General features: G+C 47.1%; 4 protein-coding genes, 1 non-coding gene and 1 pseudogene across 9 annotated transcripts; 3 read left to right on the top strand and 3 right to left on the bottom strand.

Annotated features, from left to right (window-relative positions):
- Positions 1–13,816: 13,816 nt before the first annotated feature.
- Positions 13,817–13,889, bottom strand: TRNAR-UCG. The gene has a single exon. It is a non-coding gene; the product is annotated as a tRNA-Arg (tRNA).
- A 594-nt stretch (positions 13,890–14,483) lies between these two features.
- Positions 14,484–32,077, top strand: LOC111152617 (DNA polymerase gamma, catalytic subunit). Its single transcript, XM_022511150.1, is given in 23 exon segments — positions 14,484–15,849; positions 18,553–18,748; positions 19,589–19,753; positions 19,861–19,929; positions 19,931–20,008; positions 20,156–20,235; positions 21,451–21,633; positions 21,716–21,870; positions 22,038–22,164; positions 23,075–23,311; positions 24,167–24,287; positions 24,416–24,514; positions 24,827–24,934; positions 26,471–26,631; positions 27,306–27,359; positions 27,461–27,578; positions 28,026–28,161; positions 28,264–28,510; positions 29,658–29,780; positions 29,903–30,071; positions 30,199–30,407; positions 30,998–31,158; positions 31,508–32,077. Coding segments are annotated over 23 exon segments (3,675 nt in total). The 5' UTR covers positions 14,484–15,229; the 3' UTR covers positions 31,567–32,077.
- Positions 31,855–115,072, bottom strand: LOC111152618 (Fanconi anemia complementation group I). Of its 3 annotated transcripts, XM_022511151.1 has the most exons (37): positions 111,514–111,612; positions 101,861–101,933; positions 97,786–97,916; positions 97,205–97,361; positions 97,068–97,125; positions 94,916–94,957; positions 94,468–94,591; positions 93,872–93,957; positions 92,031–92,157; positions 88,711–88,803; positions 87,512–87,648; positions 83,346–83,526; positions 81,812–81,899; positions 64,728–64,858; positions 64,178–64,248; positions 62,628–62,742; positions 61,027–61,149; positions 59,243–59,311; positions 53,469–53,570; positions 52,323–52,493; positions 52,012–52,133; positions 51,352–51,513; positions 50,602–50,781; positions 45,671–45,837; positions 45,242–45,318; positions 44,246–44,362; positions 41,560–41,611; positions 40,419–40,546; positions 40,255–40,323; positions 39,995–40,088; positions 39,468–39,655; positions 38,289–38,342; positions 38,147–38,206; positions 34,433–34,504; positions 33,112–33,207; positions 32,734–32,841; positions 31,855–31,937 (listed from the first exon to the last, which is right to left on the bottom strand). In XM_022511151.1, exons 1-37 carry the CDS (start codon positions 111,595–111,597, stop codon positions 31,857–31,859), a joined length of 3,990 nt encoding a protein of 1,329 aa, XP_022366859.1. In that variant the 5' UTR covers positions 111,598–111,612; the 3' UTR covers positions 31,855–31,856. The 3 variants fall into 3 exon arrangements, with proteins under 3 accessions (XP_022366859.1, XP_022366861.1, XP_022366860.1); XM_022511152.1 differs by lacking the exons at positions 31,855–31,937; positions 32,734–32,841 and adding an exon at positions 115,020–115,072 and having other exon boundaries at positions 32,860–33,207; positions 111,514–111,616; XM_022511153.1 differs by lacking the exons at positions 97,068–97,125; positions 97,205–97,361; positions 97,786–97,916; positions 101,861–101,933; positions 111,514–111,612 and adding an exon at positions 96,388–96,495.
- Positions 115,073–125,527: 10,455 nt separating this feature from the next.
- LOC111152686 (retinaldehyde binding protein 1) lies at positions 125,528–134,107 on the top strand. The gene is made up of 7 exons (XM_022511254.1): positions 125,528–125,618; positions 125,889–126,017; positions 127,236–127,440; positions 129,004–129,182; positions 132,142–132,300; positions 133,173–133,283; positions 133,547–134,107. The coding sequence occupies exons 1-7, from the start codon at positions 125,607–125,609 to the stop codon at positions 133,703–133,705; spliced, it is 954 nt and encodes a 317-aa protein (XP_022366962.1). The 5' UTR covers positions 125,528–125,606; the 3' UTR covers positions 133,706–134,107.
- Positions 134,108–145,015: 10,908 nt separating this feature from the next.
- Positions 145,016–239,453, bottom strand: LOC111152655 (abhydrolase domain containing 2). Of its 3 annotated transcripts, none has more exons than XM_022511199.1 (11): positions 239,339–239,453; positions 214,500–214,598; positions 211,675–211,874; positions 179,261–179,436; positions 176,811–176,978; positions 162,688–162,871; positions 154,355–154,447; positions 151,541–151,651; positions 148,866–148,935; positions 147,282–147,366; positions 145,016–145,545 (listed from the first exon to the last, which is right to left on the bottom strand). In XM_022511199.1, the coding sequence occupies exons 3-11, from the start codon at positions 211,866–211,868 to the stop codon at positions 145,349–145,351; spliced, it is 1,278 nt and encodes a 425-aa protein (XP_022366907.1). In that variant the 5' UTR covers positions 211,869–211,874; positions 214,500–214,598; positions 239,339–239,453; the 3' UTR covers positions 145,016–145,348. The 3 variants fall into 3 exon arrangements, with proteins under 3 accessions (XP_022366907.1, XP_022366909.1, XP_022366908.1); XM_022511201.1 differs by having other exon boundaries at positions 147,278–147,366; positions 239,339–239,415; XM_022511200.1 differs by lacking the exon at positions 239,339–239,453 and adding an exon at positions 225,772–225,825.
- LOC111152553 lies at positions 239,238–254,798 on the top strand (annotated as a pseudogene).
- The last annotated feature ends 32,175 nt before the right edge of the window (positions 254,799–286,973 follow it).

Genomic DNA, 286,973 nt, shown 5'->3' with positions numbered 1-286,973 from the left:
TTGCTGGGTTCACCTTTATGGTTCTGAAGTGATCTCAGGAACTGAGGACCAGAGACCAAATATTGTGAAAAAAGACACTCCCATTGCTTTTGTTCCAAATTCCAAGGATTTTGGACTCTGGGAGCTGAACCCTGGACCAAATATATTCAGTATTTCTTATAAATCTCGATATCATCGGAACCTTCTGAAAGTTTATAAATCCTGGTACAACAGTAAGAGCTAACCCTTATAGGGTCCTTACAAGGGGTCAGGTACTTACCAAGCAGTTTGCTTTGACTTTGATGCATAGATACTATTGATTTTCCCACCTTACAGATGAGGAAACTGAGTCCAAGAGAGCTTAAGTGTCCCATCAAAGGTCACACACTATTAAGAACCTAGCTTTGATGAATTGATTAATTGATTAATTTTTAAAAAAGTCTTTTTTGGGGCACCTGGGTGGCTCAGTGGGTTAAAGCCTCTGCCTTTGGCTCAGGTCATGATCCCAGGGTCCTGGGATCAAGCCCCGCATCAGGCTCTCTGCTTGGCGGGGAGCCTGCTTCCCCCCGCCCCTCTCTGCCTGCCTCTCTGCCTGCTTGTGATCTCTATCTGTCAAGTAAATTAAAAAAAAAAACTTAATAAAAAAATAAAAAAGTCTTTCTTTATGAAGTTATCTTTGTGCTCAACACGGAGCTTGAACTCACGGCCGCGAGATCAGGAGTCCCATGTTCCACCGACTGAGCCCACCAGGTGCCCAAGAGCCCAGCTTTGAACCCCTCACCGTGTCCATCCTTCAAAGTTCCCTGGGATATTAAGAATCACAGCCTTCCATCTCTCCAGGAGAGAAGCCGGACACTCGGGGTGCCTGCTGGAGGCCTGCCGGCCTTCAGACAGGCCTCGGTGGCCGACAGACCATGCCACTTGTCCTGGAACCCAGGTGAGATGTCCCCAGGGGAATCCTGAGGGCGGGGGCTGGGGTCAGGGGCATGAGTAAGGATCACTAACGTCACAGTCATTCCATCTGTACCCACCGGTGGTGCCACCCAGAAAGAAAGCCTCCAGCAGGCAGTAGTTCCTACTCTTTTTTCTGGTGGAGGAAACTTCTAAAAACGACAAAAGCTATACATGCCTCTCATAGCAATACATAGCTATGGAGAGAGAAAAGACCTCGTCATCCTCCCTCTCCTTGCTCGCCCGGGCTCTGCCCAGGGAAGCCAGGTTGCTCCCACCACTCTGCTCCATGTTCCAACAAACCCAGAAAACACAAATGGAGGGATATACTTTCAATGACGTGGATGGAACTAGAGGGTGTTACGCTGAGCAAAATAAGTCAATCAAAGAGACAACGATCTTATGATCTCACTTATGTGTGGAATTTTAGAAGCAAAACAGAAGATCATAGGGGAAGGGAGGGACAAAATAAAACAAGATGAAATTGGAGAGGGAGACAAACGAAAAGAGACTTAAAAAAAAAGATTTTATGTATGTATGTATGTATGTATGTATGTATGTATTTATTTATGAGAGAGTGAGAGAGCACAAACAAGGGGACCAGGAGAGGGAAAGGGAGAAGCAGACTTCCCACTGAGCAGGGAGCCCAACGCAGCCAGACCCCAGGACCCTAGGATCATGACCTGAGCTGAAGGCAGATGCTTAACTGACTGAGCCACCAGGTGCCTCCTAAGATTCTTTAATCATAGGAAACAAACAGGGTTGCTGGAGGGGAGGGCGGTAGGGGTGAGGTAACTGGGTGATGGGCATTAAGGAGGACTCATGATAGAATGAGCAATAGGGTATTATATAAGACTGATGAGTCACTGACCTCTTCCTCTGAAACTAATAATATACTATATGTTAGTTAATTGAATTTAAATTTAAAAAGATAAATGCTCAAAATAATACACACACACACACACACATATGTAACTCTGCTCATTTTTTTTTTTTGTCTGGTTGGTTTACTTATTTGACAGAGAGAGATCGAGTGAGAGAGGGAACCCAGACCCCCGGCTCACTCCAGACCCCCAAAGCAGGGGGAATGGGAGAGGGAGAAGTAGGTTTCCCATTGGGCAGGGAGCCGGATGCGGGGCTCGATCCTAGGATCCTGAGATCATGGCCTGAGCCAAAGGCAGACATTTAGTGACTGAGCCACCCAGGTGCCCCCTGGGTTTTGTTTTTTAACAAAGGTGGAATCGTCCTATAACCAGGGCTCTGCAACCTTCAGTTTTCATGGAGCTGAGTATCGCGGTGATCCCTCCAGATGAATGGACAGCCATTCTCCTTTTCGCGGCAGTCACGTCACGCTGGATAAAGTCGAGGAGAGCACCGAATCAGCAAATGGGGAACCTTTGGTTCTAGGGCAATGAAGGGCTGGGTTCCTGTGAGCCTCTGGTCGCAGCAACTTTATCAATTGATCCATACGTAACTACAGAAGCTCATTTTATGTGTGTTTCTACCTAAAGACATCTTATTTAATGGATGTTGCTGGTTCATTAACATCGCACTCTGGGGCAGCAGGACGATGACTCACCTCTGAATGAAGCTTCTCTATTCTGTATTTGCTCTATAAGGCGCATCACAGCGGAGGGCTTAGCCACAGCAGAGAACACTTCAGCACCATGCCTGGGGGTCATTTTAAGCAGCAAAATCACCCACAAAAAGCACCAAGATAGGAAAATTGTGGCCCCAAGTAAACTGCCGAAAGAACGCTGGGTTGCGGTCTGAGAGCTGAGCGAGAAGGCAGAGCGTCCCTTTGTTACCTGGTGGCCAAGCCATTGGGAGAGAGCGGATTTTCTTCTTCCTTCCAGGAGGGTCTGGCCTTGACACCCTGGGGGTGGGAGGGTCCCCAAAGAGCGGCAGAGCCTGCAGGACAGCCAAGTGGGGGGCTCGGAAGGAAATGAGCTTGAATCCTGGCTCCAAAGCTAGGTGACCTCAAGCAGATCATACTGGATCGCCCTGGGCCTCAGTGTCCTCATCTCTAGAATGGGAAAGTAATGGCCTTCTAGGGAGTTTGTGACGTTTAGCCACCGTGATGTGCGCTGATTCCCTGCTCAGAGGAGGCTTTGGTTGTGTGCCCACGTCCCCTGAGCTGGCTGGCCCAGCCGCAGGGCGGGTAACATCAGAATAGGGCTGGAGAAGGTGGCCAGTTGCCTCACCTTCCTTTGGCCCAACATCCTGAGTGCAATGTTCCGAGACTGAGTGAGTCTGCCTGACCTTGAGAGGAACTGTCTGTATGTAGGTCGCTCCGCCTCTGCGTTGGGGGAATCACAGTTAGGCCAGACCCCCGGCTCACTCCAGGGCACTGGGACCGGGGTATGTGTGTGTGTGTGTGGCGCAAGGTCTTTGGCACCCCACAGACCCAACCCATCAGCCCCTTTCTTTCACAGAGGGTAAGTCCAATCCCTTAGAATTCTTTTGGCTACGAGCACCAGAAACCTGACTCAAACCAGTTTTGGCAGACAAAAGGGGAATTTATTGGCTCGTATTGTCAAACTGCGGCAAGAAAAGGGACATCAGGAACCTGATGTCATTGGGGTCTTGTCTGGCCCTTCTCTTTCCTTTCTGCAGATCAGACTGGCTTTCTCCACACCACAGGTGCATGGCTGTGGCAGTTTTAATTGTACATTCACCCAGACTTGAGACCTGACCCCCTCCTCTAGCTACCGCTTTGAAATAATCCCTTGGGCCCCTGGGTGGCTCAGTCGATGAAGTGTCTGCCTTCAGCTCAGGTCATGATCTCAGGGTCCTGGGATCGAGTCCCATGTTGGGCTCTCAGCTCGGGGAGGCTGCTTCTCCCTCCGCCCGCCCCCTGCCCCCTGCTCCCCACCCTTGCCCTGTTCATGTGTCTGTGCACAGACACATGGTCTCTTTCTCTTAAAAATAAATAAGTAAATAAATAATCTAAAAAAAGGATCCCAAGCAAACGGAGTGATGGGTCCTCATTTGGACCACCTGCCACCCTTAGATCAGTCCTTGCAAGTGGCAGATGTGGCTCCTTTTGGGTCACCTGCAGAAGGCTGGAGAGTTCATTGGGGAGGGTGGGGAGCAGTAACACAGGCCTGCCAGAGGAATCATGGTGACCTGATTACCCCCCGCCCCTGAAAGTGTGTCAACTATATTTGGAGAGGGAAAATCACTGTTCGGTTTTTTTTTCCTTTTATTTTTTTTTCAAGATTTTTTAGTTTATTTATTTGACAGAGAGAGAGAGACAGTGAGAGAGGGAACATAAGCAGGGGGAGCGGAAGAGGGAGAGGAAGAAGCAGGCTTCCCATCGAGCAGGAAGCCCGATGTGGGGCTCCATCCCAGGACCCTGGGACTATGACCTGAGCCGAAGGCGGATGCTTAACAGCTGAGCCACCCAGGCGACCCTCTTTTTTTCCTTTTTTAAATGCAGTTTTAGCTTAATACATTATTTTTGAACAGGTTAAGAAGCTCACAACTCACAATTCAAAAGCTACAACAGAATTGAACCAAGGAATCTGTGTCTTCAGCCCCTGGAGGCATCATGGCGTCCAAGGGATAGAGCCTTGGCCACACCCCTTAGGACTTCTGGGGTGGAGATGAGGCCAGGGTTTGGCTGAGAGCCAGCGTTAGCTACACTCATCTGGCCTTGGGGGTGCTTGCTCCCCGGTGGACCCAGCCTCCCCTCCCCAACTGTGTGCTCCCAGTTACGCCCTGGGGAAGGCCCTGGGGACCCTCCACCATTCCTGAGCAGAGCTGGAGTAGGTCAGCAGCTACCACAAGGCCCTCCCTCTCCTTTCTGCCCACCCGCTGGGTCTTTGATTCTCTGTGCCCCGGTCTCTTCACAGCCCATCAGACCCAGGACTGGTAGAAGTTTAGAGAACCTTGACTGGATGGGCCAGGTCTGCCCTCTGCCAGGTATGGGTTCCTGAGGGGACCCAACACACGCTGACCCACTCATGAGGCACTGAATGAGGATGAACCAGAACAGCCAAAGGCCACCGACTTGTAGTTGATGGGCAAGGAGCCCCAGGTTGGCAGGTCAGGGAAGCCATGATGTTCTCTCTGACATAGTGACATAGTCCGCCTCGGGTCCCAGCCTCTTGGATACTAGTCACATTTCGGTGGCCTTTGCTTCCATCTGGGGGTCGTGGATCCTCTCTGCAGACCCAAAGAGGGAGAGCGGACTCCTGTCCTCTCTTCCTGTGGACTCCTGCAGTAACATGCTAGGCCCAGGCCCCCCACCCTGGGCATACCCGTCTAGAGCCACCAGGCTTCACCAGCAGGGTACCCAGCTTCCTCCCTCTGCCCTGTCCAGGCCGGACCTCCTGCCAGCCCATACCCTCTGCTTTCCAAGATGCTGCTGGCCACTGAGCTGAGGGGCTTCCAGTCCCAGGTCCTGGTGCTCAGCAGCGCCCCCCCCCCCCCCCTTGGCCTCTTCATTTCTGGAAGCAGGGGTAAGGGGGTGGTGGCGGCTTGCTGGCAGTTTTTAAGGGGAGCGAGGCAGCCCCTCTCCCGGATCCTAATCCCTGGGAACCCACAGAAATGGGTGGAGAACTTGGCTCGAAACATCGATGGAGCACTTGTTCTCAGATGCTGTGCCTGGCCCAGGAGGTCCAAGATGTTGAAGACCAAACCCTTCCCTCGAGGCTGTGAGCCATGTGCCTCCTCCCAGGTCCTGGGCCAGGCAGAAGACGACACATGTCATAGTAGAGGTGCAAATACAACGGGCCAGGTGTGTCTGCTAGATCTTGTCTGCCAGAACTTGGCTTCCGTTCCCATCCTCTTCTCTGTTCCCCTAAGGATTACAGAGGGTAGGAGGCTAAGAACTACATTTCCCAGATGCCCTTGCAGCTAGGGTTCTGGTTGGGATTGATATTGGGCCTGTGAGATACATAGGAGAGATCTGAGAGGCCAAAGAGAGTCAGGGACCATCTTTCTGTGGTCTTGGCCCAGACTAGCAAGCTCTGGCTGACAAGACTGTTGTCACAGCCCAACTCGGTGTGTCATCCTCCAGTCACTGGCTTTCATTGTGGTGGCAGCCACAGCGGTAGCCGTGGCAACGGCGGCCTCCTTTCCTCTAGAATCTGGCTCCAGATCACAGCTGTGGTGGTGGGGTGACCTTGAAGCAAGTCACCTCTGGCAGCCACCCCTCAGCCACCCCCCAAAACGTCCTCGCCCACGTGGGTAAAGCCCTGTATCGCATCTCTTTTTGCTTTTTGAAATAACCAGACTGTTTCCCCATTCCTGCTTTGAAATCTGAAGGACATGATGGATGCGGAGGGAAAACTGTATTGCCACTGGGCAGAGTCATTGGCTCACGCAGTACCTGTGGACAGGGCACTTCCTTTGTGCGGGCACTGGGCTAGGTGCTGGGGTGTAAGAGACACCAGCCGCGTCTGGCACCTGCCCGCAGGGAGCTCACGGCGGGCGGGGAGGAGACGTGGAATCCATACCACAAGGCGATGGAGCCCAGGGGAGGGTTCTGGTATCAAGCAATGTTTGGTTTCAGAAAACAGAGATCTTTCCGGATATTGTAATATGAAAGAGACTTGAAATGGGAAATTAGGTACCTAAAAATCTTTGGAAGGGCTGGAGGGTGAGCTCTCTCTCGGCTGGGCCTCCAGAACTGGCCCTCCAGCAAAGTGACCACCCCACCATGGTCAAGGCCATGCCCGGAACTGCAGACTTGGTGTTCTGAGTGATGGGGGAGACCTGGCGTGGACGCAGCTGTGGCTCTGGTGGCCCCAGGCATCTTGTCTTCACAGATAAGGACGGCCACGGTCCCTTCTCAACGCTTCTTGAAAGAGGTCGCAGTCAGAATGCTATGGGTACCTTGGCTCAGGTACTTTCCCCAGGTCCAGACAGTTGAGGCTAGGGGAGCACGGCCAGGTTCCTGGGGGAGCACAGCGTGGCAGGCCCTGGTGAGCCCCTGGGCAGGACGCCATGGCTGCTGACCCCACCAGATGCCAACCCGAGTTCCTGCCTTGCTTTATGCTCAGAAAATAATGGTTATGTGATCACCACTAACCTCCACCACCTGGAAGTCTTTCTGGAACAAAGCAGGGAATAAATTAATAACCAGACTAATCCAAACTGAATGGTACTTTCCAATTACCAAACCTGCTCGTCATTTTCCCTGAGGGTAAAAGACAGAATCTTCTCTTGCAACACTGACAATTAAAGGCCAAAATAAGGCAGCTCCTTTCTCCCAGTTACAGGATGGCGGGGATGTTCTCCTCCCTTCCTGGAAACACCTGTTCTCAGAGACCTACTGTTATTTTCCCCCAGATGAAGGGAAGACTTAATCCTTTTTTGTTCCTGGGGTGGGGTGTGGTCTGTCCCCTTTTAACAGGAGAGCAAGACTATTTCTACAAAAGTTCTTGGGAGATAGCCATTGTTTTTCATTCTACAGCCTACATTTCGAGCTTAAAACTTTTGGGACAGGGGCACCTGGGTGGCTCAGTGGGTTAAACCTCTGCCTTCGGCTCAGGTCATGATCTCAGGGTCCTGGGATCAAGCCCCGCATCGGGTTCTCTGCTCGGCGGGGAGCCTGCTTCCCCCTCTCTCTCTGCCTGCCTCTGCCTGCTTGTGATCTGTCTGTCAAATAAATAAATAAAATCTCAAAAAAAAAACAACTTTTGGGACAAACAATTTGCAACGAACCTATTTACTGAAAAAAAAAAAAAAGAATAAAGAAAGAAACCTATTTTCTGTCTCCAATGGACCCCCCTTGCTCATCCCATGGAAGGCATCATTTGCCAGGCCTGGCTGGGATCTGATAGGTAAGGACATGGCATTTGAAATTTTGCAGCTAGAAAACAGGCCACACAGCCCCAGCCAGGGCGTGGAGCTCCTGGATGTCTCATCCCTCAAGAACTGAGGGTTCTGCCTTTCTGTCTGGAAGGACGGACTACACTGATGACATGGTCCCCAGGGTGGGTCTTCGTGGGCACAGGTCCACCCTTATGGGGGACTTTGTTTTCAGTAGTTCGTAGACATGTTCATTTCTGAAATTCACACTTGCTGAGTACGTGACATATGTGCAAACGTGCAAAGGTGGGTTAGAGAAGGCAGGTCAGTATCTTTTGTCTTTCTGGTGACATATACAGGTGGATTGAGATTCTCAAGGCTGATTAATATCAAACTTTTATTTATTTAATTTTTAAAAAAAGATTTTATTTATTTATTTGACAGACAGAGATCACCAGTAGGCAGGGAGGCAGGCAGAGAGAGGGAGAAGTAGGCTGCCCACTGAGCAGAGAGCCCGATGCGGGGCTCGATCGCAGGACCCTGGGATCATGACCTGAGTCGAAGGCAGATGCTTAACAACTGAGCCACCCAGGTGCCCCTAAAAATGAAATTGTCTTATTGACCCAGAACTTTCTCTGAAACTAACTCATTAACTGAGTATCTCCATTCTGTGTCCTGTTCTGTTCAGTTTCATTCTTCTGATGGAGGAACTTATTTTCAGGTTTTCAGGCATGGATTTTTATGAACTGGTTGAATCTCTTACTGATATTTGTGATTTTGAAATTTTATATGTGAAGTTAAAATGTGTGATATATTCAATGTGTATTTGATATGTCAATTATGTATGATGCAGTCATATGTAAGTGTATGTTAAAATTATATGTATGATGTGATAGTTTTCAATGTATCGTAGAAATACATCAAGTTGTTTTTTCTTTTTTTCTTTCTTTTTAAAGATTTTATTTATTTATTTGAGAGAGGGGCAGAGAGCACAACGGGGGTGGGGGTGGGCAGGGAGGGGCAGAGGAAGAGGGAGAAACAGCCCGCTGAGCGGGGAGCCCAACACAGGGCTCAACCCCAGGACCCCAGAATCATAACCTGAGCCAAAGGCAGACGCTTAACTGACTGAACCACCCAGGTACCCCTCAAGCTTTCTTTAAAAATACTTACCTGTGTCAGAGACACCTCTGGTATCATAAATAGTGGTGGAGCTAAGGCAGAATCACAAAGGTTTGCAAATTAAGAATCTTCTATGTAGGAGCACCTGCATGGCTCAGTGGTTAAAACCTCTGCCTTTGGCTCAGGTCATGATCCCAGGGTCTGGGGATCAAGCCCCGCATCGGGTTCTCTGCTCAGTGGGGAGCCTGCTTCCTCCTCTCTCTCTGCCTGCCTCTCTGCCTACTTGTGATCTCTGTCTGTCAAATAAATAAAATCTTTAAAAAAAAAAAAGAGTTCAGCCCATCTAATTAAAAAAAAAAAAAAAGAATCTTCTATGTAGCCTAGTCTCCTCTCGGAGAAATTTACTTCAGCAAAATGTAGCTAAAGACATGCGGGGGGGGGGGAAGCTCAATCGTTTGTTCAGCAAATATTTAAGGAACACTTAATCAGCGAGAGCTCTTTCCATGATAAGTTACAGAAAATCCAACCCAAACTAGCTAAAGCAAAAAGAGGCTCCAGCTATTGGAAATTTCAACATTCACGGCTATTTGATGATAGGAAGGAAATACTGTTCATTTTGGGGTGGAATGCCTGATTGCCTCTGCTTGGTTAGTAAGCCCCCTCTCTGGCTACAGGGACCAAGAGCTCCTCAGCCCTTGGCCAGGAGCCAAGGAGGGACATTGGCGGTAGGGACAACAAGCATCTGCCTCTCTGTGACCGGTTCCATGCTAGGGATGCAAAAACGCAGGGGGCACAGTCCCTTCCTGTAAGGGAGCTTCTCATCCACAGAAACAATGGTTTACGTTTCCAGCCATTTCTTTTTTTTCCGGCCCTAAACTACCCAGGTCTGACGGAACCAGTATCCCCCTGAACTAAGAAGTGTATTGTGGGAGCACCTGCGTGGCTCAGTGGGTTAAGCCTCTGCCTTCGGCTCAGGTCATGATCTCAGGGTCCTGGGATCGAGCCCCGCATCGGGTTCTCTGCTCAGCTGGGAGTCTGCTTCCCCCTCTCACTCTCTGCCTGCCTCTCTGCCTACTTGTGATCTCTGTCTGCCAAATAAATAAATAAAATCTTAAAAAAAAAAAAAAAGGAAGCGTATTGTGAAAACAGCCCTAGTAATTATCATTCTGAATTTCATAGACATGCCAGTTTGATCCCACGGGTGGAAGATGGAGACCCAGTGGGACATGAGTGGACCCCGAAGGAGCCCTCCTTTACCTGTATGTTTCTGCTAGAAACAGCTCCAAAGGGATTGGTGGTGCCTTCTGCCTTCTGAAGCCCAGTCGGACAGGTCTGGTTATTTCAGGGACAAGGGCCCCAGGGTGCTCAGCCCTGGCACAACTTTTATGAAGGTACTGACACGATAATCGTACCTTGGTTTGTGAGCAATTACTCTGGGCCAGGCATTGATCTCAGTCCCTTCCATATAGAACTCTTAATATCTGAGGGGCCTGAGGTCTTACCCCAATCACTCTGGTGTGGGGCGGCAAACCAATGATCAGGGTTGGCTTTCTGTTTTCCCAAATTTGCTTTCTTGCCTATGGGTGTTTAGTGGGCTTGCGGAAGTGCCCGGTGGCTTTGGAATCATAGAGTGCTTGTGTTGTTGTTGTTTTTGTTTGGTTTTTAAGATTTTATTTATTTATTTGACAGAGAGAGGAGAGAGAGATCACAAGTAGGCAGAGCAGCAGGCAGAGAGAGGGGAAGCAGGCTACTCGCTCAGCAGAGAGCCCCATATGGGACTCGATCCCAGGACCCTGAGATCATGACCCTGAGCCAAAGGCAGAGGCTTCATCCACTGAGCCACCCAAGCACCCCCCTTTTTCTTTTAAGATTTTATTTATTTATTTTTTGACAGAGAGAGACACTGTGAGAGAGGGAATAGAAGCAGGGGCAGTTGGAGAGGGAGAAGCAGACTTCCCATTGAGCGGGAAGCCCAGGGCGGGGCTCGATTCCAGGACCCTGAGATCATGACCTAAGCCAAAGGCAGACGCTTAACAACTGAACCACCCAGGCGCCCTAAGTGATTGGGTTCTGATCCAGGCCCCCTCCTCGCTGTGTGATTTTTAGGTGAGGGAGTCAATTTCACACTTGTTACCAGAGCCTTCCTCTTCTCTGGGAAGATAGTACCAAGTTACCGATAGTACCAGAAGGTGATCAGGAGAATTAAACGAAATGGTACCCTAGGTGTTTAGCCTGGCTCGTTTCGAAGTGATTCTGCTCTTCAGAAAAAGGAAGAGGAGAGAGATTTTTTTCTCTCGGAGATGGAACCTGCCGAAGCTGGGCTTAGCAAACAGGACAGAAAAGGGTCACCAGGAAGTAAGCTCACTAGAGGAACCTGGAGGAGTCCCTCACTCAGAGGGAGTCCCTCTGTTAGCAGTAGTGATGTAAAGTCCACACCAACCGGCATCCCTGGCCCCAGCCCGGTGCCTGGTACCAACCTTGGAGCAGGGGTTCCCGGCTTTCAAAGTCAGTGGGTATTCACTGTATTATGCAGTTATCAAGTTCCTTGAGATAAAGCAGGTCTTCCTGGTTTCGAATCCCAGCGGAAGGGTTTTAGGCACTTCACCTCTGTGCCTCACTTTCCCCACCGGTAAAAGGGGATGATAACGGCACCTCGACCCTAGGGTCAGTGTGAGGATTAATTTAGTTGACTGTGTCAGCCTTTAGAACAGGATGTGGCATCCAGTAAGTGCTGGTTATTACTAAGCCCCAGCCTGGCCCTGGAACAGGACATACAATGAGACACCAGGTCGGTCTTCATGGAAATTTACAGCAGTCTTGGAAGGGGAGAGTTTTCAAAATTCAGCATTTGTTACAACTGAGGTACATGCTTTGGAAGAAAGTATACAGTGTTTTCCTTTAGGAAGGGGCTTCTGATGAACTTTGTCTTTTGCTGTGTGGAAAGAGAAGTCCAGGAAATTGTGGGAAAATGTATTTGGTTTCTCAGATATTACCAGCAGGACAGACTTTTCTAGAAGGATGTGAGAGAGTTCCCAGCAAGGGAGAGAGGGAAGGTCGGGGAACTGGGTCCTGGAAACAGGGCAGCTCGGCAGGAAGGGCTCATGCCTCTGGGTCCCCTCCCTCATAGGAATCTGCGAAGACCATTTCTGTCCTTGCTAAAGATTTTAATTCCAGGGTGAGGGCACCAGACTGGCCTGAATTAGCCTTGTGAGAGGGGCAGGCATCTTCATGACTATTTCATGCCATTGAACGTAAGGGGAGCGTTGTTCTCCCAGTGGAGACCAGGCAGACCCAACAAACACTATCCCCTGGAAATGACATTTGGTTGGGCCAGGGGTCCGTTCTTAGCTTTGTGTGTGTGCCATAGATGCCTTCTTAGAATAAGGTTTTTAAATGCACAAAACACATAGGATTACAAAAGAAACCAAAGATAATGAAATATTAGAAAAAATAGGTAATACGTTTTTTTTTATTTTTTAAATTTAATTTTTTAAAAGATTTTATTTATTTGACAGACGGAGATCTCAAGTAGGCAGAGAGGCAGGCAGAGAGAGAGGGGGAAGCAGACTCCCCACTGAGCAGAGAGCCAGATTCGGGGCTCCATCCCAGGACCCTGGGATCATGACCTGAGCTGAAGGCAGAGGCTTAGCCCACTGAGCCACCCAGGCGCCCCATATATTTTTTAATTAACTCATTAAACAACAAGGTCCGGCAGTGACCCAGTGACACTGTTAATTTGAAGGGCAGATATTTGGAAAAATCTACAGCAATTGGAATGTGTTATGAAAAGATCTGTGATTGTTATTGGGAAAAAAGTCTCAGGTGCTGCTTCTAGGATTGTGCCTGGTCACCTAACGTGACAATTGAAGGAGAAGCTTGATTGCACTAGGAGATTAGGAGTAATAAGGCAAGCATTTTCCCCATTCAGGGACTCCCTGATTTAAGCTGAGATCCCCTCCCAGCATTTTGCAAAAATGTGAACAGTTATAAGATTAAGTGAAAACTAACAACAACCAAACAAACCCAACAACAAACAGATTATGATACAGTGGATTTTCAGTTGACTGAATGTATTTTTTTTTTTTGCCTAAAGAAAAACAAAATAAACCAAACATTTGTGTGTATATTAAACATACCTAGAACAGTATATGAAAAATATCTCATACTTAAAAATAAAGGGGAAATGTATGGAAAAATCAAGGCTCAGTCCTGCCTTCCCAAGCCTTGGTCTGGGGCTTCTCGCTGTCTCTCTGGGGGCAACAGGAGGAGGCTGGGAGCGGCCTGTCAGTTTGTCAAATACGTTCAGGGTGTCCCCACGCATGCACAGGCTGGAAGGTGGGGACTGACTTCCAGCGAGGCCAGAATGTGGTCCTTAATCAGCTCTTTGAGCTCAGGTCGACCTCAAATCTCCCATGACCTTAAATCGGCGCAGCTGCTCTCAGAGCTCCAAGCCTCAGGCTCTAGTTATTCACGAGGGCCTCATTCCTCCAGGTACTTTACGGTCTATGGACCAAGGACCAACGGGCACCGAAAGCAGAGCGGCTGCAGCCCGTGGAGCAAGAAGAGGTGGATGAGGAGGCGGGAGACAGAAAAGACTGGAAGGCTCCCCAGGCGCTCGGGCGGGGGGCTGACGACCGGACCGCAGATTCGGGTTCCCCAAAAGGCAGTATGTTTGGAGCACGCGGCTGGGGGAGGACGCGTCTCCCTTCCAACTGCGAACCCTCTCATTCCCACAAACCAATCGAGTGTGAATTAGGATTTCCCTAAACGATGCCCTTCGCTCTACATCCTCCTCCACCGCGGGTACGCGCGGCTGGTGGTGCAATTTAGAGACGTGCCCCGGGGTCTGTGACACGTAGGTGAGTAACTTCATAGGGACGTGATCCGAGGGAGCCGCTACTTCTGAGAATCCCGGCGTTCCCAGGTCTAGATGTGGGGTGAAACGCGGGTCGCGACGCTGCCTTCCTAAGGAGGAATAGGCTAAAAATTGTAAGCGGACCCTCTGCGACCGCGGCAGGACTCGAACCTGCAATCTTCTGATCCGAAGTCAGACGCCTTATCCATTAGGCCACGCGGCCGCCCGACGCCTAGCGTTCTTAGGACAATCTGAAAAGTAGTATTACCGCCCACCGGCTTGCCTGGGACCAATCCATTTGTTCCTGGGCAGGGGAGGTTGTATTTTGGCTACCAGGGTACTGCAGGGAGAGCCCACCCGGAAGTCTCCCTCTCCCCCCTGCGGACGGACCGGTCCACTTGCGGCGCTCTTATTGGTCGCGCCGGGAGTCTCCCGCCTGCCTCTCGGGTAGCCGCGGGGACTGAGCCGAGAGCAGACGGGAAGTTGCGGCTGCCAGCGAGGCGGACTGGTCGGGTGGAGGCCACACGCCACCCCGAGGCTGCGTAGGCCGTGCGGAGGGAGACGCCGCTCCGTGGGCCTGGGGTCGGGAGCCGCAGCCCGGGAAGCACCGGACGGACCGAGGTTTCCGGCGGGTTCGGCCCGGGGCGGGGAGCGGGGGAGGCCGGGTCGCCGAGCGGCGGTGCGGCCCCTCCTTCTCCAGTCAGGGAGCGAGGCCCGGAGCTGGGCGGAGGCTCGTCCCAGGGCGCACCGCGCGCCGCCGGGCACGGGCACGGGCGGGCGGCCGGGCGGCTGGGCGCGCGGGGGCCGCGGCCCCCTGCAGGGCGCCCTGGGCCGGCGGGGCCACGGCCCGGGCACGGGTGGGAGCCCCGGGAGCCGGCGTCCCGCCCTGAGGGTTCGAATCCGGGGGCTGGCACCTGGCGGCGCTAGGCCCTGGGGCCGCGCAGGTCGCGGAGCTGGCGGCCACCATTTGGCAAGCGTTTGCCGGGGGTCGGGTCTCGCGACTTGTTCGCCCTGAGTCACCCGAACAGCGGTTACGTGTGACAGATAGAATCCGTAATCCCATTTTACGGAGCAGGAGCTTGGGGCCTTAGGGAGCTCGCCCAAGGTCACGCATCTCCTGACAGCCAGCGCCGGGATTCAAACCCGCCGCGTCCTCCTCCGGGACCGTCGCTCTTAACCACTGCCTCCTCCCCCAAGTTCACTGATGCACCTGCTTGAACCTCAGTGTCCTCAGGAGGGGTGTTGGTGATTCTCGTGGCTGTGGGGGCTTCACTGAGAAAATGTCCCTAAAAGCTCCTGGCTCGCTGCCTGGGACGCAGTGAGTGCTCGAGGAGTGACGGCTCGTCACGGACCACGTACCGCACATGTGAGAAATAACACTTGATGTCGTCTGTCTCCTTCAGGATTTGTGGGTGGAAGGCAGGCATGGTCAGACCCATTTCACTGACTGGAAAACAGAGACAGGACGTGTCTCCCTCCACGTCTTTCGGCCAGTAAAAGCAGCCAAGCTGGAGCCCAAAGCCAGGTGTCCTGACTCCCAGCGGGGGGCTCCCTGCACCAACCATGAGCCGCCTGCTCTGGAAGAGGGTGGCCGGCGCCACCACCGTCGGGCCAGGGCCAGTTCCAGCTCCGGGGCGCTGGGTCTCCAGCTCCGGCCCCGCCCCCGTCCCCAGCGACGGGCAGCCGCCGTCGCCGCCGCAGCAAGTGCCATCCTCGGAGGGCGGGCAGCTGCGGCACAACCCATTGCACATCCAGATGCTCTCGAGAGGGCTTCACGAGCAAATCTTCGGGCGCGGCGGGGAGACGCCCGGCGAGGCCGCGGTGCGCCGCAGCGTCGAGCACCTGCAGCGGCACGGGCTCTGGGGGCAGCCGGCCACGCCCTTGCCGGACGTGGAGCTGCGCCTGCCGCCGCTCTACGGGGGCGGCCTGGACCAGCACTTCCGCCTCCTGGCCCAGAAGCAGAGCCTGCCCTACCTGGAGGCGGCCAACTCGTTATTGCAGGCCCAGCTGCCCCCCAAGCCCCCGAGCTGGGCCTGGGCGGAGGGCTGGACCCGGTACGGCCCCGCGGGGGAGGCCGTACCCGTGGCCATCCCCGAGGAGCGGGCCCTGGTGTTCGACGTGGAGGTCTGCTTGGCAGAGGGAACTTGCCCCACGTTGGCGGTGGCCATATCCCCCTCGGCCTGGTAAGTAGGGGCTGGGCTCCGGGGGACTTTAGCACAGGTCGGGGGGGGGGGGCCCAGCTGAGTGGTTCGTCTCAGTGAACGTTTCCGGAGGTCCCACCGTGTGCCACCAGGGTGCTCTTGTAGGGATTGCGGATTCGTGGTGAACTAAAGTAGGCTTGACCCCAGCTTTCACAGAGCTTACTTTCTGGTGGGAAGACACAGGCAGTTAACAAACACCCCAGCAAATGGCAGGTGGTAATAGGGGCTATGTGGAGAATGACGGTAGCTTTTACTTGGGATCCTAGGGGAGACCACTAGAGGCCACCTTGATTGGGTGCCTTTCCCCCTCCCCTAATTGCTTCCTGAGAAGTTAGTCCAAGACATTTGAACAGTGTTTCTGTTTGGGGATGCTGGTGGTTATCATGGGCTGTCCCAGACAGTACAAAGCATTTAGCGTGGCCAGCTGCTCCCTTAAATGCCAGATCAGCTATCCCTACAATGTCGCCAAACACACTCCCACCCAGACGTAGCCTCCCCCCCCAACCCCTCATTGCCCCCAGCCTCCCAAACAGGCATTTTGGTCCCCAGAAGGTGTATCCAAATTTCTCTCTCTTCTTTTTAAATAATTTTCTAAGTGCTACCCACGTTTCTTTTTCAAACAATGATGGCAGTCCTGTTTCTCCCCTTTTTTATTCTTCATTCCAGGATTAAAATACTCTTTACAGCCCCAATGCTTTCAGGCATGGCCAGCACAAAAGTTAGCAGTTTCTTTATCCCTATTGGAAGCTACATCTTTGTACAGAAAGCTGCGAAATGTTAAATATGCAGTTGAAAATGGTGAAAACATGGCTAAATAGATAAGGTAGGCATTAATGGCTGAAAAGAGCAAAACCAGATTCCGCATTGATTTAGTCCCAGTTGAGACGAGAATCTCAGTGCTTCCTATGTGACTTGACGGTCCACATAGAGGGAGTACCACCCACCGTTTGAGAAGGTAAAGCAGGCTGTGGTGGCTGAAGGCAAATTAGGAAACCAGTGACAAGAAAGACTTGGTTTTTGATATCTCGGTCATTTTTGGCCATTTTACCTCAAGTCCCCTTTTCTCTCCCTCCTCCTTCCTCTCCCCATCCTCCCCATCCTCTCATCCTCATTCCATTCTTGCCAGTGGTCCTGGGGGCACTGCTCGGTTTGCGGGGTGGCAGGAGTCCCTGCTGAGGCCTGGGCTCCCGTGGGGGCCTTCCTCCTGGGAGCCTGACTGGAGGGGCGGGGAGTGCCAGATGGGGCCCCTCCGAGCAGTCTGCTGTGAACTTGGGCATGTCCCTCTCGTGTGGCTGTGTAACCGCAAGTTCCAGGTCAGCCTGAGATTTTGGGGTGGTTTTGGGGGCCTGGGTGGGGGGGCAGCTTAGACATTCCCCAGAGCAGCTTCCCAAAGGCTGTGGCTGAGTACTATGGTCGTCACGCTAGGGGGACGTCCCACAGGTGCCAACATTGATCTGAGGTTCACAGGACAAGTGTAGAGAGTTAACGGCATTGATTTGAAACCTCTTGAATGTGCCACACGTGTTTGCCTGTTGGCTGCTTTTTTATCACAGACGTGTAGTAAGACGGCTCTGTGCGCAGCTGCGGCCCTGGATCTTGACACCAGTCTGGCCTTTTTGTTGTGCCTAGAGTTCCTGCCATCACCATAGCCTCAGACATGTGACATTTTCCAGCCTCTTCTTCCAGCCAGGGCTCAGAAGGGGGAGGCGAGGCGGTTGCGGCCTGCGTCCCTGAGCGTATCGCCACATTTGGTTGTGAGTTAGACTTTAGCAGGTTTAAAACGAGGAGCCACTTTCTGCCGGTTTCCCCCTCCTCTGTGGAAGGCACTGTTGTGTTTGTTGAAGCTGTGGGGGCGGATGGCCCCCGCTGCTGCTCTGGGGCGCCTGTGTGGCTGCAGAGGTCACACGAGGCCTCGTCACTCCCTTTGATGCTGAGTGGCTTTGACTCTCTGGCGTCATCTGTGGTTCACAGTGGGCTTTTCCTCAGTGGCCTTGCCATGCCTGGCCTCGTGGATCTTGGGCACCCTCCAGCCTTGCCCTGAGTCGGGGTCAGGCGCCGCAGATGGTGCTCTTCTCTGCTCGGGTGGCCTGGCCCCTCCAGGCCCACACTTGCCCTCGGCTCTCCTCGGGTGGCTCGGAGAGGCCCGCACCTGCTCCAAGGTGCGTGATGTGCTCTTGGTCCTTCAGAGTCTTTCCAGCTGTTACTTAGATGGTTCATCCTGTACATGTGCAGCATTTGTCTTTTTCTTTTTTTCTCTTTTTTTGCCACTTTCAACCAAAAAAAAAAAATTCCCACTTTGGATTCTGTTGGAATTGTCTGTCTCCCTTACTAACGTTTTGAACACCTGCTGTTGGGTGCTTCCAGACCCGAGGGGTGGACAGTGCTCATAAACAGCACAGACTTTGTGAACCCTGGACCCCACCACCTTGTTGGGGTCCAGGCCGGGTGCCCGCGTGGGACCCCCAGCATGTGTGGAAGGGCGAAGTCAAGGAGCTTTAATGACCTCCCTCCCACACGCCCCCACCCGCTCTCCGGCTCCGTGAGGGTGGGGAGCACTCCCTGGGCTCGCTCGCGTCCCAGCTGCTAGCGCGGGAGCCGGCTAGCAGCGGTAGGTGTGCGGTGGGTGTCGCGGAGCGGAAGTCGGCCACCCCTGTGCCCAGCCTGTCTGCCTCTCGCCTCCCTTAGGTATTCTTGGTGCAGCCGGCGGCTGGTGGAAGAGCGTTACTCTTGGACCAGCCGGCTGTCGCCGGCTGACCTCATTCCTCTGGAGGTCCCTGCCAGTGCTGGCGGCCCCACCCGGCGCGGCTGGCAGGAGCAGTTAGTGGTGGGGCACAACGTGTGCTTTGATCGAGCCCATATCAGGGAGCAGTACCTGATCCAGGTAAGGTTCCTGGGGCCAGCGTAGCTTCTGGCAGGGGGTGGCCTGAGAGCTCTGGCCCTGGGGGCTAGGGAAGGCATTGCTTTTCCTGGTCAGCGTCTCTGTCTTGGTAGCAGCTGCGGGGCCTGCCCGTTGACCAGCGCGGCCCCTGGTCCCTGGGCCCAGCTGTTCATTCCCCAAGACTGGCCTGGTATGGCGCAGGCATTGTCAGGGAGTACTGCTACCCCTTCTCTCTGTGTGGTGGTTTAAAGCGTAGCGTGGGTCTTTGGAGGCTCTGGGCCACACAGCCTGGGCTCACATCCTGCCCCCGACAGGGACAAGCAGCGTGAGCGCCTTACCTTCCCTGAGCCTCCCGTTTCCTTATTTGCAAAAAGGGGGCGCTCGCAGAAGCCACCTGGCAGGGTTGCGGGGCGGGTTGGGGGGTGCGGGAGTTGAACGATGCACCCTTACAGCCAGCCCAGCAGAAAGGTGGGCCTGGTGAGGGTAGCCTTGTTGACCTGAACAGGGCTACAGAGCTTGTGAGCGGCAGGGCTGGGGTACGGGGCCGAGCTGGGAGCTCAGAAGACCTCGATCTGGCCCCTCTGTTCCCAAGGCAGCCCTCAAAGCTGTGGCTGGACCTGCTGGGAAGGACCTGCGTGTTGCGGTTGAGCCGGGCCTGCCCCTTGGAGGGTGGGATGTGGGAGGGCGAGCCTGTCCCCGCCAGAGGGCTGAGCGTGAGCAAGCTCGAGGAGAGTCTTAAGTGTTGGAAGGTCGTGTGATAGGAGGCTGGGGTGGGGCTGGTGGGCTGACACCCCTGAAGCAGTGCCGAGTGGCCTCAGCTCCAGCCCCCCGCCCCCCCCACAGGGCTCCCGCATGCGCTTCCTGGACACCATGAGCATGCACATGGCCATCTCGGGGCTCAGCGGGTTCCAGCGCAGTCTGTGGATGGCAGCCAAGCAGGGCAAGCGCAAGGCCCAGCACCCCACGCAGCGAGGCCAGAAGGCCCCCCGCAAAGCCAGTGGCCCAGCGGTGAGCGCTCAACTGCGGGAGGCCAGAGCGGGCCGCTTGGGACTGTCTCACCAGCCTGCCTGCCTGTCCTGGGGCTGATCTGTATCCCTCGCTCTGGCCCCCCCCAGATCTCGTCCTGGGACTGGCTGGACATCAGCAGTGTCAATAATCTGGCAGACGTGCATGGCCTCTATGTGGGGGGGCCCCCCCTTACAGAAGGAGCCTCGAGAGCTGTTTGTTAAGGGTAGCATGAAGGACATCCGTGAGAACTTCCAGGTACGGTGCTGGCGAGGGGCTCTGGGGGGCTGGGCCGTGACAGCCCCTAGCTGACCCCAGGGACTATGGCAGCCCAACCTGACCCTGAGACCCGGCGATGGCAGTGGGATGGCTGCCCACCCAGCGCCTTCCTGTCGCCTGTGCCAGGACCTGATGCAGTACTGTGCCCAGGACGTGTGGGCCACCTATGAGGTTTTCCAGCAGCAGCTACCGCTCTTCTTGGAGAGGTGAGGGGGGGGCCCCGGTGGAACCCCTGGGGGTCAGTAGAGTGCCGGTACCTGGGTCCTCTGTCAAAAGGTCTCTCTCAGCCTGTGGACCTTAGCCTTTCCGAATCGAAAGAATGGAGCCATTCAGCAGAGTGGTGGCCACTGGGTCCTGGACTCTGGGTTTCTGTGGAGGGCCTGGAGGGGAGGGCTGAGGGCTGTGGCGGAGCTTCCTGTGTGTGGTCCTGGCTGATTGAGCACCCTCCCCGTGCCCAGACCCTGAGCCCAGGGCTTCACATCTGTCTTGGTCATGTTTGGTAGTGAGTCACTCATATGGTGTGGCCAGTCACAAGTGTCACCTAGACTTCATTTTTTTTTTTTTAAAGATTTTATTTATTTATTTGACAGACAGAAATCACAAGTAGGCAGAGAGGCAGGCAGAGAGAGAGAGGAGGAAGCAGGCTCCCTGCCGAGCAGAGAGCCCAATGCGGGGCTCGATCCCAGGACTCTGGGATCATGACCTGAGCCGAAGGCAGAGGCTTTAACCCACTGAGCCACCCAGGCGCCCCCCTAGACTTCATTTAAATCGACTGGCCTGCCTCATTCATTTGCCTTTGGGCAGGTTACTTGGTTTTTCAGAGTCTGTGTGTATCTCTAAAGCACACACAAATAATGCCCATCCCCGTTGTGAGGCTTGTGTGTGATCTAGCACAATGCCGGGTGCTGAGGCTTGACATAGGAGAAGGCACCTGTTTCCACTTTTGCCTGTAACTGTAACAAGGATTATCCCTTGAGGTCAGGATGATACTGTATCCACTTGATAGAGAGAGGAACTATCTATGTCAGGGGAAGTGACTTACCTAGCATCTCAGGGTTCCAGAGTCTTCGAGCTGGGCTTGAGACCTGGTCTGGCATCAGCGCTACACCACCTGGGTGGTCAGGTTGAGGCTCCCAGACTGGCTCAGGGACTGGGCCCACGCCTTGCTTTCTGGGGCCATTTTTTTTTTTTTTTTTTTTTTTTAAAACATTTTTTTTTTTTATTTGAGAGAGAGAGAGCATGAGCGAGGAGAAGGTCAGAGGGAGAAGCAGACTCCCCGTGGAGCTGGGAGCCTGATGCGGTACTCGATCCCGGGACTCCAGGATCATGACCTGAGCTGAAGGCAGTCGCTTAACCAGCTGAGCCACCCAGGTGCCCTCTGGGGCCATTTTTGACTGCCGTGGTGTTTCCCCCACGCCCAGGTGCCCCCACCCAGTGACTCTGGCTGGCATGCTGGAGATGGGGGTCTCCTACCTGCCCGTGAACCACAACTGGGAGCGGTACCTGGCAGAGGCCCAGAGCACGTACGAGGAGCTCCAGCGGGAGATGAAGAAGTCACTGATGGACCTGGCCAACGACGCCTGCCGGCTGCTCTCAGGACAGAGGTGGGCAGGCCTTGGGAGGGCAGGATCTAGGTGAGTACGGGTGGGCTGGGCCTTACGCCACCCTGGTGTACTCGCTCTGCAGGTACAAGGAAGACCCCTGGCTCTGGGACCTGGAGTGGGACCTGCAAGAGTTTAAGCAGAAGAAGGCAAAGAAGGTGAAGAGGAAGGAGCCAACTACAGCCAGCAAGTTGCCCATCGAGGGGGCTGGGGCCCCTGGGGAGCCCAAGGATCAGGAAGGTGGGGAGCATGGGCGGGAGGTGGGGCAGGGATGGTCCCTGGGAAGGTCCTGGGACCCACTGGGACCCCTGAAAGGGGTCATCCGGCCTTCCAGAGATGAGTAGGCTGGGCAGATCTTCCGGAGAGACCCTTCTGCGGGTCCTGATGGTCCTGCCCACCCTCTGCAGACCCCGGCCCCCCCAGTGAGGAGGAGGAGGTTCAGCGAGATGGCATGGCTCGTGCCTGCTTGGAGCGCTTGAAGGGGACTGCAGAGGTCTTGCCCAAGCGGCCCCAGCACCTTCCTGGACACCCTGGGTGAGCTTTAGCCCCTCATGTGTCCAGAGTCCGCACTTCTCCTCCTATGAGACTCCCTTTTCCTGGGCCCCAGCACCAGGGTGGTGTTTGCGGGGAACCCTTGGGGACCTGCTGCCATTCCTTCTGTCTTCCAGTCACTTGCTTATTCTGACCCCTGGCTCGCTGGTCTCATTCGGTGCAAGTGCACTGAGCCCCTGCTGAATGCTGGGCCCACCACAGCCACTTGGGGTGCAGAACAGTTCCTTTCTAGGAGCTGCTTCTCCTTAGGAGGAGTTAGGCACGAAAACTAACCCGGGCAGCTGGTCTTTATATTCCTGGTGAGAAGGAAGAGTGAGCAGTGTTGAGGTAGTACCTAACTTTACCTGGAGAAATCAGGGAAGGCTTCCTTGAGGAGGGGATTTTTATGAGCCTCATAGGCAGAGATGAGAAAATAGGGGCAACCAGGGTGAATAGCAGGGTCTGTTCAGAACTTAAGGGAGGTCTAAGTTGTGTACAACCTTTGGGTTGGCCGTGGTGAACAGCGTGTGAGAGATGGGGCTCTGAAAGCCCTGGTGTGTCCCTGGAACAGCAATGGGGCAGATCTGCTGTCTTCTCGGGCCAGTTACCCTGTATGGAATGGAGGTTGGGAAGGAGCCCAGTGCTGGGCCACACTTACAGGCCTTGGTTTCTGACTAGTCTGGTAGGCCTGACCTAGGATCTTCCTTTTCAGATACGTGAATTACTCTAGGGGACTTCTTGGGGGTCATGGGTGTACCCCCAGAGGGAGGGGACTGTGACTCTAGGCTGAGGTCACCAGAAAGCCTCAGGGCTTTGAAGGGTGGGTGTGGTCATGGGAGAGGGAGCCTGGCTTGTGGTTCTGTGCTGTCCTCCCCTCACTGCGGTGACACTGCTCTCCTCGGGTGGGGCACAGGTGGTACCGGAAGCTTTGTCCCCGGCTAGATGACCCCACGTGGACCCCGGGCCCCAGCCTCCTCAGCCTGCAGATGCGGGTCACTCCAAAACTCATGGCGATGACCTGGGATGGCTTCCCTCTGCACTGCTCGGAGCGGCATGGCTGGGGGTACCTGGTGCCTGGGCGGCGGGACAACCTGGCCCAGGCGCCCGTGGAAACCGCCCCGGCCTCAGCTGGGGTGGCCTGCCCCTACAGGTGAGGCTCAGGAAAGGAAAAGGTGGAGTCTGGGGACCCCTTCCCTTTGCTGGAGGACCCAAGCCTGGCCCAGGCCAGTGGGAAGAGCTGGGGTGCGAGGGTCTGGGTGTGAGTCCTCGTTTCCATGGCTGCCCTTTCCTTGTGCGGTCGGAGCCCCACAGGGGCATGGAGGCCTGAGGCCCTGCCCTCGGGTCCAGTGGCACAGCTGCCTTCCCAGGAGCGTGCTGTGGGGGGCTGTCGGGAGCAGCAGGGGAGGTGGGCTGTTTTTCTTTTCTGTGTAGAGTTTATCAAGCATGAGTTCCACTCTGATCATAAAGCTTTCGTGGTGCCCCTCGTTGGTTCGCAGGCAGCCGCGTGAGATCGAGTGGTTAGCCACATGGTAGAGTTGGCAGAACAGAGCTCTAGGGAAGTCCCTGGACTTGTCTGAGATCCCGAGTCCTGAGCTTTGGACAGGCAGGTGTTGGGGACAAGCCGTGGCACTCGACGTGGCCCAAGTTGGGAGGCCCGGCTCTGCAGGACAGCCTGAGTCACCTGCAGGGCACTGGGGACAAAAGGGGCCTGGGGTCCCATGGGCGAGGCTGCTCAGCTCCCAGAGCTTTCCCAGGGGAGGTGGCCGCTGCGAGCTGGGAGCTCAGATTGGGGTCCGACCAGGCCTTGCACCCTCGCCTGCCCCCGGCGTGTTGTGTTTTACTTGGATTTGTCACTCCCTGTCTGAAAACCAGGGAGAGCGCTATCCTGCTTTGCCTCAGAGCTGGTTCTGAGGCCTGAGCAAAGGGAGTTGCGGAAGGCCCTAGCGAGCCGCCCGGCCTGGCCCGGGCCCCCCATAATCAGAGGCCGCTGCTCTTCTCTGCCCAGAGCCATCGAGTCCCTGTACAGGAAGCACTGTCTTGAACAGGGGAAGCAGCAGCCGGAGCCCCAGCAGGCAGGCCTGGCGGAGGAGTTCCTGCTCGCTGACGGCAGCGCCATGTGGCAGACGGTGAGGGCAGCTCTGCAGTCTTTGCTCCCTCCCGGCGACATGCAGCCTTCTGGGTGGGGGCGGTGCCCTGGGGGGCTGGCCCCAGGCCAGCCCCCTGCTTCACTTCCTTGGCACCTGGGCCCATCCAGGTGGAAGAACTGGGCTGCCTGGAAGCAGAGGCAGAAGCGGAGGTGGAGGCCAGGACAGAGCGCTGCGGAGCGGCTGTCCCCAGTCAGCCCCCGGCTCTGGTGAGCAGGCTTCGGGGCTGGGGTTGTCTGGGTGGGCGCTTGGCGGGCTCTGGGTGGCGGGGCCTTGCTCTTGTGCCCAAGTAGCTCTCCCCTTTGCCAGGGTGCTCCCAAGGTCCCAAGGGGGTGGGGACACACTGCTCTGCCCGTGGGTGGCCCCACGTTTCTTGGAGGCCGAGGAGGGAGCCTGAGGCTCGTGGCCATCCTGCCATTTCTCAGCGCACCGTTGGCTGCCTCAGGCCCTTTTCCCACGCCCTGGCCCTCGCCGAATGCAGGTGCTGAGCAGGGCCTCATCTAGGTGTGTGGCCCCCACAGACTGCCGCTGGTGGCCCCAAAGCCAGCCAGCCAGCCTATCACCATGGCAACGGACCTTACAACGACGTGGATGTCCCCGGCTGCTGGTTCTTCAAGCTGCCTCACAAGGTGTGTGTTCTGACTGACGCCTGTCCCGTGCTGCCCTACCGTGCCTTGGGCGCCCAGGTCCCTGGAGTGACTCAGCCAGAAGCACCCTAGCGCAGGAGCGACACGCGTGGTGGGGCAGGGCATGGTCCCAGACAGTTCCCCATATCTTGGAGTCTCTGCCTCCTGAAAATTGGGTGGTGAGGGGCATGGTGGTATGATTAAATGACGGGGGCTGTCAGGTGTCTGGCATGTGTGCTGTTGTCCCATGGTGGTTGGTTACCTGGGTCAGCCTCGATCCTGAAGCAGCTGATCTGCCTTTTTTTTTTTTTTTTTTTTTAAAGCTTTTATTTATTTGACAAAGATAGCACAAGCATGAGGAGTGGCAGACAGTGAGAGAGGGAGAGGGGGAAGCAGGCTCCCTGCAGAGGAGGGGGAGCCCGATGTGGGGTTCAGTCCTGGGACCCTGGGATCATGACCAGAGCCGAAGGCAGACGCTCAACTGACTGAGCCACCCTGGGTCCGCTGATGGTCTTCCTGCTGAGGCAGCCTCAGGAGGCCACGAGGAGACGGAGGCTTCGGCCTGTGCCTGTGTCACTCACCTCACTTCATCTCACGGAGGCGGGAGGCATTTTATCCCTCACGTCAGTGCACTAAGGGCAGATACAGTACATGAGATATTTTGAGGGAACACAGATACGCATAACTTTTATTACAGTTCATTGTTACATTTTTTTAATGATTTTTAAAATTTTTATTTTGAAGATTTTATTTATTTGACAGATCACAGGCAGAGAGGCAGGCAGAGAGAGGAGGAAGCAGGCTCCCCGCTGAGCAGAGAGCCTGACTTGGGGCTCGATCCCAGGACCCTGAGATATGACCTGAGCCGAAGGCGGAGGTTCAACCCACCGAGCCACCCCGGCGCCTTATTGTTACAATTCTATTTTATTAGATATTTCTATGACAGTTTCACCATGTGCTGTTTATCGTATTTTTTTTTTTAAGATCTTACTTATTTGACAGAGTGTGTGCGTACGCACTCAAAAAAGCAGGGGGAGCAGCAGAGGGAGAGCAGAGCAGGCTCTCTGCTGAGCAGGGAGCCTGATGAGGGGCTCAGTCCCAGGACCCTGGTGATCATGACCTGAGCCAAAGGCAGGCACTCAACGGCTGAGCCACCCAGGCATCCCTGTCATAGTTTTATCATAAATACACACGTGTAGGATAAAAGCACGTATGGGTCCGTGCTCTGCAGTGTGGGGCATCTGCTGGGGACCTCGGATCATATGTACCCTCCCCCACCCCAGACAAGGGGGCAGCTGCCTGGTGGAGGGAGATGGCATTTGTGTCTCCGTGCTTGTGCGTGTGTGTTTGTGTGTGTGCGTGTGTGTGTGCACGCACGTGCGTGTGCACACATGCACCTGTGTTTCATTTGGGGAGTTCCCCAGACTGGTTTGCTTGAGGTTCTGGGCTCGGTGGTCAGAGCTGAGGTGCACAGGGGGTTCCTTAGTCAGGGGTCTGCCACCAGCTTCCAAGAACCCCTGCTTCCTTTGCCCTTTTCAGGATGGTAGCAGCTGCAACGTGGGCAGCCCCTTTGCCAAGGACTTCTTGCCCAAAATGGAGGATGGCACCCTGCAGGCCGGCCCAGGAGGTGCCAGCGGGCCCCGTGCCTTGGAAATCAACAAAATGATTTCTTTCTGGAGGAATGCCCATAAACGAATCAGGTAGGCCACCGTGGGAGGGTGGAAACATGTCATCTGTGCTCCTGGCCAGGTTACGGCAGCCCTGGGATCCCCTTTTCCCACCTCCCACCCAGGCTTCCCCCATCCCCCTGTGCTGCACCGGAGGGACAGCCCAGCGACAGTCTTGAGGCTTGGCTTCTTGTGGTTTGGGTGCCATGTGACTGTGGGCAGGCCCCTTTCCTTCCTAGCCTCAGCCTCTGTGTTTATGTAGAAAGTGCTGTGGTTGGGCCTGGATGGCGGAGCTGCTGGAGCCCTGGATGTGGCTGAGGGGCATGGAGGGCAGCTGGCCTGCGCGCTGGGACCCGAGGCTGACAATGGCATGGGTCTCTGCCGCAGGGCTGGCTGCCAGAAGGCTGCTGCTGTGGCTGCTGAGGTCTGCCCCGAGTGTGGCCGAGGTGCTCATGGCAGGGCCGAGGTCAGACTCCTCACAGACACTCTGGGGCAGGGCAGAAGCCATCTGGGAGGCCTGGCTGGTTGTCAGATGGCATATGCTCCTGCATGAGAGATCTTAGGGCCCCAGGCCTTGGTTGTGCCCCAGCCCCCCCGAATGAAGTCGGTGGGGAGAGGGTGAGGCCTGGCCAGGAGGGGGCGCGGTGGCCCCCAGAGCTGGATTCTGTTCCTCTTGGCTTTCCTGAGCCTCAGTCCTGTCCCCGCAGTTCCCAGATGGTGGTGTGGCTGCCCAGGTCAGCTCTGCCCCGTGCTGTGACCAGGTATGGCCTGCCAAGTGGTTGAGGGGACGGGAGAACTGAGTGGGGGAGGACCTAGGACTACAGTAAGCTGCTAAGACTCATGTTCTCCCCCACCCTACCAGGCATCCCGACTATGATGAGGAAGGTCGCTATGGGGCCATCTTGCCTCAGGTGGTGACCGCTGGCACCATCACGCGCCGGGCTGTGGAGCCCACGTGGCTCACTGCCAGCAACGCCCGGGTATGTGTGCGCTGCCCTCGGGTCCCTGTGCTGCCTCTCCTGGGTCCCTTAGAAACTGGGTACAGAGGGTTGTTCGGGGAGGAGCATGAAAAGGAACCTAAGTTCTGGGGCAGTCGGGACCCCAGTTCAAATCTAGCTCTGCCGCTCTGTGGCTCCTTCAGCAAACTTGACCTGAGGCCCTCCCAGCAGTCAGACATGGACGAGGCGTGATGCGCACAGCTGCGGTGGGGTGGAGGCGGGTCCGGGTGTCTATTGTCCCCTCGAGCTGCTGCTCCGCGGCTGTCCTGGGAGAGCCCCTGGGGGTGGAGCGTGGGGCTGTGCTTGGCATTACCGAAAGCGCCCCGTCGGGAAAGGCCCAGCACTCTGTTGAGCCCGGCTCTAGGAAGGGGGTGGGGTTAGGAGTCTCACAGGGGTGTCTGGGGAGGGCCTGACCTCCCTCTTCTGCAGCCTGACCGAGTAGGCAGTGAGTTGAAGGCCATGGTGCAGGCCCCACCTGGTTACGTGCTTGTGGGCGCCGACGTGGACTCGCAGGAGCTGTGGATCGCCGCCGTGCTCGGGGATGCCCACTTCGCGGGCATGCACGGTGAGAGGGGCCGGGCCGGAGCCGAGGCAGCCACGGGGCTGGCAGAACGCCTCTGGGCCGCCTTTCTCACGCCTGGCTCCCCGCCCCCGCTCCCCTCCCCAGGCTGCACGGCCTTCGGCTGGATGACGCTGCAGGGCAGGAAGAGCAGGGGCACTGACCTGCACAGTAAGACCGCGGCGACCGTGGGCATCAGCCGGGAGCACGCCAAGATCTTCAACTACGGCCGCATCTACGGGGCGGGGCAGCCCTTCGCCGAGCGCCTGCTGATGCAGTTCAACCACCGGCTCACCCGGCAGGAGGCAGCCGAGAAGGCCCAGCAGATGTACGCGGTCACCAAGGGCCTTCGCCGGTGAGGCCCCTCCCCCGGCTCCTCTCCCTCCAGCCCTCTGACCTGGCTCCAGGATGGTTGGCCCGGGGCTTGTGACATTTGCTTACTGAATAACTTGAAGCAGTTTTCATCAGAGTTAGGTTGGACTTCTGTGTGGCCACCAAGCGGCGGCGCAGCGGCGGTGTGGGGTCCGGGGAGCGAGTGAGGGCGGGGCGGGGCGGTGGGCGCTGGCAGGGGCAGCGGTGGAGCCGTGGAGACTTCGGATGGGCTTTGCTCCAGGAGGCTGCGGTTTGTTCCTCTGGCAGTGCCGCCTCGTGTGCTCGGGGCCTTAGTGGGTCCCCGGGGGGGGCCTTGAAGACAAGGTGAGGTGAGGGAGGAGAGGGACAGGTCTGCCTTCCACAGGTACCATGTCCAGGGGCCACATTTAACGAGCGGGGCTCCTCCCGGGAGGCTGCAGGGCGAGCAGGTGATGGTGTAGAGGTGAGCACGTGAACACTGGGGAGGGGTACAGCTCACACTGTGGGGACTGTGCGGTGAGGACAGATGAGGTCGGGCCCTAGTCATGGAGATCTTTAAAGGGGACACAGTGGGAGTCTGGCCCGAGGGCGCAGGCAGTGGGGAAGCCCCGGTGCAGCGTGGAGCAGGTTGTGGAGCTGGTGAGTGACGGGCGTCCGGAGCTGAGGCCGCGCGTCCGGAGCTGAGGCCGCATCGGAGCTGGGAGTGTGGGGCAGTGGGAACTGAGGGGGTCAGTCTGACTTGGCTGTGCGCGGTCTTCTCTACATGTCCTTCTCCCTTCAGGGAGTATCCCATTCCCTACTATCCCTCCCTTCTGGGGTCACAGCCCTGGTGTCTCCTGCACTAAAGCACGATGCTCAGTAGTCGCTGGGCGGTCCGGTGTCTGCAGCATAGGACAGTGGTAACCGTGCCGCCTCCTGGGTTGGCATCTGTTCTTTACTGGGCTTCCATGGCGTAGCCCACAGAGGCCTGGGTTCCCGTCTGGGCTTCACCTCTTCTTGGCAAGTTACTTACCCCCTCTCAGCCTGTTCCCCTTCTGATGTAGAGCCCAGGGGCACAGGCATGGGCCTGGGTGTCCCGTGAGTACTGCAGCCCGGGGCCGGGCACCCAGGAGGCACTCCCATGGGAATGATGGTGGGGACACTGCCCCCAGGTACCGGCTGTCGGACGAGGGCGAGTGGCTCGTGAGGGAGTTGGACCTCCCTGTGGACAGGACTGAAGACGGCTGGGTTTCCCTGCAGGATCTGCGCAAGATCCAGAGAGAAGCTTCGAAGAAGTAAGAACCTTTCGTGTCCTAAGGAGGGAGGGCGGGTCTGGGCTCGCCTGGGGGAGCTGGGATACTTAGTTTTAGCTCAGAGATGCTGAAGGGCAAAGCTTGCCTTTTGTGTGTGTCCCCAGGTCACGCTGGAAGAAGTGGGAGGTGGTTGCCGAACGAGCGTGGACGGGGGGCACGGAGTCCGAAATGTTCAATAAGCTGGAGAGCATTGCCATGTCTGACACCCCGTGTACCCCAGTGCTGGGCTGCCGCATCAGCCGGGCCCTGGAGCCCTCGGCTGTCCAGGGGGAGGTAGTACGTGGTCCTCAGAGCCTGGGGAGAGGGGTCACAGGGAGGGGCAGGGCTCCTGTACCACCTCCTCCCCACAGCGAGCCGGCGTGTGGCTGAACCCCTCTGACCTGTGCCCCCTCCCCCCCAGTTTATGACCAGCCGCGTAAACTGGGTGGTGCAGAGCTCTGCCGTGGACTATCTCCACCTCATGCTCGTGGCCATGAGGTGGCTGTTTGAGGAGTTTGCCATCGATGGGCGCTTCTGCATCAGCATCCATGATGAGGTCCGCTACCTGGTGCGAGAGGAGGACCGCTACCGCGCGGCCCTGGCCCTGCAGATCACCAACCTCCTGACCAGGTACGCAGGGCAGGGGCTGCTCGCATCTCCCTAGGAACGAAGGTCCTAAAAAGACCAGCCTCAGCTTGTGAGATTTCTTGGGTTCGAAAAGACCATAAACCCAGACTAGATGACGGAGGTAGTGAGGAGGTCAGGGAGGTGTTCCACGAGTAGCTGGCATCATGGCCTACTCTAGACACAGACCTTTGTTTTAAAAATCAAATGAAAGCTTTTCTCAGTTCATGCAAAATTGAGAGGTTTTTCTTTTATCCATGTTTCCTTAAGTGCCAGAAGTTTATGATTCCTCGTTCACAATATTTTCTGGTGGTAGTCTGAAACTCTGATGTGGCTTAAAACACATTTTCTGTATTGAGCTGTATTTCCTTGTAGTAAGATTCCTAGTTTACGTGGTTGACTTCAGTAATCACAGTTCCCTAATGGTCTGCCATTCCGAACTAGTTTGGGAAGCAGATCTCCTAATGGGTGGATAATGGAGACGGTACTTAACACTCCACGGCCCTCTCCATCCGCCCTTGGGGCGGTTGTGCCCAACAGCTCACAGTGAACTTCGGGGGGAGAGCCGGGTCTGAGAGGGGACCGGTCTCTTGCAGGTGCATGTTTGCCTACAAGCTGGGTCTCAATGACCTGCCCCAGTCCGTCGCCTTTTTCAGCACAGTCGATATTGACCGGTGCCTCAGGAAGGAAGTGACCATGGATTGTAAAACCCCTTCCAATCCAACTGGGATGGAAAGGAGATACGGGATTCCCCAGGGTGAGCTGCACCCCGCTCTGGTCGGCATGCGCAGAGTGCGGGCGGGTCCGGGGAGGGCGTCCCCGGGACCTCCAGGGAACATGATGTTCACGGCACATGAAGGAAGAAACCAGAACTCAAAATATTTCTTCTTTAACCACAATAGAAATATATTTTAAGAAGATGCCTTGTATAAGGTCAAAGTGCATTTTCAGGTGAAAACTGTGCTTTGAATACCAAACAAGCAGAAAGATACGTTTAAGAAAATAAGCTTATTTTATACAGAAAGAAAACGGGCACTCCCCAACGGCACCTCCCCCCCCCCCTTGTGGGCTCCTGGGCACCGCCAGCCACGGGCACTGTCTTTCAGGTGAAGCGCTGGATATTTACCAGATAATTGAACTCACCAAAGGCTCCTTGGAACCGTGAAGCCAGCCAGGGCCGCAGCTCTGCCTGCAGACCCCGAATTTGCTCCCGTGGAGTTCCGTCGGGGCGGCGCAGGCTCCCACGCTCAGGCTCGCGCTGTGCTGCTTGCAAAAGGGCTCGCGGGAGGCCAGCCCTCGCCAGCAGCGGGAGCCGCCAAGACGGCCTGCCTCCGAGGGAAGGTGCGGCAGAGTCCAGTGGGGTCAGAGCCAAGATGCTACCAGTGGTGCAGGCTGTAGGACACGGGGCACTGTTGCTTGTTGGGTAAAAAGAAAGCAGAAGCCCCAAAGTTCACATTAACTCAGGCATTTCATTTCTTTTCTCCTTTTCTTCTTGGCTGGTTCTTTGTTCTGTCCCTCGTGCTCTGATGCAGTGCCCTAGCGGGAGAGAAGTAATGCTCAAATGTGATAAGCCTGCTCAGAGGCCGTGGAAATAAAAACAAAAATCCTTTATCTTCTCATCAAAGCCTGCGGTAGTCCTGCTTTCTCCCCTTCCCGCTCCGAGAGGTGGTTCTGCCTGTGGAGGAACAGCGAGGCCTTCCACGGGGCTGAGCAGCCAGCGCTGAGGCCCTTCCGCAGGGCAGAGGCAGGGGGCGAGAGGACAGGCGCCTCCGTGCTCTCCCCGAGCCCCCTGCCCGCTTGGGGATGGCCGTGGGGCAGGCGCGTGACCGCCTGCGGGATGGTCACGTGAAGAATGCAGCTTCGCGCTCTGAGAAGCCGGCAGTGTGAACTTCCACCTTACACACACCTGAGCTGCGGCAGCACGGGGAGCTGCCTGGGGGCGGGTCTACGACCGCACAACTAAAGGGCACAGGGGGGCGGGGGACCTGGAAGAAGCTGCACCCGAGCCAGGCAGAGAGGTTTTACCAACTGGTTGCTAAGCCGCAACCCTGGGGCTAGTCACCTTCCAGGGCTTCAGAAGGTCACGAGGAAGACCCACGGTAAGAACTTATGTCCTCACCCCTGTTCCGGAAAGGTCTGCCCCACCTGTGTGCCAATGTGGGGGACTCTGTGGTCTGAAATCCGCAGCCCTTAGTGTCGGCCGTGCCCGCCTTAGCTTTTCCTTTGGGGGGGCCTCCCCGCCCTCCTGGGCTGCTCCCATCGAGGCTACCCACAACCCAACCAGTTAGGAGGCTGCTGGCCTCCCGTGCTCTGGTTGGAAGCAGGCACTGACCTCTTCGGGTTCGTCCGCCTCCTCATCCCGGAGAACCACGTCCAGGATGTTCCCTTTGATCTTGAAGTCTCGTGAGGTGCTGAGCTTCATGTGCTGCATCAGGTTCACCTAGGACAGGACTGGGCTGTGGCACGTTCTCCTCTGGCCGGAACAGGCCCCGCCGGGGACGGCCTCAGCAAGCCTTCAGTTCCTCCTTAAGGCATGCACACCCATGGCCTTTTCCCAGAGTTCCCAAGTGATGGCTGAACTCAGGCCATCAGAGCACGAGGAGCAAAGAGAGAGAAGGGTTCTAGTTTCTTCCCCACCGCTCTGTGCTGCTTTAGTCTGCACGGCCCCTCCCAGGTCCGTGGGGACAGTGGAACGGCTGTGTGTGCTTACCTTGGACTTCTTCGAAAGGTGGATGAGGAATTTTTCATACTGTTCGATGGCGAAGATGAGATTAGGGATTGGCTTGGTTTCTCGGAGAGCTCTGGCCTGCAGGGCAAAGAAGGGAAGACCTGAGTTTCAGGTTCAGAGGTTTCTGAAGTCTGTCCTCTGAAGCAGTCCGCGGCAGGAGAAAGCTAGTCTGTCTGCCAATCAAATGTTCCTTATGTTCTGGTAACCTACGATTTCTGGCAGTTAATCTCGTCAGAGGACGGGCAAGAGCACTGAATCCTCCCGTTGGACTCCCTCGGTATTTACGGTTTTGTAGACCGGCTGAAAGGGCCACTTGGAGAAATCTGCTTGCGTCCCTGACCTGACTGATACCCCAACACCAGGAGCTCATTCGGGTGCACACGGATGTGTTTTTTTAATTTAATAAAGGCCACGAATGACGATTTGGGGGAAAAAAAAACCACATAACTTTGGAGATAATTCTGTATCTGAACATTAAACTTTTTTCTCAGGCCCGTGTCCTACAGTATGATGCACTATCCAACCCATTTAGCCAGTCCACTTGGTAGGCATCTCGGTTTTTCCAGGACTTGCTTTTACAAACAACACCGCTAGCATCCTCCTGTACACGGGCTTCTAGCCTCCACTCCTGGCAAGCACACCCGTGGGAAAGGGCATGAGCGGGGGCGGAGCTCCTGAAATCCGGCAGTTGCCCCCGATGCTGCGGACGGGACCTTTGCCAGCAGCGTCCTAGAGCAACCTCGTCCCTGCTCCTGCCCTGCCCCTTACATGTCCTTCAGGGAGCATCTTCTGGGCTCATTAACTTTTCCTAAAACTCCTTCCCAATGAGAATCCTAAACCATTGTCATTTTTAAAGAAAAAGCTTAAGATGTTCGAGTGCTTCCGAAATAAAATGTGTGGCTTTTGGTTCAGAGGGAAAAGATGCTCCCTCTGAACACAGTCTGAGCCGAGCAGCAGCTCCACACACGTTTCGGTAAGAGCGTTAACGAGCCACGAAGCACACAGCCTGCAGCTGACGCATCTACACTGGCCAGTCTAGGGCTCGGGACCTCGAGTTGTTTAACCACCGCCATGACCAAGCGCAGGGCATTTTCATCCCCCGCAGGAATCGCTACCCGTTTCTGCAGGCTCCCCCCGCTCTGGACAACCACTAATGTACGTCCCATCTTTCTAGATCTGCCTGTCCTGGACCTGCCCTGTAAATGGAATCCTGCCGCACGTGGGCTCCCAGGGACAGGCTTCTGTCCCTGCATGCTGTCACGGTCCCCCAGCATCTCTGTGTGTGCGAGCGGCGGCTGCTTACCATGGCTGTGGCGACGACGGCCGCTTTCCCCTTCTTCTCTCCTGTACATTTCAGGCTCTGACTCTTCTTGTTCTAAAGACACAGAAACAAATTCTCTCATTGTCGGAGATGCTGGTGGCAACTTCCTAAGAAGGTGAACATGGGGGGCAGAACATGGGGGGGGCCTTGTAAGGGGACCAAGTCTGGGCGAAGAGAGAACCAGCGGCAGATGCTGGCAAATGGGGAACATTCTGTGACACTCTATGACCCTCAGATATTTTGGGGGTCTTGTTGGGAAGTTTACAATCTTGCTCTTAGAACTAGCACATGGAAGCAAAGGCAGGACTGACTGTTCTCACGCCAGGCCAGCCAAGAGGATGGTGACAATGGGGACTGTCAGGGTGGCAGCAGGAATTCGGATTTCCCCACGGGGCAGTTGGCTCCAAGGGTTTCCACGAAGGAGAGGAAACCAGAGAGGTGGCTCCCAGGGCCTTCTGTGTTTCCACTTAGGGGCAGATGGCAGACATGTCTCATGGGCCATGTGGTTACGAGCTTGAGAAGGGCTTAAAGGTTATAGGAACACTTGCTTGTGTTGTCGGTATCGCAGAATAAAGAGCTCCTGGGCACAGAATAAAGGGAACCGAGGATAAGGCGGCAGAGAGTACAGACCAGCACCGCGTGTGAGCTACGCAAAACACGGGCACTTCTCCCTGAAGGGGCGTTCCGTGCCTGCTAGGGGTGAACACGCCTAACCCACGCAACAAGTCAGAGAATGAGAAACAGAGACCTGAAAATGGCGAGAACTGTACCACTGGAACCACGGGAGAAGCAGGAGCCCATGTGGCATGTTCTGGAAACTGAGAAATGGCAGGGACTCCAGAGGGGCTGGTGTGAAGAAGTCTGCTTTTAGCCTTGGAACACAGGGTAGAGGGCGAGGCCCTTCGAAGAGAGGGGCAGGGAGGTGGCCATGGACAGAACTCTGCTGAAACTCCTTCAATCAGTCCCTGTCCACTGCCCATTCCTGGTGATTCAGGAGGACTAAAATCCCAGCCGGAGGAGGCATCTTTTATTTATTTTTTTATTTTTTAAAGATTTCACTTGTCAGAGAGAGCACAAGCAGGGGGAGTGGCAGGCAGAGGGAGAGACAGACACCCCGCTGGGCAGGGAGCCTGACGTGGGGCTCAGTCTCGGGACTCTGGGATCATGAGCTGAGCTGAAGGCGGACGCTTAACCGACTGAGCCCCCCCAGGCGCCCCAAGAGGCGTGAAGAGGCAAGCTCGGAGCAGGACGCTAAGGGGTTTGCAGTATTGGTTTCCGTTGCTTGCGTCCCACTGACAGAGACCCAAGGCTGTGGGGGAAAAGAGAAGCGGCTTTAAGAGAACAAACAGCTCTCTGAAGCACGTGGGCAGTGCAATCCTGGTTTCTGGCTGGAATGAACGGAACCAGAGGCTTTTGGCCCAAGGTTGCTCACGAAGCGCGCCTCACCGTCCGAGGAGAACGTCCGGCTGTGGATCAGCCGACTCGGCAGCTTCCAGTCCACCGCGGGTGCGGCTGGGGAGGGCCGCCTGAGAACTGGTTTCTGTGTAATGGGGGGAAACGGTCTAGGAGAAGCCTGGAGACTCACAGCAGACAGTGCTTGAGAATGGGCTGAGAAACACCAACTCAAGGCCCTCTAAGGGCTCACATGCCCACCAGTGTCAGCGGGTCCTGGAGCAGGCGCTGGCCAAATCCAGCCCCTGCTTGTCTCGTCCGAGCCGCTGCCCAGGCGGCCTCTACCTGCCCCTCCGTGGCGACGGCAGAGGCGGGCAGCGTAACCGACCACAGCCCGCAACGTTTACTCTCTGGCCTTTTAGAGAAAACGTGTGCTGACCCCTGCTGTGGGGTCAGACTACCTGGGCTCAGTGTCTGCCTCTGCACTGGCTCTGTTCTTTGCATTCGCCTCTCCTCCTTTCCAGTCGCCTACACAGGGCAACCCCTGATTCACGAGGTAGTGAGGAGGAATAAGGCGCTGAGGGAGAGAAGCCTGACCTAACGCCAGGCCGGGGACCTAGAGAGCCCGGGGAGGGTTCTCCGCGTGTTGGCCGCTCTGGTGAAACAAATACGGTCTTACGGCACTGGTTTCCAAGCTGTACTCTTTGGACTGCTATTCTGCCAAACAGCACTTGTTATTTAAAAAAGGAAAAAAAGAAAATAAGTTCTTGAACTTGAAAAGTACACTGAACGTATTTAATCAGCGTGGGACCTCTCAGCAACTTCACTGTGCTCACGGGTACCATGAATCTCTAAGGTGAGAGACATGTACATGTACTTGCGCAGATTCCTCCTTTCCGAGGACCGTCTCAGTCTGTACAGTGAACTCTGTGAAACGGGGCCTTCCTGGAGATGGGGAACTCCAAACCTGACCGAGGAGAGGAGGGATACATCCCCTATTCAGACAGGAGACGGGTCTGACAGGACGGCACCCACGTGAACATTTCTGAGCAAGCATGCAGGCGAGATTAAAGGAGAGGCCAAAAGCAACAGCTTGGTGAGAGCAGGCCATACGCTGTGGCCAAACGGGAGGCCTGACCCAGATCGCAAGCGTGGTAAAAAGGCAAGATGACAGAACCTTAGCTATCAGCACACAACTCGGAGCTCCTCTGGCCGAACCCAGGTGACCGGCCCCTCGAGTCCCGGATGCACCAGGGGAGGGGAGGAAGCCCCCTTCAGGCACAGAATGAAACAGTTACCGACAGGAAGATGTGTCTGTGCACAACCCAGAGGCAGAAAACACGTGGGCACCACTACAAAGCGGTCCCAACCCACTGCTGTAACAACTGGTTCTGGACTTTTGGTCAAGGCTGACTCCGTGCACATCTGCTCGGTTCGGTGAAGATTAGTAGTGGCCTGTGATACTCTTCACTTGACCTGTGACCAAGTGGCCTTGGGGGACCGTGGGTCGTCATGTATTGAAGCCACAAGGTCTCCACTTGGGGTGATTTTGCCCTTTTGGGACATTTGGGAATTTCTAGGGGCATTTCTGGTTATCACAACTGGGGGCCGCTACTGGCATCTGGTGGACAGAGGCCAGGACGCTGCTAAATAACCAGAATGCACGTTAGAGGCTGCACATCAAGGAATTATCTGGCTCAAGAGATGTCCATAACGCAGAGACCTAAATCCCCGTTTAATAAGCCAAAGTAACAATCGTCAGGTATGACAAGAACCTGGTGGTATCTGTGACTGGTGGACACTGAAAATTTCTCCTAGTCCTGCAGGAGCCCATTACTTTATTCATTTAGGAGGAGGAGAAAGGGGTCTCGGCACCTGACGAGACCAGCCCACCTGCCCTCCGCTCCATGGAAGGGCTGGGCCCCCACATACGTGCACCGTCGGACCTCAGCCTTCGTGTGCCCACTGCTACTTCACTCACTCGCCGCAGGACGGCCCACGGCTCGATTTAGAATCAACACGAACCAAGTCGCAGCACCAGCATGCATGTTCCTTCCCTGCTCCAAATGCAAGCGGACCACTTTCTCCAAATTAAGAGAAACTTTTTTCTTTGCATGACTAAAGGTTTCTTTGCTGTAAATACCTCAAGCCTTGGCTTCCACTTCCAAGTGGGCACCTTTGGCTTATGGCAAGTCGGGAAGAAACTGCATGGACACTGGGCTCCTGGGACCAAGCAGTCCCCTGGAGACACAAGAAGTCCCTTCCTCCCGGCAGATCTATTCTGGTGCTGACTGAGTCACTCACCTGTATGTAAGAAATGAAAGAATAGCATAGGGGGGTCAGATGAGAACCGGACAGCTTCACCTGCAGCAAAAGAGAAGGAAACCAATGTAACTGCAGGAAGGGATGGCTTCCCCCATTACCAGGAAAGGCATCTTCAACTCACCAGCTTTTCCATATTTTTCGGAATTCCTCTGGCGCTCTGACACACCTGGAGATACTAACCAAAGATTCCCAGATTAGCTGACATCCTCGGTCAACGCCCCCAGACACCTGCAGCAGAGTCACGAGCTAAGGGAGTGGGACTCGCTGCTGGCGGCCGAGGGAAAGGAAACAAGCTTGCTCGTTCATGGAGAATCCTAGCACTAGGCTTCCTCTGTTCCCTCCTCAAAGCTCCTGAGCCTCCCAGGCACAGACAATGAACGAAGGGCTTCCGTTTCTTACTCCTTATCTTACTGCCTTAAAAGCTCTTTAGACCAATGGCTTCCTGCATCTAGAAAACCAGTGACTTTCCCATTTTTCCTTTAAAAATGCCAGTAAAGAGAAGAGGCTTTCAGTATTTCCAGCAGGGAAGTTTAAGAGACACACCGTGTGGCCAGAGCCGCACCTTCTGAGATGGCCGCGCTGCTGCCTGGGGACACCACATGGCGGTCTACCATCCTTTCTGGGTTGTCTAGGCCCTTCTAGATACTTATCATGGATCACTGCTAGAATCAGAACCACATCACCCGTGCCTACCTCCTGCTGAGTGTCTGCTGAGTGAGGACCAAAACTATTCCAAATGCAGGAGAAGGATTCCCTGCTAACAGACACTAGAGAGCATCAACTCAAACCCAGGGCAGAATATGCCTCGCATTTAAAATTAATAACCTTTCTCTCACCCATGCACCTGACCTGTAAGGCATTTAACACCTACTTGTTAAAGGAACAAAATAAGGAATAAACACCTCTTTAGTGCCCAGACTGGTTTGAAATAGTACCATTTTGTGTGCAATGAAGTGTCTGCTGAATTCTACAGCCGTAGATTAGATTAAGTCCTAGAAGGCGTTCGAAGAGGTGCTCACTCTCAAGCAGATGCCACATACTTATATGCCCCCCACCCCCCAAAAAGGGTGGGGGATGCCTCTAAAAGATTTAGAATTATGCCGTCAACTGCTATTTCTTCCTGGCCTTTGGAGACACCTGCCACCTACTGACCAAACCAGAATCAAACCACAGCCTGCGCAGGGGTAGGCAAGAGCTCTGCACGGGGGCCGTCCCCCACGGAGAGCGGGGCCCCGGCTGGGTCTCCAGCTGGCTGGGGCGGCACGGCAGGAGGGACGCGGGTCATCTCCCGGATACTCACATATCTGACAAGTGCTGTGAGAATGGTGTACATTTTGCAAAGGTCCTTTAACAAGATGTCCACACAGCTGCCCGATGGCAGGGCCGTCTGTACGAGCTCGTGGAAGAAGGTAAGCAGAGTTCCCAGCTGCATGATGATGGCTTTCTCGATGGGATGATGTGGGTGGGTTGCCTGAGAGGAGGGCTCTTCTGGAGGGAAATGAAATTGGCACACTCAAAACCATTGACCTTATTTTCTAGTTAAAATGAAGAGATTTAGAAATCTACTAACCGCGATGAAACGGGAAGTTTGTGGGGACAACGAGCATGTAATTCATCGTGCAGAGTCAATCAATAGCCCTTCTATCATAAGCCACACCACCGTCTACTTTTTCCATCGCACTGGAAATCTGGCTCAAGCCAACTAACGAACCGCACTTTTCCCCCCCTCACTGGCTTACGAGCTGCACTTTTATGCACCGACCAATCTGGATTATCGGGACTCGCTCTCATCACAATCCTTGTGACTCCACCCTGAGCGCACCTTACCTGAGACAATTTCCTGGCTCACTTGTCCCTTAAGCTTGGTGATCAGCCAGTCCACTTCTTCTAGGACTTTCTCAGCCTGACTCAGAACAAGCAACTGTAAAAGAAAAGAAGGCCTGGCATGGCTCCCTGTGCGCAGCTGTTGGAGCAACAGAACCACCGGGTCCATCCGGAAACACGAGCCACTACAGTGTGCTCTTCGCAGGGAGTAACACAGGAGGAATGACAAGGCCGTTTCCTGTGGCCTGGTGGTCCACACTTACACAAACGGTAGGGGCAGCTGTTCTCAAATTCACCATTGCGAAGTGGTCCGTTTTCTCCACCTCTACATCCTGAGGAGGCAGAGAGAGGAGATGGGATTGCAGGAAGGCTGGGCCCCGAGCCCCAGCCCCAGTCACCGTGTCACAGCGAAGGCTCACTGCCGTACCTGGTCTATGTCTCCGAGATGCCCATGGATGTCCTGGGACAGGTCACGTAGCAGGGTGACGGGACTCTTGTACAGAACGTGGAGGCTGAAGAGCAGATTCATCAAGCCCTTGCAAAACGAGGGATCCTCTAAGAGTGGGAAGGAAAGAAAATGAAAAGGTAAGCTCTGACCCAGTCAGTCTTCGGGGGACAGGGGGCCTAACCAGAAATGCAGCCTGTCGCGTCCCACGTATGCTATCCCAGCGCTGTCCTTCCAAGGCAGTTCTCCCACAAGCTGCACTCCTGTCCACAGGGCCAAACAAGGCAGAGGTTTCCTATCATTCTCCGGTCACTATTGCTGAGAAACTAGCGCCCAGATCAAGAAACAGACGGCTACCAACGCCCCCAGCAACCCCCTCCTACCTCACTCGCCCCAGCAAGGCACCTGCTCTCCTGACTTCTACCATCACATCTGGGGTGTCCGATTTTGAACCTGATCTAAATGGACTCATGTGGGAAGCATTCCCTCTCAACGGCGGGTCTGTGCAATCCCTGCGTGTTGGGTGCCGGTGGCCTGCCGTTCTCACAGCTACTCAGGGTTCGGCTGCGTGTGCGCATCGCCGCGCCTTCACCCCTCCACTGCCGACCGACACGTGGGTTTGTTTCTGCCTACGGACACAGTGCTGCCGGGAGACCCCGGCGGCCTGTGGGGGCCCGGAGTGGGGCTGCTGGATCGTGAGCACACACCGCCCAACAGTCCTCCCGTTGGCTACACGAACGCAGCCCTCCGCCGGCGCTGAGCAGGAGGGCCGACCACTCCACATGCTTACCGGCCATGGGCGTGGCTCTTTTTCATTTTGGTCACTCTAGTGACTGTGTAATGAGTACCTTTCCTTTTTTTTTTTTTTTAAATATTTTATTTATTTATTTGACAGAGAGAAAGAGATCACAAGTAGGCAGAGAGAAGGGGGAAGCAGGCTCCCCGCAGAGCAGAGAGCCAGATGCAGGGCTGGATCCCAGGACCCTGAAATCAAGACCTGAGCTGAAGGCAGAGGCTGAACCCACTGAGCCACCAGGTGCCCCAGTACCTTTCCTTTTCTAAATACTATTTGGAAATGATGATTTTACATAAAGCCTAAAAGGAAACAAGGAAGGAAACTTACCGTGGTTGTTTTCCTTGCAAATCTTTGATGTCCAGGATAACATCTGCACAAACTAGAGAACATTCAGATATTAAAGAAACATGCCACGAGACAGACAAATCTAGCTGTTGTCAGACTACAAGACACCTTTCCGATTCTCATCACCTGCCAAAACATGTGCCTGCATCTAAGGTGGAAATCTTAGCATACCAACAGCATAAAAATAAGCCAAGAATTGGGGCACCTGGGTGGCTCAGCGGGTTAAGCCTCTGCCTTCGGCTCGGGTCATGATCTCAGGGTCCTGGGATCGAGCCCCACATCAGGCTCTCTGCTCAGCAGGGAGCCTCCTTCTCCCCACCCCTCTCTCTGCCTGCCTCTCTGCCTTCTTGTGATCTCTGTCTGTCAGATAGATAAATAAAAAAAATCTAAAAAAAAAAAAAAAGCCAAGAATTATAAGAATTACAGATCCTTCTCTTGTAACACAGTAACATATGACTCAATTCTCAAAGTCTGTGCTCTCATGAAGGGCTGAAGGTCCTGGCATCTAGGCTCTTGCCCTCTAAGCTTCTTCCCCCCACTCCTAGCATGGTCCAGGGCTAACATGCCTTTCCCCTTCCATGCCTCACACACTTCACATCGGAGACATCTTTAAGGAGGTCAGTCTGCCAGAGAGATGCAGGAGAGGAGAGTAAGATCGGGCTGTAAAGACAGCAGGGTCAGCCTCTAGGAGCCAAAAGGCCGGAGGAGGTTAGAAAGGAGCAAGGAAAAAAAGGAAGCAGCAGCACCCCAGACGGAGTTTTCTCAAGCAAGGAGAGGAGGCTCTAGGTCTTGGGGCAGCAGGGCCCTGCGCCACCGGACGCACGTTCAAGCTCACTTCAGCGTTTCTTTGGAACAGGTTTCAGCCATAAAGGCGAGGAAATGCAGTGCGCTTAAGTGCAGTAATAACTCAACGTTTGACCTCTTGGGGTAAAAAATAAATCCAGAGGCTAATTCTGAGAGGTCCCTGTGAGCGGATGTGAGAAGGCCTCGGAGCACGGGGTTGAAGTAATGAGTGAGGGGCAAACAGGCTTCTGTGCGAAGACGGACGGGGCTGGGGATAAGGATCCGTGTTCATATTTGCTTCCGCAGGAATAAAGAAACTTGAAGGACACATCAGAAACGAAAAAGGTTATTTACTTATTTGGGCGGAAAGAACTGAGCAGGTGTCGGAGGACAGGGACGGCAGGAAGACCGTTCGCTGCAAATCTTACCATTTCCGGTTCTCAAATCACAGGACTTTATTATCCACTCAAAATGAAATTTAAAAGAATTTGGGAGAGTACCTGAAGTTACAGGGATAGGTGGGTCATGCATTTTGAATGAAAAAAATTATCCTGTATCTATGAGCCTTTCCAAATCCATTTACTTTCCCTCAAACCTCCCCCGGCCCCACTGCCCCGTGGCTGTTTCCTTCCTCGTGTTCTGTTTGCCGCAGCAGCAGGAAACAAGGAGGCGGAAGGCAGAGCGGGAGGAGCGGCTCGGTGCTAGGATGACAGGAGTGGCTGGCAAGAGAGACTTTCTCTGGGCCACCGGGAATGGGAGCAGGACGCTCAGGCTGTCTTTGCAACACTCCGGCGCCGCCGTCCTCCCAGGCTACAGTCGGCTAAAGATTAGCCCTTCCGGAGGCAAGGGCTCACATGGGGAGCCGGTCTTCCTCACGGATCGGGAAGCAGATGTGGTCGGAGCACACAGCCCAAGGCATCAAGGGTGCTCTACGGCATCCTATAGGGAAATTGCTCCAGAATGGATCAGACCCACAAAATGGGGCCCCTCTCTTCCCTGTGTGTGAGCGCTCAGGTGGTCCACGTTTCTATGGACGTGTGCTTACCTACGTGCACATACACACGACCCATCTCACAGAGTTCCTTCTGCTTTGGGACTACAGTCACGCTTTCTGACTTAACCCCCTTTTGCTGAATTTCTCCCAAGCTTCGCACCAGCTGACCTTGCTGAGGTCAAGTGCTCCAGGTCAGCTACCTTCATGATAATTCATACACTTTCCTCTTAGAAAAGAGCAAACACCAAGAGTGAGTAAAAACACAAGCTAAGAAGGTTGAAGTGACCAAAGATAAACAAGATCTTTTTTCCCGAGTGCTTACTGCTGACAAGGGTCAGGACAGCGACCAGACCAAGAGCCGTATTCTCGTGCCCTCCATGGCTGCACGTAATTACATCATGGTAGAAGCACCATGTGAGAAAAGGTGCATTTTCCAGATCTTCTACTACTTAGAGATATAAAGAGGACAGTTAGATATATACAGTTGATCCTTGAAAACTACAAGGGTTAGGGGCACTGATCCCCTTAGCAGTCGAAACTCCATGGAGAACTTCTAACTCCTCAAAAACGTCACTACTAATAGCCTGCCGCAGACCAGATGCCTTACCGATCGTATCAGCTGTCAAGTAGCACTTATTCTCTGTGTTGTTTGTATTATATACTGTATTCTTACAATAGGTAGGCTAGAGAAAAGAAAAGGTTATTGAGAAACTCATCAGGAGAAAAGATATTTACAGTACTGTGCTGTATTTATCAGAAAAAAATCCCTGTATAAGGGGACCCACAGAGTTCCAGCCTGTGTTACTCAAGGGTCAACTGTACGTCTTAAGATGCAGGACTCCTGGCCTTCCGAGGAGGGCCGCCGGGGGGCTGAAGCAGCGGTGCTTCTACCTGAGGGGAGGACGGCTCCAGCAGCTTGGACAAGTTGGAGAGAACAGTGACTAGCAGGAGGGCTTCTTTGCTGTTGAAATCTTCCTCTTGGCTGCTAAGTAAGTTCAACAGAGACCTCTGGGAAAGGAAGGTACACGCGGAAACGTTAGCAGGCATGTTCCTGTCACGGAGAAGAGACATCTAGCCAGAGACTCGGAAGGCCGGGACAGAAAGGATTCAAAGCGATCAAAATCCCAAGAGGACAAAGTCTGAAAATAAACCTGGATTGAACAAGTCGTTTCCTACCCCGTTCTCGACCCAAATCTGAGTGTTCCCTTGAAAACTACGGACTCCTCCTCCTCTAACCCCCTGCCAAATGGGCGTTAGGAATGAACAATGCAGTGCGCCTGACTTGGCGAGGCTTGTAACCCTGAGGCCCTCCACGGACGTCGGGCATGGGCGGTGCCCCGGCCCCAGCACTGCTGCGCCTTCCCTTGCCCTGTCTCTCTCTCGCCACCTGAAATACTCTTATCTGTCAGCCGCTTTCCCCACTCAGTGCAAGCTCTCCAAGGGGAGGGATTTTGTTTTTCTCATTACACCCCCAACACCTAGAACAGTCCCTGGCACACAGCAGGAACTCTGTAATTGTTTGTTAAAGAAATCCTCTGTGACAGAAGATCCTGACATTGTGACAACCACTGGCTAGAGACTGGCAAGCTTCACTGTCCAGTCTGTGCAATCCGACGAAGCCAGACCATACCACGCACACGAAGCAAAGACGTGCTCCATACACTAATGGGCTCCCGGCTACCTCTTCTTATCAACTCAGTGACTCTCGGAGGCAATGGTGCCACAGGCCATTACCTTCACGCACAGAGCTATGTCCTGCTGTTTGGATGATGATCCAGAAATCCCATCCTTCTCGCTCGCTGTATGCACACCCCCACCAGCTGGCCCAGCTGACAGTCCCCCTGCAGGGCCCTCAGGCAAGCAGAGCAGCGTGCCTGGGCCTCCTACCTGGAACTGCCGGATCTGGAACGCTGCTCTGTGACTGATGCTGTCTTCCGCCTCTTCTCCTTCATTATCTGTGACATCTAGGAAAGGAAAACAACGGGATCTTCTTTGAAATGAACTGACTTCCTAGGCTTCTTTGGCCTTTTAACATTAAGCTAAAATTTTAGAAAGCCAAAAAAAAAAAAAAAAAAAAAGTCTGGGGGCAGATTTAAATGTATTCCTAATGTTCTGCAATTTTGTAGCACTATCTTTCAATTTGCAGTCACGTGTAAAAGCCAGTAAATGCCAATTCTGAATCCACTAGATGTCACTCCTTAGCAACATTAGGACTGCTCTCAGGTGTCCTCTGGTACAGGAGCAAATAGAATCCAGAGGTTTGGTTAAGAAAGAGAAACCCACAGGAAGCCAATTTAGCAAAGCTGAAATGCTCACCCAGAGCCCTGAGAAATTGGTGGATCTTGGGCTGATAGAACAGCGACACAGCGCTGAGGACCTTCTGTAAGCCCTCCAAGCACAGCAGGGAGATGCTCTTTCCTTTCTCTTTCTTTCCCAGATCTTCCACTGAAGTAGGGATGGAGGTGTATCTCCAAAGTAAGACCCTGTAAAAGAGAAAAGTAGTTAATGAGAGATTTTATTTTTAAGTCAGCTCTACACCCAACATGGGGCTGGAACTCACGACCCCGAGATCCAGAGTCGCACACTCTACTGACGGAGCCAGCCAGGCGCCCCAGAAAAGTGATTTTATTAATGTCAGGTTCAGGGAGGTACAGTTTTATATGCCATAAAATTGACATCCTGTACATGTACCGTTCAATGCATTTTAACAAACTTATACGGTTGTGTAATCATCCCCACACCCAAGGTATTTCTGTCATCCCAAAAGCTCCCTTACACCGCTCTGTACCCACCCCCACCGATTTTCCAATCACTCATCTGATTCCTCTCCCTATGGTTTTGTTATTTACAAAACAGCAGGTAAAAATGGTAGCTCTTCGGAGTCTAGTCTGCTACTAGCACATGCTTCTGAGATTCAGCTGTGCGGTGGCATGTGTGGGTGGTTTATCCCCTTTAACCGCTAAGTAGCATTCCCCTGTACACATGTACCAGTTTCTCCACTCAACTGGATACAGATGTGTGAGTTGTTTCCAAGTTCTATTATGGACAGAGCTGCAAATCACAAACCTTTATATGGACAGATGCTTTCACTTCTTTTGGGTAAATACCTAACAGTGAAATGTGTAGCTCATATGGAAGGTGTGTGCTTAACTTTTGAAGAAAATGCCAAACTGTTTTCTCAAGTGGTCGTACCTTTTTACATTTCCATCAACGGTGTATAAGAGTTCAAATGCCTCCGCATCCATGATATTTTGGTATTGTCAGTCTTTTTATTATTTTTTAGTTTATGAACTAATTATTGTTGACCATCCTTGTGTGTCCTTATTTGCCATCTATTGGTCTTCTCTTAAAGTAGCTGTTCAAATATTTTGCCCATTTTGAAATTTGGTTGTTTGCTATCTTAAACTTATTTAAGCTTGAGAGTTCTTTATATACTCTGGTTACCAGTCTTTCATCAGGCATGTGCTTTGCAAATATTTCCTCATCTGTGACTTGTCTTTTAATCTCCTTAAGAGTGTTTTTCAAAGAGCACAGTTAAATTTCTTTTTTTTTTTTAAAATATAGCTTGTGCTTCTGGTGCTCTAAGAAATCTTTATCTAAAATAAGATCACAAAGATTTTTCTGTTTTCCTCTAGATGTTTTACAATTTTTGGTTTTACATTTATGTCTTTGACCCATTTTAAGTTAAAGTTAATTTTTTATGATGTGTGGAATGAATAAAGGTTCATTGTTTTGAAAAGTGGATGTCCAACTGTTCTGAGGCGCTTGAGTGGCTCAGTTGTTAAGTGTCTGCTTTCGGCTCAGGCCCTGATCCCAGAGTCCTGGGACTGAGCCTGGCACAGGGCTCCCTGCTCAGTGGGGAGCTTCTTCTCCCTCTCCCCTTCCCCCTGCTTATGTTCCCTCTCTCGCTGTCTCTGTCAAATAAATAAATAAAATCTTTACAAAAACAAAAAAAGAAAAAAAAAAAAAAGGATGTCCAACTGTTTCAAAACCATTTGTTGAAAGAATTTTTTCTCCATTAAATTACTTCATCACCTTTGTCAAAAAGCAAACGAATACAGTTGTGGGATCTATTTCTGTTCTACTCTGCTCCACTGATTCTGCCAATACGACACTATCTTAAATAAAGTCACTTGATACGACTTGAGACCAGGTAGTGTGAGTCCTTTAACTTGGTTCCTTTATTTCAAACTTGTTTTAGTTAATCTAGGTCCTTACCTTTTCCACATAAATTTTAGAATCATCTTGTCAATTACTAAAATAAAGCCTGATAGAATTTTGATTAAAATTGTGTTGAGGGCACCTGGGTGGCTCAGTTGGTTAAGCCACTGCCTTCAGCTCGGGTCATGATTCCAGAGTCCCAGAATCGAGTCCCATATCGGGCTTCTGCTCTGCAGGGAGCTTGCTTCTCCCTCTCCCTTGTCCTCTCCCCCTGCTTGTGCTCTCTCGGTCAAATTAATAAATAAAAATCTTAAAAAAAAATAAAATTGTGTTGAATCTATGGGTCAATCTGCAAAGAATTCACACCTTGACAATACTGAATCTTCTAATCTGTGGACATTTTTACATTTTACATAAAATCCATCTTTACATTTACTTGAGTCTTCTTTGTGCTCTAATGCTTGAGTTTTCATCACATAAATCTTACATGTTAGATTCGCCAGTAAGTACACATTTTGTGATGTTACTGTAAATGGTCTTGTTTTTAAACTTCAATTTCCAATTGTTCACTGCTAGCATGTAAATAAAAATACAATTTAAAAAATGCTGCCCTTGCTTTCTGCAATCTTGCTAAATTGCTCACTTAATATATCTAGTAGCTTTTTAAAAATGTCTTTGGCATTTTTTATGCAGACAACCATAATGTCCCTGAAGACCCTATTATTTCTTCCTTCCCACTGTGGATGCCTTTTATTTCTTTTTCCTGTCTTACTGCACTGGCTATGCCTCCAGTATAATGCTGAACAGCAACAGTGAGAGCACAGGGGAGAAAGCATTCAGTCCGTTTAATCATTAAGTATGTTGCTGACATAGGTTTTCGTGGATTGATAAAATTCTGGATAAAATTCTTTTATTCCTAGTTTGCTGAGAGATCTGATCACAAATTTGTGTTGAATTTTCTGCATCTAGTGAGATGAGCAGAGTGTTTTCCTTTAGTCTGTTGATATGAATTATGACTCATTTACATATTTTGAGCCAACTTTGCATTCCTGAGAAAATATTGTACTTAATTACACCATCCTTCTTACAACTACTGGGCTTAACTTGCTAATATTTTTTATATGTATATTCATAAGGGAAATTGGTCAGTTTTCTTATGATGTCTTTGACTGGGTTTGGCATTGGGGAACTGCTGACCTCATGAAATGAGTCAGGACATGTTCCCTCCTATTTTCTGGAAGAGTTTGCATAAATTGGTATTCTTTTTTCTTCCTTTTTTTTGTGGGGGGCGGGGGGAGAAGGGAAAGGGACAATCTTAAGCAGGTTGCACATCTAGCACAGAGCCTGATGCAGGGCTTGATCCCATGACCCTGAGACCATGTTCTGAGCTGAAATCAAGAGACAGATGCTTAACCGACTGAGCCACCCAGGTGCCCTATATAATTTCTTCCTTAAATGTCTGGCAAAGTTTACCAGTAAGACATCTAGGTATGGAGTTTTCTTTGAGGGAAAATTTTGAACCACAAATTCAATTTCTTTTCTTTTCTTTTTCTTTTTAAAGATATTATCATTTTGTTGAAGTTTTTATTTATTTGCTTGGACAGAGAAAGAGAGCCGCATGCAAGCACAAGCAGGGGGAGTGGCAGGGAGAGGGAGAAGCCGGCTCCCCGCTGAGCAGGGAGAGGGAGAAGCCGGCTCCCCGCTGAGCAAGGAGCCGGATGCGGGAGTCAATCCCAGACCCTGGGATCATGACCTGAGCTGAAGGCAGATGCTTAACCGACTGAGCCACCCAGGCGTCCTAAAAGATTTTGATTTTAATCAATCTCTACACCCAATGTGGGGCTCGACTTACAAACCCCAAGATCAAGAGTCACATCCTCCTCTGACAACCCAGCCAAGCACCTCTCAATTTCTTCATATAGGCAAAGGATTATTCAGTTTACCTATTCCAGAGTTCCAAAAAAATTTGTCCATTTAAGCAATCCCATTTATTGGCATCCTGTTACTACAATTTTTACTGTCTGTAGAATCAGTAGCGACTATCTCTTCTTCCTCATATCTGATATTTGTAATTGTATCTTCTCTCTTTCCCTCATCAGTCTGGTTACAATTTATTGCATTTACTGATCTCAAAGAATCAGCTTCTGGTTTCATTCATTTTTCTCTGTTTCTTTTTCAATGATTCTATTTTGTCTTTATTACTTACTTCCTTCTACTAACTTTCATTTTAATCTGTTTTTCTTTTCTTAATGTGGAAATGTAGAGATTTGATTTTTTTTCCTAATGTAGCCACTGACAGTTACAAATTTCTACCTAAGCATTGCTTTAGCTGAATCATACGAATTTTGAAATGTAGTGTTCATTTTCATTCTATTCAAAGTATTTTCTGACTTCTGACTTCCTCTCTACGAGTTATTTAGAAATGCACTTAATTTCCAACCATACAAGGATAATCGTTATTTAAAAAAAGATTATTAAAAATTAAAAATACTTTTGCTCTGCTTTCTTGTTTAATTCTGTTGTGCTCAGAGAACATACTGATTTCTATTTTAAAAATGTGTTGTTTGTTTTATGGCCCAAAACAGGGTCCATTTTGATGAACATACCATGTGCACATAAAAAAAATGTGCATTCTGAAGCTGTTGTTCAATATTGTATAAATACCCATGAAGTCAAGCCGGATGACAAGTGCAGCTCAAGTCTTCTATGTCCTTCCTGATATTCTACCTACCAGTTCTCCACTGATTCCTGACAGGGGATGAGTTACTTTTATCCCCTTCAGTGCTATCAGTTTGTGCTTCAACCATTTTGGTCCTTTGTTGTTGGGTGCAGATACAGCTAAAGTTGTTATGTCCACCTGCTGATGTCATTAGGTAACAGCCCTCTTTATTCCTGGTAAGAGAATAACATTTTCTACGTGCCTAATGCTCCACATCAAAGCAGGACTAGAAAAAAAAGACCCAGTACTAGCGAGTGCACTTTTAAGTCATGCCCAAATTCAAATGGCCTTCAAGTCCACCCCCAACTCCCCCTCTTGGAGATTCCACAGCAAGTGAAACAGGTTTCTGAGGGGGACAGTGACTTACCGAGTTATATCACAGAGATTCTGAAAGACCTTCTCCGGGTTTTGGCCATCAGGGCCACTAACATGCCCTGTTTCCTTGAGCTGCTGTACCTTCTGCAGGGCTGCGCTCACCGCGTGGCGCATAAACTCATTGCTGGACCTCAGAACAGAAAGGCTCTCTTCGTGGCTTTGGGTACTGTCCCTAGAGAGAGAGAGAGAGAGAAGAGATTCTGTTACTGCTACTGGGATTCGGAATTAGGTTTTAAGAGCAGGACCTAGGAAGCTCTTAACCACAGCCTCCAGGCAGCCCACACCAGCCACTGCCACAGCTTCTTTTTACAACCCTCCTTCTCAGGGTGACCCCCTTTCCTCCCCTCCCCCAATTCCTTTACTTGGTAAGATTTAAATGCCAGTTTCCTACATGTTTTGTTACTATTGTTCCTTTTTCAATTCATTGGTTTTTCTTTCTTCCCTTTTTATCTGTTACAGTGTTCAAGCTACTCAGGTTGATTTTCCTAGAATACCTTATTGCGATCCATTCCTATCTTTTCGTCAGTAGGCCACTGTTTCTAGATTTCCTCTATTAATAATTCAAGGTAGTTCTTTAAAGGACCTGCCTAGAATTCACCAGCTTTCATATCAATAAACTTACAAACCTCCTGACTTATTTATTACATATACACTCAGAACTGTGAATCCAAACTAGATAATACTAGTAAACCTGTTACTATCTTTACTGCACAGATGTCTTTAAGCACTGTTACAAACTTACCTGAAGAGAGCACTGAGCAGATCAGACACAAATTTCATGGACCAAAAACTTTCCATTTTGTTGGCCGTTTTAGTTTTGCCTTTACCAGCTTTCTCGTTAAGGATGTCAGAGAGTTTCTTGTAACACATAAATAAGCTCAGAACCTCCTCAAACTTGTTCTTACTATATAAAAGGAAAGAGACCATTAAGGTCAAGCATCACAATACTGTGGTTTACTTTCACACCCAATAATAAGGACATCACAACGTTTCTTCAGATGTTCTCTTTTAAACACATTATAAATGAATTAATTGGCATTAAGTTCCAGATCTCTCTAATCCATCTGTGTTATTTTTTTCCTCTCTTATTTCTACCAGTCAAGGCTGAGCATGAAAGTCCAATACTACCAACCAAACCAAATTTCTCTATTGAAGTCAGAACTTCTTGAGTTCAGGTCTGGGAACTTGGAATAAATGAAAGCCTGCCACCCCTGTGGTGTATGTTTGGTGTCCTCTGGTAGAAAGAGCAGTCTGGTCTTAGGCTAGATGTCCACCTAAGAGACAGTGTCACAGCCTGTGGTCTGTCCAGTGCCCACTGTACTGTGAGAGTTAAGAAACCAAAAAAACCACAATATAAAACGGGAGTATTCAAATTGCAAAAAGAGTCGTAGCAATACCTTACCTAAAATTACTTATGGAGAAATTATATTCTATTAGAACCTCACAAATTCCCATCACAAGAGAAGCACAGATATTGTTTTTGATGCCAACACCAGTGCTCTGAGAAAAATCTGCTGATTTATCCTAAAAGACACAAGGTAAAGATTAATGAGCTACGGGGGCGCCTGGCTGGCTCGAGTGACTCTTGATCTCAAGGTTGTGAGTTCAAGCCCCATGATGGGTAAAGAGTTTACTCAAAAATAAAATCTTTAAAAAAATTAGTAAGCTATTAAAAACCTACATCACTCAATACACCTGAGATTAAGCAATTACCAGTTCAAAGTCCTCTAGTTCACTCTTAATCATTCTACTAGTAACAGACTCCAACATATCCTCTAACTCTTGGTAGAACTCTTCTTCCTCCTCCTCTTCTTCCTGCTGTAGGGGCATCACTCTACTCTTATACCAGATCAAACAGTGCTGGACACAACACAGCAGATGATCCTGTAGAAGAAAATAGTAAACATTTTTGAGTGTTTAAGGGACAACTTAGGAGGCTGTGGGTAATCAACAGATAAAATTCTTACCTATAAGACTCAAAGAAGTTCCTCATTAGCATCACAAACTAAGTCAACCCCAATTAGCAAAACTGGAAAAAATTGAACCAACAAAGGCATCCTTTCCTGACCTTTCCCCAAAACTGGCTTTGTGAGTACTGGACACCTCAGACAGCAACATCAGAATGTGCTACTTCTGATCTGGTGGAAATACCACGGAGGCTGCCAAGTGAAATTCTCTGACCCTTGAGTCCCAGAGGCTGTTTTAAAGACAGGGGCTTATGTTGAGAGCATCTTTGGGAGACCAACAGAGCATCTCCAACTCGTGGCACACACAAGAAGGCCCATTTATGAAGGCAGGATCTGACAACTTAGAGACCACTTCCCTCCCCTGTCACGAGCTCTAAGTTACTTGGGATGGTGAAGTTTCAGTTTTCATCTTCTCATTTCCCTCTCTGAGGCTAGAGCACAAGAACAGAAAAACAACTTATCCCAGTTCCCCTGAAGATTCGAGAATGCCAATTCTAGCTCAGCATAAATCATACACTCCCTGCCTCTGACTAATGAAACAGGTTCCCTGGGTTCATCTGCTACTGGGTGACCTTCATTCCCCATTCCAAAGTATATTTTAAGTATATCATATAGTCAAAAAGTCATAAATGGGAGACAAAATGCTCCTTGGGGGAAGTGATGGATGTCTTGATTTAGTAAAGTGCTGACACGGAGCTATCTTACCGACAGATCCAACGTGATGATGGATCAGGAAAGCTAAGGAGGGAAGATTTAAGAGTAAAATTTCATTGGAAGAACCGGAAGAGTGCTTTCAGGAAAGAGGTCTCTCCCGAAGACTGCCTCTATCAACAAGGTTGATGTTTTCACTTAACAGTAAAAATAATGGTTATAGACGGACCAAAAGACTCACCAGTGGTTCTTGGAGAGAGATCTGATCTCCTTGGGTCAAAATACAAGCTTCTAATTTCAGAGGCGGCAGCACATCAGGTTCTGGCTCATAGAACTGTTTTAACTATATATGGTAATGAAAAAAAGACACCATGGCTCATGAATGCTTTTCACTTCTTTCACTGGTCGAACTAATGGTACCTTTAAAGTCTGATACCTTCTAAGATGTATTTCCCAAGTGTCCAAAGAACAATGTAGCAAAATTTGTGTTGCTTGGCCTCAAGCATGTCCTTTACCCTTGCTTCAGGCATCATGTTGAGATATTCTTTCCTACTCCATTTCCACTAACTCTCCAAAACACATCATACACTCTCACACCAATTCGTAAACCTGCATAAGCAGTCAGCATTTTCAGTATAGCTTGATAGTTAAGTAGAGGCTCCAGAGTTAGAATGGCTAAGTCCAAGTCCTAGGACAACCACTTGTTAATAATTTTGGTAAAAGTGTCCATGCCTTGGTTCCTCATCTGTGATGTGAGATTATTATTACTATAAACCGATAAGGCTGTATAAGGATTAAACATGCTTACACATGGAAAGTGCTGGAAAACAAAAACAAAAACAAAAACAAACCAAACTCGCTACTTAGCACATAATAGAGCTCAAGAAACATTAGCCATTATTTTTCTTCTTTTTACTTTTGAAGTCTGCACAGTCTTATTGGCCCATATACTAACCTGAGTCGGGAAGCACTGTTCTATGGTTTCATCACAAATTTTTTTTGCTTGTTAAGTGTGTGAATGTTGATGAGCTGATTATTACAGTTTGAAACGTACACTATAGTTAACAGGATATAAATTTTATATAGGATCAGGCTTGAGGCCCAAAGGAAAGCTTTTGATAAATAGTATAGTACCTTCCAAATATTTCTACACATCTGAGATCTTAACTTCAAAGGCAGCTTCTTCAGCAAAACTATAACAAAGCAAAGGCATACAAAAGTGGGGGAAGAGGGAGAGAAAAAGAACTTTCATTTTTAGCAAGATGGTAGACAAGGCGTCTGGAGAAACCCTCCTGGCAGAGAACAATTTAAAAAATTGTATTAAAAATTTTAAATAGGTAGCTAAAATGCTGAGAAAGTGAGAGAAGTCCTCAGACATCTGTTTATATTAGAAAATGTCAAAAAGCATGATTCTAGCAACTACGTGAACTGAACTCTGAAACTGGTGTTAAGGCAGCACCTGCCAATCCTGCAGGCCTACAGCTATAGTCGTAGGGCTCATGGACCTGAAGATGAAGCCTAGGCCCTCATGGGGAAAGGCTGAATCAGAGAACCTCACACAAAGCTGGAATTCTCAAAAGGAGATATCCTTTATGGATAAGCCTTAAAAAAATAAATTTACCATATGGAAAAGTCTGGTAAGGATATGTACCTAAATGAGCCTTGACTTTAAGTAGAAAAGGAAAAAAGCCCCCCCCCCCCCCCCGGGAATTTCTAACCATAAGCTAGTCTCCAAATGTAGTTTGGGCTAGAATTCACATCACTTCTGTGGTCTGAAGAAAAAAAAGCCAAAAATTCGAAGTTTAAAGAAACATAGCACATACCTCCCAAAAAAGGGAAGAGAAGGAAGAAGAGAAATAACTAGATAATTTCAAATTTTATACAAACTAGAAAAAGAGGGAACAGTCCTCAGTCATTTTAACTGATGTTAATAATCATTTAGGTCATATTAAACCAAGAAGTTCAGTATGAGAAATAAAAATTACAGGCCATTCTCTTATAAACACGTATGTAAAAATTCTAAATGAAATACTAGTAAGCTGAATCCAATAACGTACAAAAAATATATAATAATCAGTTTGGGTTTATCTCAGGGAGTGCAATATTGGTTTAAAAGATCAACTAATACAATTCAACTAATACAATTCACCACAGTAACACATTAAAAAAAAATCATATGGTCATCTCAATAGATACAAAAATGCATTTGCTAAAATTTAAGACACATTCAAGAGTAAAACAACAGATCTGAAATGGAAGAAAAAAGTAAATTTGAAAATAGATTATGAGAAAATATCAAATCTGAAGGGTCAAAAATATTGAACAAAAATGAATCAAATCTCAAAGCTCTGTGGAACAAAATCAGGCATTCCAATATATATACAACTGAAGTCCCAGAATGAAAGGAGAGGGGTGGAAAAAATATTTGATGAGATAATGAGTGAACATTTCTTCAATTTGGTGAAAAGAATCAACTTATAGATCCCATGAAGCTTAATGAACTCAAATAGAAACATAGAAAGAATCACATGTAAACATACAAACTCTTAACACCCTAAGACAAGGAGAAAAATCTTGAAAGGAGCAAGAGAAAAATGACATAGAAAATACAGAAACCAAAGACACGGTAATTGGTTCACTCAGGAATTGGCTCCTTGAGAAACAATGGAAACCAGAAGGCACTGGAATGATACACGCAAAGTACCGAAAGAAAACACTGTCAACTAAGAATTCTATTTCCAGTGAAATTATGCTTCAAAAATGAAGGCAAAATGATGTATTTCTATATAGATGAAAACTGAGAGAAGTTACCGCCAGCAGACCTGCACAGCAGAAATACTAAAAAAAAGTTTCTCAGGCTGAAGGGAAGGTACTGAAGATGGTAAAGCTGAGTCCACAGAATGAAGAAAGCAGCAATGGTAAGAAGCTGGTACGTATGACAGAATGCATCTGCACTACTTTTTCTCCTGATTTCTATAGAAGACATAATATAACTATTTGTAATAACATACAACACCGTCTTGCTGGGATTTCAATATAGATACAGTTGCATATACATAACATAGATATAACATAGACATAGTTAACATCTGTAACGTGTATGACCATATCATAAAGGCTGGAGGATGGATCAAAGTCCCTATATTTTACTGGAAATGTATCATTATTAACCTAAATATACAGTAATAAATTAAAGATGCACACTGTAACCTCCAGAGCAAAATTAAAAATACAATAAGAGGGGTGTCTGGGTGGCTTAGGGGTTTGAGCGTTTGACTCCTGGTTTTGGCTCAGGTCACGATCTCATGGGTTGTGGAGTGAAACCTCATGTTGGGCTCTGTGCTCAACAGAAAGCATGCTTGAAGATTCTCTCTGTACCCCCCACTTGCTTTCTCTCATGCGTGCTCTCTCACTAAACAAATCTTTAAAAAGAATTTAAAAATATTTAAACTATAGTTAAAAAGTCCATAAAAAAATTAAATAGCAAAATATCAGACCTAAATCCAACCATAACAATAATCACATTAAATGTGAATTGACTAGACGCTGCCATCCAGAGGGGTATCATATTGGATTAAAAATGCAAGATCTTTGCTTTCACTTCTTTTGGGTATATACCCAAAGGGAAAATGCCAGATCAAATGGTAATTCTGTTTAATTCTTTTCAAGAATTGCCATACTTTTTTCCACAGGAGCTGTACCATTCTCCCTTACCACCATTAATGCACAAGGGTTCCGATTTCTGTATACACACACCACCACCTATTATTTTTCACTTTGATAGTAGCCATCCTAATGGTGTGAAGTGCTGTCTCACTGTGGTTGTGATTCGCATTTTCCTAGTCATTAGTGACGTTGAGCATCTTTTCCTGTGTTTATCGGCTATTTGGGTATATATATATTTAGGATGAATGTGTATTCAAGGCCTTTGCGCATTTTTTAATTGGGTTGTTTTTCTTGTTGAGTTGTAGGAGTTCTTTTTATACCCTAGATATTAATCTCTTATCAGACAGGATTTGTAAATATTTTCTCCTGTGGACTACCTTTTCACTCTGTAGACAGATCTGACTACACAAAAGTTTTTAATTCTGGTGAAGACTATTTTTTTCTTTTGTTACCTGTTCTTCTGATCAATGTCCAAGAAATCATTAACAAATCCAATGTCATGAAGCCTTTCCCTTATATTTTAGGAAGTTTAAAATTTTAGCTATTAATGTTTTGGTCTTTGATCATACTGGGTTAATTTTTGTACAGTGTAAAGAACGAACCCAAATTCATTTTCAGAAAAGTGAACATCCAATTTTCAAAACATCATTTGTTGAAAAGATTCTCCTTGTTTTTAATCTGGTATTTTTTCACATGAGGTTTTTCATGCCTGGGCTCTTGAGCCAAGAAGATCTGAGTTCAAATCCCAGCTCTGCCACTTACTATCTATGGGCTCTTGGACAAATTACTTAACCTTTCAGAATCTAAAACGGAGGTAACAATTTTTATTTCACAGGGCTTTGGAGGATCAAACGACATCACCCATCTATAATGCCTCCTACATAGCTGGTCCTCTCTATGATGCAGTAGGTATTGTTGTTATGACCAGTACATAAAGCATCCTGAACTCTGTTAGGGAAGTTACCAAGAAGATGTGATCACTAGTTTACCTATGAGCTGGACATGGGGGATCAGCGGTCCTCCCCTCCCCTCCCCTGTCCTCGGAATGTGGGTTCTGCTTGCCTTTCCTGCTCCCAGCAGCCACTCCAAGGACATGGCCTTGAGATGGTGATGTGGTGCTGAGAACATCTACAGTCCATGTGACTAAGCCCAGTTAAGGCCTCTATTTAGCATTTTACGATGTGGCAGGTGACTGTGCGCATGGACGCACTGGTCTTGCTGCTGTCCAAGAAAAGCCTCACGTGTTAAGTTCTTTCTGTTTCTTAAAACTGCTACCTACCAACCCGGAGCGGCCTGCCTCTCTTGCTAGTCTCTCCCCACCCTCTGAACAAAAGGCAAGTTTCAGATTATACCCGGGGAGCTCTGTGAGGGTTACGAGCCAACAAACTCTCAATATATAAAAAGACTCAAATACCATACAATAAAATATCATTTAGCCATAAAAGGGAATGAAGTACTGATAGATGCTATAATATGGATAAACCATGAAAACATTAAGTGAAAGACACAAGTCACGAAAGACCACATATTGTATGATTCCATGTATATGAAATGTCCACAATATGTAAATCTGTAAAGACAGAAAGCAGATTAGTAGTTGCTTAGGGCTAGGTGAGTGGGAGAAAGATGAGAAAATTAGGGTGTGGCAGTTAAAGGCTATGAGGATTCTGCGGTGATGAAATGTTCCAGAATCTATTGTGGTGATGGTTGGACAATTCTATAAATACAGTAAAAACCAATGAGTTGTACACTTTAAATGGGTGAACTGTAAGGAATAGAAATTATTTCTCAATAAAGCAATTGCAAAAAAGATTTAAATATCACTTAACAAGTAAATGTTCAGGATAAAAGGTCTTATTTATGCCAAATATTCTCCAGCTGAATTCTTCTCATTGTGATCATCCTATGAAATATTTCTTAATCTAAAAATCTTTTTTAAACTGAAAAGTACAGAAAATAACCTAGAGACACCCATGATCTGTAGACCAGATTTAACACGTCCATATTTTACTATATTTGCTTCAGATCTCTCTTTTCTTTTTAGAAGTAAAATGAACAGACACAGCTGCTGGTAGCCCTTATACAAATGGTTCTTTAAAGCGTCCTTCTGACTCAGGGTGCACACCATTAAGTGGGAGGATAACTGTTAAGATGATGGCAACAGGGCGGAGAGATAAGTGGTAATTAAAATAAAACATCATGACAGCATTACATACCCAGGCATGTTCACAATGTACTAACCAGGGAACTATTTGGGAATTATATTTTGAAAAGTCTGGAAAATGTCCATCATCTCTCCATGCCTTATTATCTATTCTGTATATCCAGAAAACAAAAAATATGTATTACCTGTGAAAGTAGAGTCTGCATGATTGAATTAGCCAGCTGAGAGTTCCTTCGAAGGACATCATAGAACCCCTGAGAGGAGACAAACAGTAAGCTCTTTAACAGATACACTAGTGATATAAACAATCACAAATTTAAAACAATACTCTTTCTCTACCCTATTCTCAATTCTTTGAAAAAGACTGAGACCATAATTGAAGGAGAAACGATTCAGGAAGTTTAGATTATTTGCCTAAAAAGAGATCTCTGATCTTTGAGAACTGGATTAATATACTGACCATAACTGTTACAATTTTTAAACAATAGGTCACTTCTGGCTTTGGAGTACTCTGCTCCTTTATGGTGAAGAATGTCCCAAGCTTCATTCTTTTCTCCATCCTTCATTAAGTCTTCCCTTCTAGGACATTACGTCTACTTAAGTTTCCAGTGCTTTGAAAGTGTCTCCTGGCCCTAAGCAGCCTAATGTAAATGACCGTGATATTTCTTCCCATCCAGAATTTCCCAGTCATAGTTTAAAACTACTTAAATTAAGGGGCACCTGGGTGACTCACTCAGTTAAGCACTCGACTCCAGACTTCGGCTCAGGTCATGATCTCAGGGTTGTGAGATTGCGCGCCATGTCAGGCTCTGCGCTGGGTATAGAGTCTGCTTAAGAACCTCTCTCCCTCTCTCTCTCTCCCCCTCCCTCTGTACCCCCCCCAAAAAAAAACTATTTAAATTAAAACCCTGGGGGAAACTTTCTTTTTGGAACCAGGAAAACAGATTGTACAGTTCATCTTTGAGAAAAAGCAAATGAGAGTTGGTCCCCTAAAAATTTTCTTAAAGAAAAGACACAAAAGAAAATTATCCCTAAGTTTTTTACAAACGTATAATGATAAAAGACACTTGTGGTCTTGGCACAAAAATCTGTAGATGTAATCAAGGAATAGTATATAGGTAGAAACAGACTTAGTACACAGAAAGAAGGCAATAATGTCTGGACAAGTGATTAACCTGGAGAAAAGTTAACTCCTTATATATTATAGCAAGACCGATTTCAGATGGACTAACAGATAAACAAAATAGAAAAAACTAGAAGAAAATATTAGTGAATATTCATTGGAAAGCTATGGACTCTTCACACATAAAAATAACATATCTTAGAGGAAAAGATCAATAGATTTAAATAGCCAAAAATTAGTATTTTTATACTAAAAGTATCACCATCATCGTCATCACCACCACCACCAAGAAAATGACAATCTGGCCTACACTTGCAACAAAGTTGACCACAAGTGTTAATATCAATATATAAAGAGTTTTTACAAACTGATGATGTATCATCTTTAATGAATAAATGAATACCAATATCCTAACAGATCAGTCTACGATCCTTATCAAGTTAATTTTTAAAATTTGGAGCTAGATAAGGGCAGGGATTCTTTGTTGCACATGGATGACTACAGGAAAAGAGTCAACATAGTAGGTCTGAGACTGTTATCCTTAGTAAAGCCTGCTTGCAAGACTGGCCCTTGGTGGTCGGCTGGGAATCTAGGAATAAAGAGTCTCCTACACGGACACAAAGCCTTTCCTAAATGACAGGTTTATTGTGTGTAAACTGTACAATGTGGTTTCTGCTCAGTATCTTGATTCTCTTCTGGGAGTTTGGAATTTTGGCTAACCATTACAAACTACCAATCCTAATTGCATCAAACAAGAGTGAACTACACTTTTATATCAGAAAAAAAATTTACGAAAATAAAAGATTATTAGTTCAGGTTTGCTACGTTCTTTCCATTCTGATTTACCTCGTAAAGCATAAGTCGAACATCAGCCTGCTGACCTAAGCATCTCCTCAAACTATCCATGATCTCAAGGCAAAAAGTTTCATTGGCAACAGAATTGTAACGGCTGTGGACATCCACATGGACCTGAAAGGAGGAGAGGACAGTTTACCAAATTAATTTTCTTAAAGCAGGTAAAATGACCCTATATTCTTGGTCAGAAACTTAGACTTAGCTTTCCTCGCATGCCAAAACCCCGGACTGAGGCCAGCGTTACAATTATCATGAGGCTATGGTAAGTGCCACTCTTACTCTAGTTTAGAATAAGAATTTTCAAACATTTTAACATTAACTCTTGTCCATCCCTTAAGGTCTTCCTTGACAAAGTCAGCTGCTTATTAGGACGGCACAAAGATGATTTCACGCCACTAGAATCCAGGAGTCATAATATACCTAGTTGCACTTAAAAGGCCTAAAACACTACCTTTAAATGTCTTTAATAGTTGGCAGAATCTAGATCTTTTTGCTTCCACAAAATCCCAAGAGGTTTAGAGGTGGGTAATTTTTTTTTTTTTTTTAAAGATTTTATTTATTTGTCAGAAAGAGAGGGAGAGAGAGCGAGCACAGGCAGACAGAATGGCAGGCAGAGGCAGAGGGAGAAGCAGGCTCCCTGCTGAGCAAGGAGCCCGATGCGGGACTCGATCCCAGGACGCTGGGATCATGACCTGAGCCGAAGGCAGCTGCTTAACCAACTGAGCCACCCAGGCGTCCCGAGGTGGGTAATTTTTAGTTTAGAAATGGACAATGGGCACCTGGGTGGCTCAGTGGGTTAAGCCTCTGCCTTTGGCTCAGGTCATGATCTCAGGGTCCTGGGATCAAGGCCCGCATCTGGCTCTCTGCTCAGCGGGAAGCCTGCTTCCCTGATCTCTCTGCCTGCCTCTCTGCCTACTTGTGATCTATCAAATAAATAAATAAAATCTTAAAAAAAAAAAAGAAAAAGGAAATGGACAAGACAAAGAATAACAGCTCTTGTTTGATTTATGTAATAAATCCAGCGGCTGTAGCCAGAGACTCCTAATCCTTACTCCAGGCCTGAGGTAGTGCATACTGAGCAGTCGAATCCCCACTCTCCCCGTCGCTGCTTCTATCTCCCTGTGCAAAGTTATTTAACCTTCCTGGGCCTTAGTCTTCTCATCCTTAAGATGGGGATGCTGATAGCAGTACACTGATACCCTGCGCTCCTAGTATCTAATCTGTGCCAATGTTATAAACAAAAGTCTTGTATAGCTACACTAGAATAAAGGATTCCTGATAAAACTGTCACATTAACTTGTTATTCACAAGTCATATAGTACAAATTTTAAGGTATAAAAACAATTTTATTGCTCCGAAGTCTGGATTACCAAAAAATTGTGAAAAGTTTTATTTTCTCAGATTACCAGGCTTACTAAAAGTTCAGGTGCAAAATACATAAACTACTAAAAAGGGGGATAATAACAGCATTTAGATGCAGACGCTCAGGTTCCGGATCATTTGTATAACCCGAACAGCGGGGGGAGAGCACAGCCTGCACACCCCAGGCCCTGCCCCGATGCACGTCGCGGTGCCGTGTGCACAGGGCTTACCTGGCTGGCGCCGACGGACTGACTGCACTGAGAGGAAGACAGGCTGCCGAGGACCTTAAAATTCTTCAGGAGCAGCAAAAAGCCCGCAACCGCAGATTTTCGGGCATCAAGCTGGCTAGCTCAGGAACAGACAGAGAGGTAGTTAACAAACAACACTAAATCCACAGGAATAGGCTTCGGGCTCAGATAAATCCAGTTAGTTCTGTACAGAGAAGGAATAAGTTATGAAGCACAGAGCAAACGAAAGTGAATTTATCTACTCAACATAAGCACCAGCTGCTCCTGGCAGTTAGTGGTAGAGGAATTCGGCTGATTTGCACTATCTCATGATCTACTCAACCTCATGACACTATCTATACTTTCTTCTATGTGGGGAGCGAGAACAGGAGTACTAAGAAGCTATCCAATGGGCCAATGACTCAAATATAAGTATGAAATACCAAAGGGAATTGTTGATTTTCTGTGTCTGAAGGACTCTTTCCTTTCTTCACAGAGGAGTATAGTGCTTGGTGCCTTGTAAACCCTCCGTCCAGAAAAACAAGACACTTGTCTCACTGACTTGTCTGACTCTCGTCTGACTAATTCATGGAGGTGCTACGACAAAGCAATCTTGGCCTGGTAGACATGGCTCTGGGTAAAGAATAACAAAAAACTGTCAGTTCTAGAAAAGGGATGATTACTAGTTGTTCCCTGGGTATCCACGAATGCACTATAAAATGGCCAAAGTGATACTGAACATCTCATATTTAAAGTACCAAATATTTCTACCCATTACTGGTTTCATAACACTTTTTAGGCGGCAATATCATCATCTCTAGCTTATACACTAAGAAATTAAGGAAGAGAGTTCAGGAGGCATTGGCTAAACCAAAAAACCTCATACTGCTTAACAGTTTATGAGGTCTACAGTCATTAGACCACAATTCTGATCAATGTTCATTAGAGTGAGTTTTCTGATTATTTTAAGGTGTTTTTCTCTCTCTCTCTTTTAAATCATTTTATTTATCTGACAGAGGGAACACAAGCAGGGGTAGTGGGAGAGGCAGAAGCAGGCTCTCCACTGAGCAGGGAGCCTGATGTGGGGCTCGATCCCAGGACCCTGAGATCATGACCTGAGCCGAAGGCAGACGCTTAACAACTGAGCCACCCAGGCGCCCCTGGTGTTTTCCTCTTCAGAACTATTGCCAGTTGGCACTGAACCTTGTCCTGAAGATTATTCTAGTGGTGTTAGCAGAGTACCTGAGATTAAACCTTGAATTCTAGCCCCATCAACCTCTGTTTGACTTTTGGAAAGTCACTTATCTTCTCTAAGCTATAGTTTCCTGATCTGTATAGTGGAAACTAATAATTCTGACTTTGTATGGTTACTCTGAAAACTGAATGAGAGAAGGAAGCCTGTACTCAGCACAGGCCTTGCTTGATGAAAGCTGTTCTGCTGGGTCAGACATCTGCATGACCACCGTGAACGGGCCGTATGAGGAGCTAGCAGAGAGGATGGTGTGCAACGTCAGAAGGCACTACTTGCTAGGGTCTCATGGGAGGCTCCATACCTGGCAAACATGGCTTTCCGAAGCACAAGTATCAAGGAGTCTCTCACTGACATACTGACTTTGAGAAGGGGCTGGAAGACAAAGAACAAGTGGGTAAAAAAACAAAACAAAACCCAAGTTTATTAGCCTTAGCTCATTTCTACCCAATACTGTTACACTGTGGCTTATATAAGGAAATTTAGTTCTACTTTTAAATACGTGTTTCGATATTTATTACACTTAGTAGTAAGGACAAGAGAATACACTGAAATACTAAATTCAAACTAATTATGAATGTCTTCAAACCTATTGTCCTCATTTTCTGAGGGCTTTTCAATCACTTCACTAACTTGAAACTGAGTAAAGGAGAGAGAACTGTGACAGGAAAAAGGGGTAAACTTGGAAATAGAGTCTAGCTCAGTGCTCCTGCCTTTCTAATACAAAACTTTATGCTTTAGAATCAGGGATACAGAATTTCTCAGACATTAATATTTATGAAGAATCATATCAGACTTCTATTAGGTAGTTCAACCTCAGTCTTGTTGAGTTCCTTAGGAATCAGAAGACTTACCTGCACTGCCTTCAGCAGCCCTTGTACAGTCTGAAGGGGCAGAAAGGAAAAATAGTCAAAAGTTTCTGTGATTTTAGAAGAACAACTCTGAAGAACTAAGGGAGCATACATGATGATATTGGAAAGCAGATCTGAAAAAGAGAATCTACAGTGAGTTGTCTCAAATAATAAAGATATTACAAGTAAAAGGAAAATAAATATGGGAAAAGACATGGTAAAAAGTTTTTTGTTTCTTTTCCCAAGTCAAGTAGACTGCAAAATAAATTTCTACTAATCCTGTATCTTTTTCTCTGGTCAGTGTAACCAGAATACTTCAAACTTTCTTCTGTGATAATATTAAGACCACAAAAATTAATCTAAAAAAGGGAAGAAATCCAATATGCTGACAAGACAAGTAGCATACGACTTCCTATTTCCAAGCTAAAGTAAATTAATAAATATTTATGAACTTTTACTATATGTAAACATAGTATAGTCTTAACCATAAAACATGGTGTCTCTTCCTTCAAGAATTTTAATTTAGTTAGGAGTCAAGAAAAATACATTTTGAAAGAACTGAAGAGGTAGATAACAAACAGATCAACACTGAACATCTACTAATCCCAAACACAGTTTATTTCCTAGCAAATGTCAGACCCTAAAGAGGAGCTCAAAGGAAGAGGAGACTATGACGAGTTGGTGTGCTTTAGGAAAACGAAGAGAAGAATTTAAGATGGATTCTGAAAGAAGGCTGACATTGAGATCCACCAAGAACCAGAAAGGCCTGCTAGATGTAAAGGGAAAAGCAGGAGGTAAACACATGAAAGTACAGGACAAATTCAGAAAATGGTGGGAAATCTGTGGAGCCAGGGTGAAGGATACAGAAAAATAAGTAAGTGAAGTGAATGTTGAAAAGGCAGGATGGATCAAACTGTCAGGGCCAGGATAAAGAGCTGATCGTTTATTAATGGCGGCACTGGTGACTTCTGAGAGGTATTTTAGGAATACTTATCTGGTGGCGTATGCAGGCTGAGTTGCTGCAGAGAGAAGAGAAAGCAGGTTCATCAGCTGGAAGCTGTGATGACGGTCTAAGTGCAAGGCTATGATTGCAAACTAGGTAACAGGAAGGGTGGGGAGAAAGGGTACAAAAATGAAGAAAACATGAAGAGTAAGAGGGGAAAAAAGAGAAGTTAGGTATCAAATATGTTGGAGAAGATAAAAAGGAATTCCAGCTTCTGGAACTTGGAGAGCCAGGCTTCAAGTAATAGAAATACAGATAATCGAAAGGGGAATTTGTTTGAAGAAAACTACTGCATTTGAAATAAAAGGAAAAAGGAAAACCTAAATAGAAATATCCAACAGGAATGGAGGCACTGAACTCAGGAAAGAAGACAGTCTTGACATAAAGATTTGGAAGCCATGTCTACCAAAGCCCACAGAAATAACTGAAGCCATGAAAATAGGCATAACGTCTATAAGGAAGACAGTGTATAAAAAGAGGAACAGACTTCTGCTTCCCACCATCATGGAATACTGGTGACCAGATTTTCCTCCCACTTCTTTTATTTTTAAATTTTTATTTGTCAGAGAGACAGAGAGGGCAAGTGAGCACAAGCAGTGGGGAGCAGCAGGCAGAGGGAGAAGCAGGCTTCTTGCTGAGCAGGGAGCCTGATGTGGGACTTGATCCCAGGACCCTGGGATCATGACCTGAGCTGAAGGCAGAGGCTTAACTGACTGAGCCACCCAGGAGCCCTATCCTCCCACTTTAAACAATAATACAAAAGGTCAAATGATACTGAACAATATTTTTCAGATACCAGACAGCAAGTAGTACAGGACCATGATCCCTGAGAGAAGGGAAATGCACAGGGTGAGCCTTATGACTGCACCATCTTACTGCCCGGCGAGTTTCGAGGCAGCAGCACAGAGAGGGGAAACTCTGAGTCCTGTGGTTTTCCCAATTTAAAGAGTTGAAGGGGGGCATTCGGGAAAGCTAAGGTGGTAAGAATTCACAGGGCAGAGTACTAGAAAGGAAAGAGATACATGGGAAGAAGCCTCTGGAGAAGTGCAAGAAGCTCCCTTTATATGTCAGCTGTGCTCTGGTAGGTGTGTGACTTTGAGAAAGCTCACAAGCCAAGGAAAGACTCACCAGCAAGGAGCAGGAAGGTTTCTCAGAGGTCACAAAGGACAGGAAATTGCAGACACCTCCTAATAGATAAGATTCTATACTCAGAAAGATACAAATGTCTAAATATGAAAAATTTACTGGATGAGGTCAAGAGCAGAGGAAAAGATCACTGCAGAACAGAAGATTCAGGAACTAGAAGCTCTACCAATACAAATTATCTAAAATGAAACAGAGTAAAAAGGACTAAAAATAAAAATCTGTGAGCTACGTAACAATGTAAGGCACCCTACTACATACGCAATGTTGTGGGGTTGGGGGTAGGGGTGGGAGATGAGTGTGCTGGTGGGAGACGACAGAAAAAAGTTTTGGGTTTTTTTTTTTGTTTGCTTGTTTTAAAGATTTTTATTTATTTATTCGACAGAGAGAGACACAGTGAGAGAGGGAAAACAGCAGGGGGAGTGGGCGAGGGAGAAGCAGGCCTCCAGTGGAGCAGGGAGCCTAATGCGGGGCTCGATCCCAGAACCCTGGAATCATGACCCGAGCCAAAGGCAGACACTTAACCACTGAGCCACCCAGGTGCCCCAGAAAAAAGTTTTTGAAGAAATAATCTCAAAATGTTTCAAACCCATGAAAACTATAATCCTACAGATCCAAGAAGCTTCACAAACTCCAACCACCAGAAACATGGAGAAAGCTATACTAAAGCACATCATAATTAAATTGCTTAAAACCACTGATAAAGAGAAAATCTGAAAAAAACTTATATAGAGAGGGAAAAGGATATGAATGTAAACTGACTCATTAGAAATGATGAAAACCAAAAGAATAGTAAAGTAACATCTTTAGAGCACTAAAAGAAAAAAACCCTGTCAATTCTATACCCAGCAAAAATATCTTTCAAAAAACTAACATTAAATGAAGACTTTTTGTGACATACAGAAGAACCCAACAATGGCAGATCAAAAGTTAAAGGCAGAAAAGAGAGAAAATGATACTGGATAGAAATCTAGAGCTAGGGGCACCTGCCTGGGTGACTATCAGGTAAGCATTGGTCTTCAGCTCGGATAATGATCTCAGAGTCCCAGGATCAAGGCCCACATCGGGCTCCCTGCTCAGCGGGGAGTCTGCTTCTCCTTCTGCCCTTCACCCTGCTCGTGCTAATAAATAAATAAAATCTTTAAAAAAAGAAAGATAGAAAGAAATCTGGATCTACACAAAGGGGAAAGCACCAGAAATGGTAAATGCATGGGTAAAAATAAAAGACCTTTTAAAAAATTCTTGAAAGACAATTGACTGTTTAAAGCAAACATAACAATGCAGATATAATTCAATAAACAGAGAAGTGAAATATATGAGAATCAAATCACAGGAGAAGAAATGGATGTATACTGTTGAGGTATACCACTACTTAAAGGTAAACTGTAGTAAGTTAAAGATGTACCATAAACCCTAAAGCAACCTGAAAGAAAACAAAACACAGGTAGAAGTAATCAAAAGAAAAAAATGGAATTAAAAAAAATTCAACCCAAAAGAACACAGAAAAGGAGAAAAAAGGGAACCAAGTACAGATGGACAAAATAGAAAACAAAGAGCCAGATAATAATCACATTTTAAAAATCACATTAAATGCAAATGGCATGTCCCAATTTAAAGTCCAAGATGATCAAAAGAGATTAAAAAATACACAATTGTAGGTTGACTATAAGAAACCCAGGTTAACTATAAAGATATAAATAAGTTAAAACTAAAAAGATGAAAAAAATATTCCATGCTAACACTGACCAAAATAAAACTGGAGAGAGGCGACTGGGTGGTACAGTGGGTTAAGCACCCAATTCTTGATTTCAGCTCAGGATGTCATCTCAGGGTCGGGAGATGAAGCCCGGCATGTGCTCTGTACTCAGCTCAGAGTCTGCTTAAGATTCTCTCTCCCTGTCCCTCTGCCCCTCCCACTCAATGCTCTCTCTCTCTCAAATAAATAAATCTTAAAAAAGAAAGGAAGAAAGAGAACTGGAGAAGTTATAGTAATATTCAAAGTAGACTTCAGAACAAATAATATTCCTAGAAACAAAAAAGATCATTTCATAATGATTAGTAGGTCAATTAACCAAGGGGACATAACAATCCTAAATGAGTATATGTCCCTATTAACAAAGTTTTAAGATACATAAAGCTAGAACTGATAAAACTAAAAGAAGCAGACACATCTAAAATTACAAAGTCAGAGATCTCAACACTCCTCTCTTAATAATTAACAGAAGAAGTAGATGGAAAATCTGTAAGGATACAGAAGACTTGAATCATCTGATTTGAGTTATGGAAAACTGTACCTATTCTTTTCAAAAGCACAAAGAACATTTTTCAAAAGAGACCCTATTCTGAGAATGAAACAAGTCTCAATAAACTTTTATTTTTTAAAAGATTTTATTTATTTATTTGACAGAGAGAGACACAGTGAAAGAGGTAACACAAGCAGGAGTGGGAGAGGGAGAAACAGGCTCCCCGAGCAGCAGGGAGCCCAATGCAGGGCTGGATCCCAGAACCCTGAGATCATGACCTGAGCCAAAGGCAGAGGCTTAACCCACTGAGCCACCCAGGTGCTCCACTGATGCAATTTTTGATGGAAATTTATAGTTTAATGTTTGTATTAGGGAAAAAAAGTCTCAAATTAATGACCTAAGCTTATCTAACCAAAAAAGCATAGATTAAACCCAAAGGAAGCAGTAGAAAAGAAACAAAAGAGAGCAGAAATAAACTAAACTAAAAACAGAAACAGAGAAATTCAGTGAAACCAAAAGCTGTTTCTTTAAGATTTATAAAATTGATAAATCTTTTGCATCAGTGATAAGAAGAAGATGCGCATCATGGCTCCCAGGAATAAGAAAGGGCACAACGATAAAGAACCTAGAGTCATTAAAAGGAATATTCTCAACAACTTTACGGCAATAAATCTGATAAATCAGATGAAATGGTTAAATTCCCTGAAAGACATAAACAACCAATGTTCACCCAGAAGACTTAGATAACCTAACAGGCCTGTTTTTATTAAACAAATCTTAGTTAAAAGCCTTCACACAAATGAAAGGAAACTTGGAACATCAGGAAGGAAGAAAAAGCAATGTAAACATCCAGGTAAACAGACCACAAGTTGGCACACTTTTTCTGTAAAGGGCCAGATATTAACTATTTTAGGTTATGGGCCACATGGTATAAAATGACAGCTACGCAACTCTGTTGATATAATGTAAAAGCAAGATAGAAGACACATCAATGATGAAGCCCGGCTATATTCCAATAAAACTATACTTTATAAACTCTGAAGTCTGTATTTTTCACATGACATGAAATATTCTTCTTTTAATTTTTTTCAACCACTTACAAGAGCAAAATAAACCCAAAGCAAGCAAAAGGTAAGAAATTAGCAGAGGGGTATCTGGGTGGCTCAGTCTGTTAAGCAACCAGCTCTTGGTTTTGGCTCAGGTCATGATCTCAGGGTTATGGCATCAAGCCCTGTGTCAGGCTCTGAGCTCAGCACAGAGTCTGCTTGAGATTTCTCCCCCTCCCTCTGCTCCTTCCCCTGCTTGTGTTTGCCCCTCCACCCCCGCCAAATAAATGAAATTTTAAAAAAAGAAATAAACAGAAATCAATGAAATTGCAAACAGAAAACAATGGAGAGCATTCAAACCAGAAGCTCATTCTTTTGAAAGATCGTAAAACTGCCAAGTCTCTAACCCAGACTGATGCAGAAAAAATTATGGATATTAGGAAAGTTTTGATTTGCAAGTGACATGATTTCTATGTAGAAAATCCTAAGGAACTGCCAAAAAGCAATTATAACTAATAAAGCGGGTCTAGCAATGTTACAGGATATAAGATCAGTAGAAAAAAAGCAACCATTTCTACAAGCTACTGACTAACAATTAGAAATTGAAATTTTAAAAAACATCGTGTACAATAGCATCAAAAAAATCAAATACTTAAGGATAAAGCTGACAAAAGATATGCAAGATCCATACTGAGGTCTACAAACATTGCTAAAAGAAATTAAAGATCTACATAAATGTAGAGATCCACTGTGTTCATGGATGGATTAGAAGACTCAATATTGTTAAGATGCCAATTGTCTCCCAAACTGATCCATAGATTCAAGGCAATCTCCATCAAAACCTGAACAGGTCTTTTATGAAAACTGACAAGCTAATTCTACGACTTATTTGGAAATGCAGAGCACCTAGATTAGCCAAAAGTATTTTGAAAAACAAAATTGAGAGATTTACACTATTTAAGACTTATTACAAAGGTATATTAAGACAAAAACAGATCACTAGAACAGAAGATTCCTAAAACGGAACCACATATATGTGGCTGATTGATTTCAGCAAAGATGCTATGGTTATTCCAAGAGTCATTGGTAATGCCAAGATAATCTTTTAAAAAAATTGTTTGGAAACATAGTGATCCAAAGGGGCACGTGCACCCGAATGTTTACAGCAGCAATGTCCACAACAGCCAAACTATGGAAAGAAACTAGATGTCCATCAACAGATGAATAGATAAAGAAGATGTGGTATACATACACAATGGAATACTATGCAGCCATCAAAAGAAATGAAATTTTGCCATTTGCAACGACATCGACAGACTAGAGGGTATTATGCTGAGGGAAGTAAGTCAATCAGAGAAAGACAATTATCATATGATCTCTCTGATATGAGGAATTAGAGAGGTAGAGTGGGGAGTTTGGAGGGTAGGGAAGGAAAAAATGAAACAAGATGGGATCAGGAGGGAGATAAGCCCTAAGAGACTCTTAATCTCACAAAACAGACTGAGGGTTGCTGGGGGGAGAGGGTAGGGAGAGGGTGGTTGGGTTATGGACATTGGGGAGGGTATGTGCTATGGTGAGTGCTGTGAAGTGTGTAAGCCTGACGACTCACAGACCTGTACCCCTGGGGCAAATAATACATTATATGTTAATAAAAATGATTAATAAAAAGAATTGTATTGGAGCAACTGAATAAGCCAAAGGGCAGGGAGACTCTTACTTCATACCATATATAAAATTTAACAAAAATGGATCATAGATCTAAGTATAAGATCTATAACTATAAAGCTTCCAGTAGAAAATATAAGAAAAATCTTAGTGAATGTTAGCGATCTTCAGTTTAGGCAAGGACTCTAATACATGATACAAAAAGCAGGAAATGTAAAAAGAAACTGATAAATTGATAACTGATAAATTAAAAAAAACTTACACTTCCAACAACACTGTTACAAACATTAAGTCAAACCACAGACTAGGAGAGAGTATTTACAAAACACATCTGGGGGACCTGGGTGGCTCAGCTGGTTAAGAGTCTACCTTCGGCTCAGGTTGTGATCTTGAGGTCCTAGGATCGAACTCTGCGTTGGGCTCTCCGCTCAGCAGGGAATCTGCTTCTCCCTCTCACTTTCCCACTGTGCTCTCCCTCGCATGTTTGGATGTTCTGTATGTTCTGTATGTATGTTCTGGAGAATTCAGAGAGGAGCAGACTGTGCCTTCTGAGGCAGAGGTTGGGGTGCAGACAATTTACTTTGCTGACCCTCTGAAAAGGCGTGAAAGTCGCTAGAGAACAAAAGCCCAAAAAACCTGTTTTCACGGAGCCCAGCCCCTTGATGGGGGAGGGCAGGGCAACTCTGCCCAAGCAGGATTGATTTAAAAACAACAGGGCAGGCCCCTCCCCCAGAAGACAAGCTGAAAGAACAAGAGGACAACTACCCCAGGGTCCCCATAAAACTATAAAACCCCAACACCAGGGGAAAACAGTATATTAAGCTCCTGGTGTTGCCTCATGGCCGTATATTTCTTAGATAGAACTTTTTTCTTTCTTTAATTCTTTCTGTTTCTTACTTTTTAACCTACTTATCATTTCAACTAGATGTTTAATATATTCTATAGTAAATTTTTAACTTGAACTTTTTTTTTTTTTTAAGTTTTTATTTATTTGACAGAGAGAGAGAGAGACAGCGAGAGAGGGAATACAAGTAGGGGAAGTCGGAGACGGGAAAACTGGCTTCCTGTGGAGCAGGGAGACGGATGTGGGGCTCGATCCCAGGACCCGGGATCATGGCCTGAGCCAAAGGCAGATGCTTAATGACTGACCCACCCAGGTGCCCCTAACTTGGAACTTTTTCATCATTTCTTTTTTTTTACATATATAGATATAAGCTTCAGTGTACTCCTTTTTCCCTATTCAATACTATCTTTATATATATACCAGTTTTAATTTCCCTGTATCTCTAGGAAGTAGAGTTCTCTAACAAAGACAACAAAATACACCAAGGAAAAACAGAAATACCCTTCTTCGCCCACACTGAGGGATTATAGCCACCTTCCCATCAGGCCCACCTTTTTTTTTTTTTAAGATTTTATTTATTTATTTGATAGACAGAGATCACAAGTAGGCAGAGAGGCAGGCAGAGAGAGAGAGGAGGAAGCAGGCTCCCCACTGAGCAGAGAGCCCAATGCGGGGCTCGATCCCAGGACACCGGGATCATGACCTGAGCCGAAGGCAGAGGCTTTAACCCACTGAGCCAACCAGGCACCCCCAGCCCCACCTTTTATTCTGGGTTTTTTGGGAGTTTTGCTTTTTGTTTTTGTACTTTATAAATCTTAGTCTTGGGTCTCATTTTGGCTGGTTTTTTGTTTTTTTTTTTTTTTTTGGGGGTGAATTCCAATTGCTCTGAACCTTCTCAGGGTGCACCTTGCCTGTGTTTTCGGCTGTACATCCCCTCAACCTGAACTCAACAGAATGACTAGGAGGAAGAACTCCCAACAAAGAAAAGACCAAGAGACAATGGCCTCTCCCGCAGATCTAATGGATATGGATCCAAGCAAGATATCAGAAAGACTTCAGGGTTATGAAGACAATAGGCTGGAGAAAACTATTAATGGCAACATAGATTTGCTAAGGGCAGAAATGAGAGCGGATCTGGCAGAACTTAAAGATGCTATCAACGAGATACAACTTAATCTAGATATTCTAACAGGGTAAATGAGGCAGAAGAATGAATTAGCGATTGGAAGACAAACTGATAGAAAAGGAGGAGCAGGAGGAGGCCTGGAACAAACAGCTTAAAATCCATGAAAACAGAATTAGAGAAATAAATGACACCAGGAAACCTTCCAACATCAAAATTACTGGGATCCCTGAGCGGGTGGAGAGAGAGAGAAGACTAGAAGATACATTTGAGCAAATTGTAGCTGAGAGCTACCCTCATCTGGGGAATGGAACAAACATTCATGGGCGCCTGGGTGGCTCAGTTGTTAAGCTCAGGGCATGATCCCAGGGTCCTGGGATTGAGTCATGCATTGGACTCCCTGCTCAGTGGGGAGCCTGCTTCTCCCTCACCCTCTCCCCCTGCTTATGTTCCCTCTCTCACTGTCTCTGTCAAATAAATAAATAAAATCTTAAAAAAAAAAAAAAAAAGAGGGACGCCTGGGTGGCTCAGTCAGTTAAGTGGCTGCCTTCGGCTCTGGTCATGATCCCAGTGTCCTGGGATCAAGTACCACATTGGGCTCCTTGCTCAGCAGGGAGCCTGCTTTTCCCTCTGCCCGCCACTCTGCCTGCCTGTGCACACAGTCTCTCTCTGACAAGTAAATAAAAATTAAAAAAAAAGAAAGAAAGAAAGAAAGAAACAAGCATTTATGTTATAGAGGCAGAGAGGACCTCTCCCAAGATCAAGGAGACTGAACCAACGCCCTAGCATGTAATAGTAAAACTTGCAAATCTTAGAACCAAGAAAACCATTTTACAGGCAGTTAGGGAGAAGAGATTCCTTATGTACAGAGGGAGGAACATCAGGATAATGTCCACAGAGACCTGGCAAGCCAGAAAGGGCTGGCAAGACATATTCAGGGAACTAAATGAGAAGGACATGCAGCCAAGAATTCTTTGTCCGGCAAGGCTGTCATTCAGAATGGATGGAAAGATAAGGAGCTTCCAGGACTGGCAGAGACTGAAAAAATATGTGACCACTAAGCCAGCCCTGCAAGAAATATTAAGGAGGGTTCTCTAAAAAGAGAAAGACCCCAAGAGTGCTATAAGACAGAAATATACAGAGATAATCTATAAAAACAAGGACTTCACAGGCAACATGATGACAATAAAATCTTATCTTTCAATAATCATTCTCAGTGTGAACAACCTAAATGCTTCCATAAAACGGCACAAAGTTGCAGACTGGATAAAAAGACAGGACCCATCCATATGCTATCCAAAAGAGACTCATTTTGAACCTAAAGATACATCCAGACTGAAAGTAAAGAGATGAAGAACCATCTTTCATGCCAAAGGACCTCAAAAGAAACCTGGGGTAACAATTTTCCTATCAGACAAAATAGATTTTAAGCTAAAGACTAGTCAGAGATACAGAAGGAAACCATACCATTCTTTTTTTTTTTTTTTTAATTCATTTGACAGACAGATCACAAGTAGGCAGAGAGGCAGGCAGAGAGAGGAGGAGGAGGTAGGCTCCCTGCTGAGCAGAGAGCCCGATGCGGGACTCAATCCCAGGACCCTGAGATCATGACCTGAGCCGAAGGCAGAGGATTTAACCACTGAGCCACCCAGGCGCCCCAACCATACCATTCTTAAAGGATCCATCCAACAAGATCTAACGATTATAAATACCTATGCCCCCAACATGGGAGCAGCCAACTACATAAGCCAACTGTTAACCAAAATAATGAGACATATTGATAATAATATGTTAATAGTAGACCTCAACACTCCACTCTCAGTAATAGATCATCTAAACATAAAATCAACAAAGAAACAAGAACTTTGAATGACACACTGGACCAGATGGACTCCACAGATACAGACAAGACATTCCACCCTAAAACAATAGAATACTCAGATTCTTTTTGAGCGCACATGGAACTTTCTCCAGAATAATCCCCCATACTGGGTCACAAATCAGGCCTCAACTGATACCAAAAGATTGAGATTATTCCCTGCATATTCTCAGACCACAATGCTTTGAAACTGGAACTCAACCACAAGAAGAAGTTTGGACAAAATTCAAACACTTGGAATTTGACCAACCAGGAAATCAAAGAAGAAAATAAACAATTCATGGAAACCAATGAGAACAAAGGCACATTGATCCAAAACCTATAGGATATGACAAAAGTGGTCCTAAGGGGGAAATACATAGCCATCCAGCCTCTCAAAAAAATACAAAAATCCTGAATACACAAACTATCCTTACACCTTAAAGATTTGGAGAAACAACAACAAATTAAACCTAACCCATGAACGGAGAAGGGAAATACTTAAGATTAGAGCAGAGATCAATGAATTAGAAACCAGAAATACAATAGAACACATTAATGAAACTAGAAGCTGGTTCTCTGAAAGAATTAATAAGATCGATAAACCAGTGGCCAGACTTTTTCAAAAGAAAGGACAAATGACCCAAATTAATAAAATTATGAATGAAACAGGAGAGATCACGATTAACACCAAGGAAATAAATACAATTATTAGCAATTATTATCAATAGCTATATGACAATAAATTAAACAGCCTGTAAGAAATGGGTGTATTCCTGGGGCACCTGGGTGGCTCAGCAGGTTAAAGCCTCTGCCTTCAGCTCAGGTCATGATCTCAGGGTCCTGGGATCGAGCCCCACATCGGGCTCTCTGCTCAGCAGGGAGCCTGCTTCCCTCCTCTCTCTCTGCCTGCCTCTCTGTCTACTTGTGATCTCTCCTCTGTCAAATAAATAAATTAAAAAAAAAAAAAAAAAAAAAAAGAATGGGTGTATTCCTGGAAACCTATAAAATTCCAAGACTGAAACAGGAAGAAACTGACAACGTGAATAGACCAATAACCAATAAGAAGATCGAAGCAATGATCAATACCCTCCCAAAAAAACAAGGGCTCAGGGCCTGATGGACTCCCTGGGGAATTCTATCAAACATTTAAAGAAGAAACAATACCTGTTCTCCTCAAGGTGTTTCAAAAAATAGAAACAGAAGGAAAACTTCGAGACTCTATGAGGCCAGCATTACCTTGATCCCCAAATCAGGCAAAGACCCCACCAAAAAGGAGAATTTCAGACCAATATCCCTGATGAATATGGACGCCAAGATTCTCAACAAGATCCTAGCTAATAGGATCCAAGAGTACCTTAAAAGGATTATCCACCACAACCGGGTGGGATTTATCCCTGGGATGCAGGGGTGGTTCAACATTTGCAAATCAATCAATGTGACTGAGCACATAAATAAGAGAAGAAACAATAACCACATGGTCCTCTCAATTGATGCAGAAGAAACATCTGACAAAATATAGCATCCTTTCCTGATTAAAACTCTTCAGATTATAGGGCTAGAGGGAACATTCCCCAATTTCATAAAATCCATCTATGAAAAACCCACAGTGGATATCATTCTCAATGGGGAAAAGCTGAGAGCCTTTCCCTTGAGATCAGGAACACGACAAGGATGTCCACTCTCATCACTACTGTTCAACATAGTACTAGAAGTCCTAGCAACAGCAATCAGACAACAAAAAGAAATAAAAGGTATTAAAATTGGCAAAGAAGTCGAACTTCTTTGCATATGACAGGATACTTTATGTGGAAAACGTAAAAGACTCCACCCCCCGAACTACTAGAACTCACACAGCAATTCAGTAATGTGGCAGGATACAAAATGGATGCACAGAAATCAGTTGCTTTCTTATACACTAACTATGTAACTGAAGAAAGAGAAATTAGAGAATCAATTCTATTTACAACAGCACCAAAAACTGTAAGATACTTTGGAATAAACCTAAGAAAGGAGGTAAAGAATCTGTGCTCTAGGAACTACAGAACACTCATGAAAGAAATTGAAGACGACACAGAAAGATGGAAAAACATTCCATGCTCATGGATCGGAAGAATAAACATTGTTAAAACGTCTATGCTGCCCCAAGCAATCTATACTTTCAATGCCATCCCAATCAAAATTCCACCAGCATTTTTCAAAGTGCTTGAACAAACAATCCTGAAGTTTGTATGGAACCGGAATTGCCAAGGAAATGTTGAGAAAGAAAAAAAAAAAGCTGGGGGCATCACGTTGCCTGATTTAAAGCTCTCTTACAAAGCTGTGATCACCAAGACAGCATAGTACTGGCACAAAAACAGACAACACAGGCCAGTGGAACAGAGTAGAGAGCCTAGAAATGGACCCTCAACTCTATAGTCAACTAATTTTCGACAAAGCAGGAAAGAATATCCAGTGGAAAAAAGAATCTCTTCAATAAACGGTGCTGGGAAAATGGGACAGCCACATGCAGAAGAATGAGACTGGACCACTCTCTTATACCACGCACAAAGACAGACTCGAAATGGTTGAAAGGACTCCAGGTTAGACAAGAATCCATCAAAATCCTAGAGGAGAACACAGGCAATAACCTTTCGACATTGGCCACAGCAACTTCTTTCAAGACATGTCTCCAAAGGCAACGGAAACAAAACCGAAAATGAACTTTTGGGACTTCATCAAGATCAAAAGCTTCTGCACAGCAAAGGAAATAGTCAACAAAACAAAGAGGCAACCCACGGAATGGGAGAAGATATTTGCAAATAACACTACAGACAGAGGGGTGATATCCAAGATCTATAAAGAACTTCTTAAACTCAACATCCAAAAAACAAATAGTCAAGTCAAAAAATGGGCAGAAGACATGAACAGACACTTCTCCAAAGAAGACATACAAATGGCTAACAGACACATGAAAAAATGTTCATCATCATTAGCCATCAGGGAGATTCAAATCTAAACCACACTGAGATACCACCTTACACCAGTTAGAACAGCAAAAATCGACAAGGCAACAAACAACAAATGTTAGAGAAGTTGTGGAGAAAGGGGAACCCTCTTATACTGCTGGTGGGAATGCAAGCTGGTGCAGCCACTTTGGAAAACAGTGTGGAGATTCCTTAAAAAATTAAAAACAGAGGCGCCTGGGTGGCTCAGTGGGTTAAAGCCTCTGCCTTCAGCTCAGGTCATGATCCCAGGGTCCTGGGATCAAGCCTTGAATTGGGCTCTCTGCTCAGCAGGGATCCTGCTTCCCCCTCTCTCTCTGCCTGACTCTCTGCCTACTTGTGATCTCTGTCAACTAAATAAATAAAATCTTAAAAAAAAAAAAAAAATAAAAACAGAGCTACCCTATGTCCCTGCAAGTACACTACCGGGTATTTACCCCAAAGACAGAAATGTAGTGAAAAGAAGGGCCATATTTACCCCAGTGTTCATAGCAGCAATGTCCACAACAGCCAAAATGTGGAACGAGCCAAGATGCCCTTCAACAGACGAATGGATAAAGATGTGGTCCGTATATACAATGGAATTTTACTCAGCCATCAGAAAGGATACACTCAACTTTTACATGAACATGGGTGGAACGGGAGGAGATTATGCTGAGTGAAAGAAGTCAAGCAGAGAGAGTCAATTATCATATGGTTTCACTTATTTGCAAAACATAAGGAAGAACGTGGAGGACAAGAGGAGAAGGAAGGGAAAAATGAAGAGGGGGAAATTGGGGTGGGAGACTATCCAGGAAACACTATGGATTCTGGCAAACAGGGTTTTAGAAGGGAGGGGGACTAAGGGGATGGGTGAGCCTGGTGATGGGTATTAAGGAGGGCACGGACCGCATGGAGCACTGGGTGTTATATGCAAACAATGAGTCATGGAACACTACACCAAAAACGAATGATGTACTGTATGGTGAATAACATAACAATAAAAAACCCCCACATATCTGACAAAGGGCTTGTGCTTAGAATATATAAAGAACTTTTATAACTCAGTAACTTATTACTGAGTTAAAATGGACAAAAGAGGGGGGCGCCTGGGTGGCTCAGTGGGTTAAAGCCTCTGCCTTCGGCTCAGGTCATGATCCCAGGGTCCTGGGATCGAGCCCCGCATCAGGCTCTCTGCTCAGCAGGGAGCCTGCTTCCCTTCCTCTCTCTCTGCCTACCTCTCTGCCTACTGTGATCTTTGTCTGTCAAATAAATAAATAAAATCTTTAAAAAAATAAATAAATTAAATAAAAATGGACAAAAGATTCGAACAGATATTTGAAAATCACAATGAGATACTATCAAGCACCTATCAGAATGACTAAAATTAAAAAGACTAACCAAACCAAGTATTGGTCACAATGTGGAATGACAGCAACATTGCTGGTAGAAGTGGAAAATGGTACAACCGCTTTGAAAACAGCACGGCAGTTCCTTAAACTATTAAACACAGATCTCCCATATGATGTACCCATTCCACTACCAGGTATTTTCCCAAGAGAAATGAAAGCACATTTCCTCAAAAGACTTAAACTTGAATGTTTATAGCAGCTTTATTCGTAATAGCCCCAAATCATAAACAACCTACATAACCTGTCCACAAGTGAATGAATAAATAAATTGAGCTTATATTCTCACCAGGTAGGACGACTAACAATAAAAAGGGACCAGCTACTAATCCCTGCAACGGCACGGAAAAATTTCACAAGAATTATGCTGAGTGATGGGGCCCCTGGGTGGCTCAGTTGTTAAGCGTCTGCTTTCAGTTCAAGTCATGATCCCAGGGTCCTGGGATCGAGCCCCACATCGGGATCCCTGCACAGCGGAGATCCTGCTTTCCCTCTCCAAGTCCCCCTGCTTGTGTTCCCTGTCTCAATATCTCTCTCTGTCATAAATAAATAAAATCTTAAAAAAAAAATTATGCTGAGTGAAAGAAGCCAGACAAAAAAAGGAGTGCATACAGTAGGATTCCATTTACATAAAATTTGAAAAATGGCATTTAATTTATAGACAGAAAGCAGACTGGACTGGAGACAGGAGGCGGGGAGGAAGAGTGGGATGGAGGAAAGAATTACAAAGAGGCACCAGGAAACATCTGTGGGTGATATGTGCATTTTCATTTTGTAGATGGCTTCACAGCTGTGCACATGTCAGAAGTCATCAAACTGTTAGACTTTAAATACTGTACTTCAGTTATTCTTCAGTAAAGCCATAAAGAAGGGAAAAAAGTAGAATCGAGTGTCAAGCATCAAGATTCTGCAAAGTCCAGTACTTACGGGCAGAAGAAGAGGAACCACTAAAGGAGGAAGAGAAGAGCTGATCACACGCAGGATACGAAGCAAACTGTTACCCAAGAACCTAAGAAAGTCTAAGGGAAATCGTAAACGGTGTTGAATGATACAGAAATTAGGAAAGTCAGTAAGAAAAGACCAGTGGATTTGGCCTTAGAAGATATGTGTTAAAATACAAAGAGAGGAGTGAAGCCAGAACGTCAAGGGTTAAGGAAATGAGAGGTCAGTAAGTTGCAGCATAAGGACAACAGTCATCAGAAAAATACTAAAACAGAAGAGAGAAAGCTGATGCAAGACAGAAGTTTTACTCATTAGTTAGATGCTCCTTTCCTTCTCGACGGCCACAGTGTAAATGGACTTATGTCTCACTGGCATCATAATCAAAGATACTGCATTATACTACTGCATCACTAAAAATTTTTTTTTCCAGGACCAGGGAGCCTGGGTGGCTCAGTCAGTTAAGAGTCAGACTCTTGGGGCTCCTGGATGGCTCAGTGGGTTAAAGCCTCTGCCTTCGGCTCAGGTCATGATCCCAGGGTCCTGGGATCAAGCCCCGCAGCGGGCTCTCTGCTCAGTAGGGAGCCTGCTTCCCTTCCTCTCTCTCTGCCTGCCTCTCTGCCTACTTGTAATCTCTATCAAATAAATAAAATCTTTAAAGAGTCTGACTCTTGATCTCAACTCAGGTCTCGATCTCAACGTCATGAGTTCAAGCCCCGCACTGGGCTCCATGCTGGACATGGAGCCTATTTAAAAAAAAAAAAAAAAAACTAGGACCAATATAGTAGGATATTTACAGGAAAATATTTCCTAGAACTTCCACACCTTTTTACCCTTTCACAGTTCAATACCTAAGAAATGACTGATGGGAGAGGATGCTCTGGTAACAACCCTGTTGAGTACTTGCTCCAGAATTTCTTGTCTGATCATCTCATGGACCTGAAAAGGACAGAACAGTCAGTAAAATATTTCATTTTATGGGATATTTATGGTGACCTTCAGCTCATAATTGCATCAAATCATGTTAGGCAGAATGAGGAACAGTTTGGATATGGGTAAAACTCGACTGTTTATTTCAAAGACAAATATACTGTGAATCATCTGGAAAGACAGAGTCACTCAATTCTATCATTCTGTGCTCAGAAGATTGACTGGCAGGGCCAACTGCCATGTTTATTAGCCTACAAGAGCGCGCACTTGAAACAACTGCTATGTGTTAGGTTCAGCATCAAAAAGGAATAATTCTACTAAGGTATCCATTACATGCCCAAACCCTGATTTCTGACAGTATGCTATGTAGGACTTTCATCTTAAAATTTAAAAGCCCTTGAAAATTTCTGGAAATCCAAAAAAATCTTTTCCAAACCCTTCCTTGGTTTCTAGAAGCACAATAGTCACCTAAAAAAAAAAAAGACCTATTTTGAATTTTCATTAAAATTCTTAACTTGATTACTTTACAGTACAGATTAATTTCTTTCAGATCTCAGACTAACACTAGATTACTAGTAGTAAATTATATGCTTTACAGATGCCTCGACAAAGACATTTGTGTGAAACCAAAGAGAACCTCACTAGTTTAAAAAGAAAAAATTAATCTTAAAACAAAAAATACTTAAATCTCTTACACTTTTAATCAGATTACTATTTAAAAAGGTCATTTGCATCATCTAACAGACAACTCTCAAGGACTATTATACACATTCACTTCATAGTTCTGAATCAGAATAGATTTACTTATTCAAATTAGCCTCCAAGTAACATCTTCAGCAGACACTTTTGGCGTGTAGCTACGTTAATTCAATGTCAAGAAAATGACGCAGAGGAATCTTTAGCAAAGTTGTTTAGCCTCAGACAAAACCTAGCTCTTGTTTTAATTGAAAGTAAATGCATTTTTAAAAGCTGTTTCAGAAATTAAGATTGAGATGACGGTCATTATATGGTAATGAATTTAAAAATATAAGAACTATTTTGGTTTCTTTAGAAACAATGAACCAATAAGCATAATTCTTCAAGTTTGATGTTCTACAGTGACTAAAAGATTATTTTTTGTATAATAGCATCCAAAAGCACCCGCCAAAACAGAAAATGATCAAAAATGATTTACTACTAGAGGAAGAAGAGTAAATCATGAAATGCTAATTTATATTAAAATTTCTAATAAACAGAAAAAGAAATTAAATGAAAACCTCATATAAATAAAGGATGAAAAAGTAAATATTCCATCAAGCTGGAGCTGTCACGTTTCATTTACTGTTCCAAACTCTGTTCCTGGAAACTGCTGCATACTCAAATTTCCTTGTCCTCTAAGCTCCCAAGCAAATGTCATGCCCTGTTTATAATACAATTTGACAGAATTAGGGAATGGTTCCCAAACTGGAAACTCACCTTAAAAGTTTCCAGCAGGATACTGGCACCCAGCTTACATGCATGCTGGTTTGGTATTTTTGAAAGACCTGAGCTCGTTTCAATAGATTTTCCATCAAGAATCTTCTTTGGTCCATATGAATCCATTAAAATGAAGCCAAGTTCTACCAGGCCCTGAGTAACGTGATCCCAACTATGAACACTGCAAAAAACCACAAAGCTTAGTTAAAAAGAACCTTACCTTTATGCTCATTGTCATGTTCACACATTTCCCAAATTTGACCTGGATCATCAATATTCTTTACATGAACCTTTTTTCATGTACCCTTATCTGTCAGAATTCTGAATTCCTATATTTCCACTGACAGAACAGTGGCAAAATCCAGAAACTACAGAACATTCAAAATCATACAGATGAAACTGGAATATCTCAATGTACTGACCATTACACATTTCCATTCAAGATTGCAAGACTGGAAGCTAACTGTTGCTTCTTTTATTTTCCCGAAGACACTAACAACACTTACATTTTATACACACTTACAAGTTTGCCTCCCTCCCCAGAATGAGTTTCTTCATGGTAGAGACCACCTTGTAGTCATATTTTTATCCGTACAGCCTCCCATAAGACTAACATTTAGAAGGTACACAGTAAATGTTCATAGCAGGAATATTTATATTCATATTTATGGTACGAAGCAATGCATGATCTGGCTTCAAAAGCATGAGCCAAACCTACAAATAACCTTTTGCACAGCAGTAGAATCCTTGGTGATTTTATACCATTTAATGTTACTCACGGTAGAGGAAATGGTATGCTTGTAGTAACCTCTGCATCATTATATCTACCTGCTAAATAGCAACAAATACTAATGTAGCATTAAAGAACAAAGGAGACAGCTGTGAACAGAGTCTCACAACATTTCAACAGATTTTAATAATATTCACAATTCGGAGATCTGGGATCAAGATAATAGGCTGAGCACATGCTCATTCTTCTCCCTGCCCCCGAAAATCTCCTGTTAACTGGGGGAGTAAATAAAACCTGGAAGTTGAACTGGTTCCCAAGTGATTTTTTTCCTTGTATACTAATGTTCTGTACCTCCAAGTATCTGCAGGTAAACACAAAGTGTATCAACAGAACCGAGCACAGCAAAGCACAGAGGATTATAGTACAACTGTTCATGATGCCCCTGAGCCTGTTTTGTTTTGTTTAAGATTTTATTTATTTATTTGAGAGCAAGGGAGAGGGAGAGAGAGAGAGCACACAAGCCAGAGGAGAGGCGCATGGAGGAGAAGCAGACTCCCTGCTCAGCAGGGAGCATGACCCAGGGCTCAGTCCCAGGATCCCTGGATTGTGACCCAAGCCAAAGGGAGATGCTTAACTGACTGAGCCACCCAAGTACCCAGCCTGTCTTCTTCCTTTTGGCTTAGGCTACATGAGCTGATATCTTTGAAGTATTTACTGTGTGGTTCTCCCTAATATTTGTGCATTTGGTTCTAGTCTCCAGAATTCAGCTTCAATACCCCCTTACTGTGCCCTTCCAGGTTACCGCAACTTGTTTAAGGTGAAGTCCCATATTTACTGTAGCAGAACTTTTACGTTAAGACCATATGGGAGGGGCACCTGGGTGGCCCAGTCAGTTAAGCTTCCAGCTCTCGGTTTTGGTTCGGGTAGTGATCTCAGCCCCTGAATCAAGCTACACACTCAGTGTGGGGTCTTCTTAACACTTTGTCTCTCAAAGCAAAACAGAACAACAACAAAAGACTTTCTCTCTCTTTCCCTTCACATGCTCTCTAAAATAAATAAATAAATCTTAAAAAATATATATATATATGTGTGTGTGAAAGGAATATATCAAATGTCACTTTTTCTTATGGCTGAGTGGTATTTTAGTGTGTGTATATGTATCTTATCTTCTTTATCCACTCATCTACTGATGGACACTTGGGTTGCTTTCATATCTTGGCTATGGAGAAACAGATAAAGGGGATTAAGAGGAAATTCCAGTTATAAAATAAGTAAGTTACAGAGATGGAAAGAACAGCACAGGGAATAATCTGTAATAATAAAGTTGTATGGTAACAGATGGTGAATGCACTTATCATGGTGAGCACTGAACAAGGTACAGAATTGTCCAGTCAATATGCTGTACACCTGAAACTAAGAGAATACTGTATGCTGATTATACTTATAAAAACACATTGGATTTTTTTTTTAAGATTTTATTTATTTACTTGACAGAGATCACAAGTAGGCAAAGAGGCAGGCAGAGAGAGAGAGAGGAAGGGAAGCAGGTTCCCTGCTGAGCAGAGAGCCCGATGTGGGGCTCGATCCCAGGCTGGGATCATGACCCAAGCTGAAGACAGAGGCTTTAACCCACTGAGCCTCCGAGGCGCCCCAAAACACACTGGATATTAACTAGACCTACTGTAGTAATCATTTTAAGATACAAACACTGAATCATTACATTGTACACCTAAAACTAATATAATGCTGTATGTCAGTTATATCTCAATTAAAAAAAAAACCTTAGTGCTCTGGTTACAATGTCAAATATAAGTCTGCTCAGCCCTATCTTCCCCACAGTTACTGTCATTTTTAGAGTGTTAATTTTAAGAAACAGAAGGTTCTTCAGGAATATACTGTGTTACAGCAAAAATGGGAAAAATCAACTCTACATACTAATAGGCAAGTCTAACTAAATACAATAAAATACCATTAAAATGTGGTATGTGGGGTCCAAAAATTTAATCACATACAACATAAAATTATTTAGAGGTTAACTGACTAGGGAAAGCACGTGTAACTAACCAGGTGAGGATTTCAGGGAGTCTAGTAATATTCTCCAAATCCCTCCCCACTGAGGTTTGATCCTACCTGGTGTTAACAGCCCATCCTACCCTAATTATAGACGGAGACAGAACTCCAGGTCCTGTGGCTGACTGGGACTTCCAGAAGGACAGCTTTCCAGGAATTTCCTGGGTAGCTAACATGCCTGTATCTTTAGCCCAAACTGAAGAGACTGGGTTGGGAATATACAGGAGATACAACTATAAACCTCAGGAAAAAGAATAACCAGATACAAAGAAGATAAGGGAGCTTTAAAGCCTATCAATGGGTAAATCACTCAGAAAGAAAGGATTCTAGTCTGAAATTTGCCTTATGTGTCAACCTCATGTAAACTCAATCTAAATAAGAATTCCAGGACATGGAATGAGATTTACCTCAAATTATGGCTTAAATTATAAAACTTTAAAACATTTAATCCACAAAGCAAACATGACACAGTAAAGACGGTTACTACAACTAATGTGTATCTTGAATTAAAATAAAGACCAGAGACACCTGGGTGGCTCAGTCGGTTGGGCCGCTGCCTTCCGCTCGGGTCATGATCCCAGGGTCCTGGGATCGAGTCCTGCATCAGGCTCCTTGCTCAGCAGGGAGACTGCTTCTCTCTCTGCCTCTGCCTGCCACTCTGCCTGCTTGTGCTCTCTCTCTCTCTCTGACAAATAAACAAACAAATAAAATCTTAAGAAAAAAAAGTAGAAAAATAAAATAAAGACCAGTGTGGTTACCAATCTTTTCAATCTGGTTTAAAATGGGTTTATGTAGGGGTGCATGGGTGGCTCAGTCAGTTGAGCATCTGCCTTCAGCTCGGGTCATGATCTCAGGGTCCTGGAATCGAGTCTGGCATTGGGCTCCCCGCTTGGCATGGAATCTGCTCCTCCCCCTCTCATGCCCTCTCTCAAATAAATAAATAAAATCTTCAATAAATAAATAAATAAAATAAAATGGATTGGTATAAAACTGCTAATTCAATTTTATCCACCGGTCCTAAACTTCACAGTTAAAGTAAATAAAACTTTTAATGTTTTTTTACTCACCTAAAAAGCCAATGAAGACTAAAGCCAAGAAAGAGGTATAATATCATGACAGAATCAAAGCCACCCGCTTTAGTTTGTATTCTTACTATCAAGGTGGCCAAGAAATCAAGCTTAGGATTTAAGGGTTTTTTGATACAAGAAAACCTCGCTAGAACAATTTCAAGGGATTAAACATTGATATGTGAAGTCAACAGCCACAGCCCTCAATTTTCTCTGATGAGCCCCAAGTATGGCATCACCCTGCATTTTCCAACACTAAATACCTTACGAACCTGCTGGGGTTTGGTTCATGAACTCACCTGTTCTTCACGACTTCCAAGATCATGGTTGAAACACAGGACCTATGAGGGACTAGATTCTGAAGAAATTTTGAGCTTTGGAGAAGCTGACGATCCTTAAAGCTTTTTACAACTAAAGCTTTTAAAAGGTCAAATACCTAATATAATGAAAGAAATGGGAAAATGAGGCAAAAAATGACAACCCATGCAACAGGATCTTAACTCTATTAACTGTTCCTACTTGCTACCATACACTTGCTTTCCTAAGATAGCTATTTTACTAGATGAGTATGATACAAAAATTATGACCTTCAGTGGGCACTTCAAAGAGTTGAAGACAGGCAGGCACTCCTTAAGAGAGAAAAAGGGCTGGGGCACCTAGGTGGCTCAGTTGGTCAAGTGTCCAACTCTTGATTTAGGCTCAGGTCATGATCTCAGGGTTGTGAGACTGAGCCCCACATCAGGCTTCACACTGGGCATGGGGTCTGCTTAAGATTCTCTTGCTCTGTGGCACCTGGTTGGCTCAGTCAGTTAAATGTCTGCCTTTGGCTCTAGAGTCCTAGACTGAAGCCCTTCGTCCTGCTCCCTGCTCAGTGGGGAGCCTGCTTCTCCCACTTGCCTCTCTCCCTGCTTGTGCTTTTTCTCACTCTTGCTCTCAAATAAAATCTTAAAAAAAAAAAAAAAAAAAAAAAAAAGATTCACTCACTCTCCCTACCCTTCACTCTCTCACTCTCTATAAAAAAAAAATAGAGAGCGAAAGGAAAAGGGGTAAAATCCATATTAATATTACCCACAATCAGGGAACACATATGAGAGAAAAGGGTATAGGAGTTTATATTTCTATCCTTGCAACTACATTGCTCTCATTAATTTCAACTCAATCAGGGATAATTTCTTAAAAAACTGCAACATAATAAACTGTCGGTGAATTCCCAGTGAAACTACCCACTTTCCACCTGACGGTGTAGTATGTTTCCACTCTTCTTCCCACTCACTACCTGGCTTACCACACCATAGGGAGGTAAAGAGCTTTGGAGAAGCTGACGATCCTTTAAAGCTTTTTACAACCAAGTACCTGAACAAGTCTCCGGGCAGCCCCCAGAAAACAGTGCGGGCCTACATGCCTCACCGAGGGATTCCCCACTAGCAGAACTGGCTAAGAAAGGGCTCTTGTGCTCCTTATCAACTACAGAAGGAACCAAAAAGTCATTAATCAATACCTGTTCCTCAAATCTTTGTATTCTTGTTACAGAGAGCAGGAGGGCAATGCTGAAGGGACATATGTTATTACTGAAATCTCCTTGCTGTCCGGCCTACAGAGAAACGAAAAAGGAGTCATTATTTACATCTTAAAAGTATAACATAGCCTACTGAAGACAGGTCCTTAAATGGATCAGAAATCTAAACTTCAGAACTAAAACTATCAAGCTTTAAAAACCAAATATATTGGAAACTCTTTAAAACCTTGAATTAGGCAAAGATTAGATATAATACCAAAATCGTAATTTATGAAAATAAATTTAAGAAAATTTAATTTTTTTAAATATTTAAAAATAATTTAAGAAAAAATTGATACATTAGACCTCATAAAAATTCAAACATTCGTGTTTCAAAAGATACCATTAAGAAGATAGAAAGATGAGGCACAGACTGGAAGAAATACTTACTAATTAGCTACATGATAAAGGACTTACACTCAGAATATACAGAGAATTCCTAAAATTCAGTAAGATATGCAATAAAAAAATGGGCGAAAGATTTAAAGAGACATTTCTCCAGAGAAGATATCAGAACAGCTAATCAGCACATGAAAAAGTGCTCGATTAGCAGTCATTAAGGGACTGCAAAGCAAAACCTCAGTGAGATACCGATTCATACACACTGAAACAGCTATGATAAAAAAGACAGTAAAATGTCGGCAGGGATGCAGATAAATAGGAATCCTCCTACAGTGCTGGTGGGAATGTAAAATGACATAGCCACTTTGGTGAAAATGAAATATAGCGTTATCACATAACCCAGAAATTCTACTTCTAGGTGTCTATCCAAAAGAAGTGAAACATATGTCCACATGAAGACCTACACATGAATGTTTACAATAGCGTTATTCATAATAGCCCAGAAGTGGAAACAATTCAAATGTCCATCAACTGGTCGAACAGCTAAACCAATCTGATAGATCCACACAGTGGAATACTATTAAACAAGAAGAAAGAATGAAATACTGACATACTGAATACTGAAATACTGACAGAGGCTACACATGGATAGCTTTGAAAACATCATGCTAAATGAAAGAAGTCATACACAAGAGATCATGTATTATATAATTCCCTTTACAGGAACTGTCTAGCAGAGGTCAGTCTATGGAGACCGTAGATCAGTGGTGGCCTGGGAATGTGAATTCACTATAAGTGGGCATAAGGGATTTTATAGGGTGATGAAAATGTTCTTTTTTTTTTTTTTTAATTTAAAGATTTTTATTTATTTATTTGACAGAGAGAGATCACAAGCAGACAAAGAGGCAGGCAGAGAGAGAGAGAGAGGGAAGCAGGCTCCTCGCTGAGCAGAGCCCGATGTGGGACTCGATCCCAGGACCCTGAGATCATGACCTGAGCCGAAGGCAGCAGCTTAACCCACTGAGCCACCCAGGCGCCCGGATGATGAAAATGTTCTAAACCTGGGTTATGGTGATGGTTGCATAAGGAGGTAAACTTAAAATGGATAAATTGTATGTCATGTAAATTTTATCTCCGAGAAGGAGAAGCATCATATGATTTCACTCATGTGAAATTTAAGAAACAGAACTGATGAACATAAGGGGAGAGAAGGAAAAATAAAACAAGATGAAAATAGAGAGGGAGGCAAACCATAAGAGACCCTTAACTCTAGGAAACAAACGGTTGCTGGGGGGAAGGTGGGTGGGAGGATGGGGTAACTGGGTGATGGGCATTAAGGAGGGCACAGGATATAACGAGCACTGGGTGTCATATACAACTGATGAATTACAAAATTCTACCTCTGAAACCAATAATACATTATATGCTAGCTAAATTGAATTTAAATAAGAAAATATCTCCATAAAATTTAAAAAACAGGTCTTTGAGGCCTAAAAGAAATGATACCCAAAAGACAATAAAAAAATCCAAAAAACCAACAAAAATAATACAATGGTGTAGATCAAGAAATACAAAACTGGTGGGGCGCCTGGGTGTCTCAGCCGGTTAAGCGTCTGCCTTCAGCTCAGGTCTGGGATCAAGCCTGCATCAGGCTCTCTGCTTAGCAGGGAGTAGGCTTCTCCGCCACACCTCCCCCTCCATCCCCCACCCCGATACCCCCGACCCCCCACCCCCGCCAGGCTTGCCTGTGCATGTGCTCTTTCTGAAATAAATAAAATCTTTTAAAAAAAGACAAAACTGGCTCTTTGAAAAGATCAATGATCTTTAGTTTTATAGTAACTAAATAAAAAGAAGAGTGAACATATACAGGGGAGATAAAGAAGCTTTAAAGTCTAGCTCCACATCACTGTCTTTAAATATCCTTTCCTACGAAAGGGACCCAGGGCTCCTTGGAGAAACAGGTGATAGCCATATGAATAGGGAAACCAAGTACAAGGAGAGCCTTGGATAGCAGTGCTCAAAGGGTCATGTCAGAAGGACACAGAAGCCAACGCAAGGATCCACCTGGCCAAATATGGGTCTCATCTGGAGTACTGAATAATGAATACAAGGAACTAAAGAAGGTTAGTGGGTGCATAACAGATAAGGGGGGCGAGGCTTTTTTCATGGAAGAAAGCCAGCTAATAATGTAGAAAGAATAAGAGACTTGGAAATTTTTTATTTTAATTCTACCATTTTGCAACTCCCCATATAATTACTGATTAACAGTAATAGTCAGTAGATGGGAAAACGAAAACCACTGTGTGAAAGGCTAAGGAAAAGGATTTTCATGTGATCTAAATTATAAGCCCACAGATCACTTTCTAATTACAAAAGGAAACCTAGATCTTTGCAATTGAAGAAAACCGATGGTCACTGTCTTAACCAAAAGATGAAACAGGAAAAAACAGGTCCTTTACCTGTACACTTAATATTCTTTAAGAATTCAAAACACTTTTAATTTTATTCTTACTACCTCACACATATGTAACGATGAATGACTTAGTTTCACAAAACTCCATAATACACTACTAGAAATAGGCACTCTCCCAGTTCTCAAATGGAGAAAGAGGAGAGGTCAAGGTTGAAGCTCGCCTAGGACAATGATGGGAGTTATGATGTAATGTTAAGTTTCCTGCTGAGCAGTCCTCATCTTTTTTTTCTTTTTAAACACTCAAACATTTAAGCGTGGTGTTAAAATGGAACTTAAGAATGTGGTGACGTATATTTTCTACTTTCAAAGTAAAAGGCATCCCCTAGATCTAGGGCCACTATACATGCTTCCACTCGTCTCCTGTCATTAACGGGCATCAAAGAGGCCTGAGTTTACACATCCCTGTTCCATAGAGAGCTCCTGGGTCACCGAAGGAGTCTGCGGTTACCTTTAGGTGTTTCAGGAGCTCTCTGCCTAGTTCACAGTCCAGTTTGACGGCAAACACAATGTGTAGAATAATGGTGCCTTCCACATGACGCAGTTCACCTGATGGCACGGTAACAAGGTCCAACAGCCTGAAAGATTCAACAGAAAGGTATGAGCTAGTTTGAGCAAGAGACAAGAGTGTAGGTACTCCGATGAACTCAAGTTGAACTCATACTGGAGGCAGGAAGTGTAAATTCTACTGCCTCATTCCTAGCTTCTTTATAACAAAACTTCCTGAAAGCATGAATTGTCTATTATCATTAATTCCACTTCTTTACCTGTTCTCCGTTAAATCCAATTCACCCAGGCTCTGTCCCCTCTCTACCGACTCCCCTCAATGCCATTTGACTATTCTTGCAAGGGTTACAAATGACCTCTACGTTGCCAAAACCTATAATCAAGTCGCATCTTAATTAATACCCCCGCAGATAGGACACAATTGACCACTTCTTTCTTGAAACACCCTCTTCTCTTCTAGGGCACTATCACTGAATTCTTCTCCATTTCTTTTTTTTTTTGGCTGGCTCATCCTCCCTTTAAATGGTGGAATGCTGCTAAGTTCAGTCATGGGTTTTCTTCACAATTTCCTTAGGACTCCCTATCCAGTCCCATGGTTTTAGTTCTTTCCAATCTCTTATCTCTAGACTGTCTGCTTAATACCTCCATATGGGATGCTAATATACATCTCAAACTTAACATGGTTAAAACTGAGCTTATTTTGTCCTACACATACTTTTCCATCAGTTTTTCCTAAATCCGTATATAAGATCACCTTATAATCAGGTGCTCAAGCCACGTAACAAAAAGTCACCCTACAGTAGAAGTGGTAGGCTACAATCAGATTAACAGCATGAGCTCTGCAGCCCTGGGTTGAAATCTCAGCTCCACTGCTATATCATCTTGGGTTATCCCTTCATTTCTCCATGCCTCAGTTTCCGCATGCATTAAGTAAAGGCAAAATAGGGCTGTTGTGAGGTTTAAGTGCTTAGAACAGCACCTGGCACAGGTAAACACTCTACAAATATTTGCTTTAGGAAAAATCATTTTCAGGGGCTCCTGGGTGGCTCAGTCAGTTAAGCGTCTGCTCAGGTCATGATCCCAGGGTCCTAGGGTCGAGCTCTGCATCGGGCTCCCTGCTTGGAGGGATGTCTGCTTCTCCCTCTCCCTCTGTGGCTCCCCCTGCTTGTGCTCGCTCTCTGTCAAATAAATGAGTAAAACCTTTTAAAAAAAAAATCTTTTTCAGACATGCCAAGCTGTGTCCTGCATTCATACTAACTATTCCACGAGCTGAGAATGTTCTTTTCTCTGATCTACATAACGTGGCTCTTATCATTCAGGCTTCACTTAAAGTAACACCCTCTTCAAGAGGTTTTTCTTGACCGCCACTCTAAAGTAGCTACATTGTCACTATCACGTCATCCATTTGAGTTATCTGCATAGCACTTTCTAGTATTTTTCTATTTTATTTCCTGTTCTCTTCTCACCAATATTTAAACTCTTCGAAAGCAGGGAGCTTGTCTGCTTCAACACTACAGTCCCAGGGCCAAATAGTCCCTGGCACAGAGTAGACACTTCATAAACAGCTTATAACCTTGCAACTTCCACAACTACCTCTGTTCTCCTGCAGAGCTGTAAATAAGGTAGGTGAGGAGGCTGGCTGCTTTAGGACTGAGCAGCTCAGAGAGGACTAGGGAAGTTCTGTGCTAAGGTGAAGGTAGGGACTGAAAGGTTAAATAAGAGGAAGTCAAACACATAAAAGACGCATCTGTCAAAGTGACTTTATTTCTGTACTGTATTACTCACTCGTCACCACTCTGTTCCTCACTGTGTCGCTTATCTAGCTCGTTGAAGAAAGCTATGATTCCTTCCAAAGCCCTCCTTCTGCTTCCCTGAAAAAATACAAAAAAGGTAAGGTCTCCCCATAAACAGCAAGGTCACCAAGTTGAACTTAAACTACTTTTCAGCTTAGAGGATTCTCAAATATGAACCTAAATAGGTAAATTACAACCTAAAGTCACACTAAGGATTTACAGAACACTTTTTCAGGTTGAGATTGGGTTTGAGATGCATCTTAGTGTCAGACTTGAGGGGCCAATAGTCCACACTTTCTTGAGATCCTTATCTCTTCCGCTAACACACACACTCAATGTGGGAATACAAGAGACATGCGTATTTTCATTGGCCAAGGAGCGTGACCCTTTTACCCATCATATCATCAGACGCGAAATGAAAGCATCTATGCCCTAGCATGTAAATCAAGAGTAAGGATAAGCTGAATGGCCCTAACTGATCATTCCACTAGAGTTTATTAAAAAAAAAAAAAAAAAAAAAAATATATATATATATATATATATATATATATATATATACACACACACACATACACTTTTTATTTATACCTTTGAGGAGAGAACGAGAAGCTGATAGACCAGAGGTGGTATTTCTTGAAGATTCAACTTGCCGAACATCCTCAACACTTTTTCCACCACAAATTCCACCTCTTCTGCAGTCAGAGGGACATCCCTGTGGATCAAAGACTCTGAAGGTCAGAGCTACGGCCTAATTTGGGAGACATTAGAATATTATAACTGCCTCTTTGGTTTTTATCTAAGAGAGAACCATAAAAGGGGCCAAAAGCTTTACATAAGCAAAGTCACATTGGAAAAAAATCATAGTTCTACTTTAAATAAGCAATTAAAGTAAAAAAGGGAGAAAATTCTGTAACAGAAAAGAGGTACCAATATTCTTACTTGGGGGAGAATAGTGTTTGAGCTTGCTAAACTTCAATTTCTAACCGACAAGTTCACACAGCAAGGAAAAATGAGAAAAGGGAATAATGATGCTTACTTGAACATGGAGGTAAGTTGGATTACATACTGCTGATCCCATCTGGTTAAAGAAAATGACAAAGAATATGTAAGTTCATCTCTATTTAACTCATTTGCATATTATTGTGTAAAATTAATAAGGAGGGAAAAAATTAAGGTCATTTCAAGTTTGATTGGGTTCCACTGGAAAACAAGATCAAAGACTTGTTGAAGTAACAGCTTTTAACCTACAAAACTACAAAAATCAAAGTCTGATGATATTCAATGCTGGGAATTTTGGGGAAACAAATGCTCTCCATATACTATTTTAGAGAGTGTATACTGATATAACCCTTCTGGAAAGATAAGCTGGCAATAATTATCAAGTTTAAAAATACACATAACCACAGATCCCCTCAAATTAGTATTAGAAATATATCCCGAGTACAGGCTTATAAAAAGTCACCTAGATGTAAGGATGTTCATTGCAATACTTTTTATAATAGCAAAAAACCAAATAACTATATATTATTTATTGGGAAAAAAACCACTCTTAACAATTAGAGATTAGCCATTTATAACAGAATAGTATGAAACTATTGAAAAGAAGATGTAGGGGCACCTGGGTGGCTTAGTCAGTTAAGCGTCTGCCTTTGACTCAGGCCATGATCCCAGGGTCCTGGGATCGAGCCCTGCATTGGGTTCCCTGCTCAGAGGAGAACATATTTCTCTCTTTCCTCCCTGCTTGTGCTATCTCTCTCTCTCTTTCAAATAAATAAAATCATTTTTTAAAAAAGGAACGATGTAGAGCTGTGTATACTGACACAAATTTAAATGAAAAAATGCAAGGTATATTACAATATGTACCAAATAAACTCTTTCGTGTATTAAAAACGAATGAGGGATGCCTGGCTGGCTCAGTTGGAGAAGCATGTGATTCTTGATCTCAGGATCGAGTCTGACCCCCTCATGTTAGGTACAGAGATCATTTAAAAATAAAATCTTTAGAGGCGCCTGAGTGGCTCAATTGGTTAAGCAACTGCCTTCATCTCAGGTCATGATCCCAGGGTCCTGGGATCGAGTCCTGCATTGGGTTCCCTGCTCGGTGGGGAGCCTGCTTCTCCCTCTTCCGCTCCCCCGGCTTGTGCTCTCTTTCTCTCTCTCTGTCAAATAAATAAAATCTTTAAAAAAGAAAATTTAAAAAAAAAAATCCTAAAAAAAATTTTAAATTTAAAAACAAATGAGTGGATACATACTTAAAATTAGGTATGTTAAGGATCTTATATAAAGAACCATAAAAGCTGTTATTTCTGATTGGATGCTCCCTTCTGTTTCTTTTTAATGTACCCAAATGTAATCACTGTATTACACAACTTAGTATTCTCTTTATTTCATGGACTATAGTAAGGATTTTTTACCTTTGATGGTTTTATATATTTCACTTTAATGGGTTTAAATTTCATGGAGTGGCTCTACCTTAACTTACATAGGTTACATACCATAATAACTTACATTTCTCTATTATTATATGCTTAAGTGGGTCACAATCTTCTGGGTTGAACATGTTCATATATGAAGATTTTCTTATTATGCTGGAGTCTTTCCTTAGGGTAGCTTCCCATATTTCTGGCTTAAAGGTACAACCATTAATTATATATATCCCGCTCATTTAAAAAAAATATAAAAGATATAGCAGCAGGGTGAATTCTCAGCCTAAGGACCTTAGGACTCCAAATAAAACTAGAGGACAAAACTGTGTTAAGATGAAAGTCAAGTAGAGGTGCCTGGGTGGCTCAGCGGGTTAAGCTTTTGCCTTCGGCTCCGGTCATGATCTTAGGGTCCTGGGATTGAGCCCCGCATCGGGCTCTCTGCTCAGCGGGGGCCTGCCTCCCCCTCCTCTCTCTGCCTGCCTCTCTGCCTACTTGTGATCTCTGTCTGTCAAATAAACAAACAAAATCTTTAAAAAAAGAAAAAGATGAAAGTCAAGTAAATAGAAACTATATGGAATCTTAGAAAGTATAGCAAATAATCTCTCAAAAATTCATCACAAACTATATAAAGGGTTTTACGCTGTACATTATAAACAAACTAACAGACTGAAGACTTAGTGATACAAATTCCTGAAATAAACAGTAATCCCTTTTTTGGCCACTTGTACATCTGAGAAACTGCTACACATTAATAAGACTCACCTGCCAGAACACAGGGTGTTAATCAACTGCTTCTTACATTCCTCCCCACTCAATTCACCTAGAAATGCAAAATACACTGAGAAATAAATTTGATTAAGTAACTAGCAAAAAAGCCACTAAATTTGGAAGAAAATTACCTTTTCCATAATCTAGATTTTCCTTGTTGGCAACAAGGGCAGTGAGAATAATGGGTAATAACTCCAAAGATTTTCCATTTGTCAAGCTGCTCTCTTTGATAGCACCAACAAACTCCTTGGCCAATTCAACCAGTAATGATCCTGGAAAATTGTGAGCCTAAAAGTTTATGGGATAAAGAAAATGTTAAGCAGAAATCCAGATGTTTGGTATCTCCACAAAATAGTGTCTCTTGCTGAATTAACAGAACTGGTACTGAAACCCAGAACTGGTCCTATAAGGGATCCAAGAGAGCGACTGCTCTGGTACAAACTTATAAGATTTCAAAGGTCAGAATCCTCTATCAGTTCTCCAGTGTCTTCAAATACTCTTCAAAGATACCAGATGTCCACAATATCAGAAATTAACATAAACATGGGTTTATGGTCCATCCATCATCTATTCCGTTTAACAGCGTTCTTATTCATAAGTAAGAATTATGTAGGCTAGGTTTGGCACGTTGAAGTTTACCCTCCCTTAACAAATTACAAGCCCCATTCCCAGATCCACCCAAAACCAAAAAAGCTTTTGTTTCCCATCTTACCTCTAGCATTAGTAATCCTATGATCTCAGATGCTACTTCTTTCTGCAAGTCCCCCGACTCCACTAAGTGGATACAACATATGTATATCTTAAGTCTCCTCAGAGCTCCAGCCTCCTCAGAGCAGGGGGAACCTTATTGTTTTAAACGAGTAGTACAGAAACAAATAAAGGAAGAAATCTTAGAAAGTTGAAGGGCAAACAGGAAAAACAAACAGCAATATGGTTTTAATACAGAAGTAGAATTATCAAACTACTGATTACTAGAATGTTTAGAACAGCAATATTTAGAGCTTTATAAGAATACTTAAATGAGACAGATGACTGAAATGCGATCTTTTTTTTTCCTCCTACAGCATTAATTTGTAAAACAAATTCATAGTGAAAAAGGAGAAATACCTTCTAATACACCTTAGAGCCTTTTGGGGCCCAGTAACCCAAATTAAACGTCTTTAACATATTCCACTTCAAAACATAACTGAGTAATGCCAACAGGAATGGCAGAATAATAAAGCCCTCAGAAAATCCTTCCCTCCATAAAAGCAGTAAGAAAACTGACAAAGATAATGAAAACCATCAACACAACAATCCTGGGAGAGGAAAATGGGATCTGATTTCCAGAGTTCCCACAAAATACCTTTTAAAATGTCCCCAAGAGTATGGCCCATATACAGGAAAAAACAGAATAGAAATTAACACACAAGCCACAAACTGACAGATCTGCAAGACACATATCTAATAAACAACATGTATCCAGAATAAGTAAAGAAATCTTAAAACAAAAATAGGAAAACACACAACCCAATTTTTAAAATGGACCAAAGATCTAAACAGGCAAAAACAAAAACAAAACAAATAAAAAAAAAACCCAAACCCTATGGATGGCAAGTAAGCCTACAAAGACATGGTCAACGTAACTTTCCGTTAAGGAAGTAAAAACGCAAACAACTATTAAATACCACTGCCTACCTACTGGAACGGCTACAATCCAGAAACCCTGACCCCGCCAAACGCCAGCGGCCACGCAGAGCGCGGGGAAAGCGCCTTCATCGCTCCTGAGGAACGCACGGCGAGGCGACCACTTCGGAAGACAGGTTGGCAGTTTCTTACAAAGTTAAACACAAACTTGCCATAGGCCCCTGAAGCGATCGCACTCCCAGGTAATTCACCTCGGCCAATTAAAACTTAGGGCAACACAAAAACCTATTTGCTGAAAACCAGTGTTTACCACAGCTTTGCTCCTTGTCATCAAAAAACCAGAAGCAACCACGTTGTCTTTCGGTAGGTGAACAGATGAGCTGTGGACCCCCATACAATGGGGGACTGTTTGGTGATAAAAGGACTGAGCTATTGACTCACACGACATGAATAAATCTTAAATGCATTTTGTCAGGTGAGTGAACACAGATCAAAACAGCTACATGTTGAGCGCCTGGGTGGCTCAGTCGGTTAAGCGTCTACCTTCAGCTCAGATCATGATCTCAGGGTCCTGGGATCGAGCCCCGCATTGGGCTCCCCGCTCAGTGGACCCTGTTTCTGCTTCCCCTCTGCCTGCTGCTCTCCCTTGTGCTCTCTCTGCCAAATAATAAATAAAATCTTAACAACAACAAAAAAACAACAACCACACACACATACACAAACCCCAGCTACAGGTTGTGTGATTATATTCACGTGACATTCTGGGAAAAGCAAAACTGTAGGGACAAAAAACCCAGGTGAGTGGTTGACAGGCTGGGGGAAGGGAAGTGGGCAACTGCAGAGGGGAGGCCTGGGGGCGTTTCAGGTGTGGGATTATCCTGCAGGATCCTGGCGTGCTGGATACAGAATCCTAAGTACTGCTAAATGCATAGAACTTGACAGCCCGGAGACTGAGCTTTAACACATGCACATGAAAAAAAAACATCATCCCAAGGAGCGCTCAGTCAAGCTCTCTCTCTGATGAAAATCTAAAAACTGATGAATAAAATCTTAAAAAAAAAAAAAAAAAAGGCATCCAATTTGAAAAACAAATAAAAGTATCCCTATTCATAAATGACATAATCATGTTTATAGAAAACCCTAAGGTAGACTCAAAAACATAAATTGTTAGAGGGCGGCACCTGGCCGGTCAGTCGGTGGAACATGTGACTCTTCTTGATCCAGGGGTAGTGAGTTTGAGTCGCATGTTAGGAGCAGGGATTACTTTTTTTTTCCTAGATTTTATTTATTTATTTGACAGAGAAAGAGAGCACAAGTAGGGGAAGCAGCAAGCAAAGGCAGAGGGAGAAGCAGACTCCTCTCCAAGCAGCCAGCCTGATGCAGGGCTCGATCCCAGGGTCCCAGGATTAGGACCTGACTGGAAGGCAAACGCTTAACTAAGCCACCAAGGTGCCCCTTTTGAGATTACTTTAAAATAAAATCTTATCTCACGGTCCTGAGATTGAGCCCGGCATGGGCTCTGTGCTAAGTAGGGATCCTGCTCCAGATTCTCATTCTCTCTCTGTCTGGCTCTCCACCCACCTGCCCATTCTCTCTCTCTTTCTCCAAATAAATAAACTTAAAAATATAATCTTAAAAAAAAGTCTACTGCATTTCCATATACTAACAACGAACAACTAGATGACTAAATTAAGAAAATTCCATTTACAATAGCATCAAAAAAATAGAATACTTAGGAATAAATCTTTAAAAAGTATGTATAAGACTTATATTCTGAAGATTATAAAATACCATTGGAAGAAATAAAGCGAACCTAAGTAAATGGAAAGACATTCCATGTTCATGTAATGGAAGACTTAGGCTAAGACAGCAGTATTTCTCGCATTCACACACAGCTTCAACACAATTCTACTAAAACCCCAGCTTCCCTTTTTTCAGAAACTGACAAGCTAATCTTAAAATTCATATGAAAACACAAGGGACCCTGAATATCCGAAAAAATCCTGAAAAAGAAAAACTAAGTTGGAGGACTCAAACTTCTCGATTTTAAAACTTAGTGCAACAATACAGCAATCAAGACAGTGTGGTGCTGACGTAAGGAAACATACAGATTAAGGGACTAGAACCTTGAGTCTAGACATAAGCCCTCACATTTCTGGGCAACTGATTTTCAGTAAGAGTTCTAGTGAAAACAAGACAAGATGAAGTTGGACTCCCACATCACACCACATACAAATATAAACTCAAAATGGATCAAAGATCTAAATGTAAAGCTAAGGCTATAAAACTTTGAAAACAAAACATGGATTTAAATCTTTATAACTTTGGACTAAGCAATGGTATCTTAGATAAATCACTCAAAGAACAAGCTATAAGAAAATAAAATGGACGTCAAAAAACTTTGTGCTTCAAAGCATACTATCAAAAAAGAGTGAAAAACAACCCCAAATGGGAGAAAATGTTTGCAAATCATATATTTAATAAGGGACATGTACCTAGAACATATCAAGAACTATTACAACTCAATAGTAAAATGACAACCCAATTTTTTAAAGTGCAAATTATCTGAATAAACAGTTCTCCAAAGATGATGCAGAAATGGTCAGTAAACACCTGAGAGGATGCGCCACATCATGAGCCCTCAGAGAAACGCTTATCAAAACAACAGCGAGATACCACCCCCAGCCCCTAGTATGGCTACCATGAGGAAGACAGTAAGAAGGTTGACAAGGATATGGAGAAACCATCATCCTCCTTCAGTGCTGGTGGGAACATAATATAGAAGACAACCAAGATATTCCAAGTCATTAAGCCCCAGAGCTCCTTTGCCCCTCATTAATAAGCACAGGTTAAGTACTAAACATTGCTGTTTTCTTCTCCACAATTCTTAAAGCACAAGGAAACCAAAGTGATTTCATGAAAATGCGTCCTTTATAGGCCCCCAAACCAGTGATACAATCTCAAGTATCCACTTCAATCCTCTTAAGTAAAATTATTTGAGTCCGTAAGACAGGAGGCTGTTTGCCTTAGTTGATTTTGTGAATATCCCAAATCACAAAAAAGTCTCAGTGCAGCTTCAAACAGTAAGAAAAGCAGCAATATGTGTCCAAAGTAAACCAATCTAATGAACCCAGGCGGACAGAAGTGGCATGAATTATTACCTTTGAAGATGGCTCGCAGGAGCGCTCCTGCAGCTCTTCCTTTCACGGCCTGATTCTGAAGGAGATTAGCCAGCTGCAATGAAAGAAAGAAGAAGCTTCAAGTTCCTGGCAACAATTTCTCTATCCCAATGGCCTAAAGTCCCAATATGAATCCTCTGTCAGGTTCACCCCCTTCAGAGACTTCAGGTATCACAAACACCACAGACTTAGAACAGCACAGAACTTAACAGGATGCACGGCTGTCAAGACTGAAATTTATTTGTATTTTCACTTTATAATGTCGAAGTACAACAGAACTAACTAAAGAGAAAAGAGCACAGTGATAGGATACTCTCTTCTTTTTTTTTTTTTTTTTTAAATACATTTTACTCCTGTGGAGAATGGCTGGTGGGATGGGGCTTAAAAGTGAAAGAGGGGTATGTTAGGAGACTGCCAACAGTGTTCAAAAGTGAGAGATGGTAGTGGCCTGGCCCAAAGAGCAGTGGAGATATTACTGGTTGGACTGTGCCTGCACCACCCCCCTTCAACATTAATGTTGTTGGGGCGCCTGGGTGGCTCAGTGGGTTAAGCCTCTGCCTTTGGCTCAGGTCATGATCTCAGGGTTCTGGGATCGAGCCCTAAATTGGGCTCTTTGCTCAGCAGGGAGCCTGCTTCCCCATCCCCTCTCTCTGCCTGCCTCTCTGCCTACTTGTGATCTGTCAAATAAATAAATAAAATCTTAAAAAAAAAAATTAATGTTGGAGTTCTGACCTACAGGACCTCAGAATGTGACCTTATTTGAAAATAGGGCTGTTGCAAACATAATTTGTTGAGGTCATTACAGTTGGTGCAAATACGACTATCCTCATAAGAAGGGGAATCTTGGACACAGAGACAGATACGCAAGTGTGCTGGGTGAAAACGAAGCAGAGAGCAGGATGACAGAAGCGCAAGAACACCAGAGATTGTCACCAACCCCTGGAAGCTAGATGAGATTCTCACAGCCTCAAAGAAACCAACTCTGCCAGCACTTCGATCCTGGACTTTGAATTTCCAACCAGAAAAATAAATTTTTATCATTTAAGGTCCTCAGTTTATAATACTTTTATAGTTGGCAGCCCTGGCAAACTAAAAAAGAAGAAGTAGACTAAAGATATATTTGACAGCTCAAATTAGTAGGACTTTGCTGTGGTCTGAATGTTTATGTCCCCCCTAAATGCACATGTTGGAATCCTAATGCCCGATGTGATAGTATTTGGAAATGGGACTTTTGGAGATCATTAGGTCATAAGGGGAGAACTCTCATGAATGAGATGAGTCAAGTACGAGATCCCACAGAGCTCCCCGGCTCCTTCCACCATGTGAGCGTACAACATGGAACCCGCAACCCAGGGACTTCATCTGACAACAAAGGCGTTCTCATCTCTGAATTCCAGCCTCCAGAACCACGAGAAATAAATGTTCCTCATTTCTAACTCCACCTATGAGTTAGAGCATATAATTATCTTTCCCTGTGACTTATTTCACTTAGCATAATGCCTTCTACTTCCATCCACATCATTGCAAATGGCCAAGATTTCTTTTTCTTTTTTATTTTTTTGATGGCTCAGTATTCCATTGAGTATATATACCACATCATCTTTATCCATTCATTTGTCAAGGGGCATCTGGGCTCTTTACATAGTCTGGCTATTATGGACATAGCTGCTATAAACACTGAAACCCTTACACTTCTTGAAACAATTTCAGTTTCATTAGAAAGCAGTGTGGCATGGGGAAAAAAAGAAAACTGGACCTAGACTCAGATGATGAATCCTGGCCATGCCATTTACCGGCTTCATGATCTCAGTCAAGTTATTTGACTGTATGTGTCTCCATTTCCCTACCTCCAAGGACAGTTAGGAGGAATCAATTAGATGACACACCGAGAACTCTGTCCTTGCTCTCCTTCCTCCCTCCACTTACATGATCTTTCCTCTTCCTTTTTGACTTCATGCTTTTTACTGCATTTTAAAACACAAAAGTAAACGAAATAAGATTTTGTATCCTTGTTGTGTCAGACGGCTTTAACATTTTTCTTTTAATTGGTAGACTGCAACTATCAAGTTAACGCACAGTCCAGATACAAACGTTTTTTTTCCTAAATAGAACAGCCCTCATTTTGCAATGTCTGATGTTTCCTCATGATTATACGGAGTTTATGCATTCCTGGTCAGAACACAGGTGATACTGTGTCCTTCTCATAGCGTCACACCCAGAGGCATGTGATGTCCGTCTATCCCTCACCGGTAATACTAATTCTGGTCACTCGGTCAAGTGCTTTGCTTCATTTTCCCACTTTATAGTTACAACCAGCGAGCAGTTTGTAGGGGGACACTTTGACCATGCACATATCCTGCTCCTCATCTAGTTTCCCCCTTGTATAATGGAAAAGCTCAACGACAACCACCATTACGAGGTTATCGAAGTCAATATCACCAGGAATGACAGAGACATCATGAGCCCAGCAATACAATACACTTGGAAAAGGCAAGCCACCATTTCGGGGGTCCCTCTACCAGGGATGAATGACCTCAATCCAATCATGAGACACACCAGACAGGCACCAACTGAGGGACATTCAGCACAATAACTGATCAATACTCTGCAGGGTTATTAAGATCATGAGAAACACAGACTGAGGAACTGCTGCAAACTGCAGAAAATCAGGGAAAAATAACAAGTGCAATGTACTATGCTGAGTGGGATTCTTGGGGGAAAAAATGACATTAGTGGAAAAACCACCATGCAGAGTTTGAATAGGGTCTTTAGGTTTGCTAATGGTATTGTGCCCATGTTAATTTCTTGATTCTTAAAATTCTGACTAAGGTTATGTAAGATGTAAGATGCTAGATGCTATGGGAGGGATACACAAAAATTCTCTGTATTATTTTTACAACTTTTCTGTAAGTCTAAAAGTAGCTCAAAATAAAAAGCAAAAAAACAAAAACAAAAAAATTCCCTGGATTTAGCATCCACTGGTTTCTTGCCTGATCCAATCTTCATCATGACAGCTGCAAAATGACGATTTTCTAATGCTAGCACAGTAAGCAAGAGACTGTCCTTCTCCCCATTTATTTTTTTATTATCAGTATGGAATCACAGATTTATTTTTCAATGTCTTATAATTCATAACTGAACTTAATTATTTTGATGTTCTAATAGTCTCAGATGTAGGTGATGGAACCCCTCCGAGCTAGCTTGTATGTCATTGTGACTTGCCCTCATCATTTTTTCTGAGCACTTCTTTACTTTCTGGCTTAGCAAGACGTTCCAGGCTCATTTTGTATCTATCAAGCACCCCTCTTAAAATCAGCCATTTCTCTGAAAAGCCCTGGTTCCTTGTAGTGGGGAATGATTATTAGAGACCAAAGATCTAATTCATGGCTGTGCTTATTACTACTGTGGCATGTTTGGTGCCTCATCTTAGTTCTTTCAGTGAACAGAGCTTTAAAACACACACACACACAGAGGTATGTATATGCAAATACATAATAAATATACATGTGTGTGGATATGCATATATGTCATTAAGCTCATATCAGCACTTCCATTTCTAATTTATCCCCACAGCGTTCTTTCTTGCCTTCCTATATCCTGTATTTATCCCTAGTACCACAGTAAAAATGCTGACTCCCAACCTCAACACATTTACTGAACTCTGTGTTACATCTAAAAATCATTTCAGAAGTGCACTGCCCATATCATCACATTAAATAATCCTTTTTTAAAAAGTTCACAGTTTATTTGTATTTCTTCCTTCAATCCTCTGCCCAAGACAGAGGGTATATAGTCAAATACTTGGATTAGCTCTTTTTTTTCCCCCACCTCCCCACCTTCAGTATGGTTATGGAATTCTTCCTGAGTTTCTTTTTGTAAGGATACACAGATATATGTACGCTTTACTTCCCTTCTTTCTTATATAAAAGGCAGAGTAATACACATTTTTCATTTTGCCTTTTTAACTTAGTATCTTCTGGAAATCACTATCAGTCCCTATTGAACTTCATTCTTTTTTAGAGTCAAAGAACCACCTTGTGCATAATATAATTTCATGTTGTTGGAGGTACGTCTTTAAGGTAGTCCTAGAAGTGGGATGAGTGTTGAGTGAAAATGTATTTAAGTAGTTTTATTAGATAGCATCAAATTCTAATCATGGTCTTACCCATTTCTGCATTCCTACCAGCAATGCATGAGTGATTGTTTCCTCAATCTCACCAAGAGTATATAGACAAGATGTTCATTTTTTTCCCTACTCTGACAGATAAGAAATAGTAGCCGTTTCATTTTAATCTTTATTCTCTTATTAGCGGAGCATCTTCCCCTCCCCCCAAGATTTTGTCAGAGAGAAAGAGAGAGTACAAGCAGGGAGAGTGGCAGGCAGAGGGAGACGCAGGCTCCCCGCTGAGCAGGGAGCCCCATGCAGGACTCCATCCCAGGACCCTGGGTTCATGGCCTGAGCCAAAGACAGACTTAAACCAACTGAGCCACCCAAGCATCCCTGGAGCATCTTTTCTTATGTTTACAGCCGTTTTTATGTTTTCCTGTGATTATCCTCCTCATTCATTTTGCTCTTTTTCTATGAGCTTTTTGCCCCCCCCCAATTATTTTGAATTATTATGAATTAGGGATATTAATCCTTTATCTATAATACATTCCAAACATGTTCTCCCAATTTGTCATTTGTGTTTTGATTCTGTATTCATTTGTGTTTTGATTCTGTATATGGTATTTTTGGTCACGTAAATTTTACTTATATGTAGGTAAATTTACCAGTCTTTTACTATATCTAGATTTCGAGTCCTAGAAAAGCCTTCTCTGCACTGAAATTAAAAAGAGGAATCTCAACCATTTTCTTCTAATATTTAGATTTAATTTTTAAAAAAGATTTTGAGAGAGAGAACACACACACAAGGTGGGGAGGGACAAGCAGACTCCCCACTGAGCAAAGAGCCTGAAAAGGTAGGGAGGGGCTCCATTCTAGGACTGAGACCATGACCTGAGGTGAAATCAGATGTTTAACAGACTGAGCCACCCCAGGCACCCCAAATTTTTTTTACATTTAGACCTGATTTATGTGGAGCTTATTCTTTAGCAGTATGTAAAGAATATACCTAATTTTACTTTTTTTTTTTTTTTTCCCGAATGGCTATCTAGTTGTCTCCATACCATTTATTAAATACAATCTTTGCCCCCATTGTTCGGAATACCACTTTATCATATACTAAATTTTATATGTAGTTGGGTCTATTTTGAGACTTTGTTATTCCATTACCTGTTCTTCTCTTCATGCACCAATAAACCGCGCTGAATGAGAGAGGATTTTTGGTACGTTCAGTATCTGGTAGGGCTGGTCCTTCCTCAGAGAACTTCGATTTCAGCGTTCTCCTAGCTATTCTTGCCTATTATTCTATATGAACTTTGTTTCTACTACGTGTAAGAAATGCTATTGATTTTTACAGAATTTTATACTCCGCTACTTTGCTCACTTCTTGCAGTAGATGGTTTGACCACAGGTTCTTCAGGGTTTTCCGGGTGTACTAGTATGACATCTGCAAAGACAGTTTTATATCTTTTTTGCCTATCCTATGCCTTTCATTGTTTTCTCTAGTTTAACTGCATTGGCTAACAGACCGGGACAATGTTAAATCGCGGTGGAAAGAGCAGACATACTGCCTGGTTCCTGGTCTCAGTGGTCTCATTATCATGCCTCTAGGGTTTCCAATTAAGATGCTGACTTTAGGATATGTTTTACCAAGATAAGGAAACAGGCACGTACTCCTATTTTCTCAAGGAGTTTTTACCAGGAATGGGTGAATTTTGTCAAAGACATTCCCTGACTTGTGAAGATAATCACAGGGGCTTTTGAGTAATATACTTTCTAACACTGAACCAACTTTGTATTCCTGGCATTATTCCACTTGGTCATGACTGATTTTCTTTTCATCTGATATTGGAATATGTCCCCTAGTATTTAAGATTTTTGCATCCATGTTTATAAGTGAAGAGGCCCTTTAATTTCCTTTTTCTATGCTATCTTTATCAGGTTTAGAGTATCAACATTATGCATCTAGAAGTTTTCCTTATGTATATACATTTTTTTTCCATGTTATATATGCTGTCAAAAAATTCTGTAGCATTGAGACTATCTCTAATTTTTGATTTTTAAGAGTTTGGTGGAAGTCCCCTGTGAAATTATCTGGGCCTGGTGTTTCTGTGTAAATTAACTGCTCAAATCTTTTTCTTCTATGTAAATTGGTCTCATTAAGCTTTCCATCTCAAACTGGGTCAATTTTATTAAACTCTATGCTCTTAATTATCCATTTCCTCTAGGTTTTCAAATTTATTTGCATAAATGTGTACAAAGTAGTGTCTTAGTACATTTGATATTCTGTCTTCACTAATAATTATTCCCGGGTCACCTGAGTGGCCTGCCTGGTTGGTTAAGCATCTGACTTCAGCTCAGGTCATGATCTCAGGGTCCTGGGATCAAGCCCTACCTTGGGCTCCAGGAGGAGTCTGCTTGTCCTTGTCCCTTTTCCTCTGCCCCTCCCTGAGTTCATGCTCTCTCTCAAATAAATAAAAATCTTTTAGAAAAAGGTTATTTTCCCCTTCTCATTTCTTACTTTGTACATTTGTGTTTACCACTTTTCTTTCTTGGTCAGATAATGGTTTTAACTAATTTTTCCAAAGAATTAGGATTTTGATATATTAATTTGATATACTGGTTTTCTGTTCTCTACTTGATAAGTTTCCAGTTTTATTTTAGTGGTTTCCTCTTTGTGTCTTTTGTTTACTTTGTTGCTCTTTCAAGAATTTTATTCATTTATTTTATTTCTTCTCAACTGATTTTGGTGATTTTTAAAAGTATTCTGCAGACTGTTAGGTAGCGTTCTCATTATTTTTCTAGAAATCCTCTGATTTCTGTTGGTATATTCCTTTTTATCAAAAAGTTGTTTAGAAGGTATTTTACTTCCAGGTAGAAAAATCTTTCCGGGGCACCTGGGTGGCTCTGTCAGTTAAGTGCTGACTCTTGATTTGGCACAATCTAAAAATAGGATTGGGAATCAAGCCCGGCAATGGGCTCCATGCTCAATGGGGAGTCTGCTTAAGATTCTTTCTCCCTCTCCCTCTGCCTGTCCTCTCTCTCTCTCAAACAAAAACTACCTTTTTATTTACTTCATTTCTAATTTCTAGTTTTTACTGAGTTGTGATCAAAGAGGGTGGTTTATCTATTTCTATCTTATGGGACCTATCAACGTTTTCTTTGTGCTCTAGTATAGGACACAATAATCAATTTTTGCAAACACCTTACACATTTAAGAAGATATATACGTATTTCTTTCAAGATCTATTTTTTTAAGTAATCTCTACATTCAATGTGGGGCTCAAACTTACAACCCCAAGATCAAGAGTTGCATGTTCTATGACTGAGCCAGCCAGGTGCCCCGCAGATATGTTCTCTTTTATTAAAGTATTCTCCCCATGTTTTAAATACTCTTCATATTTTCCATCTCTTTGCAATCTTTGTTTTGTTTAGGCATCTTAAAGTCTGTATTCCACTTCCACTAATTTCCTCTTTAGCAGTGTTTTGTCTACTGTTAACCATCAAGGTTTTCACTTCTAGTTTTCTGATTGTTTTCCAAATCCATCCCTTCTTATTTCATGGATTCTCTTTCTTCACTGACATATGTATGTTAAAAATCACATTAAATAGTTGTATGAAATATAATGTCCCTTTTATATTCCTCTAGTCTCTCTAAATCTTCGAATATGAATTTTCCCATTACTGGATATGTCACTCTGTCTTGTCACAGACTTCTTTTTGTGTTTTATTCTAAGCATATCTTCTATGGACATTTTATTAAATAAAAATGTACATATTGCTAGAATACTTAACAAATTCGTAGAAGTTATTAAAAAATGACTAATATACTGGTCAACAAAATCAAGATCCAAAAAGATCTTGACAGTGAAATGAAATTAATTTAAAAAGATAATTAACAGATATAAATGTAAAATTTTGTATGTGGTTTCTGAAAACTTAACTATGGGAATTCAGAGATGATGGAAATCAACCTAATATCAACAAATGCAAAAATAAGGTGGGGTTTTTGGTTGCTTGTAAGAGCATGAGACAACAGTGTGATACTGTGGCCAAAAAGGTGATTCTGCATGAATGGAGAAATAAGAGAAATGTTAGTCCATTCTACTCTAGTGGTAGAAAACATGCTAAGTCCTGTGTCCAATTTAAGTATAAAACTTTTAAGGAAATATTAACAGAAATGTTCAGAAGACTGTGTCTACATTGGTGATATTTGCTAACACTTATTCAGTACCTATTAGATATTAGATGCTTTATGTGCATTAACTCATTTCATCTTTACAAAAACCAAGAGATAGGGATCCTTCCTTGGGATAAGCAAGAATCAGAGAAGTAATTCACAGCATCTATTTATATCATGAATTTTGTTCTAGTTCTTAGTTTTACTTATAATGTTAAAACCTCTTCAAACTCCTTCTGGAAGCATTTAAAAAACACAAATTCTAAATCAATACATTAATTAAAAGCTGGCTTTAACCAAATCATAAATGTCTATAGAATGTTTCAAGCTGAAACTCATCCAGTGGGTTGTCTCAAAAATGTAGTAGAAAACCAATCCTACATAACTAAAAATAAAAACAAAAATAAAAAACGAACTAACCAATCAAAAACAGAGCCAGAGGAGCGCCTGGGTAGCTCAGTGGTTTAAGCCTCTGCCTTCGGTTCAGGTCATGACCTCAGGGTCCTGGGATCGAGCCCCGCTTCGGGCTCTCTGCTCGGCGGGGAGCCTGCTTCCCCCCTCTCTCTGCCTTTCTCTCTGCCTACTTGTGATCTCTGTCTGTCAAATAAATAAATAAAATATCTTTAAAAAAAAAGTCCCCTATTAAAAAAAAAGAAAAGAAAAAAACAACTACAACAACAAAAAAACAGAGCCAGAGCCCATCCCAACATCAACTCCCAATTAGTGTCACACATTAACAGAGATTACAAGCTAGATTTTACCTAGCTTCAATGACCACAACACAAGCATGCAAAACTTCCTTTAAAAACATAATACTCAAAGTCAGACATATATATATTAATGTTTAAGGTTCATGTTAAACAGGGATTCCTTTCCATGCAGGAATCTGAATAAGCTGAGATCACTTAAATGGAAAAAGGGAAATATATATCAGGAGAGTAAGAAGATTCAAGTAATAACTTAAAAATATTTTACTGCTTATAAACTTACTTTCTTTAAGGGAAAACATTAATAAAAGGGCGCCAATAGACAAAATGTCTCACATCGATAATTACAGTCAGGATATTATCTTCAAATAGGATTGCCTAAGAATCTTAAAAGTAATTTGTTTATGTAAATACAGTTGCATAAATGTTTAAATGTTATATAGTTGTAGACAAATGTCTATTTGTCGTCTGTTTCTCTTCCTCTCCCCCATTTCTTTACATTTGAATTTTTATCAAATAAATCCTTGTCTCCTAAGGAGAGTGGAGGTAGATGAAGTGGTAGAATAATTTTTCTAACATGTCCTCTGAATTTGTCATCATGCTTGACATTTGGTTTCAGCAAAACATCCTTCTTTATACTTACATCATCTTCTTTGAGGGTCTGAAGAAATTTCTGCAGTCTGTCTGGTGTTTTTTCTGCTGCTAGAGATATTATTTTCTGGTCCATTTTTGCACATACCAGGGAACTGTAAGGGAAAGTGTCAGAGCTGGATGATACTTTCAGAAGTAAACAAGCTTGATTATTTTCTTTCCCTGTTAACTATTTCACACATATTATAAACCATGTACACAGTGGGTTCTCATTAGTATGAGTACATGATTCTTAATCCAAACCAAAATAATCTGGAGAATTCCCTCAAATTTTCATATTAGAAACCTGTATTCTAATAAAGTAGTTCAACAATTTTTGCCCACATTTTTATGTTTTTTTAGCATCTACCTAGCACACTGCCTAGAACAAAGCTGATACAAAATAGTATATTATAAACATACACATAAAAATATGTATTATAATACATAATAATGACAAATGAATATATCAACAACACTGTAAATACAAAGTGCCAATTAAATGGTATAACAACAGGGCACCTGGGTGGCTCAGTCAGTTAAGCATCTGTCTTTGGCTCAGATCATGATCCCAGGGTCCTGAGATTTAGTCCTGCATTGGGCTCCCTGTTCAGTGGAGAGTCTGCTTCCCCCTCTACCCCTTCCCTCGCTTAGGAGCTCTCTCTCTCTAAAAAATTTTTAAAAATTAAAAAAAAAAAAAAGGTATAAAAACAAATGAGAAGTTAACAAGACTAATGAAATAAATGTGTGCCTAGAGGTCAAAAAAGCTTCCCAGTAGAGAGCTTGAACTGGAACTTAGAGATTAAATTTAGATAGTCAAGATAGCCAGATGGTGTACTTTATACACTACTGAGAAGGAGAACGTCATGAACAAAGGCCTTCATATAAGAATCTGAAAAACCTATTTAGGGAAAATGAAGGACAGAGGTTTGAAGTTCAAGTAGGGGAGCAATGAGTACTAAGGCTAGAAAGATAGGCTGGGAATAAATGTGCAGGATTTTTTTTTTTTTTTTTTAAGATTTTGTTATATAATCTCTACACCCAATGTGGGGCTCGAACTCACAATCCCAAGATTAAGAGTTGCATGGTCTACCTACTGAGCCAGCCAGGTGCCCCTAAACTGTGCAAGATCTTAAATGCCAGATTAAGGGATTCAGATTTTATTCTGTAAATGATGACAACCAAAATTCTTGGAGCAAAAGAAAATCTACCTGGTTCAGATTCTGCCTGTTTCAGACTGAACAAGTGCCACAATCTGGCATCAACACTTAGATTAAAGTGGGCAGAGAGCAAGGACACAGAGCAGAGACTAGGAAGTTATGGAGGGCTATTTTGGTGATGGACACAAAAGCCTGTGGTCACTCTGGGGCGTGGAAAGGAAGAGATGAAACAGAAGCCTGCTGGGAGGCGGGATTTAGTGAGCAGCTATGGGAGGGAAGGGGGAAAATGCAGACCGCTGCAAAGACCTGCTCCCCCTCCAGTATTTCTTGTCTCCCATCCCCATAAAATGTCCCACCCTCCACACAGCTACTGAAACCAGAAGCCTGGAGGACATTCTTAACAATTTCACTTTCATCCTTCACATCCGCTGCAAGTCCTCGCAATGTCACCCGCTAAACCTCTCGAATCTGTCTACTTCTCAGATACACTGCTGCCACATCACTCCACAGCCACCAGCATCTGTCATCGGAACGACTACAAAAGCTTCCCTAACTTGTCCCCCACACAGCAACTAAAGTAATCATTCCGAGACACAAACCAGAGGAGGTGATTGACCCTCCTTCCACCTCTGATTCTCACCTTAAAACTTCCCAGAACCCTTCCACAGCTCTCCTATTGGTCCAATATCCAGACGTCAGGATAAAAAAGCCCAGCAGGGTCTGGCCCGCACCTAAGTCCCCTTCATCACTATATACTCCTTGCTTTCAGTCCTTCCAACTCCCAAGTTCTCCTGCCACAGGCCCTGACACTTGACTTTCAGTCTGGAACTTCTATACATACCCTTCCTCTCATCCCCTGCCCCCCAGTCTTTTAATTCCTACAAATCCTTCAGATCTCAGCTCAATCTGTCCTTCCCCAGAAGCTAAGGCTAGGTTAAATGCTCCCGTATTTTTTTTTTTCAAGATTTAGAGAGAAAGAGCAAGCGAGCAGGAGGAGAGGGAGAGAATTTCAAGCTAAATCCCCGCTCAGCCCTACCAGGACTCCATCTTACCACCCTGAGATGATGACCTGAGCAGAAAGGGACTGAGCCATCCAGGCGCCCCTAATACTCCCTTATTATATTCTTTCAAGGCAACAGCAATTTCTCTTACGTCATACACCTTTAACATGACATCTGTAACTACTAGATCAATAACTATCTCCCATTTGACTACAAACCTACAAACCTCATGAAGACGGGGAGGCATGTCTGTTTGTTTACCACTGATCCTCCAGTACTTAATCACAGTGCCTCCCTTGTAACAGGAGCCCAATAAATATTTGTTGTACAAATAAATTACTTAACTCCCTACAATGAATGGCAAGCCCCTGGGCCCAGCCCTTTACATTCATTAATTTGATCCTCAGACCACCCCTGTGAAGCAGGTGCTATTAGTTTCAATTTAGATGAAGATCTTAGGGCGCCTGGGTGGCTCAGTGGGTTTAAGCTTCTGCCTTCGGCTCAGGCTCAGGTCATGATTCCCGGGTCCTGGGATCAAGCCCCGCATGGCATCGGCTCTCTGCTCAACAGGGAGCCTGCTTCTCTCTCACTCTCTGCCTGCATCTCTGCCTCCTTGTCATCTCTGTCAAATAAACAAACACCTTAAAAAAAAAAGTATAGATGAAGATCTTTAGGGATTTGGAGAGATTACATAATTGTCCCCAAGGATTAGAAGGCCAGTAGTGGCAGAGGCAGAAATGAAACCCAGGTCTGTCCAACTCCATCCCCCAAGACCCGCAGGCTCTTAGTTACTACTCCCGCCCCCGTCAGGGCCTGATCGGGGTGGGGGAGCGGGGAGGGCAGAGGAAATGCAGAAAGGGCGTACTGCCCAAGAGAGACGTGCAGCCAGAGGGGAACACGCCGAAATCTATCTCAGCAGGTCCATTTGCTAAATTCGGCCGAAAACCGGAGAGGAGGAACTACCAGGCGACTGCGAAGCGCGCAGCACCTCTTGTCTGGAGGCGCTGGGACCAGCGCGGCTCGGGGACGGGAAACGCGCGGGTCTTCGCGCCGGGACTCCCCCGAGAGCAACACGTAAACACAAACTAGGACGCGAAGCGGCTGGCGATGCGGGCCGCGCCCCGGCCCCAGAGGAGAAACGGGGTGAGAGGTCTCCGACGTAGGAGCAGAACCCCGACAGAGAGAGGCCCGGGAGGTGGCAGCCGCGGAAACCGAGGGATGCGGCGGGAAACAGGCCGGAGAACACTCCAGAACGCCAGGTGGCAACAGCAGTCCTCCAGCGTTCACAGACCCGCTCCCTCCCTGAGGCGCGGAGTGCCTGCGCCCCGGCAGCGCGAGAAGCCCCTCCGCACGGTTACCTCGGCCTCGCCGCCACAGCAGACTTCCAAAAAGCCCGCTCAACTGCACGCCGCCGCACTTCCGTCACGGGACACAGCAGGCCCCGCCCCACCCGCGACTTATTTCCGCTGGTAGGGCGCGTGCGCTTGGGGTGTACCATTAAGGCAGAAGGGGCCGACAGTCCTCGGACGTTCCCATTCCCAGTCGTGGGGAGGCGCAGCGGGTACACTCGCATTCAGAACCGCGGAGAGCATGCGCAGTGTGGCCTGAACGCTGCTGGAGCGTGGTGTTGACCGGTTAACACCCCCTGGTTACTGTTAGGGGAAGAGTGAGCGCCAGAGTGGCAGAATCGAGGCACCTGGAAGGCAGATGAAGACACAAGAAGTTCCCACTCCTTGTCCTATGGGAGGTGTCGGTAACCCCCAAGATGTAAGTCCCACGTGCCAGGGGGCTTTTTTGCAAAACCTCAGCTCTTAGCGCATAGCCTAGCAAAGCAGTAAATACTCAGTAAATATTTGTTAACTGAACAACTAGCAGTAGAACAAAGAGCAGTGGGGCGGGTGGGAGGCTGCAGGCAGATTTTTTAGCTTGAAGGAGCAGCTTGGGCAAAGGGCCTGCCTGAGAGCACCAAGCAAGAAAGCTCCTGACTAGTGCAGGAGGTGAAGGTGTTTGGGGTGGGGTGAGAACGCAGGAGCTTGGAAGTCCTTTTCACATCACGGGTAGTGTGGAACAGCAGAAGTGGAAGGACACGACTGTACTCATTGTAGGAAAATCTCTCTGGCAGGTGAGTGCTGCAGAGACTTAAAAAGAGATCATGGGGGGCACCTGGGTGGCTCAGTGGGTTAAAGCCTCTGCCCTCCGTTCAGGTCATGATCCCAGAGTCCTGGGATCGAGCCCCGCAGAGAGCCTGGTTCCCTTCCTCTCTCTGCCTACTTGTGATCTCTGTCAAATAAATAAATAAAATCTTAAAAAAAAAAAAAAAAAAAGATGATGGGGTTGGGGAGGACTGAAGGCAGGACTCTCTAGGGGCTACATTGCCCTGGAAATAGGTAGTTGCAGTGGGGACAGGCGGAAACGAGTGGACTGCATGTGAAAGAGATTAGGAAGTAGAGTGCCCCAGTTTGGGGTAGATGTAGGAGGAGCTGAGGAATATCCAGGCTTGAGTGATAGGCGGGGGGGCGGTTAACACTGCCAGGGAACTGACACAGGGAGCACAGGGAAAACTGTAGGTTTTGGGGAGGGGGTGATGAGGATGCCTTCATGGGAAAGAATGCTCAGATGGGAGGCATTCAATGTGGAGCCTGACCCCCAGTCTGCAGGGGTGGGATGGGTCTACTTGGCCAGTACTGGAAGAAACAACGGCTGGAAGAGAGGGACGCCCGTCAGCTGCCCAGGCCTGCTCCTTGCTTATGACCCTTCTTAAGCAACTTTTACTTCGATCACGTTTCTGGCCCAATATTGAGCTGTAATAATGCGGCCAAAACACAGCAGCTGAGTTGGAAGACAATTCCTGAAAGGAATCCTTTAGCTTGCCAAGGACACAGATGACTTTGCCTCGTCTTCTCCCACAAAGCCTCCCTTCTTAGCTGCTTATGGGAGTGGGCCAGACAGTGACAAATGAATGTGGCTGTGCTCATTTGCCTTTTTGAGCCTCCTGGTGTGCATCCCGGGTACACGTACTGAACTGCCTGTGTGAGTGTCTACCCAGTGGCACTGACAGTTCAATGTCTCTCCTCCCCCTTGTTGTGTGAATGCATCATCTGTTTTCCATTAGCATGAATGGGTGTTATACATGCACAGGAGAAGAACGGGAGTCGAATAACAGTGTTCCCCACCCTGCCGCAGGCTTCCTTACTAAACAACAAATCTTACTCATCTGCTTCAACCAACTAGATTCCTATACTGGGCAGCTGGTGATCCATTAACTTTAGAAGAAACAGCCAATTAAAAACAGGTTCACAATAGTGGAACGAAATGTTCTTCAGGCCTTGTCCGTAGTTCACATTTGTGTGGTAACGTTATAACTACTGATATTTGCAAGAGTCCAGAGAAAAAGGACAAACGGAGGCCCCCTACCATTCAGGATACTGGGTCCTGCAGTGTGAGGGGCTTCCTATGTTTGTGTGAAAACCACTTCATCCCCCTAGACTGGCTGTTGGCTACCCTTTGGGCCTACGGTTGTACACACCAGCAGGCCTACCTGGAGAGCGTGGACCGAGGAAAGGGTCTGTATAGGCCAAGGAAGCGAGTTTGGGGATATTTTGGAAGGTACCCAGAGTGTGGTCCGAAGGAAAGCATGTGGGTTTTGGTGGTTACACCCAAGGTTTCTTGATCCTACCATCATCTAGGAAGGGAGAGCGACATTGTTTAAGAGAATAATCAAGGTAGCACGTATCAAAACCCTAGCACTTAGAAACCCTTCCTAGTGTCAGTTCCCTCCAGCAGTCCCACATTTGAGTCTAAATATGGAAGAATTGAACTCAGGGTCTCAAACAGAGGTTTGTACACCCCTGTTCACAGCAGCATTGCTCACGGCAGCCAAAAGGTGGAGACAACCAAAATCTTCAAGGACTAGTGAAGGGATAACCAGAATGTGGTATATCCATACACAGGAATAATCTTTAGCCTTGAAAAGGGAGGGAATGCTGGCACCACAACATGGATGAACCCAAAGGACGTTGTGCTAAGCGAAATCAGCCCATCCCAAAAAGACGAGTACTGTATGATTCCACTCATAAGACATATCAAAGGAGTGAAATTCACAGGAACACAAAGTAGAATGATGCTTGACCAGGGTCTGGGGAGGAGGAAGAAATAGGGAGTTACTGTTGAATAGAGAATAGAGTTTCAGTTTTGCAAAATGAAAAAGTTCTGGAGATCTGCTTCACAACAATATGAACACTTCACACTACTGAGGTAGACATTAGAAGCTGGTGAGGATAATTAGCCAAAAAAAATAATAATAATACGATCTGGGCAGCTCATAGGATTGTTAAGGAGAACCAGCTGAGTCTACCCTGAAGAAATTCCAACTTGGTAGGAGTTTAACAGCTCACTCTCTGTATCCCCAGTGTCTAGAAAAGTGATGCCCAGGATACTTCATGCTTATTAAATGGGTACAAAATCATGAACTCATCCTTGGAAAAATATGGTTTTAAATTATCCCAATGAAATGTTATATTTCAAACCCCAAATTTTGGCTTAAAAATATATTACTCCTTTTGAAGCTTCTTGTGAACTTGCAGTCATTTGAAGATTTAAAGTTCAAAACAGGTCCCTGGACGGTGCAACTGGTTGAGTGTCCAACTCTTGGTTTTGGCTCAGGTCCTGATCTCAGGGTCATGAGATTGAGCCCCATGATGGGCTCCGTGCTCCAGGGGGAATCTGCTTGGGACTCTCTCTGGCTCTGCCCCTCCATGATCTCTCTCAAATAAATAAATAAATAAATAAGTCTTTTTTAAAAAATAAAAAAAGTTCAAAACAACCACAACAAACAAAAACGTTAGTTCCCTCCCCCTACTCAGGTCTCTCTTTTTCTCAGAGGCCTGAGAGACAGGATGAGGAGGAGAGGAGAAAGTAATCCTTAAAACCTGGTGCCTCGCAATTGGTGACATTTCATTAAGGCTTGTAGATGATCATAGTTCACTGTACGCCAACCAACTGGAATTTAAAGGTTTGTAGATTATCTAATTGTATTCTATCAACCTTCATTTCATGGTTTTGGTCATTATACTGTGGTTCATTATGAGAATGTCCCTTTTTGGGGGGAAATATATCCTGTTTGTTTTTCCTCGTATTGTTAAACCTTACTTCGATGGATTTTATTTATTTTCACAGCGTTTTTCTCTGGCACTGCCCACTCTCCCACTGCCACCGGAGAGACACTTCTTTGGAGAACGAACCTGGCTCCGGGACGTCTGCAGCTTTTAGCTCTGTGGGGCAGCCCGTGATAGTCAAGCACTCTCATTCCCACTGCATGACTGTAAGGAAGAAACAGAATGTCCCTCAACCTGGGTTTTCCTATTTTCCAAAGGAGGGGTTGAGACCAGGGCATTCCTTAGGGTCTTCCCTCCCCCATTTATTACTGGTCTAAAGGGAATGGCAGTAACCAGACTCTTGACCTCAGGAAAGTGAGGTGATGTCATCTTCCCCAGAAGCCAGGGCCAGGTGTGACTTTCCTGAGCAGCCACACCTGTGTCATTCTCATGTCTGGAGGGTCTGGAAGTGAGAACCCAGCCTGTGTGTTGCACAGTAAGCGGGCTTTAGAGTGACCAGGACCGCACTCCCCACCAACTGTGTGGCTTTGGGCAGGGCTTCCCACCTCTCTAACTCTCAGCTCCCTATTCTGTAAGAAAGGGGAAGATCCTCTCTTCCTCACATCTGGAAGGACTGGATGAGATACTGCAAGTAAGTCACCTGTCACAGTACAGAATGGAGGCACAGCCAATCCGAGCCCCCTCCCTGCCTGCCTCCAGCCTGGAAGAGGGAGCCAGGGAGCCCGTGGTTTTCTGCCAACATGACCAGCACAGGTGTCTGGGCCAATGAGGGCAGCATCCCCCCTCACACAAAGGCACTATTGTTCCAGCACAGGAACTGGACATGAACGTGACTCTTGTGGGGGGCGGGCAGGGCAGAGGCAGGGCTGTGAGCAGAAAATAATGCCACAGAAAGCTCTGCTCCCTAAAAAGGGCCTCATGGCCTGCTCGCATCCTGAAAAGCTCTTTTCTGGGGCTTTAACCCACAAGTGTTCTTGGTGCCCAGAAGTGTTCCTTGCGATGCACTCTATCAGCTGGCTTTTACCGAGCCTATGCTGGGCCTTCCGTCCTTCCTTCCCGCAGAGCAGCCGGAGTTCTCACCCACCCCACCTTGTCTCCCACAAAGCTCATGCTCTGGGAAGTACCTGGGGGAAAGTCCCAAATCACATCTACATTAGCTTGTTACAGAGTACTACAGACTGCGGGACTTACACAACAGAAATGCATTTTCTCACAATTCTGGAGGTGAGACACCCAAGATCAAGTTGTCGGCAGGACTGGTTTCTCCCCAGGCCTCTTCCTTTGGTGCATAGATGGCCATCTTCTCCCTGTGTCTTCACATAATTTCCCTCTATAACTCTGTCCAAATTTCCTCTTCATATAAGGACACCAGTCAGATTAGGGCCTGCCCTGATGACCTCACTTTACCTTACTTACCCTTTAAAGGCCTTATCTCCAAATACAGTCACATTCAGAGGGAGGATAGTACTTCCCAGACATGAATTTGGGGGAACACAATTCAGCCCGTAACACCATTTTACAGGTGTTTAGCACCCCCTGAGAGCAACTGTGGCCTGGAATCAGGTTAGGATCCCCCCCACCCCATCCTCCTTTCTCCACTTCCTATACCCCCACCCACGCCACCATTGGCCTGCCCCAAAGAGGAAGAGGATGAAGGCAAGGATAATCCTCAGTCTACTTCCCCAACAATCCTCAGATTTGAGGTCAGGCAAGGTCATGTGCTGGGCACAGGCAGAAGGGGGAGAGGGCCAGAAACTCTAGGGCAGTGCTTTTCAAACTTTTCTGGGCATAGGGAACCCCCGGGGGGGCAGGGGGGAGGGGGAGGGGGCGGGGGGATCAGGGAGTGGTCCTTGTTAACCTACTGATTCTGAGTTAGCCTATCTGGGGAAAAGCCAGAGACTCTGCATTTCTAACAAGCTCCCAGATAATGCTGATGTTCTTGGTCTACAGGTCACACTTCAAGGAGTAGCAACGTTTAGACCAGCACCGTCCATTAGAAATACAATGGGAGCCATTAAAATTAAAATGAGAAAATTTTAAATTTTCTAATAACCACATCAAAAAAAGGAAAAGGAAACAAGTGAAATCAACTCATGTTTTCAACCCAATAAGCACTAGTATTTCAGAACACTAAGTAGTGTAAAAATCCTTAATAAGAAATTTTAGGCTGGAGTCCCTGGGTGGCTGAGTCTGTGAAGCATCTGACTCTTGATTTCAGTTCAGGTCATGATCTCATGGTGGTCCCGAGAGCAAGCCCTTTGCTGGGCTCTGTGCTCAGCTGGGAGTCTGCTTAAGATTCTCTTAAAATTCTCTCTCCCTCTCCCTCTTTTTAATTAAATTAAAAAAAAGAAATTATATGCTCCTTTTGTACTCAGTCTTCAAAAGCCAGCAGGTCTCATATTTATAGCACATCTCAGGTCAGACTCTAAATACTTAATCACAGAATTTGCTGTTGAAAGAGTAGAGGTGGGCTGGGTGGTTCAGTGGGTTAAGCCTCTGCCTTCGGCTCAGGTTATGATCTCAGAGTCCTGGGATCGAGCCCGCATCGGGCTCTCTGCTCAGCTGGGAGCCTGCTTCCCCCTCTCTCCCTGCCTGCCTCTCTGCCTACTTGTGATCTCTGTCAAATAAATAAATAAAATCTTAAAAAAAAAAAAAAAGAAAAAGTAGAATCATAGACCTAAGTTATTCCAAACATACTTCACAGTTTTCCCAATAACTGGAACTGGTAACAACTTTTCAATTTAAATTTAAGTTCATTAAGGTTATAGTTCAGTTCTTTGGTGCCATTATCTGACTTCAGGTGCTAAACAGCTACATGTGGCTAGTGGCTTCTGTATTGGGACAGTGCGGAATTCTCAGGAGCAGAATGCTAGAAATGAGGGGTTCTCCAGCTCCAGGGAGGACTTGAGAGGAAACAGAGTCAGACAGCAGTCTGAGCAGGAGCCCAGGGAAGGGGCCGTCAGAAGAAAGGAGATTAACGTCACTTAGCTGCACCCCAAGATCCAAGCCCAGGTATTGCCGCCTGCTCTAGAGGAAGGGGTCTAGGGAGACAAGTGGGGTTGGGTGCTGCTCCCAGGGACTGCCCCTCCATGACATTCTCATAAGCCCCAGGGTGTCTGGAGTGGGCACAGGAGGGTGAAGGGATCGCAAACCTATCCAAGTAGGAATCGGTTGAAAACCAAGAACTATTTCTGAGGAAAAACAAAAAGCCTTTCTGGGGTTGGACTCTGGAGAATGTCCTGTGCACAGATCCTGACCCTGTCCCAGGAGGCAAAATCAGGACCGAGGGTGACATTACAGAAGGCTGCTTGGGGGTCAGACGGAGGAGAAGTTTTAAAGCAAGGAGGATCGTCCTCTAGTAAAAACAAGGAGCTCCCTGCCCTTGGAACTCCAGAGAAAGACTAAAGAAATCATCCCGCGATGCCCCTCTCCACCGCACTCCCAGCAGGGAACTACCAAAGCAGAGACCCCGGGAAGCCACCTGCTGAGGGACAGCAGAGGGTTGGAGAATGTGGGTCCCTGCCACCCAGATGCATATGGATTCTGGACTTGGAGTAACTGCCATCATCTACTGCACCTTTAAGTTTACTAAGTGTCCAGCACTGAGCCAAGCACGTTCATCCTCACTAAAGCCACCAGCCTGTCCCTAATTATCCCAGCTTCTCGAGGACACTGAGTCAGAGTGCTGAAGTTAATTCTCACAGCTAGAAGGGTCTGGAGTTAGGACTGAAAAGCGGCCAGCCTCATTCCCACGCAGGCTCCTACCACTCGCCATACTGCCTGGAAGGCGGCGCCCCCTGTCTTGCCCTCTTCCCGCTCTGCCTTAACCAGGGGGCCCCACTCACTGCGGAGGGGACAAGTACCACTCCCAGGGGGAGAGTGACAGGCCTGGATCGGTCACCGCTGCCACCGGAGCCACAGTTACATTTAAAACTTCCCTCCATCTCTTGCATGTCTTCTTACCCTGGGATGTGCTTTCTCAGCCCCCCCCCCCCCCCCGCAAATGAGAGTGAGCGCGAGTGAGCGAGGAGGAGGGGATGGGGCTGGCCCGGATCCCACCCCCATTGCCCAGCTTCCACATGGCTGAGCAGGAACTCGGGAGCAGAAGCACACAAAAGAGGGCTTTGAGGTGGCTGCAGCCAGGCCCAGGCCAAACCCCTCTCCCCGCTGGTGCTTCACTTGCCCCAATCTGGGCCTCCCTGTAAGCCTGATTTAACGGGAAACTGGGGGCCTTGAGAAGTTCCTTGTGACACAGTAATCCCAGCCTGCTGACTGGGCCACGCCCCCAGTGGTGGCAACCTCCAGGCTCCCCTAGGAGGAGGACGCAGGCACCAGGTAGCCCGAAGGAGGAGCTGGTAGGTAAGTCAGTAGCAGGGGTCTGGCTGGGCCAGGGAACCCAGGACTGGGGTGAGGAGTCGGGGGGTGGGGAGACCCCATCCCTGGCTGCCTCTGAAACTGAAACCAACTGGCCATTCTCCAAGTGGTACTAGATCCACCTGATGGCAGATTCAGCAAATAAACATACAGGACCCCCAGTTAAATGTGAATTTCAGATGAGCAACAAAGACTTTTTTTAGTGTAAGGATGTTCCAGGTATTGTGTGGGATATACTTATGCTTCAAACGTCTTTGTTGTTCACCTGAAATGGACACGAGATTGGACATTCTGTATTTTATCTGGCAACCCTAGATGGCAGGGAAACAGCCTCACCATGAGATGGGGGGGAATGTTTTTTCATTGTATACAGTTTAAAAACTCAAAATTAATTAGATTGTGCATACTTTTAAAAGAGCTGCTGTACTGACTTTAGCCCTTTATTTTGAGGCTCTAGGATCTTGTCCTAATGATCTGCTTAACAGGCTGGGGGGAACCAGCCACTATCTCTCCCGTCTAATCTCCATTCTATCAGTCTCTCCATTCCTGTTCCAGCAAAGCCCCAGGGAGAGAGGCCATACCAGTATTTCAGTCTGTCTCTGGGTGCACACAGTTGGACGTCTACCTGCCAAAGAGAAAGCTTAGGTTCAGTTCCTGCTGGTGGGTTCACTGACCTGGCTGGGGCTGAGAAATGGAAGAGGCAGGGAATTGGGAGGTCCTTGGATATCCCCTGGGATCCTCCCAGTCTCTCTGGGCACACTGGGGCAATGATCGGTATGATTCTAAGAAAGGGAAGGGATATCATGTTTTAGAGCAAAAAACACCGTGGTGTTTTTTGTACTCTATTTGGTAGGTACAGTTATTATCCCCAAATTGCAGATGGGGAAACTGAGGCTCAGAATGGTTAAACAACTTGCCTAAGGTCATGCGGGTGGCAAATGATGACTCTCATTTCCAACCCAGGTTTCTCTGACCCTAAAGGGATTTCTGTAACACCCATGGTCCTAGGGACTTAGCCTGGAGAGGCCTTGGCCCTTGCTGTCAAAGCGGTGGTTCAAGTCCCACCTTTGTCACTTACCAATAATGAACAGGGGATGGAACTGGCAAGTGGGAACCTGGTCAGAGAAAGAGCAGGATGGTGACGGCTTCTTTAAAGGTCCTGGGGATGTTTAGACAGGACAAGAAAAAATCTGGAAACAGGAGCGCTGTGTCCAAAGATACTCAGTGGGTTGAGCAGGTTGTCATGTGGGCGACAGATGAGCTTCGTTCCGGTGGCCAAGCACTGCCTTTGTGCACGTTATTTAATTTCACCTTCAGGACCCTCCTTCCACCCCCCCCCCTTTTATAGGGGACAGCCAAGACTCAGGTTAAATTACATAGCTTGCAAGTAGAAGAGACAGAATTTGAACCCAGGTGCAACTTTTGCCACCAGAAGCTGCGTCTCGGCGTCCGCGGAAAGTCACAGCTTGGGCGCAAGGCCTGATCCCTGGCTGTTTCTGGTTGTGTGACAGCGGCCATGTCACTTACTCTCCCCCGAGGTCTGCTTCTTCCCATGTAAGATGGGGAGAATAATGCCGGCTCTGGCTCTGAGATACAGATTTGGAATTACATAGTACATCACAGAGCACAGAACACACACCCAGTATTCTGGTTACGTGACCAGTCCTCCCCACTCCGGAGAACGAATGTACTGGAGAAGGGACCATCCGCTAGGCTGGGAAGTTTCTGAGATTCCCCTTTGGGCTAGAGAGGGAGGGCCACAGACAGGAGGAGGGATTGCCTTATTCTGCAGCGATCACATAACTTCAGAATGGGGGTCGAAGCTAGGTTCTCCCTGCCTGCACTGGCTTATCTTAAGAACTAAGGTTTGCGGTATTTTTGTGTGTATTCCTTCTCAAAGGAATGTTTCCCAAAGTGTAGCCCAAGGATCATTTTCTTCAGGGCCATGGCTGGGTGGGGGTTGGGGGGCGGTGGGGTGTTGCTTTAAAATGCAGATTCCTGGGCCCAGTTCGGCCCTCTTGAGTCAGAATCACGGGTGAGGGGCCCAGGCCCCTGCATTTCTACCAGATTCCTTAGGTAATTCTTAGGCACTCAAAAGTTTGAGATGCGGGGCGCCTGGGTGGCTCAGTGGGTTAAAGCCTCTGCCTTCGGCTCAGGTCATGATCCCAGGGTCGTGGGATCGAGTCCCGCATCGGGCTCTCTGCTCAGTGGGGAGCCTGCTTCCTCCTCTCTCTCTGCCTGCCTCTCCGCCTACTTGTGGTCTCTCTGTGTCAAATAAATAAATTAAATCTTTAAAAAAAAGAAAGTTTGAGATGCCCTGTTCTGAGACAATAAGAGAGCAGTCTGTCCAGACTACGGCCCCCTTGACTTCCTGTCCTAGGGAGGAGGCTGCCTGGAGAGACCAGGACAGAAGCGAGGCCCTTATTTTTCTGAGGACTCTGAGTCTTCCGAGGCAGCATGTCAGAGAACGTGAGTACCCCTGTGCTCTGGTCTCCCCTCCATCTCTCCGCCCTCCCTCCCTCCCTCCCTTCCTCCCCGTTTCTCTATTGTTTGGTCTGCTCGGGACCCTTATGAGCACTCACCCATACAACCCCACCCGTGACCCCACCCAAAGGGAGAAGGGCTAACAGTGACCTTGGACCAAAGTACTAGTTTAGGGTCTGGGCAGGCTCATTTGCACTGGCTTGCTCTGACTGACGGGGGACTCTCCCTGCTTTTTCCTGACTTTTCCCTGTCTAGGTGGGCACATTCCGTGTGGTCCCTGAAGAGGAACAGGAGCTCCGTGCCCAGCTGGAGCGGCTTACAACCAAGGACCATGGACCTGTCTTTGGCCCATGCAGCCAGCTTCCCCGCCACACCTTACAGAAGGTGAGGAGACCCAGGGTGCCGGGATGGGGGGGCTAGGGGGAGCTAAAAGCGGGGGAATGTTGACAACATCCTCTCTCCTGTAGGACGGGTCCAGCCCCAGCTCTCCAGGCTATCCTGGAGCTAATGGACTGGCCTGTTTTAGGGGCTATCCTGGAGGTTGGGGCAATGGCAGCAACTGGGTTGACCAGACATCGAGGCCAGCCTAATCCAAGACTATAGCACCAACAGAGTCCCTTGATATCAATGCCAGGACCTAGAACCTTTGCATGAGAGCTCATCCTAGACTCAGACATGAGGAACATTGGTTTGCAAGCGGCCCAGGGAAACAGGAATCCAACTGCCGCCCCCACTACATAGGCAAGAAGCCTGACTTGTAGAATCAGACCTGACTTTCAACTTGCTGTGTGACCTTGAGCAAGTTGCTTTCCCTCTCTGGGTCTTGCCTTTTGTACCTCTGAAAAAAGACTGTTGGACCAGCTCAGAGAGGATCAGACTGTGCTCTGAGGAAAGTGGCAGAGCTGTCTTAGGGCAGAGCCGAGCCTGGGTTCCTAGCTTCCATCTCTGCTACCAAGGGAAAGGTGCTGCGAGTTCCCCCACACCTGAGTCCCCCTCCTTTGCCTTCCCCTCACTCCTGCTGTCCACGGAGAGACCTGCCATACAGAAGAGTTCTCCAGACCCAGCCAAAGGGAGGAATATGGGGCAGGGGACAGGCTGCCCTCTTCAGGGTATCTTTGGTTTGGGAAAGATCAGACTCAAGCCTGAGAGGCTGCAGGAGGAAGTGACTGAAAGTCCCCCTTTGAGTGTGAGCCCCAGCTCCACCCCTTCCTGCCTGTGTCCCCTTCGCTGCTAGGGACCTCAGTCTGCTCATCCTGAGAATAGGGTATGAATGAATCCCCACCTTACCTTGATGAGTGGCGGCCTTCACTATTTCAAGGCCATGGCGCAGTGCTCCCTAAGGGCGGACACCTTTGGCGGTCTCCTGCCAACAAACCCAGGATGGGCACTTTGACTCCATGTTCTGCCGCGAAATTAGCTGGCGGTCTCAGGCGCTGCCCGTGCGTGTGGTGCTCATGGGGGCAGAGGAGCCGTGGCCCCTGTGGCAAGCCCTCTGCCCGTGGGCCGCGCTGGCCCTGGCAGGAGCCTCCTGGCTCGGGCGTCCTGCTCCGCACGCGCGCGCGCCAGTCTGTGACTTGCTGCCTCCACCCGACCCTGTTCCAGGCCAAGGACGAGCTAAACGAGAAGGAGGAGACCCGAGAGGAGGTGGTGCGAGAGCTGCAGGAGCTGGTGCAGGCCGAGGCGGCGTCTGGGCAGGAGCTGGCCCGGGCGGTGGCCGAGAGGGTGCAGGGAAGGGACAGCGCCTTTTTCCTGCGCTTTATCCGCGCGCGGAAGTTCGACGTGGGGCGCGCCTACGAGCTGCTCAGAGGTGAGACCCGCGCTGGAGGTACCGCCTCCGCCTCCCGAAGCCCAGGCTCAGAGGCGGGGAGGCGGTGACCGTGGTGTTGACTGTCACCCACGCACGGAGGAGACTGTCCCCTCCATTCCCCACGCGTTCCGTGCCCTGTGAGAACCACTCTCCCCGAGCCTCCTTATCCTCACTCGGAAAATGGGGTGTGAACTCAGCAGCCTCCACATTCCTAGAGGTCTGTCTCCCCTCTCCTCTCTCCCGGTCCTGGAGCGCCTTCCCCTCCCCCAACCCCAGCCCTGTGAGGCAGGAAAGGCCGGTGTGTGGCCCCTTGCCTTGCAGGTATCTAAGCCTCATACAGAATGGGACCGGAGATGATGCCAGCCTCGGGAAGGAGCCTTGAGGACAGACCTGCCCAGGCCTGCTGGCTGCCTGAGGACAGGTTTCCTAAGGAAATCCAATCCTTGGTGCCCCGGGGAAAGAAAGGGGTGTCCGAGCAGGCCGTCCGCAAGCTAATGCATTCTCCTTCTCTTAATTCTTCCTTCCCTCCCCAAGAGTGAATTCACAGCCACACTGTGCCAACCACTCTTTTATTTTTTTTTTAAGATTTTATTTATTTATTTGACAAACAGAGATCACAAGTAGGCAGAGAGGGAGGAAGGGAAACAGGCTCCCCGCTGAGCAGAGAGCCCAACTCGGGGCTCGATCCCAAGACCCTGAGACCATGACCTGAGCCGAAGGCAGAGGCTTAACCCACTGAGCCACCCAGGCGTCCCCCAACCACTCTTTCAGGGCAAAGGATGCAGCAGAGAACCAAGCAGACGGGAGCTGCCTTCATGGATTCATAAGCTAAAGGCGGAAACAGTAAGCCAGAGAAATAAAGCTCCCTAGACTGTTCGGGAGTAAGAAAGGATAATGAGGAAAAATAAAGGAGACACGTGTAACATGGCCAGGAAGGCTCCTGGGCAAAGGGAACTTCTGAAGAAAAATGCAAAGGGGATGAGATATAGCAATAGGGCAGAGGGTACAGCAAGGTGGTGGGGTTTTACCTGGAGGGTGGTAGGAATAGTGAGGAGGTCAGTGGCATTCCCGAGGCAAACGCTCCCCGAGCCCCTCTCCCGGGGCCTGGTCCCTGTAGGGCTGGGTGGTCGAGAGAGGCGGGGACTTGTTGAGGACAGGGAAGGGTGAGGTTTGGAATCGGGAAGGGCCTTTGGGTTCTGCGTGGGGTTGCGGCTTGATCTTGGGGTCTTTCCTACTCAGCTAACCCTGTGCCCAACAGGAAAGCCTATACCTCTGCCTGTGGCAAGAGAAAAATAATGATAATCATCCTCAGATTCCGGATTACACTGCATGTTTGCACAGTTTACAAACTCATACCTAGAATCTCCTTTGATTCCTGCAGCAATCTGGTGAGATAGGCCAGTAGTCTCTTCCCGTGTTTTCGAAGAGGAGACAAGGCGCTCGGAAAGGTTGCATGTCCTGCTCGATCACACACAGAACGCGTCCAGGTCTCTGGAATTTTCCTGTGGGCCCCTCCCGGAGGGGCTGGCTCCCTGAGGGGCTCCTCTGCTCTCCCTCCTCCAGGCTATGTGAACTTCAGGCTGCAGTACCCCGAGCTCTTTGACAGCCTGTCCCCGGAGGCTGTCCGCTGCACCGTGGAGGCCGGCTACCCTGGTGTCCTCTCCACTCGGGACAAGTATGGCCGCGTGGTCATGCTCTTCAACATCGAGAACTGGGACGCCGAAGAAATCACCTTTGACGAGGTCAGTGGGGGACCACCTTCCCGGGCAGGGGAGAACTCGCAGGCAGGCCCCGCAGGCCCATACATGGCAGCTGCCCCCGGGTCCCCCTACCAAGTGGGAGTGACAGCTGTGGGTCACCCTTGCCAAGTGTTGAAAGCTGAGATGAAACAGAGCACGGGGATTAATGGATGGAGGGTTGGGAGAGATTCTAGAAAACCCCAGTTTCAACCTATTAAGCACCCTGAGTTCTCTGCTATATTTACTTAACCATGAGTTGAAGAATATTCTTTTTTATTTTTTTGAATGATTTTATTTTTTTCTTCATGATAAAGGTACTCGGTAATTCCCATCACCTATTTACCCGTTCCCCCACCCCCCTCCTCTGATGACCGTCAGTTTGAGCTGTATAGTTAAGAGTCTGTTTCGTGGTTTGCCTCTTTGTCTTTTTTCCACTTTTATTCGTGTGTTTCTTAAGTTCCACATAAGAGTGAAATCATATGGTGTTTGTCTTTCCCTGATGGACTTATTTCACTTAGCATCACACTCTCTAGCTCTTTCCATGTCATTGCAAATGGCAAGATTTCATTCCTTTCTATGGCTGAGTGATGGTCCATTGTACGTATGTACCCCGTCTTCATTCATTTGTCCGTTGATGGACACTTGAGCTGCTTCCGTAGTTCAGCTATTGTAGATAATGCTGCAATAAATATACAAGTTCATGTGTCCCTTTGAATTAGTGTTTTTGGTCTCTGCATTCACATATGCGTGTGTGACTTTGCTTGTCAAGCCTGTAAGAGACCTACACTAAGTGGGGGGAACTAGGGTTTGTCTTGGGAGAACATTGACATGTCCCTCCAAGCCTTTAAAAAAAACTGTGCAGACTCACTTAAGAAGATGTTATCTCATTGTCCCAGCATCATATATTGAGAAGTCCGTCTTTTTTCCCCGGTAACTTGATATGCCATCTTTATCATAGCCTATATTTTCATCTATATTTGGGTCTATTTCTGGACTTGTAGTCTGTGCCAACAGTTTCTTTCTATTCATGCTCCAATACCACAATGTTTTAATTACAGATTGTGTAGAATGTTTAATATGTTAGGGTTAGTTCTGTCGTTGTGAGTCTTCTTTTTCAGGGCTTTTCTAGCTATTCTTCTATGTCTACTTTTTCCTAGAGAGTTTAGAATTAACTTGTCCAGCTCCAGGAGAAATGTATTTTTATTGGGAACAAACTTGGGGAAAATTAGAATCCTTCTGAATGCAACAGCCAACAGCCATAGCCTGCTATACTATCCACGAATGAGGGGTGCTGTCCCTTTAACGTGCCTACTTTGGAAATTTTCTATTTCTATTATTTTTCTATTCTTTTCTATTTCTGTTATTTCAACTAATTTAAGTAATGTCTGTACCCAACGTGGGGCTCAAACTCACGACCCCAAGATCAAGAGTCACAGGCTCTACCCACTAAGCCAGCCAGGTGCCCCCTACTTTTGAACTTTTTAGAGCCTTTTAAAGTTCTCCTCACAAACATTAGGCACCTTTTTCCTTAAGTTTGTCTTAAGTGTTGCTTTAAATGGGGTTTTCTCTGCCATTATATCCTCTGATTGGTTATTGTTGGTATATATGGAAATTATTGTTTTTGTATATTAATTTTATATCCTGAATTTTTAAACTTATGGTAGTTTTATAATTGAGTCTCTCGGGTTTTCTAAGAGTGCTATCATATTATTGTAAATAGAAAAGACAGCTTTTCAAAAAAAAAAAAAAAAAAAAAGAAAAGACAGCTTTTCTTTTCCATTTCTACTTATGGCCCTGATTTTTTTTTTTTTAAAGATTTTCTTTCTACTGGCTTTAGGTATGAGGCCGGTGTGTGTGTGTGTGTGTGTGTGTGTGTGTGTGTGCATGTGTGTGTTTGTGGAAGAGACTTAAAAATATTTTTTCTTGGGGTACTGGCTCAGTCGGCAGAGTATGCACCTCTTGATCATGGGGTTGTGAAAACATTGGGTATAGACATTACTTAAAAATAAAATCTTTAGAGGGACCTGGGTGGCTCAGTCAGCTAAGCCTCTGTCTTTGATTTTATCTCAGGTCATGATCTCAGGGTCATGGGATGGAGCCCTGCATCAGACTCTGCGCTCAGTGTGAAGCCTGCTTTAGATTCTCTCTTCCTCTTGCTCATTCTTCTCTTTCTCAAATAAATAAATAAAATCTTTAAAAAAATAAAATCTTGTTTTATTTATGACTTCAGTGTGGGGCTTGAACTCATAACCCTGAGGTCAAGACCTGAGCTGAAATCAAGAGTCAGATGCTTAATTGACTGAGCCACCCCCCAAAATAAAATCTTTTAAAAAAGACTATCTAAAAAATATTTTTTCTTATTATGTAAGTGATATCTACTTATTAGAAAATGCAAAAATATCATAAATTAAAAAATCATACACCATTCTACCACTCAGAGATTTCTATCATTTCATATCCTTCCAATCCACTTTTTCTAGAAACGTGCTCACACATGCACATATTTTTTTCTTATAAAAATCATACACTACAACAATATATCATGATTGAATATTTTCCTGTATCATTATATAGATTTTATATAGTTACGTATATCATTATATATTTTTATATATAAAATAATAATATATAAAGTTATATATCTATAATTTTAACTGTTCCAGAATATTCCATGGCATGAATGTACCATTTCATCAGTCCCTTATTGTTGGGCATTTAGGTTGTTTCCAGTGTTTCTACTATTAAAAGGGTACAGGGGTAAACACTCTAGCATCTAACCATGGATATGACATTCAAGGTTATTTTCTTGAGACACACCCACAGATGTGGAATGGGCCATTTTTTAAAGCCTGTGACAAATTTTCTCCAGTAAAGGATGTACTTGTTAGCTCTCCCCTCAGGACCTTAAGCCTTAATTATCTTTGCATGTTGGGTCTTATGGCCCGTTCACTCCGTGTCCAAGATCTTGCAGGCATATTGTTTCATCCTGGAGAAGCTACTAGAGAACGAGGAAACTCAGATTAATGGTTTCTGCATCATCGAGAACTTCAAGGGCTTTACCATGCAGCAGGCTGCCGGACTTCGGGCTTCCGATCTCAGGAAGATGGTGGACATGCTCCAGGTGAGGCCTCCGCCCTCTGTCTTGCAGGAGCCTCACACAGGGGAGGAGGCCAGGAAGCTGGGCCCAGGTGCCCCACTTAAGGGCGCCGGCCAGCACCCGAGAAGAAGACCTCCTAGCGCCATCTTGAGAAATGACGACCACAAAGGCTGGCTTGGCGATCAACATTCATTCCTGAACACCTTGAGAGCAGACCCTTCCTCCCTTCTACTTCATTTTGTAAACCTTGAAACCGAGGCTCAGAGACTTGAGTAACCTCTCAAGGTCATAAAACTCTAAAGTGGCAGAGGCCAGACTTGAACCTATACCTTCGGACCTGGGATCCCCTTCTCTTTCCAGACATGTCACACTGCTTCTCTTTGAATGTGACTTTGTCCCCAGGAAGGGATGATCGCTAATGTCCCTGACAGCTCACTCCTGTATATACTGACATGTTCAGAAGTCCTTCTGAAGTCTGCTTTATGTTTATCTGGGAAAGGAGGGGTGGGAGATGGGGGTCATGGTGGGGGGCGGATGTTGAAGGACAGTGAGGTATGATAGCAGAGTCCCTGGGGTCTGTAATAGTTTTCAGTCCACTCAGTACGTAAGTGGGTTTGGAAAAGCTTGGTCACCTAAACACCAAGCAAAGCTACCATGTCATTTCCTCACTTCACCTAATGGCAAGGGGTTGTACACCAGCAGGGAGAGGGCTGGGCTGCGTGGCCTCTGGGGCTCCCTCCCCATTACTGGCCCAGGGATGGAAACTTTAGTGAGCTATGTGATCAACCATGTGATGAGACAAGTCTGTCCTCGAGCCAGTGGGAGGCAGTGGGGGAGTGAGTGGGAGCCTCCGTCGCCACTGGGGCCATGCGCTGGGGACCTCTCTGTCACTGCAGGATTCCTTCCCGGCCCGGTTCAAAGCCATCCACTTCATTCACCAGCCGTGGTACTTCACCACGACCTACAACATGGTCAAGCCTTTTCTGAAAACCAAGCTGCTCCAACGGGTAAGTGCGTGACCACACAGGGAGGGCGCTCCTGAGACAAGGGGGATGAGGCTGGGATGGGGAGCGGACCCCACCTGAGCCCTCCTCAGACTCTGTGCTGTGGTCCTGAGCTGAGTGATGGCACGACAGGGAGGACTGTAGAGACTAACACCATCAGGCACACGAGGCATGCTGTGCCTTTCTCCTCCTGTCCCTTTCTTCCCTTCTGTCCCCCATCCTGAGGGCACCCCTCACTCAGCTCTGTGTCCCTGGCTTCCCTGCAGGTCTATGTCCACGGAGATGACCTCTCTGGCTTCTTCCAGGAGATCGATGAGGACATCCTGCCCGCCGACTTTGGGGGCACACTGCCCAAGTATGATGGCAAGGTCGTTGCTGAGAAGCTCTTTGGCCCCCGGGGCCAAGCCGAGAACACAGCTTTCTGAGGACGGCTCCTGCCACCCAACCGTAATTAGCATCCCCAGGCTCTCCTCAGCTGTCCTGGACCCAGAAGTTTGGGAAAAGGGCTGCCCGAGGTGGCTGTGGTTCCTCTGAACCTCCCTAAGTTTGGATGAGTTTAGGCGTCACTGTCCTCTCAAGTTGGGGGTCAATAAAGCAGGGGCAATTCCCTTGAACATGAAGAATGGGGGACAGTTCTATTCCTACCGCCTCTGGCTCTTAAGGCAGTGACTTGTGTGGGGTTGAGTTTCAAAGACGCTGAGCTTCTCCATGATTTCCTTTCTAGCAGTTTTACCTCCGAGGGTCTGTGAAAATAGGCAAGGAGACTGATTTAAAGGTCTCTCCCCTGCCAAAGTAAAATACAGTGAAATACATTAGAAGGATTAGAGGGGGCATATAAAATGATCTAGCAAACAGTAATTTTGGCAGTGGGCAGGCAGCTAAGGGCTTTTCCACGTGGGATTTGGGGGTGGAAACGTCCTCGAAGGGGCTCCATTTTTGTGGTGGCCTGGTCCCCTCAGTCGGGCATGGCGTGATGTGTGCAGTGATGGTCAGGAGCTGGGACCCTTTCCTGGGTGGCGGTTGTGTCCCCTCCTATGTGAGGTCTCTCCTCTAGACCCCTTGCCTTGACTGGTAGTTTTTTGCTTTTTTAAAGATTGTATTTATTTGTTGGAGAGAGAGAAAGAGAGCATAAGCAGGGGGAGCGGCAGGCAGAGGGAGAAGCAGGCTCCCTGCTGAGCAAGGATCCCGATGCTGGACTTGATCCCAAGACCGTGGGATCATGACCTCAGCCGAAGGCAGAAGCTCAACGACTGAGCCACCCAGGCGCCCCCAGCTGTGCATGTTTTGACACATGCAAACACTTTCCTTCTGTAAAGTCTGCTTTCCTCAAGTGCTTGGTGGTTTTTGAGTGTGGGGTGAGAGTCCCCGTTAGAGAAGAGCTGACTGCTGGGCACCAGGCTTGTGGACATTGCCAGCCTTCTCTCCAGATCTGCCACTGACTTTCCCACGTGGGGGCACACACTTGTGCCTGTGGTCTGGCCAGTGTGGTGGCTGAGGGTCGGCTGGTCTACCTGCACCTGCCCAGGTACCCCAGGCACCCCAGTACCCCAGCGATCACCCTGGGCTTTCCCACACTTGCCCTTCCTTGTGGGCGTGAAACACCCTGGGTACTGCGCCCACTTTGGGGGACAGGACCTTCAGCGATTTCCTGGGCTGGAGGTTTAATTCATCTGCTTTCACTCAGAAATTTTTCTGATCCACCGAGAGTCGTCGTTCCTGCTTTCCAGTGTGGGTATGTGCGCGTATGGGTACGTGTGAATGTACATTCACACACATGCATTGATTTCTTATATCCCTTCTTTCTAGGGTGTGTAGGGTATGCTCATATCCCGGTAGCTTCTTTCTTTATAGTGATCGCAGTTGAGAGTTCATGGTCATAAATGATATTTACATAGGACTCCTGAGCTGGAGGAGGAATCATAGCAGATTATCGCGGGTGGAGGGTTGGGAGGCTTGAGGATTTTCCCCAGACCCTTTCTTCAAACCCTTCAAAATGCTTTCGGAGGTGAGGGTCCCCTTTTCCAAATCAAATCTTACATGGAACTCTTATTGGAGTCTGAAAGAGGGAAGGTACTCTGGTTGCCCGCCAAAGGATCTCCTAGAACATCTGGAGCTGAGAAGGTATTTCAAGTATGAGGGCGTGAACCCCGGGCGGTGGTGCCAAGGGGTTGAGTGATCAGGCGTGGAGACTCGCATTCGGCAGGACTGGGAGCCTTGGGGACCCTACGGGTAAGCTGTTGGTAGAGAGGGGGGCGTGGGAGAGGCTGAGGTAAAGAAATTTTTAAAGCTTTCAGGATATACTTCTAGTTGTCTTGTAAAAGAGTTGGTCCCAAATCTGAGGGAAACAGAGGCTGATCCCCCTTGAATGACTTCTATCTTTCCCTTGGTCCCCAACTGCCAGGAGCCCTTATAAATGCAGCCAGACCCACCCTCTGGTGGATGGGGGCTCTAATTTGCAAATGAGATCAGGATGTGGAGAAAACTGCAGGCAGATGCCGACAAGGAAGCTCTTGGGGCGGCCTTGGCTATCACTCGGATCCAAATGGGGTGCTGGGGTCACCCCTACAATCAGCAGGGCTAGCACCTCGGCTCAGTGTCCGGATCTGAGGAGCAAGCCCAGCGGCTTTCTGAGGAAGAGGCTGTGGGGTTGGGGCCCTGTGAGTCAGCTCCAACTGTGGGCTGGCATCGCCCCCTGCTGGTCGTTCCATGGTACTGCCCCTCCAGGCGCAGAGACCCGCAGGGTACGAAAGCGAGGTGAGGGGAACAGGCCAGCTCTCTGTCCAGAAAGGGTGGTGCCACCTTTGGGAGAACCTGTTTGAAGACCATAAATGTTAATGTTAAAATCAGCCACGTTCAGCCTCACAAAATCCCAGCTGCCTACATGCTGGATTCCTATGTGTGACCACCACTGCCACATTCATGAGAGAGGAAAAGGGACAATAAAATACTCTTTTGAAAGCCACCAAGTATGGGAAGGGGGACAACGAAACATGAATTTTACGCCAGCCGTTTGCTGCCCAGAATGGCTTTCTTTCTGAAGACATCTGGATGAGGCCGGGTGTCTGCCACACAGAAGTGAAGGTTTGCAAAGTCACAATGATGCATTTCGGCCATCCTCACGTGGACTTTTGGGGAATGTCATCAGTCAGTGGATGGAGGCCATTTGTGAAGGTGTGGGTAGAGGTCTCAGTAGGGAAACAGGCCACCGGCTTCAAGAGCCTTGAACGAGACTCACCACACTGCTCAGTGTCTCTAGGTTACTCTAAGGGGTGCTGGAGGACTCTGAGGCCACCTGGTGGTCTGTAGAGCTCCCTGGAAGAGGGAAGGTGGGTCCTAAGACAGCCAGGAAAAGGGCTGAAGAGTCTCCCGAGGGGTGAACTGGGCCATCTTTCAATCCCATTTCCCACAGTAGGTGTGGCTCTGGTGTTGAGCAAACTCCGCAGGGCAGGGTAGAGAAAGGAGCTCACAGGATCCCCAGGAACCTCACGACTAAAAATGGGGGTCCCAGGACGGTGGCATCTGTCCCTCTTGGGAGCTTGCTAACAGTGCAGAATCTTAGGCCCCTCCTCTGATCTAAATTCAAATCTTCAGTTTAACAAGATCCCTGCAGGCTGGAATTTTCTTTTTTTAAAAGATTTTATTTATTTGACAAAGAAGGAGAGAGAGAGAGATCACATGGAGGCAGAGAGAGAGGAGGAAGCAGGCTCCCTGCTGAGCAGAGAGCCCAATGCGGGGCTCGATCCCAGGACCCTGAGATCATGACCTGAGCCGAAGGCAGAGACTTTAACCCACTGAGCCACCCAGGCGTCCCTGGAATCTCCTGGGGAGCTTTAAAATGGTGAGGCCTGGTCCCCATCCCCAGAGACTCTGATGTGCTTGGTCCGGGATGTGGTCTGGGGATCAAGAGCTTTCCAAGCTTCCCAGGTGGTCCAACTAGGCACTGCTGCAAGTCCTGTGTGTTGACATACGGAGGCAGCGAGGATTTAGAGGAAGCCACTCGGGCCGGTTTTAATGTCTAAGGATATAAAAGCCAACTTTGCACTTGGCTCTTTTTTCCTGAGCCGAGAGGGCAGAGAAGCAGGGCTGCAAAAGCCCCTATGGAAAGGCAGCAGCTGGTTCTGGGGGCTGTGCCCAGAAGCTGTCCCACCTTCAGGCAGGAAATGTGTGGGCAGGTATGCTTAATTTCTGAGGGTGATCATATTAAGGAAGGAAAGGATTGGGCCTGGGGTCCGATGATGCTTCTGTGTGGCTGGTCAGCACTGCCAAGCCCAGGAATGTTTTTGAAAACCATATCCAGGCCCAACTCAGCTTCTCCCGTGGGCCCAGCAGTTGAGACCCCCAGTGGAAGCCGCACATTCTTTTCTTCTGGTTTCTACACTGTCCCCGGAAGTGATTTATGAGTGAGAACCAAGCAGACGAAGCCAAAACCACTGCCCAAAATAACACTCTCACTTTGAAGAATATTCTTGTATTTGATCCTTTCAGTATCCAGAGATAGGCATTCTTATCATTATCCCCATCTTACAAGTAAACCCCCCACCCCGAAAAAACCCTGAGGTTAAATCTTGCTCAGGATAAGAGAGCGGTGATGTGGCTAGGAATGGACCTTGACCAACAACTCTGGCTCCAAATCCATTGGCCCTATCACTGCTCATGCTTTATATCAGATGTTTCTTTCTGGGGCTGTGGGAGGTGTGGGTAGGAAGGCGAAGGGGAACAGTGAAATTACAACTTCATTTATCCCAGATCCGTTTCACCAACCATCATCAGATAAAGGAGGAACTTTAAGAGGAAACCGAACTATCTTCGGTACAGATGCTGGGCAGTTCTAAATGAGGGCGGAGAGCATGAATCAGAAGGAAGTTTCTGGGTGCACAGAGTCACGAGGAGAGGGGGGTTTATCTTAACCCCTTTGGGGGAGCAATTCCGTAGTACAAGGCCAAACTGCCTGTATTGTCTTCCCAATCACGTGGATACAAGTAACCCCCCTCAAAGGGGGATCCCCAAGAGAGAAATGGGGAGAAAGGCTATCATACCTGCGACAGCCATCCAGTTAGGTGTTTGGTCCTTCCCATGGGAAAGTGCTCCCCCAGAGGGCTAGGGCAGAGGGGCCTCCTGATGAAAGGTACAATAAAATACAGCACCGTTGGGGTGGCGAGTGATTGTAGGTGAATGTCCCTGAGCACAGATCAATAGGGTTGCCTCAGGAGAGGAGCAGCTAATGTGCCCACCGCCTTGGCAAGCTGCTGGCATCAACCAACCCCACATCCTGGACCTGAGATCTCTTCCGTATGGTATTCTTCACAGGTAGTATTGTTTATAAGTTGGTTTTTCTTGCATCAAAAGGATCTGGCTGTTTCGTGGGGGAAAGGAAGTGGAGGAAGCTTGCTTCCCAGAGAGGGCATCACTGTGAAATTTGATAGTGGGCATTCTTAGGTGATGTTACGGCACATCCTCCAAAACCAGCAGTCCGTACCTCCCCTCACTTGTCAGAGGTTTTGCCTAGCCAAGGAGGGAAGAAAACGGAGTGCTAAGTTCTTGGGTAGGAGAGTATATGGACTAGTATTAACTCTCCTGGTGGGAATGGAAGACCTCAGCTTGGATTCAGACAGACGCAAAGGAGAAGAAACCACCACCATCAATCAACGAACCCAGGATAAGTTTTTTCCCAACCCAATATAATCTTTTTATTATTTATTTGAGAGAGGGGAGAGAGCAAGAGTGAGCACGAGTTGGGGGGGCAGTGGGGAGGGACAGAGGGAGAGGGAGAAGCAGGCTCCCCCCTGAGCAGGGAGCCCAACATGGGGCTCAATCCCAGGACCCTAAGATCATGACCTGAGCAAAGGCAGACACCACTGACTGAGCCACCCAGGTGCCCCCAACCCAACAGGACCTTAATTTAGGTGATGTTCACTTGGTCTTTTCAAAGAACATTCTAGAACATTCTTAGAAAAAGCATGCAAATCATGCATGGCAGTTACCATTTCCATCTCCCCTCACATTTCATCTACAGGGTTCACTTTGTCTAGAGAGTGGGCGATTCCAGGGCTGGTATCTCACGCCCTGGCTTTTGGGCCGGAGAGCTTGGGTGTGTGAGAACCCGCAGGATGGTCATTTCTTTACTCATTGCTTGCAAGGCTGGGATATAATCTCTTGTGATAAGAACTTGATGGTTTTGCCCACTTCCTTCAAGCTCACGTTTGGTGAAGGCACAGGAAGAATCCTTTTACACAGACACTCCCACAGGACAAAGGACACACAGCCACGCCACATTTTTAGCCTTTTATTTAAGTAAAGAAATTCCATTGAATCAAAGATAACAAAATTACAGTTCTTGTTTGTAATGATCTTCGTTTACCACCACACAGAATCAAAATAGAGCCAAAAGTCATATGAGAACAGAAAATGATCAAGGACACCGTTGTTTAGTATAATTTCTTAATAAAGGTAAATATCCTCATATTTAGAAAAAATTGCATTGCTAGTTGCAAATCTTAAATGCCCCATGTGCTGGAGGATCCTGTATTCCCCACCCTAAAATCCGGCGGCACAGAGGCTTTCAGAACACAAACTCAAAAAGACATGGTTTTTAGGGCAGCGTCGGACATTTCAGAAAACTAAACCAAACAAAATCAAACAAAACAAAAAAACAAAAATGAGGAATGTGAGAGTGATGGTTCTCAAAAATCAATCTGGAAGCAGATCTGCCAACAGAAGAACGTGGCTGAGCGAGTCCGACCAGGGAAGGGAGAGATGGAACCGGCCCCCCACGCCGCCCCCCGGCCCTGGTGTGGCTAAGGCAGCTGTAGTGACAGAAGTCAGGAGCTCAGATGTAGTGAAGGTCTCCCTGAGGCAGTGGGAGAGACCCAGGTCGTCCGGGACTGGTGTGGAGAGCTGATAGGACTCTACGCAGACTTGTGCTTTAGGAAAAAGGAAGAGGCCAAAACAAAAGCCAGACAAAAGCCAAGTCCTACCCCTGGGATGGACCAAGTCCCCGGGAACGGTCTGGGAGAGAAGCGGCTAGCGCAGGGACCGAGGGGGTCCGCTATTATACTGGGGACTCCTCAACGTGGGTGGTCGGGAAGAAGCAGGCCTTGGGAGATGAAGGCTCTCTCTGTAGACGCTAGAAATGGACTGTCCCCAGTTTATGGCAACAGATTTCTTGGCTAGTGGGGACCAGAATGGGGAGAAGGTAGGTTCTCGATTTCATTGCTAATCGAGCAGAGTCAAGGTGGAAGATTTGCCCACTGGTTAGAAATGGATTCCAGCGTGTTCGTTAGATACACAGATGCTTTCTCCACATACATGCCAGGAAAAACAGTTCAGGGGGGTGGGGGCAGGCTGACTCTTCCAGAAGGGGCAGCTGTCTACTGTCTGGGAGGCTGAGCATGGCTGGAGAGCCAGACTCTGCGGCCTGCTTCCCAGGGCCACTTGGGGAGGGGGGGGTGCCCGGGCTGCGGCGTCCATCCGGGGGCAGCAGCGGCAGTGAGAGGGGCGAGAGGGAGCATCATTTGTCCTGGATGGCCTTCCAGTTCTCACTGCCAGCAGGGGCCCGCTCCCCTTCCCTTAGCTCTGAGTACAGTTTGGCAAAAGCAATCCTAGCTTTTGAAGAAGGGGGTCCTTCCTTCTGCTTAGATAACAGAGGGAAGAAAAAACCCTTTTCCTCCACTGCTCGGCCTCTAAGGCCACAGACCGGCCACATTTCACGGCTTTTTGAGGCCTCCATGGAATCCAAAGTGGCTCTGGAAACAGAGCGAGGCCCAGAAGGAAGAGAGGCGTTGGGGGACGAGACATTCGGCCGGTTCTGAATCGCGCATACTGTTGGGGGCTGGGGGTGCCTGGCATAGCGGAGATGCACACAGGCCACATGGAGAGAGTCTCTGGCTTTCCTGTGGCTTTGCTCCCAGGTGTCACAGCACGAGAATTTGGATTCTGGTGCCACAGTATCGCTGGAACCCCAGGGGATGCTCTAGGGGCAAGGTGAGACTTTCTGGGCACCGAGAATGCCAGGTGATGCTGTTCAGGCTGCTGTGGCGAGAAGCGCCTGGAGGGCAAAACCCTGAGTTCTTTGGACGTGACGTTGCAGGGAATCTTTACTTGGGCTCTAAGGATCGATGGCACAGGCAAAGAAAAGCCCCTCACATCTCAGACATCTGCTTGCGGGGGCAAACACAAACAAGAACATGCGCATTGTTTCTCAGCCGGCAGAGGGGATTCTCAAGTCACACGGTCACAAAGGGAGCTCTCATTCAGACGCCAGGCGTCCAGGCTCAGCTATCCAGAAGGCTTGGCTTTAATGAAGACTGTGGCTTCAGAATGAAAGCCTGAGCGGGCAGGCTTTCTGCCCTGGGAAACAGGACTGTGGATCTCAATGCTCTGCCCGAGTCCCACAGAAGGTGGGGGACATTCGCCTTGTTCCGATGGTCAGCACCTGTCCCAGTCACAAGACCACCCTCGGGACAGCAAGGATATTGAGAGGACAACGGAGATTCTAAAGAGAAGCCAGTCAAAGACACAGGGTTTCGGGTCATATCAAGGGTGTTCACCGGTAAAGGCTTGATGCAGGAGCTCCCTCTCTCTAAGGCCCCCCAAGATGAGGCTGGGGCCTTGATGTAGCCGTGGTCACTTGCTAGGGCTGCAGAAGGCAGGTGGGAATGCTTAGGCAAACGATGTGTAAGTAGATGGTCTTCCGGATGGTCTAAGGTGAGGGCATTGGGGCTCAGAGAGGTGAAGGGATTGCCCTCAGTCCAAGTGAATCAGAGCCAGCTGGGATGAGAACCCAGGTGTCTTGGACCCTGACTCCCTAACACCGGGTCAAAGACAGGAAACGCTCCTCTTTCTGGCATATTTCCCCTCCCACGGCATGTCACAAGGTCCCCTGCAATTGGATAATGTTGCAGAGAGGTTAAAAGAATCTAGTGGCGACGGACAGCCTCCTGCTTTCTTTTGCTCTGGAATCGCCACAGGGAAGAGAAGAGTTTTTCCTGAAGTCTGGTAAACTTCCTCCTAACAAAACCTATCAAGGAGATGTGACAGCATTTTCTAGATCATCTTAATCTGGCCAGGACCTGTCACTCATTCGCGGTCTTCAAATTGTCTGAGAGAGGCAGGGAGCGCCGCTGGAAGAAATGTGGGTGCTTTTCCTCCTTGGTGTTTAATGGGTTACCCCTGCGATAGGATTCGATAGGGTTGTCTAGGTCTACGGCCACTTCTATCTTTATTCCGATTTTTAAAATATTCAAACGCTCTTTGAAAATTCGGCCTTGTGTTAGGCCAAAGAGGACCTTCAGAGCAAGAAGAGCGCTCCCATTATCAGAAATGAATGACTTCAGGAAGAAAAGCCAAGAAAGCTGGAGGAAGGAAAAAGCTGACCTACATATAAAATGCTGCTCCCTTGTTTATGAGGCAAGTCTGCAACTCTTGTCAATTCAATGCCTCTGTGCTCTCATTCAGGGACAAACAAGAATTTTCCTGTAAGACCGCCACGGTCACATTCTCATTTCCATGCCTGAGAGCCCAAAGCCGGAACAAAGGACTTCAGTTGATTTCATGTGAGCCAAAATGGAATGTGAGTGCCATTCAGAGTCACACACTAGAAAGATTTCAGCTGGGAAGTGGCCCCCACAGTCCTGTGGGGTAAATTCCGGTCGTGGGGTGACAAAGGCCAGGCCCCAGGCCCGGCCTCTCCTCCTCCTCCTCCTCCTCCACCACCACCACCACCACCACCACCACCACCACCACCACCGGGCTCCAGGGACTTCTGGTCCCCCACCAGTCCCCCGGGGTGCGACAACAGGACTGTCTTTTCTCTTCCTGAATGGAGCTGGTACCTGGCCACAGCTCTGTTGAGAACAGGTTGAGAGATGTGACCTAAGGCAACGGCAAAGGCCCCTCTTGCTTCCTGGGACGGTGCTCCGGCCCCATTCATTTATTGCTTCATTTCCCTACTTTCACAAAGGGTCTGTGGCAACAGGACCGTGGAGTGACTCTTCTAGATTACAGCTGTGCTGTTGGGTGGAGGGAATAGCAAGGGAGGGGAGGGGACCAGCTTCCAAATTGAGGGGGTAGATGATAAAGTGCCCATTTGTGCTAAAAGAACATGGAAAGAAAATGCACTAGGAAAATAACAGTTGAGGGCAGGGGAAAGTCACAATGATGAACTTGGTGTGTGTGAGAAATTACAACAAAGCAATGATGGGGGCCACAAAGTCTCAACCTTTTGAGACGGTGGCTGTTCTCGATGGTATTGATTAGGATGATCTGGCGATTGTCAGAAAACAACTTCAGGATACCGACCGTCATAGTCACGTGGACCGGCACCCAACCACATCCACCTGCGGCCGCGATGGGCGCCCCCCAGGCCCTCAGGTGGTTCCCTTTTACCCCTGAAACATCCACACAGACCCACTAGTTATAATCCTATCTGTCCTGGAGCAAAGGAGATGAAGCAAGGATATTTAAAAAAAAAAAAAAAAAAAAGTGTATCCAGGCAATTTCACTCATAGTTCCGTTTAGTTCCAGATAGCAACTGCTGATTTTTCAAAGTGCAGGGTTTTTAGATATTCAAGTCCTGCAGGACTGGAGGAAAGGAGTACTTGAAACCTCAAATAACATTTTTGTTTGAAAAGACACACTTTGGAAAGATCTATCCAACAGACTATAAATATAGGCTATTAAATTAAAAATCTGGTTTCAAAATAACACCCTTTATGGCTGGAAAGATCTTTCTCCAAATTCAGACCCAGCTTTCGAATTATTTGGTTATCAAAAGCCAGAGCTAGAAAGACTTGGGTTAAAAAAGTAAAATTACCATTGAATGTTTAAAAAAACAACAACAACAAAAGAAAACCCCAAACACCTCTTTCTATGAAAATGAGAGACATGGAAAAAAAAAAAAAGGCAAATGATGACATCCACAGGTGTAGACAGGAGAGTTACTCCCAGGCTTCCCTGGAGGGATGGTCTCTCAAACCTCAGTGAGCTGAGTTTGTCATGGATCTTTCGAACTGGCTGTGGTCTCGGCCATCCACCTGGTCCAAGTCCCCCGTTTGGTGAAGAAACGAAAGTTCAGAGGGACCTGTCCAGGGTCATACAGCCAGGGAAAAGCAGAGTCCGGCGTTACCCAAACTCTTCCCTCCCCACTGGGCCCTCTCCAGAGACATCACACTGCGGCCACTCGAGGCAGCTAGACGTGACAGGGGCTGCTGCCTAGGAGGCCCCTGGGAGCTAAGAGACCTGTCTACCTATACGTTTCCATAAAATGAGTTACCCAGATGTTTCTCACGGAAAGACCCTGCAGCAAAACAGTGTTTCCCAAATTTGCCCGGTGATGAGGATCACCAGGGACACTTGTAAAAAATTAAAATCTCCAGACCCCTTCCCAGACCCATTGAATCGGCCTCTCCCAGGGGAGGGACCTGGGAGGCTGAATTTTTAACAAGTGCCCCAGGTAACTCTCATCGTTGGCAAAAGTGCGAGGAGACGGTCTTAGAAGATTGTAAGGGAGGAACCTGGCTTGTGACGCTAGAGAACTTTCTCAGCCGTGTGAGGAGGAGCCACACGGCCGTGGCAGGCGGCCCAGGTGCTGACGCTCCAAGCGGACCGGCCTCTTCAGCATCGGCCTCGTTGGGCGAGGGCTCACCAGGGTCTATGTAAGGACACACACGACCACCACAAAATAGCATACATCCTTCACTGCTCTTGGGGACAAGCCTTTTTGATTGGCAAAGCAAAACTGCTGTTCAGACACATTTTTAATAGGGAAACTAGATGTAATTGGCTTAAAAGCAATCAAATGCTGAAAGTGGACAGGAGGGTGAGAACCCTGTCGCTTGTCACCACGGATAACAACGCAATGGAGAAAACCAGTAACTAAGCATAAAAATAGCCTGGAGCCCCCAGGGACGGCAGCCTACTTGGCCACAGGTGTGCCTGGGGGGGGGGTCCGTCCCCGCTGATGGCGTGAGGTCAGATCCAGGTCACCGCGGGGAGATGGGGGACCCGAATCTGCCGGTGAGGGACGCGGGTTCCAGGGGAGGCGGCTGGACCGCGCCGGAGTCCGGGAGGCCTCACTCCAGCTCGGCCTCCATCTGCTCCGTGTCCGAGCACTGGGACTTGTTACGCTCCCACTGGCAAATGGCGTTGGCGTACTCTACCACCAGCTTATCCATCCACGTCAGGGGCTCGGGGAACAGCACGGAGCCCTCAAAGAAGCCCAGGTGGCCGCCGTGCAGAGGCAGCACAAACATGACGTTCTCCCGTTTCTCTGCGGGCGGGGAGGGAGGAAGGCAGCGGAGTGAGTCGGTGACTGGTTACCTCCAAGGCCGGAGGGGCCAGAGCGAGCAGGCCGGGGTGGCCCAGGCTTATCTGAAGGTCAGCAGGAGGGCATCTGACTCCCACTCACGCGGCCTCGTTCACAGATCGGGCACGGGGCGGGAGGGATTAGGTGGGCTGGGCAAGGCAGTGGGATCTAGCAGGTGTTGGAGTGGCCGCTTAGCTTGGGCGAGGAATGGGCACCAGCTTAAGAAATACTTTGAAATCTAAGTGGTTCTCAAACTTGGACGTAGATTAGAGAGAGAATGAGCGAGCGCGAGCGAGTCCATGCACTGGCGTCGCTAAAGCTGACCGGCTGATTTCAATGACATAGTCAGACGTTTCTCAGATTTCACTGAGGCCGGAGGAGGAGCTGAGATTTTGCACGTCTAAGAAGCTCCCAGATGATGCCCATGCTAGGTGCTACGGGGGGGGGGGGGGGGGCAGGCTTTGAGCAGGGATTCCTCGAATTTATGCCATTATTTACTAGAGAACAAGGTTAAGTCAGTGGAGTCCACGCTTTTTCCTTACAGACACTTATAGTTTAAGACTAAACCAGCACTTAAAGCTGCAGGTTGTGTTAAAGATGCTTGAGACATATGGAATGGTCCTGCTGAGCGCCGCTACGCTGGGGCCTGACTTCAGGAGTCCGTGTGTGGCTCAGTCCCCCAGGTGCTGGGAAAGACCGCTGGGGCGGGGGGGAGGTGAGGCCAAGTGGGCAGCTGCTTGTGGCTGGGGAGCACAGGACACATCTGTCTTTCCAGGGGACGGACTGACAGGGGCCCGAGCCTCCTGGCCTGCATGGTTCTGGCTCTGCAGGGCCCTTTTCTTGTCTGATCCCCCTTATTCTTCCTTTTCAGTTATTTCATAAATTCTCTGTGACAGCATGAGAGCTACAGTGTCGCTTTGGACATCAGAAGGAAACTGAGCGGCTGGCTTTCGAGCAGGGAGCCTACGGCTTGCTAGCGGGTTCACCTACATGACACGCAACAACCACTCCGAGCAGGTGCCTGTGCCCTGCCCACCGTATTTTGTACTCCTCTAGCTTGGGGCTGGGGAGAATGAGTGCCCCACGCTCTGGTGAATACGGGATATTTACAAGAGAAACAGGACCGCAGAGTGCTACAAAGGATGGGATCTGCATCTCAGCGCAAGGTGCCCTTGGAATTCCCAAGCGTTTCCCTCGGCTGCCCACCCTCCCTTCCTCCCCCACCCACCCCACCCGGGCTCGAAGCACAACATTTCCGAGAGCAGTGTTCTTTGCTTTCTCAGTTGCTTATATTTTTATCCTCAAACCAGATGGAGAGGCTGTCTGTCTCAAGAGGTAACAGAACTGGCTTTTCTGTTTTGCTTTTCGTGTCGGATTTTAAGTCAAAATATCTCTTTAAGTCCAACTTTCAGACTTAATGGAAGCCTAACCCTGACACGATAATTTCAGAGAACACCAGGGAGCCCCCGCAAAGCCCTCTTGGGTGTGAATATAGGTGGCGGTCGTCTCTGCAACCAGGACAGGACACGAGAAGGCTCTGCCCAGGCCCCCTCACAGCCCCAGGACTATCAGGCCCGGCTGAATGAGAACTCTACTACGGATGCCCTTCCCCGTAGAGGCTGGTCTTCAGGGTGTGACAGCAGGGTAGAGGTGACAGAATTTACCAGGGCAATGTGCTGAGTGGCCGAGGGAGCACTTACCGGAGAGCGATTTGGGGATGGTTAGGAGGCTTTCGTGCACCAAGGGGTCATCAGCTGCGTTAACCAGCATGAGAGGCACATAGATCTGCAACAAGAAAATAAGGCAGAAATAAACGATTGATCCCGTTTCAGACGCCATTGAGTCCAGGCTCAAATGCACTACCGCCCATGTCTTTGAAGCAAAGGGAAGAGGGCCACTGCTCAGCAAACTCTGAGCTGAGATGGGGACTGAGGGTGCCCCGTCTTCCCGGGCAGCAGCATGAATCCTAACCATGTGATCTGGCAGCCTGGCAGAAGAAAAGCCCCCGGTGTTCTGGGTCACCCACGTGCTCTGAGGGAGTGAGGGCAGGGCTCAGTGGGGCTCCCTGGCAAAGTATTTCTGATGATCTTCATGGTATCTCGTTAGCCTACCTTTCAGCAAAATGACCTTATGAAGAGTTATGTGCCCATTCATTCTGTTTACAGTGTGGGGGAGGAAAGATGGGAGTGTGCTCCTCTCCAGACAAGGGAGATTTTCTAGAAGAATCTGAAGGGGAGAACCAGGAGGAGGCTGGTGGATACTGGGAAGCATTCAACATCCATTTTAGTAAGACAGGCTTTTTCCTTTGAGTGCAGATGGACTGATGGGGGGGCGCTCGGACACTACTGAACAGCCAGGCTCTGGGGGTACAGCAGCTGGTTGTGCTCAGCAGGAGGTCTCTAACAGCGGCTCTGGGCAGCTCAATGGCTCTGCAGTGGCTTAAAGGAAGGCACCCAAAGCCTGGGGGATGATGCTAACTGATGGGGAGTGGGCATGTGGTGGCCAATATGACAGATGGCAGAGCTGTAATTCACAGTCACCTGTTTCCGCTGGGTGAGCGGTAGGCCAAACCAGCAGGTGGACTCTGATGGGGCCAAATGGGAATCCTGTGTTTGAGTAAAAGGAGCAACTGTCCAGAGACAGAATGATGAGAGACTGGTCTGGTGGTGGTGCAGGTGGAAAACATGGCGAGTTCGAGGCTGGCCATGGATGTCACTGAATCCACCCCACGTTTATTGCAGCTGCTGAAAACTGCATTCGTCTAAGCCAGGCGACCTTGTCAACACACCTGCTCCTCCTCATTGGGATACAGAAAAACATCTGTTTTCCCCTGCACTCATCAGATCATGGCAGGAACCTTGAGTTTAGTTCTAGCCGTCACACTAAAGAAAGGCACAGGGGCCAAAGCAAGGGTCCGAGCTAGCAGGACATCTACACAGATCTATGAGGAGCCATGGCAGGAAGTGGGCAAGATCTCACTGTTAAAGGAAGACTGAGGGACCAATGGGTGTTGCAGTAAGGTCCAGGGCTTTTCCGCAGAGGCAGGAGCAGACTGGTCCCACGCTGCACCAAGGGGCAGCTCTGGGATTAATACACGGGGGTCCCCGAGGGGCAGAGTTTGGGTCAGAAGCCAAACCCAAGCCAACAGCCTCAGGTGTCCAAGCCCGGTTCTGGCTGAGCTCCCACCAAGGATGCTGGGGAGGGTGCTCACTGCGCGTGCGCGAAGCTGGAGGCGGGGCCACCGATTCGGGGAGGCTGCTCGCTCCGGTCCCGCCCCGACTCACCCGGTGCAGGTACCGCATGCAGCTCTCCTCCTCGTAATATTCCTTCAGGGAGTTATAGCCGTGGAACTTCCTGCGACACACACACGCAAAGGAAGACAAAGGAATCCTTGTCACAAGACCGGACGCTGAGCTGACTCTGCCCCCTACAGGCTCTGTGACCTCAGGCAAACTCTAACCTTCTCCCTCTGTACAGTGGAGCTAGAGACCGTGCCTTCCTTAATGGCCTTGAGACTGATGACATTGAAGTGCTGTCAGAGCAGAGCCTGGCCCAGCCATCGCTCGGGAAGGGCTGGCCACAGTATTTATTTTTTATTTTTAAGATTTTTTTTTTTTTTTTTTTTTATTGCCAGAGAGAGAGCACAGGGTAGAGAGAAAGCAAGAGTACAAGCAGGGGGAGCAGCAGGCAGAGGAAGAAACAGGCTCATTGCTGAGCAAAGAGCCTGATGTCGGACTTGATCCCAGGACCCTGGGACCGTGACCCGAGCCAAAGACAGACACTCAACTGACTGAGCTACCCAGGTGTCCCCTGGCCACAGTATTTATTAGCAGGTGTTATACCCTTCGAGTCGGGATAAAACCAGATGTCACTGCAGACACTAGGAAACTGACATGCAGAGGCATTTACAAGAACTTTCTCTTCAACAGAATTTTTCCCTGCAGAGGAACCCTGACCACCGGGAACTGGAAAGGAACATGTCTCAGGTAATGGGTGCGAGACAGAGATCCAAAGTTAGCAATTCTGCTCACCCGTGGAGCTGCAGTCAGAGACGTTTAACGGAACTTTCCCTGTTCCTGCACGGAAGTCCAGCTGCTCGGCTCTGCCCTGTGCTCTGACACCAGCAGCCCGACTCAACCCCAGGCCAGAGGATCTCTGGAAACCTCCTCCTGACACATATTAGAGCCTCTGGTTTCTGACTGGCGGTTGTGTTCTATTCTGACTTGGGTGTTCACGAGACTGTGCCTCCCCTGAAGCTTCGGCTATCTTCCACTGCCGGGCTGTGCAGGCATCTCCACCTGGGAAGGCCCCAGGGGGCACAGGCCACACTGTGAGGGCCCACTTGAGGGGGAGAGGCCGAGAGCAGTGGTCATCTCTGGGGCACCTGTCCTCGTGCAACCTTTGTGGTCTCAGCGGGCCAGGGAAGCACTCCAGTCCTCCAGTCCTCCTGGTGACGGGATAATGAGGAGGCTGCCCAGCTGGTCATGTTCATGGAAACTGCGACAATCCAGCACAATTCAAAAGGGAGAGCTTAAGGGAGAGTTGAAGAACCTTCGCTTTGGGGCTCACACCAATTCAGAAGATGAATGGGGAATTTCAGTGTTTGGTTTCTTTCTCATTAGATGCCACAATAAAATGACACACGATCCAGGGAGGGTGGGCAGAATCCATTCTCACCTTCTCAGCGTACCAGTGATTTTCTGGTTTCTGTCTCCTTTGTGTAAATGTTAACAGGCATATATCTGGTGTAAGAAAGCTACTAAAATGCCATAAGGAAGATAAGTCCCCTCAGGTCAGTATCCACTTATCTACTGATGAACCCTAGCCTGCTTTAGACCATGCCTGAAGGTATCAAATGGTCATTGGATGATTTTTTTTTTCTTTAAGATTTTATTTATTTATTTGAAAGAGAAAAGAGAGCACACAAGTAGGCAGAGCAGCAGGCGGGGGTGGGGGGTAGGGGGAGCAGGTGAACCGCATGCGGGGCTCGATCCCAGGGCCCTGGGATCATGACCTGAGACGAAGGTAGACACTTAACTGAATGAGTCACCCAGGCACCCCAGGGATGAGGTTTTTAAAGAGAACAGTGAGGTCAGAGATCAACAATTGCTTTTTCCAGCTAAGGCTAAGCTCAGTAAGCTCAATCAGAAAGTATGTGTGCCAGGAAAGAGGACATTGTTGGGTTCTCAGCCTCGGGTGCCTGCAGGGGGCAGGTAGGTGAAGGGTGAAGGAACAAAGTGGGTGGGGTTCACATAGGACACCGGGAGGAGAGGTTTCTTGCTCACAAAGAAAAAGGCTCTGTTTTCCTGCAAAGACAGCTCTCTTGGTCTATTTTTTGTTTTTTTACTTTTGATAGAGACATGGATGGTTACAAGAAATATTTCCTTTTCCTGTCAATGCAAATTATGTGGCAATTGATCCCTGCCCTAGGGTCAGGGCACGGCAGGTAGGGTAAGGACCACGGACAGCAGGGTGTACGCACCCCAGCTCCCCAGTTCCAGCTCAGTTATGCCACACAGGAGTGCAGAATGAGCGGGGACATCTTCTCCTTGTTTTCTAAGAGCAACTAGAAATCTGGATTTTTCTGTGTGATCTTCAGTTTTTAAACACGAGACATTCTTTTATTCAAAGAATGAAAAAAGCCCTGGGGCACCTGGGTGGCACCCTCGGTTAAGCGACGGATTCTTGGTTTTGGCTAAGGTCAGGATCTCATGGTTCATGGGATCAAGCCCCACCTTGGGCTCCACGCTTAGCAAGGAGTCTGCTTGAGTTTCTCTCCCCATCTCCCTTTGCTTCTCCCCCTTGTGCTCTCTGTCTCTCTCTCAATAAATAAATCTTTAAGAACAAACAAACAAACAAAAAAACCCCTTTACACTAAAGTGGGCGAAGAAAGCCCTCGTGCTGGGCCGGCTGGCCTGCAGCCTCCTGCCGGGCACCGTGTCCCTGAGCACGCACACACCTCATCACGTTGTCATCAATCTGCATCAGGGACGTGGCTGTGTAGAGGCGGCTCAAGTCTGTGTCCTCCAGGCTCTGGGGTTTCTTAACATGGTCTCCAAAAAGAGCTTGCCTAGAATGACACACAGCAGCAGACGGTGAGCCAAATCATCATGGTGAGCAGACGGTGAGCCAAATCATCATGGTGGACACTTGAAACATCAGATAATTGTCAATTACACCTCAGTAAAGCTGAAAAAATATTTAAAGAATGGGTGAGGAGCACCGAGGGCAGAACCTGCTTCCTGGCCCCGAGGCAAGCCAGGAGCGTCTTTGAGAAGGCACATGGGGGCAAGTTAGGACGAGATCCCTTCAGCCTTCCCCACGTCCCAGAGGATGAGATTGCAATGTTGACTTTTGAATAACTGCAGAAAGATGGCGGCCAAGATCTTATTTTCCTTCTCAGGGGCAGCTAGACAGAGACCAGGTTAGAGTCTAGGTGAATACAGTTGACCCTTGCACAATGTGGGGGTGGGGCACCAACTTATGGCAGTCAAAAACCCATATAGAGCTTCTGACTCCCCCAAAACCCAACTATTAATATCTTACTGTTGACCCAAAGCCTTGCCCATAACATAGTCAGTTAACACATATTTTTTATGTTAGCTGTATTACATGCTGTATTCCTACAATAAAGTAAGCTAGAGAAAAGAAAACGTTACTGAGGAAAAAAAAAATACATTTACGGCACTGGCCTGAGAAAAATCCACATCTAGGTAGAAACACACAGTTCAAACCCGAATTGTTCAAGGGTCGACTGTATTACAAATCCTTTGCAGCAGGGGAGGTCTTAGGATGGGCTCTGCGGTGAGTAGGAAGTGGTCAGCCAAACTGTGGGGGGGGCCTTCTACGGTTGTGGGGCTCTGTCTTTACACCGGTGCTGACACTGCCCGTTTTTCTTTAGGAATGGTTTCTGTCACTCAACAAGGAAGACAGCGGTGAACCCATCCAGCGTTGGAGCAAGTCAACGGCTCTCCAACACGTCTGCTAAAAAGCTTACATATACTCAGAATCGTCGTCATTTCTCTTAAGAAAAAGATTCATCTTGAGAGGATGATAATAAGGGCAGAGATCGCAAAATGTGCACAAGTAGACTTTTAGTCCTGCAAGATCTCCGGCACGCAGCTGACAGAGGGCTGAGCTTGCGGTCTGGCTCTACCAGGTGAGAAAGGTCATCATGGAAACTAAACGTTCTGGTATCTACTCACAGCCTTGCTCACAAAGGAACACACTCCCTTAGCATTTTTCCCCGCAAAGATTATTAGGAAGATCATATACCCACAGTTGAGAATTCACAGTTTAAAGTGGCCCTAAAATTTCTAGATGTTGGGCTTTCTGTAGTAAATTTAAAAAAATGTAAACGCACCTAGAGCACATTCAGAGGACTGTCTCATTTTGTTAATAATTACATGATGAACCTTCTGGACTTATTAATTACAGGGCAAGACTGGGCCCTGTAGCAAAACAAACGTTCTCTGGAAGGAGCTGCTTCCCATTCCAGAGGTGTGGACAGGCTGAAAAAGGGCCCACACTTGGTGTCAGAGCTTGGCTTTGTCCCTTCTAAAACCCTGGCAAACCCACAGCCCCTCCTGAACCTCCGCTGAGCCACACCTGCCTCAGGGCCCGAACACCACAAGCTGAGTTAGGACAGCTTATATCCAGTCAGCCCAGGGGACAGAAGTCTCCTTCTGTCCTCCACCCACCCACCCAGTCACAAGGGCCCAGCAGCTTGGCAGCTGGAGGGGCCTGCAAGCGCCAGCCTCGCCCAGACTCCCCGTGAGCCCCGCTCACAGGAAGCCCAGTCTGGGGTGCTTGGCTGGGAGAGGCAGTACCCTATTTTCTTTTAACCATTGAAATAAAGAGAATAAGCAGCTGATCATTCAGTTGGATTGCCTTTCCCAGGATGACATCAACCCCCCACCTGAAATTGTATTGACCCCATGATGTGCCAGGCTCTGGGGGAAATCAGAACCAGCCCAAGCCCTCCAGTGCTCTACACTGCAGGTCAGGACGCAGGATTCACACCAAGGAAGCGGTCTCATGGAGGAGACCTGAGATGGACCTAGAGTTTTGGCGGACATGATGGGAAGGGTGTTCTGGGCAAGGCCCCAGTGGTGTGGGAGAGGCCAGAGGGCACAGGGGCTTCCATGTGGCCCAGTCCAGCAGCGGGAATGCAGGTTTGGGGGAAGAGGGAGGGATTCTATCCATAATAACAGTCATAACAATAAAACCATGGCTAATATTTACTGACTTCTACTGCACGCCAGGCACGCTCTAAGCAGTGGCCGGGGGCTGCTCCACCAAAGGATTCTGAGCGGGACTGAGGCAAGATGAACACGGGGAACATGGTGAACGGGGCATTGTGGACACCAGGCGGTGCCCAGTGGTAGACCGCTGTCACACGGCTGCTGGTCAGAACCCCTTGAGCCCACAGAGGGTGAAGACGCTCGATCCTTCAGCACATGAGCAGTCCAAGGAGAAGGGTTCCTCGGCCATGCCAAGCCACCCTCAGGATTGCTCCAGTTTGGGCAAGAGCGATGGAGAAGGGTTTCTCGTCTTGGCTATATGGGGAATCTCGAAGGCAGGACATGGTTTGGTGGATCTGGCAGCTTGGGACGAGTTTGTTCCTAAGCAAGTCACAAGCAACCAGCAGAGAAGCTGCAGTGCCCCTGCCTTCATTGCGTTTTTCTGGAGGGACCAGAGTTCTGGCTTTCAGCGACTGGAAAAGAGGCTCAGAGAGGCACGGTCTCCCGGCGGAGCGCGGAAGGCGAGGTACCTGTGCGAGAGGATGATCTTCTTCATGTTGTCGGCCATGAGGAAGTTGTAGAAGCGTCGGCACTGGTCCCACTGCATGAAGGTCTCCTGGGCCCTGAAAGAACGGCAGCCAGAGTGAGGGACGGCGCCTGTAGGGATGCACCGGTGTCCCCGCCCCAGAGAAGGGTCTCGCAGCACTTCTACCCCAGAGAAGGTGGCGGTGCTGACTCCTGATCCCGGGACATGGGTCTTTGCCCATGGGCTCAAACTCTCCGTAGAGAGACCGATGGAGACACTGAAATAGCCAGGCTGAACGTGAGTCCCCCCATGAGAAAGCCGTCTGGGGGCGCTGGCTTTGTGGAGGGACGGTCCTGGCACCCTCGTCCAGCCTGGTGGCCTTCTCTTCGTCACGGAACCTGCCAGGACTGACATCTGAACACCTCTATTCAGCAGGGAGGTTTTCCCTAGCTTAATGACTGGTGTGTGTAAGGGGAGGGTGGTTGTGGAGAGGCACTGTGCAGGGAAAAACCTAAAAACGTCTTCCGTTGCTGTTTGAGAAGCAAAGGGAAATCATACCATTTGAGGTCCTTTTTTTTTTTTTTTTTTTTTTTTTAAGGATTTTTTATGTACTTATTTGAAAGGGAGTGAGTGAGAGAGATCACATGAGCAGGGGGAAGGGGAGAAGCAGACTCCGCTGCAGAGCAGGGAGCCCGATTCGGGACTTGATCCCAGGATGCTGGGATCATGACCTGAGCCAAAGGCAGACGCTGAACTGACTGGGCCACCCAGGCGCCCCACTTGAGCTCTTCTGATTAGCTGTAGAACATTCAAAGGGCAAGTAAATGGAAGGAGAAGTAGACGGTGATCCCCTCCTTCTGGGCATGGCTGCTGGGGCCGGTTCTGACGTCTTTCTGCCGCTAGAGCCAGTGTGTGCAGTCAGCACGACTCAGCCTGCCTGACGTGGGGGTCACTGCCTGATCCCCCCAGCAGCAGCACTGGGCAGGTATTATCATCCCTACTCTAGATTAGGAGACCAGCATGGATTCAGAGAGATCAAGGGACTGGCTCCGGGTCACACTAAGGCAGTAAGGGGCAACCTTCTCTAAGCGCCGGCACACCAGATTTCCTTGGCCACATGACAGGTGAGCAAACGGGCGATGTGCTAACTCTCGCCGCCGGGCTCGGCCCTTCCCGCTCAGCACTCTCTTCTCTGCCTGTGAACCCAAATACAGCTGCCACAGAGTCCATGCTAACCCCCGCCTTGCAGACGTCTGAGTCTCAAGGCCTGTTGCCACCCTGGGAATGAATCTGGGTGTCACCATTCCCGCACAGCACCCGTCAGTTTCATATCCCAGATGGCCAAGGAGAGGACTGGGTGGTTCACAGGTATTTTTGAAAAATCCAGGGAGTTTCTAAAGTCATTTCCCCAAGGCTTCCATATTTCAGTTTTGGAATGGCAAACATTTCCTGTAATATTGTGGTTAAAAAACCAAGAGATAGTGGGAGGTTAAAAGTGAAGTGGTCTGTGGCTTCCATGGTCTGTGACATGCTCCTAAACTAAGGCTAAGACTGCCTTCAAGGTCAAAAGGCCATTCTATAAAGGCACGAGGGTCTCCCCAAACACTACAGAAACAGAAAGGATGGGCTAGATCACCGGGGGCAGGACCCCGACTAAAACAGGGAACTGGACACTTGCCTGGTGGTCTGACCGAGGAGGGAGGGGGGAAGTCACCCGATCCATGAACCAAAACCTGTTTCCTCTGCCAGCAACCCCTCTTCTGACCTTGGACCCAGGCTGCCCCTTCCTCAGAGAGCCAACGGTCTCATCGTCTCAGCTTTCTTTGGCCCGTGGCTGTTTCTGCCTTGGCTGACTTCCTAGCTTTGGTAAGTATGTCCTGCGTATGGAGGGGATGCAGAGGAAAGGAAGCTGGGGTGGGGGCTGGTCATACACTCCCGGAAAGGCTCTGCGGACCCCCAGGGCCCAGGGCTCAAGGACGACCAGGATGAGGACACTGCGACCATTGTCTCCCTCCACCAGTGCTGGCTGGCACAGCTTCCTAGCTTTTCTGCTTTACCACTCGGTGTATGGAGAGCCTGTCACCACCTTTGGGTGTAGAAGTACGGAACTGAAACTTCATTTTGCATTGGCTTAATAAAACCTAATCAAGAGTAATGCCTTATAAATACATTCATTCCATATGTTTTTTAAAAAAGGTTCTGATCTCTTTAACACCAACAACATACGGAAGGAAATGAGGGAGGGGAATCTAGAGACTCAAAGAAACTTCTGAGACAGCTCACCAAAGGCAAGGCACAGGCATTACGTGGGTCCTGACTTAAGCCAACCGTTAAAAAACTTCTGTGAAACAGTCAAGGAAATCTGAACCCTGAGTAGAAATGGGATACGAGGGAATCATTCATTTCTCAGTATGATAATGGTATCATGCTTATATTTAAGAAAAAGTCCTTAGTGTCTTTTAGTGCAAACAAATGACATATTTCTGGATGAAATGATACGATGGCTGGGATTTGCTTTGAAATAATTCAGATTCTGGGAGATCGGCGTGTGCATAAGGTGTAAAGGGAACAGAGAGGGAATCCCAAGCAGATTCCCCGCTGAGTGCAGAGCCCCACATGGGGCTCAGTCTCATGACCCTGAGATCATGATCTGAGCCAAAACCAAGAGTCAGGCCCTCCACCGACGGAGCCACCCAGGTGCCCCAGGAGATGGGATTTTTAAATCACTTACAAGAGGGTCCAAATGAGACAGGCATCTACAGTCACGTGCAGGGCAATCCACTAGGGCAAGGAAGAGCTGAGCATCTGCTTCTACCGCTGAGGGGCTGCTCAGAGAAAGCTCAACTTCTCAACTCATATTTTGCACCATGATTGGACCAAGCATTGATGAAAAGGAACTGAAGTCAGAGGAGAGTGACCTGGGGAAACAACGCATCTAACACCCAAAAGCATTCAAATCTCCTGACTCAAGTGAGTAAGATCTCAGAGTGCTGAAAGGCCGTGAGAGTGGCCAAAACCACATTTCTGGGGTCTTCGTGAAGACACAAACGGTGGCAGAGGGAGAGAGGTTCTGTGAGACTGGGTGCCCGTGACTCCAACAGTCCAGAAAGGGACAAGAGGGCAGGCGTGCTGCAAATTACGGCAGGTGATGAAGTTCCAGGGTGTGGATGTAGGCAATACTAAAACACACCTTGAAAGTGATATGCTAACGGAACCGCAGAATCATGGTAGAGTAGTATTTCCCCAGAGAGTTACCACACCAATGTAAGAAAACCGTTTTATTTGGGGAGGGGAGTTTCTCTTCCAGGCTTTGCCCACCTACAGTCTTTTTTTAAATTTTATTTTATTTTTAATTGTGGTGGTAAAAAAAATACAGGGTTTACCTTCTTAGCCATTTTTAAGTATACAGTTCTGTAGCGGTAAGTATAGTCACGTTGTTGTGTAATAGATCTCTGGAACTTTCCCATCTTACAAATGGGAAAGTCTATATCCATTAAAGCAGGACTTCCCGTTTCCTCCACCCTACTGTAACTACAATTACAGTCTCACATAGTTGCCTTCCTCACATTTTCCCCCATATTATTATTTTATTATCATTTTTAAGTAGGCCCAGCGTAGAGCCCAATGCAGGACTTGAACTCACGATCCTGGGATCAATACCTGAGCTGAGATCAAGAGTCAGACGCTTAACTGACGGAGTCACCCAGGCCCCCCCTCCCTATTTTTAATACATACATTCAGTCATGTTACATATTTTCTTGATTTTTTAAAAAAAATAAAATCTTCCTTGTTTGCCATTGTACTTTGTGGATCATAATTTACGGCCGTCTCTCATAGTGGATACGATCTGGGTATCTCTAGCTTGGCCCTACAAGAGAGTCATACTGTAGTGGGGACAAAACCAAAAGCAGCCTGGAACAGTGTGGGTTCTGGGAGGAAGGACAGCAGAGCCTCTGCACCTGAGAGACCCAGGCACAAGGGTTTTGGGACAGAGTGTGCCTTGAGAGAGCAGGCCAAAGGAAACCATCTCTGTACTGGGGAGCGGGCCCAGAATCCTTCACTGAAGCCTTGCTAGGCTGTGGGGCAGCATAGGGCATGGAGCCCAGACAAAGGTAGGGAAGGCCACCCATTAACCTGCTCTCTGCATGACCAGAATATTTTCCCTTAGGATGTACTTTTATAGGAATGCGATTACTAAGTGAAAGGGTCAGCTGCATACCCTCGTTTCTCTGGTAGAAAAAAATTAGCAACAAAAAACAAGCAACAGTCCCCAAGATGCCATGGGCAAGCCATGTGGTCCGCTTCACAGTCCACTGGTGGAAAAGCCGAGCTGTTTCCCAGGCTGGAGATCTGCCCACAGAGTTTTGTCTAAACTCAGCAGATTCGCCCCCTTTGCTTGGCTCTGATACAAAATTACTGATTGTTAAAACGGTTATACAGCTCTTCCACAGTAAACACAGATCTGATGAAGGGACAAGTCTATATAAGGACTTTATGAATGACAGCCCTTGCTCTGGTCATAAATGCATCCACATTCTGGAGTTTGCCCATTCAAAGCAAGAGAGAATATATACACCATTTGGCCAGGAACATGGGGCCTGGCTTTCTCTGCAGCAGGAAAGCCTGCTTAAAAACACTATGTGAAGACTCAGCGCTGCTCCCACACCCACTCAGCCAGGAGCAGGACTACACGTGGGAGATATGGTAACTTCTCTACTGTCCTCGAAGGGGCCCCTGCCCCCTCCCCCGGCCTGGACCCCAGGTCCCTGACCTCTCCCTCCCCACTGGATGAGGACTTCTTCAGTACCATATGCCTAGTGTGTAATATTGTATTTTATTTTATTTAAAGCCTTAATTTATTTCAATAGAGAGATGGGGGGAGGGGCAGAGAGAGGGGGAGAGAGAAAATCCCAAGCAGTCTCCCCGCTGAGTGTGGAGCCCAATATGGGGCTTGACCCCATGACCGTGAGATCATGACCTGAGCCGAAATCAAGAGTCAGACGCTCAACTGACTGAGCCCCCCAGGCGACCCGCCTACTGTATAATCTATTTTTGACACGTACTTGCTGGTTCGCTGCTTTGCAAACATCATTCTATTTTTGGGAAGTGCTGTGAGGTCTAAAACACAGACTCTTATACCCAATCTGAAATGAAACGCTGGTATTTGGATCATGCTATTATTGGCAGATTCTGCAATGCCAGATTGTTGAGCGCTTCCTTAGGAATGAAGAATTGATTTTACCAGAAACCGGTCCATGAAAGCTTCCCTTCCCTTTTCTTTAAGCCCCATGAGGGCAGGAAAGTTTTCTGTCTTGCTCGAGGCTGGGTCCCCATGACCCAGAAGGGTGTCTAGCGGGACGAACCAAACGAGTCTCGGGAGGGCTTCTCTGAGGGTCGTCTTCTGGGACCACTTCTCTTCCCTCTCACACTCCTGTCTGTTCACTACTCACTGGAAAATTCACAACCCAGAGTCTTCATAACAAAGTTCCAAATGAGGAATTCAAGCAGAGTTATGCTGAGTCTGACCACACACATTTCCAGGATGAGCAGGCACCAGCTGGTGCTGAGGGCACGAGGCTAAGTCCACTAGAAGCGTGTCATTTCGGGGGACCTGTCCCCCCCTTTCAGCGGTTCAGCACATCATGAACGTGGGTTTTTCTAGCGGGGGCGAGGCTCTGCTGACTACGGCAAGCGGGCGCTGGCTGCTGGGCCTCGGGCGGCTCTGGCTAGAGGGCCAGTGCGCTACGGGGTGAGAAGCCAGCGGGAGGGGATGCGTCTCTGGCAAGCGGTTCTCAGGACTCAACTAGGAGAGATTTACCAGCAGCATGGACTCCCGTGCGGCGCCTGCAGAGGCGAGAGCCCTCCCTGCTCCGCCTCGGCGTCAAGGATGCCGGCTGCCTTCGTCCCAGTGCTGAGAAGGCTCATCGCCCTCAAGCCTTGGCAGGAGAAAAAGGTGACACTGGTTTAAAGGAAGGCACTGTCCTTCGGTGAGTAGGTCTCGTGACAACGTGGGGGGGCACCTGAGCCTGGGCAGCGCCCGCACACACGGGGCAACGGGTACCCCCTGACCCACCACCCCCCTCCAGTGTGTATGGCCACAGGATGCTAGTTCTCTGGGCTCCAGGGGACAAAGCTGCCTCTTTCTCTCCGCGGTGGATGTGACAGCAGGACATCAGGAGTCTGAAGATCTCTGAGGTCTCAAAGAGGGGTGGCGTGGACAGTGCCTCCCAGATCCCAGAGCCAAGGTTTCCTAATCTGAGTTCACCAAACACACATTTCATGAGCTCTTGCCAACGGCAGGTGGCGCTCGTGCAGCAAATGGAAAGCCAGGGCTGTCACTTAAGATTCTGTGCTTGGGGATAAAAAAAAAAATGAAAACAAACTTGCCCCGCATCCTCCTACTTAGCAAATGCTGGGCTCTCTGAACACAAAGTCCGTGCTCACAGTGGTTCCACACCGCTGAGTTTAGGAAGGGACTCGAGCGATCCCAGTTCTCAGGTGACAGCCGGCTGGCTGAAAACGGGACCGTGTGTCAGGTGAGAGCGGGCGGGGTCCTCACGCCAGGCCCCGCTCCCCTGACTCCTGCCGTAGGGCCCTCACTATCCCCGCGGCCGGGCAGGGTGGGACTTCGGTGAACTCCAGTTACACAGTCCGCTATGAATTGGGAACTGGATATTTCTAGTCCAGCCAAGATAAAGGGACGTGTCCTTTCAGCTGGCTCTCCAGAGCACAGAGGGGACTGAGGGGGAGGATTCCCAGCAGGAGGATGAGGGGACCCACGTCATCCGGTGACAGCAGAGCTGGAGCGGGTCGCTGATGTCCCCAGCGGTGGCTAAATGTGGCTACATATTGGAAGTGACTTGTGAAATGTGTCCATATGCAGATTCCTGGCCCCATGCCCCAGATTCTTGAGTCTGCATGTCCAGGGCTGGGGCCCAAGAACCTGAATTTTATTTCCAAGATGATGGCCCAGGTGATTCTTAATGGAGTGAAACAGTCACCAGCCCATCAGACTGGTCTTTGCGACCGACTGGCCTAACCCCTACTTCTAGTGTCCCAGTGACTGCGGATAATTACCAGTTACCGACTTTCTACACAGCCGTCCTGCATAAACATGTGCTCCCTCCTTTGATGCTCACCATGGCGCTACGAGGTCGGGACTACTCAGCGTTGTTGTCATCTCCGTCACAGGTGAGGAGACCCAGAACCCAGGCCTCGGCTCTAGAACTCAGGGAAGCTTCCGTTGGGTATGTGTTTCAGGTCTTCACTGGGGCACATTTAAACCCTCCTTTTTGGCCAGCTTGACGCCTCATGGGCAGAGCCTGAATTTTGGGCCTGCATTTGCCCTTTGAGTGTGCTGGTTTCAAATTCCAGTAATATATATTTTTAGAAATAACAGGCAGCCTCTATCAGAAAATGCTGAAACAGGTGGAAATTACATGGTGAGAGATACAGGTGAGGCAGAAGGGCAGGAATTCCTTATTAACTCTAAGGACTGTTCGGTATTAGATGGGATCAGTAAGACTTTTTTTACTTTCCTATGCAATTCTGGATTTCTCCAAGACATCTTTAATAACTGATCATATGCATTTGAAATATAGAAGACATGATCAGGGAGAGTGAGTGTGGGAAGAATGTGAGTGCATTTGAAGAGTGTGGAGACGTGTGTGTGTGTGTGCACGTGTGCAGTGACTCTTGAGACATTGGGGATACCCTGCTCTCGAAGAGAAGGCAGAGCTGATGAGACTGCCCTCCTTGGGCTCATCCTGGGGGGCTCTGTTGGCAGGAGACTAAGGGGTGAGGTAAACCTTTATCTGCCAGGTCATCTCCATTGTGGCGATGTCTGGGATGTCCACGGGAGATGGACACTTGAAGGCGAGGGCACAGATGAAGTGGTTTCGACAGACCCTTTCCCCACACCCTCTGAGACCCAATGCTCCCCGAGGCAGGAGGGCTCTGCAATGATAAGGCCCGGCTCTCAGATTCCGGCTTGTGCAGTCTTCCATAAACCCACGGCCCTACAAAAACTCCTGGAGCATGAACAGATGAAGGTCCCTCACGAGACTCCACAGGGAAACCACAGTTGTTAGAAGGGACTTTGGCTTATTCTGTTACAGATCTCATCCCCCAACAGAGCTGCAGATCGGGCTCAAGGAGTCTGGTAAGACAGCTCCAGGGTATGACATGAAAGCAAGACAGAGTGACTCCAGGACCCACACCCTTCAGCTCAGTCCGCCACCGCATTTCCTCGGGTCTTTGCAGACGTGAGCTGGCGTCCTGAGCCATTTCTACACACACCCGAGGGAGGTGAGGGACGGAGGCGTGGACGTCACTCACCTCAGAGCGCTGTACCCCTGGCACACGCTGACGCAGCACAGGACCTTCTCTTGGTTTGCCTGAGTCTCCCCCAAGTATTTACACACGATGTTACCGCCCAGGCTGAAGCCCACGACCACCAGCTGGGTCTGGGGATACGTCTTCTTGATGTAGTTCACCATGGCTCCAAACTCCCAGGTGCAGCCTGTGGGCAGAAAGGCAAGGCCACACAGTCATTTCAGATGCAACAAAATGAGCTGGAGGGTTCCGGACTGAGTGTCAAGGTGCTAACAGAGGGGTGTGTGTGTGTGTCTGTGTGTGGAGAGAGAGAGGGAGGGAGGCATCTACACAGACACTTCTCTTTGGCTACCTGGATAGAAATTTCTAGAATGCTCCTCGGTCTAAGAGGAGACCCAGCCTTCGTGGTGCCCATGAGGGGAGATACCATGCATCATACAGATGTGTAATGCTCCCCAGAGGTGGGTTGTGCAAAACCTGCCTGGAGGCACAGGGAAGTCGAAATAGATATACAGGGTGTGTGTGAGCACATTTGTTCGCACACAGAAGCAACAGCAAAGCCCTTTGGGATTTGCTTCTTCGGCTATAAGACAGGATGCTATTCCCATGTGTATCATGACTCATGGTGTTAAGAAAAGAACCAAGTGGATGTTATTTACAGGACCTTCTGTCGGCGCGGGGGAAGGAAGGAAAGACAAACTTCCGTCTGGGGGGACGGCCAATGCTCTATAGGGTTGGGATAAAATGTCCTTGGTGACGTAAGGACAGCGTGCCGAGGGAGGCAGGCTCATTGAGAAACACACAGAGGAGACACACCTCTGCGGGGAGAGAGCCTTGTTTGTCCAGGAGGCATGATCTCAGTCGGTCCCACTGGGATCAACTGAGAAGCTGTGTTCCCTCTGCGGCTTTGCTAAGAGTAGGGCTTTGCGGAGAGGAGGAGGTTAGTGCTGTCCACGGGTGAAGGGATTTGTCACATCCTTCTAAGACCCAACCCCAGGCTACTTGGGGAGCCAGTTTAAAATAAAACCTAGCAGGGAAAGTCAGGGATGTTGGTAAGACACGTGCACAAGATAGACCGCAACGAGGAGACTATGGGTTCACGGTGGAAACAGGCTGCTGACCTCGGCACCTGCTCCGAGGTCTGGCCGTCCCTCATGAGAGTTCAACAGCTTCTTTCCCTAACCAGCAAGCCACGGGGGATGCTGCCCTTTGAGCCCGGGGCAAGTACCTCTTACAGCTTCCTTTCTTAGGGGGACACAGCCTCGGACGGGCCAGCACAACCCCAGGTGGGGGGTTCTCAAACATCAGTGGGTAGAGGATCACCTGGAGAGGACGCTGGGCATGGGCAGCCCTGGGCTTCACCCCCAGACGAGCTGATTCAGTAAGATGGGGGCCAGGCCCAGGAACCTACATTAACAGTCTTTTTGACTAGGTAAAACATGTATATGGCACAAAATTCAAGTAACATTAGAGATGTGGTATCGGGTAACTTCTTGTATTCCTTGAAAAAATGTCAGTGGTAGCACACAGATTATTTAGTGCCTTGTTTACTTTGTCTTTCTTTCTTTCTTTCTTTCTAACAATGTCTTGGAAACCACTATGTAACAATACACAGAAATCTGCCCCTTTTTAAAAAGTCATTTCTACCCTCAACATAGGGCTCGAAATCATGACCCCGAGATCAAGCATGGCATGCTCCACTGACTGAGCTGGCCAGGCGCCCCCGTCCTATTCTTTTTTATTTTTATTTGACGAGGCATAACATAATACTCAGGAAAGTGCTCGCTGAACTTGTACCCGCTTACACCCATGTAAACACCTCCCAAAGCATGTAAGCCATGGCTTAAATTACTTTAAACAAGTCATTGTGGATTAAGACTTGAAAAGGCCAATGGGGCACCTGGGTGGCTCAGTGGGTTGGGCCTCTGCCTTCGGCTCAGGTTATGATCTCAGGGTCCTAGGATCGAGCCCCGCGTCGGGCTCTCTGCTCGGCGGGGAGTCTGCTTCCCCCTCTCTCTCTGCCTGCCTCTCTGCCTACTTGTGATCTCTCCCTGTCAAATAAATGAATAAAATCTTAAAAAAAAAAAAAAAAGACTTGAAAATGCCAATCTAGATTTCTAGATTTTTCTCCAAAGCAGTGTTCTTCGATCTGACTGTATCGATCGGACGCCCATTAAATTCACCCGGAGGATCTTGTAAAACGACAACACTAATGCCTGGGCCCCTCCCAGATTCAGTAACTCCAAATCGTCGGTGGGTGGGGCCTAGTCTTTCCCCAGACCTCCAGGGGCCTCCAAAGTGCAGGCAGGGCTGAGAAGCACCACTGTAAGGAACAGGGCCTGCTTGGGCTCTGGCAGATCTGGGAAAGCGGTTTCTAGAGCATACTCTCGCTCTGCCTCTTGGTCATCCCTTTACAGACCTCCCTTCCCGTCCGCTTGCAGTAAGCTTCCCCCATGGGGAAGCGCTGTTCTGCCTTCTGGAAGCTTCCGCAGGAGGGTGGTTGGCCTGGTAGCAGCTTTCCGAGTAGCTCCTCAAAGCCAGGTTTCTACACAACCAGACACCTCCTCCGTCCACCAAATGCCCAGTCTTTAAAGCCCCGAATACGTACAAGTCCTTTCTGGTAACCTTCCTTGTGAAGAGTGAACCAGAAGAGCAGCATCAAGGTTAAATCACAGCAAGACTGAAGCGCTAGCAGCCACCTAGTGGTTCTCAAAGTATGGTCCCTGCGCCAGCAGCGTCAGCTGTTCAAAATGCACGTTCTTGGGTCGCACCCCACTCACTGACTCAAACTCAAAGGGTGGGAACCACACAGAGGGTCCAGACACATGACAGCTGGGCCCTGCCTCCAGAATTTCTGACTCAGGAGGTCTGGTCTGGGTGGGATGACGATTTGCATTTCTACCCAGTTGCCAGGCGATGCTGTGGCTGCGAGTCCAGAGACCACACTTTGAGAACCACTGTCCTGGCTGATAAAAAAGGCAGAGGAAATCTTCGATTTTCTGTTTCTTTTGTCCTTTAAAAGCGCAGTTCAAAAAGATGCTTCACGTCGCACAGACTTAGACAAATGCAAATTCAAAAGAAGATTAGGAATCATTTTCCATTGCCCTTGCTAGAAAAAGTCAACAATGCCCCGGACTGGGTCTGAGGGGTGTGGGTAACAGGCACCCCCCAGCCCGCCCACTGAGGTGGGGGTGGACACTGGCCCCGCCTTCAGAAGGCAACACGGTAACTAACATCTGTTAGAGCTGGTCCCAGTACCAATCTCAGAGCCAGCAATTCCACCTCCGGGGGCTTTATACTGTAGTTGTGCAAAGAGGTATGCACGTACGTGCAAAGACAGGTGAGCAAGAAAGTTCACCGCATCACTGCTGGTAGCAGATGGGGAGGGGGAATTCCAACAGCCGAGGCCCAGGGAAGTCGCTATGACAAAGAACGAGGTCGAGTCCAACCTGCTGACATGGAGTGACTCTGACCACGCCAGGACCAGCATGGGAGATGACACCATGTCCAGTGCGTGCTTGGACTTTAAAGGGATTATACGCACACACCTCTCTGATTGAACATTTGCTGAAAAACCGCAGCGGAAACGGACTTCCTAGAGAGAAGGCTGGAGGGTTGAAGGTGGGAGGGAGACACAGTTTGACTCATGGCAGAGACTTTTGTCGCTCTGGAATGGTTTTATTACATACACACACCAGTTTTTCAATAAAATTCCAGCTAGTTAAAACACAAACAAACAAACTGTGAGGGGGCACCTGGGTGGCTCAGTCGATTAAGCGGCTGCCTTGGGCTCAGGTCATGATCCCAGAGTCCTGGGATCGAGCCCCACATCAGGCTCCCCTCTCAGCGGGGGGAGCCTGCTTCTCCCTCTCCCACTCCCCCTGCTTGTGTTCCCTCTCTTGCTGTGTCTCTCTCCCTGTCAAATAATAAATAAAATCTCTAAAAAAAACAGTGAAAATAAAGAATAAAAAAATATGTTTAAATCCGTTTGAACCAGGTTCTGCGAGGCTCCAGACACCCAGCACGTCCCTCAAGCTGGAGTGGAGGCTCGTGCTGTTTGAGATGGGAACACTATTTGCCCAAATGAGAAATGGTATTAAGGGACTTATTTTAAATTGTTATTAAAATCTTTACTTTTCTGCCATTTCCTTGGGGTTCTGCCTAATTTCATTCATCCCTTGACTATTTATAACTCTTTGTTTTGTTCTAACATAGAAGGAACTATACTAGGTGATGCGCTCCGTACAGTAGAGATATTCTCGGTCTCGCTCCCCACTGTATCTGTGTGCCCAGGCGCTGGGTGACCACTCGGTCCTTAGTACCTAAATGAATGGACGAGAGCCTGGGCGCATTGTGTCCCAGGCCCTGTCCTGGGAACATACAAACAGTGGGGGAAGATTGGAAGGGATGACATGGCTCTCCCGACCTCACAGAGTGAGCCATGGGGAGCACTGGACTTTGGACCCACATCGAACCCCAAACCCCAGTCCTTTGCCTCACGGCACAAACCCACACAAGTAATAGTACTGTAGGGATTTATTTTTTCATTACTAAAAGTCTTAACTGTCTCATCATCGGATTCCTTGCAGGCCTTTTTTAAAAAATTGTATTTTTAAAATATTTTTTAAAGCTTTATTTATTTATGCAATCTCTACACCCGACGTGGGGCTGAAACTCACAATCCCGAGATGGAGAGTCACGTGTTCCACTGAACGAGCCAGCCAGGCGCTCCTGGACCTGTCTATCTTGACTCGGGTTTGAGACTAATTCTTTGAGACCTAGAGCAGATGTTCGTTCAGATGTCACTGGGGCAGTTACAAAACTCAGATTTGCTACCCCACCGAGGAGCAATTACAGCTAATCGTGTAGGCACCTGGGGAGCCTCAATGTAATTAAATCCAAACACACCTGATCCGGATAAAGGGCCAGCCCTGCCTAACTCGGGACAAGCTGTTGGGTGTCGTGTGAAGAGCTGCCCGTCTTTCCCAGGCAAGGGCACAGCGTTAGCCCAGCTCCAGCATCAGCCTTCTGCTAGGCCCTGGGTCCTCCTGGGATTGCCACCTGGTGACAGCTTACCAAACACCCTCGGTGACTGCGAGCCGCTCCCCAGACTGTTTCATAAAGCTCCCCCGATCTGTTCTTTCATACGAGAAGGATTTTAATGAGGCTGTGTATTTAATCCTTACGGGATTAGCACCGGTAACAAGATTTGGGGATCTAATCTTGCTGCAGCTTTTAAAGGCAAGACGAAACTTGAGACACCAACCTGGCTTTGGAGAGATGAGTACCGCAGGGCCAGCATCTTGGAAAGGCAACCTGCTGTGAACAGGAAAGAGCTTTTCCTCAGCCTCACACCCCTCAAGAAAAACAAGGTTAAGGCTACCCAAAAGCTACTTTCACAGAAGCCATTTCCCAGTGGCGCTAACGTGACAAAGTAGGCTTGTACACGGGGATGGTGGGAACTAGGTGCCCCTTGTGGATGGAGACCCTGAGTCATCTCTAGGTTCCCCCTGCCAGGCCCGGGCCGGGAACGTGGTGGGAGTGCCACACGTGTTAGCAGTGTGAGGAGGAGGTCTGAATCACGTGGCACCAAAGCACACGACACTGGCCGGCGTGACGGTGGTGACTGCACTGTCACGGAGCAGCTTGGTATCTTTCCCACTAAGTGCGATCCAAGAGAGCCATGTGGTAGGCTAAGAGTGTGGCTCCCGGCAGGTGTCGGGGGGCCAGCAGCCCCTGTCGTTTCTCAGAGCTGTGAAAGCCACCGCACGGCTGAGTCACTCGAGAGGAAAACAGCTGCAGGAATAAAGTGAGAGCCCTGTTTGTGCCCCAGACGAGCTGGGCGCGTCCTTATCTCTGAAATGGATTTTCACAAGTGAGCGCTTTCAGCTTCCTTTGCGCGAGTACAGAATACCTCACCCTGCCCTCCTCAGGCTGAAAGTGAAGGATCCAACTCTGATCCTGGAAGCCAGAGCCTGGTTCCTCCACGATTCTCTGGGTATTTACTGCCCCCGCCGCAGTCCCTAACGCTGGCCCCCTGGCACCAGCTCCACGCGCAGGGCCTCCCAGCATGTGATCTCGTCAGATGGTTTACCAAGATGCTTGAGCTTCCGCAAATCCACCACCTTCACTGTCTCATCCTCCCTCTCTTCACCCATCTCTTCTTTCCTCCTCTCCCACCGTGTCCTTCTGCCATGGTAACACTCAACTGTTGCAGAGGCCACGCGACTCATGGTTGTCAATCTGGAATCATGGATACGACCCAAAATTGAGGCCACGTCCATTAAAATGGTAGATATGAGAAACTTATCAAAACATCTGTATTCGTGATCTAATCAAAGATCTTCAGATAGATCGAGCAGCATAAAAACAAAATAGAAGTTCCTTACAAATCACTGTTGGCACCTCCTTACAGCAAGACGTCTTGGATCCTGGGTGATCTCTACAGCATGCTAACTAAGCAGGGTGGCCGTACATCCTAGTTTGCCTGGGAGAGTCCAGGACTATGCCTGTCATTCTGACGCAGTCATGAGTAAGGTCCTCCTTCACTCTCAAAAGTAACGCAGCTGGGATGCTCAATTATGGGGTCACCCTTGGTACGGGACCTTCCTCCCAAGACTGAAATGCTGCCTTCTAAGCAAGGCAAAGTTTTCTGGCCTTCCCTTGTGGTTCCAAATGATAGTTTATGAAACAAAAATTTCCAGTATTAAACTCAGGTGGACATTGCAGAACTCTTGCAAGCAACAGAAGACAGTGCTGGGATTTCAGACCCCTCTTCTCAACTTGACATCTGCTTCCAGAAACTCAAGCATTTAGAAATAAGGGAAGGGCCCGCTTCTGTGTATAAACACCCAGAGAAGGCAATTTAAATCTTCTGAGATCCCATTCAATGTCACAATGCCCCAGCTCGGTGTTTGGTCAGAGATGGGTACTAAGTTCTCAGGAGGCTTGTGAGCCTAAGGACTTGGTCACCTTGTGGGGGGGCAATGCCAGACTGTTCTTGCTCCTTTCACCTGATACAGAAGTGACTTTAAAAATCCTAAATTTTCTCTCTCATCCTCAAGATCAGACTCATGGTCTCTTTGTCACTTGGCTCAACGTCAAGAGCAGTCTTTGAAACGGAGGTCAGAATAAGCACAGCTGGATAATGCTGGCTGTCTGGTCCTCCCTTGGCTGGTGGACTGGGCGCAGCTGTACTCTGCTTTGAACGTGAACCCTGGATGGCCAGGATAAGGCAGTTAGCCAAAGACAGAAAGATGAAACAAAATGCTTCCTTAATTTACTGGTCTCCTGCATCACCCCTGACAAAAGTACTTATATTCCAAACAGCGTCTGGCTTAGAAAATCAATTTGGTCAATAAAGAGTCAGCCAACACGTCCATTGCTATAGTGTTTCAATTAAAGATTAGGCCCTTTAGAAGAAATATACTTCAAAAAAATCTTCAAGACGTCTACATCGCCTATCATTTTTAAGTGTTATTTACTGATTGCATCCACGTGAAAGGGTTGTGTACTTGGTCTGCTCCAGCACAGTACCCAAGCTCAGGAAGAAATTTAAAAGCCTGATAAATTTCATTCTTGCAGGTTTCACTCTTGTCATCCTAATGGCTTCACGTTTTATTTATGGTCAGATCAGCTAATGTCATTTCATTTAATCCAATTTCACTCGTCATACAAGAAATATTTTAACATATCCTAGATCAAAAAAATCTATGAATTATAGGGGCACCTGAGTGGCTCAGCGGGTAAAGTGTCTGACTCTTGATTTCAGCTCAGGGCATGATCTTAGGGTTGTGAGTTCAAGCCCTGCATCGGGCTCCATGCTGGGTGTGGAGCCTGCTTGAGATTCTCTCTCTCTCCCTCTCCTGTACCTTTCCCCTGAGCACATGTTCTCTCTCTCAAAAACATATATATACATATATGAACTCTACTGTAGGAAGTGGTGAGGAATTTTTTTTAAGGATGAAACGAATTTTTAGAAGGCTAAAATACAGCGAAAAGAGCATGTGTGACAATAAAAACAACTTGCCCATAGTGACTGCAGGAGCCTGCTATGCACCCAGCAGCCAGCATCGTTGAGACGGGTGACCCCAGCCCCGGCGCCCAGCACCCTGAGCCAGGCCACACTGTGCCACTTCTGAAGGCTGTGCAGTCATAAAGCACAGGCTGTGTCCTTTGAGGTCACCGCCGGGGCCTGGCTGTCTCTGCACAGAGTCATAACTTAGGAGCATGCTCAAGACAGAAAGAATTCTCGGCTCAGCAAGCCCAGCTTCTCAACGGTCCTTGCAAATGTTCACACGCGATCAGCTGCACGGAGCTGAGGCAGAGGCGAGATCATTTGACTGTTCAAGTCAACGTCCACCTTCTCTCCTCCAAGCTGCTCCCGGAAAATACAGAGCGGAAAACAGAAAAAAGTCACTGCTATTTCCTACTACTTGCTGGACTCCGCGCTCCACACTTTTATATTAATGCTCACTTTCTCAACAACCTGGGTGAACTAGGTGTTCAAACCCCCATTGGCTGGACGCTAAAACACAGGCTCTTTCCTTATGCGGGCATTTCCTGAGCCTCTCCCTCAAAGTGATGTACCATCTGTAGGAGACAAATGTAAAAAATCACATAAAAATTGAAAACCAGGGGGCACCTGGGTGGCTCAGTGGGTTGAGCCTCTGCCTTCAGCTCAGGTCACGATCTCAGGGTCCTGGGATCGAGCTCCGCATCGGGCTCTCTGCTCAGCAGGCAGCCTGCTTCCCTCTCTCTCTGCCTGCCTCTCTGCCTACTTGTGATATCTATCTGTCAAATAAATAAATAAAATCTTTAAAAAAAAAATTGAAAACCAGAATCTGGTCCCTGCTCCTGAAAAGGACAATGTCTGAACAATGTTCTTTATAGACAGACCCAGCCAAGAAGCTCAGACTGATTCTGACTGTGCTCCCCACCTCCCCACCCCATGGTGAGCAGCTCCCCAGCAACCCGGAAGCTGCAAGGTGGCAGGCCCTCTGCGCACTGCCTGTGTTCCCCTCGCAGGGGCTGGCCCGCCCTACAGATGTCTCTTGGATGCTGGATGAACGAAAGAGCAGAGCCCGGACCCACCAGGCCCACTGCCAGGGCTCTGAGAAGCTCGGGGATGCACTTTTGCCTTAAACCTACGTGTCCAAGTGGGAACTCTCCCCTTGCTCCTGAGAAGTCTCAGCAGAACATGGTCCCTCACTCAGAGAGGTGATGTGGCCTGCGGTTCAAAAGCACGAGCTTCAGGACTAGACCATCTGGATGGGAAACCTGGGCCACCTGCTCATCAGCTTTGTGATCTGAAGCAAGTTATACAACCTCACTGGGCCTCAGGTTCCTCGTCTGTAAAAGGGGGACAGCCCGTTTAATACATCCTATCAGTACTCAGAACAGTGCCGGCTACACAACAAACACTATTCATATAAACAGTAATGACCACTGTCACCGAGTGGGGGAAAAGTCTTCTGAAACCCTCAGCTGCCTCCCTTCTCCTGTCCAGTCCTCACGGACAATACCCTGCATGGGAAACGTGCACCACCCCGGACTGGTGCTGACTGGGATGGTGAACCACACAGTCTGAAGGCTGGTTCTGCCACTTATGAGGGGTGGGACCCCGGGCAAGCCTGTGGAGCAGGAACACTAGCATCGACCTCCGGACGTCAGCGGGGATCGGAAGAAGGCTCAGCGCACCCTGGCACTTGTTGGTCAGTGGGAGCTACATGGGAAGTGCTGTCATACAGGATTTTCCTTAATGATTTCATCCTTCAAAGGCAGCATGAAGGACTCTAAGTCACGAGAATGTGTAAGTACCCGTTTAGGAAATTCTTCCGTTTGCGAGAGATCTGTTTTTCACACTTTCCAATCACACCAGCAAAGATGTCCAGTAGCAAGGGACCGGTGCTCATGTGGTCTGGAACAGTCTGATAAGTGGGGAAAGGTCTTCTACCATGTTCTTAGAGAGACCTTGGGAGGGGGTGGTATTTAACAGGAAAAGAAGAATGGAAAGCTTCCTGTTAATATCCTCTTTACTTTTCCTCGGGTCAAGATCAGTCTCCAGCGGCCACAGAGGGGTGTTTGCAGGGACTTGTCAGCCCATCCTCTGCTCGAGAGCAGTGTGGCTCGCACAGGGGAAGACTCCTGTGACCATCGGGGCATGAGTTTGAGACGCAGTTTGCCAAGATCACCTTACAGACAGTCATCTCTTGGCCCTCACCTCAGTCCGCAGTCAGCACTGATGCCGCGAGCACGTTCTGGGGGCCGAGCAGGATTCTGGGCACAGGGAGCCACCCCAGGGAGCACAGAGACAGCTGGCTCCCATCAAAAAGCCTTGGGGAGACTGGGGATTAGAGAACGACTGGGGGGTGAGGGCAGGGGACAAGGACCTTCCGAGAAGGTGACATCTTAGTTGAGACCTGAACGACAAGAAGTAGCTAAGTGAAGACCAGAGAAGGGCCGTCCAGACAGAGCTGGGGCACACCTGTGACAGGCAGCCCTCAGGCCAGAGATTCCTTAACATCACATCCAGTCCTCCCGCACGGACCAGGCCGACGCAGTTGGGGGTCTATGAACGGTGAAGGGAAGGAGATTGAAAAGAGGTTTAAGATGGCTCCACTTTCTTTTTACCTTTTCCACTGAAAAGCAGAGGAAGGGAAAAAAGAGGGAGGGAACAGTAATACTAAATACTAAATACTAAATACTAAAATAAATAGAAGAGGCTTAAGAAACCGATCATCCAACCGCAGTGTAAGGAATGGATTTGGAGCCTGAGTCACGGACAAAGAAAGAAGTCGGCTGGGGCTGTTAGGGACCGCTGGTGTGACGGTGATATTGTGCTAATTATTTTAGGAGCCAGACCGTGTCCTCCCCAGTTCATATATTGGAGTCCTAGCTGCCAATGCCTCAGAATCTGACTGTATTTGGAGAAAGGGCCTTTAGAGAAATAATTAAGTTAAAACAGTGTCATTGGGGTTGAGTTCTAATCCAACCTGACTGGTGTCTTCATAAGGAGAGGAGAGGAGGACACAGACAAAGGGAGACACACACACACACTCAGACACACAAGACAAGGAGAAGACCGTCACCTACAAGCCTGGGAGAGAAGATCTCCCGGAGAGGTAGCCCACACCTTGAACTTAAACTCCAGGCCTCCGGAACACTGAGAGGATAAGTGTCTGTCCTTTAGGCCACCCAGAAGGTGGTATTTTGTGAGGGCAGTCCTAGCAAACTAAAACAGTTTACAAAGAGTCTGCATAGTTTAGCATCATACACCAAAATAGTCACAGATGGAAGGAAGGGCTCTTCGGGACAAACTCCAAAATAATCTTTGAAAGGGAAGGAAAGGGCAGGAAGGGGGTTGTGGGTAAAATGAGACTGGCCGTAAGTTGAGTAACTGTTGAGGCTGGATGGTGTGTACACGGAGGCTCATTTGACGATTCTCTCTACCTTTGTGTATTTTGAACATTTCTCTAACAGAAAATTTTTTTTAAAAACTGAAGAGGAAACATATCTTCCAGGTCATCCGCCCTCCTGGAAAACTACCAGAGTACGACCAACTATAGGAATTTACCTCTAAAATGCTGATGAAACTGGAACAACAACAAATGAAAGGAGACGGTTAACTGACTTTGAAAACCTTGGGGGGCTGAGTTCTCCCTGGACGGGCTGACTTTGCTCCGTGGATTCTCCTTGCTGGGATCCAGCTCACCAGCCCCCACATACCACGCTGCCCGCCCCCCGAGCCCACTCCCTTCTGTTTAGGAGCTCCAACTCCTGGGACCTCAAGGACCCGGTTCTGATGCTGTTCCGGGAAGAATCTTTCCTTCCGCAACACCACTGCTTGCCTATGGAGACAGGCGGGTTTCTCTCTGCTGCTGCCTCCCCCATCACCCTGTGGCATGGTGATTCACTGATGGAACATGTCTTATTTATCTGGGTGGCAGAGAGCGCGGCTAATCCCTAGCTTGCATGAACAGATCTTCAAGTATTTGAATAAAGACGAACTGAACATTTAATGAATGGATACTATAGGTTAGGCGCTCAGCTACCTGCTAAGTCCTTAGTAACCCAAGTTTAACTGGACAATTGTGACCCCCCTTTGGGGCTGTTGAAGAATCTGGAACTGATTGTTAAGTCAGCAGCAGGGCAGGGGCCGAGGGGACCTTCTCTGTGACCGTCCCTGTGCCACACTGCACCCACTCTTCTCTGCTCCTTCAGCAAATCCCCCAGCTTGTGTGCGAATGTCTGCCAACCTAGTGTCCCTTCCCCATGGCCCCTGGCATGGCACTCCTGGGAGTGCCACACACACCCAGCGCTTCTGCTAGCTCTGACCTGATCCTGGACGCCGGAGCAGCTAGACCCAGGCTCTTCTCTTAGCTCTCGGGCTTACCAGCTCTATCCCTCGCCCCAGTTACATGACCTCTCTGTGCCTCTGGGTGGCTTCTCATCACAATTTCCCTAAGTGTCCCGCTGGCTGCTGTGGAGATTAAAGGGATGACGTCTGTGAGAGACATGAGCACAGGGTCAGGCACACGTTAAGTGCCCTCGCTGGCATCTCGTCTTGTTTTTGGCGGTTCATGCGGTTAGACGGCACTCCCAAGTCTGTCTCCGTCTGCGGTCCTGAGTGAGGCCAAGCCATGCCTCCTCGTTCTCAACTTGGTGGACGGATTTTTATATCCATGTACAGGTCCTTATTATAATCCTTCCCCATTGTTCTCACTTCTGTGAGAGTCTGCCTGTTTCTGCCTTTTGGATCCAATCCCGTCTCCTACTCGCTCACTCTTCTGTTCCTGAGTGATCTGTAAATCTGGATCTTTACCTATATCTTCAGGCCACCGACCAACTATTGAGCAGAAGAGTCTGTAACACGGGGTCTTTAGTCGTGGGAGTGAGCACGAGAAGCAGCAGGGCGCGGGGCAGCCTGGTGGGCCCAGAACAGGTGTCCCACTCACGCCTCCCTACCGGCGCCCTACACGTCACCAGCAGCCACATAAACCGGTACAGCCTTGCTGGAGGAGAGTCTGACAGTACGGACAAACAGGCATACAGAATGTCGACTCTGAAATTCTAGCCCCGGAAATTCAGCCCAAAGTAGTCATTAAAGAGTATAAACAAATTCTATGCGAAAGCTATTTATAGCATCATTATTTAAAATGCCAAAAAACTCTATAAACTAAATGGACTACAAAGAGGAAGGGTTAGATAAACAATAACGGAATAATAATAGCAACGGGGCTCTTAAAGATTAAATGTAGTGACTATGCACCTTTATGCTAGCGAATATAAGATTATTTAAACTAAGTCACCACAGATATACACACTAAGGCTGCCTTTAAATAAAAACTACATACACACAGATGGAAGAATGGGAAGATAAACAAGTCGAAAATTAGAGTTATAGCAGAATGGTGGATGCAATTTTCGGTTGTTTCCCATTAAAACACAGAGTAATTTCTTTGGTTATAAACAATGCCAGTGTTTGTGCGTATTCAAACACATATCTTATGTGTTTATTATTTATGTGTGCATCTATAATATGAAGGGAGATTTAAATAAGAATCAAGAACGGGCAGCCTGGAAGACAGAGCCTTCCTTAACACGGGACTTCAATTAGAGGCAAGAAGCACTTGTCTCAATATGAGATCCGGTTCCTCTCTGCAAGGAACTTGGAACCCAGTGAGTCACTGATGCCAGATTTCTTTCCCACAGACATGCGTGTGCGTCATCGCAACCCTTGCCCACCAGTCACAAGAGTCCTGAAGAACTGGGGTCGGGATGGCTCAGTGGTGCCAGGCGTGGGCTACAGGGGGGTCCCTGGCCCTGCTCTGATGCCTACCCACCAGCAGGGGGCGGCAGGGGACACCCTGCCCCCATGACTTTCACTGGGTCTCCAGGAGGCAGGATGCACTGGGGGTGGCTCTGGGGCCCATCCGAAAGGCTGACCTGAAGCATGGCATCATAAATGTCCCACACACACCAGCTGCTGGCGTAACCCCGAGCCCCGCTGCCTCTCCAGATGGGCATAAATTCTGCCCTCAGAAAGGTACAGCAGGACAGAAGTGACAGTGCGCTCGCTCGTAGTCAGAACGATAAGGGGGATTCCACGTGGCCGTGGCACTTACCGTAGGTGAACATGCGCGGTGAGGTCAGCTCAATGTTGGGCAAGGCGCCCAGGTGGTTGAGCACCGCGCACCGGTAGCCGTTTTTCTGGGCATAGTCCACGAAGGTGCGGATGTACTGCTTCTCGCTGTGATTGGCGATTCCCGGGCAGATGACCATAGTAACATCATCTACGGGGTGAAGAGAAAAATCCCCATGAACCGCATGAGGCGTGATGATAAACGGCCATGACGATACATCACTGGCCTAGAAAACAGCAGGAGGGAAACTGACATCCATCTTTCCACTAAGTTCTCTGGGAAGAAGCATCTTTACCTTCTGGGTGGAGTTAGCCCGATCGGCGCTTCTCAAACTACTTACGGTGAAGGGTCAGTTGTTAAAATTCCCAATCGTGGACAGATAATTTTGAAAAATACGATAAAAATTAATGACTACAAAGGTGAAATGAAAACAATTTAAATCTCGATTTTTTATTATTAGATTCAGCAGATACAAAATTACTCAGCCACACTGCTTTCCAGGTTTCCAAACCTTCCTCTTAATTTCTGTATGAATGATGGGATGCAGGCATGGAAAAACAGGAAGTAGTCTGCACAGGCTTCTTTGATCAAGCAATTTGACTTCCAGATATTTGTCTACAGATACAACTGTACATTGTGCAGAACAAGAGATGTACATGACAGGTGATAATGGCAAAAGAGTGAACACAAGCTAAATGCCCCAAAATAGAGGTCTGGTTAAATAAATTATTGCACATCCAAGTGATGAAATGTTATGTAGCCCTTAGAAATAACGAGACACATCTTTACGGGTGCTGATAGGGTGAGCTCTCCAACATGTATTAAGTGGGAAAAAAAGCAAGGTGTGGAAAAGGGTTATGAACGCTGCCATTTGCATGGAGGGGAAAAAGACATCTATGTTTAGAAATGCATCCACTAGCCCTGGAATCATAGTGAGAAACCTAACAGTGAGTACCACTGGGGAGGAGTGTGGGTGGGCAGTAGGAGTAGAAGAGAGATATATACTTGCTCTGTATATCTTAAAGGTACCTTTTGAATTTTCTTTTTTTTTTTTTTTTAAAGATTTCATTTATTTATTTGACAGACAGAGATCCCTCAGGACCACGAATTACGTCCTGAGCGAGTGGTACTCTGAAGAACGAAAGCAGGAAGGTGTGATGGATTGACTGGGAAGGGAACATTAGCAAGGGGAGGCAGGGGCTGTCCCTCTGAGGAGGTGACAGCTGAGTTGAGATCTGAGTGACAAGGAGGAGGCAGCCATGGAGGGGTCTGGGGCTGAGTGTAACAGGCAAAGGGAACACCCACTAAACCTTCGGCACCAGCTTGTCAACAGCGCTGGTTACCGTAAAGAACTGAAAGGTACAAGAGGTTTACTGGAACTTCCTCCCAAGTAGTTACCGAGATCCTATAAAAACCAAGGTGCCTTGGGGCGCTTGGGTGGCTCAGTCGGTTGGGCATCTGACTCTTGATTTCAGCTCAGATCATGATCCCAGGGTCGTGAGATCGAGCCCCTCATTGGGCTCTATGCCCAGTAGGGAGTCTCCGTGGGATTCTCTCTCTTCCTCTGCCCCGCCCCCTGCCACTTGTGCACACAAGCTCTCTCTCTGAATAAATAGATCAAATCTTTACAAAATAAAAAAGCACAAAAAACCCCTCAGACCTAGGTGCCTTGCATACTACGGAACTGAGAAGACACATCCTCCTCTAGGAGGGGCAGTGGGAGGCAGCTGGCATCCTAACTCCACTCACTCATGAGTCCTCCCACGAAGCTCTCTGTAACGGCTGCTTACTAGGCAGGCCGCACAGAGCAACGCTGGCTTCCAGCCACAGCAGTGATTGAGAAGCTTCTGACAGACAGGTATCCCAGAGCCCTGCGTACATGGACCTGAATGTGTCTTTTTGTCCACGGCAACCGACACAGAGGGTGCCTGCGAGCCTCCGCCATCTGCTATTATCCAACAAACCAGACCGGCCTATGCCGTGTCTCTGAGCTTTAGTTTCTCTCATCAGTAGAGTCGGGACAATAAGGCACCCACCTCTTGGGGTTGCTGCAAAGCTTAACTGAAAGAACAGGACCTACAAAGCTCTTAGAAGAGTCTGGCTTCTATTGCTGTCATCAAACCAGAGGCCTGGTCCTGACGGGGCCTGGGCTCCACGTTCTCCCACAGCCCCTTACACCGAGCTTCTGTATCTCATGGGAGGACTAACAACCACATCCAGCATTGCTGTCTGAGGGGCCCAACGTGGTGTCCAGCAAGCACATGATAGCACGAACCCTTGCAGGCCGCCCCTGGGTGATGAACCGCAGTGGGCTTCCTCCCAGCCCCCAGCATGATGCTGAGTTGGCGGGACAAGCGCGTACACCGTGCTCCCTCACTGCCCAGTGTTCCCATTCCGGGCAATGGCCCCATCGCAGACCTGCGCTAGCTCACCTCCAACACAGTGCTCTGCCAAGGGCTCGAAGAGGTCGAAGGTCGAAGTGGCTCCGTCGGACATGGTGATGAACTTGCGGTGCCCGTAGGGGTGTGGCGACCTCACCCTTCCCATCTTCCCGTACAAGGCTGTCTGGATGTGTCCACTTTTCCCCCAGATCAACGGTGGAATGTATCTAAGAAAGCAGAGGAGGAGAGCTCAATTTCTGCCACGCTTGAACAGTGCATGGAAAAAACTTCAAGCAAACGTCTCTCAACCTATTTAAGTTCTTTTCCTGACAAATTCTGTATAGGAAGCGTGAATATGGGATTTTCTGTACCTTACATCCATGCCAGGATTGGCGCCCTTTCCCCATTTGCTAATACATCCTGTATCAGATCAGCTTTAGAAATCACTGGCACATGCTTACACAGACAGGATTTCAAATTTACAGTGTTAAGTAATTCGATATGAGTTATTTCTGTAACGCAGATGAAAAAGCAAAGCAACTAATACATTTTGAACACATGCTACATCGCAGAGCTAGCCTCATTATCAGATGAGCTAACGTATATAAAATATCTAGCACACGGCCTACACTCAGTAAATGCTCACTTCTTTGCCTTCCTCCAATAAGACCGGCCCCAGCTCTTGTGGGTACCCCGTTAACCAAACCCGCTGCTCTCCCAAGAGTCTATGAGTGCCTCGTGCCGCTGTCGGGGGGTACACTGTATGCTCCAGAGAATGTGCTGGAAGGGCAGAGCAGTGTGAATGTTTGTCGGGTTAAGTGAAAGATAAAGGCTTGTTAGCCTAAGCAAGTCATGACGCCACCCTAACCATCGTCCTTCGTGAAAACGCGGAGTGACCCTGGTCCCTGGGAGTAAACACAAAAATCCCCAACTAGTTAATTACTGGGAAAACAGGGTACTCTGTTACAACTAAGAAATGATTATAGTTCGCAGCCCTGGCATGGGATGGTCCCATTTCCTGAAACTGCCACTGATTTCTCTTGCCCAGCCTTGAGCCCAGGCCTGGTGGTTGGCCAAGATCTGGGTTCTATGTAAATTAGAGTCACAGAACATGAAACATGGTAATGACATCCATCCTTCATCTCTGTATTATATCACAGTGGTGAGCACTTAGTTTCTTAAAGATTTATTTTTAGAGAGAAAGTACACGAGCAGGGGGAGGGACAGACGGAGAGGGAGAAAGCAGATTCCCTGCTGAGTGGGGAGCCTGACGTGGGGCTCGATCCCAGGACCCTGAGATCGTGACCTGAGCCAAAACCAAGAGTCGGAAGCTTAAGTGACTGAGCCACCCTGGTGCTCTGTGGTGAGCAATTTCTTAAGAGCTCACTTTAACCCATTTCCCAATTCATGCCTATCATTTCCATCATACCTGTTGATCCTAAAAACCCTCCTTAAATTAGACCAGACTTTTTTCTTTTTTTAAACGAATTCATTAAGTCTCCACAAATTTAAGAGAAGTGAAGGTATCACCTTAAGCAAGCCAGTTCCAGAACAAACTTCCTCTGTGCTGGTGGGGAGGAGAGGAAAGATTATTTTAAGACCTTAGGACATGAAGCCATTTGCCAGCGTGACGCCACAGGTGCAAATCTCAGTGCCAAGGCCATGGCATTCGGGAAGCAGATAGAAGCGTTTATAAGAGATGAGTGGATTATAACAGCAACAAGAAGCCAGCCTATAAAGATCACATCAGCTGGACAGCTCAGTATTGCACAAGATTTAGCTACAGCATTTATAAAGGGGTCCAGACGATAAATTACGAATATGGGGAGGGAAGTGATCCAAGAAACCAAATTCCTGGTTGCACCCAGAGGAAAATTCAGAGATAATTTTTGTTTATAGAATAAATGAAAAATAGAAATGTGCTGAGGTTAAACAGGACAATAGAAGTATGAATTAAATTTCATATGCGTATCTCCTGATCTTGTTCAGAATACAATAGAATTTCAGAAAATGACAAAAGAATAAAATAAAATCTTTTCTTGGTAGTCCCAGGCTTCCCATATAATGATGGCACGTGTGGTCCTCCTGATGCTGCCCCCCTGATTCGGGGTCATGTCACCTCTCTGAGGTGGCCTCTAGCCCCTACTCTCGTCCACTTACTCCGGCCTCCACCTGCCAATGGAGGGAAAAGCAACCATGTGAGCCCGGCTGTCCCCCTCCACTGCTTGGGTCCTAAGTTGCCCTAGGAGGCCCACCATGCCCTGCCCGCTTACATCTTTCTGTGTAAGTTCGGATAAGCCAGAGCCATTGGCCTGTCTCCACTCCGAAGAGGCGTGCTGCCCGCTGTGCTATTTTTATCCCAAGAGCCTTTGCTCAAGCTGTTGCTTCTGCCTGTAATATTCCCCTTTTCTCCCTGCACACCCAATTTTTCTGTTCCGCAGCTACTATCTGTCTTTCAAGACTCACTTCCAATCAGGCTGCTGGGGGAGCTGCCCCTTCTCTGTGCCCCCTGGCAAAGCACCCTGTGCACAGCTCCGTCCTGGCACCCAGGGGGCCTGATCGACATGAGGGCTCTTTTCAAGCACATTCTTCCCCACCAGCTGCAGGAGCCAGGCTTGTCCAGCTTTGTGTGTATCCCCAGGGCGCTCCACATGCCGAGCACGAAGGGAAGACTGCTGGATGAATTGGGAGCGGACCCACAGAGCAGAGCTGAGAAGGCACGGAAAAAACATGCACCCTAATAATGTGAGTTGGGCTGTAGCATGATTGGTGTTTGGTTCCTGTCCTCTTTCCAGGCTACCCAGCACCATTCTCAGAGAAAATCCAGAGTATGCGCGTGTGTACGTGTGCGGGTGTCCATGTGTGTGCACGTGTGCGCGTGGGAAAAAGCGACTGCCTCAGGATCGCTGGGGGACTTCCTCACTTCAGTGTGAAACAGTGTGCACAGTTAGTTGTGCACAGCGGGTGTTTCACAATCTTTAATGACAATACCACCTTCTGATAAAACGCTGTTTTCAACGCACATCACACCGCCACCACACCGGCATTTACCCAATCGAATTTTTAGACCGCATACACTGTGGCGAAGCGTTGTTGTGTGTTTTCATCTGTTTGCATAATTTACCCACAGGTCACACGAAAAAATTTAAAAAGGAAAAACCAGAATGGGTGTAACTAGTTACGTAGTTTGGGTCAAGGAGGAAACACGGATCAACACAGTGGAATCGGGGCGCCTGGGTGGCTCAGTGGGTTAAAGCCTCTGCCTTCGGCTCAGGTCATGATCTCAGGGTCCTGGGATCCAACCCTGCATCAGGCTCTCTGCTCAGCGGGGAGCCTGCTTCCCCCCCCCCCCACCCCCGCCCTCTCTCTCTGCTTACTTGTGGTCTCTTTCTCTGTCAAATGAATAAATAAAATCTTAAAAAAAAAGCAGAATCTTTTGAAATTTATATAAACATATAAGCACTTAAGAGATGCTACAAAGTGTCCATGGAGGAATCTGCTTTACTCTGGCCCTTCAGAGAGAAGCCTGGCAGCTTCTGCCTTTACCTCCTTGGAAGCCTGGCGCCTTACTCTGAGGCAGTCTGGACCTGACTACCCCATGAGGAGAGGCAGCCCCGAGGGGGTTGGAGACACAGAATGGAGCGCGGTGTGTGTTTTAAATTCCGAGCACCACCAAACTGTCTTCCAAAACAGATGGACCCAATTTACATTTGCAAATTTTGCATGGAAGTACCTGTCTTCTTCACCCTCATCCATAATTAGCACTGTCAATCTTTCACATTTCGGCCATCTTGATGGGCAAAAAATGGATATTTAACTTCAATACGTGTTTCTTAAGATGGACTCAATCCGTGGAAAACACATTTTGGGTTTTTTTTAATTACTTAATTTATTTTTTAAATTTATTTTTTAAATTTCTTTTCAGTGTACCAGAATTTATTGTTTATGGAAAACACGTTTCTTATTTGAATTGGCATCTTTCTGATTCATATGTTCCCCAGTCATTCCTGTTTCTCTTATGTAAACAGTTTGTACCCTTGGTCCATTTTCCTGTTATATTTTTTATCTTTTTCCAATTGATTCATGGGTGCTGTTCTTATCACCCCTACACCGTGTCATTTTCTATTATACGTTGTAAAGGCTTTCTCCTAGTTTGTCGCATATTTTAATTTTATCTTACATAACTTTCATATTTTGTGGTTAAATTTGTTACTTTTCTTTCCTTTAGAAAAAAAAATTTTTTTTTTAAAGTAATCTCTCCATCCAGCGTGGGGCTCGAACTCATGACCCTGAGGATCAAGAGTCGCACACTCCTTAGACTGAACCAGCCTGGTGCCCTGAATTTGTTAGGTTTTTCTATTAAAACCTTTGTGGTTTACATCTTGTTTTAAAAAGAGCTATTTGAGCACACGACTTTAAATCCATTCCTCAGTATTTCCTTCTATTATGCCTATAGTTTTTAAAAAAATGCATTACCCTTAAATCTACTTATATTTGTAAATGACGCAAAGTAAAGATCTAATTCATTTTTTCCCGACAGTTAGCTAATTAACTTTATACTATAAATGGTTCATCCTTTCCCTACTGATTTTAACTGTTGTCTTTAACATATACCAAGTTCCCAATGAAACATTTAGATATTTTTCTATATTTTCTTTTCTGATTCATTGATCTATGTGTCTATTCTTGTGCCAATATGACTCTGTCTTAATGAACATAGCTTTAGGGACTATTTTGAGAGTTGCTAGTGCGGGCTTTCACTTTTCCTTTCCAAAATTTTCTTGGCAGATTTTCGGCATTTTGTTTTCCAGGTGAATTACAGGATTAGCTTGTTCCATGAAAATTTTGGGATTTCTTATTGTTAACACACCTTGGGGAAAACGGACATCTTTACAATTTTTACTTGTCCCATTAAAAAAAACATACTGTATCTCTCTATAACTCAAGCATTTATGTCCTACAGTGAAACTTTATAGCTTGCTTCACGTTGCAATACTCGGTTTTTACTACACTAATTTGCATGCATTTCTACATTTTTAAAAAAGCTATTCTTAGAGTGAGCATCTGGGTGTGTTTTACTCCTAGCTCCCTGAAAGCAGAGGCAATGTCTTCTATGCTAACACATATGCTAGTCTGTCCAATGTTGTGCTGTGGCCAGTGAGTAATAAATGCTTGTTGTAAATAAACGAATGTTATTAAGAAAGAAGCTAAACCACAACAAAAAATGGAGAGGCCGGCGTGTCCCGATCTTCTGAACCTATCTGTACACAACACCAGGCTATACTAACAGAATCACCCAATGGGAAAGTCCACAAGGGAAAATCAGGAACCCCCCGTCAATGGCCCGCCATATACACATACACACTGTGTTCGGGCAGATGGAGTTCACATCAGCAAGGACAGATGGCTGTTGGGCTGTTTACAAAAGAGCTGGGGAAAAAAAAAAAGTTGACTAATGCTTATCTTTGCCCTCAATCTGTGAGTGACCAATCAATTCTTTCTTATGGGACCTGGGTTCTTTGGTTGACGTCAAACTACTTTATAGCAATCGGATGCAGACCTAGCTGTCATTCCCTCGGATTCTCTCCAGCTGCCCTCTAGCAAACTAGCACAGAGCTGGCACACATATGTCATCTCAGACTGAGCCCCCCCCACCCCCATTCCCCGCACGCAGGTCTCTTTCAGTGAGCCAGAAGCCCAGCAGCAGCTCCTCCTCGGCTAAAATTTTATGTTTGTTTCAGACAAGATGCTAGGATTAATGTAACACAATCCAACCCCAATGAATTTAAGAAGGTACAGTGCTGGGGTCCTCCCCAAGTAAACAAGAGGCTAGAGGACCAGGCTTGAAGGAGGTAGGCCTGAGGAAAGAAAGTGGGGCTGCTGTACGAATGTGCTGTCTACACAGTCTGCAGCACCTCCAGGAGGCAATGCCCCAGGAGTGGGGTGTCTCAAAGGAGGGAATTTTGGGGGGCAGAGCACCCTGACTTATTTCCTGTGTGCAATGGGAGAAGACTTCCCCGAGAGGAAATCTGTGTCCCCTTGGAGAAAAAGAAAGGATGCTGGGCAGCCAGAAAGCGACATATACTCCCCACAGGGTCTGGGGCTGGACCCATCTTTGCTTTAAGAGGCTGCTTCAGTGCCCCTGATATCCCACAGCCTTCTTCAAACCGGCATGTTCCCATCTAATCCCTCCGAAGTCTCTTCCTTCTGTCCTTGTTCCCAATGTTGGTCCCAACTCAGCATTTCCCATAATTCCCAAATGTATCTACTTTGAAGAACTTGCTGTAAAGCGCTGTAGATTAGAAACAGGCAGCTCGCTGGCTCAAGTGGTCTTTTTTCTCGCCCACTCATCTTTCTGAAAGCAGACTTTATCACATCCAAGAGTTTGTGCTGTTTTCTTTAAAGGAGAAATCTAGAAAAGTAGAGTTTTTATGACTCCTGGTCAATGATCTTTACTGGTCTTAAAGTAGCACATTTCGTGCGACCCATCACTTTGCCCCACTATTTTTTTGAGGTAAAATTCACATACCATGAAATTAACCTTTTGAAAGCGCCCGGTTCCCTAGCATTTGATACATTCACAATACCACACAATCATCGCCTCTGTCTGGTTCCAGAACATTTCTTCGCTCCCACAGGAGACCTTGTATGTGTTAAGCTGTTACTCCTCGTTCTCCCCTCCCTCCTGACCCTGGCAACCACTCATCTGTTTTCTGCTTCTGTGGAATTACATATAACGGATATTTTACATAAATGGAATTGTTGAGTATGTGACTTTTTATCTTGTGATTTTTTACTTAGCACAGTTTTTGAGGTTCATCCATGTGGTAACCTGGATAAGTACTTCATTCCTTTCTATGGCCAAATAATATTTCATTGTAGGCATCTACCGACCACATTTTCTGTAGCCAGCCCTTACCTGACGGACACCAGGCTGTCGCCACCTGTTGGCTATTGTTGGCTATACAAGTTTTCTTTGAACTCCTGTTTTCAGTTCGTTAGGGTATACTTAGGAGCAGAAGAATTTCTGGATCATATGGTCATTCTATGCTTAACTTTTTGTGCAACCTTCAAACTTTTTTCCGTAGTGGCTGTACAAGTTTACATTGCCACCAGCAAGACACGAGGGTTCTAAGCTTTCCACATCCTCACCAACCTTTGTTACTTTTCTTTTTTAAAAATTGTTATAGCCTTCCTAGCGATATTGAACATCCCTACTATTTTTTTAAAAGATGTTATTTATTTGTTAAAGAGAGAGAGAGAGAGCACGAGCGGAGGGTGAGAGGAGAAGCAGACTCCCCACTGAGCAGAGAGCCCGACGCGGGGCTCGATCCCAGGACTCTGGGACCATGACCTGAGCCGAAGGCGGATGCTTCACTGACTAAGCCGTCCCAAACACCCCTACTATTTTGACTTGAGGCCACTTCCTTCTACTCTGTCTCTACTTCCATCTCTACTTTTAATATTTATCACAATTTTGAAAATTCATTTGTTGATTAATAAATACATATAACCAGTCTTATTCACTTCACTTCACAATGGCTATTATCGGTAGAAAGGATCGAATCAGAATAAAATTGGCAACAGTCAACTGCATATGGTATAATTTAGTACTGTCTAAAATTTGACAAAAGAATCCAGTCTTCAAAAAAATCTTAGAGTCCAGTTTCCATAAAAGCATTTAGACTTGCAAAATTTAACCCAGAGAATAGGACTTGGAAATAACAGCATGAGAGAACTTGTTACAGCAGAAGCTATCGACCATAACCTATAATACGGACAAAATCCTGATTCCAAGCTTTGTAGAAAAATTTAAATGGAAAACAACCCTGATGAAGATAAAATTTAACTATATCATATTAAAAAAATCATCACAGAATCAAAATATCTCAGTAGGATTTGCTCCAGAAAATATTCTCTGAAACGATTTAATGTTAGCCTAACTTTGATGAAAATATTTGTATTTTAAATGTCCTTGGGTTCAGCCCCTCCTGACTTTCCCTGGTGGGAGTGCAGGTGGTTGGATATCAGCTCACTCTCTCTTCCTGCCTCTTCCTCCTTCCCAGGCCAATGAAGGCAAGAGACTTGGGACCAACAAAGAAGATGGTACGAGCTGAAGAGTAAGGAGCTGGATAGGGGGGAAGGTCTATAATGCAGGGCCCCTCGGGGTCTGTGGAGGGGTGGCTGGGTGGGCCACTTGCTGTGGATCTCCAGGGAGGTCACCTGAGGAGTCTTGCTTTTACTCTATTAAGAAGGAAACAAGGGGGCTCCCTGTTTCCCAGAGACGAAGGGAATGCAAGGGAAGAGTAACCATGCTCTAATTATCTGCGCGACTGAGATATGGGCGAAGGCCAAGGCCACTGGAATCTTACTACAGCTCAGAAACCTCGCCTGTAGTGAAACGTGGACCTCTCCCTTAGTGATAGGGGGCACGTGAAGGACGTTCCCTCAGGCCCTTGAACAGAGGAAGTCAGGGACGTTTGAGGTAGTAATTGAGGTTCTAGCACCACGAATATATTGACCTCCTTCTTTGAACATGGAGTGTGATAAATTAAACTGCCATTTTCTTTATCTGTAACACTTCACAATTTTTCAAAGTTCTTTTTGTCTATGATCTTATTTGCCTTTGATTAAAGTTTATGAAATGGCAGATGTTGTTAGCCTCAATTTACCATGGGGACCCAGAGACCAGAGGGTTAATGGCGTGGCCCGGGTCACTATGCTTACCAAAGGCAGAATTAAGACTTCACCCGGGTCCTTGCCCACTGTGTCCACCGTGCTTGCTTGGATGGTAAGATAGACACGAGGAGGACGAGTAGATGTTGTCATTATAGAGGCTCTTATGATTCCATTAGTCATCCTTTAAAAATACTGGAGTTTTCTAGAACCAATGCAAATGGGACTGCTTGTATCTTCAGCAGTCAACAGCCAGCTTCTGGCTTTAAAAATATATCCAATTAACATACGCACATTTGGGTGTTGTCCATTTTTAAGGCCACTGCCAGCCAGGGGCTTTTCAACAACATGGCAAGACCTGTTTTTTTTTTGTTGTTGTTTTAGATTTTATTTATTTGAGAGAGAGAGAGAGAGCAAGGGGAGGAAGAGAGGGAGAAGGAGAGAGACAAGCAGGCTCTCTGCTGAGCGTGGAGCCCGACAAGGGCCTCGATCCCAGGACCCCAAGATCATGACCTCAGCCAAAACCAAAAGTCGGATGCTCAACTGACTGAGCCACCCAGGTGCCCCGAGCGCTGGTATTTATTCCCAATATAGATCTGCTTATTGAGAAACAATGAACAAGGGTTTCTAAGCCAGAAGCTGACAATAAACAGGAGAAAGGACACTCAGACCAAGTTTTGGGGCTCTTGCAAGAACAGGACAACAACGGTCACAGTGAAGGGGACCATTCAGGAGTGTCCCCGTCCTCCACAGCAGTGTGTTGTGGTGTGGTCACATCTCACCCACAGCTTGGTCCTCTAGTTAAAAGGCGAAACTATCAACTAGAGTCAAATCTCCCTGAAAAAGGAACACACTATCTCTGTAAGTGGGCTCAGGCAGCTCTCCCCACAGGGCTGGGCAGGTGGCTGGGCTGCACTAGGCACAGATGGCATGGGGGGCTTGAGGTGAGGGCCGTGCCGTGGAACAAAGAAGCACGTCTTTAAATGCAAGGAGGCAGCAAGATGTTGCCTCTCACACAGAGGCACACAGGCTGATGGGGCCTCAGGCTTAGCTGAGTGGCAAGGCGTGCTGAGAGCCTGGCACGAATGCAGTAGTGTAGGAGAGTGTGCACGTGTGTGTGTGCATGTGTGTGTACGCGCGCACACGTTTCACCCCTCCTTGGTGTACAGAGTTGAATCTGCATATATGAAAAGTACATGGGATGCAACTCCACTATGTACTAGAAAGAAAATCAGGGTAATACTGTAACGTTAAAAAGAAAAAAGTACTAGGGCACTCCTCTTTAATTTACACCCTGCCTAAATTCAAGGGTATTGGGCAGAAGAAGGAACTCAACATGGAGCAATCTATCTGCACAATTCCATGGGGCGTCCACAACCACCTTGGCTATCCATCTAGAACTTACTGCCGAGGTTTAAAAGGTCACCAGACAAAATGAGTGGCCCTCTTCTCAAGCATTTGTGACTTTAAATTGTTAGCAGTCGTTAACACAGCATTTGCCTGGAAGCCTCACCCGTCCATAGGTCTCGACTTTGTTCCCTGTGCAGGCCGTTCACTCTGCAGACACGGGGCTGCCATTTTGTACTCTGCTCCTCATGCCTCCCTCTCCTTTTGCAAACCCAGACCAAAGGGACACTTTAGTGACAGGGCAAAAAGCAGAGGAGTTACACTGTCCTGGGAACCTCGCTTTGGGATGGCTGATAGTGTCCTTGGCTGGCTTTGTGCCCAGTACCAGCCAGGGAGCCAGGCAGGTATGGGGACTGTTCAGAAAATGTGCGCTCAGGACCCTTCCTCAGTTGCCACAGCGAATGCCCATCTCAAGAGCCCCTCCACGCCGCTCAGAGCACACGTGCAGATAAACAAATTTTCCATTTCAAGAAAGGTATCTGTCCTCTGAGCAGAAAGATGACCTTTACTCTGACCAAGAAATTTGTTTTGAGAGTGACAATATGGCCCAGAAAGGCCTCGAGGCTGGTGTCTGGGACCAAACCAAAGACCTGTTATTGGGACGGCCTGCCTTGGCCCATATGTTCTTTTGGCTCTTTGAGACTGAGTCAATTGAATTCAGAGATTAATAAGACATAGCGCCTGCCCTTTAGGGTTCACAATCTGGGGGTGGAAGCACGTGAGTAATATAGAGACAGCCAGTGTCACAGAGAGGAGTGGGCACTGGGGTCCAAAAGGCAGAATGGGGTGATCGGACGGGGAGGCATAGTCACATGGCTGAGAAGTACCCGTTTAACTCAGTGCATGACGGTGAGTGTTGAGGACTGGCTGTCTGTGCCCCTCAACCTTCACGTGTCGACGCCATGCCCTGCAATGTGACAGTATGTGGAGGCGACACCTCTGGGAGGTAAGTAGGCGTAGACGAGGTCATGAGAGTAGAGCCCCAAGATGAGACTCATGTCCCTATAAGAAGACGGGGAGAGACCAGAGCTCTCCTTCTCTGCCGTGTGAAGCCACAGGGAGAAGGCGGCCATCTGCAAATCAGGAAGAGGACTCTCACCAGATACCGAATCTGCCGGCACCTGCTCTTAGGCCCGCCAGCTTTTGACAGCAGTGAAAAATAACTACGTGTTGATTAAGTTACCAATGTTATGGCATTCTGTTATAGCCATCCGATTTAAGACAGGGAATCTAAGGTCCCCAGATAGCGAGGACTTTTCTGAGCATCCAGTCTCCGTGTCAAAGACTGAACTAGTCCTGTCTCTCACCGAGTCTGCACAACAGCTCTGAGTGAGGACATCACCCCCATTGTACAGATAAGGGAAACAGAGCCTTGACTTGCCTTGCATCACAAGGTCAGGATTGGGGGGACAGGTGTCTAGCTTCAGGTCAGAGCCTTTCTCACCGGGCCCTAGTCAAGACACGTCAACTCCCTCAACCAGAGGCTAAAGTAACAGACATCTTTGCATCTGGTTTTTCCTATCTGATCATTTGTCTGACTGTTGCATTAACTCATGTTCTTCTGAACGGAGAACTGAATTTGTTGGAACTTCTCTAAGGTTTTCTTTGCATACATTAAACAAAAAACCATTTCTTTGATTTTACATATTTTTCACAATTGTAAACGGCTCCCTAATATTAGTAAAGATTTTTTGTGCAGGAGATCCACTTGGAGGGTAACTACTTTGAATATTCATGTTTGATTATTTCTAATACAAGGCCAGAATGTTAATAAAATCATACTGAACCTCTCCTCAAAGGTAATGAGACCCTGGAGAGAGGATGTGGGGTGCTGTGGAAAGGCGAGGGGTCTCTGATTTGGGGAAGCATTTTTATCTTACATTAATGAGGGAGAATAAATTAATTAGGACAAGGATCAGTGCTGGGGGTGGTCGTGGAGGGTGTGCACACAGGAAGCAAAGCTTTGTGGCAGCCCCGGAAGTCCGAAAACTGAGCTCCAGGACTTCCTCTGTGTGTGTGTGTGTGTGTCTGTGTCTGTGTGTCTGTGTGTATGTGTACATGTTTGTGTGCCCACAGGGGAGGTAAGAAAGCAGGGAAGGTGTAGAACCCTTGAGAGGTCAGAGTGACAATTTATAGATACTCATCCTGGATCCTTCCCCTCCATAGGCCTTGAGCCCAGGACCTCCTGCTGCTCCCCCGACGGACCCCTATGGTTCCCTCTGTGGCCTCTCTCACCTCATCCAGCCTGGCTGCCCGGATGCCATCAGATCTGTGTGAGCCCACCCCACCAGGCCTCGGCCTTCTCCAGACGTGGAATAGACCACGCACCCCCACCCCCACCCAGTCCCGCTGGGGAGGCAGGGAAAGGACTTTGTCATTTGCTTCGAGCCTTTCATCTCAAAGTAGCAAGTGGCATATTCAGCTTCCCAAACACCCATTAATAGGCTCATCAGAAATCAGCTTTGCACACAGCCTTTTCCCCCACTGGAGGCAAATACTTCTTCACAGCTGTCACACATTACATTTTGACTGTCGTTACTCGATGTTCTATTCCTGAATTGCAGGATGAAGCCCAGGAAAATTCCAGGGCAGAGATGGTTTGTTTCTGCCTGAAATGACCAAAAGTGGCCTGAGCAAACTAGAGAGAAACCATCTTCTGTTCCTGGAACTGGTTTCTAAATAGTGGGACAGAGGCGACCAGGTCGCGGTGACCCACCCTGTATCCTGTGCGAGCTATAAAAATGGGACTGTTAGACAGAGAGGCACAGGAGTGACAATAAAGCCACTTAAAAAGAAACCACATTCTTTTGCTTCAAGGAAAAATAAACACAGTTTTCAAGTTCAAAGAAAAGCAGTTACAAATCCTCAGAATTGTATTCACACGCTAAATGCATCTGAACTCACTATCTTTCTGCTCCAACAACAGCTTTTAGGACTGGCCACACCTGTCCAGATGAAAGCTCTATCCTCTTTCCTGTCTGTCTCAACCTGGTCTTGACACTGCTACCATAGGCTGGTAGCTTATTAGGAAATAATGTCCAGGAAAGAGCTAGTCCCGTCAAGGGCCAGGAGGAGACTGGAGGGCAAACTCGCTCGGCTCGCCCACACTTTGCCCAGAACCCACTCCTTCTTGGCTTCACCCTTCCTGTTGCTAAATTATGGATTTGGAAAACCAGCTCGTGCTGACCGAACAGGACGTGTGCGGATGCACAGCCCACGGAACACTTCTTTTTTGTCCCAGTCTCCCCCACAGGGACCCCTCCCCTGTCACCCGCTGCTCCTTGCCCAATCCACAATTGCCTTTTGTCCGCTTCTCAGACTAAGGCCACCTCAAAATCTGTGACTGGCGTGGGCAGGACCGAAGATGGAAGCCAAAAAGTCCCACCGCATTTGCTACTATTCCCAGTGTGGGACATCCGGACTCTGTAAATGTGAAGTTACTGGAAGATCCACCTGGGATGCCCTTTAGAAACGCAGGAATCGAGAAATGATGTCTAAGAGTTAAAATGTTGGCATGCCACATCAGACACGTGTCTTGCTTCTCTTTCGTGTGCAGATAATTCACAAAAGGGTAGTCCGTGATGTTGTTAAAAATGTGCTTCTTTTCTCAGTAATTACTGATATCATTACTAAAAACCCACGTTAAAAACCTGACTCCATTCCTGTTCCAAGGGAGGTCACGGTCAAGAGAAGGTGAGAAGGAAATTGTATAATGCTCCTACGGACTCTGGAGAGATTGGAACAGATCAGCTAGCATTGGGAAACTCAGCACTGCAAACATGTTAATTCTCTCTGAATTATCTATAAGTCTAACAGATACACAGTAAAAAAAAAAAAAACATATTTGGAATCAAACAAGCATTCTAAAGCTCATATGAAAAACTGAATGGGCTATAACTGCCAAGGAAATCCTGAAAAAGCAGAGTGGCGAGGGGGGATTAGCCACACTCTCGCTGCCTGTAGCAAAACATATTTAAAAACTACAAATCTGCGAATGGTATATATTCAGGATTATCAACAGAATGGAACAGACTGGAAATGTGCCTAAATACATCCAAGAAATTTAGTAGGCGAAAAAGGTGGCATTTCAGTAAATGGGGTAAAGACGGATTGTTCGACAGAGAGTGTTGGGTAAAGGGTAGCCATCGATGAAAAAATTAAGTTGGAGCCACACCTCGCGCCAGGATACATTGCAGAGAGGTCGAGCATTTCAAAACAGAGAATGGTACCATCTACGTGCTAGAAAAGGGTGGAACTAAAAAAAACCAATCGTATGAGGAAGGCCTTGCTGAGAAAAACAGAAATCCCCGAAGCCAAAAGAAACAATCGAAAGATTTGACTATGCAAACATTTTTTTTTTTTTTTTTTTAAATCAGCATGGTAACCACCATGGGCAAAATCAAAGACAGAGGACAAACTGAGAACAAATATTTGCAAGTCATACCACAAAAGGCTCATTTCCCCAGCACATAAAGAACTCTCCCAGGTGACTGGGAAAAAGCCCAGTGACCCATCAGGAAAATGGGAGGTGGCTCCCAATAGGCAGGTAAGAGAAATGGAAACAAAAAAAGTTCTTAAATGTTGAAAAGATGCACGGCCTCTTTCATAAGAGGAAATATAAAGAAGAATCACATCAGTAAAAATATTTTTCACCTACCAGATTGGCAAACATAAAAAAGTAGGAGACCCCCTTCTGTTGGCAAAGCATGGGGGGCAAGAGACGCTTCTAGTTTATTCTACACGGGCACGTGTGCATAACGCAAATGCACAATTACATTACAGCGGTGTGAAAGTCAACAGTGAGAGACAAGAGAAACCTCCGTGAGCAGATGGATGAAACCAAGGGCTCCTCACTCTGGAATCCCAAGCAGCAGAGACGTCCATGGCGTTAGTGTGGAAAGGTCCCACAGTGGTGTTTCATGAATAGTAATAGTGAGGTGCACAACAGTATGAGTACAGTCTACTACTCTGTGCAATAAATAGCCTGTGAGTGTGTATGTGTGCGTAAGTGCTGTTTTTGCATGGGAAAACTGTGAAACTGGGAATACTGGTTGAAGGCTTAACTTTACACAGAAATGCGTGGGAGCCCACTGATGGCGAGGACAGCATGGCAGAAGAGAACAAGGTCACACACTCTGCTGCTCGGGGAACCTCCCGGAAACAGCTGCTGCCTCTTGAGCAAGCTGAGCCCCGAGCTGAGAGTAAAAAGAAGGAAATGATGCAGCTGTTTTGGAGCTTTCCGTGAGAGGAACATGGTTCCAAAGAGCTGAAAGAAGCCACTGTTGGCAGCCGTGGTTCAGCTCTGATGAAAGGGCTGCCCTCGTCTATGGCATGAGAAGGCAGAAAAATATTTTCTTAAATAGTCACCCACTCCACCCTTGTGAAGACTTGCCGCAGCTCAGGCACCAAACCTCCATTCTTGTCCTCACAACAAGACAGTTGAGCATGTTCTAGAAAGTTCTGTGAAAGCAGTCTCTCTCTCTCTCTGCACGCAAAGGACAGACTCAAAAGGCAGCGAGCGGCTGGTGTCACTGCTTGTACTTGTAACTGGCAATGAACCACACACGGTTTTCAAAACTATGAAGGACAAAAAGTATGTTCGGAGGCCTCTTGATTTGATTTTGTATCAATTTGAAACAGCTAGAAGAGATCAAATAAAATTCATCCAAATCCTCACAACCCTCAAGAAACTATTTTCATTTTTGTTTCCTTTTTACTGGTATCTATTTGAATACGGAGTATTTAACATAGTTATACTAATAATATACATAATTTTGTCTTCTGCTTTCCTCCTCTACTTACTCCCTGTTTTCTCATTTGCACGGTCATTGTCCTAAGTTCTAGATGACCACACACAATTCTGTCCTGCTTATCAGCTACAGTTTAGGGAACAGACATCTATGCAACACCTTCTATGGGCACATTACATAATCTGACTTGCCCCTTACAGCAACTCTTATTGTTGGGAAACATCCCCTCCTCCATTTACAAACTAGGAAACCAAGTGTCCAAAGATCTAGTAAGAAGTAGGCCCTGCCTTTGAAGTCCATGGTGTGTCTGACCTGACCTCTGACATCCTCTCCCAAGCATCACATGGCCACTGCCTCCTGTGTGGGACGCGTCTGTGGCCAATGTCGACCACCAGAAACAATGCTGGGGGAGTCTCTTCCCATATTTCGCTTTTCCCTTTCTCGATTTTCTTTCACTTCTGCTCACATGTGTGTCCAGAGTTCAATGAAACGCCTCCTCACCTTTCTCCGTTCCCAATTCCTGCTTCTGAGAGACAACTATTTTCAAGTCGATATTGTCCCTGTCACCCCATACTCGTCTCCATACTTCTGGAGGCCATGCTTGGCCTGCTGGCTCTTCCATGCCAATTTCTGTGTCACCTACTGCATTTGCCACTGTGGAGGCGGTGTGCTAGCTCTCTTCCACACCCAGAACTCACTCTCTCTCTGGGTGTCCCCCCTCCACTCTTTTCAACCTTGTTATAACACTACCTCTGGTTACATTAATTTTCAGTGTTCATATGACTATGTAAATACTAGTCACAACTAAGTCATGTACTGTAGCCTTTTTTTTTTAAAGTTCTTTATTTCCCTCAGGTTATCAATTTTGGCATTCCTTCATGAGCTGAGCATAACAATTGCCAGCTTATTTCCAAACTCTGAGCAACACTGCGTTTCTGCACAAAGGCATCAGGCCATCACTGGTTTCGCGTTCTCCTGGAGACACCCCATTTGGGGAGCCCTCCCTCCATCCTGTGAGGCCCCTTGTCCCCTTCCTACGTCTTGGGCCCTGTGGCCACTCTTCCTTGGCTGCCTTCCTTTCTTTGGTGGAGGCCAGCTGGCTTTTGCTAGCTTCTTGAGAGAAAAATGAATTGGGAAAAAAATAAAAACAAAAAAAAAGCCTTTTTTTGAGACCCACTCTCCATGCCTGAAAATGCCTTTATTTTACCCTCACACTAGGGTGAGTTTGGCCAGTACAGAATTCTGAGTTAGAATCCACTTTTACCTCAGGATTTTGAAGGCCTTGCTCCCCTGTCATCCAGCTTCCGGTCTGCGGTTGACATCTGGGGTCATTCTGACACCTGACCCTCATGTATCATCCATCTCCTTGCGCCCTGCGACCTTTGCGACCTTGCTTTCTTGCCAGGGTTCCAAAGGTCATCAAGCTCCTCCACTGGGTCTTTCTCATTCTCTGTGCTAGGATTTGGAAGTTCTTTCAATCTGGAGTTTCAGGCCCTACGCTCATGGGCCAACGAGGGGATACCTGTCTGATAATTTCTTCCCTTCCGCTTTTCTAGCCTCTTTCTAGAACTACCGTTATTTGGATATTAGATTTCTTAGGACCGATCCTCTGATTTCTCTTCCACTTTCCATCCTTTGTCTACTTATTCTACTTTCTGCAAGAGTTCCTCAACTTTATCTTTGAACCCCTCTATCGACCTTCTTCATCTATGCTCCAAAAATCTCTTCCTGTTCTCGGAATGTTCCGATTTTAGTCTCTTCTTGTCACACGGATGTGTGCCTTCTCTTGTCCCCAAGTACGCTCATTACGGGTCTTCTTTACTTGGCTCATTTCACTGTGTTTCCTCCACTTCCTTTCTTCTACTTGCCTTTGATCTGTCTTTCATGTTCAAGGCTTTCCTCCTATGGCCAGCGACTCCTGGTTGTCTGCTCCCACTGCAGGGCGGGGCGCTAAGAAGCAGACGGACAGCCAGCTGGCGCCCCAGGCAGATCTGTCCATCTGTGGGTTCTGGCCTCTCTGTTAAAGAGCCCTCAAATGATAGTGTCTTTGGGACTTTCCTCCTAGGCTGGCCAGTTTCCCCAGTTTCTCTCCCGTCTCCTTGGGGCACCTGGTCATGGCTGGGGCCTTCCATGTACAGACTCTATGGCCCTGGTGCCTCACTCTCACTCTTCACCTGTCAGGGCGGAGGTAGAGCCGTCACCTGGCTGTGGGAGAGGGGAGGAGCCTGGGGGAGTTTCTGCCATTCCGCACGTTTGCAGATGTTTTGCACCCCATCCTCAGACGCACCTGGAGCCTCTAGTTCCAGACCTTTAAACTCAGCCCCATTCTTACAGGTTCTCACTCTGCAGGTGTGGGTTCCCGCTCTTTCTGGTCTTCTAAGTTAGTTTCTGCTCGTTCGTCTGCTCTCCACCCATCTGCTCCTATCTCCTGTCCCGTTCTCTATATTCTTGAGAATTCGTGCCTTTTTACCATTTAGTGTCACTTTAGTGGGGGTTCAGGAAGTGTGAACACCAACACGTGTTCAATCCACCATTTCTAATAAGACTTTTAACTTTCTCTGGGTTTCAATGATTTCTCCGGGTTAAATTTGTAATAATGGAGTCAACATTTTTACTCCATTATTTATGATCGTGTGTTCATGTACTCACTCGGTAAACATTTATGGAACACCTGCTACGTGTCAGTTAGTACACGGGGCATTGAGGACCCAAGATACAGGCAAAAGAACAGAGCCTTTGGGGTCCAGGAGACCAGGGACCAGTCTCAGTTCTGACACTCTGCCACTCTGGGCAAGTCAGCTCACCTTGCTGAGTCACACTGACTTATTAGTTAAAAACTGGAGCGTGGAGGTGGGGTGAGGAGTAATGACTCCCATTCACCCATTGTTTCATCTGAAGATGAAAGGAAACATACCGAAATCACGGAAACTCACGACTACAGGATAGTAGCCATCCAGGTAATGATAGTATTTGCCACTTTCGTGGTTGTGAACAGTAACTTATTTCACAATTTATCATGGGATACAGACTAACAGAAAATCTTAATGCAAATGAATGTGCTTCTGCGATGCAAGTCCCGGATGCTGCGAGACAACAGAGAGGAGAAGCACTTGCTCTGGGTGTGCAGGGGGATGCCCAGGGAGCCTTCCTCCAAGAGGGGCTGTGTGCTCTCAGATACGGAGGCTGCGCAAACGTGTGGAAACGTGTGGAAGGATCCCCGGGAGGATCAGCAAGTGTGAGACCCAGGAGAGAAATGTAGGGGGACCTGATGTGTTTAGAACACAAGGTGCGAGAAGAAGGCAGGCTGATGCCAGACCTACCTACAGGCAGCTTAAAGCCGGGCTATGACACCATCAGATTTGTGCATCAGAGGGCAGATTAGTGGCCTGTGAGGTGAACTAGAAGGGGCTGCAAACAGAGACGTGGCCATGCGTCAGTCCAAACGAGGGATGGAGGCAGAAGCAATGGAATGGGGAGGAGAGGCAGACTGAGGACATGCAGCTTAGGAGATGGTGACTTTTGTCACCATTTCGCCCCACCCCCCTCATATTTCCTCTTATGAAAATTACCTTGGCATATCCTGTACCCACTTATCCATGACGGTCTCACCAGCATTTGAGCTGATACAATGAGTATAAAAATAGCTCCAGAAGGGCTGGGTGGCTCAGTCGGTTAAGAGTCCGACACTTGATCTTGGCTCCAGTCATGATCTCGGGGTACTGGGATTGAGCCCCACGTTGCGCTCTGTGCTCAAGGGGATGTCTGCTTGAGGATTCTCTCTCCCCCTCTGCCCCCACCCCGTTCACGATCATGTACGCTCTCTCTTTCTCTCTAAAATAAATAAGTCTTTAATAAATAAGTAAAAATAGCTCCGATAATAACAGCTATGCTTGCTGAAGTCTTACGCATGCTAAGCATGCTATAAATCACGTCTCTCCTTATCCTCACCCCAAACCTATGAAGTGCTATGACCCCCATTTTACAAGTGAAGACGTAGAGACCCCACCAGTGGGGGGCAGAGCCAGGACTCTGGGTAGCTAACTTCCCCCTCCCCCGGCACCTCTGCCCTCCCCCCTTCGCAACAGTGCTGCAAACTTCACCCCATCTGGTTTTCTTCTCAGCCAGTTTCCTGTCTTTCTCCTTCCTCCTTCAGCTTTTACACCCATTTCTTTGGTGGCTCTGAGCTGACTTCTCTCCTCACCCTACTTTGGAACAGTCAGCCTCAAAATCCCCTCATCTTTCTGGGCCAGCTCGAAGGCCTCTGGTCTGCCCTCGCCCTTCCTGACTTTTTGTGCTTGATGCCTTCCCCCTCTGGTTTCTGTGACGCTCACGGTTCCTGGTTGCCCTCTGAATCCTCACCAGCTCTTCCTCCCACCCTACCCTGCCGTAGCCACCAGTCCTCAGTCTCCCTCCGCTCTCCGGGGCTGGCGGCTGATCTGGAACCTGCGTGTCTGGCCTGAGGCTCACACCTGAGCTCTGCTGCCACATTCGCACCTGCCCACCTGCACATGCCACAGGGTACCCGAAACTAAACCACTTTCCCTCAGAAGGCAGCTTCCCTGTGACTTCTCTATTCCTGCTCATCAACCTATTCTTCTCTCAACTGCCTTGTAGCCTTCACACTCTGTAAGTCAGCCCTCTCTGCCAACACCCATGGACATTACATTATCCGCCACACCTACTGACTCCCATTCTTTCCTAACGCCACAAGTGCTCATGGGATCACATCCAAACTCGTCCTTCCTGTGAGGGAATGTGAGCCCCCGTGTGATCTGATCTCTTTCTCCCCCAAAGACCCAGGGCTCTCGGCTATAATCAGACAGCTCTTGTCACACCACATCATGACATAGGGCCTTGGCAAGGAGCTGGCAGGAAGCTGCTATGGAGACCAAGCTGGTGATGGGGCCAGAGCACATAAGCAAACAAGATCAAGGGCACAGAGAGCAAAGGCCAGAGAGAGTGGCAGGTCCAAAGGCCACACAAAGAGCACCAAGAATATCTTTAGGAATCACAAGAGGGATGGTCGGAGTCCAACCAAAGGAAGATCCGTGGATCTGGAGGCCATGGGGGAGGAACAGAGTGGCTGTGGGGTCAGGGCCAACTGATGACAAATCATTGTCATTTTCTAGAGGGCGAGTGGGTGTGCCAATATTACCCAAGCAGGCTGCCTGGAAGGCTGACAGGGAAGAAAGAAAAGTGGGTAGATGAGGAGTGCTGGTCTGGAGAGCCAAGTCGGTTTTCCACCAGAAGTGCTTGTTTAAATGATGGACGCTGTCGGCTTCTGCTCACGCTGACCTCTCTACCTTCTCTCATGTTGCCCCACTCATCCAAACCAACTCATCTCCCAGGGTCACTCAAAACCTCAACATCCAAGTCTCCTCAGTACCATCTCCCTCTTTCTCTAAACTCCTTGAGCACGTAACTGAATTGCTCGTTCTGACACTCCATCACACTGATTCCTACCAAAACTACCTCCACACAATAGTGTGCACTCAACGTGTGCGACATAGCGGCCATAGAGAATGGAGAAAATTTTAAGATGGTCATTTTCCTGAAGCCTCTCAGAACAGAGTTGACCTGATGGGAAATACACACATGGGAAGACATCACATACCTTCCTGTCCTCAGGTGGGAGCCACAGGGATGGCGCAGGGTAAGAGCAAGAGAGTTCTGGAAGAGGCAGCACGTGGGGGATGGACAGGATTTTGATGGACATGGAAAGCGGAAATATGAGAAAAAGGATTACGTGTGCATGGGAGGGATGAGTGTGATCTCCACACGGGGAACAGACTGGAAGAGCAGGTAACTATAGATTCAAAATATATGTGGGGAGCCTGGGTGGCTGAGTGGGTTAAAGCCTCTGCCTTCAGCTCAGGTCATGATATCAGAGTCCTGGGATCGAGTCCCACATCAGGCTCTCTGCTCGGCAGGGAGCCTGCTTCCCCCTCTCTCTGTCTCTGCCTGCCTCTCTGCCCACTTGTGGTCTCTATCAAAAAAATAAATCTTAAAAAAAAAAAAAATATATATATATATATATATATATATATGTCTACTAGTCACTGAGAGGAATCTTCCTTTACTGAAATGCCAAGGAAGGAAAAGTCCCAACTGCTGTGGTTTGGCAGAATTCAAATTAAAAAGAAACATATACAGTTTCTCAGTTCATATTAGTAAGGAATTGGTGTTCAAGCTTCTGTGATCCGGCCCAAAACACCAGTTTGGGGTCTTGCCAGCAGGAGAATCTGGTGCTACAAGTCACAGACATGTCAGGTTGTTTGTGGCAATGGCATTAGACGCTGGCGGAAAGGGGGAGAAATAGGTGAGCTCCTTCCCAGGAGGTCACAGATAGTTCTGGATCAACCACCAACCTCCAGGTAAGGTTTCCCAATGCTCTGGGTGAAGGCCTCTTTTAATGGCTCCCTCTGAAGGGAAGCTGTCTGGCATGATGCCATGCACCCAGGCTGACTGAGAGCCCTCATTCCATGATTAGAAACTGACACGGGGCAGTTTTAGGATGGTTCCAAAGCTGCCACCAGGGCTGACTCATTTCCGTGACTCATGGCGACCCGCAGTGCAGGTGGCCACCTTGGGCAGAGGAACAGCCCTGAGAAGCACATGGCCCTGGCGGACAGTCGTCTGGGGTGACCACAGCAGGGCGGGGGTAGGGGGGGCATCGCATCCAATCGCACCAAATATCCATCCATCAAGGATTAGAGCTTTCTGTAGCAGTAAAAGCTTCGTTTCCTAGGATCTCAGGGAGGGAAAGATCCACGAGATTTCTATAGAAATTTAGAAATTTCTTTAGAGGGTGCCTGGGTGGCTTAAAGCCTCTGCCTTTGGCTCGGGTCATGATCCCAGGGTCCTGGGATCAAGCCCTCCATCAGGCTCTCTGCTCAGCGGGGAGCCTGCCTCCCCCTCTCTCTCTGCCTGCCTCTCTGCCTACTTGTGATCTCTGTCTGTCAGATAAATAAATAGAATCTTTAAAAAAAAAAAAATTTCTTTAGAAATCCACGAGATTTTCTTTAGAAACCCCAGAAAATTCCTTCTTGAGTAAATACTCTGCCACCTAGTAGATTGTGATCTGAAGGCCTGTGCCCCCCACAGACCCCGCCTGAAGGGAAGTTATTCTCCAGGCTGTGGAGGAGGACGGGACTTCCTGTATGTGCGCTTCTGACGAGGACGACGTGTAGACTGCGGTCAGATCTTGGCCTTGCGGCTGCCTGGAGACAGTGCTCCCACCCACTCGACCTCTAGAAAACTCTGTCCACGATCCTGTCTTAACTATACTCCACCCATAAAGTGGGTACCGTTCTGGGGTGTCTGGGTGGCTCTGTTGGTTGAGCATTAACTCCTGCTTTGGGCTCCGGTCTTGATCTCTGGGTCACTCCAGGCTCCCCCCTTAAATTTTTTTTTTAAAAGTAGATACTGTCCTGCAGTATGAAGTGCACTATCTGTCATAATGAAGGGAGATGTGCCGGGCAGCAGGCAGAGAAAAAGAATGGTGTGGGATTGAAATTGGTAACCACTGAATTTACAGGGTCAAATAAAACATGAGAAGCTGATAAAAGGTGGCCACGCTTAGAAATGTGATACTTTCTAGAAAATAAGGTCCATTTCCTGCTTCTGGATATTGGGCCAATTTTCAGCCCAGTTGAGAAGGACCACATACTGAGAAGGACCACAGAACGGATGTGATCCCTGGCAAGTCCTGTAGAGTAAGTTTGGTTTAATAAACTACTTTAAGTGAAGTTAAGAGTGATTGGTGGGCAGAGACGGACCCTGGATCCTAGTCTGGGAAGGACTGGAAGGTGGGGTGACAGCAATGGGACAGGTTTGCTCAGAGCAGGGGCCCATCGCCCCATCTGCAGGTGCTGGGTCTAACTCCGGGTGACGGCGTCAGTGGAGGCACATGCCGTTTTGCTTTTTAAAGGACATGGTAGAGCCCTGACAATATGGCAAGGGGTTGGTCATAAACTCTTGGAAACTGGAAGTAATCGCTTTAAGAAGAGCAAGGCACACTGACGACGATGAGCCTCTTTCCAACTGAATTAAATTACGGCCCTTTCATTAGAAACACAAGCAATTTTAAGATGAAGTCACCCGAAAATGTGACCTCACTGATGTGACCATCACTAATCTTTCTTCTTTCAGGTGCTCTTTGACAACACAGATTGTAAATGTGCTCGGAAGGGCTGGAGCCTGGAGAAGGAGAGCATCGGGGGCACCACAGGTCCCCTTAGCAGCTGTTAATGGTTCACTGCAAGCAACTAAGGAAATATTTGCGCAGTTCTTAAAATGGGTAACGTCAGGTCAATGGAATTAAGTCACTTGGCAATTAGGAGTTTATCCTATAAAAAGCACAAAGCTTTCCTGTTCAGCCAAGGAGGAAAGGATCTAAATCCGATCTGGAATGTCTCTGAACAAGAGGGAATTAAGAGGAATTTAAGCCCAAAATAATGAAATTCTTTTCAACTTGAACTCACTATAAATAGTGGCACTGGCTCCAGAATTTCCACCCAGGAGGGGTCAGCGGCGGCAATCTGTCTGGAAGGAGTGTGCGAAGCTGCGTTTACACGGTGTTTTAGTGAAGACGGCAAACGTCAGGTGTCCGTCCCCAAGCCCCTCGCCCTAACGTCTCCGCTGGCACTGCCACCGCTGCAAACGGACAGCCTTATAAGAGGAGGCAAGGAAGGAAAATGCAAGGAGTGGAGGGTCTTTAATAACTCCGTACATTGCACTATCAGAGCAATCTGAATTAGTGCTGTTCTCTGTACTGTACTTCTATTTATTTATGTATTTATTTGAGAGAGAGGGAGAGAGAATGTGCACGAGTGGGGGAGGGACAGAGTGAGAGAGAGAATCTCAACCAGACTCCCAGCTGGGCATGGAGCCCCACGCAAGGCTTGATCTCATGACCCTGAGATCATGACCTGAACTAAAAGCAAGAGTTGGATTTTCAACCGACTGAGCCACTCAGGCGCCCCTCTGATTATTTAATTTAATATGTCCTTGGTACATAAAAATCAGGTATCTTGTACATCTGTGAAAAATACAGTGTCTTTATATATAGAATCAAGCTTTTGTTGGGGGGTAGATACAAGAAAAATGAATACTGTTATGAAGTAGAAGATGTATGCAATGGGGATGGAACTGATAGTGTTTGAGAGAAAAATCAAAAGCAGATCTTCTCTGCTGTCTCAGGAATAATTAGGAAGCAGAGTGGTACAGAAACCAAGTAAAAAATAGAGTGCCTCTGGAAAGTTTGTACAATGAAAAACTTTTTAAAAATGACCCTTCTTGGGGTGCCTGGGTGGCTCAGTGGGTTAAAGCCTCTGCCTTCGGCTCAGGTCATGATCTCAGGGTCCTGGGATCGAGCCCCGAGTCGGGCTCTCTGCTCCGTGGGGAGCCTGCTTCCTCCTCTCTCTCTGCCTGCCTCTCAAAGAAAAAAGACCCTTCTTGGGGCACCTTGGTAGCTAAGTTGGTTAAGCCTCTTGATTTAAAGACTCTTGATTTTGGTTAAGACTCTTGATTTCGGCTCAGGTCATGATCTCAGGGTTGTGAAATCGAGTCCTGCATTGGGCTCCACACTGGGCGTGGAGCCTGCTTAAGATTCTCTCTCCCCCTCTACCTCTCTCCACCCTCTCTAAAAAAAAAAGAAGAAAAAAAATTCAACAACACATCCTCATTTTATACTTGGAGGAGTAAATCCCCAGATGTTGTTTAACCAAGACTCATGGCAGGAAACCAAACACGGGGACTAATTACCCAGTTCAATAGGATTCTTGTTTGGAATTTGCGCTCCAGTGACTGGGAAGAAGAGACTGGGAAAAGTACAGAACACATACCCATGAACTGTCTATGGAAAGGTCATGACGTTTCTGCCATTCTCTTCCCAGTATCTGCAGCAGCCTCAAAGAGGAACGCCACAGGGAGGGCACCATGCATGTACAGTCAGCTATGATTTTCGACTTCCAGCTCGGTTTGGAATGGATGGGGCCCTCGCCCCCATGTCTCAGGTACCTCTCACCCCCATGGAGAACAATAAAAAACACCCAGCTCTTCTGAACGCGGGTGGCAGAAGAAAGCTAGTACGTTTTAGTCTCCAGGAAAGGAAGGGTCCACAAACATGTACCTGTGGTTTTGATCACACTGCTTCCCTTGTCCAGACCCTGCAGGGGCTCCTGGATGTCTCTTGTGCCCAGGAAAAGCACCTCAAGTCTCTGTTTCTCGGCTGGTCTATTAGCTAAGCGCTCCACCACAGTCCAACGAAAGGCCTTCATCTTCAGCTAGACCACGACCTACACCGACAGGCTTGCTCGGGAGGGAAAAATCCAGAAGCCTGGCTTCCCATAGGGAATCTGTAAATTTCACCAGCAGGCTTCCAGAGATGGGGCACCTGTTTCCTATCTTCACTTCCTAACCCGGGCCTGTTGCTGGAAACTTCGAGAGGCCCAAGGGAAGGGTGGAAGCTGCAAAGTGCCTCTATGCATATCTGGGGTTGCCCTGCTTTAATTTAGGACCCAAACAACAATCCATCTGCTCTCAGAAACAGAAAAGGGACTTCCCCAAAATAAGATTCCATCAGAGCTCAAGGCACACCCAATTCCCTGGAGGGCCTGCACCCCTGGGCAGTGCTGGCTGCGTGGGTGGGGGCGGCAGTGTGGTTTCTCCTGCCCAGCCACATAAGGCACTCGCCAAAGTGGGAACAGCCCACACCTACTCCAAAGGATGGAAAACAAAAGACCCAAAGGCTAATATTGTACTTAAGGTCTGGGAGCGCTAGGGATCCTGGGATGCACGAGTGTGGCTCTGCATTTGGGATATACCTTCTTTACTGAGAAGAAAAAATGATAGACACAAATTCCCACAAAATAAGGCAGGATGTGCTAAATGGACACACAGGCTATAGGCTGGGAAAACACATGGATAAGAAGAAGGAAGGGGTTGGGGAGAAATCAGGGCAAGTTCCCCAGAATAGACGCTAAGGTTTTCTTATAGGAGAAGAGGCACTTTGGGGGAGAGAGAAAGGAGGGGATTTGGGAATAGCTCAGAGCAGGAGCTCAGGAGGTAGGCACTCAGTGGGCAATGGGACAATGCCACAGGGGACCAGACAGACATGTAGGCTGAGGTCACCCCGCAGTGTGCGTTGAGTGCTGGCCTGCTCGAGGAAGCCTATTCAAGTGGTATGGTGACACACGGTTGGGGCAGAGGCGAGGAGGTGACTCAGGACACTCCTGTAAAAGCCCAAGGGAGTGGTAGTTATACAGGTGACTAGTCATGCAAAAGGTCCCCAACTGTATACTTTGGGTTTGTACATTGTACTCTGTGTAAATGATAGCTCAAAATACCCTTTGTAGGCAGAGCACATAAAGAGAGAGAATGACCCATCCCCCTCTTAGATTACATAACCCCTTGGGTTTTTCTGGGCCTTACACAGAGCCGGCTAGAAAATCTGGGAGGGGAGATGTTATTTCCAACGAACAAGGCACGTGGAGCTTGAAGGATAAAGTAGATAAATCAGAGATGTAATGGCATAAGCTGACTTGCTGAGAGGGCTACAATACCACCTTTTTAGACTCTCTTATCTGTACCGAATATAAAGTGACTGGACCCATGTCTAGCACATAGGCAGTCAGTGGCGTGGGGGCAACTCCAGCAGAGGCTGAAGAAAGCCACAGGAAGCCACAGAATGGCGGGTTACTGGAAAAAACTCTACCAGGACCTTGGAACTCCAAGCTTCTAATTCTTTATATAAACCATTTTCACATACTACTGCAATCTGTTTTCCCAACAGTCCAGGAAGTGGGAAAGAATTGTATTACTATCATTATTCCTGTTTTGCAGACGAGAAAACAGAGGCTACCATATGAAGAAAAGAGAAACCAGCTATGCTGCTGAGCTTATAACCTGTGAATATTTCTCGGGAAAACAGTCTGGCAATTTATGTAAAATTCCTTCAACTAAGCATATCTTTTTATATAGCAAATATATTAAAAAGAATTTACTCTAGGAAGCAATCAGATCTATATATGCATTTACCACAGCAATGGTTATAATTCCAAACATGTAAAAATGGAAGAACAAATGCTCAGTAAAAGAGGAAACTGGTTAAATATGACGCTTTATAGGATGAAATGGCATTAAATTTAAGTTATCGATGGAATTTTTTACACAATATGTTTCTAATTGAAATTTTCAAGCTGCCGAACAGTTTCTATAGTATCAACTCATTTTGTTAAATAATAAACATGTATGCACAAAAAAGACTGGGGGAGGGGCACCTGGGTGGTTCAGTGGGTTAAGCCTCTGCTTTCGGCTCAGGTCATGATCCCAGGGTCCTGGGATCGAGCCCCGCATTGGGCTCTCTGCTCGGCAGGGAGCCTGCTTCCCCCTCTCTCTCTGCCTGCCTCTCTGCCTACTTGTGATCTCTGTCTGTCATATAAATAAATAAATAAATCTAAAAAAAAAAAAAAAAAAAAAAGACTGGGGGAAAAAAAAGGTCCTTAAAGAAAAAAAAAAAAAAGTCCAAGGGGGCTAGTGCCAGCCCGTCCTAGAACATGAAGGGATGGAAATAGGAGAGGGCAGATACATAAGAAAACCTTCTCTTTGGGTTCTTGTTCTTACTCTGTAGCCACGACCCCCACCCTAGGGTCCTTCATCTAAGCGGACTTATCTGATGCTCGGTGACAACAGTGATACTAGACTCAGGTTACTCGTGGTAAAGGACATCACGGGTGTGCTGCCTGTTTCAATTTACACGGGAGGAAACCAAGGGCGAGGAGGGCTGTCACTTGGTCCAGGTTTCTGTGGCTAGTTTAGAAGACCTAGGTTTCCATTCTAGTCCAGATTTCAATTCCGGGCTTTTTGTCTACACCACTGCTGCCAACAACCATTAGGAAATTTGAATGGTTGACAGAATTCTGCAGCTATTAAAAATCAAATGTTAGAACATACATAGCATTGTGGGCAAATGTCCATGGCATAAAAGCAGGCCACCCAACACATACAGACCCCTGCTCTGGGCAGGGGAGAGGGTGCATCTGTAGAACAAAGAGACGCAAAGGGATGATCACCTAAGTAATAATGGGATATATCTCTGAGTAGGAGAATTAACAGACGATTTTCATGTGCTTTATTTTTCAGTTTTAGAAAATGAATATGCATTAAATTTTTAATTCAGAAGAAAGTGGACATTTGTAGCATCATCTAGATTTTCTCATAATTTCTGAGCCAAGCTTTAGTCTGCTTATTCCACTGAAAGCAAACATTTCTTGAGAAAAAAAAAAGTGAATCACTAGGTAAATATTGATCTGTTGCTAAGTGAACAAGAGACACATCATCCCATGTAAGAACAGTTTTCCTCCAGACATTAAAAGATGCATTTCTAATGTATCTTTGGATAGACGATCTTGAAATAGACTCAAAAACTAACTTTAATGCTAAAGGGAGGGGAAAAAATCTTTATTCTCATAACGTGTTTTCAATCTTCACCTTTCATCAGTTTTTTTTTCCCTATACCAGAGCAGCAGGGAGATATGCTCTGATACCACACGTAGGTCATGATAAGCAGCTGTCTTCAGTCAGCGTTACTGGGTGACACCATTAGCTCGCAGTAAATCAGTTAACTGAACTTTCTAGCCCAGACGATTGTTTGTGAAAGCTGCAGACAGGCTTCCTCTAGGAAAAAAAAAATCTTCAAAGTCTTAGGAGAAGCACTTTTACCCATAACAGACATGTTTCCTGTCCTCAGCTTCAAATATATGAGAGGCCATTACAGAAATGTGACACAGAGAGAGAACTTCAAAGATAGTGGCTTCTGACAGAGTGATTAAAATAGAAAGAGGGTCACGTGGGAATTGGAAGGCCACTCGGGGGCTGGTCCTGCTAAAGACTCTCATCTCAGGCCAGCCCCTTGCTGTTCTCTGCTCCCTCCTCTCCCTCTATATCCTGACAAGAATCTGTCCATCACCCTGTGGATGAGAGGGGGACCAATGCTGGATTCAGTTATCTTCTCTTCTCCTGGGAAGTTTCCTCAAAATGAGAGGAAAAATGAGTCCAACCTCAAAGTCGCTAAGAAGTTTAAATGCATAATGTCTACGAGAGACACGCAACAAATTCAAAATGCAGGAATGAGGACAAAAGAGGGTAACATGAAAACATTCTGTTGATAAGCTACATGAGGGCAGGATATAGTTATTCCTAAAATTAGAATCTAAAAAAAAAAAAAAAAAAAAAAGAGGTTAGTTGGGGCATCTGGGTGGCTCAGTCAGTTGAGCATCTGACTCTTGATCTCAGCTCAGGTATTGAGCTCAGGGTCGTGAATTTGAGCCCCACACTGGGCTCCAGTAGGGAGGCTACTTAAAAAAAAAAAAAATAATAATAATAAAATAAGAGGTTAGTTAAAAGATGGAGGAGAAATAGTGAATCATTTTGTCCTTTGATCATTTGTCATGTTCAAGTCCAAGAGCTTGTCTGTTTAGAATTTAGCTGTTTAAGTAATGTTCCAACATGTTGAAAGGAGGCTGGTCCTATTCTCAAAGGGACAGGTCTTGGAAGGAAACAGTTTCTAGGCAACTTGTCCCTTTGCACCTACCTTCAAACCATAGCTAAGTAACTGACACTGATCTCTATCCTTCCCTATTTGGGTTTTACCAGGAGGGAGCGGGTGACTGGTTAACAACAAGGGTGGACACTGCCATGAGGTTCAAGGACATCTGTGGCCAGGGACACACTTCCAGACCAGGGGAGTGGGTGGGACCATCTCAGCATGTGGCACCATACCAGCACCTCAGGCTCAGGGAGACAGTGTGCTAGGGCAGAAAAAGAACACAGAGAACTGTTGGATTTAATATTTCTGGGTTGTTTTTTAAAGGAAAACATGAAAAGAGGTAAAAAGACCTGCCATAATCAATTTTTTCTTTTTTAACTTTGAACAATTAGTATGGGATCAGACCATCCGTGATGATTTTCTGGAGACCAGACGACCGCCACTTCTCCGTGGCTTCCCCTGGTGACTCAGGAACCTATGCTGGGAGAACTTTGCACTCATCTACACTCTTCATGTACATGTTGACTCAATACTTTTGCTTTTTTCTCTAAAAATGGGATAGCCGAGGAACTTGGGTCTAACTAGGTCCCACTCAATGTGACAGCAGGTGCAAGTGTCACGTGCCAGTCTGGACTAGTGAATTCTCTAAATCAAGCAGTAAAGAAAAATGCTGGCCGACGTGGAAAACATACAGATTCGGCACACCCCCCGTGCGGTGAGGAGCTCTGTCAGTGCGTACACTACTGAGTAAGAACGCCTGGTCTCATGCCCGGCTGTGGGGCTACTCGACCTGCATGGTGATGGGCAGCCCCCCGAGCAGGAGCAGTTTCAAAGTCAACATGATGACATTTATACTGTACATGGCACTTCCAAGTATTAGGCAACGTGACAGAGTTACGCATCACTCTCGACTTGATAATAACTTTCGAGTTCTGGCACTGCTGTTCAAAGTAAAAAAACTCCACACAAACACCTCAAACATCCAAAGCCCACAACGGCAGCTCTTTGCCCTTGACTAACAGCATGTGAAAATCGACTAGACGATTGCACAAGACAAAGCAAGAACCCAAACTCCCAGATGTGTCTGCTGGGCACTTGTCCACTCTTAGAAGACAATCATTGACCCCATGTCACCAACCCCCTAGAGGGGGTGAAAAGTTATATCAGGAGAAGGGGAAAGCTCCTATTACTATCCATTGAGTCTTAGAAACTCCACTGAGTTTCGTCCTCATGCTGAGGGGACACCGTTTAGTAAGATAGTTCTAGAAGAAGCTCCCATCTTAAGGCACGCCTGGCAGAACGTCATCTGTTTGAAGAAGCACAAAGAGTGAAGCAGCAATGATGAGCGAGGAGGAAGGAATTCAGACCCAGTACAGCAGGGAATGCTACATGCTTCATGCCCTGGGCTGGCCCTGAGCCCCGAGGGAAGACAGAGTTACTCAGAGAACATCAACAGGGAAAAATTCAACCACGCACCTCTAGAAAACAGGGGTGACAGAGAATGAAGATTCCCGTTATTTCACCACAACATTTCCTCTCTCAGAAGCAGTGCTCACCCTCGCCCCCTCCAAAATACGGTCCTGGGGCTTCACAGAGAAACTTGTGTCCCTCACAATTCAAGTATTCTCTTAGCCGACGTCTAGTACGTTTTTCAGTAATGCAGATGGAGAGTACCCAACCCGTAAATCTGTGCTTTTTTTCCTTGCTTATTATCTTAGGTGAGGATGGTTCCTCTGCCCTAGGACTGGCAACAGTGCACTTGAGAAAGGTCTAGAACACTGTCCAAGTTTTCTGTATCTACCTAAAAATGACTACTGCTTTCTGCAAGGCCCTTCTCATAGATGTGGCCACCACCATGTGGAGAAAGGGATGTTTCCAGGCAACGAAGTTCTCCCCCCGTCCCCTCCCCTCCAGGATTCGAACACCAAGCTTGTATGGAGACCGTGGCTATTTTAACACCAAAGACACTACTTTACATGGATGCCTTAAGGACACAACGTGAGAGGAGTCTTCTCTGAACGCTGTACCAGCCAAACAGACCAGTAGGGGGTGGGGGGCGCCCTGTGGGCGTGGGGTCTACTCACTCTTTGGTCAGAAGAGGACAGGACTTGAGCAGAAAGCGCGAGAGCCCAGAGTCCTGGAAGTAGAGGTCAGGCGGGGCGGTGGGGCTCTTCAGATTCAAACAGCGGACGATCACGTACAACACGGCAGCCACGGCCGCCAGCTTCACCCCATCAAACACGGCCGGGAGCTCGGGGGTCTCTAGCATGGCATTCATCTTGAGCTGGGGAGCAGAAGCACACATCTAGGGTTAGAAGTACAGGGAGGAAGGGCAGAGCCCACGGTGACATGTCACAATCTGGGTATGTCCATAGGGCCACCAGGGTGACTTGTCATCAGGGCCTTCAAGCCACCAGAGGACTGGCAACAACCCAAATCACAGTCTTGTGCACTGACAAACTGGGGAAGGTTTGGTTTGGTTCTAATCTGGTGAGCACTTGGAAGATGAGCAAACTAGAAAATGCTGAGAATAGTGTCCTTTGGGGAGCAGGAGAAACAAGTCCAGCCCAAGAGGCTCAAGCTGGACAGGAGGTGGTCCCCTGATTTCCATGGGCTGGCAGCCTTGAGTGGCTCTGTACCAGGTGTGTGTGAAGCACTGTGTTTACAGCCTGGGAGACAAAGCAAGCGGGGCCTGACTCTGCCATCTGCTCCCAGTGGGGGTGGGGGAGGGGCAGCCCCAGTGCTAGAGACGAGTTCAGACTCCACCCGGGGGAGGGGGGGCAGCCATCCTTGAGCCTGGGTTTCAGGCAGTGTGAAATGGAACTCAGCCAACTTCTTTCCCCATCCTCATGGATGATAGCCATTAGTCCAAAATCCAGACCAAAATTAAAAATTGGGGGTGTAGAGAATGTGTATGCAGGTCTGGCTTTTCCCCAAGCTCTCCTGATATTTTATCTTTTGAGGTAGCTTTACCTTATATACAACACACACACACACACACACACACACACACACACACCCCTTCCAAACACATAAAACCAAACATCAACAACAGAAGCAACAGCAATGAAAACCCAGTTTTTTCCTCACTGCTTAGCAGAAAAGCAGAACATTAGCTCTTACGTTAAAAATCAGGGAAACCACGAGCTGAACGAAAAGGAGAAAATGGTAACTCACAGCCGAGGTAGCTATGGCAACAGCTTCCCTGGAATGGTGTCAGGTAGCCTCTGCTAAAAACAGTCAGCACGGGAACTCTGGTGGCCCACAGCGCAGCCAGGATGGGCGAGACAAAACAAGCTCCTGAAAACGTGCGCGGGGCATGACCGAATGAACTCTCTGCAGACCGCCAGCGAGGCCAGTGGGGTCCGAGAAAGCCTTTCCTAAGGTCAAGATGACGTTGGCAAATAGAGGACTGACCACACTGCCGATGGCCTCTGGCAGGGGTTCCAACTCGGTGAGGAAAGGCAATCAAAGATGAGGCCTCAACTAGCCTTCTACTATGGTGGCAAGAAAATAATTAAAAAAAAAAATGTATCCCACATGATTTTGAATCAAAATACGTTTTCAGCTGTATCAACCTTTGACCCTTTACGATCTGACAGTTGCCCTAAAACCTAACTTCTGGGGGTGCCTGACTGGGTGGCTCAGTGGGTTAAAGCTTCTGCCTTCGGCTCAGGTCATGATTGCAGGGTCCTGGGATCGAGCCCCAAGTTGGGCTCTCTGCTCAGCGGGGAGCCTGCTTCCCTTCCTCTCTGCCTGCCTGCCTCTCCGCCTACTTGTGATCTCTGTCTGTCAAATAAATAAATAAAATCTTTAAAAAAACAAACAAACAAAAAACCCCTAACTTCTGGCTCGGTCCATTTTCAATGTCCATGTTTAATTTTTAAATTTCATTTCAGAGGATTAAAACTTAACCTCTGGAGATGTGTCATCTCACTCTGGGGCCGTGTCCCCTAAAGGCTGTCTATTTAATAACCCCCTAAAACAGGATTCTTAACTTGAGGTCTGTGGGTTCCCTATAGGATTCTAGGGTCCAGGAACCCCTTGAAATTATATGTGAAGGCTTGTGTGTATGTGATTTTCTTTGGCAAGGATCTGCAGATTTAAAGATTTATCTATTTGATTGAGAGAGAATGAGAGAGCGCTCATGTGCTCTGGGGAGGGGCAGAGGAAGAGAGACAATCTCAAGGAGACTCTCACTCAGTATATAGCCCGACATGGGGCTCGATCTCACCACCCTGAGATCGACAATCTGCAGATTTAATTAGGTTCTCCATGGGAGTGTGCGGCCTAAAAATGTGCACAGCACCCAAAGTGCTCCCTGGGTTTCCCCTGCAGCTCTGGTCCCGCACCTCACGGAAGACCCCCCACCTACGCCGATCAAACGGGCAGAAGATGAAAATTCAAGAAGCTGCAGTTCATTAATACGGATTTATAAGTCTGGTGACTGAAGGGCCCCAAACAAGATCCAGCAGGAGTTCTAAAGTCTCTCTGACGTGATTCTGGTAACATGGTCTTTCCTGTCCCCTTTGTTGGAAAGAGAACCAAGAAATGCAGCATGTGGCTTACCAGTTTCCTTGTTGGTCAAGAATTGAAATTTTATGGAATTAAAAAGAAGTCCCTCCCTCCCTACTTCCTCTCACTACTTTTTTTTTTTTAAGATTTTATTTATTTACTTGACAGACAGAGATCACAAGTAGGCAGAGAGGCAGGCAGAGAGAGAGGGGGAAGCAGGCTCCTCGCTGAGCAGAGAGCCTGATGTGGGACTCAATCCCAGGACCCTGGGATCATGACCCGAGCCAAAGGCAGAGGCTTTAACCCACTGAGCCACCCAGGCGCCCCTCACTACTTCTTAACATAAGGGGAAGTGAGGAGGAGAAACAAAACTGAAAGTCTGGGCCATACATACCTATGTCCCTTCTTCCTCTTTACCGCAGATTGACTGTCCTTGAAGAGTTGTACAGCCGGGCCGCTCGGTTCAGATCTCTTATTCAAATTAACCTAAAAGCTGAAAAGATTGGACAGTCATGTTTTAAAAGATGAGAAAGAAGCAATTTAATTAAAATAAAAGCACAGTCTAAGTCGCTCTTCCTTTCAGGTCTTGGGGAGAAAGATCATTGCTTTCCTTAACGCATACGCCACACTCTCGGCCCTTGGCCACTGGAACAAACCTGCCAGGGGACGTCTTTGTAGAGCCACAAACTGACAGGCTCTCTGGTTTTGGGGACAAGTTATCTGTTGCGTTCAGAACTCTGGCTAAAGCACATGCATACGGCTTTCGTGATTTATCTTACAACGTCATCTTCAGAAAGGCCTGAGAGCTATCATGCGGGTGACCGAGGAAATCACTTATTAGCAACGCTTGAGGTCGAGACGGCCGTGGGTTGATGCATCCCTTGTCTCCCAAACACAGAGCAGCGACAGATAAAACATGAGCTGAGAGAGAGAAGGGCTTGGAAGCCTGGCACTGGGAGCAGAAGAGCGCTGGAAGCATGGAGTGGGAAGTCACACTGCCTGCCAGGTCTGCATCGGGGCTGGGGGCTGGCTGTGGAGGGCCGCCAGGAGCTAAAAGTGTGCTGTGTGAGTGGGGACCCAGAGCAGGGCCTGCTGTGCTGCAAATACATGGCTTCCAAAGCTGAAAACAGAGAGGGGTGGGATGGAGGGGCAAGACGGCGTTTTTACGGCGCTGCCTATATGCACCAAGTCCTGTCCATGCTACTTACCTATGCCATCCTTCCTGCACCGTACGGAGCAGATACTAGTATTATTCCCATTTCACAGATGGGAAAACTGAGGCATAGGAAATTTGAGTGACTTGCCCAACCAAGGCCACCCAGCTAGTAGGTAGAGAAACCAGGATTCACATCTGGCTCCAGAAGCCCTCCTCTTCTCCCTCACTCTGTGCTATTTGTAAGGAGGAAAAGTAAAGAGAGAGAGAGAGAGGGAGAAGCAGGCAAGAAAGAAAACTGAAAGGACAGAAGACACAGAGGAGACAACAGTGGATTGCACACAGTCACACAGCGGTGACAGCAGAGCTGGGATCTGAGCCTACAGTTCTTGGATTCCACCACATCAAAATGACCTTAAAAGTAAATGAAAGCTGCTTGAAGGGGAGACTCAATTAACCTTCAGAGCAGTCTTGCTCAACCTCAAATTTTATTATTTCTTCATATTTTGAGACAAATTAGCCACAGAAGACCAGGCTTTGTTGAGGTGGGGACTGAAGAGCAAAGTCTCCAGCCACATCACAAGGCACCCGACCTTTCTGGGGCTCAGCTGTCAGCCCAAGAACAAGGATCGAACGGACCAAAGAGCCAAAGTCAGCAGCCCAGGGGATAGCGTTGTGTTTGACCAGCATTTTACAAAATTAAGTTCATTAGCCTCCAAGTTATAAACACCAGGGGACTTCAGATAAAAACCTGAATTTCTGGTTCCTCTTGGGGAAAAAAAAAAAGACAGAGAGGGAAAGAGAAGATCTGGCAACACTGAGCTTGTGTTCTCACTTGGCAATAAAGGATGGAGCCGAGAGGCAGCTGCCCCTTCCAGACAGGGCCTGCGACCTCCGTACTGCCACAGTCCCCACCACTCCCTATCATGCCCCCACACTGACCCTCCCCCCCACCCCCCCGCCTGCTTAATCATTCATGGTGCCGGCGTGGTTCCTGTGGCCATCCGACCACTAGAGAAACCTGTGTTAAGATCCCTCTGGCCCTGGATCAGTCTGCACTGACTGAATATTCAAAACCTACGCTAATCAGTATATATATAAATAATAAATTCATAGAAGAAATTCTGGAAAGACAGAGTGGTACATCCGATGTGATGCGTTTTGTAGGGCTCCCAGCTCCGTGGGGAGTCTGCCTCTCCCTCTGATCTTCTCCCCTTCTCCCCTCTCACGCTCTCTCTCTCTCAAATAAAATCTTAAAAAAAAAAATATGTGATGCGTTTTGTTGTTATTCATGTGGATGTTTATCTATCTATGCCTTTTTCCACAAACTATTTGAGGAGGTTTCAACAGAACGCTGAATGGGAATGTATGTATAAAAACCCAGAATTGTGGCAGATGGCTGACTGCTTCCCCAAAGTCTCTCCTTCTTCCTAGTAAGAGACCTGGAAAATGGGCCTGCCCCACTGGAAAAAACTATAGATCCCAGCTGCCTTTGCAGGTAGGTGAGTCCACATTTAAATTCTAACCAGTTCTGAAGGTGCTGGTCTGAGTTCTCAGAGTTCTCTTAAGCCTCCTTAAAAGGCAGGAGGTTAACTCTTCTTCTACGCTTTTCCCTTCATATATCCCTGGAATGCAGACGATGTGGCTGCAACCCCAGCAGCCACCTTGGGCCATGAAGGGACCTTGAGGTTGCTCTAGGAGCCATGTTAAGAGGACAGCAGAGTAGAAAGACAGAAGCCTGGGGTCCCTGGTGATTTCATAGGGCCACCATGACAGACCTAGACTGCCTACCTCTGGGTTTCTTTTACAGGACCGAATAATCCCTTCCATGTTTAAGCCATTGTTATTTCTAGATTCTTCCTGTCTGCAATTTAAAAGAATATTTATTTATTTGAGAGGGAGAGAGAGCGCATGCACGTGGGGAGAGGAGCAGAGGAAGAGGGACAAGCAGACCCTGCTGAGTGCAGAGCCCGATGTGGGGCTTGACCCTGAGATCACAACCTGAGCTGAAACCAAGAGATGGATGCTTAAGTGACTGAGCCACCCAGGTGCCCCTAGTCTGCAATTTCTAATGATAGAAGAGGAAATACTGTATACCCAAATCTTCTGGATACCATAGTCATTGGGCCACTACAGTATAGGTAATTTTTCTTTTTTTTTCTTTTCATATTCAAATTCATAATAATAATAATAATGTTATTAGAAAAAAGCCTTAAAATAACAACTAAAAAAATCTAAGAAGGGGACATCTGGGTGGCTCAGTTGGTTAAACGGCTGCCTTCGGCTTGGGTCATGATCCCAAGGTCCTGGGATCGAGCCCCCCAACAGGCTCCCTGCTGAGCAGGGAGCCTGCTTCTCCCTCTGCCTGCTGGTTCCCCTACTTGTGCGCTCGCTCTGTCAAATAAATAAGTAAAACCTTTAAAAAAAACCTAAGAAGGAATTATGAACATCTAGACGAGAAAAATCCCTCTGTGAACACACACAACAATCACGGATGTGAGTAAACCTAGAATGGACCTGAGCTTTCTGACTACAAGAGCAAAAAGGGGAAACCCAGTTAAACTCCTGGTTCTCCAAAGCAGAAAGAAAGGTAATGTGTATTGTACTCTGATCCCAGAAAGCAAGACAGATAACAAGGGGAAGCTGGGCTTTTCTGGCACAGAATCACTAAAAAAAAAGAAAGAAAGAGAGAAAGGAAAAAAAACCCTCTGTGGGACTTTATATAAGGGGACCTTGAGGGATGTGATAGGCAATGTCCTCCTACAATGTTTTTTAATAGCAAATGCACTAGAGAATTAATTTCCTCAACCCTCAAAAAACATCAAGGGTTTTAAACTGAATTCAGTTCAGTGAAGGCAATCCCCTGAGAGATTTGTAATTATTATGGTCTAGAGATCCACCCTCGACCCGAGGCTTGAACCAGAAGTCCCAAGAAGCAGGGCAGTTCGACCACATGTCCCCAGGGCCACCTCCCTTGAACTTGAGTGGCTCAAGGACCTGGCAACCTACTGTGTGCCTAGCACGATGCTAAGCTTTGCACTGGACCACAGTGAAGCAGAACTCTCACTTTACCTGGGGAGGAAAGAAGTTAATCTTTCTTAAAATGCTTATTTTAATCTCAGTATAATTCGCATATGGTGTGGCATTAGTTCCAAGTGTACAATGCAGTGATTCACTTCCGGACAACACCTAGCACTCATCACAAGTGTACTCCTCCATCCCTATCCCCTGTTTCTCCCATCGAGCCCCCCTCCCCCCAAGCCGGTCAGCATCAGTGGGTTCTCTACAGTAAAGAGTCTGGTTCTTGGTTTGTTTCTCTTTTTTTCTCCTCTGTTCATTTGTTTTGTTTCTTAAATTCCACACGGGTGAAGCCATATGGTATTTGTGCTTCTCTGACTGACCTTTGGCTCAGCATCTTATCTCTAGCTCCATTCACATCATTGCAAACGGCCACAGTCCTCTCTTCTCGATGGCTGAGTAGTATTTCATTGCATATATAGGTACACCAATGTGCTTTACGCATTCAGCTACTGATGGATGTTTGGGCTGCTTCCACATCTTGGCCATTGTAAATAATGCCGCAATAAATAAAGGAGGGCATGTATCCCTTTGAATTCGTGTTTTTGTATTTTGGGGATACATAGTAGTGTGACTACTGGGTCATAGGGTAGTTCTATTTTTAACTTTTTGTGGGACCTCCATTCTGTTTTCCATAGTGGCCTCACCGGTTTGCATTCTTGCCAACAGTGCACGAGCATTCGAAAAGAAGTTTATCTCAGGCTTCTCTATACTTTAGAAATTTGAGGACAAGAATAAATGCATCTAGGAAAAGAATGAAGGAGGGAAGGACTTATGGAGGAGCTAGATCTACAACTGGGCCTTGAGTATAGGGTCCAGAAGGAACATTTGTAAGTGTGAGAGAGAGTGTGTGCGTGTGTATGTACAGTTTATATGAATTATATATAAATACGTATTTAATATACATATTAAATCCATATATATACACACACGTGTGTGTGTGTGTCTGTGTGTATAAAACCAGGCATTAATTAACTGGCAATTTCAGAACAAAACCCTTGACATGCATTTTAATTTACCTTGCTGCATTTCATTTTTATGGTGTTCTCTCTTTCCAAGTTCGACCTGCCATGAACTTGGTCCAGACATAACAAAGTAAGCTGCCATTATACTATTTCGTGTGCCCCCTCTCCCTTTTCTGGGCAGGCAACATGCGGTTAATATGAGTATCAGGCAGCCCAGGTGGGGAAAAGGAGTCCCACAGAACAGCCAGGGGGGCTGGGCATGTGCAAAATGGAAAGGAAGCATTGCCCCCCCACCCCTCCCCACCTCCATGAAAGGAAGGGCTCAGCTCACTGCACACCAGAACTCAGCGCACCTCCCCTTCTCCCACTGGTCATTTTAGGAGTGGACTTACTCATAAAATGCTGTCATTGATAGTTAAAATTCTGTGCATAGTCTCTACGTTAACAAGAAAACCCAAGGTGTAATGTACCACAAAACACCCACCTGGACAGGACCTTTTAGTGCCTCAGTTTCTATAACACGCTTGACTAGTCTTTCTACCTGTGCGAGGGCCCCTGGCTTCTCACTGCTCTCCTATGGCTAAGGGGGTTATTTTGAGATGGAGACACAGATGCTGGGAGAGACCGGCCCCTCCTGGGCTGGGAGAAGCTCCAGCCTTGGGATTCTGAGACCTGGGTCCTAGCGCCTGCCCTGCTCCTTCCTAGCCAGTGACCTTGAGTAAGTCACTTAACCTTTCTAGGGGCCCTAAAGACCTCATCTGGAAAATGTGAGGATTAGGTTAGAAGTAGATGATGCCAAAGGTCTCCCACAGCTCAAAATTTCTGAGATTCTAGGGATAGAATTGCAGTCCTTGGCTAAGGACAAGAAAAACTCTCTGGGTTCTGTAACAAGAGACAGACCCTGCCTGCCAGCTAACTCTGTGAACCATTAACAACAGAACTCCAAAAATCACAACCTTCACGGCTTTTGTTCTTCCTTCAAGTAAGTTAAACAGTCATACATTTGCAGCTGTGCCATTTAGGTCCATGATTCTGTCATATTCCTTCCACCTGCCCGGCTAAGCAATGATTTCAGCCTCAGAATATTAATGTTCAATGATGATACAAACCGTACAGTGAGGCAAGAAAGAAAAAACCCGGCAGGGACCTCAAATCCAGAAAATTCACTACATGGTATAGTGGGAAGCATAGTGTCCCCCCCCCAAATTCACAACCACCTGGGACCCGTGAATGTGACCTCCTTTGGAAATCGGTCCTTGGCAGATGTAATTAAGTCAAGATGGGGTCACACTGATTAGAGTCGGCCCTAACCCCAGGACTAGTGCCCTTGTAAGGACCAGTAAGTTTAGACGCGGAGACAAAGACATGGAGGGAAGAACTTTTAAAGGTGGAAGTAGAGACTGAGGCAGAGCATTGCCGAGACACGGAATGCCAAGCATTGCCAGCAACCAAGAGAAATTAGGAGCAACGCATGGAACAGACTGTCCCTCCGAACCCTCGGGAAGGAACCCACTTTGATGACACTTTGATTTCAGGCTTGCCCAGAACTGTGAGAAAATAAGCCCAAATTACTCTCATGACTCAGTAGTTCCCCACCGCTGCCCTTCCAGGCTTAAGACACCCTCTGCCACGCCCTCTTGAAAAGTTCCTTGTTACCCAGACAAGCTCCGGTCAATTCAGACCCAAAGCAGCAGCTAACTCACACGGACACTCACAGGCTACTTATTAACACAATCCAAACGGGATTCTGTGCACAAATATTGGCTTGGCTTCTTTGCCTTGTGATTCAACTGTCAGACCACCCTTTCCTTTCCCAGTACCAGGACCTATGGAAACCATGAGACAGACGCATCTGGGGAGGGGGTGTCTCCCTCCCAAGCATACTTGATGAATAAGCTTCAGTACTTCTGTGGGTTCCACAGTAAACACCTCTTAAGGAAAACCAAACAGAACCAAACTCTTAAAGAACCTCTTCCTATTCCCTCTGGTATGGAGGGGGATTTCATTTAGGTCCTGGCCCTGCCGTGAGCAGGTCGGGGATCCGTTCCTGGTCCCACCAGTTACAGGGCTTGTCCTGGGGCCTCTCTGAACATGCTGATCCAGAGATGGTATTTTATTTTATTAAAAGACTTTATTTATTTATTAGACAGACAGAGATCACAAGTAGGCAGAAAGGCAGGCAGATAGAGAGGGGGAAACAGGCTCCCTGTGGAGCAGAGAGCCCGATGCAGGGCTCAATCCCAGAATCCTGGGATCATGACCTGAGCCAAAGGCAGAGGCTTAACCCACTGAGCCACCCAGGCGCCCCCAGAGATGGTATTTTATAACACTCCTCAGATACGGCAAGTGGCCCCAAATATTAGCTGGACCATCACCACTGCTGAGATCTCCTCTAGCTCTCCTTAGTAAACACCCCCATCTGTCAGAAGTTACCCCAAAAGATACTCTTTCCTACCCGACACAGAGGTGCTATGAGGGGCTGCTTTGACAACAACGGAGTAACCGGCTGGGTGATAGGTGGGCCTCCCCCAAGGCTGCAGTTACCCCCAGGACACACTCTTCTTGATTCTTCTAACGGGGAACCATGTTGAACTTAGTGAACCACTGGATGGTAAGTGCCCTTCACCAGGTTCTGTTAACAGTTCCAAGACGTGTTCTTGTTTCTGTGGTAAAAGGGGTTCCAGCAGTGCACAGCCTGGAGCCCTCTCTCTCCTGCCAGGGCAGTTGGGGGGGGAGTTCCCTCCTTTCATGGAAGGTGCTGTCTCCTCACCCCCATACTCTTCCTGCAGGTAAACCCACTCTTGCCCGGCTTGGCTGTGCGGACACACCTCCTCGATGCCCTCTGACAGGCTCTGCTCCTCAAAACGGCCCCGTGAGTAGCGTCAGAAGGACAGCGGAAGGCCACAGCACATTGCTGAAGAAAAGCTCATGTCACCCCAGTCCGTTTAGCCTTGTTGGTGACAGCTTAGGAAAAACACAGTCGACCCTAGACGGAGGCCACATGGCACCTCGGAGGAGAAAACAGGGAGGAAGGAGGGCCGGTTTCTTCCTCATTTTATCTGCCATTTAGCTAAGGAAGTCACAGCAGTTAGAGAAGAAAAAAATAAAAAAATAAAATAAAAATGAGAAGCAACTCCACAGCAGGAGAGAAATAAGCCCAGAGCAGAGGCTAGGAGAAAGCCCAGCTGTCCACTCACTGCCACGGGGCTGGGACGAGGCAGAGGCATGGCTGGAAGACGCCAAGGGACATCCCGGTCTACCCAGAACGGTGCCCTCTGACAGCTGGGCTGACTCAGGCCTTGTTCTCGCTCACAGTGAGGTGCCAAGGCCCCAGGTGAGCCCCTCCTGAGCAGCTCACAGAACCACCTCTCAGCACATGCAGGCTCTCCTCCCAAGGAGAGTTCTGTCGGAGGAGCCCTCAGGGTAACCACCTCAAGCCTGAAGGGATGGGGAGCCCTGGCAATGATGGGGCCAATCCTGTTTCCAACAGACGCCCCAACAAGTTTATTTATTTCTGAACACTGAGCACTGTGGACCTCGACTAGATCTCCTTCAGCGCATCAGACTGGGTGGCCGTCAACGCCCTATATGATGGCGCCGGGAAGTGGCTGAGGGGAGGGAGACAAGGCTGCGAAGAAGGAGAAAGCCTCTTGGTGAACCAAGGCAACAGCTCTGACAAGTCAGGGGATACAAAATGAAGGGACTGTCCGAAGTTACACACAATTTGGTAAAGAGAAGGGGAGGAATTTACAGGTAATTAAATACATTTATGTTAACATTGTCTTGAGTTGTGGCCGCAACTCAGGCCTTGAGATTGCCTCTTTGTGCAAACCCACTCATGTGTTAAGTGTTTCATGGAACCATATTCTTCCACAAAGTCATACGGTCACATACTCAACCTGCTGGAATTTCGGAGAATATCCTACAAGTTCCTAGTAAGCGGAAAGTTACTCTATATGAGCAAATGTGAACCTCACATTTAAATGTCAGGAATGGCTACTAACCCACGAGTCTTCCTAAAAGAAAATCACTAACCTAAAAATAGCTGGAGACTGAGTCACAGTTAAGCACGCACATTTAACTGAGCCCTTTCACAGGACCTGACTCAAATACAGAAAGGAGACTGGCCTCTCCCCTTAGCGGGTGGCCCCACTGGAATAGAGCTGACCTTCCCACTGGGGACCAAGGGGTAAAGCACTTAGGAAAATCGCCAGCAAAATTGTTTTCTCCACCACCGAGAAACCATTTCATCCTTACCTGAGAACAAACAAAAACCCGTAAGCCAGGTGTTTCCTCTGTGGAGTGCCTAGAATTTTCTACAAGGACAGGCACTTTCATGAAGCTATCTGATCACTGTACACATTGCGTTAAAACACCTATACCGTGGGGCACCTGGGTGGCTCGGTTGGTTAAGCGTCTGCCTTTTGATCTTGGCTCGGGTCTTGATCTCACGGTCATGAGTTAAAAAACAAAACAAAAAAACTTATACCGTAAGTAAATTCTATAATATCGGAAGCAAATCTCAGTTTGCCAGAACCCAAGAACCTAAGCACCCAGTTTCCTGGAATTTTTAAGAGAAGGGTACAATTGAGGAGAAGAGCCTCTCCTGATTCACTGCACAAAAGAAATGTTCTGGGCATGACCTGGAACACAGTACAGCTCTGGCCCAGTCTTCTGTGTCTGCAAACAAACTACCAGAAGGAGGAAGCTGGAGAAAATGGCAGCAGGGTAAGACCTAGTTCGTGCCTGGCCCAGCCCTTGACTAAAGAGGGAAGTTTCACCCAGAGCTCAAACAGGAGACTTACAAGCTACCCTCAGAAAGAAAATAAAAGTAACTGGGAATCCCCGTTTCTGAGCATTCTGGTTTCCCACGGCCCCCAGGGCCAGGGCAGAGAGCGGCTACCTAGCTAAGACATCCAGAGTGCACGCCCTACAATGAAAGCATCACACATGCGGCCCACGGTTCCTCTAGCATTTGTCCTTCACCATGCAAGCATCAAGAAGTAGACGTGTGAGAAGACCTGACTAGCAGGTCAAGCCCCTAGACCCTCCCCAGGGGAGAGAGACTTTGCCCAGCCAGACTAGCTCGCCAGCCCTCCAGTTCCTCCTGGCTCTGTGGCTCTATGAGCAATTAACAGCTCCTCTTGGGGCTCAGCCACCAGACCCTTGTTAACACAGGCCTGGAGAGCAGGAAAGCTTCTGGGATCTTTGTCCTTCCAAGACCAAGAAGGTTCTTGAGGCAAGGGTAGACAATGTGCATGGCACTTGAAGGCACGCTTTACTGATTTCTGTTTTATAAATACCTCGGACGCTGGGAGTAGAAACAGGATCTCATGCCAGCCCAGAGCAGCAGGCTTAAAGCCCACTTGGATTCCGTTGTGACAAATGGCCAAGTCTAAGACAAACTCCGCTACTTAAATGCTGATATGAGGGACTGACTCAGGCTCAGGCCGTTGGGCTAAAAATGAACAAGCCAGCCTCAACACTGGGCCTCCGTGGAGGCCAGACCTGGCGTCTGCCATCAGCCCTGCTCCTTCAGGGCACTTAACGGAGCCTCGTCCCCAACTTCTAGGTCACAACCCAAGCAGAAGGACCGGAGGTCTGGATTCTCACTGTGAGAAGAGGGGAGGGATCCCCATGCTGTCTGCACACCAGAGGCTTCCAGTGGCATCTGGAGTTATTCTCTCCTCTAAACATGCTGTGCTGTGCAACTCTGGGCAGATCACTCACCCTCTCTGGGGATTTTGAAGCTTACCCTAGGAGCCCATGTGCTATAATCAAACAACAGATTTTAGGATCAGAGGACCTGGGTTTGAGTTCAGATTCTGCCAAATGACCTTGGGTGACCCTGGGTGAACTACCTAAATTTTATGAAAGTTTGCTTTTTCTTCTATAAAATGGGAAGGAGGAGGTTGCAAACATTAAGGTTATTAAGGGGAAGTAATTAATGAAATTATGTAGGTTAAGAGAAAAGCTTTATTAATTATGAAATAGCCACAGATATACTCAAGATAAGGCTTGTAGAACGCCTTGAGCTTTTTAGAGGAAAGCTGCCTTATTAAATATTTCAAGATTACAAAAATGTTAGTTTTAAAGCCAGAGCGAGGTACTTTAACTACATGATGAACATGGGATTGGTCCCCCGGGCTGTCCTTCACTGAGGACACTGAAATAGCTAGAAAAGAAAACTCAAAAGCTCTCAGACAGAAAGGGTTGATATTATATTTTGAGGTCTCTGCTAAATGATTGCTTTTTGAAGTAAACAGACAGAAGTAGGTTCACACCCTCAAATGTTCTGTCTTCTCATCCATCCAAGACAAACACCTCACTGTTGCTCCAGGCTTGTCCTCATCTTGCCGCCTCCTTGGGAAGCAAGCTTTCTCAGGCTTCTTTAAGGCCCAAGGACAAGTCCTAACTGCCACCCCTCGCCAGCCAGTGGCCTCCTCCTCTGGTTTTCGTCTAAAGCTTACCCATATCAGCCATGCATCTGCTTGGAGTCCACCTCAGGCGACCAGCACCCGACCCCACAGGAGACTTCTATGCAATACTGTGTACCGTAAGGCAGGTGCGTCTCGGCTCCTAGCTCCCTTTACAAGGGTTCCTCCTGTCCTGGGCTCCCCCCACGCACACGTGTCTCCTGAGAGATGAGGAACCTGCCATCAAGGAAGATTCTTTCATTAGAAATGATGGAACTCAGGGCGCCTGGGTGGCTCAGCGGGTTAAGCCTCTGCCTTTGGCTCAGGTCATGATCTCAGGGTCCTGGGATCGAGCCCCATATCAGGCTCTCTGCTCAGCGGGGAGCCTGCTTCCCTTCCTCTCTCTCTGCCTGCCTCTCTGCCTACTTGTGACCTCTCTCTGTTAAATAAATAAATAAAATCTTAAAAAAAAAAATGATGGAACTGCTTCTCCATAATTGGAAAAGAGAGTGACCCCGTTTCTCAAAGACCGATCTGCCTGTATAAACTAGAAGCATCCTCATGGATAAAGCAGTGGTTTGTAAGTGAAGAGGACAAAACTGTCCCCCCGCCCCCCAAAAAAGTGTGTCAATACTACAGGGGTGGGGAGGATGTTACGGAAATCCGCACCCCTCTCCCGACATTCCACTCTGCTCCCCACAGGTACCAAACATGAGCTTCATGCTGAGCTCGACGAGGACTCTGAGGAAAGTGCCACACACGGCATCCATGATATAATTGGGAAACCGTGCAACTCCAAGCATATTTAAGTATGGAATTCTAAAGTGCCAACTACAAATACTAGAGGAATTCAAACAAAGGAAGCAGAAGGAAGGAGCTGGGCTCAGAGAACTAGGGACCCACAGGAAAAGATGGTACACGAGAGAAGGTGAGAAGCAGGGTTGCGGTTGCAGACATCTGGCTGGGCTCCCAGGCTGAGCCCAGGGCCCAGGAATGCTGGACAGACAGTAGACAGGCAGACAGGGCAAGAGGGACGGGTTTGGGAGCAGAGGGAGTGAGTCACTGTGGGATGAAGCTTCAGGGCTTTACTTCCGAGGAGAAGATGGTGCCACACGGAGCTGCACAGGTACACAGAGGGTCTGGGGGCACATGGTAGGAGGTGTGAGAGGCATTTATGTGGCTCTGTGGGACCCGATCCATGGGGCGTTGTCTTTTGCATTTGAGTATCACTGCCAAGACCTCAATGGCACCCAAGTCATTTCTCTTGTTTTTTCAAGATACTTAACACACAGCGTTAGCACGCAAACAATTTTGTACGACATGCTGACCTAACCAGGAATTTTCATTTTGGGGGTCCATCCCCTTAAGGCCCTAAAAATCATACCGTTTCCCACCTTTGCATTTTGCAAACACCCTTTCATAACTAGAAAATTTCATAACTAGCCTCATCTCCCCATAAAAGTAATGATTCATAGTCCTTTTGTCTCTGTTGGGGATTCTGGTCCATGCCCTTCTAGTTCAATCCTCATGTAAATTCTACACAAGTTTAAATGTAATGGTGTTGAGCACGCAGTGAGGTACTCCGTACGTATTTATTGGCCAAGTCTATGGGAAGGCCTAACGCATCACCATTTGGATCCTTTGAGCAGAATTTTCTCACAAGGAGATTATTACATTAAGCTGAAAGCTTCAGGTCTCAGTGTGTAACAGCCACACTACTGCGAAGCCAAAAAAAAAAAAAAGAGCTCAATGTGACCTGGGCTGTCAGCAGCTTTTGGATATTTTAAAGAACATCTCAGAGTTCAGGCAAATAATGACCCATCTAAATGGAAGTTTTCCCCTTTCCATCACTCAGAGAAGCCACGGTGTGATACCATATTTCTTTCACCGTTTCCCTGTTTGTCGAAAGCATATCTTAGTAGGTTCAAAGAGCCAGAAACCAATGGACTTCAAAAACTGCTCACACATAAAGAAAGAGAATTCAAAGCCCAGAGAGGCTGTTTTAGGTAGCAGAAGGAAGGAGGTACCCAAAGAAAAGGTAGACAGAAAGCTACCCATTGATTGGCAATCAGCTAAATCCTGAAATACCACTAGAAGACTCACAATTTCGGGTAACTTCCTCCAAAACATTCAATGCAACAAAACTGTCTGTGGTATTTTCCAACACACATGAGCTTAGGACATAATCCAGAAAATATAAATTTGAATACAATTAATCCTAGGTTAACCTAGATTAAAATGTTGGTGGAATTGTTGTATTTTTTTTTAAGATTTTATTTATTTATTTGACAGAGAGGGAGAGAGAGAGCACAAGCAGGGGGAGCGGCAGAGGGAAAGAGAAGCAGGGTCCCCACTGAGCAGGGAGCCTGATGGAGGGCTCAATCCCAGGACCCTGGAATCATGACCTGAGCCGAAGACAGACGCTTAACCGACTGAACCACGCAGGTGCCCCGAAATAGTTGAATAGTAACATAGGGATCCTTTCTGGCATTTAAGGAAGATAGAAAAACCCCCTCCTCAAATATCAATGGTATCTGAATCAAGTCTGTGTAAATAGGTCAGAGCAACTGTTGTTCCAGAGATTTCTACTTTACCGAGATGCTTTCTGCGGGTGTGCACCGATGTTGGGGTAGTGAGGCCACTGACAACAGGGTGGAGAAATTCACAGGCTCTGGGGCCAGACAGACCTGGCCTGAAGGGCAACTGTCTCATTTACTGATGGTGTGACTCTGGGCAAACCTCTTAATCTCTCCGCACCTCAGTCTCCTTACCCATTAAATGGGGTTAATAAGAGTGTCCTGCAATTACAATAAAAATTAAAAATGCTAACTGGGCAGTGGTGTCCTCACCAGAGAAGGCAGAGGAAGGGCTAGCTTTATCCAGCAAGGCTGGAGAATTGCAGTCCGGAGCTATATGTACGGGGCGTCAAGTCCAGCTTCCACACTGCCTCATGACCAATACAATCTAACCATCTTCCACGGGGCACGAGTGGGTCCCATGGGTACACATCCTATCCCCATTCCAGACCATGAGCTTCTCTGTCAGTCTCCCAGAGAAAAGACGAGGTTCGCAAATCACAGGTTAGGGTTTGAAGACCATCAACCTGGGACCCAGAAGTGTGCTCTGGCTGGTGCTGTCACGTCACTGTATCTTGAAAACGAAGAGGCAGAACCAGAGATAGGAAAAATGCCTATTTGCGCAACTCTACAGCTTATTGAGTGCTTGTGATTTATTTTTTTTAAAGATTTTATTTATTTATTTGACAGAGATCACAAGTAGGCAGAGAGAGAGGAGGAAGCAGGCTCCCTGCTGAGCAGAGAGCTTAATGTGGGGCTCGATCCCAGGACCCTGAGATCATGACCTGAGCCGCAGGCAGAGGCTTAACCCACTGAGCCACCCAGACGCCCCACAGTGCTTGTGATTTAAATACATAACCTCAGTTATTCCTCAAACATGTCACGAAATGCCATAAAGTTGACAGTAGAGACCAATTACATAAGGTACTGTTTACAAAGTGCATCCTCAGACATTACATCATTTAGGATTCACAATAGTTTCGTGAATTATTATTAAGGCATGCAAGGAAACTGAGGCCCCCTGGGCGAGGCTGTGGGTAAGGCTCTGGGGTTACAAAGAGACCAGGCATCCATCTCAGAAGCCCTTTGCGGAGCTGGATGGATCCCGACTTCTAGAGCTCCCTCAATGGATGCTCTCTGAGGCCTCTCCCAACCAGAGGGCCTTAAAAAAAATCTGCATTCCGCTTAGAAGCTCTTTGGTGGCAAAGATAAGACTTCTCTGGCAACATCCAGCTTTCTATGTCAAGTCAATAAATAGACCGATGCATGGTATTAATGATAGACCCGAGAAAGGGGCTGCGTTTTCCAAATTGGGGGAAATATCCTCACCTATAAGCTACTCGGCATTTCCCCATCATCTTACTATTTAGATGGACACTGTTCAATATCATCGACAAGAGAGCACGGCCGCTTTATTTACATGATCCGAATAGAGACGAGCAGCGCAGCCAAGGTTTCTCGATGGAAGCTGAGAAGCTCAAGTCCATGGTGGGAACACAGTCGGCACCACACAGGGAGCTAGTGGGGAGCAGCGGGAAGCTCGCAGGCATTAATGGGGCCAAGCATGGGCTGATGGTGGGGGAGAGGGCGTGCAGGCCCCACGAAGGGCCGGACAGCCCAGGCCCAGCAAAGAGAGGGCTCCATAGATGCTTGCGGAAAAAACGAAAGCCTCCAGTTAGGTCACACGCTCCTAGGAATACTGTGTTTCCCTCAATTTGGAGAGAGAATAGTGTCGCAATCAGATACCTGAAGAGGTTCACAGGATGAAGAACGACGCATGCGGAAATTTGCAAAAACACGTCGTTCCACAGCTAGTGAACAAAAGGGTGGGGACAGCATGCACAAAGTACTGCCCGTTATATGAAAGACAAAGACCTGCCACAGTCGGCTGAGCACCCGACTCTAGATTTGAGCCCGAGTCATGATCTCAGGGTCATGAGACCGAGCCCCGCGTCGGGCTCCGCACTGGGTGTGGAGACTGCTTGGGATTCTCTCTTTCCCTCTCCCCCTGCCCCTCCCTCCCTGCTCATAGTCTCTCTCTCAATAATAAAAATAATAATAATATAACCTTTAAAAAAAGAAAAAAAGCATTTCTGACATTTTAAAACAATCAGAAATTTGGGGGCGCCTGGGTGGCTCAGTTGGTTAAGCGTCTGCCTTCAGCTCAGGTCATGATCTCAGGGTCCTGGGATCAAGCCCCACATTGGGCTCCTTGCTCAGCAGGGAGCCTGCTTCTCCCTCTCCCGCTTCCCCCTGCTTGTGCTCTCTCCCTCTCTCTCTCAAATAAATAACATCTTTTTTAAAAAGTTAAAAATTAAAAAAAAATACAACAATTGAAATTTGGACTATCTGTTCAAATAGATGCATCAAATAGTTGATAGTAAAGAATCACTGTTAGTTTTTAAAGTGTGATAATATTATTATAATCACGTTTAATAAAGGGATCCTTTTTAATTAACCCCCCCAAAGGGGGTTCACTATATGATTCTATTTGTGTCTCTTTCAGATTCCCATAACAAAAGCTGACAAACGAATGCATGTGTGATTACTTAGCTACAGGACAAACAGTCCCCCATAGTCACTGAGGTTCAAGTGCACGCCCAGTGACGGTCAAAACTCCATTGTCCTTGGGACGATGGTGAATAACAGTCACACACGGCAGTCGCAGGCTGCTCCCACGACAGCGTGCAGGTCACGCAAATCTCAATAGAAAGTGAACTCCAAATCTAAATCCAGAATTAAACAAGCAAAAAGAACCAAAGAAATTACTTTTGGGGGCGCCTGGGTGGCTCAGTGGGTTGGGCCTCTGCCTTCGGCTCAGGTCATGATCTCAGGGTCCTGGGATCGAGCCCCGCATCGGGCTCTCTGCTCGGCAGGGAGCCTACTTCTCCTTCTTTCTCTGCCTGCCTCTCTGCCTACTTGTGGTCTCTGTCTGTCAAATAAATAAATAAAATCTTTTAAAAAAATTACTTTTGGAGGGCTCCCCTTCTATTGGTGTAGACACAGTATCAGCTGCATGTACAAACAGGCCCTTATTAAGGCAGGACACCAATGATGCAAACTAACTCCTCATTTCAAGTCCATTTCCAAAGTGCTCAGCACACGACAAGGAGCTGCACGTGATAGAGATCCGTCTGGAAACCTTAGTCTGCTCCAGAGAGCTTAGGGCTCCTACGCTGTTTGTTTAAAGATTTTATTTATTTATTTGACAGAGAGAGAGAGTACAAGTACACAGAGAGGTAAGGAGAGAGAGAGGAAGAAGCAGGCTCCCCTCTGAGCAGGGAGCCCGATGGGGGCTCAATCCCAGGACCCTGGGGTTATGACCCGAGCTGAAGGCAGAGGCTTAACCAACTGAGCCACCCAGGTGTCCCTATGTTGGGGTTTTTTTAAGCTGAGGTGCTAGATGGCCCCCTCTGAGGGGGAAAAAAAAAAACAAACCCAGTCCCGCCAGATCCCCTGAGGGCTTTTTATGCAATTCTTAAATTTAAACTGTTACTTCTATTCAATTATTATTTATCACATTATTTCTTAAAATGTACAAACATGAAACTTGGCATAAACTTCTTTCCGCGCTTTCACAATGGTGGGGACCAAGACAAAGGTACAAATGATATCATTCAAACAGTAAAGGTGAGATTAACTACATTAATATAATGAGGCCGATGCCATTTTTTTAAAAAGCTTTTTAAGTTTCGTTATTTTTAAGTGATCCCTACACCCCACGTGGGGCTCAAATTCACCACTCTAAGAGCGAGAAGCACAAGCTCTTCTGACTGAGCCAGCCAGGGGACCCTGATGCCACTTTTCAGACCTGAAATCCCACGACCATAGCACTATGTTCCTGTCCTGTCCTAGGCAGTTCCTGCCGCTGGGCACCAGGCACAGGGTAATAGCTGTGATCCCGGGTCCCCTCCTGTCTGCTGCGAGTGTTGCCGCGGCCTCCACTGGCACGGGACTCTGTGCTATCCCTGGGCTGCCCCGGATTCAGCTACTCCTCCTCCCCATGCTAAGTCCTTCTGTCCTCTTCTCTGTAGCAGGTGACCTGGTTCCAACTCACGAGAAATTCCCACACACGGAGGCCGTGCGGTTGGACCCAGCCATAATGAGGTTATCCCAATGATCTGGGACAGACTTTCGAAATATTCCCAATTAGTGTTAACATGAAACTGAAAAGTCCAAATGTTCTTAATTTAAGGAGAACCCAAGGGATCTCTGGGAAATATTCTTGACTTGGGATGGAATGATGCGGTAGAGCAGAGCAAAGAGTGCCATGGGGACACGGAAGAGAAGTCACAATCTATCTCGGAAACAACATGAGCCACCACCTGACGTAGTAAATTGAGAATTTAATAAGTTTAAGAATATGCTTCAAAAGACTGGTGTATAAATACACTGGAGGGTCTCAATTCCAGTGAGTGGTGGGGGTCCGGTCCCAGCCTCCTGCTCTCCTTGTTCTTAAGAACCCTAACGTGGCACCTTAAACATGAACAAATCAAGACCCCACAGTGCACTGGCTCAAGTCGCCCTAAGGCGCTACAACTGCAGATCAAGATCAACACGGAGTAGTCTACACTGCCTGAAACACTGGGCACAAACCCACACCAAACCATGCTGCAACTAGGCCAGATGGGCTGCCCGAATGGCCGGGTGTCCCAGCAAGGGGACAGCCAGCACTGCTTAAGGAAACCGAAAAAGTAAGAAACCTCCTTGAACAGAACCCTCTTCTTCAGCATCCCGGCCCCCGCAACCCAATGCCATGATTCCATCTCCACCAGCTCAACCTTTTGATCGGTCTAAATCTGTTTTGTTTAAAAGGTGGTTCTTTATCCTGGGACACGAACCTTCCCGTATTTTTGGTGTTAAAATTTCTTTTAAGGAGCGCCTGGGTGGCTCAGTGGGTTAAGCCTCTGCCTTCAGCTCAGGTCATGATCCCAGAGTCCTGGGATCGAGCCCCGCGTCGGGCTCTCTGCTCAGTAGGGAGCTTGCTTCCTTCTCTCTCTCTGCCTGCCTCTCTGCCTACTTGTGATCTCTGTCTGTCAAACAAATAAATAAAATCTTTAAAAATAAAATAAAATAAAATAAAATTTCTTTTAACAACAGGGGCAGCTGGCTGGCTCAGTCAGTGGAGCGTGTTGACTCTTGATCTCGAGGTCCTGAGTTCAAGCTCCACGTTGGGCGCAGAACTTACTTAAAAATAAACAAACAAGGGGCCCCTGGGTGGCTCAGTCGGTTAAACACCTGATTTGATTTCAGCTCAGGTCATGATCTCAGGGTCATGAGATCCAGCCACGTGCTGGGCTCCTCTGCTGGTCCCTCTCTCTCTGCTCCTCCTCATTCTCTCTCTCTCTAAAATAAATAAAATCTTATAAAAACAAACAAACAAATAAATAAAAAGAGAGAGAGGGCCCTCCTCAGTGCAACATGGAGATGACAAGGCTTTTTTATTTCTATCTCTGAAAAGATGAAAATTTGGCAATCCTATGTTGGACTTCCTGCTTTGTTTTTTATGCTCTGACATGCCTAAGGGAACAGTATACGAATACATGTTTGGACTGATAGTGCATAAATGGGGTGATTTTCAAAACTTCTCTCTCTTTTACCCCCTGGGAGACTAGAGAAGGCATAACTGATAAGGCCACCTCCCTCTCCTATCACAAAGCACAGTATCTATGGTACAACTGGTTGATCTTGTGGATGCCCAGCACTGAGCAAAGACCAGCAATGACTCCAGATTAGACTGGCTGACGAAGACCTTGGCTGTTCAGTTCAATTTCAAGGTGATTTTAAATTAGACTCGGAGATAAATGAAAGCACCATGAGGATTAAGGCACATTTGAAGAAAAGAGGGAAACAGAACAACAGGCAAGATCTGGGAGCCACAGAAGACCACAAGACCATGCTTAATTCCGTGCAGTTATGGAACACACAAGTGCAGCCATAGAAAATTCACATATGAAGAACCCGGAACTCTCTTCTTCAAGTCACCCATTGGAGAAAGCTTGGCCAGGCCCTATCAGGTTCAGACCTTGGAAATGGTAAAGTGGTTGAGAGAATCTGGGAAACATTCCTATGAACAACCAAAATGATATTCCCAAATGTTGGTTTAGGAAGGATGCTCCCCCAAGGCACAGGTGGGAGAGCTCGTTTTTCCTAGAGAAAAAGGTTGGGCACTGAACAAAGCTACCCCAATGGGAAGGCCAGGCCAGCGGTGAGGGGCAGGCTTGCTTCCTGATGCTCTAGGACCAGGAACAACGGAGCCAGCGTCGCGGTGAGGAGCCAGGGCTGGATGTGACAGAGGTGCTGAAATGTGTATCAGAAAGGCCAGGAGCCTTCTCCGGAGACCAGAGAAAACACAGCAGGCTTTCCTGGAAATTCCAGCACATTCTGAGCAGAGGGCAAGGGGCAGGGCCCAAGGCCCACTGCTCCTCACTCTCCAATGCTTCCACTCTCCCTCCCCAGGATGACCTTTAAGGGAAGCACTCCACCTCACCTGGCCTCCTCTTAGGCTTAGAGCGACGGGATGTAGAGAAGAAACCTAGTTTGCCCCTAAATATCCACAAGATGCTTTAGGATCTCCACACTGCTTGAGTTAAGACGGGCTCTTAGCATCCTTAGAAACGGAAAGGAGATATCTAAAATAGTCCACCTTCATAAAAAATGACAACGGAGAGCTCTCTTTCCATACTGCCAAGAAATACTAAGTGAAAAGAGAAAGCAAGCTTCCAAATAGCATGTATAGTATGCTACCACGAAGGGGATAATGGTGATGAACTTGCTAATGGACGCGTGGAACACCCCTGGAGGATGAAGAAATCAGTATCCCTGGTTGCCTCTTAAGGAACAGAAGTCGGCAGCAGGAGTCAGGGCTGGACGGAGATGTGTTTACTGGCTCGCCTTTGGTGCCTTTTGACTATTTTCGCTCATTGTATAAGTGCATTACTCATTTTTTAAAATTCCAATGAAAAACATTAAAAAATGTGTTCAATGTAAAGGAAAAACAAAACAGTCCTTATGCAGAAACAGAACACACAGCTGGTTTCTGGGCACACACCAGATGCTCCGTTTGTTGAACTTAATGAACCTCTGCTTAAAAGCAACAAAAGAAAAATAAGAAACACGGCAAATCCAAGGGTATCAATGTTCCAGTTCTCTAGTAAGCTCCTTACCTGTTTGCTACTTCATAATCACACAAGATTGGGCAAGGGGGCCTTGCAGTGGGGTCTAGTGCCCAAGCTTCACCGATAACAAACAGGTCTGACCATCGGGCCACACCAGCCATTTTATAAAATGAAAACGTTTAATCCAAAAAACATGATGCCCTGGAACCAAGACAACAAAAATAAATATGCAGATATGAAAAATGATCCTGGGGCGCCTGGGTGGCTCGGTGGGTTGAGGTCTCTGCCTTTGGCTCTGGTCAAGATCCCAGGGTTCTGGGATCGAGCCCCGCATTGGGCTCTCTGCTCAGCGGGGAGCCTGCTTCCCCCTCTCTGTCTCTGCCTGCCTCTCTGCTTATTGTGATCTCTGTCAAATAAATAAATAAAATCTTTAAAATAAAATAAAATAAAAAAAGAAAAAGAAAAACGATCCTGTGGGGAGAGGATGTCAGCATGCACACAGTGTCAACACAAAAACAGTAGCACAGGGATTAAAAGTGTCCATGCATGGCCAACGAGGTTGGAACGTAGAAAGCTGCTATACAAAATTCTCAAGCCAGACCACATCCAGAGGCAGACCGAGCCCCTAGGGCTCTGTTCCTGGGGACAGTTTAGTCCAAAAGGGAGCAGGAAGGCTTCCACACCTCATGGTCGAGTCAGCCACATGCTCAAATTGGTCAAGGAGTACCCAAAACCCACATTGCAATAAACACCAGGATACTGTTAGCAGGAGATCCAGCCGAAATTCTGCCACGTGAAATTCTATTACTTTGGAAGTCTTCCGGCTAGGGTTTCTCAAGGAACCAGGATTTAAGGAAAAAAAAAGAAAAAAGAAAAAAAAGAAAAAGCAGACTCCACCTCTGTCTTCCGTAGGACCAAAGAAATTGTCTTGTGTTCTGGGCACAGGGGAACCACTAGACTCTTTGCGGGCTTTGCTGCAGATGACCAGGAGAAAGATTTACATGGAAGAATAAAGGAATAATGGCAAACGAGAAGCCTTTCCCTAAGATGTTATGGAAAAGAAAGTGCAGTGGAGAGAAAGGGGCCCATATTAACACACAAAGAACCTAAAACAATTATACTAAGATGGCTGAGCTCTATAGAATGCCGGGAAACAAAACCCCAAAACTCAGAATCAATTCTTAAGAAGGTGCCAATCCATGACTCTGACAATCTTTGGTTCATCCTAGAAAACTCATAAAAACCGAGAAGGAAAAACCAAAGGTGACCGAATGCCTGCCGGCAAATACAGGTGATGGGTATCTTCCAATTAAAAGGGAACTGGCTGGCAAACAGAGAGAAGGTGTTTATCCAAACTGTGAAGACAATAAAGGAAACGAAGCTGAAAGGAAGACAGAAGAGAAAGGGAACTTTTCCAACTACAGAGAAAGAAAAAGCTGTTCCATTATACTTGCCATCTCGTTCATTTCAAGCTCAAGAAGAGAAGAGGAAAACCGGTGAAGAAGCTACATTACCAGCAGAAATCAGTCACACACTTGTGCTCCTGCCAGGAACACCGCGCTACCGGCGCTCCCCCTGCTAGAATGACTAAGTAACTTGCTTAAATGCATTTGACACACGATCCTTGAACTTCCGAAAAGCACTTAATACAGTGGCTCATGAAATCTTAATCTAAAAATGTTCATCCATTTATAATCAAGCTGCATCACACGGACAAATGGACAAGAGAGCCAAACAGAGGGAACTGAGAATTTGGAAGAATGCTGGGAAGACTGGTATTATCACGGACTTTATCACTTTGAAGGATTTCTTTCCCTCTTTTTAAAGAGAATAAAAGAGATTTGTCATCTCAAAGCAGCGTGATTACAAGGAGAGGACAACAGAGAGAAGGGATGTCATGATTCAATAAAAGAAACCTTTTTTTAAAGTGCAGTGTGACTTAGAAAACCCCACAGACGTTTATGCGACACTGAGATCTGGAATATGTTTAATGAAGTGGGGGCAGGAGACAGGAAAAAAAATTAGTTCCTGATAGAAAATACTGCGTGGTAGATATGGGGGGGGCATAAAAAGGCAACAGAACATCGTATTTGGCAAATCGATAGTGGTTACTATGTACAGGGCACTGTTCTAAATGCTTAAGATCCAGTAACTCATGCAATCCTCAAAACAACCTTCCAATCTCAGTACCATCATCATTCCTGTTTGATAGGCGAGGAAACAGAGGCAATGGAGAGGTTAACTAACTTGCCCAAGGTTACAGCTTATAAGAAGTAAGGCTAGGATTCTGTTCTGGGCACTCACCCCAAAATCTGTGCTCCTAAACTCTCTGGACTCCCCTAGAATCTAACTACCAAGAGAGCAAGTAAAATACAAGTCATGCCCTGGCTAAATCCAGGGTCAACTGATCATCCCTTAGTCATGGCTCTGCGATGACCAGTCAGCCCTGGGACGCCTGCGGGCCTTAGTTTCCTCACCTGTGCCTTGAAAAGACAGATTAGGTAAGCTCTTAACTAAGGGATCATGAGCTCTAAAACATCCCAAGTCCATGCTGACCATCCACAGTCTATGACCTGGTCTTATGTTTACACTCTTTCTTTGCCTCCTGACCTTCAGAAGATTACTGTGTCCTCTCCATTCAGGCAAATGCCAGGGAGTAATGAAAGGGGTACTGTATGGTTTCTTCTTTGGACTCGACTTAATGCGGTTGTAGCGAAATGGCCCTGGAAAAGCTCCGGGAGCAGACAACATGAACTGTGCCAAACCTATGGTCTCCCAGGCCCCTCTCTTGAGCCTGTTCTTGGAACCTGCCCTTGGATCTGGTTACTGGAATGCAGGTGAAACTGACCCACTGAAGGGGCGGCGGGGGAGGGGTGGGGGTGGGGGGTGGTGGGGGGTGGAGGCGGGAGACAACCAAAAGAGAGGAATTGGGGGAGATTAAGATTGGGGGATATTGATGCAATCCAAGGTAGTTCTAATTACGGAGTTTCATGATGGCTAAATAAACCTTATCTTCTTGGTATACTCCATTCTCTTTGCTGACACCCACTCTTCAGAGTTAAGGCCACAAAATGCATTTGGATGAATTCAGCACCTAGTTCCCAACTAACAGACCCCCAGAAAAAGCCCTCTCAAGCTAGGCATTAAAGGTCACCCAGAGTGCATCTGCGAATGGAGAAGGGCCTTACAGGTGGGTCATGGAGCCCTCCTTTGAGAGTCTTTTGGAAGCATCCCTGACAGGTGGCTGTCATCTGGCCTCTGCCTGGACGCTTCCAAGGTGGAGGCACCGGCTGCCTCCCCGGACAGGCAGCCGCTTGCACTGCTGGACGGCTCTCTGTGGGTAAAGCCCACGAAGCGCCTAGAACAGTGCTTGGCGCGGGGCCAAGCTCAGTAAGTGCGCCTCGGACTGGGTCGAAAGCTGCCTCCTTACAACTTGAAACCATCGGTCCTTGGTGCGCCCCTGGAACCCTGAAACGCAGAGGCCCCCGGGATGCCCGGAGCTGTAATCAGGCCCCTGGGCCCTCTCCTTCCAGCTGCGGATCCCAGACCTCCATCACCAGGCCTGGGTCGGCAGATCTCCTCCACAGACCCCAGAAGTCCCAAGAGTGAGCACCGATGGAGGGATGGCCGGCAGGGAGGCCGCAGTCAGGGAAGTCCCCATCCTCGGAAGCCGCGGTAGGAGGGGACAAAGGGCTTTCAGAAAGGCGTATCCCACCCGCTGCGGTCCGGGCTGCCTCCCTCCCAGCCACTGGGCGAGCCGACCCTCGGGACCCCTGCGGCGCCAGGTGACAGGCCCCGGAGAATCAGAGGCGCAGGCAGCGGCGCGATGGGCCGAGCCACGACGGGGACCTCGGGGCTCAGGGGTTTGGCGCGACGGATACCGGCCGCGATCCCGGCTTAGCGGAGTTCGCTCGACCGTGGCTTTACCTGCGCGTGGTTGACCGCGGGCCAGCTTGCGCCCAGCCCGGTTCCTGCAGCTCCGCGGCTGCCGGCGGCGCTCATGGAAATGCAGCCGGAACCCCTGGCCAGTGCAGCTCCCGCCGCTACCGGCCCCGCCCAAGCAACTGCCGCCACGCCCCTGACGACGGCTTCTGCCACGCCCCCGACACGGAACCCGCCCTCTCATTGGACGGCCCAGCCGCTGCTCTGCCAGCCCCGCGAGTTCATTGCATCCAGCGGGCAGCCCATTGGTCAGTGGAGCTGCTCCTCAGAATGGAGGCGGAACCCTCGGGGAAGAACTCCTCCACAGTTGGTTACCTTTGACGTCTTTAGCCCGTGGGCTGAATCGCTATTGGATAAGGCTGGCCCGGAGGGGGCGGGGAAAAGTGAGGAGGACTAAAGGATGGGTCGTGTTTGATGTGGATCCGGGCGGGGTGCGGAGAGGGAGGCAATTGTGACTGCGAGCTTGGTTTGGGGGCTGGGTAAGGTCACGTGTCTTGTGAAATTGAGAGAGGGGGAGCCCGACTAGGTAGTTCAGCTGTGGAGTCCGCCGGGTCCAGGCCGACACACTAACTCACCTGTAGCCCAGGATAGAGCGCACAACACCGGTCGTGACCGAGACAGAGGAGGGAGGCTCGTGAGTCACCGAGCCGCATGGAGAGGAAGGGATGTGGAGACAGGAGCCTCTGGCTCCTTCCAGCTGGGTTAGGGTGATGGGGACATGCCGGCGCAGTGTGGACCTGTCGCTGTCCCACCGCCCTTCCAGCCCTCAAAATGACCCTAACGCAGTGGGAGGCAGCCTTTAGAGTCAGACCTGCTGTTGACTCCTGCTGGTTGCATGGTCTCGAGGAAGTCACTTAACCTTTCCGCATGCACCCTGATTTCTTTGGCTACCGGGAGTAACAATAGTAGTTGACAAGGAGATTAAATAAACCTGATAATCACTACCAGTGCCTGGCACTCAGCAGGCGTTTAATCAAGACTGGTTCCCACCCACTCACCTCCATGGGTCCATGGAACTCGGCCCAGTTCTAAAATTCTATGAGCCTGACACTGCTTTTGGCACGTGCTTTGTCAAGAATAGAACAGTTGACTGACTTGAAATGTAACCCGCTTTAAAGGTGGACAGGGCCACCCTATCACCGCACCGGAGGGCTGGGGGATAGAGAGCAGGAGATGAGACGGGAGCAGCATTTAGCGAGAGAAGGGAAGTGGTATTTGCAGCAATGTTAAATTTTTTTCCAGCCCATTTCAGGATTATGACAGGGAAAAATGGAACTTTCCTCCTCCTGTTTAGCCTTCCAAGTGTCCAATGGCTCAAGTTTCACGGAGGGTGCCCAAGTAATCCTTTGAAGGCTGATCAGCACTGAGCCAGAAACCACCGCATAAAATCTTTCAGGGACTCCTGAAGCCCATCCCCCTTCTGAAGGTGTGGGAGTCCTAGAGTGTGAACAGAAACAGCCTCTTTGGCCAGAATTTAGCCCCAGACCCTTTGGGTCTGCCTTTGAGAGAACCCACACCCAAGGTGTTCCAGGGAGAAGGAGAAGAAAGAATCCTTCACCAATGCTGTATTTTTCAGTCAGTTGCCACCTTACCAAAAAAAAAAAAAAAAAAGAAGAAGAGAAAAAAAAAAAGTCGCACCTCAGTAGGACCCCCCAGGGTTCTGACTCTTGCATTAATACAGCTTGGGCTACCAGAAAAGAACTTTAGATCTGTGGCCAGTTGTGTGTGTATGCACGCGTGTGCAGGCACACGCACATGCGCATGAAGGCACATTTGTTTCTGCTCCATTTTCCCAGTTCTCCTGTCTTTAAATAGTACTTACTGCTTGGTGGTCATACCATGTCTGCACATGTGCTGGGGAAACTGGCCCAACACAGGTCTGCTCCTGCTGGTGTTTGCTAAAGGAGACAGAGACGTCTCCTACGGTCCTTCAAGGCGCTGAAGTGGTTCCTGAGATTTAGGAAGATTTCTCCGGCTTGATTCAGAGCCACAGAAAGCAGCTGTTAAGAGTAGAGTGCTCTACCGGATGAATTTTTTTTTCCCCTGTCAGGGGCACAGCTTCAGCCAAGAGTTCCAAAAAGGAATTCTAAAACACAATTGCATCACAAAGGCTCAAAAAAGTGCACAGCAGAGTCGCCTGGGAGGCTCAATCAGTTAAGCTTCAGATTCCTGATTTCAGCTCAGGTCATGATCTCAGGGTCATGAGGTCTGGCTCTGTGCTGGGCATGGAGCCTGCTTAAAATTGTCTTTCCGGTTCTCCCTATGTGCCCCTCCCCCTTAAAAAAAAAAAAGATGCACAGAATGAGCCCACTTAAGAACGTTTCTCTAAGGTGATCATTTTAAAGTCCCTCAGAAATGGGGATCACTCAGAAGTGGGGAATCACAGAATTCAGGGTTTGTTTTCATATACTCTTTCTTCCTCCTCCCTTTCTTTCTTTCTTTCAAGATTTTATTTATTTATTTGACAGAGACAGCGAGAGAGGGAACACAAGCAGGGGAGTGGGAGAGGGAGAAGCAGGCCTCCTGCCAAGCAGGGAGCCCAATGCAGGGCTCGATCCCAGGACCCTGAGATCATGTCCTGAGCCAAAGGCAGACATTTAACAACTGAGCCACCCAGGCGCTCCTACACTTTATTTTTTAAAATAGTTTTAGATTCAAGGCGCCTGGCTGGCTCAGTTGGAAAAGCATGCAACTCGATCTCGGGGTCATGAGTCAAGCCCTACATTGGGTGTAGAGATTATTTAAGTAGCTTAAAGAAAATAGATAAATAGTTTTAGATTCACACAGCAAAATGGGTAGAAAGTATAGAAAGTTCCCGTTTATCCATCCCCCCAACACAGGCAGGATTTTTTTTTTTTAAGATTTTATTTATTTTACAGAGAGAGAGAGCCCATGAGTTGGAAGGACAGAAGGAAAACAAGAGAATCCCAAGCAGACTCCGAGGTGAGCACAGAGCCCGAAGTGGGGCTTCATCTCACAACCGTGAGATCATGACCTGAATGGAAATCAAGAGTCAGAAGCCCAACCAACTGAACCACCCAGGTGCCCAGGATTATTATTATTTTTTAAAATGTTATTTATTTATTTGAGAAAGAGTGCGTGTGAACATGCATGTGCCAGTGTGGGGAGAGGGAGAGAGAGACTCTCAAGCAGACTCCCCACTGAGCGTGGAGCAGAGGAGGGGCTCCATCCCACGACCCCGAGATCATGACCTGAGCCAAAACCAAGAGTCAGACACTCTACCGACTGAGCCACTGGTGTCTGACTGGCAGGTTTATTTTTTACTAGCAATATCTACCAGCGGGTGAAACTTTTCCTTTAGAATATCCTTGCCAAAAGAGGGTTCCCAGGACCAAGTTAAGGTTTCTGAGACTAGACCTCATCACTATAATCAGTGAGAGGAAAGTGGGGGAGGATGTGGCTGACAGAACAGTGCTAAAAACCACAGCCTGGAAACTCATGAAATTTCTCAGAGGGTCTGAGAGCACCAGGAGTCAAAGATTGTTACTTTCTTTTTCCACCCAGTGCTGCCTGTGTAAAGTCTAGGAAGGGAGGTCAGAGTTGTCCATGGCCAGACTTCCTGGCTAGCTTCTCATTGATAATGGAGATGAAATTTGTTTAGAAGTTCCAAGTCCCTGTATGCAATAGTTGCGTGAGGGCAAACTATGATGAAATTCCAGGGTTTGGCTTGGTTTGTTATTGGAAAAAGCTTCCCACCGGCTGTTTAAAACAGCGATGAATAGCTAGTTTATGTTTTAGGCTGCTTCCTTACACCTACACGGGAAGCTCTCTGTAAAAAAAAAAAAAAAAAAAAAGCATAGGGTTGTTTTTCGCCGGGGAGAGTCTTGGTGTATGCCAACTGCCCTGGAAAATTTTTAATAGTGCCTCCCTTTCATGTCAACTGTTCTCAGTTTAGATGATAAATGATATGGCAGTACTTACATACACAGGGCCCAGCACTGAAAATGCTCATAAAATGCACTCACACACACACAGGTGAAAAGCTGTTCCAGCCTTATAATCAGATACAGGGTATCAGATAGGTGTTTGGTTCAAGATGACTTCTTAATCACCATGCATTCCTCTTGTTGACGTCATCCTTAATTACAGTCATAAAAATTGAGTTCCTCATGCTATCAACTCAAAAGGAGTCAATAAAACTTGTGCATTAAATAAGCCTATCGCACACCCTTTCCTGCCTCATTCATGTTATTGAGCTATTTTAAAGCTGTTTACATCCTACCAGAGATCCCTATTTTGTTTCTCCGTACCCAGAATTAACAAGAGAGCAAATATTTTTACTGCACAGGACCCACAGTACTAATGAGATAGAACAATAAACCAAAGTCCCATCTCAATATAGGACAAATACGTAGTGAAGAGATACCAAAAAGACTAAGCAGTAAGCAACAGAGCCTAATCAACACTGTGAACCATTAAGCAGAGGAGGGAACAATTTCTCCTGATTCAGATTCTTGGAGATTTGAACCGGGCCTTGAAGTTGGGGTGGGGAGAGGTGAGGACAACAGGAACAGAAGCCTCTAAGTGGAAAAATACAAGACATTTTGTTTGGAGCAGAGTCCAAGTGGGGGATCAGCAAGAGAGAAGATGAAAAGGTGAATAGGGCTGGTGGTGGATGGCAGTCAATGCCTTCATCTGAGTGAGTTCATGGCTTCATCTCAGCTGCCTGAGTAGTTGGACATCCTGGCACAGTGTATGGCCTGCTGCAGGTATCTCTATGTATTCTTCCTAATTTTGAACCTCTCTCTTTATTACCTGGTTATTATTAGCAGTTTCATTAAACTCACCCACTTTTTATTTATTTTTTGAAGACTTTATTTATTTATTTGACAGACAGAGAGAGAGAGCATAAGCAGGAAGAGTGGCAGGCAGAGGGAGAGGGAGAAGCAGGCTCCCTGCCGAGAAAGGAGCCCCATGCAGGACTCAATCTCAGGACCCTGAGATCATGACCTGAGCCAAAGGCAGATGCTTAACAACTGAGCCACCAAGTGTCCCTTGCCCACTTTTTAAATGCCTTCTTGTGCCTCATACTAAATCAGTGGTTCTCAACTGGGGGGCAAGTTCATCCACAACCCCAGGACATTGGCAATATCTGGAGGTGCTTTTTGGTTGTCACAACTGAAGATAGTGACATAACATTTAGTAGGTTAGAGGCCAAGGGTGTTGCTGAACAGGATAGCCCCACAACAAAAAATTTTATGGCCCCAAATGTCAGTCATGCTGAGCTTGAGAAACCCTGCACACCTAACCAATAATGTCTGTGATATCATGGGCTTGATGTGCTGGCTAGATTTTATTCTACTTTACATGAAAATAATTTCACAACTATTAAATTTTAAGAATGTTCTTCCCCGTGCTACTTGATTCAAACAGATATTTGGATACCCACACTCATGGCAGCATTATCCACAATAGCCAAAAGGAGGAAGCAACCGAACTGTCCATTGATGGATGAATGGATAAACCAAGCGTAGCACAGGCACACAATGGGGAATTGTCCAGCCATAAAAAGGAAGAAAATTCTGACCCATGCTCCACCAGGAGTGAACCTTGAAGACATTATGCTAAGTGAAATAAGCCAGTTACAGAAGGACAAATGTTGCATGATTCCACTTACAGGAAAGTCACATTCATGGGGACAGAAAATAGAATAGTGGCTACCAGGGATGGGGACAGGGAGTAATGGGTTGTTATTTAAAGGGCACAGAGCTTCTGTTGCAGGATGAAGTTCTGGCATTGGAGGGTGGTGATGCTTGTACAGCAACATGAATGTGCTTAATATCACTGGTTGTACATTTAAAAGTGGGTAAGAGGGTAAACTTTATATAAGGTACATTCCACCGCAGTAAGAAACGTTAAGCTTTTTCTTGGGATCACCTGTGATACATCTCAACCTGCTTTCAAAAACATGAGTCCCAGCTCATAGTAGATGGTCAGTAACATTTGTTGAATGAAATGGAAGGGAGTTAGATTCATCTTCTTCCTAACCATAAAAAGCAATTGAAGGGGAGTGCCTGGGTGGCTCAGTTGGTTAAGCAACTGCCTTTGGCTCAGTTCATGATCCTGGAGTCCCGGGATCGAGTCCCACATCAGGCTCCCTGCTCAGCAGGGAGTCTGCTTCTCCCGCTGACCTCTCTCCTCTCATGCTCTGTCTCCCTCATTCCCTCTCTCTCTCAAATAAATAAATAAAACCTTAAAAAAAGAAGCAACTGAAGGACATGTGCTTTAGAAGCAGAAAGATCTGAATTTCAGTCCAGCCTGAGGCATTCATTGGCTGTGTTCTCTCAGGGGAAGTGAACTGAGACTTTATGAGTCTCAATTTCTTCCTTTATAGTGTAAAGAAAATAATGCCCATCTCATAATGTTGGAAAATGACATAATGTGTGTGAAATGCTTAATTACATTACATGGTATATTGTTTGTGCTCTATGAGTGATAACTATTGATATTGTCATTATTTTTTAACAGATTTACTGGGATATAATTCACATGTAATACAATTTTCCTATTTGATGTGTGCAATTCAATGGTTTTTCATATATTTAGAGTGTGCAACTATACCACAATCAATTTTAAAACATTTTTATCCCCCCAAAAGAAATCCCCTTGTCCACTAGAAATCACTCCCCATTTCCCCCAAAAGCAACCTCCACCAGGTCTAGACAATCCACTATCTACTTTCTGTCTTGATAGGCTGGCCTATTCTGGATGTGTCATGTAGATGGCCTCATACACGATGTGGTCTTTTATGACTGGCTTCTTTCCCTTAAAATGTTTTCAAGATTCATTCACATTGTAGCACGTATTCATATCTTATTCCTTTCTTTTTAATTGAGTTGTAAGTGTTCTTTATATATTATAGATACAAATCCTTTATCAGATATATGATCAGATACTTGCTCCCATTCTGTGAAGTGTCTTTTCATATTAATGGTATCCTTGGAAACACAGAAGTTTTTCATTTTGACGAAGTCCAGCTCACCTATTTGTTTGTGCTTCTGTTATCAAATTGAAGAAAGCTTTTCCTAATCCAAGATCCATGGGGATTTACTCCTGTATTTTCTTCTAAGAGTTTTCTAGTGTTAGCTCTTACATTTAGGTCTATGCCTATTTTGAGTTAATTTTTGTATCCTGTAAGCAAGATGCCCAGATTCATTCTTGTGCATGTGATGTCCAGTTGCCCCGCACCACTTACTGAAAAATAATTTTTTTTTCCCATTGAATGTCACACTTGTCAAAAATCAGTTGGCCAGAGATGTACAGGTTTCCTTCTGGGCTCTTAGATCTAGTTCTCTGATCTATATGTCTCACGTTACACTGTCATGATTACTGTAGTCTTTACGGTAAGTTTTTTAAAAAATTGGTAATTGGGAGTCCTCCAACTTTGTTCTCCTTTTTTGAGGTTGTGTTGCCTCTTCTGGCTCCTCTAATGAATTTTTCATTTCAGTTCTTGAACTTTCTGACTCCAGAATTTCCATTGGTTCTTTTATAATTTCGCTTTACTGAGATTCTCCCTTTTTTTAAAAAAAATATTATTTATTTATTTGACAGACAGAGATCATAAATAGGCAGAGAGGCAGGCAGAGAGAGAGGGGGAAGCAGGATCCCCGCTGAGCACAGAGCCCGGCACGGGGCTCGATCCCAGGACCCCGAGATCTTGACCTGAGCCAAAGGCAGAGGCTTTAGTCCACTGAGCCACCCAGGTGCCCCCACATTTTTTTAAACATATAATGCATTATTTGCTTCGGAGTACACGTCTGTGATTCATCAGTCTTACACAATTCACAGCACTCACCATAGCACACACCCTCCCCAATGAGATTCTCTCCTTAATCAGACACTGTCATCAGACCATCCTTTACTTCTTTAAACATGGTTTCCTCTTTCTTTGACCATATTTATGACAATTGCTTTGAAGTCTTTGTCTGCTATGTCTGACATCTGAACCCTCTTGAAGGCAGTTTCTGATACCTGATTTTTTTCTTGTATATAGGTCATACATTCCCGTGTCTTCACATGTATCACAGTTTTCTTTGAAAACTGGATATTTTAGGTAACTTTGGATATAGACTCCTCCCCACTCTGGGGCTTCTCATTGTTTGCTTGTTTACTTGTTCACTGACTTGGCTGGACTATTCTAGTGAAATCAACTCCCTCATAGTGCACATTCTGACATCACTCTTCAGGGCGTACAGCCTTGGATATGTGCCCCCTGGATATGGTCAGTCTCTCTGGGGTGACAGTGGTCTTAACAAGACTTTGTCTATTGGGGCACCTGGATGGCTTAGTTGCTTTAGTGTCCGACTTTGGCTCAGTTCATGATTTCAGGGTCCTGGGATTCAGGGCCTCGTGTCAGGTTCCCAGCTCAGTGGGGAGCCTGCTTCTCCCTCTGTTTCCGCCCCCCTTTCCCCCTGCTTGTCCTCTCTCTCTCAAATAAATAAGTAAATAAAATCTAAAAAAAAAAAAAATCCCAACAAAACTTTGTCTCTTTACCGGATTTCTGTGTTCAGCCTTCTGCCTCTTGTGGTATCCGACTGTCAGCCTCCACCAACGGCTGGCTGGTCACTCTACTGGGTTTAACATTGTCCTGGGGCATAAACCGCTCTACAGTTTTGTCCAACTAAATCTGGGCCCCTTTCCAGGGGTAGTCTTCGAGGCTTATTCCAATCAAGAGGGTTCTCCACAGCTGTCTCTTTTCCTGGTTCTTTCTGTGTACATCTAGCTAGTCGACAGTTGAACTGCTTGCCCAAGTAGAGCTCCCAGACTCTTCTTGGCTCCTTACCAACAACATTTCCATTGTTTTTTGAAAGTACCCTACGCTTGAAGTTCCCTACACTGTATTCCAAATAAAGTCAGTTTCCTTGGGGAGAACTTTGGAGCTCTCTGTTCCTATGGCCTGTTTCTCCTTCTAGGCAAAACCACTGCTCCAGAACATGGGGAGCGTGGGCAGGGACAATGGCCTTCTTCTCTCAGAGTGACAACTTTGCTTTATGAACAGATTGCTGGACGAGGGTAGTAGACTCTACTCTTGTCTCCTTGCCTCCCCTCCCCACTAGAATCTCTATCCTGTGAGCCAGCTGGGGCAAAGGGGATGGAGGCCCCAGTATTTTTAGCCTGTGCTGCCCAAGATAGAGCTTATGCCCTAGGAGTGGGAGCTAGGTAGAGGCAATGAGCACCGGTCCTCTTAGCCAATCTTGCTTGGAATAGAGCTCTGAGAAATGCTGGCAGCCTGTCCCTCTGAGGGAGGAGGGAGCCCTGTGTTCTTGGCTTCACCTGCCCAGAGTGGAGCTCCCATCAGGCAGAGCTGGGACTGGGCAGGAGAGAGGGAAGGAGAGAGGTTTGAGGCTCAAATGTCACTCACACTGTTCTCACCAAGATTTAGTGAATTTTCCTGACTAAAAGTTCTTAATTTGCTGTGTGCTCTTTAAACAGTTTTCAGAGACTGTGAATTGTTATGGTTTTATTTTGTTTTCTTAAATTTTCCCCAGTTACAGGGTGCCTGAGTGGCCCAGTGGGTTAAAGCCTCTGCCTTCGGCTCCGGTCATGATCTCAGGCTCCTGGGATCGAGCCTCATCGGGCTCTCTGTTCAGCGGCGAGCCTGTTCCCACCCCCACCTGCCTCTCTGCCTATTTGTGATCTCTCTCTGTTAAATAAATAAATAAAATCTTAAAAAATTTTTTTTTCCCCTGTTACCATTGTTTCCCCATGGAGAGGGTTCACGGAGCAACTCACGTCACCATTCCAGAAGTCAGGCGTTCTGTTTTGCTTATTTATCATGAGGCGGTACCTCAGTCAGGCTGGAGGCAGGGTGCAGGGGAATGTGGAAGGAGGGGAGACTGGCACCAGGTGGAAGAGGTGGGGGCTGCTGCACTGGCTCAGGTGTAAAGTGACAGAGGTCTGAACGTGACGGAGGGAGTACAAAGGATAAGAGTGCTGGGGGTACAGCCAGACTCATCAGAAGCTCCCCGCAGATTAAATCTGGGGTGCCTGGGTGGGGGTGGGAAGGGTCAAAGAGAACGCCAAGGTGATTCTAGTATGGAAGAGGCTGGCCTGGTCTGAGGTAGAGCCCTGGAGACCCCGGTAGCAGATCTATTGGAGGGAAAGGACAAATAATAGTGCATTGTGCCCAGGAAGGTGGGACTTGAGAGCAAGCAGAAGGTCAAGCTTTGGAGACAAAGAATTTTGCTGTCACACGTTTTGTGTAACGCTTTGCAACAGTGGCCACACACAAGATAGCAGAAGTCACGAGAGTAGATAAGTGCCAGAGAGAGCGAGAAAAGCAGACCAGGTCACCTTCCATGTGGGAGAACAGAACTCATGACAGGCAGGAATGAGGGAGATTGAGAAGTTATCTCCAGAAAGGTAGAAATCATGAGAGCTAACACTTACTATAACCCTTCCTAAGAGCCAAGCACTGTTTTAAAAACTTTCTGTGTTTTCTTGTATTTAATCTCCCAGTTAACGTCACAGCATTGGCATCATTACCCCCATTTTATAGCTCAGAACACTGAGACCAGAGAGATGAACTAATGGGCTCTCGCAGGTGGTATGCGACGGGGCCCGAGTTAAAAACCGAAGCCGTCATGGACGTACGTAACGTTCATTCCCAAGTGTGTACCCAAAGAAACGTGCATATGTCAGTGTTCGTGGTGGCACCATTTGTGACAGCTTAGGCTATAAATAGCCCTCATGTCCATCAACACTAGAATGGATACACAAATTATGGCATCTTCATATCCAGGGGAATATTATACAGCAGTGAAAATGAAAAACCCCATTGTTAGAAGCAACAACACGGACATGATGTTGGGCAAAAGAAGCCACTCACAACAGAGACCGTGTTGTATGATGCTACTTACTTTGAGGCAAAATGAATCAACAGTGTAAGTAAGTCAGGTCACCTCTGTGCGGTCGCAGAGACCAGGAGAAGGCATGAGGAGGGGGTCCAATAACGTTCTGTTTCCTGATCCGGGTGGTGGTTACACAGGTGTGTTCATTTATGAAATGTCACCAAGCCACACACTTCTAGTTCATGCACTTTTTTGTGGACAGGTAACACTTCACTACAAAGTTGACTAAGACAGAAGAAAGCAAAAGGGAAAAAGGCCATATGATTTGAGGGCACACCCTGAGAACCAGGGAGTTGTCAAGATAGCAGCTGTCCTGTTTCCTCTTCAGTGAGTAAAATGTAAAGAAAACTACAGAGGGGAGTGCCTAAAATTATACACTTAAAAGAAATTTAAGCGGCAGATGGATCAAATGCAACATATGGGCCTTGTTAGCATCCTTATTAAGACAGCCTGGGAAAAATAAAAATAATGAAACAATCAGAGACTTTGAACACACTGCATCTCGGATGACGTTAAGGTATTGTTGATATTAGGTTTATTAATTGTATCATGATGATGTTTAAAAGGCTTTATATTTTCAGAGGTACATATTGACGTGTTTATGAGTGAAATGATGTGACATTTGGGATTTGCTTCAAAATAATGTGTGTGTGAGCGGAGAGATGAAACCGGATTGACCAGGAGTTAGTTGATCACGGTTGAGGGTGGGAAGTGGTTACCTGGGTGTCACTGCACTATTCTCTCTACTTGGTATAACTTTGAACATATTTGTAAATAAGAGTTGTTTTTTTTTTTTAATAAAGATCTTATTCATCTATTGGACAGAGAGAGAGAGCAGCAGGCAAAGGGTGAGGGAGAAGCAGGTTCCCCGCTGAGCAGAGAGCCCATTTGGGGGGGGGCCTCAATCCCAGGACCCCGAGATCATGACCTGAGCTGAAGGCCGATGCTTAACCAACTGAGCCACCCAGGCGCCCTATAAATAAGACATTTTTTTTAAAAGAAGAAAACTTACATTCAGTGTGCCTGCAATGTAATTGATGTCCATGGCTCCATATTTTTAAGTTTGCATCTCCACTGAGATGGACGCAGGTGAGCGCAAGTGCATGGCCACGGATACCAAGGGAGGAGGGAAGGTTTCTGCGGTGCCCATGGCTGTGGTTCTGCTTCTCCCCACCCAGTGCTCCACGGTTCTGGCACAGGTCACCATGACCCCCACTCACTGCCACACCTAGCAGTTGGTTTCCAGCCCCCCTACTTGACTTCTGGGTACCCTGGGACTAGTGGCAGGCACCCCTGCTTCCTCCGGCCTCCCCGCCAGTCTGCACTACAGACCCTTCTTCCCGAGGCTGATTCAGCCATGCATTCTGTCCTCAGGCCTCTACCCTCCCCCCAACCCCGTACACTCCTCCCAAGTGGTTTTATCCCCTCCTAGTAGCTCCAGGTGCTCCCAGACTGTCTTTCTGAAATGCAACTTTGATCGCCCAGCTCCTTCACTGAAACCCAGGAGCAGCTTCCCATTCCCCAGGGACCATTTTCTAACTCTTCTTAGAGGCCCAAGAGGGCTTTCAACATCTCTTCGCATGTCCACCTCCTTTCTAACTACCTCCCAGCCCTCCTCCTCCCATTCCCCTTTACACCTTGCATGTCCACCGGTTACATCATCGACACTTCTGGAATGTGCCGTGCTATTTCTTGCTCCCATACCTTTGATTCCATCTGGAACACTTACCTATAGACTACCTCACTTGGAAAACTCTACTCATCCTTTGGGACTCTGCTACAGGGTCATCGCATGGGTAAAGCCTTTCCTCATCTTCCTGTGGAGTTCCCCCATTCAGTCAACTATTCATTCATTCATTCAAAAAATATTTATGCTCAGGGCCCTGTGCTAAGGTTGGGTGCTGAGGTCAAGAACCCACATAGTTCACACTTTACATCATGGCTCTTATCTCACCAATAGTATGAACTTACTTATATAATAGCCACTAGCCACGCCTACCCCTACACCCCACCTCTTGAGGTCAAAGATAGTGACTTCTCATCTTTATAACCCAGTGATAATGGGCATTAAAGATGGTTGCTCAGTAGAACTGAAGGAGAACAGTCACTGAGAAAAGGTCTTTGGGTCTGACTCTCCACTCTTGATAATCTTGGGGTGTCTGCGTGGTGAAGTTCCAGATCAAGGATTGACAGAATGAGCCCTTTCCCCCTTGGAAACAAGATGGCAGCAAGACTGAGTGATGGGGGTGTTCAGAGTATTTTAAAAGACACTGGGAAGAGACAGTAAGAAACAGTCTTCAAATGCTAGTGAGGGGCACCTGGCTGGCTCAGTGGGTAGAGCCTGTGACTCTTGACCTCGGGGTCATGAGTTCGAACCCCACATTGGGTGTAGAGATGACTTAAAAAGAAAATCTTATTTAAAAAGAAAAAAAAAAAAGATGCTAGTGAGAGGAGGCAACCATCCAGAAGCAAAATGACAAAGGAGATGAGGTTTGCCGTTTTTGGTGGTGGTGGGTGGGATGGGAGGGCAGGCCTTGGACAGACCCACAGACAGCCAGTGGTAAAACTGGGAGGAGTCATTGCAGCCCTCCTGGAGTGCCTGTGCCAGGCCCGATCCTTTGCATCTTTTTTAAAAAGTTTATTTATTTATTTTTTAAGATTTTATTTATTTATTTGACAGAGATCACAAGTAGGCAGAGCAGCAGGCACAGAGAGAGGGGCGGGAAGCAGCCTTCCCGCTGAGCAGAGAGCCCGATGCGGGGCTCGATCCCAGGACCCTGAGATCATGACCTGAGCTGAAGGCAGAGGCTTAACCCACTGAGCCACCCACGTGCCCCTATTTTTATTTATTTTTAAGTAATCTCCACACCCCAACGAGGGACTCAAACTCATAACCCTGAGATCAAGAGTCACGTGCCTCTCCGCCTGACCAGCCAGGACCCCCTAATCTCTTTATCTTACTTAATCGTCACAGTGTTCGTGTTGGGATGAGGAGATGGGTTCAAAGTATGTCAGTGATTGTCCACCGGGTTCCACATCAGAATCACCTGAGGAGTTTGTGAAGACGTGGCTCTGGGTCCCCTGGCTTTTCCGATCTAATCTGATCAGGGACAGAACGCTGACCTCTGAATTGATCAAGTCCTTCAGAGGGAGGACTTGGTCCTCCCTCTGACTGAATTGACTGAATTGATCAAGTCCTACGGTCAGAGGGAGAGCAAACATAAGGAATCTGGTCTGGCAAGCGGAGACGCACCTACCTGGGGACCTACTACATCAGCAGCTCTGGGCGGAGCCCAGCAATCTGGTGTGACAAGCGCCACACAGAGCTCTGATGTTCACTCAGGTTTGAGAACCCCTGCCCAGTAGCCTCGCTCTGCCGACGTGCAGCATCAGCACCAGCCGGGAGCCTGTGCGGAATGCAGAGCTCAGACCTCGCCCCACACCTCCTGATTTAGAATCTGTGTTTGGCCAGACCCCTGGGCTCTTCATTCACGCAGGAGAGTTCGCGAAGCCCTGCCTTAGACCAGTAGTTCTCAAATGTGCCAGACAAACAGCATTAACTTGGGAGCTTTTGGGTTTGAAGTACAAATGCCCAGGGTGCCTGGCTGGCTCAGTGGGAAGAGCGTGCGACTCTTGGTCTTGGGGTCATGAGTTCAAGCCCCACATTGGGCGTAGAGCTCACTTTAAAAAAAAAAAAAAGGTACAGATTCTGGCTTTGCCTCCGAGAAAACACCAAATGGCCAATGGCGTTGGTACTGTGGTTGGGCCCTGGTGGGGGGCCCTGGCAGGAGGTGGGGGTCCCTGGTGGCTCCCACAGAAGCTTTGGCAGCAGCATCCAGGGCAGGGTCTCGGCCCAGAGCTGGGAGGGGCAAGGCTGAGGACCAGGAGAGGATCCCCATCTCCAAGCTGGGTCAACGACAAGAAGGACAAGAAGATCGGGTCCCCAGAGATGGAGATCTCACTCTCCCTGCCCATCAAGGAATCTGAGATCACTGACTCTTTCCTGGGAGTATCCCTCAAGGATGAGGTCTCAAAGACTCTTCCTGTGCAGAAGCAGACCCGTGCAGACCAGGTTCAAGGTGTTGGTTGCCATCAGAGATTATGTCGGCATGGGTGTTCAGTGCTCCGAGGAGGTAGCCACTGCCATCTGTGGGACCATCATCTTGGCCAAGCTTTCCATCAGCCCTGTGTGGCAAGGCTCCCGGGAGAACAAGACAGGCCAGCCCCACAGTGTCTCATGCAAGGCGACTGGCTGCTGTGACTCCTGGCTGGTGCTCCTTATCCCCAACACCAGGGGCACTGGCATTGTCTCAGCCCCTGTGCCCAAGAAGCTACTGATGATGGCCCACATTGACAATGGCTACCCCTCAGCCGGGGGGCTGCACCCACCCTGGGCAACTTCACCAAAACCCCTTCTGACGCCATTCCCAAGACGTACTGCTCTCTCACCCCTGAGCTCTGGAACGAGACTATGTTCACCAAGTCTCCCTATCAGGAATTCACCGACATCTGTAAAAACCCACACTGGAGTCTCTGTGCAGAGGACCCAGGATCCACCTGTGGCCACCGCATAGTTTTATCCAAGAAAATTTCAAGTGAATTAAAGCCTCTTAAAAAGAGGGGGGGCGGGCACCTGGCTGGCTCAGTAGGTAGACCATTCAATGCTTGATCTCAGGGTCATGAGTTCAAGCCCTGCCTTGGGTGTAGAAATTACTTTAAAAAAAATCTTTAAAAATAAATAAATTTTAAAAAACCACACACACAAAGTACAAATTCTCTAGGTATCCCATCCAGGTTTCAAATTCACTAGGTTTGAGGTCATGCCTAGGTCCCTTCTTTAAAAACCTCCCAGTAGGGTTGCCTGGGCAGCTCAGTCGGTTGGGCCTCTGCCTTCAGCTCCTGTCATGGTCTTAGGGTCCTGGGATCTAGCCCTGTGTTGGGCTCCCTGCTCAGCGGGGACCCTACCTCTCCCTCTCGCCCTGCTTGTGCTCTCTGTCACGATCTCTTTCTCTCTCTCAAATGGATAAATAAGATCTTCCAAAATCTTTTCTTAAAATTAAAAAAAAATAAAGTGAAACCCCCTGGTAAATCTGATGATCATTTAATTTTAGGGAAAATTCCATTCCATGTTGCTGCCTCTCTGTAGAAGGAATTTTCTGAGTATTCTTTTCCAAGGCATCTCAGAAGGTTGCCTAAGGTTGCCAGATTGAACAAGTGAAAATACGGAACATGCAGTACAATTTGGATCTCAGATAAACAGGAAATAAATTTTTGTGTAAGAATGTCCCAAATATTGCTTGGAACATACTAGTTATAATTATTTTAAACAGTAAAATTTTAAAATTTAGTGTATTTACTAGTAAAAAAGATTTAAATTCAGTCAATTTGGTCAATTTAAATTCGGTGAAAATTGCTAAAAAAATTATTGTTTAACATTTAAATTCAATTTAAGTTCAAATTGGACTGGGTGTTCTGAATTTTTTCTGGCAACCCTACTCACAACAGTCCCGGAATTTCAAGGAGAAATTTGGCATAACCTTAGGGAGGAGAGGAGGAGGAAGAGCTTGCCAGGACATCAACAAGAAATGGATGAATGAAAGGCGGAATGTAAAAAATACTGTGTTACACTATCTCAATCAGCTTAAGCTAAGTTACACCTAAGGCTGCAGAAAAGTGACCCTTACATCTCAGTAACTCATAGCCCCGAAGGTTTATTTCTTGTTCATGTTACATGTCCATAAAGATCAGCTGCCTCTCCTCTTCATTCTGTGACTATGGCTCATGAGAGACTTCTAAGCTAGAACACTTCTGGCCTCAGGGAAAAGGGATAAAAGAGAATGGTTGGCCACAGAATGATTCTTAAAGCTAGGGGGACCAAATGTCCCATTTTGACCAGACTAAGTGGTTCCTGGGACCTAAGACATCAGCGCTAAAAGTAGAGTAGCCCTGGGCAAATCAAGATGGTTAGCCACCCTAATTAATAAAGCTTCTACTTGGGCACCTGGGTGGCTCAGTGGGTTAGGGCCTCTGCCCTCAGCTTGGGTCATGATCTCAGGGTCCTGGGATCGGGCCCGCATCGGGCTCTCTCCTCGGCAGGGAGCCTGCTTCCTCCTCTCTCTGCCTGCCTCTCTGCTTACTTGTGATCTCTCTCTGTCAAATGAATAAAAAATAAATAAATAAATAAAGCTTCTACTTGGAAATGACACTGGTCACTTGTGTTCACGTTCCATTGGCCAAGAGAGTCACGTTACCAGGCTTGTCATCAATGGGTCAAGCACTTATAAGCCTCCAGTAGTGAGGGACCCACAGAGAGGGGCAATGGATATGTTTAATACTAATACAATCTTCCACAAAAAAGCAGGTGGGAAAATCTCATAGTCTTCTCTTTAGAATATAGAATAGGAAGGACCTCCAAGATGGCAGAGCCAAGGGCCAGAAGGACAGCAGCCTAGGGATCTCCTCTCTTCCCGGGAGTAGGACTAGGACCTAATCAAGAAACACACTCCACACCCAGGATCAGTGACAGCCCAGGGGAATTTCAAGATTTCCATAGACCAGGGACTACTATGTTCCCCATTCTTTCCTTTCTAAATGGATTGGGATCACTCCATCCTTGTGGTTCCTTCATCCTTCGAAAAAAATGGATAATGTCTTTTTAGTTCTAGATCTCCAGATCTAGAGGAACCACATCCAGATCTGATGTATCATGAAATGCTGGGCTTAAAGTCTGGTGCCATGGTTAGATGAGAATTTAAGTTGTCTCCTGAGAGGAGTGATTTATTTTGTAGAAAAGAAGGAAAAAATATTTGCGACCAATGGGGTATATTGGGGTAGCTTGTGTTATGATCCAAAATACTTGTTGCTTCTCTGGGACTATGTCTTTTGGGACCCCTACCTATATGAGGATTATATTTGTAACCCCCTGACCTTGGGCTCAGCCATGTGACTTGCTTCTGCCAACAGAATGTAAGGAGAATGGACACAGGTCACTTCTGAGTCAGAGACTAAAGAGCCAGCCCCTGGCCCACAACCTTCTCTTTTCCTTCTGCCCTGGGATTGGCATGTTCCAGACAAAGGCTACTGGATCCCAGAGCAGAACTGCAGCCACTCCGCCACAAACATGTAACATGAGTGAGAAGTAAGTGCCGATGTTGGCACTGAGATGTTGATGATATTTGTAACCAAGCGTAACTATGCCAATCCTGCCAGGTACAAAAGTAAACGAGCAAAATCACACGAGAATACCTCTGTATGATTCTGTGTTTGCAAAGTTTGCAAACAGGCAAAGCTAAATAGTACACCATTTAGGAAGAAAGCTGGAGTGGGGTGCCTGGGTGGCTCAGTGGGTTAAGGCTCTGCCTTCAGCTCAGGTGCTGGGATCGAGCCCTACATCGGGCTCTCTGCTCAGCGGGGGCCTTCTCCCCCACGCCCCACCTGCCTCTCTGCCTGCTTGTGATCTCTCGTTCTGTCAAATAAATAAATAAAATCTTTTTTTAAAAAAGGAATAAAGCTGCGGTGGCAAAACTATAAAGAAAACAAGAACATGATTAATGCAAAATTCAGGGGAGGGCTTACCTTGGGCTGGAGGTCAAAGAGACATTAAAGAGTTCTAAACTGTTCACGTTATATTTTCTCCTTTGTGTGTTAGTTATACAACTTAAAGATCATGAAAATGTCACGCATTTGTCCTTTCCTTTCCTGGACACCTTCTCTTGGATCCCAATGACCAGCTAGTTCGAGGAAGCCCAAACTAGCCCATATGGAGAGACCACGCCTTAGGTGTTCTCTGGCCGATGGCCCAGCTGGGGTTCCAGCCAACAGCCAGCCTCAAATGCCCCAAGTGAAGACACCTCCAGAGGACTCCAGCCCCCCACCACTGAGACACCCTCCAGGCCTCCATTCTTGCCAGTGGAACCCCCAGACATCAGGGAGCCAAGTCACCCCAGCTAGACCCTGTCTTCACTGCTGACATGCGAAAGCCATAAGCACAACAAAATTGTGTAAAATGTAAAATGAGACAGTTGGCCACGGAGCCGTTGGTAACTGACACAGTTAAAACACGCACACACTTTTTGAAAACCGGTTCAGTTCCATACTATAAATAGCTCTCCCCGGGCCCTCCTTAAGTGAGTTTGTGTATGCAAGAGGCTGGTTGCCCACCGAATGCCCCGCAGGGGGAGAAGACAGACAGACCACCAAGTCTAGGGCCAGGGTCTTGGGGAAGGAAATCCTCCCTTACTCCCGGGTGAAGGAAGCGGAAGGTTATTTAGTGGGTGTGACCAGAGACTTGCCCTGAACTGGGATTCTAGCACACACTCGCTCACTCAATCACAAATTAATTCACTCACCAAACAGGTCACCTAGGGGGCAGAGCCCAGGGAACCGGGGTGGTGTGACCTACCTTGGTGGTCTGGACCCTCGCAGCCAAGGGGGTGGGCCGTGGCCCAGCGGAGAGTTCTCTGCGGAGGGGTTAGGTGTACAGGGTGCTGTGGGATTCCAGCCGGGTTTTTGGGAAAGAGCCGAGGCCCCTCAGTCCCTTCAAACCTCCCTTCTTTGCCAAGAACCGACGAGACCGCGGGGTTGGAGCAGAAGCCGCAGCGAACCTTCCTCAAGTTCACCCGCTGGACGCGTCCCACCGGCGGCTGCCGCTCACAGCGCCTCCCGGCGGCGGCGGGGCCGCACTGCCGAGGCCCCCCACGCCCACCTCCACGAGCCCGGGGTGGTGGAGGCGCACCTGCGGACACCCCTGTGAGCGGCTGGGCCGCCTGGTAGGTGTCTATACCCGCGAGACCCTCAACCAGGTGGAAATCCAGCCTGGGATGATCAGCCTCTACCTGGGTGAGCTTTCCATCACCTACAATCCCATGAAGCACGGGGTGGGGTGGGGTGGGGTGGGGTGGGGTGGGGTGGGGTGGGAGGCGGCATGGGAGCCCCCTCGCTCCTCCTGCCTCACCCCCTTAAGTCACCTGCTGGGTTAACAGAGGCACAGACTTCTCTAATAAAACAAAGCAAAACAGACCTGCCTCCTTGGCCCTATCTGGAGTGGAAATCATTGTGAATCTCAAGACCTTTGCCTCCTTATTACTCAGAGCCCAAAGTCCCTGAGCCCCGGGACCTCACAAGGGCCCTGCAAATTTTCCAGAGGGCAAGGCATCCTGGAGGAGGGACAACTCCCGCAGCTGGGCATGTCACCATCACTGCGTCCTCAGTAGCTCGGCTGCGGACACCAGAGGGAAACACTTCTCCCCGGGCTTTGTTCGGTCTCTCTGCGGGCCTGCTGACTCTCCTGGCCTGCAACCAAGAGGTCCGGCTCAGTGGCTCAGCACATGCGTGTATCCGGCTCTCCTGGTGTGGATTTGGCTCGGGAAAGGCCCCTGGCACCTCCTGTTTTCTTGTTTGAACAGAGAGTAGTGTCCCTGGCATGCCCCAGAAAGGATATAGGGCAAGAGGATGGCTTGCTCACAAGAATGCCCAGGGGTAGGGCACCTGGGTGGCTCAGTCAGTTAAGAGCCTGCCTTGGGCTCAGGTCATGATCTCAGGGTCCTGGGATCAGCCCAGCATGGAGCTCCCTGCTCAGAAGGGAGTCTGCTTGTCCCTCTGCCCCTCCCCCTGCTCTTGCACATGCTCTCTCTCTCTCTCTCTCTCTCAAATAAATAAAATCTTAAAAAAAAAATTTGTGTCCTCCAGCAAATATGATCAGGTTCTTGCCCCTGATATCTATAACTTTGGAAGTAGGGTCTTTGTAGATACAATCAAGATGAGATCACACTGGCTTAGGGTGGCCCCTATAATGACAGGTATGTTGGGTGTAGAGATTACTAAAACAAAACAAAACAAGCAAAAAACTTTAGAAAAAGAAGGGAAAGGAAATTTTGGATAGAGAGACACAGAGAGACATAGGGAAATAGGCCCTGGGACGACAGAGGCAGGGGTCAGAGTGAGGCACTGCCAGCCACACTAAGGACAGCCAGCAACCGCCAGAAGTTAGGAGGTGGGGAGACATTCTCCCTCACAGCCCTGGGAAGGGACCAGTCCTGCCCACACCTGGATTTTAGCCCTCAGGACTGTGGGAGAATCAAGTTCTATTGTTGTAAGCCACCAGGTTTCTGGTATTTTGTTACAGGAGCTGTTGCTAACTAATACACCCGGGGTGGGGGGGGGTGGAGGATGCTGAATGTTGCACGACTTTAACCTTTCCCAAAGAGAGAATATAGAGCATAGCAGTTACTCATAGACACTGTAGTGGTGCCCAGAACAGGCCTGAATTCCAAATTGATCATCCACCAGCCAGTGTCTTTGGATGCATGACTGAATGTGAGTTTCCTTATATGCAAAAACTAGTGAAATTTCTTTTTCAGATAATCTATGCAAAGTGCCGGGAGCATAGGCAGCAGGAAGTAAATGGTAGCTAACACTAGCATACGAGCCCAGACTCCCTTCTCTGCGGTCACCAAGGAAGCTTTCCTTCTGTACAGGGTCTTGCAAGAGGACTGAAGCAAGAAGGAATGGATTTGCAGATGTCTGAGGATAACCTAATCTATAGTCTAGATAGAAGTGGGAGGTAAAGGGGGAACTAAAACTTCTCTGAATAATCATGAAAAAGCCTGTGTTCATTTGGGATAGCAGAAATCATAAGCTGTTGTGGCTTTTTTTTAAGATTTTTATTTACTTGAAAGAGACCAAGAGAGGGAGAGAGAACACAGAGGGAGAAGGAGAAGCAGGCTCCCCGCTGAGCAGGGATCCCGATGCAGGGCTCAATCCCAGGACCCTGGGATTATGACCTGAGCCGAAGGCAGATGCTTAATGACTGAGTCACCCAGGCACCCCATGTTTTTCTATATATTACGGGTTTTGTCTATGAGTAAGTTTTACTTGTGTAATCAGGAAAAAATAAACCTGATTTAAAAAGAAAGAAGGGGGGATGCCTGGGTGGCACAGCATCTGCCTCTTGATTCGGCTCAGGTCATGATCTCAGGGTGGTGAGATGGAGCCTTGAGTCAGGCTCTGAGCTCAGTGGGGAATCTGCCTGAAGATTTTCTCCCCCTTCCTCTCCTCCCACTCGCTCTCGATAAACAAACAAACAAACATATAAATCTTTAAAAAGAAAGGGATCCTGGGGCGCCTGGGTGGCTCAGTGGGTTGGGCCGCTGCCTTCGGCTCGGGTCATGATCTCAGGGTCCTGGGATCGAGCCCCGCATCGGGCTCTCTGCTCGGCAAAGAGCCTGCTTCCTCCTCTCTCTCCGCCTGCCTCTCTGCCTGCTTGTGATCTCTGTCTGTCAAATAAATAAATTTTAAAAAAATTATTAAAAAAAAAAAAAGAAAGGGATCCCATGTTCTATCAAGAAGCATTGTGACTGACATACTCAAATAAACAAGATAAGAAAAATTAAAAGGAAATTATTCTCCAGTCAAAGTGACCCATCCAGAAAGCAGCGGAAATCAATAAGGTGAGAAGCGCCAGCCTTAGATCTCTTCTTTGACATACTCATGTCCATCTTACAATCCAGCATCTTCAGAAATGACCCCATTCTCTTCTTGCCAGCCTGTGAACCAACCACCAGCCTGAGTCCATTCCCAAATGGCTTTTTAAAAAAAATCAACTCCTTCACCTCCTCCAGACTTATCCCTGGTGCCCATCATGCCTGATCTGAATGAACCACAACATCGGAGGCCCTAAACACCCTTCTTTACAATGGTGCTTTTTCTTGGACCTCAGTATGGTCTCAGCACCCCACTTTCCTTCCAGCCCTGGGGTCCAAAAGATTTCTCTCTTCCTCTTTGTGTGCTTTGCCCTCCAGAATTCGTGTCTTAAAAGTGCAGGCTTCAGCGGTCTCTGTGAGCCTTGACCTTGAGACTTGTGCCTGTTCTTGTTCCTTGAGTCGAGTCTTGCTGTATTCACTCCTTGCTGGTGTAGCTTTGGTCTTAATACCCGGTGGGGCTTAGAATTAGGTCTTTTAGAGACAGCTCCTTTACTCAGCTGGCAAGTCACATCTTCCAGAACACAACTGGATAACATGCAAGAAGGCTCTGGAAATGTTCATAGCCTTTGAGACTCTGACCTTGTAATTTCATTTCCAGGAATATTTCCTCTGGAAATGAAACTGATGGACAAGGATTTATGCAGAAATATGAATCAGATCATTTAAATCAGCAAAACAACAGAAGCAACCTGGGTGTCTAAGAGCAGGGAATTGACCAGGCAAATTATGGCACAGGCGAATTATGGACATTTGTGCAGCCATGAATATGACTGCAATATTATTAATGTCATAGAAAAATACCTTGATCAAAATTATGTATTTTGTATGATTTCAAGTGAAATTTTAAAAGGCACAGAGCAAAAATAAGAAAGAAATATGTTAAAATATTGATATTTTGCCTCTGGGTAGTAAGGTTGTAGAATCTTTTCCCCACCATTTGTCTTTATACTTAGAGTTTTCAAGTGTTCTATGTGAGTACAAATCACTTTTATAATCTGAAGGAGAAAACCCCAAAAGACTTCTCACACATAGGAGAAAAAATAATTAATTACCCTTGAATGTGGTATCCTAGTGTGCTATTGTGATTTATAATATGAAGCATATATTTCATCTTCCTAAAATCATTGGAATTTCCTAAGTAATGAAAGAGGTCCCAGTACCTTTTATGTGTGTTAGTCAGGTGACTTTGGGAAGCGCCTAAAGGTGGGGGCTGGTTTCCAGGGGAGCCAACCATGTCATTAGAGAGTTGGAACCATTCTCCAATCTCTGGGGAGGGGAGATTGAGTTCAGTCTCCAATGGCCAATGATTTACTCCATCATGGGAGCTCATGAAGCTGCCATAAAAACCCAAAATGAGGGGATTCAGAGAGCTTCCAGGCTGAGGAATCAGAAGGCTTCCATGGGCAACCATGCCAGAACCCCAAACTCCACAGGGACAGAAGCTCCCTTGTTGGGGACCTCGCTCTAAGTATTACTTCATCTGGAGGTTGACTCATATCATCTAATATCCTTTGTAATGAACCAATAACCCAGCAGTAACCAGGTTTAGTCCTGAGTGCTGTGAGCTTCTCTGGCAAGTTAATGGAACCCAAGGGGAAGGTCATGGGAACCTCCATAATAGCCAGTCGGTCAGAAGTACAGGTAACAATCTGGACTTGTGATTGGTGTCTGCAGAGGAGGGCGGTCTTAGAGGACTGTGCTCTTTACCTGCAGAATCTGAGTAGATAGGGTCAGAACTGAGTTGAACTGTAGGGCACCCATCTGGTGTTGGTAGTTTGGAGACCCCCACCCCCTCGCGACATAGACATATTGGACTTTGTGGTCCATAACCTTTTACCTGAACTGCAAGACTCCAGGTGTATCATTGAGAACTTAGGTTTATCTTTTTGTTTATGTAGTGTGAGGGGTCCCTATTCCTTTTGGGATAGGGCTGTGAGCAAATAAGCCTGTAGGTTTTTGAGATCTGTGTTCTCCCCTACAGATCTCTAATATGGAGGAAATGGCTGGACAAATCCTTTGTTTGGAGGAGGTGGAGTTGAAAAGCAGACCCTGGGGTGGTTCCCAGGGTCCAGACGGTGGGGCAGGGTTGCTTTGGAATGAGAGACAGCTGCTCAAGCCACATCCCTCTGGGAATGGGAAGGGTTGCATGAATGCCTAAAAAAACTAGGAACCAAGAGCCAAGGCATTGGGAGCCTGGGACGCGCCCCCAAGCTCATGAAGGAGGGCTGTGTTCCTTTGAGGGTCCTTGCTGGCCTGGTAGGGGACAGTGGAGTGAGTTTTTTCCTACAGCGACCCCTGTGGCTGGGAGGAGATATGACAGCTTTGCAGGAGACTCAAGCTCCCCATTTCTCCCTGAGAGTGGAGTCTGGTGGACTTCCTTTGAGGCAGATTCCTCTCTGGTAGCAGTCTGCCCTCTGACCCCATTTCTGCCCCAGTGCTCACCATCTCTAGGATGGTGTCTGTGACTCTTCTGCCATCTTGCATATGCTAGGCTAACCAGTCATACTTCTCAAGCCCATCCCTACACGAGAGTCAATTTCTCCAGCTCTTTTAAGTTAATGACCTTCACAAGCTGAGTTAGGACCATCTGACCAACAATATGAGTTTTGATCAGATTTGTGAGTTAGGGAATTGGAACAGGTAGTCATCTGTAGAGTCCCGCTGGGAGACAAATAAAAGCCAGTTTGAGCTCCTCCAGGTCTGGGGATGGCAGGGGGTCAGGCAGTGCCAGCTTGGTCTAGGACACACATTTTGTTGAAGTTGTTGGCAGGGGCCTGGTCTGGGTAAGGAGAAGTACCTTCTTCCTGAACACCCTAGCATATGGGCATTGGTGGTGCGGGTCTAAGGGTTCAAATGAGACTGAAGGGGTGTGACCAGGTATTGCAGAGAAGAGACACAACCCCCCCCCCCAAACAAGGGAAGCATGACCGGAGGTGTGGGAGAGAAGAGAAAATTTCCATTTGGCTTTTCGAGCTCCTTGCCATGTCCCCAGAGGACAGCAACTTGGCAGCTATCTGCGTGCCTGATCCCTAGTCTTTGTTCATGAATTTTTTATTTCAGGCAAAGAGCCTTATCTCTCACTGGAGCTGCTTCAGGAGCCTGCTTTCCCATCAGCTGGAGCCTGGGCAGATGGAGAGTTGCATTAAGGCATGAATTATCTGTCCCTTGAGAAAGGAAGGGCACTCTGTGCTTTTGAAAGGACAGCTCCCACCTCCCCCAACCCCCGCCCCGGTTCCTGTAGGCCTGTAGTGTCCACAGAAATGTTAGGTTGCTCTTTTTACCGCGATATGGTTGAGGGCTCAGAGAGGAAGGTTTTGGGGGCAGCTACTGTGGTGTCACATGTGGGGCGAGGTCTTCCCTAATGTGCCACTCACTGAACACGAGGGGCATCCACAGCAGAACAGAGGAACCATGGCGGGACTTGGCCTCTCACGATTCAGATTCTCGGGAGTCCAGGTAGCTAGGGGCAGGCCCAAAGGTGGTGGGGTTGGAGATGTCATTTCCTCCTGCCCCAGAGAAAGAGGGGCCCCTGCTTTGCACTGCTTCAGTCTAATCCCCTCCCCGCCCGCCATTAGGGATTGAATAGTATCCCCCCAAAAGTATACCCCAAAAGGTATGTTGAAATCTTAACCCCCAGTATCTCAGAAGGTGACCTTATTTGGAAATAAGTTTGTTGCAGATGTAATTAGTTCACGTGAGACGCGGACACATGATGGGAGAGCGCCACGTGAACACAGAGACAGAGACTGGGGTGCCGCAGCCACAAGCCACGGAACACCACGGATTGCCGACAAGCCACCAGAGACTGGGAAGAGGCAAGGAAGGATTCTCCCTGTGGGTTTCACAGGGAGCATGGCCTTGCTGGCACCTGGATTTTGGACTTCCAGCCTCCAGATCTGAGAGAGAGAGAGAAAAAAAAATTCTGTTGTCTTAACTTAGTCAGTTCATGATCACAGCAGCACTAGGAAACTCATTGACACTCAGACTGGACTCTGGGTACCAGAACCCTGAATTCTGGCCCAACTGACACCATGCCCTCTTCCAAAGCCTGCAGGAGCCTCTTCTCTGGGTCCCTCTGCCCCGGGTGGTCCTCACTACCAGTGTGCGTGTCCTAGGTCCTCAGAATAGCCAAGGAGTGGTTATGAATGCAGGTCATGATTATAGTTGGTTACTATATATGTGTGTGTGTATATATATACTATTATTGGTTATTAGTGTAGGTGTGGTTGAAGATTATATGTCTGGGCTGGAGTGTCCACAGCCATACATGAGAGGGTGCTCGCACTGTGGGAGGATCAGGGATGATCTGGGAAGAGAAGGGGGAGGTCAAGGCCTGCAGGTGGGGAGCCAGGAGCTAGTCCTCCCAAGCCACCATATTCTGAGGTTGATTTCTAAAGAGTCTGAAAAGAATCCTGCACTGGAACCTAGTCTTCTAGGCTGTTATGAAAGGGTATAAATGTCAAGGTGGGAGGATGGGACCTAATTTATTTAATAGTGTATTAGCTTGATTGATTAATGTAAAAGACTTTTGGACACACAGTCCATGAGCCTCCACTTGTCCTCTCGCCCAGGACTCTGGAGATGGAGTTGGCCTAAAATGTGGAGGTGGGAACCAGGGAGTCCTAGTCCCTCCGGTTGAAATGGGCTGTGAGCTGCAGGACACAAGCGAGACCTGGAGAGCTGGAGCTGCAGCCCATGATGCCCTCTGAGGCTCTTTTCTTTTTTGTTACTCTTCAGCTTTGAGGCCCATCCTGTTGGAAAGTTCCAGCTGGTGTTAGAATTCAGCAGCGCAGCAGAAGAAAAGGCCACTGTTGCAAAGGGAGCAGTGCCACCCTGAGGCCAGGTTAGGAATGGCAGCAGGAATCTCTAAGGGACCTGGGAGAGCCTGATGCACCAGACAGGTGTCCTGGTCCCACAGCCACAGCTACGTTAGAGATTATACTTTTTGTTTTCTGACCCCATATACCATTTTCCTCATAGATGCTCCCCGGGGGACCCTAAGCTCTTTGCTAATGGTGAAAATCAATCCTGGAGGTTTCCAAGGAATGCAGCCCCCAACTTCCCAATGGCCCCTGTGTCCCCCCTCTTCTCCCCATCGCCAGAGACCTGCCCACCACGCTAAACACCAACACAATTTAGAAATGAAAGAAGGGAATTAGCTATGAGGAGCTTAGGAGAGCTAATCTGGGGGCAGCTTCTGAAGCAGAGTTCACACACTCGTGTGTGCGGGGGGCGGGGGTTAAATAGCTCTTTCCCCCTTCACTGAACATTATTTTAAATTGTACCAATTATAGATAAAACTGGATTAAGGGTGTGCAAAAATGTTAATGCCTATTTGTCATCTTCCCTGGCATTGCCCTTACATCAAACCCCGACAGGTAGAGATTGTTACCACCCCCATTTTACAGACAAGGAAACTGAGGCATGGGGGAGATTAATGACCAGCTCAGGATCAGGGAGTAGTCAGGAGGCATTGCTGGATCTGTCTGATTGTGGTTTTTAAATTTTTTTTTCATTGCACTGTTCTGTAAGCATCTCTGAAGGGATTGAACATTCAAAATCCTCCTGCAATCCCTGCATGGGGGTGTGGCGTTCTTTTTTCTGTTACTTCTTAAAATATCTTTTATTACATTATTTAAGTTGCAAAATCAATACGTAGTTTGTGTACCTAGGCAAATATCTCCAACACCACCTCCTGGGGTGAACAATATTAACAGTGTTGCAAGTTATTTTCCCCATGGAGATCCACATAGATGCAAGTTCGGAAAAAATGCATGTAGAGGTTCCCCACCTCCATTTACAAAATTGAAATCAAAAGCAAAAATCACATTAGGTAACTAGTTTCTGACCTAGTTTTTCAATGGACAATCAATCATGATCATTTTTACAAATAATATTCACCCATCTCACCCCTAATAGCAGTCCAAAATTTCATTGTACAAATGTGCCCTAAGGTATTAAACCACTCCCCCATTGGTGGGCACCTGGATTGTCCCGGTGATTTTTGCTATTAGCAATAATATTGTGGGGCATCTGGGTGGCTCAGTCAGTTAAGTGTCTGACCCTTGGTTTCAGCTCAGGTCTTGATCTCAGGGTCATAGGATGAAGCCTTCTGCTCCTCCCCCCACCGACAGGATCTCTTGCTCTCTCTCTCTCTCTCTCTCTCATATAAATAAATAAATAAATAAAATCTTTAAAAAATAATGTTGTAATAAATATCTCTGTAAATATGCTCTCAGAAACCAGGGCTTCACTCTGGTGGGATATATTTCCAATGGGAAAATTGTTAGCTCAAAGGGCACGAACATGAAAACTGGGAACAAGCTAAATTTCTAACAACAGAGAAATTGGTTAATGCCCATCCCACCCGATGGAACATTGCTTACAAATAATGGCCAAGTTTTGTTGGTTTTGAAAAATGCCTAGGGATGCCTGGGTGGCTCAGGTGTTAAGCATCTGCCTTCAGCTCAGGTCATGATCTCAGGGTCCTGGTATCGAGCCCCACATTGGGCTCCCAGCTCAGCAGGGAGCCTGCTTCTCCCTCTTACCCCTGGTTGTGCTCTTTCTCGCTCTCTCTTTCTCTCAAATAAATAAAGTCTTATAAAACAATTTGGAAATACTTATAAGAAGCTAGTTAGACAAGAGCGATGTTCTAAGCCAGCATATATAGCACTACCTTATTTTGTAAAAATATGTGCATAGATTAAAGACCAAGAAAGGCAAACACTACAACACTAACAGTGGTTATTTCTCAGGGGTGGGGTCACAGATGACCTTTATTTTCTTGTTGCGCCTTGTCTGTTTCTCCTGTACATTTTACAGGGATCACATGCTGCATGTCTTCATGTGTTAGGCTCTCTGGGGTTGCAGGGGTGGGGACAGAGTCCAGCTCAGTTGTGTCACCTGGCAGGAGTGAGATTATCATAAGGCTCCCCAGGGGAGTGGGTGAGGATGCGGGGCATCTGGGACACTGGCCCCCTATTGAGGATAAATGGGGCTCTGCCAGCCCCCTAGGAGCAGGGGGTGAGCATCTCCTCACTCTGCATGGGCGCTGGGAGATCATGCATGATTCTTCCATGGCTTCTGCTTATGGAGATCTTGGTTTCAGCTCCTCCCTGCCACCTGTGTTCCCCTTTTCTGAGGGTCTTGCACTTCCTTTTTTTTTTTTTTTAAGATTTATTTTAGAGACAGAGAGAGCAAGAGGAGAAGCAAATGGGGCAGAGGGAGAGAGAGAATCCCAAGCAGACTCCAAGCTGAGTGCAGAGCCCAAGGTGGGGCTGGATCCCAGGACCACGAGATCGTGACCTGAGCCAAAACCAAGAGTCACACACCTGACCAGCTGCACCCCCCAGGTGCCCCTCCTCCTCCTCCTTGTTCTCCTTCTTCTCCTCCTCCTCCTCCTCCTTCTTCTTCTTTTAAGATTTTATTTTTGAGTAATCTCTACACCCAATGTGGGGCTCAAACTCACAACCCTGAGATCAAGAGTCAACTGAGCCAGCCGGGCACCCCTCTTGCACTTCCTTCAAACCCTCCAAGAAAGTCGATCTGCTTGGGTGGCTGATGTTGGGAGTGCATGCTAGACATAGCTCCAGGAGCAGGCCAAGTCATGCGACACTGGTCCTGCAGATGGCTGCCTTTGTTGGAGACCCCTGGCCCAGCTGTCACAAAGATGGTGGGCTTACATTGTATATTACCTTGTCTATTACCACTATAATGGCCCTGTTGGTCTCTAGAACTGCAGTGACAAAGTATGGCAACCTTAACAGAAATGGAATACCATTACAGTTGTGGGGCCAGAAGTCTGAGGAGAAGGTCTCAGCAGGACTGTTTTGTTTTGTTTTTTTTTTTTTTTCTGAAGCCTGTGGGGGAGAGTCTGGTCCATGCCACTTTGAGTGGTTTTGCTGGCAATCCTGAGAATTCCTTGGCTCAGAAAAGCATAACTGTAACAGACACCGTCCTCTCGTCTGGCATTCCCCCTGTGTGGGTGTTTGTGTCCACATTCCTTCTTTTTATAAGAACACCAGTCATCCTGGATTAGGAATTAGGAAGCACTGACATCGAACAGGACTGTTTGGGCCACTGTAAAATGCTAAGACTGGTCCAGCTGCTGATTTGGTAGCTGTTTAGAACTTATCTCATCTTACTCCCTGCAAACTGACTATTCCTTTAATATGCCATTATAAATGTATGACAGCGGGTAGCTTTGTTATTAAATACAATTAAAACTGACCTTGTGGTTTTTAAAGTTTAAGCCCTGCCTAAACCAAACCAAAGCACCGACAAGAAGACCACCTTGGCCTAAGGCAGGACCAGCCCCCCAGAGAGGATTTGTGGCACAAGGCTCCCATCTCTCTGAGTCCTGATCTGGGAAATCGCTCTGAGTAATCTCGCTGAATAACATTGTGGGGTAAATCAGCTTCCATCCTCTGGCCTGAGAACCCAACCTCCATTTACGGTATTGTTCCCATGGGAAAACACATTCCAAATTCCAAACAACTGGTTTGTACATGAACTTTTCCTCTGGAGGTTAGGAACTGCCAGAATACGTTCTCCTGTGGCTCGGTCTCCTGATGGCTTCCCATGAGTCCTGTCCCTTGGCCCCCTCCTCATGTCCCATATGCACTTTCCTTATGCACACTCAACCCTCCTATGGTGCCTCTCCCATGAAGCCTCAATCAGATCTCTCTTTCCTCCTTGAACCCCTGGATCCTTGAGCCTGGGCTACGTGGCTTTCTGAGCTTTACCTGGGTTGTAGAGAAACATCCACAAGTGTCTTGACCTCTTACAGAAGCTTAAGATCCTTGAGGATGAAATGGTATTTTCTTTATCAGTAGGATTAGCTCCCTGGGGGACTGTCATCTGGTGTCTCAGGGAAAGCCAGCCCCTCCCCTCCACCTCCTGCCCCAGCAGATGGGACCCAGTGAGTTTGCTGGGAACAGGAACAGATTGGATCCCCAGGACTCGCATTGTAAGAACAGGTGCACTGGGTAGAAATCTCAGTCTGCAAACGCAGGTGCCCATGAAGTTAACTTCATTTTTCATAAATTCTGCTAAACTAGGGGGACACTTATTGCAGTTCTCCTGCAGTTAAGATGAGTTCCCTACTCCCCTGCCCCCCTGCCTTTGTTGCACTCCTCCAGCCCCCAAATCTTAGACTGTGCCAAGCCATCTTGTTGGACAAATTCTACATGGTTCCTGCTGAGATGTCCATCCTCCCTGCCCCCCGGTCCCTATGCCTCAGACTCTGCAAATTCCACCTAAACTAGGTCCTGGGCACCTGGGTGGCTCCGTTGGTTAAGTGACTGCCTTCGGCTCAGGTCACGATCCTGGAGTCCCAGAGTCGAGTCCTGCATCGGGGCTCCCTGCTCAGCAGGGAGTCTGCTTCTCTCTCTGACCCTCCCCCATCTCATGCCCTCTCTCTTCCTCTCTCTCATTCTCTCACTCAAATAAATAAATAAAATTTTTTTAAAAAGACTATAAACTAAGTCCTGCACCTAGACGCACTCTCTTGCCATCCTTCCCTGGGGTTGCGCATGAAGCTGATACGTTTGTCAGGGAGCCAGGCCAGGTCTGCATGCCTCCCGGGACCCAGGACTTCTCCCTCCTCCCAGGCCTAGAGTCCATCCAAGGGGAGAGGGTGCCAAGCTACTTTCACCTTTCTCCCAGATATTTTGTCTGCTCCAGGAAAGCCTCTCAACCTCGAGGACTTAGACCAGACCCTATGGAGATAGTCCAGGCAGAGGGCTGGTATTAAGTGATTTTTGTTTTCTGCCCTGCAACAGAGATAACGAGCCCACTTCTCATACATTTGGAGGGATAGCAAAAAATAATAAGACGAGGGGGAGGGAAAAAACTCATTGATAAATATATTGAAATATTTATCCCAACCTTGTAGATTGCCTCTGGCCTCAACTCTTTTGCCAATAGCAATCACGCCTTGATTTAGGGTACCAGGAATAGCTCAGGCAGGAAGGACTGCCACCTTCTCAGGGACTCCGTGTCTTACTGCTATTTGTCCCCAGCTCCACCACTCACTATTTCTGGGCCACCCTGATGGCATTTCGAAGAGCCCAGAGTTGCATCCCAATGGTCAGCCCAGGCACAGAAGCAGATGGTGGCAATCCCTGGAATGAGAGTGGGAAAACCAATGAGTCTGGGCAAGTTAAGAGAGAAGGGATACATTTCCAGGAGCGGAGCAAGAAGGAAGTCTTCCTGGAGGAGGTGACATTCAGTGTAAGGATTTAGATGTATACATCAGAGGAAATAATCAAAAAAACTACAAGACAGCCTATGGAATAGAAGAAGATATTTGCAAATGACGTATCTGATAAAGGATTTGTATCCAAAAATTAGAGAGAACTTATAAAACTCAACACTCCAAAAGCAAATAATCCAGTTAAAAATGGGCAAAAGACATGAATAGACTTTTTTTTAAAGAAGGCATATAGATGGCCAATAGATGAAACAGGAGGCAGGGGCAGTGGGAGTGGCTGGCAGGGGAGCGGTGGGGGTGGTGGTGGGGGGAGGTGGTTTGCATTGTGCTCTGACTACTTGCTCCAAACCCAGCAGCTTTCCCATTTTTAAGCTAAAGTGTTGACCTTGCGAAGAGTCTGCTTCCTTGTGAAGAGTCTGCAAGGAGTCTGCTTGAGATTCTCTCTCCCTCTCTCTCTGCCTCTCCCCACTCTCGTGCACTCCCTCTTTCTCTCAAATAAATAAAATAACGTGTCTATGCAAATGAGTTAACACCTGTAAAGTGTGTAGACTGGTACCCGGCACATAGTAAAGGCTCGGCAAATGTCAGCAATGTTGGTGACAATGGTGGTGATGAAGATGATGATGGGGTCCCCTACCAATGAAACATCCTAGGGGACCTCTGACCCCAACCTACCCCCACGCCTCACCCCTCAATGCTGGACCCCAGCTATGTCTCTGATTCTAGGCAGGGGGAGATGCCTGTGCTCTTCCAGGTCTCAGATCACTTATTTGGTGACCCCGTCACTGCTGCCAAGCCCTATCTCTGCTTGTCTGTCCGTCAGGAATAGCGTCTGGGAGAGGCGAGCCCTGTTGGTGGAGGCAGAGTGTCGTGCGTGGCCAGCAGAGCAGGCTGAGGACAGAGCTGCTTCCCCAACAGAACACCAGCTCTTGCCCCCACTCCACCTTCACTTGCTTCAGCTTTCTCCTCAGTGACCTCCTTTTCCCTTAGTGATGTCTCCCCAGAAACCCTGACAGAGGACAGGCTTGACCCAGACCTCACAGCCTTGGCCAAGGCTGGATTCAAACTCAGCTAGTCTGACCATGAACCATGGCACTAAAAGCCATTGCGGGGGGTCCAGGAATCAAGGAAGTTCCAGGAGTCTTAAAACCTTAAGTGGTCTTGGGGTGCCCGGGTGGCTCAGTAGGTTAAAGCCCCTGCCTTTGGCTTGGGTCATGGTCCCAGGGTCCTAGGATCGAGCCCTGCATCGGGCTCTCTGCTCCGCAGGGAGCCTGCTTCCGCCCCACCTCTGCCTGCCTCTCTGCCTACTTGTGATCTGTATGTCAAATAAATAAATAAAAATCTTTAAAAAAAAAAAAAAACCCTTAAGTGGACTTGCCAGGTCAATGCTGATGAGCCTAGACAGAATTACCCTAAATATATCATAAATCAATTATAATAAAGCAGAATTCAAGCCCAAACTTCAATTCCATTGCAAACCACTCCAAAACTTGGTTGACTTCAAACCACAGACCTCAGGCACCAGGCTCGCTCGGTCAGTGGAGCATGCGACTCTTGATCTCGGAATTGTAAGTTCGAGCCCCACATTGGGTGTAGAGATTACTTAGAAGATAAAATCTTTAAAAACAAAACAAAACCTACAACACTCGTATTTGCTTATGATTTTACAAGGTGGGCGGAGCTTGGCAGGAGCTACTCATCCCTGCTTCATGTGGTATCATGACTGAGGCTGGGGGATGTACTTCCAGGATGTGTACTCACTTGGCTGGGGGCTCAGCTGGAGCTGTCAGCCCAGGGACCCTCCTCCCGTGGCCTCCCCCAATAGCTAAGTGAAACAACTGCAGCATGACAGCTGGGCTCCAAGAGGGAGAACCCCAAGAGGACAAGCCCAGGGTGCAAGCACTTCTCATGCATCTGCTGGCATCTTCTCTCTAATGCCCCATTGGCCAAGGCCCAGAGTCAGTGCAGGGGGACAACACACCGGCATGAACACTGGAAGGTGTGGCTTACTGGGAGCCAGCAAAATGGCAGTCCACGTCCACTTACTTTTCCTAAGGTTCAACCCTTGTGGTCTTGACCCCTCCCAAATCCTTGCTTTATCCACTTGCCTCTTTCTCCCCTCAGCCTTTGTTCCCTCTTCACTGAACTGCCCCTTTTCAGCCAATAAACCACTTGAGTCACAGCTGTCCCCAAACAGCTTCTCCCAGCCTTGTTTCCCCCTCTCAAGCTACGGCCCTGTCTCTCTCCATTCCTCCCCTTTCTAAAGTCTTCAAAGAGCTGTTGATGCTAGAAGCAGGAAAAAGTCTCCTATAGTCAGTTTGCTAAATTTACTGAATATTCTGATTTACTCACTTAAAAAATTTCTTTAATATCTTCAATGCATAAGAATATATACTTATGAATATATTAATACATGCATTCGATATTCCCTTCATGAATATAAGTGAAAGAAAAATATATTCATAGGAGGTTTAAACTATGCTATAGCCCTTAGCTTCCAGCAAATTGATGTTCCATAAAAAATATACTCATGTTTTGTTGAAAAAACTTTCTTCAAAATTACTTTTTTTTATAAATTTGCCAAAATTGGTGCAAATCTCTCAACTGAAAAATCTGTCTATCCATCCTTTCATTCATCCTTTCATCCATCCTTTCATCCATCCAACAGATACTCTCTGAATGTCATTAGTGCACAGCATTTGGGACAAATGTGATCAAACACAGACTTGGCCCAGCCCTCATATATTTTACAGTCTAGTAGGAGAGACAAATGCGACTCCAACAATCATTTAAAAGAAACAGTGAGGGGCACTTGGGTTCAGTTGGTTAAGCAACTGCCTTCAGCTCAAGTCATGATCCTAGGGTGCTGGGATCAAGCCCCCATGTCAGGCTCCCCTCCCCCTGCTCATTTTTTTTTTTTTTAAGATTTTATGTATTTATTTGACAGACAGGGATCACAGTAGGCAGAGAGGCAGGCAGAGAGAGAGAGAGGGAGAAGCAGGCTCCCTGCTGAGCAGAGAGCCCGATGTGGGACTCGATCCCAGGACCCTGGGATCATGACCTGAGCTGAAGGCAGAGACTTTAACCCACTGAGCCACCCAGGCGCCCCTCCCTGCTCATTTTTTCACTCACTCGCTCAGTCTCTCTTTTTCAAATAAATAAATAAAAATCTTTTAAAAAATAAAAAATAAACAGTGAGATTTCAAGTATGATCAGTGCTACCAAGTAGAGGTACCCAGTGTCCTGACAGCCTACATTATGGGGTTTGATCTTCCAGGTGAGGGTGGGGGGCTGTTCTCCTTAGGAAGGGCTGCTGGGGGCTAGAGATGATGGATAAGGGGTTAACTAGGTGAGGAGTAGCAAGTGGAGCTTCCAATCAGAGGAGAAAGTCCTTGAGGTGGGAAGAAGCATGACAAGCACAAGGCCCAAAGTCTTCTTCTGTCTTCAGTAGCATCTCTACCTCTAATATGCCTTAGATGTGTTCCTCAGACACTGTTCACTGGCTGAGCCAACAGATGTTCTCAATTACTTCTTGCATGTTTCCACTGCAGAGGTAGTTAGAGGTGACCATGTGACATACTTCTGGCCAATGAGACACACATAGAAATGTCTGCTGAAGGCTCCTGGGAAGGCTTCTGCTTTCATTTTCTTTATTTTTTTAAATATTTTTTTCAAAGATTTCATTTTTTAGTAATCTCTACACCCAAAGTGTAGCCCCACATTGGGTGTGGAACCTACTAAGAAATAAATAAAATTTAAAAATTTAAAAAAGGGGGGCACCTGGGTGGCTCAGTGGGTTAAGATCTCTGCCTTCGGTGCAGGTCATGATCCCAGGTCCTGGGATCGAGCCCCGCATAGGGCTCTCTGCTCAGCGGGGAGCCTGCTTCCCCCTCTCTCTCTGCCTGCCTCTCTGCCTACTTGTGATTTCTGTCTGTCAAATAAATAAATAAAATCTTTAAAAAAAATTTTTTTAAAAAGTGGGGGGCGCCTGGGTGGCTGGGTCAGTTAAGCCTTTGCCTTTGGCTCAGGTCATGATCTCAGGATCCGGGGATCGAGCCCCGTGTGGGGCTCCCTGTTCAATGCAGATCTGCTTCTTCCTCTCCCTCTGTCCCTCCCTCCCCAGGACCCTCCCCCACCATGTGTTCTCTCTCAAGTAAATAAATAAAATCTTTAAAAATAAATAAATAAAAATTCTTCACCAGAACTCAGTGCTTGCAGATTAAAATCCAAACACTTAGAATAACATTCAAGACCATTTGCAGAATCAGAGGCCCCAGCTTGCTTTTCCAACCTCACTCCCTATTATTCTTCCTTCTCCTTCACCAACTCCACACTTGGCACCTTTCTCAGCTCCTAGCACGCCCTTTGGCATTTACCCCTTTGACGTTTTGATCTCACACTCCCTTTGTCTGCAGTGTGTCTCCTGCTTTCTCTGCTTCCTTACACCACTTACACGTCAAGACCCCAGTGGAACAGCACTCACTTTGAGTTCCACTCTGACTGTCATCCCTAGGAAGGATCATTTGCTCCCTTCCTTATGCTGTAACAGCATTTGATATAAACCTGGAGTAGAGAACACATCAAACCATCATCTATTATGTGTTCGTGTCTTTTCTATTAGGCTGCAAACTTAACAGGGTCAGGAATTCTGTCTTCAGAGCCTTGCTCATGGCAAATGTGAAATAAACGTTTGTTGTTTTTTTTTCCCAAAGGCCATATTTGACATGGAAAAATTCCCCTCAGTACCCATCAGGGGGCAGACATTCCCGTTTATTTTTAAATTCTCTCAAGGCCTTTTAAAGACTTAAAAATCTGTCTCACAATATAAATGTTAACAATACATTCATCCTTGTTAAATAGGATGCTGTCGGTGGCAGCTTATTGGCCTAAAACTTTGGTTTCAGACTCTTATAGGCATCAGAACCCCCTGGAGGGCTTATTAGAACACAGATTTCTGGGCTCCATTCCTAGTTGATTTAGTAAGTCAGGGTGGGGACCAAGAATTTGCACTTCTAACCAGTTTCCAGGTGATGTTGGTAGCGCTAGTCTGAGGACCACACTTCCATCTTGGGTCCAGCTGGCCTGTGGAAATCCTTTTGAATCATGATGCCATTCTCAAAATATTAGCTGCCCTCCCAGCCTGTTTTCTGCATCTTCATCTAAGTCACTAGTAAGAGGTTGAATAGGGTGAGACGGAGAACACAGCTTTGTAGCAAGAACCTTCAGGCTGGCCTGGATCCACTTGTTGGTCCTTGTAGGATATGACAAATTTCTACCATCAAGAAAGCCAACAGCCATAGTCCTCACCCTATGCCTTTACCCAGCTTTCTAATTTTTGCCCCTGATGGGGGTGCAGGTGATGTATGTTATTGTTTTGACTTTGTATTTCTTCAATTTCTGATACATTTGAACACTTCTTTTTTTTAATTAATTTCTTAAAAAGATCTATTTACAACTTTTGTCCACTTTTTCTATAGGTTCCTATAGGTTCTATAGGTTCCTATAGGTTGTTGTTGGTTTTTTTTTTTTTTTTTTTTTTGAGAGAGAGAGCAGGCAAGCAGGAGGGGAGGGACAGAGGGAGAAAGAGGGAGAGAACCCCAAGCAGGCTCCATGCTCAGCACAGAACCCAACTCATGCCTCCAACTCATGACCCTGAGATCACAACCTAAGCAGAAACCAAGAGTCAGATGTTTAACTGATGGAGCCACCTAGGCAACCCAAGGTGTGTTTTGCAAATAGGTTAGACAAAAAGGGATTTATTGGAAGGATATAGAGGTGTGTCACACCTGGGAAAAGTGTTCATTGGCTGGCCATCTGAATCTGGTTCCACCCTAAACCAATCAACTCTGGGCAGAAGGATGGGGTCTATAAGAATATGGCAGCTTCCATGACCTCATGTGGTCAGAATGTGGCAGAAGAAGAGCAGTTCCTTCCTTCCTTCCACCCTCCTCCCTTCCCTCTCCTTCCTTCCTTCCTTTCTTCTGTCCTAACTCCCTTCTCAATTCATTTAAACTAGAAACAGGGGCGCCTGGGTGGCTCAGTGTGTTAAAGCCTCTACCTTCCGCTTGGGTCCTGGTCCTGGGGTCCTGGGATCGAGCCCCGCATTGGGCTCTCTGCTCAGCGGGAAGCCTGCTTCCTCCTCTCTCTCTCTGCCTACTTGTGATCTCTGCCTCTCAAATAAATAAATAAAATCTTTTAAAAAAAATAAATAAACTAGAAACAAAACCAAAACCAGCTCACCCATTCTGCCACCCCCCAGTTATAATTGTTATTGATCAGAGAATGTAGTCTGTGTGAAACCAATTCTTTGGTGTTTATTAAATCTTCATTTAAGGTCTGGTACACAAGCAACATGTTGTAAACATCCCATATGTGCTTGAAAGTGCGTATGTGCCCACACGTGCGTACCCTCTGATTTGGGTTGTAGAGTTCTATATAATCTAATAGCCCAAGCCTTCCAATTTTGTGTTTTACATCTTCTAGAATTCTACCCTTTTGTCATAGTTGTTTCTGTGGGTCAGAAATGTAGGAGATTGGTTGGGTTGTTCTGGCTCATAATCTCTCCTAAGCTTGCAGTCATGATGCTTGCAGCCAGGACTGCTGTTGTCTGAAGGCTTGACTAGGGCTGGAGGATCTGATCACAAGATCATTCATTCCATGGCCATTGACAGGAGGTCTCAGTTCTTTTCTGGCTGCTATTAGGAGGGCTAAGTTCCTCACTGCATAAACCTTGCCATGGGGCTTCTTGAGTGCCCTCATGATGTGGCCGATGACTTTCCCTAGAACAAGTGATTTGTGAGAGTGAGAGAAAGGAAGAACGCTTGGTGCTTTATGACTTAGTCCTGGAAGTTATACACGTTCTTCCATTATAGTCTATTTATAAGAAGTGAATCAGGGCGCCTGGGTGGCTCAGTTGGTTAAACGACTGCCTTTGGCTCAGTTACCGCATTGGGCTCCCTACTCAGTGGGGAGCCTGCTTCTCCCTCTCCTTCTGTCCATCTCCCTGCTTGTGTTTTCTCTTTGTCAAATAAATAAATAAAATCTTAAAAAAAAAAAAAAAAGAAGTGAGTCAGTAAGTCCAGCCCACTCTCGAGGAAAGGAGAATTAATCATCTCTTTAAGAGGAGATTATCAAAGAATTTATGTACATAGTTTATAGCCATGTACTAATATTCTCTCCTAGAATTCTGAAGATAGTTATTTTAAATCATTACTTTTGCTTCATGTAATATATTTTGTTCCATTTTTTCTGTGTGTATGTCCCTTTTTCAATGGAATATATATCCCTCTAGTATCTGCTATTTTGGCCCATGAACTCTTGTTGCCTTGTCTTTGGGGACGTTCACACCCTCTTGTTGTTGGGGATGCTTATGCCTTTCGGGGATGTTGCGTTTCCCTGTGAGTTTCAGAGAGAGGCTTGGATAAAGCCAGGTGAAGAGCACCAGGCACCACACAGTCACTACTGATCCCTGTCCTCCCTCCCCTGTTTGTCCCTGGGCCACCAAGCAAAGCCTCCAGTCAGAGATTCACCCCTAACTTTTAGAAAGAAGCAGTGCTGTAAGGAGGAAGCCTCCCCATGGGATGCTACAGCCCTGGTGATGGGACGAAGAAATGGGGAGAAGTGAATGTCTGAAGGAATCAGGTCAGCCCACACCTGTTTTTACTATTTCATACAGGTTTTCATTATCAGGGTACTGCTGGGGTGCCCTGATATTAACCCCATGAACACATGACACCTGAACTATTGCTCCCAGCTTCTGTCACACAGAGGCAGTGGGGAGGCAGTGACTATCCCAATGGATGTGGAGGGGCACCTGGGTGGCTCAGCCGGTTAAGCATCAGGCTCTAGGTTTTGGCTCAGGTCATGAATTCAGGACTATGAGATGGAGCCCCATATGGGGCTCCATGATCAGCACATAATCTGTTAGAGATTCTCTCTCTCCTTCTCCCTCTGCCACTCCCTCCACTCATGTGGGCCCTCTTTCTCTCTCTCTCATATAAATAAATCTTAAAAAAAAGAATGAACTCTTGCCATTTGCAATGACATGGATGGAGCTAGAGAGTATTATGCTAAGTGAAGTAAGTCAGAGAAATACAAATACCATATGATTTTACTTATATGTGGAATCTAAAAGACAAAATAGGCATACCTAGGTGGCTCAGTCAGTTAAGTGTCTGCCTTTGGCTCAGGTCATGATGCCAGGGTCGTGGAATCAAGTCTTGCATTGGGTTCCCTGCTCAGCAGGGAGTCTGCTTCTCCCTCTTCCTCTGCCCCTTCCCCTGCTCATGCTCTCTCTCTCTCTCAAATAAATAAATCTTAAAAAAAAAAAAAGACAAAACAAAAAGCAGAAACAGACCCACAGATACACAGAACAAACTGATGGTTGTCAGAGGGAAGGGGAATGGATAAAATGAGTGAAGAGGAGTGAGAGGTTCAGGCTTCCAGTAATGGAATGAGTAAGTCATGGGGATGAAAGGTATAGCATAGGGAATATAGTCAATGGTATTACAGTAGTGTTACATGGTGACAGATGGTAACTGTACTTGTGGTGAACATAGCATAACATACAGAACATACAGAGTTTTCAAATCAGTATGTTGTCCACCTGAAACCAATATAACATTGTGTGTCAACTCTACGTCAATAAAAAAGAAACAAACAAACAAACAAACTCTTCCATTTCATCCTCTCACTGATATACTGGGTTGCTCTATCCATAGGCTTATGTCCAGTCCTCCCAAACTACCACCACACACATACTAGTTGGTCTTCCTTGGAGTACTCATGGTTTTCAGGCTTGTGTCTCAAATTCAAGCTTCTCTGCTTCTATAGCTTCTCTAGTGTTTATTTGGTGGACGGGAGCCCATGCTAGATTACTATTTCATGGGGAATCAGAAAATTTCCCCCCCCCATTTCTTTCCTCTGAATCTCTATAAAATAATGTGGGTAGATTAGATCAGGGTCATAGACTCAAATGCCCTCTGGAGTAGAAGATTACGATAATGAATGAAGCTGGCTAAGAGTGAGGCAATAGGGAATGACGGCATCTGGGGTGAATTGGAGTGTGCGTGTACATGCTTTATCTGTTGAGGGTTGTGATGCTCATTGCCAGGCAACAATGTAGACCAGAGTCATCATGAAGCCAGAAAGGCAGACTTAATGGGACATTTCCCCACTTATTTAAAATGTCTGAGGGCTTAGGGGGTCTGGGTGGCTCAGCTGGTTGAGCATCCAACTCTCTCTCTCTCTCTCTTTTGTAAGATTTTATTTATTTGAAATAGAGAGAATGTGTGGTGGGAAGGGGGAGAGAGAGAGAGAGTGAGAGAGAGCAAGAGAGAGAGAGAAGAAGCAGACTCCATGCTGAGCAGGAAGCCCCACTCGGGGCTTCATCTCAGCACCAGAAGATCATGACCTGAGCCAAAGGCAGACACTTAACTGACTGAGCCACCCAGGCACCCTGAGAATCCAACTCTTGATTTCAGCTCAGGTAATGATCTCAGGATGGTGAGATGGAGCCCCACATGGGACTCTGAGCTCAGTGGGGAGTCTGCCTAAAGATTCTCTCCCTCTGCCACTCCTCCCATTCATGTTCTCTCTCTCTATTTCTCAAATAAATTAATAAATATTAAAAAATAAAATGTGGGTGGGTTGAATTCAGCTGGGGGGGTGGGGTGGTCACCAGTCTGCCACCCCTGGCATTTTAAACCCAAAAGGTTCTTTTCAGATTTAACAAGTCTTGGAGTCTAGAGCATTCTCCTAAGTGACTTGCCAGAGTGAGAACTTCCTCAAAAATGGAAATGAGGCCTGTCTGGCACAACCTGTTCTTAACAAGCCCACACTAGAGCCTTGTCCAGCTCTCCAGCCTGCACTTCTTATAATATTCTTGTTCCTCTTTTGGAAAGTCAAAACATTTGCCCATCTCCAGTCAGGTGGAGCCTTACCCATTCTTAAAAATTCCTCAAAGATTACAAATACTGCGGAGGCCTTGGAACTTAACCAGAACAGCCCTTGTTGACTTTAGAAGTTAAAAAAAAAGGGCGCCTGGGTGGCTCAGTTGGTTGAGCAGCTGCCTTCGGCTCAGGTCATGATCCCGGACTTCCAGGATCGAGTCCCGCGTCGGGCTCCCGGCTCCTTGGGGAGTCTGCTTCTCCCTCTAACCTTCTCCTCTCTCATGTTCTCTTTCACTCATTCTCCCTTAAATAAATAAATAAAACCTTAAAAAAAAAAGAAGTTAAAAAAATTCTACTTTTTAAAAAACTTTTTAAAAATTCTACTTTAAAAAAAAAAATTCTACTCACCTCATTCTACACTTTAGTTTTCCCCAAACCCTCTTGTTGCAGAACTCCATCATCACTTAAACAATGTTTGTCTTGACTCTCACGTTCAGACCAGGTTTTGACCACTTCTTCTCACACATACCCCCTTCCTCTACCCATATCAAATCAAGATGGAATCCTGTCGTAGTTGTGTGATCTTAGGAAAATCACCCAAACTCTGCACCTCAGTTTTCCATCTATAAAATGGGAGAATTGTACTTGGTGGTCATAAGTCTACTTCTACAGAGAAGTTTTTGGGTTAGGGATCTCTTTGAGAATTGGTTAAAAACTATGGACCCCTGGGGCACCTGGCTGGCTCGGTCATGGAGCACTCAACTCTTGATCTCAGAATTGTGACTTTGAGCCTCATAGTGGGTGTAGAGATTACTTTAAAAAAATCTGTGGATCCTCATTTCAGAAGAAAATGATTACATGGCCTATGCTGGTTTACCTTGTTGTGTTTGCCAAGATCAGCACTCTGTTTTCTTTCAGGAGACATTTCTCCCCATTCCAACTATTTGGTTGTAGATGGGCTGCCAGTGAAAGTGTCCCCACACTCTACTCAGAAGAGTGAGCACATTGAGTCCTGTTGTGTTTTTATTTGTTTGTTTCTCTTCTTTTAAATGGAAACAGAAGGGAAGATTTCTCTTTGGTAGAAAGTCAAAGGTAAGAGTCCAGATCCGCCTGGGGCCATTTTCCTCCTTTGCAAAGAAAGCCTTTCTGTGTAGGCCATGGGAAAAAGAGGCTCAGAGATTAGGGGACTGAGAAGAAGGGGACAGAGATTTCGCCTGGCATTTCAGTTCTGGATCTAGCTGTACCTGAAGCCCATTCTTACCCTTTCTATAATTTGGTTCAGTGAACCAATACATTCCTTAGTTTAGTTTAGTTTAGCTTAGTTTAGTTTATGTGAGTTTGAGTTGACTGAAATGGCATTTACAGCAAAACCAGTCCTGGTCAGTATAGGTACAACCTTACCTTCTTTTATGCCATTGTTCCTTATTCTTTAATAGTGTTCCATTCCTTGTCTTTCCAACATCTAACTTCTTTTAAAGCACCTTTGAAACGTGTTACACAACTCCTTACACAAGTGCTCAGCTGGTTTTGCTGGAATCAAACAGAGTTTTAGTTATTTTCTTATAGGTACTTCATGTTATCACCACTTCCCTCCTCTTAAGACTATATGCCTTGGAGAACTAGGACACTGATTTCTACTTTTAAAAAGTTCTGAAAAGTGCTCTGCACATAGTAGGAACTCACAAAATGCTGGCAGTTGTGATGACAGTATGACCACATCATGAGAGAAGCCCACTGACCTCCTGCACCGCGACATTCTCAAACACACCACAAATGCTGGCCTCACGGATATCCTGAGTCACAGGGCCACAAGAGACCCTTCTGCCAGGAATCCTAGAGCCCAGCCTGGAAGCCGACAGTATAGGTGACTTCCCACAGAGTTCCTCTTCCCCCTGAGAATTTCAGTCAGCCATGACTAAGACAGCAGCTTCTAGAACTTTCTAGAAACGGAGTAAAGCAGTAAGAGCCTAAATACTGACAACAGTGGCCATAATCACCATCTGTTTTTAACCCCAGGGACTCCTGGCTTGGCTGAGACCCCTGAAGCCCTGGGAAGCTCCTAAAATTATAGCAGGGGAGCCCGGCACACATGCAGCACACCCAAGCTCTTACACCAGGGACCTTGTTCGCAAACAGCAGGCTTGATTTATTTACGTAACGACCCTTTTTCAAACACAGTTTCTCAGGCACTGGATATGACAAACACATTGGCTGTCGTGAGCGCCGGGGAGCTGGGGGAGGACGTGGGAGGGTGTGACAGCTACCACCAGGGAAGGGTTTGGACTCTGAGAGGAGGATCCTTGACCTCTAGAACCAGGCTTGAGTGGTAGAAGGGGAGGCGAGAAGGCAGCAGGTCTGGTTGGCCGCTAGGGGGAGCTGGGGATGCAGGACACCTGGAATTTGGGCCCCACATTTCCCCCGCCGTCTCTCAATGGCCAGGGGTGGGGGCCACTTTTACCCGCGGAGACCAAGGCACGTGGGCAGCGGGGGCTGAGTGTGCCCAGACCTGCACCACCCCGTCGCGTGCTTTGGGCTTGTCCTGACTTCCGCTACCAGGAAAAGTCGGGGAAGCTCTGCCCTGGCAGGAGTGGGGGTTGGGGTGGGGGTAAGCTCCAGCCCCCCCAGGGGTGTCTCTGAGCATCATTATTCTCACCGCTTCTGACCCCTTCTACCTACAATGAGCTGCTTGTCTCCCCTCCAGGCAGGGGGAGATCCACTTCTGGACCGGAGCCACCTCGGTGTTTCCAGGTGAGTGGGCGTCCAGGAAGTACCCACCAAGTCGCCTGCAGCTGAATGAGTCACCTTACTGGGAAAATGGCAAAATAATGTATTTGCCGAGACCACAGAGACATTGTGCCCAGGACCTAGAAGTCTGTTTTTTTCCGATGCTGCCCCGGAAGAGGACCCACTGCAGAAGCCAAGGAAAGGATTCCTGCCCCTTAAAGAGCCCTTTGGGCCACAGAGCATGGCCAGGAATGGTAAACACACCAAGGGTGCTCCCTACACTTAGAAGGGTCAACGGAGACATAATCTCTTTTTAAATCCTTAGCGCACCCCGTTCTACATCAACAGAACCATTGCCCCCCCCCCCTTTTTTCTTTTAATGATTTTATCTTTAAGTAGTCTGGACCCCCAAAGCAGGGCTCGAACTCACAACCCAGAAATCAAGAGTAGCGGGCTCCACCCACTGGACCAACCTGGTACCCCCCCCCCCGCCCCCTTCCCCCCGCCCCCCGCCCCACTGACTTCTTGATAAATGAGCCTCTGCTGGGTCAAGTAGCATTTATTAAGTGTTCTGCACACAACAGATGGATCTGTGGAATGAATATTTCAATGAGAAAATAAAAGGTCCAGTTAAATTAAATCCTTCATTTCCTTTTCTACTTCCTCAAAGTTTTTCCTTCCTTCTTTCCTCCCTCCCGCCTTCGTTCCCTCTCTACCTCTCTCCTTCCCTATCTCTTTTTTCTCCTTCCCTCCTTCCTTTAACACGTATAATCCAATTCACCCTTTTAAAATGTACAATTTGATAGACTTTAGGGGCACTGGGGTGACTCAGTAGGTTAAGCATCTGACCCTTGATTTCATCTCAGTCATGACCTCAGTGTCCTAAGATCGAGCCCCATGTCAGACTCTGTGCTGACATGGAGCCCGCTTAAGATCCTCCCTCTCCCTCTCCCTCTGTACTTCTCAACACCCGCCCCCCATAATAAAAATAGTGTTCAATTTGGTAGACTGTAATGTATTCACAGAACTGTCCCAGAATCACCAGTCACTTATTCCAGAACATTTTTAGCACTCAAAAAAGAAACCCCCGACCCATGAGCCAACACTCTCTACTCCTTCCTCCCTTCAGCTCCTGGAAACTACTATTTTCCATTTCTATGGATTTCTAGTTCTGGACATTTCATATGAATAGAACCATACAGTATGTGGTTTGGGGGGTGGCTTTTTTTCACTTAATATATTTTCAAGGCTTGTCTGTGTTGAAGCATGCATTATTACTTCATTCCTTTCTGTTGGGGAATAGTATTTCATTGTGGGGATATACTACTTTGTTTATCCATCCATTAGTTGAGGGACATTTGGGCTGTTTCCACTTTTTGGCTACTTATGAAGAATGCTGTCATGAACATTAGTATGCATGTTTTTGCAAGAACATATGTTTTCATTTCTCTTGGGTATGTACTTAGGAGTAGATTTGTTGGGTCATCCAATAACTCTATGCTTTATCTTTTGAGGAACTTCCAGACTGTCTTCCAAAGTGGCTGCCACCACTTTTCATTCCCACAAGCAAAGTATGAGCGTTCCGGTTTCTCCACATCCTCACTAACACTTTTTATTGTCTGCCTTTTTGGTTATAGCCATCCTACTGGGTGTGAAGTGGTATCATTGCAATTTTGATTTGCATTTCTCTGATAGCTGATGATGTTGGGCATCTTTTCGTGTGCTTATTGGCCATTTGGGTGGCTTCTTTGGAGAAATATTGATTCAAATCCTTTGCTCATTTGTTAATTGGATTGTCTTTTTGTTGTTGAGTTAAAAGGGTTCTTTGTATTCTGGGGGCGCCTGGCTGGCTCAGATGGTAGAGTATGTGACTTTATCTCAAGGTTGTGATTTTGAGCCCCACATTGGGTGTAGAGATTACTTAAAAATTAAAAAAAAAGTTTTTTATATTCTGGATATTTGACTCTTATCAGGGATGTGATCTGCAAGTATTTTCTCCCATTCTGTGAGTTTTTTTACTTTTTTGAAAAAGATTTTATTTTTTAATTTTTTTTAAATTTATTTTTTCTTTTTGAAAAAGATTTTAAGTATTCTCCACACCCAGCATGGGGCTCGAACTCACAGCCCTGAGGTCAAGGGTCACACACTCCACCGACTGAGCCAGCTAGGCTCCCCTCACTTTTTTGAGAGTGTTTTCTGAAGTACAGAAGTTTCTGGTTTTGATAAAGTCCAATTTTTCTATTTTTTCATTGCTTGTGCTTTAAGTGTCGTATGTGAGAAACCACTGTGTCTAGCCCAAGTTCACAAAAATTTACAACTATGTTTTCTTCTAAGAGTTTTATGATATTAGCTCTTCCATTTAGACTTTGATCCATTTTTGGTTAATTTTTGCATAGAGTATGAGGTAAGGGTCCAAACTAATTTTTTTGCATTTCAACCTGC

The sequence above is a fragment of the Enhydra lutris genome, unplaced genomic scaffold (assembly GCF_002288905.1).
Source record: "Enhydra lutris kenyoni isolate GAN:26980312 unplaced genomic scaffold, ASM228890v2 scaffoldscaffold29, whole genome shotgun sequence".
Taxonomy (NCBI): domain Eukaryota; kingdom Metazoa; phylum Chordata; class Mammalia; order Carnivora; family Mustelidae; genus Enhydra; species Enhydra lutris.
Note: the sequence above shows the minus strand (reverse complement) of the source record. Positions and strands in the feature narration are given on the sequence as shown.

What these genes read in the sequence shown, in the direction of transcription:
- LOC111152686 (XM_022511254.1), top strand. An exon ending in CCCGCCACACCTTACAGAAG is followed by an intron (nt 126,018 to 127,235) that starts GTGAGGAGACCC and finishes ACCCTGTTCCAG; the next exon opens with GCCAAGGACGAGCTAAACGA. An exon ending in AAGAAATCACCTTTGACGAG is followed by an intron (nt 129,183 to 132,141) that starts GTCAGTGGGGGA and finishes TCCGTGTCCAAG; the next exon opens with ATCTTGCAGGCATATTGTTT.
- LOC111152618 (XM_022511152.1), bottom strand. Translation starts at nt 111,597, where the DNA reads ATGGACCAGAAAATAATATCTCTAGCAGCAGAAAAAACACCAGACAGA. An exon ending in AGACCCTCAAAGAAGATGAT is followed by an intron (nt 101,934 to 111,513) that starts GTAAGTATAAAG and finishes CTTTCATTGCAG; the next exon opens with CTGGCTAATCTCCTTCAGAA. An exon ending in TCACAGCACTTGTCAGATAT is followed by an intron (nt 38,343 to 39,467) that starts GTGAGTATCCGG and finishes ATCTTTGGTTAG; the next exon opens with TATCTCCAGGTGTGTCAGAG.
- LOC111152655 (XM_022511199.1), bottom strand. Translation starts at nt 211,868, where the DNA reads ATGAATGCCATGCTAGAGACCCCCGAGCTCCCGGCCGTGTTTGATGGG. An exon ending in GGCAGAGCACTGTGTTGGAG is followed by an intron (nt 176,979 to 179,260) that starts GTGAGCTAGCGC and finishes TTCACCCCGTAG; the next exon opens with ATGATGTTACTATGGTCATC. An exon ending in CATCCCCAAATCGCTCTCCG is followed by an intron (nt 145,546 to 147,281) that starts GTAAGTGCTCCC and finishes CCCCGCCCGCAG; the next exon opens with AGAAACGGGAGAACGTCATG.